General features: G+C 40.5%; 17 protein-coding genes across 24 annotated transcripts; 8 read left to right on the top strand and 9 right to left on the bottom strand.

Annotated features, from left to right (window-relative positions):
• Nucleotides 1-41: 41 nt before the first annotated feature.
• On the top strand, nucleotides 42-21,295 carry abcc4 (ATP-binding cassette, sub-family C (CFTR/MRP), member 4). Its single transcript, XM_026361921.1, has 31 exons — nucleotides 42-245; nucleotides 842-952; nucleotides 4,134-4,254; nucleotides 4,417-4,641; nucleotides 4,977-5,066; nucleotides 6,388-6,551; nucleotides 6,719-6,844; nucleotides 8,018-8,267; nucleotides 8,895-8,999; nucleotides 9,116-9,205; nucleotides 9,365-9,556; nucleotides 11,618-11,712; nucleotides 12,133-12,219; nucleotides 13,237-13,333; nucleotides 13,437-13,646; nucleotides 13,921-14,058; nucleotides 14,189-14,226; nucleotides 14,321-14,430; nucleotides 14,524-14,670; nucleotides 14,775-14,854; nucleotides 15,017-15,167; nucleotides 15,296-15,415; nucleotides 15,498-15,608; nucleotides 15,779-15,879; nucleotides 15,965-16,156; nucleotides 16,252-16,407; nucleotides 18,192-18,281; nucleotides 18,789-18,961; nucleotides 19,165-19,270; nucleotides 20,024-20,158; nucleotides 20,277-21,295. The coding sequence occupies exons 1-31, from the start codon at nucleotides 172-174 to the stop codon at nucleotides 20,364-20,366; spliced, it is 3,975 nt and encodes a 1,324-aa protein (XP_026217706.1). The 5' UTR covers nucleotides 42-171; the 3' UTR covers nucleotides 20,367-21,295.
• A 2,452-nt stretch (nucleotides 21,296-23,747) lies between these two features.
• On the bottom strand, nucleotides 23,748-29,001 carry timmdc1 (translocase of inner mitochondrial membrane domain containing 1). Its single transcript, XM_026364388.1, has 8 exons — nucleotides 28,897-29,001; nucleotides 27,528-27,871; nucleotides 27,090-27,255; nucleotides 26,738-26,826; nucleotides 26,210-26,277; nucleotides 25,821-25,899; nucleotides 24,531-24,641; nucleotides 23,748-24,442 (listed from the first exon to the last, which is right to left on the bottom strand). The coding sequence occupies exons 2-8, from the start codon at nucleotides 27,848-27,850 to the stop codon at nucleotides 24,289-24,291; spliced, it is 990 nt and encodes a 329-aa protein (XP_026220173.1). The 5' UTR covers nucleotides 27,851-27,871; nucleotides 28,897-29,001; the 3' UTR covers nucleotides 23,748-24,288.
• Nucleotides 29,002-29,215: 214 nt separating this feature from the next.
• poglut1 (protein O-glucosyltransferase 1) lies at nucleotides 29,216-35,650 on the bottom strand. 2 transcript variants are annotated; one of them, XR_003299044.1, is made up of 12 exons: nucleotides 35,561-35,650; nucleotides 34,824-34,914; nucleotides 34,478-34,621; nucleotides 34,235-34,370; nucleotides 34,026-34,147; nucleotides 33,879-33,938; nucleotides 33,060-33,159; nucleotides 32,826-32,884; nucleotides 32,321-32,488; nucleotides 31,783-31,839; nucleotides 31,449-31,663; nucleotides 29,216-30,488 (listed from the first exon to the last, which is right to left on the bottom strand). XR_003299044.1 is itself a non-coding variant. In XM_026364425.1 (11 exons), the coding sequence occupies exons 1-11, from the start codon at nucleotides 35,631-35,633 to the stop codon at nucleotides 31,507-31,509; spliced, it is 1,167 nt and encodes a 388-aa protein (XP_026220210.1). In that variant the 5' UTR covers nucleotides 35,634-35,650; the 3' UTR covers nucleotides 29,216-31,506. The 2 variants fall into 2 exon arrangements, 1 of the variants encoding a protein (XP_026220210.1); XM_026364425.1 differs by having other exon boundaries at nucleotides 29,216-31,663.
• A 681-nt stretch (nucleotides 35,651-36,331) lies between these two features.
• LOC113164208 (calsequestrin-2-like) lies at nucleotides 36,332-41,866 on the top strand. The gene is made up of 11 exons (XM_026363386.1): nucleotides 36,332-36,574; nucleotides 38,257-38,341; nucleotides 38,510-38,610; nucleotides 39,045-39,153; nucleotides 39,801-39,874; nucleotides 40,108-40,238; nucleotides 40,340-40,385; nucleotides 40,545-40,599; nucleotides 40,708-40,808; nucleotides 40,961-41,035; nucleotides 41,116-41,866. The coding sequence occupies exons 1-11, from the start codon at nucleotides 36,332-36,334 to the stop codon at nucleotides 41,329-41,331; spliced, it is 1,236 nt and encodes a 411-aa protein (XP_026219171.1). The 3' UTR covers nucleotides 41,332-41,866.
• Nucleotides 41,867-44,125: 2,259 nt separating this feature from the next.
• LOC113164384 (vang-like protein 1) lies at nucleotides 44,126-85,832 on the bottom strand. 2 transcript variants are annotated; one of them, XM_026363670.1, is made up of 9 exons: nucleotides 85,698-85,832; nucleotides 76,743-76,988; nucleotides 69,798-69,924; nucleotides 57,421-57,852; nucleotides 56,625-56,800; nucleotides 50,982-51,115; nucleotides 48,097-48,244; nucleotides 47,544-47,778; nucleotides 44,126-47,444 (listed from the first exon to the last, which is right to left on the bottom strand). In XM_026363670.1, exons 2-9 carry the CDS (start codon nucleotides 76,811-76,813, stop codon nucleotides 47,184-47,186), a joined length of 1,584 nt encoding a protein of 527 aa, XP_026219455.1. In that variant the 5' UTR covers nucleotides 76,814-76,988; nucleotides 85,698-85,832; the 3' UTR covers nucleotides 44,126-47,183. The 2 variants fall into 2 exon arrangements, with proteins under 2 accessions (XP_026219455.1, XP_026219454.1); XM_026363669.1 differs by having other exon boundaries at nucleotides 44,127-47,444; nucleotides 50,955-51,115.
• An 8,894-nt stretch (nucleotides 85,833-94,726) lies between these two features.
• Nucleotides 94,727-95,098, bottom strand: LOC113164616 (helix-loop-helix protein 2-like). The gene has a single exon (XM_026363989.1). The coding sequence runs from the start codon at nucleotides 95,096-95,098 to the stop codon at nucleotides 94,727-94,729; it is 372 nt and encodes a 123-aa protein (XP_026219774.1).
• A 28,640-nt stretch (nucleotides 95,099-123,738) lies between these two features.
• hpxb (hemopexin b) lies at nucleotides 123,739-127,578 on the top strand. The gene is made up of 10 exons (XM_026364410.1): nucleotides 123,739-123,844; nucleotides 124,459-124,484; nucleotides 124,646-124,741; nucleotides 124,927-125,084; nucleotides 125,173-125,326; nucleotides 125,731-125,943; nucleotides 126,058-126,150; nucleotides 126,629-126,759; nucleotides 126,849-126,996; nucleotides 127,129-127,578. The coding sequence occupies exons 1-10, from the start codon at nucleotides 123,765-123,767 to the stop codon at nucleotides 127,353-127,355; spliced, it is 1,326 nt and encodes a 441-aa protein (XP_026220195.1). The 5' UTR covers nucleotides 123,739-123,764; the 3' UTR covers nucleotides 127,356-127,578.
• Nucleotides 127,579-133,502: 5,924 nt separating this feature from the next.
• LOC113164018 (gap junction alpha-3 protein-like) lies at nucleotides 133,503-136,339 on the bottom strand. Its single transcript, XM_026363103.1, has 4 exons — nucleotides 136,293-136,339; nucleotides 135,647-135,735; nucleotides 134,862-135,418; nucleotides 133,503-134,346 (listed from the first exon to the last, which is right to left on the bottom strand). Exons 2-4 carry the CDS (start codon nucleotides 135,713-135,715, stop codon nucleotides 133,503-133,505), a joined length of 1,470 nt encoding a protein of 489 aa, XP_026218888.1. The 5' UTR covers nucleotides 135,716-135,735; nucleotides 136,293-136,339.
• A 4,213-nt stretch (nucleotides 136,340-140,552) lies between these two features.
• On the bottom strand, nucleotides 140,553-143,695 carry LOC113164258 (gap junction beta-2 protein-like). Its single transcript, XM_026363471.1, has 5 exons — nucleotides 142,242-143,695; nucleotides 141,400-141,552; nucleotides 141,062-141,210; nucleotides 140,779-140,985; nucleotides 140,553-140,649 (listed from the first exon to the last, which is right to left on the bottom strand). Exons 1-5 carry the CDS (start codon nucleotides 142,410-142,412, stop codon nucleotides 140,553-140,555), a joined length of 777 nt encoding a protein of 258 aa, XP_026219256.1. The 5' UTR covers nucleotides 142,413-143,695.
• Nucleotides 143,696-145,201: 1,506 nt separating this feature from the next.
• On the top strand, nucleotides 145,202-147,151 carry sap18 (Sin3A-associated protein). Its single transcript, XM_026363984.1, has 4 exons — nucleotides 145,202-145,392; nucleotides 146,351-146,460; nucleotides 146,625-146,747; nucleotides 146,860-147,151. Exons 1-4 carry the CDS (start codon nucleotides 145,321-145,323, stop codon nucleotides 147,014-147,016), a joined length of 462 nt encoding a protein of 153 aa, XP_026219769.1. The 5' UTR covers nucleotides 145,202-145,320; the 3' UTR covers nucleotides 147,017-147,151.
• A 489-nt stretch (nucleotides 147,152-147,640) lies between these two features.
• rtraf (RNA transcription, translation and transport factor) lies at nucleotides 147,641-151,400 on the top strand. 2 transcript variants are annotated; one of them, XM_026363983.1, is made up of 9 exons: nucleotides 147,641-147,808; nucleotides 148,472-148,596; nucleotides 149,540-149,639; nucleotides 150,093-150,173; nucleotides 150,272-150,360; nucleotides 150,538-150,606; nucleotides 150,733-150,781; nucleotides 150,894-151,053; nucleotides 151,173-151,400. In XM_026363983.1, exons 1-8 carry the CDS (start codon nucleotides 147,748-147,750, stop codon nucleotides 151,046-151,048), a joined length of 729 nt encoding a protein of 242 aa, XP_026219768.1. In that variant the 5' UTR covers nucleotides 147,641-147,747; the 3' UTR covers nucleotides 151,049-151,053; nucleotides 151,173-151,400. The 2 variants fall into 2 exon arrangements, with proteins under 2 accessions (XP_026219768.1, XP_026219767.1); XM_026363982.1 differs by having other exon boundaries at nucleotides 150,894-151,400.
• A 94-nt stretch (nucleotides 151,401-151,494) lies between these two features.
• nid2a (nidogen 2a (osteonidogen)) lies at nucleotides 151,495-203,958 on the bottom strand. The gene is given in 52 exon segments (XM_026362807.1): nucleotides 151,495-152,524; nucleotides 154,246-154,358; nucleotides 154,491-154,614; nucleotides 154,965-155,122; nucleotides 156,796-156,967; nucleotides 157,061-157,190; nucleotides 157,570-157,742; nucleotides 157,866-157,966; nucleotides 158,052-158,181; nucleotides 159,618-159,723; nucleotides 159,816-159,949; nucleotides 160,373-160,478; nucleotides 160,580-160,713; nucleotides 160,932-161,037; nucleotides 161,131-161,267; nucleotides 161,582-161,687; nucleotides 161,795-161,928; nucleotides 162,053-162,158; nucleotides 162,242-162,375; nucleotides 162,521-162,626; nucleotides 162,710-162,843; nucleotides 163,684-163,789; nucleotides 163,873-164,006; nucleotides 164,135-164,240; nucleotides 164,318-164,451; nucleotides 164,599-164,704; nucleotides 164,788-164,921; nucleotides 165,103-165,208; nucleotides 165,317-165,450; nucleotides 165,563-165,668; nucleotides 165,752-165,885; nucleotides 166,549-166,654; nucleotides 166,740-166,876; nucleotides 167,175-167,300; nucleotides 168,545-168,673; nucleotides 169,349-169,492; nucleotides 174,685-174,915; nucleotides 174,994-175,194; nucleotides 175,581-175,692; nucleotides 175,806-175,939; nucleotides 176,040-176,149; nucleotides 176,260-176,299; nucleotides 177,503-177,614; nucleotides 178,211-178,525; nucleotides 178,626-178,758; nucleotides 179,448-179,587; nucleotides 179,728-179,829; nucleotides 186,235-186,351; nucleotides 186,546-186,731; nucleotides 188,613-188,823; nucleotides 188,825-188,997; nucleotides 203,890-203,958. Coding segments are annotated over 52 exon segments (6,747 nt in total). The 5' UTR covers nucleotides 203,923-203,958; the 3' UTR covers nucleotides 151,495-152,513.
• On the top strand, nucleotides 192,086-203,739 carry ptger2a (prostaglandin E receptor 2a (subtype EP2)). The gene is made up of 3 exons (XM_026362813.1): nucleotides 192,086-192,266; nucleotides 193,615-194,532; nucleotides 200,843-203,739. Exons 2-3 carry the CDS (start codon nucleotides 193,684-193,686, stop codon nucleotides 201,143-201,145), a joined length of 1,152 nt encoding a protein of 383 aa, XP_026218598.1. The 5' UTR covers nucleotides 192,086-192,266; nucleotides 193,615-193,683; the 3' UTR covers nucleotides 201,146-203,739.
• A 1,118-nt stretch (nucleotides 203,959-205,076) lies between the features above and the next one.
• Nucleotides 205,077-248,423, bottom strand: txndc16 (thioredoxin domain containing 16). 4 transcript variants are annotated; one of them, XM_026362809.1, is made up of 21 exons: nucleotides 248,028-248,423; nucleotides 247,434-247,614; nucleotides 246,608-246,690; nucleotides 246,410-246,483; nucleotides 246,037-246,111; nucleotides 245,194-245,315; nucleotides 244,886-244,976; nucleotides 244,595-244,763; nucleotides 244,234-244,403; nucleotides 244,048-244,108; nucleotides 243,813-243,954; nucleotides 243,584-243,730; nucleotides 243,354-243,413; nucleotides 242,416-242,620; nucleotides 241,022-241,158; nucleotides 240,511-240,595; nucleotides 240,000-240,141; nucleotides 238,966-239,153; nucleotides 238,667-238,857; nucleotides 236,294-236,549; nucleotides 205,077-205,149 (listed from the first exon to the last, which is right to left on the bottom strand). In XM_026362809.1, exons 2-20 carry the CDS (start codon nucleotides 247,588-247,590, stop codon nucleotides 236,317-236,319), a joined length of 2,532 nt encoding a protein of 843 aa, XP_026218594.1. In that variant the 5' UTR covers nucleotides 247,591-247,614; nucleotides 248,028-248,423; the 3' UTR covers nucleotides 205,077-205,149; nucleotides 236,294-236,316. The 4 variants fall into 4 exon arrangements, with proteins under 4 accessions (XP_026218594.1, XP_026218593.1, XP_026218597.1 ...); XM_026362808.1 differs by lacking the exon at nucleotides 205,077-205,149 and having other exon boundaries at nucleotides 233,573-236,549; XM_026362811.1 differs by lacking the exon at nucleotides 205,077-205,149 and having other exon boundaries at nucleotides 236,430-236,853.
• Nucleotides 248,424-249,086: 663 nt separating this feature from the next.
• gpr137c (G protein-coupled receptor 137c) lies at nucleotides 249,087-259,746 on the top strand. Of its 2 annotated transcripts, none has more exons than XM_026362801.1 (8): nucleotides 249,087-249,763; nucleotides 254,191-254,240; nucleotides 254,476-254,583; nucleotides 254,679-254,817; nucleotides 255,218-255,367; nucleotides 256,251-256,376; nucleotides 256,458-256,582; nucleotides 256,730-259,746. In XM_026362801.1, exons 1-8 carry the CDS (start codon nucleotides 249,389-249,391, stop codon nucleotides 257,007-257,009), a joined length of 1,353 nt encoding a protein of 450 aa, XP_026218586.1. In that variant the 5' UTR covers nucleotides 249,087-249,388; the 3' UTR covers nucleotides 257,010-259,746. The 2 variants fall into 2 exon arrangements, with proteins under 2 accessions (XP_026218586.1, XP_026218587.1); XM_026362802.1 differs by having other exon boundaries at nucleotides 256,458-256,595; nucleotides 256,730-256,832.
• acp2 (acid phosphatase 2, lysosomal) lies at nucleotides 258,498-267,221 on the bottom strand. Its single transcript, XM_026362803.1, has 13 exons — nucleotides 267,072-267,221; nucleotides 264,749-264,844; nucleotides 264,229-264,315; nucleotides 263,837-263,897; nucleotides 263,656-263,747; nucleotides 263,480-263,578; nucleotides 262,598-262,687; nucleotides 261,965-262,048; nucleotides 261,772-261,820; nucleotides 261,468-261,556; nucleotides 261,161-261,267; nucleotides 260,677-260,852; nucleotides 258,498-260,584 (listed from the first exon to the last, which is right to left on the bottom strand). Exons 1-13 carry the CDS (start codon nucleotides 267,162-267,164, stop codon nucleotides 260,439-260,441), a joined length of 1,269 nt encoding a protein of 422 aa, XP_026218588.1. The 5' UTR covers nucleotides 267,165-267,221; the 3' UTR covers nucleotides 258,498-260,438.
• A 5,191-nt stretch (nucleotides 267,222-272,412) lies between these two features.
• LOC113163809 (insulin receptor substrate 2-like) lies at nucleotides 272,413-284,809 on the top strand. The gene is made up of 3 exons (XM_026362799.1): nucleotides 272,413-275,306; nucleotides 275,589-276,085; nucleotides 282,364-284,809. The coding sequence occupies exons 1-3, from the start codon at nucleotides 272,632-272,634 to the stop codon at nucleotides 282,366-282,368; spliced, it is 3,177 nt and encodes a 1,058-aa protein (XP_026218584.1). The 5' UTR covers nucleotides 272,413-272,631; the 3' UTR covers nucleotides 282,369-284,809.
• The last annotated feature ends 3,549 nt before the right edge of the window (nucleotides 284,810-288,358 follow it).

Genomic DNA, 288,358 nt, shown 5'->3' with positions numbered 1-288,358 from the left:
CGGGGCCTCGTTTAAATAAGCTCTTTCGTGTGCGCTGCTAGCTCGCCGGAGGACGGGGTACCGAGCTGCTCGTAACATGTGCGGGCTCCGAAGTGACGCTACTTAGCCGGGAGCAGCACTTTTATAAAAGAAGGGGAAAAGTTGGACGGGTTCGAGTGAGTTCGGGCTGCCATGGAGAAAGTCAGCAAGGATGCCAAAACCAACCCGGCAGCGACTGCGAGCCTCTTATCCAAGATATTTTTCTGGTAAGTTGTCAGAACGGATGTTATCGCTAGCTAAGGTTAGCTGACTCGGTGTCAGGGCTAGTTTAAGGTTAAAATACTTATTTTTTAATTTGACTCTGTAGTGAAATGAGCCCACTCTTAGGTTCAGAGTAAAGTGAAAGCTGCCAGGAAGTGCTGCCATTCACTGTTAGTAAGAAGGTAACTGGGTTTACAGACGAGTTCACGGAAGGTTTAAAAAGTGGATTCACGGTTCTGTGTGTTTACATAGTGCTTGTTTCCGGTTGAATCATTTGCTTTGGATACTTAAGTGTGATGGGAAAGTTGGACATGTGGACACCAAGTGTACTGTTGGGCTCCAGCCCATCAGATCATGAGCTGCTGGTTCACCACAATCATGTCTCTTGATATTTAAACATCTTTAAGTGACACCAGATTGTTTGTTTTCTCACATTCATGCTATCACTAAGTGTTAACAGCTGTACTGTATACAGTATGTGTGGTTTATGGTGTTTAGCGTTGCACCATGTTGAAGTAGAAGTACACCATGAAGTAAAGTTATGAAGACTCGTCTGGTTGTGTCTCCCTCCTATTCAATCCTGTCATTGTTTCTCCTTCAGGTGGCTCAATCCTTTGTTTCGCACTGGATACAAACGCAGGCTGGAGGAAGATGACATGTACGAAGTGCTCGCAGAAGACAAGTCAGAGAGACTAGGAGAAGACCTGCAGAGGTACAGGGGTCTTTGTAATTACTTATCATCACATGAATGACTACCGCAGTAAACTATCACAAGTACAGTTTTATTTTAGCCATTTTATCAGATTTACATCAGATCTGTTCACTAAGTACATTTATACTTCATATTAAGTTTTTGTTAATGGAGTCCCAGTTTATGATTTTAGTTTTTAAAGTTTGGAGTGGTAGTTTTAGATTTGTAATTTATAATTTTACAATTATAACACTTGTATCATGACGCATATTGTATTGCCAGATTCATAACAATACATAGCCTTATTTAAGATATTACAGAATGATATGAAAAACATATACACCTGCAGCAGAACCAGGCTCAGGGTTGTCACCACCTGCCTGGACCAGGCATCCGTTACAGCTTTGAGTCTTCTTGGTGTGGTTTATTTTACTGGTCAGATCTTCTCAAGCTCTATCAGAGCTGATCTTTTGTTTTGGGTTTAAGTCTTGACTCGCTGGGCCACTCAGGTTTAGAGTCTCATCCTGGAGCCATCCCAGTCCTGATTGTTTGCTTCAGGTCATTGTTGTGTTTTTTCTGTAATGTCTCTGTATTTGACTGAATTCTTCCTTCCTTGAACTCTGCCCACTGTCCCCGTCCTTGCTGCTGAGAAGCCCCCCATAACATGACGCTGCCACCACCATGCTTTAATGTAGAGATGGTACATAGAGACGATAAGCAGTATGTGGTGCCCTCCAGACATAATGCTTGGAGGTCAGCCCAATAGTTAAATTGTATCTCATATGACCAGATAATAATAAATAATAAAGTCTAATCTAAGGGTTAAATGTAATTTGGCTTCCTTCCTTTCACTCTACCATAAAGGTCTGATTGATAGAGTATCTCTTTGGAGCAGGTTCTCTCGTCTCTACAGAGGCTTTCAGAATCTGTGTTAGAGTAACTGTTGAGGTCATGTTTACCTCCCTGATCACCTTCCTTCTCGTCTGGTTACTCATTCTGACCAACCCAAAGAAAAGTCCTAGTGATTTAAAATTTCTTCCATTTCACAATATTTGAGTCCCCGGGCTCCTGGTGACACTCAAAGCTTTAGAAATTATTTTAAACTAATCTGTGCGTCACCACAGTTTAATGTAAAGGTCTATACTGGGTTCATTGGACCTCCTTGTGTTCTTGGCATTGGTTCTGGCTTGAATTTAGGGGCCTTGCATATGCTCAGGGATAATTAAATCAAACAGGACTGATCTCACTTTTAAGTGTCCAAGCAGGGCATAGTCTAGAAGAATAGTTGACTAAATAAATAAAAGAAATAAATATTTGAGCATATGTCAACCCTGCATTTATAGAGGCCCTGAACTGAAACTGGACAGTCTATAAGTGAACTACAAGAGGACTTGGGGGAGAAAAAACTTGTTTACCTGGCAACATCAAGGCACTTTTTACCGGCTTCTGCAAACATCTGGTGTGTGGCTTTCAAAATGGTCTGTAGAGTTGGAAACTCTTTGACGATGTCTTATTGGTCTGGTAGAACCCTTTATAGACAAAATAAGACAATAAAACAAGGAAGCAAGACAACAGCACACATGCAGCAGCAGCTTATGCAATTTGAAAGTTATTATAAATATATATATAATAAGTTGCATTATTTAGAAATTAAATTGAACCTGATACATGCAGTACAATGTTTTACAACATGTGCACAAACATTAACGTTTATGTTGGTTTACAAACACAAACACCCAAATCAGTAACAATCCACAAAAAACAAACACTGCTGAGTCAATATTGCCTTTCTGTCCTGTTATTTATGCAGATGTTTCAAGATCCTGGCACTGAATTTAACACACAGCAACTGATTATTGGGTTGTTTTACGCTTGTTGTTCTGTTGCCGCTTTTCTGTAAAGAGAATGCAAAAATGTTACGTGATGTTATCGTCCATTAAATTGACACTGAAATTTGAATTTAGCAGTGGCCGAATGAGCATGAAATCCTGTTAACATTTTCAGCTCTGTTAGTCATGAGTCAATATTTGTTAGTTGATGCTTCTTCACAATGTTGGAAAGAGTTGAGTAAAGATTTAAGTTTTCTCATGCTGGCTGCACTGCAGTGAAATAAAATGTTTATAGATGTTTTACTAGTGTTCAAAGTCTGTTTATTTGTTTATGTAGCAGTTACAGAGTCATTCCTTTACTGGTTATTGCAGATAAACCTTGATTTTATATCAGGAAGGACTTTCTGCTTACTAAAGGTCAACTCTGGTAATATTCTATATTTTTTTGTACAAAGACCCAATAAAAAGAACTAAACAGTCAATCCTTTTAGCAGTATAGGCCTTATTGATCTTAATCCAAGGTAATCCACAGCTGAAAATAGTCCCTGACGAATCCACTGTTTACATCTCTAATGCTGGCTTAAGAACGTGCCAAATCTTAGTTCATTAGAATGGGACGAATGTTCGTCCATCCCATTATAGTGAACATAATATCTCAAAAAGACCTTGAGGGAATTTTTCTTCAAATTTGACACAATTGTTCACTTGGACTAACTTTTGTTTTGCAGGTCAACGTTTAAAGTCAGCGTCACTTCATGTGTGGTCTTATTCTCATCAATCCTTTATCTTGCCTGCAGGGTTTTTTTATTACATCTGGCTCAAACGTCCCCCTGATCACATGCAGAAACTTTGCATAACATTAAAAAAGAACTGTGGACACATGCGTTTAAACTGCAACTTCACTGCATTTCAATAATTCGGTTTAAAAATGAAATATATTTATTTTTAGTGAGAAATAAGTCTCTGAGGCAAAGTTGAGAGGTAAGAAAGTACTGAGTGATGCACATATTGCCACAGTGACTCGCAGGCAGATTTTTCAGTGATTTTCAAGTGTTTACACTGGACATGGAAGAAATATTTTGTCACTTCAAGTTGCCACTAAGAGCTTCTCACCTACAAACCCATTAGAACTGATGATAGACGGTTTGTTCAACCTTCGGCTACGCAGCTGCCTTGTCTCTCTGTACTATTGGCCTGGCAGTTACCTGTGTTTTATCACAGGTAATGTAAGTGAAAGGGAATTCTCTCTTTATTATGCAATCATCTGATCTCTGACTCACAGACAAGTCCTGACTCATCTGGATGCAAGGCTCGGCCTCTTATTACACAGGAAAATACTGTATGTGGAGTAACCTGGCATCTTTACCTGACAGGTACTGGGATCATGAGGTCCAGACGGCTACAAAAGACATGCGGAAATCAAGACTAATCAAAGCCATCATCAAGTGCTACTGGAAACCATACGCAGTGCTGGGATTCTTTACCTTCATTGAGGTCAGTCTGTGGAAACGCACTGTCCTGTCTAACAGATTATGATCAGAACATGCTGTGTGAATCATCATCAGTCATTAATTCAGAACTTTGAACGTAATCGTCTGCCCTTTAATAAGCGAGTCGTGATGCTGACCCTTCTTCGTTTCCTTTCCCGCACATCAGGAGGCAATTAAAGTGGTCGGGCCGGTCATCTTGGGGAAGATGATCCAGTACTTTGAGAGTTATGACCCTAATAACATGACGGCTTTATACGAGACCCTCGGCTACGCAGCTGCCTTGTCTCTCTGCACTATTGGCCTGGCAGTGCTACATCACCTCTACTTCTACCACGTCCAGAGAGCGGGCATGAAGATCCGAGTGGCCATGTGTCACATGATTTACAACAAGGTCAGTAGGAGAGATAATTGTTACTGGCAATTTCATATCAAGGTCACCAAAGGTCATTGCTGCATTCCAGCCCGTCATGTAATCCTTTAATAGCAATAACTGGAAGAAAGGCACAAAAGCAGGATAAAAATTAGAAGATTAATATCAGGCTTTTGAATGGGGTTGCTCTACCAAAAATAATCCACATAACCTTTTGTACTTTTATGTGTGAGGCTACTGGAAAATGATTTAACACGGGTCACGCTAGGTGGACAGTGTCATGTTTAAAATGGGGTGTTTTTAGTTGACGTTCCTTTACTGAGGTTCATTCCTGTCTTTTTGTTTTTTTTCTCCAGGCTCTGCGTCTCAGCAGTTCAGCCATGGGAAAGACCACTACAGGCCAAATTGTCAACCTCCTTTCCAATGATGTCAACAGGTTTGATGAAGTATGTGAAGATTAAGGTTTTTAGAACATAAAGGCACAAACATGCTGCTCTTTTTTTGTCAAAGCGTCAACAAATGTTAGAATACTATTCTCCTCTCCCTTTACCATCCTTTCATATAAACAATTCTCCCATAACCACTTCACAACAGAACCTTGCGTACATCACTATGTTTCAAATAGAGGTGTAAATGTTTTGTTCCCTCCAAATCTGATTTGGTTGATGCCTCCATTTTGTTTTTTTTGTTTTTTGTGTTTTTTTTAACACTGCAGCTTTTCAAAACATAGTTGACTTACAGTCTGTACTGTCTTTAAATTCACCCTAGTATAAAACATCATACTTTTTTATTACAGTTTAAGCAAAAGATGGTGACATAAAGTGCAACTGAAGTAGTTAAATTAAATAATAAAATTAAATAAATTACCATAAAGTTAGTGTTTGACTGTGTATTTCAATATTGGGTAACAATATTGGGTGCTGCTGCTGCTGCAGCTAATTACATAATAATTACTGCAATTATTTTTGCATTTTGATATAATTACCTGGTAATTAATGAAATTGGTTGGAATATGGAATTAAATTTAATAGTACACAATTGTATTTATTATTATATTATTTATTTTTCAGAACTTCTTTGAAGTGATGGAGCCTCACTTCTAGCATGGTAAAATAAAAATAAATAGTGAATAGTTACCATCATCACCCATAATGCACTACTGTAAGTATCATACCACTCGGATGATACAATCTCAGCAGAACTCGGTCATCTCCATCATGTAATGTGATGAAGGGAGGGTAGTCTGTTCTACTTAATGGTAAACCTCAGGAATGTGTTTGAACCAAATTTGCATGTCACCTCTCACGCAGTGTTGAATTTCTCGACTTGATCGCACAGTAGCTGACAGGTATAGTGGTTTGTTGGGTGTGACGTATTTGTGTGTGTGAGTTAACTGCGGTTCACATCAGCACTTCCCCCGACTGCATTCATTCTGGAAAAAAGCTGGCAGCGCTTTTCCTTGCGTGAGGTTCATGCTTGATAATTCTCTGAGCTTTTGTGTTACCAAACCCAGTTTTTCTTCCTTGGAGTGTTCAGTTTCATTTTAATAACTGAGTCAGAGCCTGCTGTGAAAACTCAGGTTTCTTGAGGACTTTTTGTGTTGTGGCAGTGGGCTGTTAATTACACCATGCTGCTTTGGATTAAGGTCTTTTTTAACGTCTCTGTTGAAAGATGACTACACAGCTGTTTTTTTTCCAGAGAAGCTGGAGCACACTCACATCATCAGTGTGTTTTAATGTTGTTGAATTCTCAAATTCTCTTTAATAGGTGACTATCTTCCTGCATTTCCTGTGGGTGGGGCCCCTGCAGGCCGCAGCGGTTGTGGGGCTATTGTGGGCGGAGATAGGTCCATCGTGCTTGGCAGGGATGGTGGTCCTCATGTTCCTAATGCCCTTGCAAACCATGTTTGGAAGGCTTTTTTCTAAGTTCAGGTAACACACACACACACTGAGTCACAATATTGGTCTATATGTTGTGGCCAGGCTGAATCTTCACAACCTTCACTGGACATTTTGGTTTCTGTTTCTGCATGTCAATTACAGTATTTCTGTATTATTATTATTTTTTATATGAACAAATGTTGAATTCTTCTCAACAGGAGTAAGACAGCAGTTCTGACTGACAGCAGAATCCGCACAATGAATGAAGTGGTGTCTGGAATGAGAATAATCAAGATGTACGCCTGGGAGAAATCATTTGCTGCCCTGGTCTCTGAGGTCAGAAGGTAAAAACATAAAAACCTTTTTTTTTCCTGTAAGATTGGATGTTTCAAACTGTGTATCTAAAGACTCACAAACCAAATCTGTACAATTTGGCAGGTAGTGTTCATTTTATAGTTTTCATGACTCATGGTGAAATATTGAACAACAATTTAGAGGTTTCTCGTTGCCACCTGTCCTGACAGATTGCTTAACTCTACCAACTTTTTGTAGATTAAACATAGAGGAAACTCAAAACAATATTTGTAATAATGCTTGTGACCTTTCAATCTGGTCTTAGAAACATTAACAACATTAACATGGCTGTAAATAGCATGCTCCGTGTTGTGTGCCAGACTGAAATAGAGTGGAAACCACACCCAGTCAGTGGTGTGCTGGTGGGGTTTTGAAGCACACCCACTGCTCTCAACGGGGCATCGTCTTTGGTGTGTGATTAGCAGTCTGTAGACTAATTAGTAATGAGAGACAACCGCTACAGTAACAGGTAAAATGTTCATGTGGCTGAATTTCCACCAACAAATGTTCAAAGATCTCAAGAAATGGATATTTGTGTCAGAACAGGTTACAGAACATTAAATATGATGTCTGTGGTTTGTTGTTGTTCAATTGATCATTGTGTGGGGGAGGCTTCATTCTTTCTTTATACTATACAGATATATAACCATACATGTGACATATGGAGATTTACATTAACAGCAAAATTTCACATTCAGTCTCTTTCAGTCTTTCCCAAAGATCTTTTGGAAACATAAGCTAAACTTTCATCGGGCATGGGTAGATAAAGTGTAACCTGGAGTTAAGTTTACTCACCCTCAATTGGTGTCATTAAACAACCAACTCTTCCCAACGTCTACCAAAGCAAGCAACCAGCAGCTTTGCGCTGTGTACACAAGCTGTGCCATTGTAATGAAAAAGGTCAAAGAAGGAGGAGAAGAGTTTGGTGGAGATAGACTCATCTGTCTTATCTATCTCCCATTATTCCAACACATTTATCCAGTGTGGCAGGCAGCTATTAAACTTCTCCTGCCATTTGTCTCTACTGCCAGTCTTGACTGCTGCTGGCCTGGATCAGGACTTTATTTGGGCATTAAATCAAATTCTTAGTAGAATTATGCTTCTAATAAAGACATTTTTAGATTTTCAAGTTTTAAGTCATTGTTTAAACTTTGTTGTTATAGAAAAGAGATCTCCAAGATCATGAAGAGCTCCTATCTACGAGGTCTCAACATGGCGTCCTTCTTCTGTGCCAGCAAGATCATCATCTTCATCACGTTCACCGTCTATGTCCTCCTGGGAAATACCATCTCAGCCAGTCGTGTGTTTGTGACGGTGTCACTCTACACGTCTGTGCGACTCACCGTCACGTTGTTCTTCCCCAGTGCCATCGAGAAGCTGTTTGAGAGTCGTGTCAGCATCCGCAGGATTCAGGTAGCGTAATGTACAGTTTTCAAATCTACACTGGTAGGCTCTCTCAGTGAGCCTCACACATACTCAAAACATAGTCGAATCCTTGTCCAGCTCATAGTGTTCCAAGCTGGATACACCAAACTCTGTAGTGTAATTTATATACAGTATAATACATGTAGTTTGACACTGATGAGCTTCAAGTTTGTTGTCCGGAATCATCAAATTATAACAAAAGCAGCAGTCAGTCATCACATTAAAGGAGCCAAACCATTCAACAACTGTCGGTGATGTGTCATCACGGCAGCTGCACTGTGACAGAAATAAAGAGGCAATGTAAGTTAAGACTTCCTGCTCTTTATTAAGTCTGTGAGGAAGAAAAAGAACAAACTAACTAGAACATTATTTTTACTTGAAATTCAGTGGATGTTTAAGGATACTGTCTTCCTTGAAAATAATTCCTTGAATGTCTGTCTCAGAAAAGTCTCCTCCACCTCTGTTTTATTCTTCTCACAAAGGATCAGCTTGGAATGTCTCTTTAATCCTGCTAAATCTGCAGTTGTGAAACGTTACTTGATTTCTCACCGCAGCACCCTGTATATGATTGTTGAAATTTTTGTGACCTTAGAAAGGATGTTTTTTATTGTGAAGGAGTTCTTGATGCTTGACGAAATCACAAAAAGCAGCACAGCAGTCCCCCAGGAGGACAAGGACGCCTCCATAGAGATCCAGGACCTAATCTGCTATTGGGACAAGGTAGGAAACTGCTTCATGCTACACTTTACATAATGTAAACTGAATTCTCAGTGTTTCAGAACACAAATGCATCAGTTCTTGAACTCAGCGTTTAAATATGTATTGTACCCCTGCAGAATCTGGATGCTCCAACCCTGCAGAACATCTCGCTCTCTGTCAATTCCAATAAGTTGTTGGCTGTAATTGGACCAGTGGGAGCTGGAAAGGTCAGTTATCTACTCATTTCATCATTTTAGCCTGAGGGCAGCTAGTTTGCAGTAGACACTTTGTCTGAGAAAACTTGTTATGTGAAGCAGTTCAAATGGTTTGTGTCAAATTTTCCTTCACATCATATCCTTTTTTCTTTTTCCTGCATGTTTGTCCAGTCTTCTCTGCTGAGCTCCATCCTTGGAGAACTGCCTAATGAAAAAGGGGTGCTGAAGGTGAAGGGTCAGCTGACCTATGCCGCCCAGCAGCCCTGGGTGTACCCAGGAACCATCCGCAGTAACATCCTGTTTGGAAAAGAGCTCGACATACAGAAGTATGAGAGAGTCATCAAAGCCTGTGCTCTAAAGAGGGTGAGTTTCTTTTTATTCACTTTTATTTCACACAAAAAAAGTTGTTGTCTTGTTGGAAACCAGACTTGTGGTGCTCAGCAGTCTGTGGTCGATGTTGTCCGATTCTCCTCTTCATAATGCACCAGACATTTTTAATAGGAGACAGCCCTGGACTGCAGGCAGCTCAGTCAGGGACATGCACTCTGAGTATACATCCCTTAATTAATTTCTTCACCTGTAGTGGAAATTATTCCACTCTTTCATGTTGAAGGACGTCCCGAAGCCTCTTCTTCTGTTCTGAGGACCGATGTTTGAGGAAAGATAGGCAAGGAAACATGAGACCATCCCTCACAGAAGTCTTTCACTTAAGTGTCATATGCTTGTTGCTGATTGGCTGCTGCAGCTGATCCCAGTGGTCTGAAACTGCACAATAGGATCCTGTAAAAAGAAATTAATATTTTTTTCACATCTGTCTTTGGAGACAGAAAACTGTTACAGGGTTAACTTCAAGGTTTGCTGACTAACCCACTAATCCCGTTTTGAGAGACTTCTTCTTCCACCTGCTGTTGCAATAATATGACGGTGTGTTGCAACAGTAAAGAGGCCGGTGTTTCGTCATCATTGATTTGTTGCCGGTCTGTACATGGACCAGTGCAGAGTATGAATACACAATATTGGAGTTTATGGGTAGATGGGGGCTGTGGTGGTTTGTGAGTCCAGGATGATGCTGAATAATAAAACAGGATTTGTGTTTGACGCTGAATCAATCCGGTGACTTCCTGTGTAGACAGGAGTGATGTTTTTCCTCATGGAGAGCAGCTGGCAGCAGCAGGAGCCTGTCTGAGACACACAGGCGACACTCAGCACCTTGGCAGTAGTCATAAAAGGTGGTCTTGTTAATAGAGTGATGTGATTGTTAATATGAATATGAGCTGATAATGTGAAGATTTGGAAAAAGGTTTGTAGTTTTAGAAGTGTGTCATACAGTTCGAGATCTTATCTACTCCAGCTATAAACTATTGATTTGGATTTTCATTAATTGAAGGACCTGAAAAGACATTTTTTCCTCTCAGTGCTAGTTTAAAAGCTCTAAAAACAAGCTCCCTAATTGCTGTTCGTTCAGTCCTCCACGAATAAAAAAGCCTTAGTCGGCCGCTTTATCTTTCCTGGAGACTGACTTTATCTGAGCAGCGGTGTGACACAAAGAGGGGGACTGACGCGAGTTGTGGTCTTTCTTTGATCATCAGGGTTTTAGTTTAGGAGGCTGGAAATCTCAAAGTGCAAGATTTAATCCTCTGAGTCTGAATTGAATAATGTTCGACAGTATGATTCATTGCTTTATTTGTATGGTTGAGAACTGTTCACTTGATCGTCCGATCATTGTCTGATTGGTCTAAAACAGCAGAGGCTGAACTATGTTTGCAGCTAATCTGGCAAGAAAAGTCCTGTGACCGAGTTCAAAAACCAATAAAAAAAAACAAACAAAAAAAACTCGCTAGACACCTTTTACTGACTCATCATAAAGTTGGGTCACACACACACACACACACTCCCTGTCATTAAAACATTTGAGTTATCTGCACCATCAACCACATCTAACTTTATTATACAGTTACATAATGTGCACATCAGCTACATGCTGACTCTGTCAGTTTGTGACATTCTGTAATGATTTACCCTCCTGCGGAAATGATCTGAACCTTAGATGTTGAGATTTCTACCGGAGAAACCTGTTTTATTGGACACAGACACTTGAGTTTCCTGATTGTTTGCAAAACAAACACTTCAAATAAAAAAATGGAGAGAGGAAAAAAAACAGCTGATACAACTGTCAAGATTGATCCAGTTTGGAAATGAGATGAAATGTGAGAACAATAAATGAGTTTATTGATTAATCTGCCAGTTAGTAGATTACTGAATTACGGCTGTAAAATGTCGTAGCAATTTCTCAAAGCCCAAGATGGCATCTTTAAATGTGTTGAGAAAAAGAGTATGAGGCTTCTCTTCATTGGGTTGATCATCATCTTACTGTGTGGCTGACATTATGAACATTAAAGAATACTGTTTTCTCCTTTTATGCAGGACTTGGAACTGCTCCCAGACGGAGACCTGACACTGATCGGAGACAGAGGAGCCACGCTCAGCGGGGGACAGAAGGCTCGCGTCAACCTGGCGAGGTACGAGCACAGTCCACAACAGACACAGTGTTTCATAGACGTTTTAAAGGAAACCACATAAGTTTTATTCAACAAACAGATAATTCATTCACAAACCATAAAATCTGTATTACAGGAAGGTGGAACTAAAGAACACAAGTTTACACATAGTCCATCAATTCAACATTACACTTGTACACTGTAGCACTGTACTTGATTGCATTTTGACTGCTGACAGCTTGTTCATGTTATGCTAGCAGAGAGGAGGAGCAGGGTACAGAGATCTTAATTTCTAAATAGAAGAACACACTATCCATATGATGCAGATCCCGATAAACACACATTAAAAATGCAACTGAGAAAACCAATGAGTGAAACATTTCACATGGTGCAGTAGCTACATGCTCTTAGTTGATGCTAACTGTGTGTTTGTGTGTTCAGGGCTGTGTATCAGAATGCAGACATCTACCTGCTGGATGATCCTTTAAGTGCAGTGGATGCCGAGGTCGGGAGACACCTCTTTGAACAGTGAGTGATGTTGAGTTGAGTGACTTGCAGAATATTTAGGCACAGACTCTTTATATGTGATTCGTCCTGTTTGACAAGTCTGGTGGTTGCATTCCGTCCGTGCATCTACGTGTTGTCATTTTGCAGCAGGTTAAAGTCTCACTCGCTGTTGAGCCACAGCATGAAGGATCTCTTGTTTGTGTTTTCTTTTTCTTTTTTTCTTTCTTTTTTTTTTTTTTTGGTGAACCAAATAGTAAAAATACTGGAACATTCTGTTCAACACGCCCTGGAAGAGTCCTTCAAAGCTGCAGCGGAAAGCCATTGATGTCAGATCACAGCAGGAGAAAGTTCCTGGAAAAAGAAGGAGGGAGAATTACTGTACATGGTGTAACCTTGTTACTTTGTTTTCTCCCATATAGTTTACACTGAGAGAACAATATCAGTGAATATGGTTGTTGTGGCTGTGTTGGAACTACAACTAAATGCAACTTGAGCAAGATCAGACAAAGACCAAGAACAGTTAGAACTAAGCCAGGAAGAGGTGCGGTGCTGCCACTGTCAGGCAGACAAATTAACCCGACCCCACTTTTCCTGTTACTCTTCCTTCTGGATCACAGTTTCACAAACCATTACATAACAGCTGTGCAAAGGGAATTAGAAGGCACGCAGAGATACAGTTAATTTATTTGAGAAAGTGGGTTTTTGTTTGATTTTCTCTATAATTCAGTTTAAACCTCTGTATGTGTGTGACCTTCAATCATCATGCTACAGAGATAAATATAAGCGATATAGCTGCATCAAGAAATGTGACTTGAAAGTCTCTTATGTAAGGAATCTGAAATGTGGCTTTATGTGTGTTCTTGACTGACCTGCCTGCAGTCCAGATCTGTCTCCTGTCCTCTGAAATCTTAATTAACAAATTTAAAATCACAGATCTAACTTTTTATTTTTTGCATTTTTAAGAAACTTTTCTGTAAATTAAGTTTGTACTTCATAATTAATACAAGCTGAAGCTTTCTATGTATGTTTGTGTTACAGGTGTATCTGTGGCCTGTTGAAGAACAAGCCTCGTATCCTGGTCACCCACCAGCTGCAGTACCTGAAGGCAGCAGACGAGATTCTGGTTCTGAAAGAGGTTGGTGGCCGTACACAGTAAAATAATACTGTAAAGTAAAACATTATTTATAATGTCAAAAGAACATGCAGAGAACGTGTGTGTGTGTGTGTGTGTGTGTCAGGGTCACATGGTAGCAAAGGGGACGTACACAGAGCTGCAGCGGTCTGGAGTGGACTTCACATCCCTGCTGAAGAAGGAAGAGGAGGAGGAGCAGCAGCAGCAGCCTCCTCAAGGCTCCTCGATCGTTGCCAGAAGCAGGACTCTCTCCCAGAATTCAGTGCTCTCTCATACATCCTCTGTGCACTCAGTCAAAGATGGAGAGCAGTTACCGGTTAGTACCTGATCTCTCCTCCATTTAGCCTCGCAGACGTGCTGGAGATGACATGCACCATGCAATTTCTTCTTCCTTACCTGCGTGTTCTCCTTGCACCTTTGTCCCTCCCACTTAAAAACACGAGGAAAGGGAGAGACTTGACTCTAGTGAATTTTGCTGGAATTTTGTGCATAGAATACACACAGCAATGTTTCTCTTTTCCTTCAGTTTAAACTGTTTTGTTCTACATGTGCTTTTGTTTACATCATTTTATTATGTTTTGTGTGGACAGGCAGAGCCGGTACATATGGTGGTAGAGGAGAGTCGTGCTCAGGGAAACATCGGAGTGGGTCTATACATGAAATACCTTAGAGCTGGAGCCAACATCGTGTTCCTGATCATAGTCATACTGATCAACCTCCTGGCTCAGGTATTAAGATGCCGCTGTGGGGCATTAGTAAAACAGAATGGGAAGTTTTACTTCAGTAGATAAAAATGTCTCAGCATTGTGCTGCGCCCTGTCCAGATGTCAAATAGTGACACGGCTCTTTCTCTTGTAGGTCGCGTACATCATGCAGGACTGGTGGCTGGCTTTTTGGTGAGTATGAGAAACACATGGAAAAATATAATCTGTATTAATCTGTTTATACTTTTGTACTGACTGACACTTTTCTAATGTCGTGGCTGATCAGGGCCGACGAGCAGGGGAAACTAGACAGCAACATCAACAGCACCGTCATTCAGGACGGACAGAATGTCACACAACAGCTGGATTTAGATTTCTACCTGGGAATTTATGGAGGTAATGTGAAAACATGTTGTTATTTACTCTGTGAATGTTCTCGGTGGTACTTCAGTGGCAAAAAGAAGAATTTTCTGCTGTTTGTTTTTACAGGTTTAACTGCAGCCACCATCGTCTTTGGCTTTATCCGGAATATGGTCCTGTTCAACGTGCTGGTGAGGTGCGCACAGTCCCTGCACAACCGCATGTTCAACTCCATAATCAAAACACCTGTGCGCTTCTTTGACATCAACCCAATTGGTGAGCAGATAAATGTTGTCTTTACATTTACCCAAAACAAACCACTGTGAGCTTGAGTTATTTATTTGATTATGTGATGACATTTCTCTACTTTCTCACCTCAGGAAGAGTTTTAAACAGATTTTCAAAGGACATTGGACAGCTGGATTCCAACATGCCGTGGACTTTTGTGGACTTCATTCAGGTGAGTAAAGATCTCGTATTAAACACACTCCACACTGAAGCTGGAGAACTGGTGAATTCAGACTACTCAGAAGTCATTTAGACAGTCGCTGCATAAGAGATATTAAAACACAAAACAAAGACGGGACAGAAGTAAATATGGTTCTGTTTGTCGTGTGAGCAGGTGTTCCTGCAGATTCTCGGGGTCATCGCTGTAGCAGCCTCAGTGATTCCCTGGATTCTCATCCCCGTGGTGCCCCTCCTCCTCTTCTTCATGTACCTGCGCCGCTACTTCCTGCAGACTTCCAGAGACATCAAACGCCTCGAGTCCACCAGTGAGCATCCTGCACTGACCTAATCTGTGTATTAATCCACATAGTAAAAGACTTTCTGAATACTATTTGTAAACCATCAAACCCTTAGTGACTTTGACACGTCTCCTCTGCCTCCATCTTTCCTGCAGCTCGCAGTCCCGTCTTCTCCCACCTTTCTTCATCTCTTCAGGGTCTGTGGACGATCCGAGCCTTCGGCGCCGAGGAGAGGTTCCAGAAAACTTTTGACGCACATCAGGACCTGCACTCAGGTTCTTGTCATCAACTTTTCAATTCATAACTGATCATTCAGATGTTTCACCACTGTCGATAACACTGAGTCATCCCAAACAGAGGCCTGGTTCCTGTTTCTGACCACATCTCGCTGGTTCGCTGTGCGCCTCGACGGCATCTGCTCCATCTTTGTTACCATCACCACTTTTGGCTGCCTGCTGCTCAGAGATCGTAAGTTTAATTGATTCAGTATTAATCATGGTCTTTTTCACTGCTGACCACCTCAGGATTTTACTAATATCACCACCAGAAGGAGCTACATTAACTTCAATGTGCAGAGGGAGAGACGACAGCTGAACTGTACCATAAAACATTTTCTTTTTTCCTTTGGTTCCGTTTAGAGTTGGATGCTGGCTCTGTCGGTTTGGCTCTGACCTACTCCGTCACGCTGATGGGGATGTTCCAGTGGGGTGTCAGACAGAGCGCAGAGGTGGAGAACATGGTAAGATACATGTCATATATCACACTCTGCAGCCTAATTGAATTACTACCTTTATGTAGCATTAGTGCATTGCTTCTGTCTTCAGATGACATCTGTGGAGAGAGTGGTGGAGTACACTGAACTGGAGAGTGAAGCACCCTGGGAAACTCACAAGCGCCCTCCTCCTAACTGGCCGAGCAAAGGCCTGGTGACCTTTGACCAGGTCAGTTTCTCCTACAGCTCTGAAGGGCCGCTGGTGCTGCAGGACCTGAAAGCAATGTTCAGACCACAAGAGAAGGTCAGACCTGTTTGTTTTCCCAGCAACGAATCCTGTTTGTTCGACATGACGTCAAACCTGAGCTGCTTATTGATCTCTTGTTTCTCATGTGTCAGGTTGGGATTGTGGGGAGAACAGGTGCTGGGAAAAGCTCCCTGGTGTCGGCTCTGTTCCGCCTGGCAGAGCCTCAGGGAAAGATCTACATCGACGGTGTGTTGACCTCAGAGATCGGCCTCCACGACCTGCGTCAGAAGATGTCCATCATTCCTCAGGTAGCCAGAAGCTGAACTTGCCTCACAGTGTCAGCTCCTCTTATTAATGTGAAAAGCAAAGTTGTTTTGCTCAGTCCTGAGGTGGCAGCGTTGCTTTAGGTGCCCCTGTGGAACCAGTTCCCAGTTCAGTTTCAGGAGACAGACACCCTCTCTACATTTAAGACTAGACTTTTTGATAAAGCTTATAGTTAGAGATGGATCAGGTAGTTATGCTGCTATAGGTTAGTCTGCTGGGGAACCTCACACTGAGCTCCTCTCCTTTCTCCTCTCTCCATTCAAATGCCACCATTGCATGTCATTAACTTTGTGTCTTCTCTCCCCCGTAGTTGTTCTTTCTCCTCTCTGTCCGTCTCCCTCTCTCTCTGTTCTCCTCTGCAGGTATCCTTGGCCTTGGAGCTATACATCTTCAGAATCCAGTTGACCTGCCCAGTGTTTTTGCTGCTTGTTGTTGTTTTTTTGTTGCCTGCTGTTCTTTTCTCTCTCCTCTTTCAACTCACCCCAACCGGTCGAGGCAGATGGCCGCCCACTATGAGCCTGGTTCTGCTGGGGGTTTCTTCCTCTAAAGGGAGTCTTTCGTCTCCACTGTTGCTTAAAGCTTGCTCAAATGGGATTGTTGGGTTTTCTATATCATTTTTTATACAGTTACACTCTGTAAGGTCTTAAACTTGAAACACTGTAAAGTGCCTTGAGATGACTTCTGTTGTGATTTGGCGCTATATAAATAAAATTGAATTGAATTGTGTTGTCAGAGAGGAAAGAACTGAATTCATGTAAATAACAGACCACTAATGTTCAAACAACAAACTCACTGTGATAATTCAGTGATACTGTGAGAGAGGGAGGTGTAGGTCAACTGTGTGACAGCCATAAACATTTGGTTTATTGAGAGATTAGTTACTTAGCACTGCATTTGCTACTGAGTCTCATCATTTATTGTGATCTCACTGTTAAAATATTTGTTTGACAAATTATATCCCACTGGGGACAAAGAGGACTAACAACAACAACTATAATAATAGTGAGCAGCATCATCATCACCACCACAGATCATTTTGAGTGACTGACAGCTTCTGAACTGGTCTGTGTCCTCCCCTGGCTCCCAGTGGGTTATGTTACAAACGCTGGTAGAAAATAACTTTGCATGTATAGTTTAACTGTGTAAATGAAGACATGCATCAACATTTCACTAAAACACCCACAGTTCACTGTGGCATAACCCCCACCATCCAACTCCCAGGGGAGCCCAAGCAGGACACGGCCCTCCCAGACCCCCACCACTACCACTGCAAGTAGGGTTTCTTTTGCTGCTCCAGGAACTGGCAATGGGCAGGATTGGAACCAGGCCTGCATCAGCGACGCCTTACGGACACGAACAACCCAGACCACGCCACCAAGTCCCCTTCACACTGGGATTTGCTCTCTCATGCACATTTCAGTCTTCGCTTTGGAGACCAACCTACAAAATTCATGGACCCCTTTTATGGGGATTGAACCCACATCCAATCAACTGTGAACTCATCATCTAACTCCTTGAGCTATTCAGCCAGTTTGTCTCCTACTTATTTCAATCTTTGCTTTTGACAATGACCTTCAAAAATCACTGAGCCACAGTCACCAAACTTCACACTTGTCCTCCAACCATGTAAACTGCAGACACTAGCAGGGTTGTCGTCTAACTATCTGAAGTAGATGGACTGGAGTCAACCACAGGACCTGAAACTTTGAAAATAAGCTGGTGGTATTTATTTTCCTATTTATGACCTGTGCTCCCTCTTGTTTTTAAGGACCCGGTGCTGTTTACTGGTTCCATGAGGAAGAACCTGGACCCTTTTAACCAGCACACAGATGAGGAACTGTGGAACGCTCTGCAAGAGGTCAGTGACAGACAGACACACACACACACACACACACACCAGTGCAGCCAGTTCTTCAATTCAATTCAGTTTACTGATATAGTGCTTAATCCTCTCAAGGCACTTTCCAATGGTAGTCGTACTCCGTTTATTAGCTCAGGCTGTTGGTGTCAGTTCCAGCTCTAAGGAAGAACAGTATTCGGTTCAAATTCTGTCTGTGCTGACATCATGCTGCACAGAGTGCGCTTAGAAACCGTATCCACCCACTTTAAAGTTGTCATTAAATATGGCTTTGTAGCATTTAACATTTCCCATAAAAAATGTTGTAGGTAGATTTATACTTTATTATACAATAGTTTAAAGCGTGAATTTCATTTTTGCAGTTTGTTTACATGACTTTGTACAGATCTGTTTTCTCTTTAATATGAAAGACTATTTTGAAATGTCAGATTCAAACGTTAAAGAGAGGTCTTAATATTTTTTAGTAGTACTTACTTTTGTGGCATTTCTCTGTCTCCTTGTCTGCAGGTGCAGCTCAAATCTGTGGTGGAGGAGCTCCCCACTAAATTGGAAACAGTTTTGGCCGAGTCGGGTTCCAACTTCAGTGTGGGTCAGAGACAGCTGGTCTGTCTGGCCAGAGCCATCCTGAGGAAGAACCGCATCCTCATCATCGACGAGGCGACAGCCAACGTGGACCCCAGGTATCGCTCACTTACAGCAGTTGTACATAGAATAACGTGTACTAGTACTGTGTATTCCTACCTGTACAGGGAAACTGTTTTGCTCAAATGAATGTTGTGTACTCTACTTGAACACCAACATTTTATCTTATCAAACCCTTGAGTCATTCAGCTGGGGCAGGAAAGTGCATTTGTCCATGTGCCGTGTGTGTTTGTGTGCACAGGACAGACGAGCTGATCCAGAAAACCATACGGGACAAGTTCAGAGACTGCACTGTGCTCACCATCGCTCATCGTCTCAACACTATCATAGACAGTGACAGGATTCTGGTGAGTGCTGCTGTTACTGGCTCATTGTGAGAATGCGGTTTGTACTGTGCAGGTGAAAAATCTCACTTTACTTAATAGATGTGCACACAGATAGCACACGTCTGGATGTAGAGAGCTGCCAGTTTATTAGGATGTTGTACTGATTTTATTATTTAGCATTCGGATGAACCTGGGCCTCTAAGTTCAGCTCAGTCCTGTCTGTGCACAAATCTCATTATTGAATTAGCAGCAGGTCAGAGACTCTCCTGATAACGTTTCTACAGCGGCCTACAGTGGACAAACCAAACACCACTATAATGCTGACAACAACATTCTGTCTTAAATGGAAGCTCTGATCTTCCATGTTTGACTTATCTACACTCAAGTTCACCTCAGACCACAGCCAACAGTGACATCATCACTTGACATATTGCTTTTCTGTGCACTCGCAGACACACTCAGAAAGAGAGAGTTTTAAAATATCACAATCTGCCACTAGATTTTAAACAATTCACCTTTAAGTGATATTTATTTTCCTGTACGATCACTTCATTCTGACGTCCTGTGTGTTAGATTATCCATTTCACTCACCTGACATTTAAATACTGTTACTGCTCGTTAGTTGCTTTGTCTCACCTCACAGTGACGTCAGCAAATTGACCGCGCTCCAGTAGTAGCTTTGTGATGGCAGATGTTATTCACATGCTCCCAACTGTTGGGAGTGTGTATCGCAAACCTCAAACAAACAGTATTAATATATCATTTTGTCTTCAGGTTCTTGATGCAGGGAAAATCCACGCCTATGATGAACCTTACACACTGCTTCAAGATCCAGGTGGTATCTTTTCTAAAATGGTGCAGCAGACAGGTAAACAGGAGGCGGCTACTCTACTGCAGATGGCTAAACAGGTGACTTGGACTCTCAAACGCTTTCTGCTTATTCTAAAATGTACATTTCTTTATTACTGTGATAAAAACACAGTTTGAACCTTGGTGTAACGTTAACATTTGTAAACTGTGTCCTCAGGCTTACGACAACAGAAGCCGTTCCAACATATCAAATGGACACGTGGAAACGGCAGACGGGAACTTGGTCATCTTCGAGACGGCTCTGTGAGGCTCCGACTCACTGCTTTGCTGGAAAACTCCAGAAAGTGCCTGTGCTGGCGTGACGCACGGTTGGCCTCATCGACGTCGGCTGGTGAGGATACTGTGGACAGAGTGGACTGACAGAGGCTCTGGTCTGGAACGACTGACACAAATAAATGCACATTACGTTTCCTTTAAGCTAATGCAGCTTGAAAGTCCCTGCTGTAAAAACGGACTATTTATTTTCAGTGCCTTATATTTATCTTATGTCCAGTTGCTGCTCAGTTTGTCGGTGCCTTGGAGACGTTAGCTTTTAAACAAACTGTGCCTTATTTCAGGTTTGCAGCACTTTGTACCAGAATTAGACTTTATTCAATCCAAAGTTGCCTTTGTTTTGTACAGCAACAGCTTTGTTGAACGAGTTAAACTATGACCAAATCCAACAAATGACACCTCAGTCAAAATCTGTTTTGTGTGTCTTGAAATGTACTGTTTGATATAAACTGAGGTTTTACTGTACAATTGTGTTGCTCCACTGACTTTAGTTTACATGGAGGAAAGAGGCAGTGTGAACGCAGCTGCTACGACTGAGGTGGAATGTGTTTATTAATTATGACACTTTGTTGTTCAGGTTTCTGATGTATCCTGATTATCTGTCCCGTTTATATCTTTTTGCTTCAACTAGCACTTTGTTAATCTGTTAAATCAAGTGTGTAACTTTGTCTTTTGGATCAAAATAGTTTTTCTTTACGCAAATAAAATGTTTACGCAATTCATGAATGTCAGGAAACGGCCTCCTACAACTCATCCATCTGAAGTGCTCTGAACCTTATAGGCTTGTTATGTGTTAAATGATTTGACCTGAACAGCAGCTGTCCACACAACAAAAAGCAGAACTGAAACTGTGTATACTGATCAGAACTGCTGACAAATAAACGTATCTTCCCTATAAACAAATGCAGGCAAATGCACCGTGTTCTTGAGTATGACTGGAGGCCTCAGGTGTACTTACATCAGGAGTCTGCAGACATCCTGGTCCCTTACTGGTCCTTTAAAATCCTGCTCTCATGTCCTGTTGGCTAAGTGCATATTTTAAAGACAAGAACATCGTCAGACGTGTCTCATGACCTGTCTGGCTGACTGACTCCAGCAGAGCTGCTACTTTAGCTGGGCCCATCTGTTGCACCATCTTGTAGAGTGAACCTTCTTTGTTCTGCAGCAGCGTAGAGGGACGGTCTAACTCCTGGATGGCACCACTGTCCAGTGCTGCTTAACTGACAAATCAGAATGAGTCTTGTTGGTCCTGATGCAGATGTAACGTGGCTGAAGAACTTTAAGCCACAGTGAGCGTCAAATAACTTAAAAACAGTTTCCATGGATTATGTATAATACATAAATTATTCATTTGATAATGCAGTACTAACATCCCTCCAGTAGGTGGACAGAGATGAGACATTTTGAGCTACACTATTAATCACAGATATGTCGTCTACATTTGTAGAGCTCGTCGCCCTGAAGCAGAATGGCAGCAACAACAATAAACAGAAACTGATAGGTCACTGCTCCTTGGCTCAGGAGGAGGATGTTTTCCCAGAGTGCTTCACTCTTTAGCTCTGTGGATTACTCTCTCTACTGATGTTGAGCTTGGTTCTTCTCTCATTTGTTAAGGACTTACCATGTTTTCCACCTCAGCACTTTGCATCACAGATCACTGGAAGTTTCCCAACAGCGTCACAACAGTTAGCGGCGGGCCCACCTCTTCAGCCTCAAGTCCTAAAAAACAAAGACACAGCATGGAAACAAGACGCTCCCACAGGTCCTTTATCTACAATGAATGTCATGTTAGAATGAAGTCTTGTTACATCTTTGTATTGTGGTGAATCCATGAATACATGAACAAACTCATAAGTCACTATAATGATCAGATGTGAGTTTACAGAAGGTCTAAAACTATCTTTATTTACAGCAATAGAAATTCCTCACAATCCCTGATAAAAGTGCAGCCAAACATTGTGAAGGTGATGAAAACAGAACAAATGCTGTTGAGGTAAACCAGAAATCAGAATAGAGAAGAAGAGTAGAAATGACTGATTAGTGAAGGCCCTGAAGTGCGTCAAAGACTTTCTTTAAACTGTCATCAGCTCTGAAGGCTGAGATCATCCACAGATCCCAAAAAGAAGAAGTGGGAGAAGACTCACTGAGCTGTAGGACACATGACAGAGTTGGACTGAAAACTGTTTAAAGAACCATTTAAAAACGCTGCCATAACCAAAACTATCTTCCTACATGTCGTATAGTTAGAGGGAAAATACATGAACACCCTTGTCAACTTCAGACATTTGATGTGACAGAGGTTATAACACCTCCAAACAGATTAATGAACTTCAGACTCAGTCAGTGGGTAATGACATACACTATGTCACTTTCTGGACCACTGTGCACTGCTCCTCATTCAGATTCAGACTATGCTGTGAAATTCAGTAATGCGAGGGTTATCAGCTCCCACAAAAAGACCCATAAAAGAAACCGGGGAGTTTCTCGTGGCCTGTCATTAGTTCAGCCTGCTCTGAGCTCAAGTGTCCACTCAGACAGAGCTTCACTCACTGCATGTGTAGTTAGACGACGTCATGTACAGCTGAGACTTACAGTTACTGATGTGAAGGTCATGTTTAAGAGGCACAGATGAATGTATCAACAATATTTATATAGGGTACATTTGCAGGTCCCTATCACCACCAGTAGATGGGGCTAAGAGTCAATATAAAGTAGTCACTTACCATTTTATTCTATGAGGAGGATGACAGAATTCAGGGTACAAGTTTTCAGTGAGTCAACACCAAACATCTTTGAGCCTACAAAGTGCTGCAGTTTAGTCATGATGGGATGGGTCCAAGGTCTAAAAGTCAAGTCTGGGAGAAGGTGCAACTAACTCTGCCAATCATTAAACTATAAAGAAACTCCACAGGGACACAGGTACATTCAACTGATAACAGTTAAACTGTAGTAACCTATACCCTGTGACTATGTACGTGCTTGAAAACGTGAATATTTATGTGTACAGTTTACCTGATGGTATCATCACTGAACAAGCCGTTTTCTGGAGTGCACGGATTCCTCAGTCTGTTTCTATTGGCTGTCCATCTGCTCGTCAGCAGTCACTGCTGCATCGAGGGCCCCAGCTGTTGCTGTGTCACATCTTGTTTACACCAGGGGCCATGGCTATGTTTGACCTATTTGCTGAAAAGCCCAAGAGGCAAAGTCAGAAACACATTACACGTAATAGAGACATGAGCGAAAGAAAGGGGCAGTTTAAGTCCAGACATTTGTTGGGTTGGTGTCAAAAATGTGTAATAACCATAACAATAAGTGAGTACACGTATAAAAAAAAATACAGATTTAATGGAAAGAGGATGTTTTTATTGTTTATTCACATGGAGCCAATACTGGAAAACACAAGCACAGTGAAACATGAGCCAGGAACTGGAACTGAGGTCCAAATCTTTGTAAAGTGTTTTAAAACTAAGTCGTTTCATATAACTTACAGTACAATCAAGTAGAAATTGGCCAATATTGAATATTCTGAAATGATTCCTGATAAAAACAATGAATGAATGAATGAATGATTCTTTATCACAGGCTGTAGATTGTGAACATTAACATCTGTACAACAACGTGTAGCTCAGTGAGGGTTCCTGCATTAACCTGTTGTCCAGCAATAGTCTGCCTCTCTCAGCCCAGTATCTGCCCAGTTCAACCAGTATCTACTGGTCAGCTCACTGCTCACACTTTGTCAGTGTTTTGTGAGGTACAACAGTGACTTTACATCTTCATGTGAATCTGCTTCCAGTCAGTTGGAGAGAAGGTGTGTGGTACAGTCCAGGAAAGGAAGTAACCCGTGACAGGTGTGTAAAATCCCACCTTCACTGTCCAGTAATCAGGCAGTAATGCAGCTACTGAGTCCTGCTCGAGTCCTGAGCCACGTGTTCATTCTGTGGTAAACTGAGCAGTTCCTGGATCCTCTGTATGTCCTTGTTGATTTCTTTAGCCTGAGAGGTGACGTTCAGCTCACCAATCAACTCATCTGTCAGCTGCATGCGGGCCGTCCTTATGATTTCAAAGGAGGAAAATAATGGGTTGAAGAGAGAAGATCTGGAAAACACCTGAATGAAGGATTGTCAGTTTTTAAACTCACCATTCTTCGAGTCTGAGCTCATAAAGTTCCCTGCGCTCTCTCCTCCTCTTCTCTCGGACGGTTTCTCCTGCTAGTGACTGCATACTGATGATCAAAGCACCAGTAGGAATCCTGAGAAGAGCAGGTTTATATTATAAACTGTTCTACAGATTATAACATCATTACTACATATGAAAACAAAAGCTCCTGTATATACTTTACATTATAAGGCTACATAAAGTGCTTATGTAAAACCTACCATACCTCCTGGCTTTTACATTCATGCTGTCAAAACAACATCTTTAATTGAATAAACCTTTCAAACTGTCATTTACACCACAGTAACAATTTAGTGTCACATTTCCTCTCAGCTGTCTCTAACAAAGTCACACCCCTCCTTTCCAGCCTCTCCAGCTCCACCCCACCTTCCAGTCACACCTCTGCCATGTGCCCGGACAAGGGAATGATTCTGGGGTGAGATCTGGAGCGTGATGTGCTTTGCGATTAGCCGCCTGCTTTCATTTCACCCCTTTCTGCCCTCACTGCACCTGGCATAGCCAGGGCTGGGGCTGTTTGCACACATCAAACGCTCCAGGTGGCTGGTCACTGAGGCAGGCAGTAAGAGGGAGAGCTGGAGGAGGAGGCAGCAGTACTAGTATGGAGCCAACAGAACACACTAGAGCTGAGCCAACATGGAGCTGATGATCACAGAGAATATCCAAACCAGCCCCTCTAGTCTGTTACACCATCAAACACCTCACACTCAATCTCCATTATGCAATCACATTCAAATCTGCTGCTGGCTCCTGTGCACTCAGCTAAAAATGGCCAGAGGGACAACTGAAAATGGGACAGTCAGAGACAGAAGACAGGGTTGAAGACAGTGAAATACAAGCCCAGGTCAGACGGCGGTAGACGGAGATGAGGTGCTGGAATAACAGAGATGATATAAATGGAGAGGGGCAGCTGCTGTCTTGGCCTGCCTTCTTGCTCTAGTACCCAAAACATGTCCCTCTGCGGTGCACATGAGTCCCTCTGGCACTGTGAACAGAGATGGAGGTGGGAAGTAGGGGTGGGTAGGGGTTCAGCTGGGCAACAGAGGGTTGCTGGGAGGGGCGCAGCTGGCTGCCAGAGTGCTCCCTGCTTACAAGCACACGGGCACAAACACACTGACAAACATGAGCGAATACATATCTCTTAAAAAGCTCAGTCCAGTAATGAGGACGGAAATTATTCTATTTGTTACTGTAAATGTTGATGAGCTGGACTGTTACAGGGAAAACTGCTTGAGGAAACAGAAGCCCACCTTACCCTAACACTGCTCCAATGATGGCTCCTGCCACCAGTCCTCCCAGGCCCAGGTTCAGTCTGAAAAGGCCTCCAGTGACAGCTACACACACACACACCAGTTTATTGGCATAAAGAATTTGTTAAAACAATCAGCATCAGGATGAATGGGTGTTGGATTATTATGTTCAGAAATATTTCAGAAGTTGAGGTAAGTCTGAAGTTGAATTCAAGGCAACAGCAGAGAGGAAAAACTCCCTTTAACAGAAAAACCTACAGCAGGACCAGGCTCAGGGTGTATGTGTTTCCCAGATGGAAACATTTAGACATGTGAGACAGCATACATGATCAATAAAGGTTCAATTTAAAAAAATAAGTTTGGCCAGGCTCTGCTGATGCCTCATGTGACTCACCTCCAGCTGCAGCATAATGGCTGAGGGCATACTTGTCTCTGTACACAGACAGGCCTGTGCTCACAGAACTGTAGAGGGGCAGAGAAAAGACACACTGATCAGAGACAGATCACTGGTGATAACAAACATCACATACACAGCCATACATATTCCAATGTGGATTATGTATGGCTTTCAGTGAGTGTCTGTTTTTGTTGGCACTAGCGGGACCCTTGTTGTTGGCATCGGAGAGAGGATTCTGATTGGTTGTTCAGCTTAGCAAATCACTGCATGAGAAAATGCAGCAGTGCCATTTACTTCTTCTTAACAGACATATTCTTGATTAGAAGTAGCTATAAACCATCTGTGGTGAGCATCTGCTACAGAGTTACATCCTACTGCTACTTTTTGGGCCAGATGAAGACAATGTAAGGCAATGCAGCAGTCGGTCTAAGTTGCCACTAGCCCTTTAATGTCGACTTGGTGTTTTGCAGTCTTTAAAAATATTCCCCTAACAACAATCAAGCATCCTGTATATTTTTAACTTACTTGAACAAGGTGACAAATGTAGCCACCCTCCAGCTCCACCTCCATCCATATCTCACAAAACCCCGGATAGCTGCATTATGGGCCGAGCGCTGATTTACACAGAAAAGACACTTAATACTGTGAGGATGCTGCAGCATATGCTCATGTCACTGTAACTTTCGACTGTAACACTATGATTTTTCACTGTGCTTGTGTAGTTCTATTGTACAAGGACAAAATCATCTGTACTGGAGTTAGTGTCACAATTTAGATAATAATTTTCTACAGTTATAGTCATAGTACTATTTCACTTTTAGATTAAAGTTATATTTACATATTAAAAGTAAATTTTCCTTCACTAGAGTTCACTTACCACTGCATCCACACGACTCGAATAGATTTCTGCATGGCTGATTTGGATATACCTCTGCCTTGCCTGGCGTGCACCTGGAAGACCTCCATAGATCAAACCTGCTAGTGCAGCCACTACACCGCTCTTTATCACATTGGTCAGCTCCTCTGGGTACCTCTGTGTCACACTACAGGAGCACAAGTGTGATAGAGCAGATTTCATTTGAGATACAAGTCTCTGATTCCTGATTTTGAATAGTTGTGAATTCATTATCTGTTCATTAGCTAACCAAATTACCAACTCATTGTTTCAGTGCTTTTTATATAAAGGTCATAGGTCAAAGACAAACTATAAAGAAAAAAGTGTGTGTCTGATGCCAAGAATAGATCATATTAATGTTAAAAACCAATGTAAACAAAAAGGAAACTCGATAACAACAACAAACAAAAAAACACTAACTCTGTATCAAAGAGTTCCTTGATGCGGTCCCATCCTGTGTCTGGGAATTCTGGCTTGCCCAGATTGCTTGGCACGGTGCTGAGAGAGAGGATGGATGCAGGAGCAGGAGTGGGGGATGAGGGGGAGGAGGAAGAGGGCGTCTGTACATGCTGGGCAGCAGCCACATCAGCTGCGTGGACCCTGGGGAGCAGGAAGCAGAAGGAAGGAGGCCTGGCACACTGAATGAGGCCCTGCAGCAGGCCGGTGCTCAGGGTGCCCCGGGGGGCAGAATCTGCATGCCATCTCCGCAGGGCAAAGCTTGTTCTGGACTGCTCTGGATGCATCACGCTTCAGCTGGCATTAGACTGCAGCAGAGAGGCAGAAACACATGGCCATGGGTTGGGATGTTGCACTCACTGCCTCAATTTAAGCTCCATCCTCAAAACAAACAGCCTTAAGGCTAATGAAATCCTAGCAGGGCTACACAAGTCTGTCCCACTGAGCAGCTGTTGGATGGTGCAGTCGTATCACAACAAACTAGGCGCACAAGCGGACTTTCAGGGACAAGATTTCTTTGACTTAAAAATAAATGAATGAGCTTTCACTGCAGAGGTGGGACCCCGTGCAGAGCTGTGCTGGCTGGTCCAGAGTCAAAACTAAAATACAAACGGCGACTGTATGTTCGCCCCTATGACTCAAACTGGGAGCTCTATAGTATAAAATGACTCCAGTATTTTTGTGGGTGACGCAATGTTAAACATTTCTCTTCATCTATATCGTCATGCTGTAGGCTCATTCATTTATTCGTGAATTGATTACGTCTAATCCTGATAATCAGTTGTTTCGATCTGTCCAGACATCCACAAATATAATTCACGTCATCTTACAACATGTAGAGTTTTACGTGCTAGTTAACAAACTGGCGACATTGTTGAATGCTGTGTTAACATGAAATAGACGTGTGTCCTCAGTAGCAGCATTTTGCACAGCACATAAATAAGTGACAGTGTATTTAAAGTGTTATAAAGAGAAGTCCTGCACAGCTGCAGTTCACTGGTGACTTGTCTTAATCAACATAACACTGCACAGCTGCTTCAGGTCCTACTGAGACTTTCAAACGAGGCTAACTAGGCTAATCTCTCACCGTTTCACAGAAATACTCATTCTACAATATAATTATCTGCAGAAATGTAAATCCAGGAGTCTGTTTACATTCTACCATAGTCGAAAAACTACGTAAATATTCCTGCTTGTTCGCTTTAGCTGTTAGCATGCTATTTAATGTCGTATGTAAAGAGCCGCTTACCAACAGGAGGCGCAGAGTTCCTCTGTAAAGTTATTTATAAAGTGCCTGAGCTGTTAAAGTACAAGAGTTCAAATCGATACCTACATTTAGTTTGTGGTTGATGTCCTTCTCTGTCCCACCAGTGACTTTGCGATAGCTTACCGGCTTTCCGACCTTTGACCTCAGTCACATCGCATTCATACGTCAAATATGTAAGAGCGCCGCCCTTCGGTGGAGGACCGAACTGTGCGTGCATCACTTCATATAGATAGAAGGAATAATACTATAATAAATAATAATAATGCTCCTACTGCAGCATTTGGCTACTTCTTTACATGCAGCCTGGTAACTGGTATTTATTGCAGGTAGGAGAGAAATTAAAAAAGATGTAGAAGAAGAAAAACTCAGCTCTGGGGGCTTTGTAAAAACCTAATCATTTATTGTCATAAAAACTAAAATGCTGCACAAGCTGTAACAGCAATCTGAATGTCACATGATCACAGATCTTTTGGTAACAAGAGCATCCTAATAAATTGCCATTATTCTGATTCAACATAACATTGTAAGCCCAAATTGCATATATATGAATACTACAACATATTCAACATTATCCGCATTTAATTCTGCAAAATCTGTCAATACTTCTTATTTTCAAAATGCAAAATCAATTTACATTCGTTTTTGGGAACTGCACACATCTTAAACAAATGGCATGACATTATTGCTGACTGTTGGCACTTTGTGAGGAATCATTTATTGTTCTTCATTCTTTTACCGTTACTATGTTGGAACCCATAAAACACAGTCACAGACTGTGTTGTTTACAAGTAAATTATACAGAGGTATGTAGTAAAACTTGGTAACGGAGTGCTGAAGTTTATGCAACCGTCCAGTAGAGAGCAGTATAACAAAACTTATGACTTATGAGCTTTGTGTTCAACTCATGAACAGTAGAGTACTTAAAATAACAACATCTTCTTTTACATATTTGAACAGGTTGAGTATCCTGGGGAGAAGATTGTCCATATTATTATATGTTCAACAAGGGACCTTTTAGCTTCTAGGAACTCCTTACAAGTACAATACAAGACTACATTAAATATATAACAGCATGGTATTTAAACTAGTATTATTATTGGTACAGTCTATTTGAGCAGCTACTGAGAGTCAACATTTATTCAAGTATTTAAAACTAAGAGTTTTACGTGATCCAGAGGTGAGTGTTATGTTGTCTCTAGGTTTTATGGTGTGTGAAAACAGGGCAAAAGTTCAGGAGACGGCTTTTCTAATGAGCAAGGCACAGATTATCTTCCACTTAGTCCTTGTAGACACTACGGATGACTAGGATGAAGTCTGAATACAATCAGAACATTAAAGCTTTCCTGACGCCAACTCTAGATAATATTAATGTTACAAGACAATGTAAATTATGTAGGTCTTTACATTGCATGTTTAATAGTATATTCCACTAATTTAGTTACAAACAACAAATAAAAATGTTCTAAATTGAAGCAGCAGGGAAACATCCTGACTTTTAGCCCCCGAGGCCCTGTTCTTTATACGTGGATTATCAGGTAAGGGGCAGAATAATATTCCAGACAATTTGAAGTCACCCCAGATCTGTTCGTTCTTCCAAAGTCATGTTGAAACCGTATCCAACTAGGGATGCTTTGTTCTCTCTGTGTGACCCACTGAAACTGAGCAAATGATAACAAGACATGATTTTATAAAAGAATAACTCAATATTATTAAACTACAACAAACCAAACCTTTGTCAGCTGCAAAATACAGTTTATATAAATATATAAGCTATGTATGTGTATGTGAAATATAGTGTATATAATATACTTGTGGGAAAATGTCACTTAAAAGTAATTTATCCACCTGTGGCTCAGAGAATGAAGCCTAATGAAGAACTGGCCAAAACAGACAACCTTATTCAGGACTAGAACATCCAGCACTCCATCTTGGATATTTTTAAAGACATACAAAGAACAGGGCCCAGGATGGATCCAGCTCCTACAACAATTAATCCTACATTTCCCACATTCCAACTTCATAGTATTATTCACTGGCAGATCTTTCAAATCGCACACTCCCAGTTAATACACATGCTTTGTGAAACTTTTTGTCTTTCACCCAGCTCCAGAAATAAACTGTCAATACAAGCTGAGAAATACTCATCATGGGACGTAAACCAACCCGTGTAAAATCTGTGGGGTGGCCCTTTAATGAGAAACACACTCACCTTTGCTGGTGAGTGTAGAGGCAAATGAGAAAATGAGGTCAAGTTCAATGGCGAGCTCAGTTCTTTTTCAAAGCAAATCCACACATTGAACCAGAAAGTGATCAATAAAGTTTTGGCATTCAAGCCCCCTAGTGGCAACATCTAAAGTCAACATGGTAAACTACACCTACAACAATATAAAACTAAGTTTTGAGTGCTGTAACTGTTACTCCAGTAAGTAAGACCTGGTCCAACCAGGCTCCACATTAGACCAAAGCCCTGGACCCTAAGAAGCTATACTGAAAACTATCTGGTTTAAACTTTGGACTCCATTACCTAAAAATCTGAGGTGTGTTTATGACAAAACTGGAATGCTTACAACACATAACATTGCTTGTGAAGAAATCATGTGTTGTTGTGCAGTGATTACATTCATCATCTAGAGTTTCCCTCCACTACAGCTGCCCTGGTCCCGCAGTGTGGCTGTGTTATAGCTCCGTCTTGCTGGGTCTGTGGACAATCTGGTTGTAGTTGTTCCTTCTTTTGGGTTTGTAGGTGAGAAGTTTGCTGAACTCAGTCAGAAGTCTCTCCCAGTAGCAGGAAACATCTTGTATTCGCAGGTGATTGAGAATGAATTCCTTCCCTCTGCAGGGAGGGAGAGAAAAAAGATGTTATGTGAATACACAGCAGGGGCAAGAACAGAGCAAAACATAGTTATCCAGTGAGCTTCCATCAAAATTCAGTCATAAAACACGATCCACTACCTTGTGGCGATCTCCTGTGCGATGGCGTCGTTCTCTTTGACAAACTGTAGAAGTTCCCTGAGGATACAGAACACGTCAAAGGAACGTTAACGGTTACTGTACATACAAAGGAAATTCAGAATCGCTTTAAGCCATTCAAGTACTGACCTGCACTGTGAATTTAATTTATAGACACCTATGTGTGAATTCTAACATGCAACATCTCAGGTTTCACCCACCTGTGCCTTCACAGGTGGGTGATGCTGAGAGCGTACTCACATGATCTGTTATAAAAATTCTTTTTTTAAAAGTCTTTTATTGAATCAAAAAAAAAAAATAAAATTAAAAATTTAAAGCAGGTTTTACAGTGTGAATGTGGGTAAATTTTAACTTTCAAATTGTTTTGTTATTTTATTTACAATTTAAAGCTCCTAATTTAAAGCTCCCCTCTGAACACCCATTCAGGAAGTAATTCTTATGAAAAACAGAAAAATCAAGGAAGCCTTTAACATTTACATCAAGAGTGCAACAACCAAGTGTCTGATACTAGTGGAGGTACCTGACGTCAGAGAGATCCTGCTTGACTGGGATGTAGTGGACCCAGGGCTTAAGCTGAGGGTAAAAAAACTCCTGCCATTCATCTCCCACATGAAACACCAGGGAACCACACAGGAAGAGATGTTTGAAGCGAAAGCTTGCTGCCACGCCACGGAAGTTGAACAAATACCTGGAGGAGATGGAGAGGAAGAAGTTCTGTGAGATGGTATTTCTCAAAATTCACGTATTTATCTTATATTTGATATGTCTCATATTAAATTCAATTAATGTGGTACACACCAAAGTACTGATGTGTGACAATAACGTCCCACAAATCAGACTTGCACTAATCATATATGTCACAAAATAACTTGATTAGCAAAAATGACAATTGGGGTTAAATTTCCCTATGAAGCAACCTGCTAAGCTGCTCCTGCCTGACAAGATGTCACCTTAAACCTCAATGTACTACAGGCATTCTTAATTTGTCTGCTTTGATCATTTATGTAGTGAGGAGTCCAGCTTACTTGTATTTGCAGTGATCAACCAGCGGGATTTCTTTGGCTGGTGGTCTTCCAAGTGTATCCTGAGGGGAAAAAGACAAATCTCTGTGGACCATGTGGATTTGTGTAAGTTTCTTTTTGTGTATTCAAAGAAAGTGCGGAGTAGACATTTGGGCTTTAAGCTAATATTTAGTTTGTCAGACATCTGCAAAAAGTAAGAGCAATATTTGACCGTGGTGTGGTTCTACAATCACCAACCTTCTCAGACTTCCAAGCCTGGTTCTTTGTGTACTCTGCATCCACCAACTCTGGAGCTTCTCTGGATAGGAGGATAAGTGGGTCGCGCTCTGAACTGGTTCTGTCGATAAAAACCAGAAGAGGATGAGGAAAGGTCATTAGGAAGCAATGCGACTGTAGAGAAGAAAATAAATGAAGTCTGTAGGAGGAAAGCTGGGAGATGAAAGTGATAGAGCAGACTAAACAAACTGATTAGGAGGGCTGGCTCTGTTCTGGGGGTGGAGCTGGACTCTCTACATGTTGTGGCTGAAAGGAGGATGCTGTCCAAACTCCTCTCAATCTTGGACAACCCCTCCCACCCACTGCACAGTGTGTTGGTTGGACAGAGGAGCACGTTCAGCCAAAGATTTATTAACATTAAATGTTCCACAGAGCGCCACAGGAGATCCTTTCTATCTGTGGCAATCAATCTGTACAATTCCTCCCCCCTCTGTAAGGGGTGGGGGAAGTGATACTGTCATAAACTTGCTGTGAATATATTGACCCAATTTCATTTATCCATTTGCGTATTCTGTATATATATTGAGTTTTTCAGTATTGATGTTATTGTGTATTTCTGTTTGTGTATTTATGTTGGTGTTGGATCTTTCCTGGTTGTGGTTCCTTTTCTTTCTGTCTGTTTTGAGAACAATGGTAATGAGGCAAAACAATTTCCCTCTGGGATTAATAAAGTTTTTTTTATCTTGAATCTTGAAGTCTTTGTCTCAACATCTCATCTTGAATAGAACAATGTCACATAATTACATAACATAATAATTTCACAGGAGAGATCAGGCTGACCTGGAGCCTCGGAAGAATCCTCTGGACTCTTTCATCTTCCATGGCCAATTTGTTGCAGACCTAGCAGAGCATATTATAAGAATAAGAACACTGATGTGGTCATATATAGTTTCTGTATGTTTCTCTCTAAAAAGAGTCAAAACTTACTTTTTAAGGTCTTCCCTCATTAGATCCCATCTTCCCAGTCCAGTGGGGTAGATGGGCCACACAGCTGGTCCACCCTCCCAAAATGTCCAAGCAGGGTACATGATGTCCTGGTACTCTGATGTCTACTCATATTAGATGCATAGTTAGTTAACTTTATAAACATTTGTGAGTACTTTTAGTGTGTAGAAAAATGTCGTCTATAATCTGACCTTACTGAAAGAGAAGACAGGCAGGACTGGCTGCACCCAGTTGGGGACTTGAGGGTAATCCCGGACATTTACCACCATCTCCAGGTCAGGTAACCTGTCAATCACCTCCAGAATGAAATGCTCCACTCCGCTGCATCTGAAAACAGGACATTAATTCAGGCAGTGCAGCTGCACAGCTAGCCAAACAGACACTGAGAATAAACTCTCTCTCTCTCTTCCATCAGACCAAACGTCTCTCCTTACCTAGCAGGGAACATACAGTTGTGTTCTCTATACAGCTTGTTTCCAATGATCTGGTAGTGGGTGCCCACCCCTCTTTGAACTGTAGCAGCCATGCCATCTTCATTGATTCCTGCTTTAAAAGGCCCCAAGTCCTGTTGTAAGACACTAAGACAGAAATAAAAAGAAGTGCATAATACTTATTTAATGTGTAAAATGTAAACTTGCACGTGATGAAACAATTATGTTAGGAAATGAATCTCATTACATTAAACATGGCAAGTCTCAAAGGTTTGCAACGCAGCTGAGCAGGGTTGAAAAGCAGGGCTGAAATATGTAGAAAAAAAAAAGACAATGCTATCACACCTACCTCAGGTGGCAGCTACAGTTGACAGGGTTACATGGCTCGTATGCTGCAACACTATCAGAAATCCTTTCCCTAATTTTGTTCCACTGTTTGCCTGCAACCACACAGAAAGAAAAAGTCAAATTGAGGGTTTTATCGCGATGAACCAACTCATCTCATCTAAGTAGGGGTCTATACTGATTCATATCCCTAGTTAGAGGTCCTCTGCAACAGGTGACCTACCTTTTTACTAACTTCAAAAAGGTTCAATCTATTTCACACAGCATAAGAAAACATTGAGTCATTGCAGCGTAGAATATAGACTATGGTGAATAACGGAGCTAATGGAAATTATTTCTCGTTTGAATAAATAAATGTTGAAGTCGGGGCAGTAACCTTATTGGTTGGTGCTAATTAACTATTAGCGCTTAGCAGACCTGTTTGGCTGAACTACACCCAGCTTCAATACATTTAACATCTAAACTAGCAAATCTAAACAGCGGTGACGTTATACATAACATCTTATTCTTGTTACTCTTAGGGAAATTGAACTTTTCACCACAATTTACAAAAACCTACAAGTTAGCTAACAGCTTAGTTGGTTTAGCTCTTGGGCTAGTTAGCGTGCTAGTCCGAGAAGTGTTGAATGACTCAAAGATCAAAAGTTATCAGAAGGAGGAACAGCGAAAGAACATGACGCAAAGTCTCACTGTTGCTCTTAAAATCATTTCATTAGTCGTATATATTTAAATATGTATTACCTGAAGCTCCAACTAAACATAAATGACAAACTTGCAACAGAATCAAAACCCTCCACAGACAAAAGCGCTCCATCTTCTCCCGATCCTCTAGCTTTGTCTGAAGATGAAACAAAAGCCGCTGAGCTGTGATCTGCTACTTCTGTCTGAAGGCGGTCATTACGGTAATGCGCAGTAAAGAAATTCAGTTCAAGGTTACCGTAATATTTAGACGACTGGCACAAAGCAGAATTAAAGGAACACTTCACCTCAAATCTTTTCACATTAAATTCACATTCACTTACTATGTCAGTTCATTCTTGATTAGTTTCCCAGCATGACATATCATTTTACAATGCATAGCCATATTTTATATGGATAATGACACTGCCCTGGTGGTAATCCGTAAGCAACTCTGCTCTCATTTCTGAATCTAATTCAAGGGCATGAATGACAACCTCATGAATGTGCTTGATAATATGAGTTTCTCAGTAAGGGAGAGAAAAGGAGGAGGAAAGAAACCCTCATGAGATTTGGCCAGTAACCTAACACTAAGTGAGAAGAGAGAAGAGGTGACAGAAGACTGGTGCAGAGAAAGAGATATGAAACAGAGAGAGAATCACAGAGAAAAAACTGGAATAAAATATTAAACCTCTTTTTTAGGGAGGTAACAGAGATCACGCCCGTGACAGAATTGTAGTTCTTGTATATGATAGCTCTTGGTTTAGGCCTTTGTGCTTTAATTTCTCTTCAAACTTCTTTCTGGCTTGCAAACACCTCCACAACTGATCAACGATGCAGCAGATCTGGCTGTTTTTACTATCTGTCCTCTGCCTTTGCCTGGTTTTCTTTTGCAGTGCAGAAGAAGGTCTTGAATTTCCCAATTTTGATGGGAAAGACAGAGTGCTGGACATCAACGAGCGCAACTACAAGAAGGCTCTGAAGAGATACGACCTCCTGTGCTTGTTCTATCATGAACCTGTGCCGGCCAACAAGGGTCTGCAAAAGCGGTTCCAGATGACAGAGCTGGTGCTGGAGGTAAAAAAGAGAGGAAGGAACATCAAGATATGCAGACTGATGTTCTTTATTACTAAACTGATTGAGTTATTGAGTTAAAAAGTTAGTGTTGTCGATGCAATGGAACTTTTGTCACACTTTATAACGAGTTTACAATTGTAACTTTTAGCTGGAATTTTGTTTATTAAGTCATTTATCTACTATAATGCTTCATAGATTAGATCAGCCGTTAGTAAGAAAAATGTTTTGGTTGACAGGCTGTTAAAACCTTTGGCTGTTTAATCTTTCATTAGAGTAAAGGCAGACATGTAGGTTATCATTAACAAATACTCAGTTTTATAATACACATAATAACACCTCATTTCTAAATGTTACAAGCCATTTCTAAATTGTTTTCAATACTCAAATACACAAAGTCTGTAGCTGTAAATGTGAATATGTTTACATTAATACAAAGATTTTGGTGGCAAACAGTCTGAACAAAATGATTTAGTAATCTAGACCTCTGGCAACCAAATAGTAATGGCTTAAGTTAATGGTTTTATGTTAATTAGCACACATTGTACTAAGCTAAGCTGGTGAACATGCTTGTTATTTGTATATTAGCACTTTAATGCTAGCATTTAGCTCAAAACAGCCTCATAGAGCTCCCAGTATGGCTGCAGAACCGTAGCTTTGTTCCTAACATGAAATACCTTAAACAAATTCTTCACTGACATTACTAATGACGTCTTCAGATACACAACACCAGAATTCTGCCAAGAAGATGTCTTGTAGGAGATGTATCTATTGTGACACACTGGGCCAATGTCTGTGCTAACGTAAAAATATCTCAATAAGCCACAGCTCAAATCCCTGTAGGTTAGCCTTGCAGCCTCGCCACCACGCTCATTTGAATCTAACTTGTCATAACAAGTCACTGAGTAGTCAGTGATCCCTCTGGTTGGAAAACCAGACACTGAACACATCATTCTTCTCCTGTTTCCGTGACTTGTAAACTGCTTTAAGCTTAAGGTGAAGTAAAATGAGCTTCACAGCTGTTACAGCCAGATTCAACCCAGTGTTTTACCTGCACAGTCTCTTAACTGGCAACGCAGTGATTGTAATCCCATTATCACATTTCTCTGTGGTTCCCACGTGTCCTGGGATTGTTTTTAGGTCATTCTGTTAATTATAGCGTGTTCCCAAAACTCTTTGATGACTCTATTCTAGAAATAAGTAGAGGTACTCTGGTATCCCTTCCCCTCTTATCTAAAAGTTATAAGAATTAGATATAGAGATGCATATTTTTCAAACTTTTAATTCCTCCCACCTACCTTTTCATTTATCAGGTTTGCATTCCAGTCATGTTTGAAAAGCAGAAGAACAAAACCACATTTCAATTTCTTCAGTGCTATTTCTAAATCTGTTTTCCTTCCTCGAGAAGTAAACCCTGAAAGGCAAGCAGTCCTGACACACAGCTTTCCTCTAACAAGAAAGCTCCACAGGAGGGCTCTCAGCACACACACACACACACACACACACACACAAACACTCCGGTAATGAAAAGATGTATTGACGAAGACAGCAGCAGCTGTGGGTGCCAGCTCAAATACACAGCATATGAGTGCCAGCTAAATGAATAGAGTAGAGGCAGTAGAGTTAACAAAAAATGCAATAACAACAACAGATTCTGACTGACATTTACCTGTGTTAACAACCAGCTCACAGCTCAGGTCCTGGAGAACAAAGACATTGGTTTTGGGATGGTGGACTCCCAGAAGGATGCCAAAGTAGCCAAAAAACTGGGTATCACAAAATCCTTTTCACATTATTGTGCATGCTGATTTTACTTTTAGCCTGGATCTGTTAGTCTTCTTCCCATCATGTATTTTGACTAGTATGACAATAATTTCTTTCCTACTTTGGTCAAACTCAGCCTCAAAGTTACAGACAATGCATCTGCTGTTTACATAGGTCTGGAGGAAGTGGGCAGTTTGTATGTTTTTAAAGATGATCGTGTGATTGAATTTGACGGGGAGCTCTCATCAGACACTTTGGTGGAGTTCCTGTTGGATGTAAGTAGAGAACTGATTCTGCTACTTTACTATTCTGCTCGAGAAGCTGCATCTTCATTTAAAAAGTTGGACATGGTGTACTAATTTGAAATGCAAGTTCCAGCAAAACCAGCTTTCGAGTCTTTTTATCCTAAATGTATTTCTTATTAAAGTGACAATCTGTCATATTTTCACAAAAATACATTTAACACATAATATTTAAATCGATTAGTTTGATATTTTTCACTTTCTTGCCACTCTAAGTGTGTGTGAAGGTAACACTACTCCGCTTTTACACAGATTAAACCAACTCTAACACATTTGAGCTTTTCATGTAACTCTTCACCGAAATAAAAAAATAAATAACAATTTCATGGCATATTGAACTATTTCTTGCTATTTTGCAGTGATTTGTGGTAGTGAAAATTAACTACCTTTATTATACTGCCCCCTAGGTGCTGGAGGACCCCGTGGAAATGATTAATAATGCCATGGAGCTGCGCGCCTTTGAGAGGATGGAGGAAGACATTCGTCTCATTGGTTATTTCAAAGGAGAAGATTCACGTTAGTCTACCACCCGATATGTTTAAATTTATGTATCTGTACTTGAATAACAGGGAAAGTGTGATGGGTTGAAAATCTATCTCTAATGGAGCTAAATCACCACGTAGCCTAAGTGGCTGCTAAAAGGAAACCTGATTCCAGACTGTGGTACTCTCATTCAGTCCCACAGGAGCCTTTAAATAGCTTCTAGTTCTCTGTCTAATAGGTCAAACTGCAATTATAGTTCCTCTGAAAAAAAAAAGACAGAAAAAGTGAGACAGAGAAGATGCTATCTGGTTTGATATGACAGCGGCATCTTTCATTATAGAACCTATTTCTGTCCAGAGATAGGTTGGTCCTTGACGGTGACCTTGTTGGGAACACAGCCAGGAACATGTTACAGGCGTATAAAACTGTGTTAAGGGAGTGTTTGTTACTAGGGTGAAAACAGTTGAATCATGATGGGAAATTAAATGAAGAGAGTGGAGTTTCACTGCTTGTCTTCCTGATCACATACTGTAGATTCAGCTGTGATGTGACCAGAATGTGAACGAACACCTTTTACAGTTAGACGTTAGGCATTTCTTCCTCTGTCTTTCTGGCTTTTTAACTTAGTTTCTTACATTGTCTCTTGAGTTACAGTCTCTCTTTGTCTCTCTCCTACTTAGACTACAAAGCTTTTCAAGAGGCCTCGGAGCGTTTTCAACCTTATATCAAGTTCTTTGCTACATTTGATAAATCTGTAAGTGTTAATATACAAAATCAGATCTAAATTATACAAACCTAAAATAAGCTAAACTAAGCTGACTGGGTGCTGGGTGTAGCTTCACACAATATTTAATCGTATCAAATTTACTCTAAGATAAAGAAAGCAGACAAGCATGTTTTCCAAAATGTTAAATACTTTTTAACAAACAACTTCACGTTGCTTTTAAATAAAACCTTTATGACACCCTGGGGTGGTCTGTATTTCAGGTAGCCAAACATCTCTCCCTGAAGATGAACGAGGTGAACTTCTATGAGCCGTTCATGGAGGAGCCGGTCATCCTGCCTGGCAGACCTTTGTCAGAAATGGACATTGTTGAGTTTGTCAACCAACACAGAAGGTTGATTCAATTTGTGTCTTTTACGGGTTGACGCTTTTAGGGTTACTTTAATGCTGTAAAGTGGGCTAACAGTATGTGATTTAATGAAATGTCCTCTTTAGGGCAACTTTGAGGAAGCTGCGGGCTGAGAACATGTTTGAGACATGGGTGAGTAGGTCTTACAAGAAGAGGCTCTCTAAACTATTTTGCATAAATGCATTTTCACAAGACTGTTAAAACTAATTCCAGGTTCTACGACAGTCTAATTCAGAGCGGCTGCATTGTAAATCAGATTAGGTTTTTGCAGTAAACTCTTTTGCATTTTAGGAGGATGACATGGATGGAATACATATTGTTGCATTTGCTGAAGAGGAAGATCCAGGTCTATGCTTCTGAGCTGTTTTGCCTTTTGGTTTCTCAATTATGTCTCTTTTTATTTTCTTTAAGCACTTGACCGTGAGCTCAGGTTTATCTGTTCTGCTGTCCACAGATGGCTATGAGTTCCTGGAGATCCTGAAGGATGTGGCCAGAGACAACACTAATAACCCAGAGCTCAGTATTGTCTGGATTGATCCCGATGACTTCCCTCTGGTTCTGTCTCAATGCTGCTCATTACAAGATTATTCATATCTTTACACAACTGTATTTGAACAAAAACTAGATTCACCTCAAATGTAAAACACGTCTCTGATAGTGAAGTGAGTGAAGACAGTAAGTGAAATTGGTTTGTGTTGCCCCTCCAGCTGACCACTTACTGGGAAAAAACCTTCAAGTTGGACCTGTTTAGACCTCAGATTGGAGTGGTCAACGTCACAGATGTAAGTAAGGCTGAAAATATCAGAACACTCCAAAGTGAAAAGTTCACAGACCTTGACCTTTTCGGTATTCTGTGTTGCAGGCAGACAGCGTGTGGTTGGACATGTCCAATGATGAGGACCTGCCCACTGCGGAGGAGCTGGAGGACTGGATAGAGGATGTCCTGTCAGGGAGGGTCAACACAGAAGATGATGACGAGTCTGCTGACAACCAGGAAAACCCTGACGACTACGTCACAGAGGACACAGACGAAAGTCATGACCCGGATGATGATGATGATGATTACAGTGATGACTAAACGTGTTGGGTTAATGTCTTAGCAATTCAGACATGGGGTAACAATACTCAAACTCCCTTTACACTATAGAATCAGATAACTGAATAATTAAAATGTTCTTTTTTCAAAATCAAATAAAAGAGTAATGTAATGTTTCCCAAATGTACAAGACAGCACTGTAGGTAGACAGTGGTTGAAATAGTTAAGCAGATAAAAAAAGTGTGTAAAGGCCGTCAGGGGAACATTTGTGACCCAGTTTGCCATAAAGTTAGCACAGTGCTCAGAGTAGTAATCTGCCTTAATAATAAAGAAATGAGCATAGTAAAGTTCTGTGTTACATAGACTTGTTAGTAAAGCTGCAATAATTAATAAACTGACATACTGACTATCACCCACAGTATTAACGTCATTACAAACAGTTCTTTGTATTTGCACCTTTAGACATTTATTTGGAGTTATGTGTCAGGACAAATGATAATTCTGTCTAAGTTTGTTACAGGGGGATTGTAAAGTCTGGTGATAATTAATTTGTCACTATGAGTGACAGCTTTTGCAAATTGTAACTTAAAATTAAAATATTATATAATTAAATCTTATTTAATTAAAATTAAAATTTGAAAAAAGCAAATATTAATTATAGCAGCTTTAAAACTGATATAAATTATTAAATATTTGAGTAGGAATTTTACTGGTGTGTGCATATATGAGAAAATAAATGATTTTGTTGTAAAGTAAAATAGATGGTTTCCTTATTGTATTAACAGAGTATTAAAATCACTTGTTCTGAAACTTTCAATGTAAAACTGACTTTATAAAAGTACATAAATGCTATGTATTTAACAATTACACTTTTTCACATGGATTACATGTGCTATTTTTGAGTGAGCATGTGAGAACACACATGTTGGTTCCCTCCCTCATTAGGAAGGTCCACAGTGATGCTCAAGACAGCGGACTGGCAAATGGTCTTCCCAAGTCAATGAGCATTTTCACCTTGAATTATTCAAACACCAGTGAATAATTCAGCATCGTTATGCCTCCTAATATGAGTAGGGACCTGGACAGTGAAGCTGGGGGGAGGGGGGCATCGGGGGTTAGGGAGTCAGGGTGAGACAGGCTCAAGGGCTGCCCATCAGGGCCCTACATATCTAACTAAAGAGCGGACAGACTCCTGCTGGACCTGCGCGGCTGGGCATGAATTAATAATACAGCACCATGCAAGAATCATTTTTCCCCTGGAGGTGGATGTGATGCAGTGTGTGAACAGGATGTTTGTATCAAGCTGTGGGATTTACACACAACCCATGCCATAAACACAATCATACAGAGATTGGCTGTGCATTTAAATGTGACCCGAGGCCAAATGGACATGGCACACTCTCTCCTGAGAGAAAACGAAACAGACAGTGTCACGGTGAAAGTGTTGTGATGTTTTCAGGGCCCTTAAGGTTATATAATCCTGTGAATGTCAACTGCAATGGTGTTTTACATGCACTTTGAGTAAAAGGAGGGCACAAAGACTGATCTCGCTCACACACACACAAACCTCCTTTACTCCCACAAAAAGAGCGTTGACAGCAACATGTAGTAGGTGTGAGGGTCTAACAGGTCCAATATGAAAAAGCAAAGAACAAAGACTAGACAGGCGTTAGATGTATTAAGGTGTAGATTTCCGTTCAAAAATGAAACCACCAGAAGCGAGAGGGATTTCCTCTCATGCCTTGATCTGCACATAACTAAGTCATTACCAGACAAATAGAGTGGGAGGAATGCAGAGAAGAAAAACATTCTATTTAGATGCAAATGTGCCTCATTTTCCTCTGTACCTATCTCTCTGCTCCTTGTCCCGGTCCTGCACAGAGCAGGTGGGTACGGGAGGAGGATTAAACCGAGGACAGATGAGTTCCGACAGGCGGCCTTGTGCCCCAAGCTCTCGGAGGGATGAGGTTGTTCGTTTTCAGCACCGGACACTGACACTGACATTCATTTATCCACAAGGCCCGGCTGCGCAGCTCTGACAGGCTGACGGCAAGCCCATTACCACTGAGCTCCACGACAACAAAAAGCCACCGAAATAAGGCCCAAAAAGCTGATATTTTCCTCCAACATGTCACATAGCAGGGTCACACACATAATGGGTAGTGACAGATGCACGTTAGCAAGTCTGCAGCCGGGGCAGGAAACCAGAGAATATATGAACAAGCTGGGGACGATGCCTGGAAAAATGGGAGAGAGGTGATATAATCTACTGTACACGTGAAACTGCAACAGTGAAGAAAGTACTAAACATACTAATCAAGCAGAAATAAAGAACATTCTCTGATTGGTTAGAAGGGTGATCCTCTCTTAAACATGTTTCTTTGCACCGCTGCCAGTTCTGTTCTGTGCATCTGACTTCACTTCCTCAATAAGATATAATGTTTACACTCATGTTCTTATTTGACATTATTATTATAGAAATAAAGAACAACTGTGGATGCAATAACCTTATTTTATTATCTCATAATCAGAGTTAATGTTGGGATTTCAGCGCAGTTTTCTGATTTCATACTCTGCAGTATTTGATGATAGGGCAAAGGATTCCCACTGTCCTGAGGTTTTTAATGAATTATCAGCACACTTGAGGATAAAATGTCAGAATACTGTATATATATTCCTTAGCTTGCACCTTCAAGGGACTTACAGGTGCAAACTAAAGGGTACATTTTTAAACACAGATAAATTAAGACAAAAAGTTGAATTTTCATCTACATTTCAAAATTAACTCTCAACTCAAAGTACAAATATTCTGCGGGGGGGGTGGTCGAGAGGCATTCTGGGATATGTAGGAAATCACTGAGGTCAAAGTAGAAAAGCAGTAACAAAGTCCCACAAAAACCCCAAAAGTCAGTCCATAAAGCAGTTTTACAAATGTTCATAAAAATGTTTATTTAGATTTTTTTTACAAATACTAATGCTGTGAAAGTGAAACGTGTCTTACATTGCGATGTCACGCCATCATCATAAAGCTGTCCGCCATAAACCAAACCTGTAACATGGCAACAGTGTGACAGATGGGAGTGATGAAGAGAAGAGGGGGAAAAGGCTGAAGGCTGTATGAACCTGAATGACACACAAAACATACACACTACGCCTACGCTTGTTAACATAAATAGGTACAGTGTAAAAACAGGAGGCACAGTCACATTGGGATCATACAAAGTTTATCAGTAGGTAAAAAATATGACCAGTGGCAGGTGATGTTTTTTTTTAATAAAGATATATACTGTAGTATTGTTTGAGTTGAGTAGTTTACAGTGAAAGAATGTTTTCTTGTTTTCTGATTTTAAAAGTGAACTGTATCTTCACGCTATAGTGAATATAGTGTGAAAACATGTTGCTGCCTCCCTGACAAGGCAAACTGACAGTATTAGCTTCACCAGCCAGGGGGCAGCACACAACAACACTGCTCATAGCCACAAAGGATACTGTCTGTATGATGTTTGTCTTCTTGATAGAGTTACACATGAGCTCAATGTGCTTCTATTTTAACACTTTGTATTTAAGGGATCAGTCATAACACAAAGCAGAGTAGTCAAATGTGAAGGTCTTAAAGTGTCACGCTAGTGCTGTTAGCTTAATTTCACTGTATTTTTCTGACTGTACAATGAGAAAGGAATAACAAGGAAAAATCCCTTCTGGGTCTTCCCGTGAAGTGGCTGACCTCGAGGGATTCACTGTGTGAGCGTGTTTGTCGGATAACAGAGGTGAGACAAGGTGGTAAAGGAAAACCAGACAGTCCAGTTGGGAAAGAGGTTCCGCCCTGCCGCAGCTCTTGCGGTTGATTCATTATCATATCTTATGTATTCTTGTGAGACAAGCAAACCCTGTGAGCCGTGAAAGGAGAAATCATACTTTAAATACCTTAGATTCTCAAATAGAAGCAGTTTAGTTCAGTGGAAGTAAGAACCATTTACCCTCCCGTTTGGATAAATTCAGCATGAAGTCCACGTCTTCAGCACCACTGCTGTGACTGGTACAACACAAATAACTTCAGTTGTCAGGTTTGACTTCTTCCCAGAACAATGTTAAAGCCTCCATGAACAAAAACTCAACACTTCTTCTATCATGTTCACATTACAATTCTCCCAGTCTGGGACAGTTAGAAGCCTAATTGTTAAAAAAAAGCAGTTATTTCTACGTGAACATGCTCTCGTGTAGTTGTAGTTGGACTGTGAACATAACGACCAATCACGGATCCCCAGTGTTTGACGGATTTAAGTAACTTAACACTGAGTTTTCAAGAGTGCGTTTACTCCAGGTCGGATGCTCCTCATTTCCACAGTCTGTACAATTAAGGGGCAGATCTAGATTTTGACATGTGGTGAGGAGGAACCGGAAATCAAACCACCATGGATAACAGTTTAACCACCAACTGAGCTACAGCTGACATCACAAATATACAAACGTGATGTAATCAGGCAAATATAGAGACTTACAGCAGACTTTCCACTGAAAACAGCTGACAACTGTTGCTATGCCGTTGTTTCATGCCGGGCTTCACTCTCTCTCTCTCCACCTCCCCATATTTCCTCTCTCTGCACTGTTAATAAAGGTGAAAACTGCTAAAAACAATCTGCACCCTTCCTTTTATATGCAGGTTTTTATATGAGCTTGAGTTTTGTTAACAGTAGCTTAACATTGATCAAGAACATGAAAAAGAAAAACAATTTCTATTAAAAAAAGAGAAACTGAGAGCAGCAGTTGTGTAAAGGTAACAGTTCTTCTGTTGTACTGCTGTGGAAATGTGCATTATACTAAATCTAACAATTACATCATTCTGGTCAGGAGTAATCAGTAGTACTTTTTCTTTTTGACATCACGGCTCTGTCGCTCCTCTTCGCCACCTTCTCATTCCATCACATCAGGCAGATACGGCAGAACGGGAAAGCCCTGAGAAGGTTACTGAAGCGATGAGGAGGGGCAAATGGTTGTGGGCGCGTATCCGTCTGTGCGTCTCTCACGATCCCGTTCATTTTGAGTTCATCCCAGTGTTTAACACAGCATGCGTGCACTGTTCCCAACTGGAGTGGAAATATTTGTGATTTTGCTCCATTGCATCTGGACAAGTATTGTGCACCAAAACAACTTCAAGCATCTCACTTTGGCTGCTAATGTTGGAGTTTGACATCTCAACTGTCAAGAAAAGGGTTTGTCCACAGCTCTGCAGATGTCTTGGATAGTGATGAGAAGATAAGTCTGATATCCTCTTTGAGCAGGATGATGTCATATATTTCAACCTTTTTAGGTTGGCTGATTTCATTTTAATTTAAACCTACATAAATGTGCATTTAATGCAAAATGATAAAACTTGAGTTTTTTTCCTTAAATGCAATTAACTTGGCTTTCAAGACATGAGAAATCCATTTTCTTCTCAATCTGTTGAAATCCATAAGAATCTGAATACTTTGTAAGATATTTGTCATGCGTTTCCATCATCAGCCTTCAAACAGCAAAATCAGAGTCAAACCATCACAGGTCTTAGTGGTTTGTCTGTCTGTCCCATGGAAATCTCAGTGGGGACATCAGAAACCACAAATGTCCTCATCTTGTTTGGCTCCAAAACAGAGTTTTATCAGAGTTTGAGTCGACACAAAATCTCTCTCACACACACTGCATGTGCACAAAAGTTAATGTCCAAGGCATCCAAACTCCTGTGAGCATAATCCTGCAATGATTCTTTTCATTACATCAATACATAAAAAGATCAATATATTCAAATGTGTGTGATATAGAGATTCGTGTATCATACAAAAATCCAAAAAAGTAAAAATAAAAACTGCAAACCCAAAATAAAATCATTTGAGAACAACGAAAACAAAAAGCTTGATGTCCTAGACGGAGGTTTCAGACTGTAGCCGCAGAACAAATTTGTGTGACTTAGGGTCGATGTATTCTTCTGACATCTGGATGTAGGGGATCTTCTTGGACGTCACCACCAGACTGAAATCCACACACTTGAGCAGGAAGACAGTGCCATCTTTCAGGCCGCTGGTGACCGACGCCTCGCTGATCAGCGTCCACTGACGGGCCAGCCAGTGGTCGCGGCTGTACTGCAGGGTAGGACCTGGGTTCAGGTAGCTCTCCAGGAACGCCTATGAAAGAGAGGGAGTCAGAAACACACTGGTCACATCTTAAAACAAGAACAAGTCTCTACATGGTCATTCGTGACGTGCTACAGTCACAGGTCTGACCTTGGGCGTCATGTTGTTGGTGATGCAGAAGGCCAGGTGTTGCTGGATGCTCTCCATGCTGTGGCAGTGCTGCTGCTTGGTGGTCCTCAGGTACTTCTGCAGGGCCCGAGCCATGGATGGGAAGATGGCCTGTGCTGCCTCTCTGGGGTCCATTACGTCCCCCGGGGCCTTCTTCTGCTCCTCCTCCTGCATGCGCTTGATATGTGTAAACGCCTCCTCTACTGCCACCACCAGTCTGGGAGGAAAAAGCAAAAAAAGTTTAGAGCAGTGTCTGATAATGTACAACACAGTAATTCATTCCTTACTTCAGACATCAAAATAAATGGAGTTGACATGAGCTTCTTAAAGTTGAGTTTGAAATTCCCAAAGTTTGCGTCTTTCCTCGGTTACTCATGAATTTTGAATACATAACCCTGTAATTCCATGACCCCTCCAAAAACTAATGAGGGCTAAACTGGCCACAGCAGAAGAGGAACTGCCCCAGGCCTGAAATGTGGTCATGTTTTGATTCCATCTATGTTTGATACTATTTCAGAGTCGTTGTTTGACTCACCGTGCTCTGCGCTTGCGGACACGCCTCTCGTGCTCTGCTTCCTCATAGTACAGCTCATTGTGGCTGGAGTCCCTGCGGCGGGCAGCAGCTGCAATCATGGCTCTGGACTGGGAGTGGGCAAGTCCTGCTGCTGCATTGTTCCCTGGACCTGGCATGACATACAGATAGGACGAGAATTCGAGTCAGTCACAGCCTTGGAGATGACGGTAGAGGAACGAAGAAGAAATCTTTGATGATGACATAAAGTGCAATGTGAGGGAGCAAGATCTTTTTAGATGTACTGGGGTAGATTATTAATGCACATAAACCGCTACCCATTTCCTTTTACCATCAGCAATATTAAAAACCCCAGGAACTGAGAGAAAGAGCCAAACAAAGTCAGGATTTTTAATTGCTCTGAGCACTGATCATTCGTAAATCTAAATCCTTGAAATCGAAATGCTCTGCTCACCCACGTATGGCTATTGATATTCAAACATTCCCATTACTCTTCCACTTGGTGCCTTGAGGAGGCAAGGGGTTTCCAATTAAATAAGCATCTCAGGCAGCTTCAAAAGTTTACATTTTTGCAATGAGGATTGGAGGCTGCTGATGAACTCTGCCTGATATTAATGCAGGTTAAAAGGCGGCAGAGCTGGTGAATTATTAATGTGGGACAGGGATTGTACATGAACAGAATAATTCATGGATGGAGAGGAGGGAGTTTTCTGCACTCCCTGATCTTGGTGTTATTGCACTTGGATGAGATTTACAGGTGTAAAATGTTATGCTGAATGTCAACATAGATATATATTTTCAACCCACTTTGTATATGGAAGATATTAAATGGCGAAATAAAAATAAATAAATATTCTAATTAAGGAAGTTAGTGAAGTACAATTAGAGTCACAGATGCCTAAACATCTACAAAAATAAATAAATAACTATTGTTTCATAAAAATAGGTTTCAGCAGAAATAAGCTGTATATAGTACAAGAAAAACTAAATTAAAAGTAAAATAGCACAATTTACTTGTACCTACATGTAAAATCAATTTACTTAAAAGCTAAACAATTTACTTTTGTTTGATTTGGTTTTATTTGTGCATTTTAAATCCTCTGTATGCTGCAGAACTGCTTGGCAGAAACACATTTTATCTGCTGGAATAATTTACAATTCCCAATATGTAGAGCTGTGAAAACAATCTGGGGATCAAATAGCTTGTCAACATCATAAAATCACCTGAACCCCATTGTAATTAAGAGTTACGGCTGCTTTGCTCTCCGGGCGTCCCCCCTCTGTAATCAAGGAAAGATTATTGTCTGTCCCTGAGTTAGACTTATTTATTATCATGTTTGTGTGGCTGCACAGAGCACGAAGGAGTGTGGAGTGAAAACTCCAGACAAGAGAGACAGAGAGAGATGGAGAGGTCTCTGAGCAGCTGCTGTAGGATGAAAATAAAGGAGGATGAGACTCGAGAGAGAGATGACAAGACCGGCAGCGTAATAGCTATTGATTTATCACAACTGTCTCCCACTAACATTTCACAGGATGGAGAAGAAACCAAAGAGAAAAAAAATGAAAGAGGGAGGCATGTTAGTGCACTTATGTGACGCTTGAGTACACTTAGGGGAGAGCAATAATTTAATAGAGGGTTTGTGTTACATGCTGCCAGATGTTGTAAGGACAACTGAACTTTATCAACCTGTGGCATGCAAAAAGTGAAGAGAGGTAGGGAGGATTTAGTGTGTGTGAAGCAGTCAGTGATTCACATTATTTGGCGTTATTTCCGTGCTTTAATTTAGCTTTGAGGACATCTAACAGTGGTAGAGATGTAAACACAGTGCTCACCAGCAGTCTATGAAGGTACTTTAGTTAGAAGCTGTGTTTACTTACTGTTCAAAAGGTAGGCTTTCAGTTTAGCTCTAACAGCTTCAGGTTAGCATCAGAGTAGAGAGACACATGAGGAGAGGAGAAAGTCAACTGTTGAGCTGAGCGGCTGTTTGAATCTCATTCCCACCTGCTCCAAAGCTACCACAGGGTAGGAGATATCAAATGCCCACACTTGTGTTTTTGCGTGTTGCAGCCTATTAACGACAAATCACCTGTGCTTTATGTTACGATTGATGATTTTCTAATTATGTTATGTTTGCAGATCGATTTTCTTCCTTCCAGGCAGCCAGCACATTCCACTATATCAACTTGCAGAGACTTGAAACATTGCTTTAGATGGGTGATCTGGCTCAAGAAGCCACTCAGTGAAGTTCAGTTATAGTTGCATGATAAAGAAATTTCTAGCAGCTGTAATAAATAAGACAAACTTTCCGGTTGGTGTTAATGCAATCACTAGTTCCAGCTTCTTGAATGTAAATATTTGCTGTTTTGTTCTGTCTCCTATGATAAAATATTAATATCTGAAATGTCAATCAAACAAAACCAGGAATTTGAATGTCAGCTTGGCTCTTGTAAATCGTTATGTGCTTTGTATAAAACCATTATCTGGGCCAAACCATTTAATAATTAATTATAACATAATCATCATCCTACAATAAATATCATTGCATCTGTTATACTGGGATGTAAATTCATGCCAGGAATCAAATGGAAGCTTGGTTTAGATGGACACCCTTTAAATACACAGAGTGAAATCAACGGTAAAGTCTGAACAAATGATTATTTGATTATCAGATTTAAAAAAAATCTTGCCCCATATTTAATAAGCATCTCAGAATTTTTGATTATTGAAGTTATAAAGAAAGCCTCCAAGTCTCACTTTCAGTAAAAAAAAATAAAAGTTGGAAGAGTCCAGTAAAGGAAATACAGGCAGTGACACCACAACACACAGACGAGAACCGACGAAAGTGTATTATCCCACTCACCCTCAGCGGGGGCTGCTGGGCACTCACCATCCACGTTGTACACCTTGAGTCCAGCGAGGTGCTTGGCAGCGCGGGACTTGGAGGCAGACAGCAGCGCTGGGTTATGGACAGGGAAGTCACGGTAGTAGTGCTCTAAAATGGCCAGAGCTGCCCGCTGAATACTGGAGATGAGAAGACAGGAGAATTAAGACTCAGTTTTAGCAAAGGAATGGCTTTTAGTTTCAATCCAAATGGTTTATAAAATGGAAAAGGTGAGAAACATGTTTTCACTTTGAATACCATACCTAATGTCACAGAATGAACAACCCTTCCTGCTTAATAAAGAAGAACAGTAAAGGCTTTCTTTGAACACTAATTATGAATGAAACATCTGTCCTGTGGAAAAACAGAGAGGACGTTGCCTTAAAAATAAAATGATAAAACATGAAAGAAAAAGAAACTAAAACTGTAGAGTGGTGGAAGGATGATGTGAGGGAAGAAACAAGGCTAAAATATCCATGTTTAATACTTAATGTTGTAGTGGGGAATTCCCTCAACAAGTGACACAAAACACAAACTCAACAACACATCAGGGCACTTACAACACAGCCAGAAGATTAAATATTAAAACACCAATAGAGAAAATCATCTACTAGATTCATCAATACATAAAAGAAGTCTTTGTTTTAAAAATACTTGTGGAAGAATCAGAATCAGGAAACAGGAGAAGATTCGACCACATAAAAGAAAAGTAATCTGACAGCAACATGATCAACAATTCTCTGAAGCTTTATTAAAATAATTAAGAGCTCCTCACTGTAAACAGCAAACTAATCACATTTCCGCAGTTCCTTGTTGCCCTATTAATGTGATCGTATTTGACAAGCTGTGGCTCTGATTGGCACATGCAAGCCAGATAAGAAGTGATTTACAGGTTTCTGATAAATGTTCTCATCTAGTTGATGGATGTGAAATTTCTGTAATAACACAGACTGACAGCAAATGAGTTAGTGCGTCTGTTTTTATCAAGTTGTATCTGAATCAAACCATAATGCAGTGTTGAATCTGGAATTAAATACGCATACAGTAGTTTAAAGATGGAAAGATTTGTTGACTCCTTGTCGTGTGTTCTGCTGCCCACACTAACTAACTAACCATGAATGCAGTCAGACTAATGTGTGTTTGTGAGGATCAGTCACTGCCAACATCTTGATCCTTTACACTGTGGATCAGACAGCATGCCAGGTCTTGTCCTTCATAACACAGCACTATTAAACCATTTATACACAAGTAGGGTGTTTTCACATGTTATGAACTCTTTATAATCTGCTGCCCTGTGTTCCTGAGTGAGCGACAGTGCATTAGAGGTTATGGTACAAATAAAAAGTTACGGTCATGAGCCAGAAATACAACCAACCTCAACTCAATACACTGTGATGGGTTATTAGTGATTAATGCACAGATAATTATTGCCCAACTCTGCAGTTTCCACCACCGTTTTGCCATTTTATGGCTTTAATGTTTTGTTTAAAGTCATTCCCAGATGCAGCCGGCAGAGGTTTCTGCCCTCTGGACACCATTTACTCTCAAAAGCTCAGATCCTGAAACCTGCGTTTGGCTGTGACGGCTGTTCACTGACCAACAACACAACATAACTGTTTAACACGGGGCCTTTTCTATTCTGTGTATGTGTGTGAAGAAGGATGTGTCAATCCTCACAGTGTGGAGCGCTAACTCAATCTACATGAACAACAGCACATGCTAGCCTGCAGCATGCGCGTCCTATTATCCCAAAGTAGGACTGCAGAATGACCTCTGACCCAGCAATGAAAGAGAGTTCACATACTTTCTAAGCGCTTGTAACTTTCACTCCTGCTTCAAGCAATGGGTCATTTAAATTACCACAGATACACACAAACCACTCAGGCATCCAGGCAGCAATTAAACAGCATTCGTTCCTACTGCTTTGCCATATGATGACAGTCAAGACAAGTACAGACAGTAACGTCATGACAGTCTAATAGACGAACAAGACAGATGTTTAGATTGGTTTACAGATTAAACCTAAATGACATGAGAATATGACAGGGACTCTTGGTTTATGCTGATCCAGAGAATTTCACTGCATCTGACAAAATCTACTGGAAACAGAACTTTAATTTCATTTTAACCACTGTATTGATCCCTCCGGGGAAATCGATGTGGGATTCAGTCTCTTGCACAATCTACACTGCTGTCTAGTCTACAGCAAAACTGTTTCACATCTTAAGTATTTTTTTCTTATTTCTGCCACAGTACAGCTGAGAGAGAGATAACCACTCTGTTGGCTAACTCAACAAACACAGACAGTCCCCTCTTAAAGTAACCATTCACAATCACTAGAGACAGAGCCATTGTTTAGTGGCCGCTTGTATAAGCACTGAGTTCCTGCCACTGCCCCACTTCGATCAATTATTAAGCTGAGCAAACCTAACACAAAACCATGCAAAGCAAGCACTACACAGCAGCATCTGGAAAAATGTTTGGTTTGTAAACTCAGATAAGGAAATGAAGTAAAATGGCACACAGCAGTTACCCTGGAGAATGGGGAGAGGGGTAATTGACCACTGTCGCCTCGAACGCTGCTGTATAAGACTGTGCATTTAACCCCCACACTGCTGAAATGCACCGTTATAAATGTGCTCATATTCAACTTGTCTGGTCTTACAAGGCGACTCTCAGACAGAGACAGTCCTTCATGGCCTCAGGGCCAGGGCAGGAGCCTCACTATGATAAGGCTGAGGACGGATGCCAGAAACCAAGGAATGTGAGCAGCAGCCGCCGCCTCTTCACAGAGGAGATACATCAGAGATTGGCTGAGAAGACGAGCCACCCACTTGTGTCTGGGTTTCTCTGTATGATTCATTGTTCCTGTTTGTGGCTACATGTGCATGTGTCATTTGCATGTTTATGGTGCAATTACCCATGTGGACACACACAAACGTGCGTGTCCGTGCACGTGTGTCAGGCTGACCAGATGCTGTGCTGCAGTCTGCAGGGAGCACTAATTAGCTGTGTGTTTACAGTCACAGACGGACAACAGAGCAACGCCAGGCCTACTGCTGGCCAAGCAAGGATGAATGGCACAGCTTTCAAAAGACAACACCCCCAAGGCAGCCGCCTAACACATCTACTACACCATTACATACATACAAACATACACTTGGGTGACCTGCTTCTACCAATGCAAAATCGATATTAACATAAACATACTTAGGTTAAACTCACTGTAACATTACATGTAGCACATTAAGGAAGAGACTGGGATGGTGAAGAAAGCAGCAGCAATAAACTATGTTAGGAGATAACAAGAAATTTTAGTTCAGCACTGTTAAGCTAGATTTGAGATAATATAAAAACTGTGTATTGTATTGCTTGTATTTAACAATACATACAGCATATACAAAGACACAGGGCTTCAGTGGGCTCCTCTAAAATAAATAAGACTCTGCTATGATGGTTCAGTTTTAGTATGGTGATTTCTGATGACAGAATTGAAGCGTCAGAGTCATCTTTTTCCAGGTGTTTTTTATGGGCATTGATTATACTAATAATCAAATTTAATTGATGTGGTATTCATAAATCTGAATTAGCGATATACAATAGGTTTATCCAGTTACAAGAGTTTATTGGGGTCTGGAGAAATGTCTGAGAAATTAAGCAAGAATACAAAAATGTTGCCCAAATCATGACGTTTCCTCCACCATACTTTACGATTGGGATGATCTTTTCATGATGATATATAGTGACCTTTTTAGGGCAGATGTAGTGCTGTGTGTTCTTTCTAAATAGTTCAATATAGTGTTGTCAGTCCACTAAACATTTTGCCAATACTGCTGTGGAGTGTCAATGTGAAACTTCAGGCTTGCAGCAGCTTCCTTCGTGGTGTCCTGCCATAGACACTCTGCTTGTTCCATGTTTTATCTACCGTAGACTCATGAACACAAATGTTAGCCAGTTCTAATGATGCCTTCAAATCTTTGTCTGTCACTCTGGGTTGTTTCTTTACCTCATTAGTGAGTGTTTGTTGTGCTCTTGGGGTCATTTTAACTGGCTGCAGTAGTTACACAACTGACACATAACAGGTTTTAGTTTATTGTGTACGCAGCAGAGATACATAAATTAATCCTTATCATTATGTACACCTGTTTCCATTTTGTTACTGTTTACACTGTCAGGTACTATTTCATACACATTCTCATAAAGAGGTGTCTCAATAAACTAATACATTTATTTTGGGTAATTATTTGTTACCCATTAGCAAAAGTGTGTGTGAGACTGTGGGCTGTGTATTGACACAAGGCAGCAACAGGAGAGCTGCTGCGTTTGGCTAAAAATGGGATCTTCCTGTTTTTCCTCAGAGACTGTAGGTCATAAAAACCTGGTTGGTCTAGTCTGAGCTGTGGTTTTCTACACACACACACACACACACACCTACTCTTTTTTTCATTCCCTCAGACATTTTAGGATTCTTCAGCGCTACCCTCCCATTAACTATTAATCCCTAGTTCTCTTTTCTTTTTTTCACTCCCTCCTGTAGCGCTCTCACTGCCTCAGTCTCCAGGGTCTTTCCTCTGTACTCCGCCCTCGGTCTGCAGCTCTTTTCTGAGGAGTTTCCTCTCTGAAGTCTTCCCCACCCTCTCCCTTTTTCTCCTGGCACATTTTTCCTCTCCCTATCAGCCACTTTGTCTGAATGTCTTTTTGTTTCTGCATTTTCATCCATCTCTGACTCAACATTGGTTCTATCTCCCTTTCTACACGATTACCACTCTTTTCCTTCAGGCACATCCCTCCCATTCTTGACTTTTGTAGGTCTTTCCTGTGTGAATTCCTTCCTCCCATCACTGACTACATAACCAGTTACTTCCCTCTTCTTGTCCCATCTTTCTCACTTGAGGTGTCCCAGTTTCTATCTTTTCCTCTGCCTTCATCTCACCCACACGTCCTTTGTTTCCCCTCCCTTTCATCCCCCAACGTTCTCCTCATACCTACCCTGGTTGTCTTTTCCTCTTACTCTTTATGTTTTTGGTCTCTACATGCACAAATGTGATCTAAATATTCTCCTAACCTGCTCTTAATGGCTTTGGTATTCATTTGTGTCCCTAAATCCTAAAAAGTTGTCTATTTAAAATGTCAGAATGTGTCTAAAAGTATTATCATTCACTTAAAAATTATTTTCTCAAATAAGCAAAAAACTAACAAAAAAAAATCACCTTTTAAATGCAGAGACATGCTGCTTTTCATTGCATGCAACATAATATTTAGAACTACAATACAACAAATAAATATGGCATTGGCAAAACACTGGTTTTGCCAGAATACTGAACTCGTGAGAAACTCACACACACACACAAAAAAAGTTTAACAAGGGAAGAGAAGGAAGAAACTTCATCATGACTGACATAGGAAGGGACTCCTGTGGCAGAGAGAAAATATTTGTAGAATAAACCAAAATTCAGCTCTTTTCGCAGTGTCAAACCAACAGCATGCAGGTATGCATCATAACACACAACGTTAACAACAGAGCACTGTTGCAGCAAGGTGTAGGGGTACAAATACTTTCAGCCATTTGTATGTAAGCTTCAAATATGCACTTACATGTCTTTTCAGCCTAAATTGCAGAGCTATGACAGCAAAGAATGTGTCTCTCACCTTAACTGTCCCAGGTTGTAGTGCTTCGTCTCTCCATCTGTGGAGCGCGTGACGCACACAGAGAAGCACGGCTGGAGCTGCCGGAGCTCCAGCAGGACGATGGCCAGGTAGTGAATGAAGAGCAGAGCGTCCACCAGTGACACAGCGTACTGAACGATGCCCTGGTAGTTCTCATCCTGGACAGTAGTAATGTAACAGTAGGACTTGTAAAACTGGTTCATGCGGTCATTTGTAAAGCTGAGACACATTTTCTCTTAGTAGCTTCTCTTGTAGGTCAACATGGAATAACACACGTACACATTATTTTGTATGTAGTAGGTATAAACTCAACAAAATATACTGTAAGGCCGCCTTTTACTTTGATAACAGCTTTGTACAAATTCTCTCAACCAGCATTTTCCAAACACAAAACAAGACTCAAACATTCCTGCAGGGGTGAAAAAAGGAGATCATACACATGTAAGACGAGATCTACAGTCTATGAATATTTAGATTTAGATTTAAAAGGGCTGCAAGATTTTTAGCCCTCCCATTTGTGTGTGTGTGTCTTCCTGCAAGCATGTGAATGAGGGACCAACAGGGATTTTAAATTATGACTCACACATTGAACATACACCACTGGGAAAATAATATCTGTGTTTTGGTTGTTTGTGGTTCTGTCGAGCTCCTGAAGGCGTTAAAAATGTATGTGTTTGCACTATATGAGAACTCTCCCACTGCTACTGGGTTTCTAGTGCAGTGTTGGCTGTAATGTTTCATGCATGCAATCACTTGTCATAACCTGCTTATGGCTCACCTGTGAGTCCAGTATTCTCACTCCATAGAACAGCCAATAGGAGACCACAAAGAGCAACACCAGCACGGCAAGCAGCGCCCGGAATACAAATACCCGCGGGAGGCTGGCACGTGGCGACCTGAAGAAGAGCGCCCAGACGGCCAGCAGCAGTATGAGCAGCTTGAAGGCCACAGAGATGAAGAGGCCCTCGCAGGCTGTGCCGCAGGGCTGCAGCCTCTCCGACCAGAGAAGGTGGGGGAGCACCAGAAAGGCCAGCGGTGTGAGGAAAACCAGGAGGCCCAAGATAACGGCCAGGGTCAGGGTGAAGTAACGGCGGCAGTCAAGCCCCACGCTGTCCTCCAAGTCCTTGGTGATGCGAACAATGTCCTCCTGAGAGAGACTATGCTCTGATGTGCCTGTGACGGCCGTGGTGGTCTCACCCCAGTTGTCATCCTGGAAATGAAAAGAAAAAAATGTATGTAACATATACGTCAATTCCCTCATGTTCTCACTCCTTCATTCTCACTATGAGGGGACATCAGTCAGGATACACTGAACAATCACTGTTGATCACATCTAAGGATGAAACAGCTAATGGTTTCATTGCAAACTATGGTAAACGGTTTAAATTTCCATTTAAACCATGAACTTCTGCACATTGCACACAATAGCACATTAGGTAAAGCTTGTCATTGAAGCTGAACAACAGATTATGATTATTTAAATCCCAACTTAGTAAATTAGTTAACATGAGAAATGCTATACTCCTCTGTACATATGACAGTTACTAAGTTATTTAAGCATTACTGATGCAGTGAGTAGCCTCTCTTTTCTTAAACCTTAACCCTATTAAGAAACTTTAGCATGTGCTGGAGAAGACTTTGTGCAGCGGTTTGTATTTTGTAATGAATGCAACTCTGGACGGGAATAAATATTGAGACATTGCAGAAGCTTATCGAAACAATGCCACGGTGAATGAGTGCTGTAATCAAATTAAAGGCGGCCCAGTGAAATATTAGAGCGTGTGACCTTTTTTTTTTGGACAGGCAGTGTATATGAAGTGATGATAGAATATGTTTGACAGCCTCACTCAGAATGATAAATATTGTTTTTACAAACACCAACAGTTTCTCAGAGGATGGAAACTAAACAGAGAGAACGTCTATGGGGACTGTACTTCTAGAATATTGTTAGGTCTCTCACTGTATTGAAGTTAAATCCTTTAGCCATAATATTTTCCTTTAACTAGGGTTCCTCCAGTGAACCTGCCACTGTTTCTACATGTTTTGCTTTTGCCTGAAAAATCAGAACAACAAAGGCAAGGGAGGTTATTTCCAAGCAGTGAGAAAGAAATGAATAGAAGAAGGGAAGTGGAAAAAGTAAACAGAGTGGGCTGCCAACAGGGCAATATGCTGACGTCTGGGTCTGACTGCATCCGCAGATAATGAAGGTCAGCGGTGTTGGAGCAGAGCCGTTAGAACAACAAAGATAAAGACTCTTTGCATGGCAGTCATCGCAAGCAGCGAATGTGGCTCTGTGAGCGACTGAGAGCTGCCTCTGCCAACAGAGGAAGGACAGATAATAACCTGGCATCAGCTACAAGAGCATTCAATAACAGAACCCGGAGACACTTTCACCAAAATGCGATGGCGCTGTAGACCAGTCCTATTTTAAGGGCTGTGTCAATGGCATTAGCCCCACACTAGCAGAGAGGGGCTCATGGAGGAGATGCATTATGATCAGTTTAGACTGAGGGGGTTGGGAGGTGGAGGATGGTGCACTGGGACTGTGAATATCCCCCTGGCCTCAGGGTTTAAACAGATGAAGCAGAACAATGGGGATACCCGGGCACTATGCTCAGGTTGTCTTTGAAGCTAGAAAGAAGCTACTGTGTAGACTCATACACTAATAATACAATGTTCACCATGACCCAGAGTATTATTGCTGCACACACAAACAGGAAAGAAAGAAAATGAGAGAGCTCTTCATTTTGGGTTAATGTGCTGAAATATTTTCTACATTTTTCTTCTTGTTACAAAACCAAGGCCACGCCAAAAATATTAATGAATTAGTTTTACTAAGACATATTATCAAGGGCTGATATATGCTATGCTTCAGTTCTATTGTACAAAACCTGTGCAACACAAATAATGATAATAATAATAATAATAAATGAACCTCAGTGTTGCACTGTATTCTAATGCATTCATCCGTAGCTGGAAATAGTCTGAAACCTGTCCACAGTTTATTTCAGTAAAGATAAAAAATAAAAAACACAGCACATGTCTGGCTCTGACAGGAAATTCCTTAGCTTATTTTACAAATGAGAGTACATACTAGAGCTCTTGAAACTCTTTAATTTAAATCTTCACCAAATATTTCTGAATAAATGAGCAGGAATCTAAGTTTACTACATGTATTAAGGGTTTAAATGTCAAAACCTGAATTAATCTAAACATTAGGACTGTTTAAGTGTGGTCTGATGATCTGAGCTGATTGACATTTGCCTGTCAACATGACCAAGTATCATCAGACTTTCATTTAAATGTTGTTGAAGTGATAAATTCTGGATGTGTAAATACATAAAATCCAGGGGATTTAATCTGATTTACCCAAAATAAACCTTGAACATGAGCCAATGTGTCTATTTACAGCAGCACTATCTGTCCTAAGAGATGACATGGTAACAGTTGAATTGTTGGTATAGGTTTTCACTCTCTGATGAGATACAACAGTCAAAACCAGTTTCATCTGACCTTTGACACGACAATGCGCTCGTAAATCCTCAACTCACAGAGCCACACATCACAACTGAGCCGTCTCACGAGCAGTAAACCATACTAGTGGAATGCACGACTTCAGTTCAAGAGGTCAAAGAGTGAAGACATAACTGCGATCCTGTGGGGACACAACCCAACCTTTATCTGTGCTAGCAGGGCAGTGTCTCTACATGAGATTTATTGGTACAAGTCAATAAACAAAATGACATAAAAAAACAAAATTGTTGGCAGTTCTCTAGTTCATCTTCCACTGAAGCGCTCTGTACGTTACTCTGTTGAAGTTACTCAGTGGCCACAGATGATTTGAATTACTGAGTGATGTGATGTGACATGGATCTGTCACTGCTTAGAGTAGCCTGGTCTGGAGTAGTCTGGTTATTTGCCATCACCACAACTGAACCCATAAACTAGACAGAACGTGTATCTCTGAAAAATGCAGACAGAACTCAGCACTGTGTGCAAGATGTCGATGACTCAGTACTGAAATGACAAAAACAGCTGTACTGTTAGCAAGCTAAGGTTGAATGTTGTTAAAGACAACAGTTCTTAACAGATCTCGGCACTTGACAGCAAGTCAGTCGGGTTCAGATTTCAGTCAACTGTTGTCATGGGAAACACACAACGCGAAGATAGTTGCAGTATTATTATAGTTTATATTTGTTTATAAACAAATATAATGGTAACTAAGAGTTTAACGTCTGCGTTCAGAGAGATTTTCAGTCTGCCTAAAGAAACACAGAGAATTATTATCCTTATTCTTTTAAATGTTTGCTGCAAACTTTGTTGCACAGCAGCGACAGTTATCACGGGGGGTTGCAGAGTCTGTGTTGGACAACCATGTATATGCAAGTCTGTGTACAGTATCTCCAAGTGAGCACTGCTAGTGGATTAGAGTGGTGTTTTGAGGTCTAATAAGCTATCACAGCTATAGCTAACACCTTTCTATCTATTGATACATGAAGCAAGACATTGCGAATTCAGCCTACACACAACCTTATTCCTACAAACACCAACAAACATGCTGCATCCTTACTGTAATTCAACATTAACACTGCACCAACTCTGTGTATCAAGTTTATGTATTTAACCTGACAGTTAAGAGAGGAGATTAAGTGCATCTGACAGCACATACAAATCTCCAATAACCCAAAACAACACACTCACAAACAAACATAAATAATACATATTTCAGTCAAATCAGCTGGAGTGGAGATTGTTTGTGGAACACAACAGTGAAAGCCACTTCATTAATAATGAGAGAGGCGGACTGGAGAGGCCCTCAGCCTCTCCACAGAGATTTGTGCAACAGGCTTTTTACTCACATGAATCAATTATCCCCTGCAGAGAAGAAGAGTGAGCAAAACCTCATTATTTTCTTTTTTGTATTAGCAGAGATGAGTGCTCCACAAAAAGCGAGCCACAAGCTTCAGACACACGATGATTCACAAGTCATCAGGGAGGGAAACAAGCATATCTAAGCATATACCCAGCAGCACAGGAGATATTTGTTCAAAACGAGAAGCCATTTAACACGCAGTCATGTTTAAATGTCTCCTGATTATTGTTTTTCTGTAAAAATATATTTTAAATGTATTAGTGTCTGAGCTCGTGAACATAGTACACAGCTGGTGAAGACGAGGGTGTGTGTGTGTGAGAGAGAGAGGAAAAGGAAATCAATAGGCATTAGCTGTAAGGAAGAGTGTCTCTCTGACCACATTGTACCTCAAGATCACCCAGGGGAGACATGAATCACCTGTTCTCATTCCTTCTGGCCATAATACACTCATCAACACTCATCACTCATTGCCCTTGTTTCATAACCCTGAATCACAAACACACACACACACACACACACACTGCTGCTCAGTATTGCCCCAAACAAAAAAAAGAACTTGCAAACAAAGCAATTTTTAGAACAGATTCATTGTTTTGGCAAAAACATGAGAAACTTTAATACTTCCAGCCTCTAAATGTGATTTGCTGCTGGTCTTTGTGCTACATTACTATAAACTGAATGTGTTTGGTTTTCTACTGCTCATGATATTTGGGACATTGTTGTTACTGGAGCCTGACTACTATACCTGGGCTTTCCCTCCGCTGACATGACTAAAAATAAACAGTGACCCACATTTTCTCACGGGATTAACCAATCACCACAGTCTGATCTGATTCAGACCCAGCAGCCATCCAGGAGGCCTGGGCCCATTCATCACATGGAGATAGGTGGAACAGAGAGGGGAGAGAACAAAGAGCAGGAAGAAAAGGGCGAGAGCTCGACAGAAATGTTCAACAACAACAGCCAATTAAAGGGAAGAGGAGGACTGATCCAGATGGGGGACATCAGAGCAGTCACAGACCACAGGACAGAGGTGATTACTACGCACACGTAACAACGTGTGAAATCCTGCACTCGCAATGCATCATGACTGTAAGTACTGCAGCTGAACACCTGTCAGGTCTACTCTTGTTCTCTGTCTGCTGTGATTTATTCACCCGAGACAAGGTTTTACAAGCAATTCTTCTGTGCTGGGAGGAGCTGAGGCGTTCCAAAAACTGAACAGAGGACTATTGGAAACATCCAGGATGACGTGTTCAAAGGAGGGATGTTGGAGGGATACTGAAACAGGGCAGATGAGGGCAAATGGAAAGAAAGGCAGAGATAATGCAAATCTCCTTCCGCTTTTCCACTTAGAGCCAGAACATCCCAAATAAGGAGTTTAACGTGTGTCTTTCCCCTGCTACCTAGTCAACCACAAAATGTTTTGTTACACAGAGTCTGAATTCAGTCACTGCAAGAATAATGTCTGACTTATATTTATTAAGAGGAGTTGATTCTTTGTGAATGGAAATAAAATGGAAACAGTTATCAGTGACATCGCACATCAACATATCTCCACACCGTCTTCAGTTCTCTGTCTCTTTCCACTGTGACACCACGAGAAGAAAATTGGTTCCTTTTAGCTTGATGGCTTATAAAATCCAAGATTCTCAGTTATGAATTCAGCAAGATGATTTTAGACTGTGGGTAAAGACCAGAGTTTCCTCTACTGTGAAGTTATCCAATAAAGGTAAAAATGCCCCCAGTAAGCTACAATGCTGCACATACAGTAGATGGAACCAACTTCCTGATGATGTTAAATGTGCTCCACTGTCAAAGCTAAATTTAAAATTCACTTGTTTTTGTTTGCCTTTAATGTGATGGTTTCTCTGCTGCACTATTACTGCAATTTACCTTATTTTTCATTTTGAGTCTCATTTAATTTTAGCATTTTTTAATTTAATTGTGCTTTGTCTTCACAAGTTGTTTTCACATCATCTTACAATTCTGCCTCTGTGACATTATTTCAAAAGAAAAGACTAATTAATTACTTGTACTTTCAGCCACCTGTAAAGCCAAAACTAAAAACAGCATGAAAATGATGCATGGTCACAAAACCTGAGCAGAAATTTAGCACTGAAGAATGCAGCCGCAACAAAAACACGTGCAGCCAAATCTTGATGAAAATCTCTTCTTATGTCACATTCCAGCCAGCGAAGGACACAGCAGCACTAAAAACAGTTCTGTAGAGTTAGTCCTACAAGCACAGAGAGAGAGAGAGAGTGGTTTGCTAAGACCCAGAATGTGCCATCAAAGTATTTCTTTGATGAAATATTGGCAAGACTGCAAACTAAGTGCTGCAACACGATACAGTAGCTGCTGAGCTTTAAGCTCATCCAGCAAGACATTTGAACGGCAAAGACACTTGTTTGGATGCATATTAAATTACAGGGCAGACGGTTGGGATTGGAGGGATTTTCTGATGGCACGGCCCTCGCTCAAGGCCCTCAAGGTGTTTTTGATAATAAATTGTACGAAATTGTGTGACAGCTTTAGCTGTTTTTGCCAAGAAAAGAAGGAAAAAACACACTAAATTTTTGGCAGATAAAGTCAGAGAACTCTTATCATATTTTGCACATACCGACCTGCAGAAATATTTTATAATGACAATAACTGGCATCAGCCTTCAACAGTTCGGTCTGTCAGCTCACTGAGCAAACAGTCTCATGTCTGTCCACAGCCTAATCACGAATACCTGAGCAGTAAATAAATGATTAGTCTGATACCGTGACAGAAGATGCTCCGACATCGCTATGCTTCTGTATGTCTTTTCATGTGTTGGCAGCTATATATATAGCACACTGGCTAAATACACTAGCATGGCATGTCAGCCAGCATGCATTTCCAAAGCTTTCAAGGATGTATTTTCTCCACCAGTGTATGAATAGCAGTCATTGTTTCTCACAGCAAATCAAATGTCCACTAAAAGCCTGTTTTCTGTTGTTCTGCTATAAGTGGGCTGCAAACAAAGCTTCGCTCTCAGTGCAGGAACAAGTGCACTCTGCTCACTCCTGGGAGGCAAGGTGTTGCTGAGTGTGTAAAATATAGCAACATGTAGTCCCAAAGAGCCTTTCCCAGCCATTTAAAACCACCTTTGTTCTAACTGCAGACCACATGCCAAGAACTTGTCACGACAGGGACGGGAAGCACTTAAAAAAGTTTGCTCGGCTAATTCACAGATCAGGCGAGTGGCTGTGAGACAATGGGAGACTGACAGTTGAGCAGCATTTGATAAAAAGGTAAATTGTGGGATGTTGAAATAGATTACGCACAGAAAGGTCATGGAATACAGAACTTCTAATTTAGCAAAACACAGAAATGCACTGCTATGACTACCTCAACAGCATTTGAGCATTTTTAGATTGTTAAGTGTGTGGGCAGCAGTAAACCTGACCATTTTATTCTTTTCTCTCACATGAAGCTTTGCTTTCAATCCATCAAAAACACCTGTCTTTGAGAAAATGCTATTGCCACTAAAAGCAGACAGTCAACCACTCAGAGGTCATAGAGGTTCTGTGGTGATCTGGAGAAAAACCTAATTCCTGTTTTCTAAATTTGGATTAAACAACCATTAAAGACTTGTAAACATGAGGACGTGAGAAGTTAAGCAATGATTTTTGATAGAAAAACATTAATATTGTTAATGGCTCACAAAACAACCATTCCATACATTAAAAAATTACAAAAATAAGATATACTGTACGCAAAAACCAACATATAAACAAATGTTATATATTAATACTAATACTAAACACTAGTTTGTAGTTTTGAACTTCCATCTTACCAGACTTGGTTTAGTCCCTGGTCCACAACCGGCAACCGGGAATGAGTTAGTATTAATGTCTCGTTCTATGGTGGCGACAATCACTTCCTTTTTGTCCTGTATTGTCTCGCAAACCTCAAACACCTGCAACACTTCATCCTCCGCCTCCATCGCCGTTGGTGACTGCATCCTGAAATCCTCAATGGGCAAACTTGACTTTCATCCAGCTCAACCACACATCATTTCTATACTCAGCTAGTGCTCTCCAGATCCATCCCACTGTGTATGTGTGTGACCTCCCTTACTCTCTGCTGATCTGTAGTCCGGCCCCCGCTTTATCCGTCTTTATGAAGAAATCTCTCCCGTCATGCATCAGGAGGTATTGTATGGGACAGTGCACTCACTTGCCATTAAATGTAAGGGTCTTTACAGTCAAAGGCAGAGTGAGGCAGAGTGAGAGCAGGAGGAGAGAAGAGGAGCTGGAGGAGCAATCACACGGGATGTCTTGACAACAGCAGGGATGGAGGGAGGTTTGGATAGAAAGGAGTGGTGCATACTAAATAAAGTAGTGTAAACAAAATTGAACGGTATTGCCATCCATCCAGAGATGTGTCTCTACCATCCTCATTCTCACTCTTTCTTTTCTTCTCTCACTTTTATCCAGCTCTCCCTCAAGGCATGCTCTTTCATTCTCTGCTCATCTCTTGCCTCAGCACCACTCTCTGTTCATTGCTTCTGACCCAGTGAGCACCGTGGTGTGGCCGAGCTGCCGCTGGCATAGCTGCATGTGTGCAAATGTGTGTGTTGAGGGAAGGTAGGACAAAACCTGCCCCCCAGAGCAACTGATCAACACTAGAATGTCTTGAAGACACTAAGCCACAATCATTAAATGCTGCAATACGAATTCTAATACGACTATAATATAATAATAAACGTCTTAGAAAAATTGTTGTTGCAGAAAAAATATAGAATAATAGTGGTGTAATCCTTAAAGCCCTGTCACTGGGCTGTGTAAGACACTTACTAAATACTGTGGTGAACTAAATTAATTGCTGTGGAATTACTGTAATCAGTGGATCAGTGGAGGTGTCTTAAATCCACCACGTTTTCTACTAAATAAAATGTTTCTGAAATTTGACATGACAATTAGTGCCTTTCATTAAGAGCAGGTCATCTTGTTAGAGGTGGAACTAACAGAGAGTAAACACAGCAGTGCACAGAAAATAAAAAAAAATACGTTTTATGTTAGTATGTGTGAGTTAGAGGTTAGTTTGTGAGTGAGTGCATGCAGCTTTCAACAAGCACTGACACACACACACACTGTGATAACCAAGGAGTTGCAGGAGAGACTGGTCCAGGAGGCGGTCACCACAAGAAACTGATCCAAACATGGACACGAATGCTCTGCCTCTTCACAGAGCTGGGCGTGGACCCCGAGGTGGCAGACCTACCTAAACTATATTCTGATGCTGAGAGAATTGGTTTGAATGTGAGGTTATCGCTTAGAAATATACAACAAGACCTCAACATTACATATATGATGATATGTGCTGTAAAAGCTTTGAAGTTTAAAGGTTGCGCAATCACACATCAGCCAATCATACAGACAGGTTCAGGTGTAGTTTGAGCAAGAATGACAAATAACCTGAGCTCAGCAAAAATGAGCTCAGCACCCAAGTAGAGTGACAACACAGTGTCACAAACATATCACATTTTACCTGCTCGGTATTTCATTCAGTGCCACTCCACAACACACTCCTAATCTGCAGTTTGGCATAATGCATAAACCTAAACTACTCCAATCCACCTCTCACTATCCAGTCCAATATCCAGTTACAGGAAACAAGAACAATCACATAAACTGACCTAATTACTCATATTATTTAGTGTCAGTCCACATATACAGCAGAAGATCCATACCTCTGTCCAGGCTATACTCACCTCCATTGCACCTCACAAAAGCCCAGTAAGTGAAATAAAGCAGAGGCAGATTTGCCACAGACATGAACAGCGGTAGGCTGCTAACTACCACAAGTTCACATCTACAGATTTTACTGCTCGACAAGCACTCGGAGCAGATTTTTCACACTCTCACATTAGCATACAGCCTGGAGCTCTGGCCTGCCTCCTGAAATAAGAGCGACCTGATGGAAGTGTTCTGTTCAAACATATCAAGCAATCTAGGGAAAAATAAAGTACGACTGTATGAGACAGTTGAAGTCCCACTGCAACTGGGGATTTTATTACACAACAGTGAAAAAAAAGAGCAAATGTCCCTACAATAAATGTGCAGTTCATGTCTGAGCTGCAGTAACACACATACACACACCATGTCTCAAAAACAAATAATCTCTGCCTAGTTTGGAGCCGTGCTTCTTGACACTTTCAAATGTAAACCAAGTGCTGTGTTTTTAGAATTCCTGTGGTGAAGCATCACAGACAGCATTACAGCCATGAGAAACTTTTGTGCTGGATTGTGAGGACATCCCCGCCCCGAGCGATGTGCTGATCACTCAGCCAAGACTCTGATTAAGTCCCAGCAGAGGAGTAATGAGCACAGCGCTGCACGGTTCATCTCTGAGTCGAGTGTGACACACTCAGACTCAAAACATTCACATACGGGAGCATATGTGAGATCACAGACCAAAGAGCAGAGCATCATCACACGCACACACACACACACACACACACACACACACACACACACACACACACACACACACACACACACACACACACAAAGATTTGTGCTGAGCCTCTCTCTCAGTAGAATTGGTGGCCCTGATTATTCAAACTAAAGCCAAACACTCCCCGCCCTGTCAGCAGCACCACTGCAGGCCTTGGCATGAATAAGACATGATGAGCAAAATACTAAGGACGGCTGTGCTCTGTGGTAAATCCCGTCAATTAGACACAGTGCGCAGACAAAAAAAACACAGTCACACATACGGGGCACTGCTAATGAGTGTGCCATAAGGAAAAGTGAGCGCCAAGTAGGTCAGTAAACGATGGTGAGCATCAGACCGCCTGCGTGAATCGGTATTTGTCATCTTTTCCCTTTAGTGGGTTAAGCTGAAGACTTGATGAAGACCACTGTGCCAGACAGTTGTTTGGCTTTAAGAACGAGTCATCGTGTGTGTGTGAGCTAAAATCACCATCTCCTGTGTCATTAAATGCATTTGACATAGCAGCAAGTCTTGAAATTCCTGCTTTCTGAGCATGGTGCAAGAGGAACTGCAATAAATTCACAAAAGAGACGACTGCTCATCGAAACAGTAACTACTCTGACTTTCAGATAAGCCAACAGAAAGAGGAGACATGCCAACGTAAAGCGGTCAGTCCTCTGGGTTACTGTGATATAAAAAATTCAATGTAGACAGCTGAGTAGAGACCACAAGATCAAATCCACAAGCAAAACCACTAAATCACCTGTAGTACAAAAGCTGAACAGAAGCTTCAGGTGTCAAGAATAAATGGAAGACCTTAAAGCCCCACAGTCAAGAAATAACAACATCAATATCAACTTACATAAAAAATGTTGTTGTGATAAAATCTTTTCCATATCACACATAAATTTCCTGTTTGCTGTTACATTTCTTGATAAACAGATAAAGTTTTTGAATTAGGAAATGTACATTTATGTGTAGTGAGAGCAACATTTTGATAATATATTCTGCCATATCAAACTGATACTCAATCTGTCCCACCATTATTAGTTATCTTTTATTTGTTCTGCCTTTTATCTGAATCCAAGATACACAACCAGCTGCCTGCTACATCAAACTAAAAGATGAGTCAGTAGAATAATTGGCACAAACAAAGACCAAACATACCAATGATGCCGTCTGTACACTCAACATATTAAAAACAATTTCCTACCTTACATTTCTGTTTGATCAAATAATCCATCACATAATCCATATTTGTGAGTTCGACTCGCAGACATCAAAGCCAGCATGATTTCTGAGAGTACAGTTTGAATTTTGACTGACAGTAAAAAAAACAGCTAAGCCGTTGTTTTGATTTGGTCTGATCCATTTTGGTGGGGTGGGGGTCACTGAAGCCACCTTCCCAGCTAACACTGTACAGTATAATGGACTAACCCATTCTCTGCAGTGAGATGAAGAGCTTTCCAGTGACAGAAGAGGTAAAGGTAAGTTGTACTGAGCAGAGACGCAGCCTGCTGTGTCCATATCCTGTAGCAGATATTTTACATTTCCTGAAAGTGACAGCCCACACCTCACCCAAAGTGGACTGTCCCTCCTGGCTTTTGCCCTGACGTACCAGCTGGCCTGTCCCAGCCCAGGCTGCTGACGCTGCTATCATTGCAATTCATTTGGACTAGTGACTGATAAATCTTTATAAGTCAGTCTAGCAGATCTATTGTGTGTTACATTAGCGTTGTAACTGCAGCATCATCTTGGTCATTTGTCTTAAAAGGTGACTGTGCAGTGCTTGGATTTGTGTTCAGCCATACCTGGACCTGCTCACCCCGAACAGCTGAGTCACCCAGCAGCGGCTCTGCAGGCGGCGTGTTTATTGTAACAGACTTTTCTGAGCGACTGTCTTTACTGCGGGACTTGTGGCGGTCCCGGCTTCGCTCCCTGAAAAACAAATACAAGCAAAAATGATGATTATTTCGCTGCAACGGAGAACTACAGGTACAGGCTTGGAAAATATAATATTTCCTATTGCAGCAACTCAGAAAAAAAACTGCAGATACTGATGTGTCTTATTTTACAATAGAAGAAATTAGCAGACAAAACCTAAAGACAAGCTTAAATAGGCAGTTCTACTTATTTGAACATATTGTCAGGGACCATGTGAGAGCAGGCTGAGTCAGATAAGACCAGAGCAGCTCGTTGTGTGGAGATGGAGAAATAACACTACGCTTTGTTTTAGTCTCTGATCTAATTTCCGATGAGTGATCGAGTATAAAGGCTACGTAGACTCTGCCCCACATCAGCCCCCTCCCTCTGCATCCTTCCTCACTATCACAACATGACTCTCTCTACAAGGCCTTCTGTCCTAACATATGAGCTGCATTAGCAAGACTGACCCCCTGCACTCATAGCCTTAATCCCGTGTAGAGCGTCACTGGTGGGTCTTCACAGCCTGAGCCCAACGGCACCATCGCCACGTGGCACAGTGCCCACTCTGTAGCTCTATTACGAGAGAAAAGCTCAACAGCCCCAGCTAATCCTTCATCTGTCTCCTTCGCCCTCCAGCTGCTGAAATCTTGCACAAACTTATAGTTTTTACTAAGTTCAGCAAAAGGCAGAGAACAAAACTGTTCTTATACTAAATACCGCAGCTTTAACCTGTATTAGAGCGGTTACACAGCCCAGATATTACGTTTGAGAGCGATTGAGAGGGACAAACAAACCCCAGTGTCACGGCTGTCAGATCTCATATAGATATTACACGCTGGAGATACTGTACAGAGATTATAGGAAAAACATATTATACATCAGGTGAAAGAAAGACACGATTAGTTTTCAGTTGCATGTTGAGATGCTGATTTCTTTGTCAAACTAAATCTTACTTCACTTGTATGAGCAACATTACAAACTGTGATAAATCTACTTTCACTACTCAGGAGGGGTTTCTTTGTGTTGTTCTTCATTACATGTTTGTTACCAGCCATGAAGAGTCCATATTATTTATTATTTATACATAAATTATATAAACTATTATTCTTGGGCTCTACTGAAATTGTTTTAGTGATGATTTCCATTCATAAGAATTGCTCATTTCTTTTTTAATGGTCCTTTCAACCCATGGTTATAAATAATATTTAGACCAGTTCAAAATCAAACAAATTACAAAAACTAAAAGTTTAGATAATGAAACCTAGTTAATAAGGTCTGATGTCCATAAATAATTACGTTCCACTGACACAGCAACTCGTGACCATAATGTGCAGGATATCCTGTCTGTCCGGATAGTGGACGTATCAGAACGATTGAGCAGTGGAACTGGTACTGCCTAATAGAACTGCATTGAATCCAAGTGTTTTGATTACAGGGTGTTACCCACTCTGCTTTCTGCCTCTATTCTTGTACTTCCTTTTGAATGCGTACACAATTTCCTACGGAAAGTCAAAAACCAACTCATGTTTCTAATCTGAACACAATAACAGAGTTCATTCTGAATCGCCTGCAGCAACCTCCTTCACAGACAGAGAGACGTATTCTTATCTAATAAATCCTGCAGATTAGGAGGTGATGTAATCCTTAAATATATTACAGCTATCAGTATTACTTTAAATATTATTACAGCTATCATCAACACTGTAGCAATAGTTATTCCAGTGGGAAGTCATCATCAGTCAGAGGCTGTCGCTGATTACGATTATTAATTAGGGAAGAGCGCTGTAGGAGTGGGAGCAGGGAGGAGACAGGGTGGAGCAGTGAAGCAGTGATCCTACTTCAAAAGTCATCAGGGGAATAGAAAGCAGCTCTGGGTATAAAGTAAGTGAAAGCTAGCAGCTACTGAAAGCAAAGAGCAGCGTGCAGGTTACTGCAAAACATATGATTATAACTGGCTGACTCTACACTGCAATACAAGAAAAACATGGTTTCTTACTAATAAATGCAAACAACATTACCTTAATAAGTCAACTGACGTTTCAGCCAGTACAAATGATGGTTGTTGGCTAGAAAATAGGTTTTAATTTATGTGTATATGTTTTATATCCCCTAATACTAATGCTAGTAATGTTATCACCAGTAACTGCATATATGCTGTGGGAAAATATAAGCATAACAAACACTGAACAGTCAATTACTCTACTGATGACAGTTTCAATGGACCAGAATAAAGTGATTGTCAGTAGTTAATTTACTGTAGACGAGACGAGATGAAACGAGAAGAGAACAGAAGAGAGGATACGAGAGAAGAGCAGAGCAGTATCATTAAAAAGGTGAGTGGTGTGGTGGAGCCTGTGATATATTGGTAACAGCAGATAAGAAAATGTCAGGGAATTAAGATCACACAGAGAAATTGTCATATCAAGACAACACTTTACAGACAGACAGCTGAGATGGCTGAAATTGGAAAATCCTACTAATGGTTTAAGAAGGGACTAACACTGTACTGACCACAGCAACATAAAAACAGATGTGCACCAGTCCAAAAGAAGCAGGGGTCTACAACACTAGACAGGGACCCATGGGACACAGTGTGCAGAGGCTACATAGACAGTTCAACACATAGTGGCCGGGTGCAAAGTGCAGCCAGGGTCAGCGTGTAGCAAACAAAACGTTTATGTTTGTCTGCACATTTGCATACCCAGCAAAATATGACGTACTGTGGAAGATGCACTGCAGCCGAGAACAAAAGGTGAAGGAACACCTGGGTTTCAATATGCTGGCAAGACTACAAATGTGTAAGAAAAAGGTGCAAAGATGCATTTGTGGATGCACACGGAGAGGAAATACAGATGCGAGCTGACCTGTGGGCAGCTGGGGAGTGGTTTGAACACATTGACCTCTGTCTACCTCCCTCTCTCACCCATCCCATTTCACATTCTCCCTCTAGCAGGCTTCTGGGGCAAATGCACTGAAACCTTGCTTCCAACACCCACACACACACACACACACACACACACACACACACACACGCCCCTTCTTCTCCTTCCACCCCCTTCCCACATCCTCTTCCTGCCTCATTAGCATGCAGCCGGATCGTTGGTATTCCAACTGTGCTGTGTATGCTGTGCTATGATTTGATTAATTGAATTTGACTTCCAGTGTGGATCCCTGAAATGGGTATAGCTTCTTGGAACAGAGAGGATGAGGAGAGGGGAGAGAGGAGGGGTCCCGTGAGGACAGAGATGGCTGTTGAGACTTGGCAGAGTCATGCCAACTAGGCTGTGAGAGTACAGTTTCCCCCCCAGCACCTGAGGATGAGTGTGGCGGTGAGCACATTCTTCACCTCGCACAGAGGGACACTGGTGGCAGGAAGGCTTCTGAAGAACCAGAGCCAACTAGCGTGGCACGCCAAAGTGTCTGTGGACCAATCTGAGCTCTCTTTGGCTGGCAGAGCAACACATACACACCTGTGTAATGCACAGCTTTGTATCAGTGCAGCCATCTGACACAAAGCACCGGTGGACAGCCAAATGGGTAGAGTCATGAAGCCAAATAAAAACTGAGCAACCACATACTCAGCTAGGTCGACAATTTAATTATCTGACATGCAATGCTCATAATTCAGGAACTAATGAAGCATGTTTCAGTGTATTAATGTGCACAAACAGCAGACCAACGTGTAGAGTTGGAGTCAGCTGGATGTTAGGGGGGGAACTTAGGCCAACATTTAAAAATGTAATGTTTGATTTCTCAGAGACAGCGTAAGCACGCCTTTTTAAATTTTGTCCCCACAAATGTTCACAAATTAAATAAAAATGTTTTTACTACTCAGGCTTTATGAGGTGGCAGCTGCAAAGGGGTTTTCAGATGACATTGGCTCATTAAAAACGTAATGATGGTGACTGTGGAGAAGCTGAGGTCAGTAAAGTAAAGTAAGGATGAAAACTAGTAAATTTAATGAGGGGATGTTTGTTTTGGATGTTTATGTGTAAATTAATGAAATTGTTAATGATTCGAGGGTTGGTTAACACTATTCCTGCACCAACACATGTAAACATGTCTGGTGTCACACACTCATGAACGCTTGCACAGCTGCCCTGCAAGGTACAGATAACACCACAGTGAGGTGACACATTCTAGTGACTAATAACACATTCCTACTGTCAATGTCCTGCCCTCGTTCAGAGAGGTCAGACTGAACAGCCCATCAGCTGCCATGTATTTTAATCAAGGGTGGTATTGATAAGTTTATTAGTACTAACTGAACTGTTCTGGGTGGGTCGAGTCTATTCTTTGTAAGCATGTGTACATAGAGGGCCACTGTGTTTTGTGTTGTCAATAGTCCAAGACGTTTAGGCACTGTAATATGTGTGTTTGGCATTTTTGCAAAGCTCTACAAAAGTTAATTTGTCAGGAGACATGATTGAAAAATTGGCCGTGTTCAAACCTCCACGATTGGTACTTGATTCATCTCAAATCATTTTGCAGGACTGAAACTAACACCAATTCTGTTTCTCCTTATTTATATACAATTCAGTTCACAAATCTGAAATGAAAATATGAATGTGTCCTTTAAGAGGAGTACTCAAAATGCTCAAAGAAGTAGATTAAGTTACTCACTTAATTCAATTACAAAGCTGTGTGCTGCTCTATAATTGGAGTTTTACTAATCACAAGAAGCAATTTTCCACAAGGGCAGTTGCTAATATGGGATTTGCAATTTAATCATCATTTAAACACTCAGAAAATTATGAAGTGACTGAGGCAAGTGTGCTGAACTTTAGACAACTGGATCATGGCCCTCAAAGTAGACTAGAATCCCTTTTTGAAGAGGCTGCAAAAGTCTTCATACTTGTTTGTTGTTTGTTGAATGGAAAAACAAACTCTTCCGACCGCAATCATTTTTTGCATGTAGAAAAAATAGCAGTCACATTTTTAAACTAGATGAAACATGCACTCTGTTTTTAAGGCGCAAAAGACCAGGACACAACTATTATATCCTTAGAAACAGCAGCAACCTCTAATTACTTTTAAAAGTCATGTGGCAAAGTTCAACAAGCGAAAATCATATCACCGTCAGTCTCCTACAGTGAGCTGTGCAGCCCTAGTTTCTGCTTGAATGTAAAATGAATCTTACTGAAAAGATTACTTCTCTTGGGTATTCCTGTTTACATGCAGCTGAACATAATCATGAGGGAATATAAAAGATTTACTAAATGCATATAAGAAGTGAACAACGCTTACAGTCTTCCATCACTATAAGTATGTTTGACACCATGTGAGGCTTGTTGTAAGGACACAAGATGGCTCGATGAATCGTTTAAGATTGACTCGTGCACATATGTGATTACAGAATAATGTTTTTTGTATGGGTTCATGTACAGGAGCAGCAACACACTCCCCCCGTGCCTGCATCTGTTCCCGGTATCAGTGTAATTAGACTCCAGTGAAGCAGAACTGCCTCACACGTGGCACCCCTCAGCGTAAAAAGATTACCTTCAGACGACGATGGCGAGGGGTTTCAAATGCAACAGTTTTGCTTTTTTGTATATGAAATTAGAGGCCAGCTGGTGGCTTTGGCACAGCCGTGGTCAGAGTGGAGCAGCAGGGGAGCGAAAAAGGTGCTTGGCAGGGATGGCTGTGTAATCCTTTCCAATTTGCTGCCAGTCACTTAAAAAGCTGCAGAAAGAGTAAAGAAGAAGGGGATGGGAGCTGCACCACCACAGCCATAATCACCATCCCTTTCCAAACCACTGACCTCTCCCCTCGAGCTTTGATTCCAAATTAAGTGAGACCACTTTTGCTTTGTGTAACTTTGAGCTACAAGGGCACATTCCTGCAGTGGTCAACGCGAGAGAGAGAGAGAGGGGAGCAAATGATACGCCTGTGCCTACCCATCCTCAGAGAGTAGTGAGGAATCCGTTTAAAAGAGGGGGCGGGGGGGCAGAGGGGAGAAGGAGATACAGAGAAGAGGTCAAGAGCGAGCGAGGAAGGGGCAGCTGCTACATTCATGTCACGGCGGACACATGGGAGCATAAAAAATGACAGAGTGTGACATGGAAAGGGAGAGGAGCGAGATAAAGAGGACAAGAGCAAGAGGGATAAAGAGTGAGTGACAGAATGTGAGAGAGGACGTGATGATGACAGCAGGCTGAGGGCAAACTTTACATCTTTCCAAAGAACCCAAAGCCATTATACAGCAACAGGTGGCAAGGATGGAAGGAGTGGCAACAAAGAAGAGAGAGAAATATATGGTGAGCAGGCAGGAAGGGACCATCCCTGACAAGTGGGGGGGCTGTTGTGGAACAGGAGCCCCCTCTCATCTCCTCTCAGGCTCTCAGTGTATCCGCTGAGCTATCAGTCAGTCAGGCCTCTTCAGCACCTGTCTCCTGCTGCCTTCCTGAGGCCTGTCAACCACAGCCATTTCACCGCTGACAGACTAATGCGCCAACACGAGCTCTAGGCTCCAAACATGCCGGGCCAGAGAGCACGGCAGAGATACACGAGAGGAGGGATCATGAGGGTGGATGGACTGAGAATGCACAGAGAAAGCGAATATAGATCAACTCATTTAAATTCTGATGAAAGTAGAAATGTAATTTCATGTCTCCAAATTATGTCTCAAATTGAAAATGGAACATAATCACTAACAAAATAACATGTTCTCCTTGAATCATATGCGTCTGATTTACTAGAGGATGACTCGTCTTCAGATTTAGACTGAAACTGTTGAACCTGCGTGTCCGCTACATAACACACTGGTCCTCCAGATAAAATCAGAGACGGGAGTGAACAGAATTACTCACAGACCAGGAGTTAAGTCTTACCCATGCCTGTGGGATCCCCGGGTGCGTCCAGAGTAGTAGGAGTAACCCGAGTAGGTGGACTCTGTGTCCATGATGATGCAGTCCCGCCCAGGCAGCTGGGCTTGGCTCGGCCGCTGGAACCTTGCGCGCTGTCTTGTTGAGCTGGAGGCGATCGATCGGTTCGCTCAAGAGCCTGACAGAGGTGGCGAGCTGTCGGCAGTCAGGCTTGAAAGCGACCCTGGGGGCGCCCGTTGAGGAAACATCAACCTGGAGCGGGGAGAAGACAGATGGAGGATTTGAATTCATAATGTGAAACGTCTGGGAAACATGCCCACATCTGACTGTTAGAGACAGGAGCAGCCAACAAGGATGAGAGTGTATCTGACATGGAATAAAGAGCATTAAAGAATAATTTAAATGATATATTTTCATCCTTCAGCAGTGCCTCTCATGCATAAATGTTCATACATCAGTGTTTCTCTGCAGCTGCATTATAATCTGCATGTTTCACATACAAACCTGCACAGTATACCCTACAGATAATACGCAGTGCTAGTGTGAAACAGCAATTTGCTTTGGTATGGCTGGCAACTATTGTTGAGAAGCAGTTTTATGTTTCTGACATGCAGCAAACATTTTAAGCCGAACACAAAGAGAGTGCCGCGATGATAAAACTGCCTTTTTCACAGGAGAACTTCAATGAGATGGAGGTGGTTCTAGTTTTGGAGCTGTGTCAGATCCAAACAATCTGTCCTTCATTACCTCTGTGACATTACTTTTAATAAACAGTTGATCACGTCAGTATAATTGATTTAAAATTTTCATTACTATGCTCCCGCTGTGTATATAAATGATACTGAGAAAATGAAATGCTTGTAGCCAGGACACGCTTCATTTGAAAGTAATGAGCCTGAGGTGTTATGTGACATCTATACCAACACTACAAACACAGGATGGATTTTACAAGGCTTGGGTAATACCTTCAATCATCAATTATTACAACTAAAAACTCATTGCTTTATTAGCAAATGCCCACAGATCGAGTGACAGATACGCTATAAATAAAATCATTCACAGACCTGTGTTTCTGTTTTGCTTTTGTTTTGGTGAGAGTTAACAAGTTAATAAGATTCGACGAGGAAAAAGTTACAGGGTTTTATTAAATCAACAACAAATTTAACTTTGAGGACTGAAAACACATTTGACATCTGTAGTGTCTCTGAACGCCACATCTTCTCCATAGACAGTGCTATTTCTAAGCGTTCTGTGTTGCAGACACAAGGCTGTGGACATTTGTGTTAATCTTGGTTTTAGATCCATTACAGCCCTTCATGAAAGCCATAAAAGTAATAAATAATAATCAATCACAATGTCCAAAACCTATAAATATCAAATCTTCAGTGGCTATTTTTGTCCTTTATCTACAAAGCACATGAATAAGCTCAGTTTTATGTTCTATTACTTCTTTGAATTCACCTGATTAAAAACTGTTTCAGCTGAGGAATTGTGAATAATCCTTATTTATTTTCCTCTTTGCAGCATTCCTAGCTGGTGACACACACATAAGCACGCTACAGTTAAGAAATGTGAACACCACCCATCAACAAACACAATGAACCAAACAAACTGTAAGTGATGCATCATACTTCAAGTAGCTTTTATTTGTGGAGTTCTAATTTATTTAGTGGAACTGATGCTTTTAACCAAAGCACTGAAACTTGTATTGGTGAGAATGTGGCTCTTTCTCTGAGGCGACTTTGCTTATTTGCACTGAACATTGAAACGCTGCTTTAATTTTACACAGATAGCAGCACCCGCTGGAGAAGAAACAGAGACTATCAGACCATTTTAACATGCAGCTCTGAAGTTGAAAGGAGCTGTTGGATAAAGTTGGAGTAGTACCCCCACTTTAGCCGGTTTGGTACGTTTTTTAAAATCTTCTTAATTCGTGCACTTGCACCATCTGCACCTGCACAAAGTGAAGTGTTCAAATTCTGCATTAAGGAAAAACAGTTTATTGAGTGCCCTTGGTGCAGTCAGACATCATATTCATATCATGTCTCACTGACATACTCTTTAATCATTCAAGAGTAAAACGATGCAGCTGTGGAGAGGTTTTTGAATGAGGTAAATTTGGCTCACAGTCAGATTAAAAGTACATATTTGAGTAACAGCACAAAGGGGAGAGAGAAACAGAAACGTGAGTCAGGCAGCCTGAGGCATGCTGTAAACACTTGTGTAAGGTACATGCACAACACACACACACACACACACACACACACACACATTCAGAGTCTCTCAAACCACTGTGGGCAAGATGAAAAATGTGAATGTTAAATACACAGGTAGTTAAAACCTAACACACAAAGACTTCAAATCTGTGCTCAGATAACACTGACTCCCTTGCACATGTGAACTTTGAGCCGGCTCCTTATAGTTGACATTAAACAGCCATAAACCCTATGGAAGGGAGGACATATATAGCTGATATAAAATCTCGGCTCACATTAACCACAGCACTGACATTTTGAGGTTCAGTGATGCCATGTTTGGGGTTAAAGTTTGCTATCAGCACTATTTTAGAAGTATTAAACATTTAAAATACTTCTACATCTATCATTATATATGCTGTTAAGGCTTTCTCTTGATTCATAAGCTCACTTTGTCAGTATACAGCCTGAAGCTGCACGTCTACGTCCACCTTACAGAAACCAGCAATGAAACTTTGAGGCTAGGCTTCGAGCACAACTACAAAGATTTATGGCTGATTTATGGCTCCACTTGCCTTAAAGGTGGTGGTAAATTGAGAAATCTGTCTCCCCCACAAGAAATCCCAGATTTTCTGCATTCACAACAAACGAGTCACTTATCCAGTACAGAAACAAAACAATTCTGCAAGTTGGAGGGAAACACATCACATCACTGGGTCCAAAAATACACTGTGGCACCAAACATCTAGTATGACCCAGATCTAAGGAGTGTGGTGTCAATACATCTGTGACTGCGTGTGTTTGTGTGCATGACTCTCACACACTCCTGAAAATGCTTTGAAGATTGCGCAACAGCATATTTGGATCTCCTCATTCGGCAAATCATTTTAAATGCCTGAATCATCCTCACATGATGACAAATCCTCCCTCAGCTGGTTCTGGGCAGTCTCACCGTCAGCCGGCTGCAACTACTGAATACTTTACAAGATGCAGGCTTTTCCAAAAGCCTTTGTTAACATGGGCGTCTTCATGTGTTGTCAAATGTGAATATGTCGAATGAGTCGTTATCCTTTTTGATTTATTTTGCTAACTTACGTACAAAAAAAGACCCATAATACCGTCTTGTAAGCGTTAAATAACAGGATGTTAAGTGGCCAGCATTTCAAACAGTTTGCTGCAGAAACCGACCTTTTGAACAACAGCTGATAAACAAGCTGGGCAACATCACAGAGGCATTTCCATCACCTAGCTTAATCCTCTTAAAAGCAAGGGCACGTGGCTAAATGGGGGATTAACAGGGTTAAATGAGAGCGTGGTCCAGGTTCATTCAGAGTGCAGCCACGAGTAGCCGGGTTAAAGACTGATCGATTATTCCCCCGCTCCAGTGTGTTTCTTCTAAAAACACAACTCACCTCTGACCATTTCAGATACTTCACGCTGAGCAGACTCCCTGCAAGTGCACAGTGCCAGCCCATGAGAGGCCTGGCTCTGAGGTCTTTATTGAAGTGAAACAGGATATGTGGGTGTTCTCAGATGTGGTTTCTGTCGTTCCATACCAGAGAAAATTGGTAAGCGGAACCACTTCAAGTTTGAGGGGAGAGTCCAAAGCTGAAAGAGGAATCCCCGACTCTGGAAGGGAGGGAGGGATTGAGGGAGGGAGCTACAGCAGGTTCTTCACAGTAATCCAAGACTCCTGCTGAGCTGTCGGCTTGTCTGTTTGTACTGGCAAACAGTGGCAAGAAGCAGTGGGGGAGGAGGAATGGTAAAATTATATCACAGCAATAAAGCATAAAGGGTACAGTCTACCACAAGGGCATGTTACAGATTTTATGGAATCAAAAATCACTGTTCAGGAAAACGTGGTGTGCCAATCCTGTAAGATGACACCTGATCTGCAAGGAAAAAAATAAATAAATAAATTGAAAATGACAATACACAGAAGCCAACAGGTGTAAAAGGTGCTGCCTGACTCAAACTAAGAGAATCCTCATCCAGCATAGAACTGGAGCAAAGTTAGACCGAAGCCAGGAGATATCTGCCGTCAGCCGCCACAAACAAACCAGCACTGCTCAGCTGCACCTTTCACTTCTCGTCAAAATAAAGGCACTCATACTTGCTTCCCATGGCTGTAGTTGGGGAATGCATGTGTAAAACTTTCCTCTGCCTTCCCTTCATTCAACTCTCTCTCTATTGTAATTTCAATACAGTGAAGGAAGAGGAAAGAAAGGACAACATAAACTACAAAATCACCCTTTAATACCCTTCAATTCATATTTTGAAGAGAGTTTGACGTGTTGATCCCACACTAATCCCTCTGTGATATTATTCCTGTCTCCACCTGTTTGTTGTTGCTGTGTCCCTTTTGTAGTCTAATAATACTATTAATGCTCACCAGAGATGTGCAATCAGTGATTCAGTTTGTATAATGTCACATTTACAGCTCTCTGGTGGACCAATTGATTTTGTAGTACATTTGTTAAAGTATATATTTTAAAATATGTTAATTGAAGCTCTCACTTGTTAAAGCTGCTGTTTGACTTCCTTACGAATAGTAAATGAGACTGAAACACTTGTGAAGCTGTTTAGGGAAACTCCAGGGAGGCACACAGCTGACCCCATAAACACAAGTATTCAGTCAGGTCTGCTGCAGTCTGAAGTCACTGGACCAAGGCGCTGCCCTGCAAACTGACCTGCTCCTGAACCCCTGAAGACACACAGGCAGGAAATACAATGAGTACTCCCGGTTTTCCTCTGAAGAGCGGCAAATTAAGTAACTAATGAACCAGATAAGATGATACGTCATGTTTTCATTTGAAGCCTCCTTTCAGGCGAGCTGCTCATCCGTACTGCCTATTTGCAGAACAGCCTCCTAAACCTCCTTCACACTCAGTGCATGACTTTGATTCCTGCAGCATTTCAATGATAGTTTCTACACTGATCTACTACAGAAGAAACACTTTCACTTATTTTAAAGAATTATGATCCAGCTGCAGCACAGAAAAAAATTCTCTCCACCACACTGACTGAAATCATAAGGACATGCTATTATTAGCTCACCTGACCTGAGTTTTGATATAATCTGCTGATCATTAAATAATTTAAATTAATGACACTTCTTCCTTTCACCTCCTCCCTCTGTACCCGTGATACTCTCATAGCTCTGCCTCTATTATCACTATGATCACACATCTCCTCGCACCATAATAAGGCACAACCAGCTCATAATAATGACTTCACCTCAGCCAGAGACACGGTAACTCCACGACGGCCAAAGTCATAAGACACGTCGGGACACGAGGGAAAACAAGTCACTGTGGGAGTCTGGCCGGGTCACATGCTTGCTGCGATGCTGTCCGTGAGTTAACAAATGAGGGCCAATAAATCTGTGGAATTCAATCAACATTCCCGGGTATCACCAAATTTAACCCCTCAGATATCCAGTTAGATCTAACTGAAGCACATGGAGTCACGGCTGAGGAATGAAGACAGAGACACAACAGCAGACTCATATTCTCTATTAACATTTAAAGAGAATTAATAATTAGACTCAATTGTTGTTGACTAGAGTGGAAATTAACATATTTGTGCTGCTGTGCAGTGACAGAGTTAATCACACACTGTTATCACTTTCTATCCAACACCGGCTCCAAACCTTTCTGATTCACATTTGGCTTCTACCTGTTGCATTTTTCTGCTGGTGTTTCTAGGCAACCACAATGAGCTAATCCATCGCGGTCAGTCAATAAAAAAGCTGCAGATGTTTGCAGTGAGGTTATTTAGTTATTAGACAACTAGTAACTCAGTGGGATGACTAACCAGAAGCTATCATCTCAACTGTAAAAAAACAAATCTGCAGACAACATCATCTGGAGGAAATATTTAAATACAGGAAGCAGATGATTCTCTGGAAAGCTCTGGAGTGTCACAGCCTCTGCTGCTGCTCCAGATGCTGACTGTAATGGTCTAATTTCCAAATCAGCAACCAAATAACAATAGTTAACTTCCACACTCCTCCTCCAACTCTTTATCACAGTTGTGTGATATCAATCGCTGTAAACACCAGTCTGTTTACATCTTGTTAACCATGGTTACTAGTATGATTTAAGGTACATACACACTAGTTATTCTCTGGGTTAAATGTGTCCTCAGCTACTACATCATCACTCCTATGTAACCGTAATATGGACAAATGTTGAATTTACAATAAAATGACAAGTGCAACCATGCAGATGTGTTTTTTGTACAATCTTGTGTCCACTCTCAGATTAAAGGAGGTCTCTTACAAAGAGAAAGTAAACCACACTAACATATTAATACGCCAGGTTTCTTTCAACAACATTCCTGAGAGTGTAGAGAGTTGGTATTTCTCTCTTCTCTATTCGTTATGCACAGCTCTCCTGCACTTTTCCTCTCTACTTCAGCAGCACAAACGCTTGTTCATTGTGCAACAAAAGCACCAAAATGCTTCTATGAAATATTGATGAATTATTTTTTAATAATTCATTTAGATTCCATACTTACTCCGGATGGTTGGACATGTAGAAAATGCCAGCCATATCGTAAAAGCCATATTGTATTTATAACCTTATTGTTAATATTTGGATATTATTACCTACAGACCTGTTTGTCATCACTTTTCTTCTCTTTTACTGACCTAATTTCCCAATGAGTATTACTTCTTATCTCGTGTATTATTGAGTGTTTCATTCGTGATTCTGATTATGTTACATGTCACAAGAACACACTCAGAGCTGGACTGGAAATCCCAGAGTTAACAGTAGGGAGGAAATGATGCTGATATATTGCCCGTTTCCTCTCAAGAGACTAACTTCTTTTAACTTTTTCCAAAACTAAAAACTCAAAACAAAGGCAGAGAAGTCAAACAATGACAGAGTTGACCTGAAAGTAAAGATAAAGTGGTGAATAAGTAAAAGCATTCTTCTTCCTCTTAAGAGAAAACACCACGTCTCTGCTTGGATCAAGTCTCCCTTGAAAAAGAGAAACCCAATTGAATAGCACCTGATTAAAAAGTGCCCCGTAGATAACAAGTGATGTGACTGGAGTAAACTTCCACTAAGGAAGCTGCTAATTGTAAGCTCTGTAAGGAGGCAACACACCCGGTGTAGCTTTGATACTTCACCACAGTCGAGCACACACCTCACACATGAAATCTCTCGACAGGTGTCATCATTTTTGTCAACATTCTCTGTGCAGCTGTCACACAAACCACTTTTCTGTGGCAGAAAAAAAAGTAAAGAGGAATCCAAACATTAGTCTCAGCCAGAACATAAAAGTCCTAATGATAATGAGGGACTTGCATAATTTATGGCAAAGAGGAAACTGTTGTTGTTGTTGTGGTTTAATGTCGGTCAACCCGCGCTGCCAAGCATTTTTTCCCCCCCTCACACTGCTAATTACTGCTTAAATATAGTGTTTTTACTGTAATTTACTGTATGTGACTCATTCATTGAAACATACTTTTACAGTAACTACACTGTGGTTACTGTAAAAGTCTGTTTAAATGTATTTACAATTCAATCTGCTTCTTTGCTGTGTTATGTTGCTGTAAACTTTGCATTTTGGAGATTCTTGCTCTGTTTTGTATACTAAACAAGTTATTAAGTGGGATATATTAGTTTTTCACTGTTGCTGACATTGTATACTAATACCACATTATTAGTAAAGACAACAATACGCAGCTTAAGAACTAGTAGTCGTGTGTTTATCAGTATTTTACTGAAAACATGTAAGTAGCGTTTCTGTTCGTCATTAAACAAACATGGACTCCAGCAACTCCGAGCATTAAAGCTTAGCTACTCATTAAACGTCACCCTCACGCACCTGTTCAGCGTTTTTTGGTCACCACCTTGTAACTGGCTACAAGTTCATATCTCACATAACAGAAATATGCTGTTTCGTTTGAGTATAGTTAGGACAGTGGGAAAATGAAAGGTTTATAAGGCCTGTCTGTTAGATGAGGTCCGTCCGTCTGTCTGGTGGCGCTCCAGAGCAAGTTTACCGGTTCAAGCCTACCTGTGAGCCGGCAGGTAGGCGGACCTAGAGACAGGAAACTCCTTGGCTTCACCGTGGCCTCTCTGCCACACCACCTCTCAGACACACTGAGACCCACACACTGCTTCAAACACATGCTTCATGTGTTTTTTTTTTTTGTCTTTGTAACTGTTTTCTAAGGCTGGAAATGATATAATGTGTCCGTCCGCGTCCACTGCGCCGCCGCAGGTTACAGTGTACAGCTGAGCTGCGGTTCACCAGCCGGGGTAAAGCGCATTCAGTGAACCCGGGGACATAGTTGACTTTTCTTCCCCCCCCCCTCACACTGCAGTGAAGAGAGTTTCAGGTTGAGAGAGCCGATTTGGAGACGCTCACTAAACCAAATACGCAGCAGAAAAAGCCCGACACTGAAGCGAATAACGCGGACATGTGCTGTTAAGTTCGCCCGTGTGGGTTTGTGCGCTGCTTTCACCGCAGTTTGAGAGCATTCAAACCAAGTTCCCCCTTTCATACAGGTAGGCAACAGAGCAAGGGCGTGTTCCCAAGTCTTATCCTTATAAAACACACATGAGCCCAACACTGGTCAACAGCCTTTGTCCCGTGTGTCTGCAGAAACAGACAGACTCGGGAACACTACATGTTTGTTGGCTCCAGGAATCCAGACAGGACGTAACAGCCTGTAAAGCTGAGATCACACACACTAACATCTGCATATGACCGACAGTATCTCCAGCGGTAATAAAGCTCAACTCACCCCTGGTCGGTGGAGATAGCATTCCCGTAGTTGATAATTTATCCAGAGGTTATAAAACAGTTTGCCCCAGAGCGCACGGTAGGCTACAGTAAGGAGCAGCCCTTGGTAACCGGAGGAATCACCCTGGCAGTCAGGAATTTCACACAGGGGGCAGTGCTTGTCAGCGAGTGGAGGTGTAGTACGGAAACATGGCGGTAGGGGGGTGTCGTCAACACAGAGGGGCCTCAGTGTGTCAGTGGAGGGGAGGAAATGAACCTGCTGCTGTTTCACTTGAATTACACATGATAACGTGGAGAACAGTCTGCACACCTGCTCCTCTACACTGTGAACCCTAAAACCGATGTAAAACCTAATTTGGACCGAACCTGCACCGTAACAAAATAAATACAAGAATGCATTTGACCACATTTGCATTTTAAGTGTCCATAACTTTAAAATAACTGAGTATGCCTATGTTAAACTTTGTCCCACTTGAAAAAAAATACTTGCAGTATAATAATATAGAATAATCAGCTCAAGCACATCCTGCCAAATAGTTGCAATGAGGAGCAGCTATCGCCCCAAAATCAAATGAGAAGAATGAGAGGCCATTTGCCTAATGGCCTTCACAGGAAGTAGAGACTCTGCACCATGTTGATGTCACACATGACGGCGACGCACATCAACACAAGCTGCAGCGTCTTCTGTCTTCAGGGCAGCCACTGAATGCATATAGACAGTCGCACTTTGGGGTCTGTGCAGTTGCAGGACACCTTTAGTTAGTCCTGGGGAGCAGTTTAATCACCTTTTACACAGTCTGACAATTCAGACTATGACATTAAATATTTTGAGAAGAGCAACAGCAGCATCTCTTTTCTCTCCTGCAGCCACACGCAGGCAGTGTTTTTGTCACAGCTCAGCAAGTTGAACAAGGTAAACAGTTGCCAGTGATAAAAAGCACTCAGTCACCTCAAAGCAACAAAACCAAAGGGTGGAATGATAGCAATCTGACCTGGACGCAGTCAGTGAAAGAGACACAATGAAGTCACTGAGGCTTTTAAAGCAGCCTCTTACAAGGGAATGTAAACAAATGTTTCTTCTCCCTCAACAAAAGAGGATACAAATATTTGATATTCAACATTGCATGTTTGACTGCTCAAGCTGCAGTCGGATAACTCACTGTGAGCTTACTTTAGTTTTTGCAGGAAGGGCCTGAGGCCACTGTTTTTGTTTTTTTTTACTGACATAAAATAATACTGTACTGGCCGAGTGTCTCCTGAAAAGAAGTGCATTGCAACACTCTGCTCGGTTTCTGAGATGAAACAAACTGTGGCTCAGGATGAGAAGAATGTTCTTCATGATGTTTTGGATATGAAAACTGTTCAAAGCAGCAGCAGATAAAGATTCAGGTTGTGTATTTAAAGAGCGAATAGAATAGTATATATAATAGATTTTCCAATAGTTGTATATAAGAAACCTGTCTGTGCATTTTCTCTATTAAAATATCTATATTTAAATCTGTGAACCCTTTAAGTAAAAATGTTATGTTGTGCAGTGTAAAAATACACACTCCGTTAAAAATGAAGCTTACTAAGGTACAGCAGTGACAATTTGCTGAATGGTGACAGTCTCTGTTATGTACAGACAAACTAAACACGTTTTTGTGTTAATCAGTCAATGAAAACCACTGATTTAACAGATTACTTCCTGAATGAATGTGAAAAAAGGTTCCTGATTGGCTGACAGCTTGACAAGTGATGCACTTGTTACCATTATGCAAAGATGTAAGTAAGCTTGTATTAGGTCTTAATGAGTATATCTGGTTAAATAAAGGCCAAACAAAATCCACTGCAACCAACTGATTTCACATTGTTCTCTGCAGTTGCTCTTTCTCTACTGTGCTATGGAATAAAGGAGATGCAGGCCAGTTCATTCAGACTGCAAACACACACACACACACACACACACACACACACACAAGTTCAAACCACAAGGCAGCAGATGCCTGCAGCAATTACACAGCTGTATATGAATCAATATTTTGTCTTCCTTTGAACTGCATCCTTAACCCCAACATGCACATACACCCACCCTAAGATATAGCTCATCCCCTCCAGAACACAGTGCAGGTCATGACTGGGGCACGACCCCTGAGCCTCCCCACAGACAGCCAAATAAACACCAGCACTGAGGCAAAAACAGGGGGAGGGGGTGAAGGTGGAGGAGGATTGTATGGTGAATTCTCAAAAAATAAAATGTAGGAAATGACTGTACATTAATTAGACTAAGAAACATTTACAGTGTCAACATGAGCAAGGGTTTAGGATTAGGAAGTGAATGTGCTACATTTAGGACCTGGATAAGTGAAAAGGACTTTTGATATTTAGTGACTATTATTACTCAGTAAACTCATTTTAAACTTTAATTGTGTTTAACCCAATAATTTATCATAATTTAATTAATTTTTTGTACTGATAAATATCTGTTTTTATGCCGTTTCTCTCACAGATCGTGTACCTGCTGCTCTCTAACGTGGTTTAAGATTAGAGGTTAGATTACTGCGCCACCATGTGGCTTAATGCCGCCATTACTTCACTTGAAATTGTACTTTAAACGCATCCTCGCCCCCTGGCAGGTGAATGTTTTCCACACAGTTGCTGATATAATGTTTCAAACTTCTTTGATTCTTTAAATTATGAAACGTGTAGATTAAAATTGAATCTTTAGCCCCGCCCCCCCCCGCGTGGATCAATCAGTGACACGTCACACAGCGGAGCTCGCGGTGCCCCGGGAGGCACGCGCGTCGTCTGACGGCGAGCACGTGCTGTCACTTTTTCACGTTTATTCAAAGCGGGAGACGCGCGCGCGCGCGCGCAGATGGCCCCTATTGAGCAGGTCGAGGTGGGGGCCCCTGAGATCACTTCACTGTCCGGAAGATAGATGGACTCCTGTGGGACTCGGAGTTTATGAGTTTAGAGGGGTTTCTGTTCTGTTCCTTTATTTGTTGGGTAAATAGAAGGGAAAAGTGAAAGTGCGTGAAATGAAGACGAAGAGAGGCGAATTATGAGACCACACAGGAGCAGCAGCATTAGAATAATAACATTAGAATAATAATAACATTAGAATAATAATAACATTAGAATGAGTGTGGGACGAATTGTGGTTTAAAGGTGCACAAAACATAACGCAGGCTACAGTCAGTGGATGAACATACAGATCTTACTCCAAACTTATTTTGCAATGTCATTAAAAAAGGTTTGACTGATGTGTAACTGTTTCCTGAAGTAGACACGAATTAGCATTACATGTCATAACCACAGGATCCAATCAGCCAAAGTCCGGTTTAACATTGATAAGCAAATGGATAGACTGATTCTGTGCAGTAATATGAACCATGTACGAAATTAAAACACTAAGGGCCTAAAGGCAGCTTTCATTTTCACCCTCCTTCTTCACACAGCTAGGTTTTGGCCTTCGAGCAGGACCTGTAGGTGATGTTAGGAGATCATTTCTACCTAAATAAAAATAAGTCAGACTCAGTAAAACTAATTGCTTTGAGGATTTAATGTTATTTAATTTAATTTCATTGCAAAAATGACAATAAACTTAATATTTCTTAGTTTTTAAGAAGTCATCATGCACTTAAAACTTGTGTGTGGCTCTTTTTGCAGATTCTACATTTTCAGTGATACTAACAGAGAAATAAAGTTGAAACAATTCTTTCTTATTTTATTTATTCTGTGGTTATATATCGGCTGTGTGTGTGTGTGTGTGTGTGTGTGTGTGTGTCCTCCAAGACTCAAAAACAGAGACAGCAGGATGTTGAATAAACTCCCCTCCTGACTCACAGTGACTCACCACCAATGAGGAGTTCCCAACAAAGACCCAACAATTGGATTTAAAAGATCTTAACCAAATAGAAACCCAATGAATATCAGCATTTTAACTCGCCAGATTGGGCCGTGTGCTGGGGCCTAATGCATGCACACACACCTTATGACAGGCCCGAGGTACAGATGGTCCGAGCGTGAGTCTGAATGAGAGGGGGACCATCCGCGGCTGCTGACGCATTGTGGGGGGACGTCGTCTTCAATACAGCACTTAATGAGAACAGACTGACTCTTTCTCCCTCCCCTCCCCTTCTCCATCCTCCGTCCATTCTATTCCTCCTCCCCACCCCCCCGCTCCTCCTTCCTCTGCTCTCTCTGATTCTCCACTTCTCCTCTCCTCTGCCCATTTCCATCTGTTTGGAGACAAAGGGCCACGAGCCAGCTCGAGCCCCGGGACCCTGCTGGTGAAGTAGGCAGGGATAATACGGCCCATCCCGGGGGCTGCATTTCAACACATGGACCAGGCTTTGTACTTCTGCTGCACGAGCACTCTTCATAAACACACACACACATATACGGGGATGTGCATGTTTCACACACTCCCACAAACACACCTCTATGAGCGAAGCAAGAGCGATGAAAGAAGGTGGGGGGGGGGGGTGCAGCAGTTGCAATATTGATGGGGGAGTTCTCGCTTTGAACACGAACACTTCCATAATACCCACCAACGTGGAGAATAAAGGACAGGGTGAAAAAATGAGGCAGCACAATAAACCCCAAATGTTGTTCCTCGTACTGTGAACATATGGCTGTTTGTTGTCATACTTTTTCTCCCTGTCCAATTTACACAGAACTAGTGAGCTCTCAGAATTAAATGGGTGTGTGGAGTAGTGTGTGTGTGTGTGTGTGTGTGTGTGCACCTCCTGGCTTTGAGTATACCTGAATGATGATGAGGGGAAGGATGTCCAAACGCTGATAATGGCTGCTGTATAATCCCCTGCCGTCTGCACACACCTCCTGACATATGGTCACTCCTCGGCCTCCACCATTACATAAGCCCGCAGTGCAACGATGGTGGGTGGTGTGGGGTGGGGGGGGGGTTGTAGTGAAACGTGGTATTTTCTCACACACACACACACACACACACAAGCATGCACCGGCCACACTGTCAGCCAGGCTGTTCAGTGCCCTCAGCAGTTTGGGCTTCGTTTGTCACTTTTCTCTCCCCTGCCCCTTGTGGGGGTTTGTAAAGAATAAATTGAAGAGGACTGATGCTACGGAAGCTTTTGGGATGAGGAGCACAAATGGCCTCGTGGTGCTTCACGGCGACGTACAGATGGACTCCTCCATTCAATAAGCTTGAGCAGAAGTCTGTCTCCACGCCATGCCAGAATCACAGAGCTTGTTTTGTGTTCTGAAGAGGACAATCTGTTGATGCAACATATTGGTGTTCTTCTCTTCCTGTTTTTTCTCTTTGTAAAACCCGTTGATAGAGCGGACTGAAATATTGGGCCAATCGGGTTTGAACGATGTCAGTGAGAACAAATGCTCCAATAAAGATCAAATAATTAGCAACTTGATTCTTATGCGACGCTGGCAGAGACAGTTTCTGTTGAATGTAATGAAGACACTGCCTTTAGTTTGTGAGGCTGCAGGACAGGAGGCGAAGTGCATTTTAGTACAGCTGCGTATACAGTAAAGTCAAGTGGAAATACAGACAAGGAGAATCCAAACCCAACCCAGGCAGACTTTCTCTGCTATGGATGCTTTGTGCTTGACTCTGGACAGTAAACGAAATGCTTAACCCACTAATGCAGTTTTTAAAGTTGTGGTTGCATTCATTTAGGCGATGATGAATATTTGCAGTCATATTCAACAGGCTTTTATTACAGTATCTAACTGAGAAAACCCCTGTGTGTCCTCAAATGAGCATTTTAATGCTTGATAACTAGATAGAATCTATTTCTTCTCTTAAAACTCACTTTGTGCCTCCAAACGTTTAGTCTGACTAGTAAAAGCTTCCCTGTCCCCATGCAAACTGTCTCGGCCCCTGTGGCTGCAGCTTAGGGTAAGACAAGGAAGTCGGGCAGACGAGTGACAAACTGACAGACGTCAAATAGAAAAACGAGATGCTGGAGGTCCCTGAGCTGAGAAAAGAAGAACCAGCCGCACCGTCCACGCCACCTTCAGTGACCACAGTTAAAAAGATCTGAAACAAGAAATGTATTCAAATCCCACTGCAGCTGCTACCTGAAGATAGACAGACAAACAGATACATAGGTTCTTATTGTTTGTAATCATACATATTTGACATGATGCATTCTATTGCTCAATTGGATCAACTTAACTGTGGCATTTCCAGGGTGAGGGGTTCAATTCCCACTGGGGCACCCCGTGCTCGTGCCAAAAAAAGGTTTACTCATGGTAATCTAATGTGGGATAAAAGCATTCGCACATCCACCACATCTCCTGTTCCATAACTCAACTATAAGCTTTTTATAGGACAATCAATGGGAAGAGGTGTATTTATGTATTTATATACAACAAATGGATATAAATATTTGGATTTTTTTTCTTTCTCATACCATTTGGCAATATTACATCTCAGCGCTCGCTCGCTCATAAATTTCCATCTCTCCTCTCTCTCTGGGTTTCCCACGGGAGGTGCCAGACGGCCAGTAATTTGGTTGTCTTGGCTCGTCTGGAGTAACACCTGCCCCCTCTCTGGGGAGGGAAAGAGCCTTTCAGCCAGGAGCACACATGTAGGCTACCACTGCCTTTAGCTGCTGACCACTGTGTGTGTGTGTGTGTGTGTGTGTGTGTGTGAGAGAGAGAGAGGTAGTGAAAGTGTTTGTGTACAGTCAGTTTTACGTATTTGCACTTATTCAATCCTTTATTGTGTTTGTGTTTGTTCAGCAGGATAAATGTAAGTGTGTGTTACTGTGTGCGTACAGTAGGGTGAGTTTTCATTTTCAACTAGTATGGGTTTATTCTTATTTCACCTTACACAGTGTGTGTGTGTGTGTGTGTGTGTGTGTTAGATATATTCTATAGAGTAAAAGGCTATAGGCTTGTGTGTGTGTGTGTGTGTGTGTGTGTGTGTGTGTGTGTTTGTGTGTGTGTGTGGTAATTTCTTGATTTGCACGCGCACCTGTGTCAACCTGGCCAGCACGTGTGCACGCGCGACAATGCGAGCGTGATGCTGACGTCACCTCGAGCTGTATTCGTCATTGCTGTTTGTTAAAAATGAGCATTATCTGTAACCTGTGAGATACTTTCTCCTACACAGCAAAGAAACAAAATAAACAGTGATTTTATTTTAAAAAATATTTCAAACGAGCAGAGACAGTTTTTTTTTTCAAGTATTTCCGTTTTAATTAAAAATAACACCGGAAAATATGAAAAGTTTGTCCATTAGAAACCAGCTGTCACACGACACCTCTACTACAAAAGATCTGCATAAAGCAACAAGTAGCCTACACAACCCTGAAGAGACAAAAAATCTTTGGATAGAGGATATGTTTTTTTTTTTTTCTTCACTATAAAATTACTTGTTGAATTTCGTAATACAAAGCTGAAACAAATAAATAAACCAATTAATCGAAAATTATGACATCAAAACGTTGAAGATAATAAATTCTGACTATTTTTCGAAATTATTATTTTTGGTCACAGCAAAAAAAAATTAATATAAATAAATAAATAAAAAGAAAGAAATTCAACTAAATAATCTCTTAGTCATAGAAACTGACATAATTTGACATGATTTTTTTATGATTTTGAAATTGAAATAAATTTGTTTTAGCCTAATTCTTATTCTTCTAGCACACAACAATTTAGGGAAATAAACATTTATGGGGCCACTGGGCCCCACGTTGAAGTGCTTTTCGTTGCTATTGATAAACAATAAATGTGACATCAAAAAATAAAACATACTGACACACATCAAACGAACAACTTATGCGATGGGTTAACAGAAAAGTGCCGCATTTAAGAGTAGAACACAATCACTTTCCAAGTTCAATTTCACAGTCTTAAATATAGAAGCAACAAACAATATACATTTATACAAAAAAGACGCCAGCCTATGATATCAACATAAATAAATTAGCCTTAAATATTAACACAATTAAATAAATAATTCCATACATTTAAAAAAAAATATTAAGGTCACAATTTTATATGTCATAAGTGGCACTTACGCATTGAATCTTTTTTTTTTCTTCTTCCTTTACGGAAAACATCGTCTAAACTAGATCTAAAGCAGCTATCTCGTTTACATCCCTTCATCTTAATCTGACAAACGCCCCAGTGTTTGTTTGTTTTTTTCAGTGGACTTCAAATGGACACAGTGAAGGGAGGATTCATGACTATACAGTTAGGGTTGAAGATGGGCTTTTATTGTGGAAAACGAAGTCTCTCTGAAACCAGATTGTGTAAATCTTGATGTTGCTGCCTCACATTTTCTTCCATCCTCCAGCACATCACTGGTTGGAAGGGGAAACGTAAATGCCACCGGGATCGTAACAGCTCATCCTCCCCCCACTGTTCACCGTCAGATAACTCTTATTCTCGTTATTGCATCTAACAGCTCAGACGACTCGGCGCTTGTTGCCTTTGTTCACAGAGCGATCTGGACTCAAAGTTGAGGCTTCAACTCGGTCAACTTTGCTCCAACACTGGACTCACACTACAGGGGTCAACTCAGTTCACTGTAAGGTTTGGCAAAGAGCCAGTGATCGCTGGGAAAATGGTTTGATTGGCAGAAATAAAATATTTTAACATGAATTACTGGGTTTTTTTTTTTTTTTTTTAGTTTGCTTAATTAAAATCTGAAGTTTGACTCCTGGGGAACATGCGTTAGACCGATATATTGTATTTTTATCAGTAAATCCAGCTGCAGAGGACACATCTGGACTGAAACGTCTTTTCTCTCTGATCAGTCAACATGTTCTCTGTGTTTTTCTGTCTTAATGCTGCTTCCTGTCTCCTGATTCAGGTCTAAGAGGCTGTGAACTACTCATTATAACAAATAGTGTCAGCTGCTGAGATCACCGGCTGTCTGCTGGACCCTGCCACCTTTGCCAAACCCAAATGACGCCCAGCACGCGCTTGAGTCCAACACCAACCCAGCCATTTCTGTCCCGCGCGCGCGTGTGTGTGTGTGTGTGTGTGTGTGCGTGTGTGTTGGTGTGTGTGTGTGGGGGGGGGGTGTCACTTTTAGACATCCAACACGTGGTTGAGATAGGAGATGTAGCATATAGCCAGTCTGAGGATCTCGATCTTGGAGAGTTTCTTGTCCGGGGGTAAGGTGGGCAGTAATTTCCGCAGCTCCGCGAAGGCCACGTTGAACGCCTCCACCCGGATCCGCTCCCTGGTGGCGTGGGCCGAGCGGTACTTGGCCGTGGCCCTCCTCCTTCTCCTCTTCTCCTCCCTGCTCAGGGGCTGCTCGGCTTTGCATTTGGCCCTTTCCTCGCCCTCCGCCGGCTCATCCGAGGTGCAGCCGGTCGATTTGAGGCCGTTGAGCATCGTCTCCGGGTCGGACTGAGTCCAGGAGAGGTCCGCTTCAGCTTGGTCCGGACTCAGCATCATTTTCAGTCTGCGGTGTTAGCTGTCGCTCCTCCTGAAGAACCTGCATGAAAACCAAACATCAAGACACCGATTAAAACTAGAAACTAGTAGAAAACCACATCAACACCTGCAGGACACGTTCATCCTTCAAATAACGAGTTCTTCTCATCGCGTCAACTGAACCAAGAGAAACACAGGAACTGTCAGATCTGTTGAATTATTTTGGAGGTTTTTCTGTCACCCCGAGGCCCCAACACGAGAAACCCCACAGCGGACACATGTTTGGGTGCCAGGACCCCCCCCCAGAAATCCAAACGCAGTCTACATTTATTGCATAATAACATTAAACTCCATAAATAATAAACAACTCGAAATTAGAGAAATGATTCATTTATTGAAGCCTCAGCACTTAAGGCCTCAGAGAAGCTCCAAATTAGAGCAAATCAGATTTTTTCATGTCACTTTTCGAGTTTAGTTTTTTTTTTAAATGATTGTTTTGATTTCTTCTAAACGTTGTGTCGATTTTCTGAAGGAGAATTTCTCCTTTTTTTGTGAATTAACATAATCAGAAAGGGCCATCTGTCACAGTGTGATGAACACATCTGTTTGGCTGAGGCCACTTTGACTTGACAGCATGGAGGCACACGACGGCAAAAATAATGTTGACATCTGCTGGACGCCAAATGACTGGAGCTATTGTTTATCTTTAAATAAAATACTTAAGAAAAAAATATATGAGGAAGTATCCTGAAGGCTGGGCATCTGGGTTTTTCCTAAATTCGAGACTCACCTTGACAAACAGTTGGAGGCTATTTTGTTCCTGAAGCGAACTTAAAAACGCTGTTGCGCGGAGCCTCAACTCCAAATTAACTCATATTCCACCGGACAAACCACCATCAGATGTTAAACAGACTCTTAGGACAACGAATTTTCTTTTAAAGTAACAAGTTCGTTCACTTTTTCAGCCGGGAACTTGCAGCTGCATGGGAATCACACGGGGTCAAACGTCAAGCAGGGGAGACGCTTCAGCAGATCAAAATAAGCCCAAGTGTTAAGATGATCAGTGATCGGTGGGTTCACCAAAACCAAACAAACAAACAAACAAAAACAAAAAAAACAAGAGAGGAAAGATGTGAGCAGGGATCAGGCAGCTCCTCGTGTGGTCCCAGAGATGGAGAGACAATGGGCGAAGATGGGAAGATAGTGGTGAAAGTGCAGCCGGGGCTACTCGTCCATCCGCCTGTGGTAGATGGGGATAAAAGGGGTCGAGATAAGCGACGCGCTCCCGTGTCAGGAATCAGCGGATCGGAAGGCAGTTCACAGATAATCCCTCTGTTTCTCCTCCAGCCTTTCTTCCAACGAGTGTCATATGCGAGATAAGATCCAAACGATCCCGACTAATAAAGGCTCACTTCAGGGACGGAGGGGATGGAATATATTTGAGCAATGGTATTGTCTAACGCCGCCCCCTCCCATACTCACCCCCCCTCTCTCTTACACACACACTCTCTCTCTCTCTCCCTCACACACACACACACCTCCTCCCTCTCTCCTCACGCCCCTCAGCCCTCGAGCGCTGTCCCTCCCGTGGGAGCAGTGGGCAAAGGGAAGGCAGAGATGTGCGCGTGATAGAGGAGGAAAATAATAAAATAAATACGTGTGTCCGCGCTGTGAGTTTGTGCACGTGCATATTTATTTATTTTATTTATTTATTTATTTTTTGTAAACAGCAATGATGAAAACAATTATCTGTGTTTTTAAAGTGCAGGTAGCAAAGAGGAAGACAGAGGGAGATTTTCAACTTAAAAGCACAGAAAAAGCACAGACTTTCTCCAAAGGGAAATGTTCAGCAACAGATATTTGAGTCATTGTTTGCACTTATGTTGTTGCTATACTGTCTATATCTTTTTTTCTGTGTGATTTGTTTGTGTTGGTTTGTAGGTGAGGCCATACAAGGCTCTCCTGGGTCAGATCCTCTGCATGAAGTGAATGATATCGCTTATTTCACAGTGAAAAGATACAGAGAGACTGCAAATAGATAAATAAATGTGAAAAAAAAACAAAAACAAAGTGACAACAAAGACACAAAAATGACTACAAACAACTACAAACAAGAGGCAAAAAGTAAAAAAAATAAAAAAATTAAATAAACAAAAAACAATAACAACAATTAAAAACCAACAAATAATCATTACACACAACGTCTTCCAGTCTGAGGGTCCATTTTTTCAGGATGCACCCAAGCATGGAAGGATCGACCTTAAACTAAGATACGGCTTCATGTGTGACTGATTGTTTTCTCCTTACCTCTTGACGTGTTGGAGAACACTTTACTGGGGATGCTGTTGGAGGAGAATAAAAGTAAATGTGTTAAGATGGATATTCGTCACTTTCCTTACATTTGTGGACTGTTAGTCCACTTACAGGGAGCAGGACATTGACTTGGTCGTCTGTACCTGATGCAGACTCACTCTGGGCTCCAAATATTTACAATAGAAAAGTATTAAAGGATATTTGGGCTCATTGAGGACTTTTATTGTAGCAGCATTACTTTAAGTAAAGTTTTCGTTTCCTCTTTTGCAACTCTCACTCATTCATATATGTATACTAGGAGATGCTTTTTTAAAGCTCTTGGAAAAACAAGTCTCTTTTCTCCTTTTTCTCCCATCATGCATCCCTTTGCCCACTGGCAGCACCAGCATTGGGTCAGGAGGGCATGGTTCCAGAGGAGGGGCAGTGGCCAGTAAGTGTGGGGACTAGCTGCGCCTAACGAGGTGATTAAAACGATAAGGGGAAGCATGGATGACTTGCCGTGGCCCGCAGCCACCGCCATGCTTATTGCCATCACACACACAGACACGTACACAAATACACACACACTATGAGAGGCAGAGAAGAACCATACCACAGCACCACAGTGCCAGAAGGACCATATCAGTGAAAACAACGAGTGTGTGTGTGTGTGTTATAGAGAGAGACAGAGGGGTGTGTGTGTGTGTGTACATGTGTGTGAGATGACGGACAGCTCGCCTTGGGCTCCGGCCGGGGTCCGTGGAGTGTGTGTGACACAGAGAGACTCACAGTGGGGTGTATCGGAGACATGTCAGAACCAGGAGACTGAGGCCTCCTGACAGCTGGAGCCCATGGACACACACACACACAGCCCACCACCCTAATTGCTTCACAGACGGAGGAGAAGTGGAGATGGTCTATGCTTGGTGGTCTGCGCTGCCCAGACCCCTCCTCGGTTTGTAAGGCCCTTGGCCAAAGACATGAAGGACCCCTCCAAGGCTGTTTTGTTTGTGCCTGCTGCAATTACATCCCACAGCTGATGTACTGGCTCTGGAGACAGAGAGGCAAACTGCAGGGTGGTGTAACCACCAGGGGATGGAGGTTTCAGTCCGGAGGATGACGTGTGGTTTAGTCATGGCCGTGCTGGTAAAAATTTTTAGTGGACTGTCTTAAGTCATGCTCTCTTAAAGAAAACAGCTCATACTAGCTTTGTTGTGACACATCAAATTAATTTCTTATTTTCTTCACATCTGAGCAGCAACAGTTTGACCAATGATGGAAAGTAGAAATTAGAAACATACATAGAGTGTTTGTAGACACAGTTGCCGCTTATATATGATTCAGAGGGAAATGAAATAGATACAAAAAATAAAATAAAAATGAAACTTCATTATCCATCATGTCATCAACATGGCTCACAAAGATGTAAAACACATTCAAGCTCTGATCCTTTTCCCACAACTCAATATGCTTCAAAATACATTTATTATTGCATGAAAATTTAATCCCTAAGGTTATTTTAAAAGCAAACTACCCAATGTCCCTGGTTGTTATAAGCTGATAAGCTGAATACATCCATCTTCTTACAGTAAATAAAAGCTTTTCATTTAGTGATTTTAGGGTGATATATTTCTTTAAAAAAGACCTCCTTAGGAACAGGAGTTTAGCCCGGGTTGAAATGGCCTCTTACTGTGGTTCCTACAATCATCCAGAACTGGCAGGAAGAAAGCAGATCACTGATTTATGGTTATGATTATTCTTTGCAGGGCTTATATCAAGAATCCAGCTGAGGCCTTATATTGCAGTTGCACAGGAAATAAGATGCAAATTTGAAACCTGATTTTTTTGGGCGAAAGGATCAAATTGTATTTCAGGCTGAAGAAGGAAATTGTACAGACTTTAAAGGCCATAGATTTGGTCCCTTTTTTCTGAATAGGTGGACCTCATTTTCAAGAAGCTGTCACCAAAAAGTCAAAAAGTGATGTCACTCCGATGAGACGTCTGTAATGGAGTTACTTCTCTAATCAGTCAGAGCTCGGTAAACCCCGCAGCTGTCTGAGCTGCTTGTTACAACAAAAAACACCTTGAACTTGTGCGACATACTCCCACCTGTCACCTATCACACACTCATATAGACACACACACACACACACACACACACACACACACACACATACACACGTACACGTAGTTTTGAACATTCCCAGGGAGCAGTGGGATGGAGCTGTGAAATGGGAAGGATTAGTCACTTTGTCAGGAGATGTATGAGGCTTCTCTCAGGTGGACAGCAAAGCCACAGGGGGCATATGGGAGAGAGAGAGTAGGGAGGGAGAAGAAACCACAGTCCAAATAGAGATGGTGGAGAAAAGCAGACGTGGAGGAGACAAATGAAAGTGTGCAAAAATGAAGACGAAGTGGGAGAAAATGCAGTTTGTGAGACACAAAAAGGAGACGGTTGGAGTTGTGGTGACTGATCATTTAGCCCTAGAAACTCCAAATGTGACAGTAACTTTCACATTTGCATCACTTACATCACTCTTACACACACTCACACACAGGGAAGCACTCTGGGCAGTGTGTGAACGCCAACTTGTCCATGTGTTGTGTTCTGTCTTTTCTTCCAGGGAAGTGAAATAGGCAGTGGCCTGGACACTGGCCTTGTGTGTGTGTGTGTGTGTGTGTGTGTAGTTTAGTGTGTGTGTGGGTGGGGGGGGGTTCAGGCCTGAACAGGAGGTGTGGGATCCAGAAAGCTGGGGGTCCCATGTGAGAATGTGGCCATCGTCACAGCGCTGCCGTGGCAGGCCTCGGCACCATCTGTGCTCCCAGCAGGGCGCCCAGCGAGTTCTTCGCCACCCAGACACATATGGACACACAAAGGTGCTCACTTTCTCTCACTCTCTCACTCTCTCTCTCTCTCTCTTGGACGTGCAATCACACACACAAACACACAAACTCACACACTGGGAGCAGAAAGAAACACACTTGGGACAGAACAGTGAGCTGGGAGGAAGGATGATGAGTTTGTTGATTGTGAGCACAGTGAACAGGATGATAGTGTCTTGATGACGATGCTGACATAAGTGTGATGACTTCAGAGAGCAAGAGGAGACATTATTAGTCAGCAGACAACTCAGCTCTGAAATTCACACACTACTACAACTTGTGTACTGTGACTGTAGGAAAAATAAGAAATACAAACTGTTTGGAGATAGAAAAAGCCAACATAAAAAATCTAATCACAATAATCTGCATCATTTTTAAAGGTAGTATCAAACTAAGACGTCCTAAAATGTGTTGTGGACACGCTTACATTAGCCTAACCTCCAGTAACTGGAGTACAACCTCAGTAAAACTGCTATTTGAAGTTTGTACTCTTTGGTTTTTGCACAAACTAAACAACATATTACAACATATTACTCAGTGAGCTTTGGATTCCCTGGTAGACAGATTTAGTTTCCCTTAAACAAAGCCAGATTAGCTGTTTCTCCACTTCCAGTCTTTGTGCCAAAATTCTCTGATTAGTAAAAAGTCTCACTCATAAACCTTTAGACGCAAATATCTCTGTTTCCAGGCTGGGTCGATTTGACAGGAGTACAAATACATAAAATGTTATTTAATCTGTATTTAACCCATCAAATCAGACTGTACAGAAGCACTGGTAGCGTGTTAGCATGTCCAACATTCAATGTAGGGTAAAAGTCTTTTTTCCATGAGTGCCTCAGCCAACACGTTGTTTTCAGTCTAAAGCAGAGTTAAATCACAAGCTTTACATTTCACATATTGTTTCTTTTCTTCCTGCTGGAATATTTCCCAAATTCTTTAAGATCCATATAACATCATCTGCTCTTCCTTATCGCCATTCCATCCCATTCGGCATGGACCTACATATTCTGTGTCCACAGGCTCTTCCTGCTGCTCGCTGACCCTCCTATCTTGGCCCCTAGCCCCCCTCTGAGGCTGCACCTGCCTCATTTACTTTGTTGGTCAGTAGTCTTCAGCTGCCCCACACCTTCATCTTCCTCATACCTAGCACCCCAGCCCTGTACCCCACTCGTTCTCTCTCTCCCTCTGGCCCCGCAGTCTCGCCCAAGTGGCCCATGTCCCTCCATTCAGGGTCTCCAGCTGGCTGATGAGTTCATTAGGCCCAGAGCACTGCCAAGGAACATGGCGTTGTTCGGGCCAAACCGGGAGGGCATGAGCGGGCCCCTGGTGGCCATTGGGCACAGACTATGGTCATTGGAGGTGGGACAGAAAAGTTGTCTCACATGTTGATTTCCAGGCTCCATGTCCATTCTTGGAGCAGCAGACTATTATTTTGTACATTAGCAATCTGTTCTGGGGCTTGTTTCTCCCTGAAACTTCAGCAGAAAGAGCATGAGGCATTGTGGTTTAAAGGGGTCCACATAAACAATGAGGGAAACAGATTTCTAATAATCCCCACAGGTCGCAGTGACATCTGGCCTCACACTTGAGCGTTGGCTCAATTAATTCAGAAAACACAAAACAAAAAGCGCCAGGGGCAAAGATCTGGGGACTTAACAGGCCGCATTATGTGTGTGTATATACGCGTGTATGTGTGTGTGTATTGATTGTGGCATTTGATCAAGTCAGCTGCAGTGCACGTGTGTGTGAATTTTGTTCAGATTAGTCAAGGTGTAGAGCTGCTTATTGAGAGAGGTTTAATCTTTTGATTTCTAGTGGAACAACTAGTAGAATTTAGAAACTTTCCCCAAGATAACGTCTAACAGACTCCAGCAGTACTTCACCTGCAGCTTTACCGCAGTTTCTCGTTCCCTCCACTCTCACCTTTTCCCTCCTCCATCCTCTGCTTCCCTCCTCTCGGCGGTGGGTCAGCTGGGGTCGGGGCCTCCGTGGCTGGGCTCAGGTGTAGCCTCAGCTGGGTAGGAGCAGGGGAGGATGGAGGATAGGGGAGGAGAGGAGGCAAGGAGAGGAGAGGAGACCACAAGGATTCGATCTCACAGGGGAACCAAGAGGGAGTTCGTCACAGAAAAAAAAGGAAACAAACACGAGTGTTCACGCAAGTAAAAAAAAAAAAAAAAAAAGACAACAGCTTTGTCCCTCACCCCTTTTTCCTACACCTCCCCCATCTTCTCTCTTCCCCTCTTTCTCTCTCACTCCTTCTCTCCTGGGAGAGGCCTGGCCGGGCTTGGCCTGGACGCCATCTGCTGCATAATGTAACGGGATGGAACTCCAAATCCTTCATCACTGCCTGTCATCTGTGTGTGTGTGTGTGTGTGTGTGTGTTCACTCACACAATTGCATTGGATGGGTGTGAATGTTTGAGCGCGTGTGAGATCTCATTTTACGGATGTTGTGACATTAACTCGTCCAGCGATGATGTTGAGTGATGGGTTTGATTAAATAAAAGGTGATGCCAAATCTGAATGTGCGCGTGTGTCGTTTTTTTTTTTTTAAAGATTATTCCGCTGTTTTGAATATGCAGTAGTAGTCCTGTAGTTTTTACTGCATCCACAGAGTAAAAAAAGAGACAACTTCTCCTCAGAGGCAACATCATGGCGTAGTTGAGCTGCTGTTGTCTTTCGAAATCTATTTTTTAACAAAACATGCAGATGAAAAAGTCTTTAAACATCAACTCTCGGGAAATCTTAAAACTGCATCAAGCTGAGAGTGGCACTTTGCCAGCGATGTCACAAATTTGCTTTTTGTTTACAAGTTAACAAACAAAAGTGCACACACGCGGAGTCATGTTTAAGCGCCCCACCCCTTCTCTGCTGCGCTGGTAACCCGGAGGTGCAAAGAGGTGTCCCTCCAGGTCCCTGTGGGGCCGCTGTGAATTGGGGGGCCATCTGTTTTCTTGTAATAAGCTTTCTCTTCATTCATCCTTTCTCTCTTTCTCTCTTTCAACCTTCTCTACTCCTTCTTCCTCTCTATCTCTATACATTTTATTTTACTTTTGTCTCGCAGGGCTTCCTGTCTTGTCTCGTCTTCCCCTGTGCCCCCACACACGAAGCTGTAAAAAGACGCAGACAGTCGAATGTGGCATGAGAGTCCACATCGCTTGTGGATACAAACGCTGGCTCGTGAGTTCAGGGGAACAGAGACATGGTGAAATATCACAGTGTGAACCCTGAACCCTGACCAGCTATCCATGGCTGTTGACATAAAGTAAACGTGACACATCCCTCCTCACATAACTCCCCGCTCCTCCTCCAGCTGCTGGGCAGGCATCACATTTTATTTTCTTTGTCGCATTGGTATATGCAGTGGCTCTGACAGCTTAGTGCACTGCAACTTCAGAAAACACCATTGACAAATCACAAGCAGCATTTAGAATATAATGACACAAAACAACTGAATTAACACTGCCAGTCATACAGAAGCAACAGAAAACAGAGGAAACACAAGTTTTTATTATTTGTTTTACAGTGCATTTCTATTATTGTTGCATTATTTGTCCAAAATGCTCATGTTGAGCACAGAAGAGTAATAATTTGAATTGTATTGAACTGACTTTACCAAACTGCTTCTGCTCAACAGTGATGCTGTCTGTCTGTCTGTCTGGCCCAGGGAGCAACCCTCACCCTCACTCCCATCGTCCTCCTCCGCCAGAGCTGTTACCTCACCGGTGAGTCGCTGACGACTGCCCGGTTATTTAACTTTTGGTTTGGAGAAACGTTTGGTATTAGATGGCACTGGATCGATCAGAATAGTTGCTATGGCTACGGTGTGATGTGATGGAGGGAGGCCAAAGGGAAAAAGAGCAGAGGAGGAGAGGAAAGTGTATTTAAGTTCATGTCCACACCACTAAACACACACACAAATACAAACACAGCTATACATTAACACACATCAGAGAGCGTCTCTTGAGCCTGAATGGAGCGCTGTCCAAGGTCCTGCCTCAAAAGTGCACAGCTCTTCCTTTCATAAGTTCCCCTGCACACAGTATGGAGGACAAAAACATGCTTGCAGCTGTGTGCAGCTGCTCATGTAGGGGTGTACCAATTCAGACCTAACACCACACAACACACAGTTATGTTTCATTAGAGGCCGTGCATGACAACATCAATATGTCATCTGATATTGTTCATTATCCTGGCTGTTGCATTATCTGATTTATGCCTTCCTATAGCAGGTTTCAATACAGCAGAGTGTTATATCATGATTATGAGCGGTCTGGGTGCTGGGATGCTGTCTGCATCTCATTCAGGCAGAATGAAGTGGATCAATATACCAGAGGGGGCTGAATCGGGGTGCTCTGCATGTGGGAGAGACTGTGAATGTGTGTGTGTGTAGACAGACAGCCTTGGGAGATCAGAGTGCACCACTGCTTCTGGCTTCAAACAGCATCTCTTTCTGTTTCTCACACACACACACAGCTGTTTTTGTTTCTGCGTGCAGAGGCTCAGAGTGGACCGTTTTGTCCGTAGCAACATTTAGGTGTAGAAACAGTATAATCACACACTTTGTCAGCCTCTGACTGCTTCTTTCTTCCACTTGCGTTGGGCACAAACTTCATGAAGCCATATCTCTTCGGTGACGCAGCAGGCAGGCAGACACGCAGGAGTCGGGCTCTCGCTTGCTCTCATTTAAGTGCAGATTTACAAGCTGTTTGTGACAGGAGCTTAGGTGCCTTTTCAGGATGCGTTCTGCCTAGTTGGGAGGAAGCTGCCGCGCGAATACATCTGTTGTGTCACCCAAAGTGCAGCAAACAAGCTGTCAGATGCTCTGTGTTATGAAATTGAAAAATCGGAGCCCTCTAATAGCTCATGTGCTTTGTTGGTTTGTTCTGACTAAAGGATTCATTCTTGCTGTAAGGTTTTTCCTATTAGCTTTATACACACACATCCACACACACACTCATGTGCATCACTGTTACCCCACGATTACACTAATTTAATGCCCCATTCCCCTCTATTAATCTCAAATTCTGTCCACATTTTTATTCCTGCTTTAAATGAAGGGGCTGCCACATGCTTCACTCCAAACAAAAGGGATGTTAGATTTATTCTTCATTTGGGGCAGCGTTGGTGGGTGGTGGTGGAGAGTGGAGGAAGGCTGGGTGTGGAGAGGGGGGGGGGGTTCATGCATGGGCATAACCTGGCCCCTAAAGGAAGGCCCCCGCTGCCAGCTGCCAGCCATAATTAAGCAGCCCTGCCGTGTCTATCACTGATTGTGTTTGACCTGGCTAATAAGGCGAGTGTGTGCCATCTACGTGTGGCAGGAGAGCGCCGCGGCCTCCGTCTCCGCTCCCATTGTCCTCTTTTAGACAAGGTTATTAGTTTGATCTATTACTGATGAAAAAAAATGGATATGTTGCTCAAACATCCTTTACATTGATTTTGCAATGGGCTCCATGTGAAGTAGAAAAGGTGGTGAGAGGATAAAATGTATTGTGATATCGAAATGTTAAAAATCTTGTCTGCAGCCATTTGCTGCTTTGCTGCCCCGATTATCATCTTACCTTTTTTACTCTTCAAGAATTTCTGACCTGTGTGGTGGCTGTATGTCCCATGGCAGAAGGGGTTAGAGGGTGGATACCTGAACCAAATTAGACTGGAGCCACTGGTGACACTAATTCACTTACTGGAAGAATCCTTTTTAGTTTGTTGACATGTTTCCAGCACAGCTACCTTGAGGTTGATCATGTGACCAGGGTTATGTTTGTGATCTTAACAGGCACAGTAATACGTTCAGTTTGTCATGTCCATGGTGTAATCACAGTTAACCCTGCTAGACTTCTTCTGGTCTCTCAAAGAAAAAACTGTGAGAAACTTCTCATTAGATTTAGACAGGTCTTTAATTTCCTTGACCTCTCTATATTCTCTATTTTCTAGTTGAATTCTAATAAAGAGACACTTATTTATGGTCATGATAACATTACTAAATAACAGATCTAATAGAGGCATCAGACTTCTGCTCAGTGCTGCAGACTATTAGTGGCATAATTAGCCACAAAGACACACACTAATGGATGAGTTATTTTCTATTCAGCATTTACCAAGTTTCTACCAATTGTGTTACACAATTCAATTATCAATTAATCATGTATGTAATTTGTACATCAAATGCCAATTGTAAAGTGTCATTATTACAATTTATTCATATGTGACAGTTCAAGCAATGTTGAAATCATAATAAAAATGGTTAGCTGAAGCTCTGCCCTGGATAATATTATAGATATTTACAATTATTCAGTGGAAATATAAGTCAAGAGTGGATTGTGTTATTTATCATTAAAAAATCACCAATTTGCTTAACAGTGCAGATTAGTACGCTAAGAAATGTTTATTCCAACTTCAAGATCACTGCCTTCCCAAATGGCAATCCCAGGGAGAGATATCCTTTAGTAAGTGCCTTCGCCTGCATGTACGCCAACATTGCAGCAATCAGTATAAATTAATAATAAGTGAATCAAAGTGCTTAATTTAATGGAGGTTATGAAAGATTAATACCTGACATTATCCAAGCTGCTGTGCTGTAGGAGGAACCACCCATGCCTGAGGTAAACCAATCACATTTCTATGAATATGACATTAGACACATTGATGTGATGTGTTACATCAATGTCAGCTCAAGTCTTGACTACAGCGAGTCTGGATACAAAGTCCACTGAGTGTGACTGGTCTATTTCTGTCTCTTTTTCCTCCCTCCTCACTGGGTCTAGAGGCGAGAGATCAGTTCAGGGTGGAGGAGAGCTGGTGTTTGGCCTGAGGGGCCTTTGGACACAGATTCTGTCGTTGTTCCACAGCTGCCACTGCCCCCCGCCCCGCCCCGCCTCCCTCCCTCCACCCACTCACTCTGTGGCCATCCTCACCTTAAGGGCGTCCCCTGCTACCCCGCCTCCCTAATGAAGAGTGACACACGTCCAGAGGATCTGATCTAGTCTGAATCCAGGCCCTTGCCTCCTCTGTTTTGTCTCCTATTATTGACTGTGGTGGCTCACACTGAGTCGCGGTGATGAGAGCGCCATATACCCGAGAGGCATCCCTTGCAAATCGGAGAGGGGAGCTCAAAGGGCAGATGCAATTGTATGGAATCGTGAGGACTAAACTGTCTTTATTCATGAGCTGTGTGATTGATATTAAGGGAAAATGAGACACTCTAATTGTCCTCTCATATGAAGAATGTCTTACAGGTCCACACTCTGTGTGTGTTTGTTTGTATTCTGCATGGCTCTGTGTGTGTGTGTGTGTGCACTACTGGGTGAGATATCAAAGTGACAACTCCTGAAGGGCATCTATGCAGTGGTCTCCCGACATATCACTTGAAATAATTCATGTTGTCCTGTTGTCCTTTCTGACAGTTTCTTGCCTTTGTGGCATCCAGTGGATCCAGAGACAAAATTATCAGCAAGAAACTGAAACACAATCTCCTAAATCACACGAAGGGCAAAGAACCTTCTATGCTTTCCTCAAGTCCTGTGTGCACATACATATATCCAGTGTCTTTAAGATTTCCAGCTTTACACAAATCGAAAATCTTGATTGCATTCTTTTTTCCAAGGAAAGGTTCAAATCACCAGATGCTGCTTACAAACTCAGAATGTTTTATATATGTAAAGTGGCTCTAACTCACAGCTCAAATCTTATTTCCTTGAGTGGACTCCAGGTTTGCTGACACTGTAAATGTTGACCATGTGTTCAGCATGGTCAAAAACAATGCTCTAATGTGTGGTTAAAACCACAAGATGGGGAGCTCGGACTGGTTGCAGCTCCTGCAACCCTTATTTCAACCAGATTCAATTAACCAGAACACAAACGGTAAATTAACAAAAAAAAGGTGTCACCATAAGGGTCACCATAATAGGCTCCATGGCATGCTAACATTCGTTTCTTCAAAGCTGAGGGAACTATTAGTATTACACTGTATGGTACTCCTTTTTATTTTTCCATCATGGTATCCGTTGAGATTCCAAGCAAGCTGAGGGAATTGGTCAGAAAGAAGCCTCACTACCACTGTGTTGTCTTTTGGCAACCACAGTGGTTACAACAACAATTTTATATTGCTAGAAGGATCCTTATAAAAACAAAAAGAAGGGAATTTGTCTTAAAAAGACTCCATCTAGAAAGATATAGACTCAGTTTAGCTTAAGTGGGACTGATGCATTTTGCACAGAACGAGGGCTGTGCATGCTGACGCTCATGTCTTACAGCAAAGTCAAATTCAAAATGAAACGTGACGAGGCATCTGTACATGACCAAGAACTATTGTCATGCACATATATGAACATCAGTATTGTACAAAGACTAGTTTCTGAGCTCTTCCGTTAAATGCATCCATCCAGACTAACCTAAAAGCTTACAGTAATGGCTCCAGGGTGAGTCTGTCTCTGTACAACAACCTACATGCAGTATATGTAGCTATCCACCTATCTGCTCAACACGAGGCATCCTCCTGAACAATAATTGATATTCATGTGGGAAAACACCTTGACTGGCTCAGGTAAGCATAAATGAACGTGTGCATGTGCGTGTTAATGTGCACACGTACACACACTCTCACAAATTGAGACGAATGCAGTGGTGTGTATGTTTCTGCACGCATGCGTGTGTGCGCATGTGTGTGCACCCACCAGTGTAATGCGATAAGCTCCAGCAAAGCACATACCTGATGCCATTAAATGCAATTTCCCCTGTGTGTCAGCCGAGCTATTTGTCAGCTGCTAACACTGCACGCTTTATTAAAAACCTCATCCGCTTCAATTAACTGCGCCCGCAAAGCAGTTTAACTCCACTCTAATCCTGTCAAGATGTTTAAACAGGTCTTGCGTACATTAGGTACATCATTTCAAACCCTGTCAGTGAGTTTTTTTAATGCTTTTTTTTTACCCCTTTACTCCTTACTTAAAACTGGGATTCAGCTCAGTGGGGACAGGGTTTAGTGTGAGTCTGTGGATTTTTCTCAAGGCGGTGGTTGTGTGTTCGGCCACTAAGTGACCATCATCCTGGTGCAGACACACACATGTAAACACATTTCTTGTACTACTCAATTTCTCCTTCACCATAACCCTCTCCACTATACGACTGGATGACAGTTTTAGTGTGAGCACACTAAAATCAGGCTTTAATTTTGGTGCAATAACTAGCAGCTGAGTCCCTCTATGGTTGTCTCTTTGCTTAACTGAGTTGTGACTGACAGAATGCATGGTCATGTCCAAAGTAATTATATTTTAGGGGAAAAAAAGGATGCAACTTTGTGAAACCAACTATCCAACAGTCAGTGCTCACATTCCTGGCAGGGTGTACCTGTTGATGTCAGGTTTATAGGTGAATTATAATTCTTAGCATGTCCTTTTTCACATTACTTCAACTGTATCATCACTGTAAAAGAGAAACTCTTCTAAATGTGGTCACTAGTTGTTACCACGTGTTGGCAGTTTTCCCCACAGTGGTCATTCTCATCTGCTCTCGTGTTGTTTTTTTGTTTCTGACACTTTGTCCTTGGTTCTGTTTTTTTTTTTATTGTGAAGCAGCTGCAGAAAATGGTGGCAAAGCAAGAGACCCACAAGCTCTACAGAAACATCAGTCCAATCGCTCTGCAACTACTCTGTCCCGCGTATGGCCCTCGCTGTTTTCAGAGGTAGCAAACAGACTTCATCAGGTTGACTAATATCAGATATTTGCTGGACAGCAGTAAGACAAAGTAGGACACAAAGAACTACAGTAGGTACCAAGAGGCTTATGCAGCAACAACAAAAACACTTTTAACTTGTAGGACTGCACAACTGATGAGCTCGTCTCAGAGTCAGTTCGGATTATTTAAAATATGCCTGGTGATGAAGGGGAGCAACTGTTTTGACAATTGCCCCCATTGGGCATTTGTCAAAATAACTAAAAATAAAAACTATATTCTTAGGAACTGTTGGAAACCATATTGAGCAACAGTTCTTTAAAGTCTTCTTTTTTGGATCTCGCATTTATCCCCTATTTACAAGCATTAAGCCTCACCCTATTATTAACCTTTAACCTTAAACTCAATCTCTTATTCTGCACGTGTCCCTTGAAGAAGAAAGGACCGAACAAAATGACCTCTCCTTTTGAAAAAACCCAGTCTGAAGGTCTAAAGCTGCTTCCCACAAGGATACTACACATTGCTCTTCTTCTTTTTTCCACTCTCCTTTGCACATTCACACACTCCCTCTTCCTCTAAGACACACACACACATGGCCATGCCAGCAGGGAGGTGACGGTTAGCATGGTGCTGTCACCAGGGGATGATGGGTGGGGTTTGCAGGAAAGGGAGAGGTGTAAATTGGGTGAGCGCTGGGTGCAAAGACTTGTGAGTGAAGGCTTGGTACTCTTCCTCTTGATGCTTTGTCACTCACTCACACCCCAAGAGATACAGGTGGTGGGTAAGGTGAGGATGCAGGGGAGAGGCACTTTGGCTCAGTTGTCTGTTCTGTACTGTTTGTATCTGTGTGTGAGCTTGAATGTGTCTTTCACGGCTGCACTTTCTTTAACCGTTTCGTCTTCTTTCTTTGTTGCTTGATGAAACACTTGATGTTATTTCAAAGAGAGGCCAGAAAACCAAGGTGTGAGTCCAGCAGGAAGATGGGACTTGTGGTGATGTTGACCACTATTAAACAGGTTTACCTCACAATTTCATATCTATCAACTTGACGTTGATGAAATTTGAAAGTTTAATCAGTGGAACGAAAGCTAAAGGCGAGCAGGTGTGACTTGCCTTTGATCATAACGAAGACCAATTGCAATTAGACCCAAAATGGCTTGACAGTGGTATCAAGGGGACGCTTGCAGATTATGTATTTTTAATCAGCGTTGTTAGCATCTGTGATGGATGCCCATTTTACTCACACCAGCCTCGGATGGCATACGTCATGTTTGTTAGCTGTGAATTACACTATCAGCGTATGTATGTTCTCCATTAACTGCATGAAGACACATACACCCGCAGGTGAGAGGTTAATCTCGCCCATTTCTATTTCCTGCTTTTCCTTCTCTTCCAATAAGGTAAAGAACCCACATCACCGAGAAATGTAAAACTAATTAGTGTGCGAAACTTATGTGTGTGTTTGTGCAAGGTCTTACAGATTTATTTATTTTTATTTTATCCTATTTAATGCAATCAATGTTAATATTAACATGTTCCCCATCATAATTTCTTCATAATAGTATACTAATTAGCATTAAACATAGTTGTTTCACATGTCTGCACATTGTTAAAATACAGTTATCTCTCTATTATGTTTCAACTTGTCAAATAACACCTACCAGTAGGCCAGTAGGTTCGTATCGTCGTTATGTGTTAGAATTAGGCAGCCTTTAGCGGCCCATATTTGGGACACTGTATTAAGAGTAACACAGGGAGGCATGCTCTTTTTCAACCCTAACGCTAACCCATTTTTCATTTCAGCAGGTTTCTGTAACTAAACCTAACCAAGTTATTTGAGCATTCAGCCTAATAAAGTAGTTTTTGTGGTGCACTCTGTCTTTATTGTAACCATGACATTGAAGATGAAGCACATGGTGTCGGCCTTGTGAACTGACTTGGATGTGGAGTAAGGACCTCTAAAACACATCTGTGAATCAGATGACAAAGTGATAATGGCCATTTAACAGGGTGATAACATTTAAAGCAGGTGACTAACCACAAAGAGAAGCTGATGTTAATGTCATTAGATTTGTAGAATTTCAAATGTAATCAGATGGTGGTGCTAAATAGAAACGTATCAACAATTAATCCTGAGGGAGGCAACAGTTCTATAGGTATTTCACTAAAAAACAAAAATAAACTTACTGCAACAAAAATGAAAATCGGAGAATCTTAATTCCTAGAATTATATAGTACATCCAAACATATTGTTACAAAGTCGAGTGCTTGCCATTTTCATCCTTAGTGCCATGTTGTTCGGAAGTCCAAAAAGCTTTACATTATTAAGACACTATGTGAATTATCACCTAAAGTTGATAGGTAATCGCTAACGTTGTCTTCCTGCTGTTTGCTGCTGAGCAGGTTGGAGTGATGCTGCTGGAGCTGTGTGAAACATCCAATGTGTGAGCAACACAAGCAAAACAATGAGCTTAAAGAAAATAAAATGCAGAGCTTGGGAAAATTAAAGATGGCGCCTGCATTTTAAGTAAACAACATTTAAGATTCAGTCTTTTGAAAATCAACCCAAGAAAATATTCTAATTAAAGCACAATTTATTACAGTTTACGCAGCATAAATATCCCATATTTACAAAGACCGAAAGCTGCGTTTGTCAGTGTGTGTGTGTGTGTGTGTGTGTGTGTGTGGCCCCTAACTCGACCATGTGCTAACCCCACACAGCTGCAGAGTCCCCTTGAGGGTTTGTCGCACAGGCAACAGAGGGAGGGTGGAGGAAGCGGGGGGAGGCATGGACTGAACGCTTTCATTTCCATGCCGCACTGTTCTGGCAAAGACATTGTACACCGCTGTGGATGTGCGTCTCTAGTGCTATTGCTCAATCTTTTTAGGCCTGTCAATTAGGGTTTTCATCAGACAATTCTCTGGGCGCAGAGGTTGGAAAGCTGACTGTGTACTTCCGTGTGGCAAATGTGTTCACTGTGTGTGTTAATGCATGTATACAGAAGAAAGAGACAGGGGAACTCATCTTCAGAGGGAATTAATAACTAAATCTGATTGTTTCCTTGATAACCCACCTCAAATGTGGACGCACAAGATACAAATGAATTCAAAGCCGCATGAAAAGAGTCATTACAAAAGCATTTGTGAGTCAATTATTTCACAAAACTCCACTCATCTGTTTTCTGCCCAGTGGCTGAAATAAAGCAGCTCAGAGTCCGGCCTGAAAACAGTAATGGAGAAACCAAGGAGTCTCGGGTTCCTCAAATATCCCTGTCAATCAAACGCCGTTTCCTCTGAGTGCGTTTTCTATCTGTCAAGGGTCATAGAGAGTGAGGATGAGACCCATTCCCTCCCTCGCTCCCCCCTGCTTCTCCATCTCCTCCACCTCCATCCCTCCCTCCTCCCTCGCTCCTTAGAGGTGTATCTCTACCTTGTGCATCACGTCTGGGCATGACCTGTTGCTAGGTAACCCTGGGTCACAGCTGCACACTATGGCAGACCCTTTTTTTTATTTATCAGTGAGTTATGTGGGAGACGGGGGCTGTAATTTATTAGTTTGATATTGGGCAGGCAGCGCAAGTTTGGGATTGTAAAAAGAAGAGACGGCCTATAGCTCATCAAAATGCTCATTCTGATCCCAGGCCTCGGTCCGCTGAAGAGATTCACAACAGAGGGGATCACAACATTAGAAATTCATCTGCTTTTTTACTAAGAAAATCAAGCATCTCCAACAACAAAGCCAATGGTAATGCACTTTCCATGCTGGTAATTGAACAGATGTGGTCAGAGCTTAGAGGACCAAGAAAAAGGAATTCATCTCAGTACAGTATGTGACTGATTCATGTCCAAGGATGAAGTGGGTGCAGACAAACAGCGTTATCCAGCTTTGTACTCATGACAGCTTTAACCCCGCGCTATAAATTTATGCAAAACCTGCATCAGACTGCGAGTTAACACATATGTTAAATAAAAGGAAATAGACATTAAAGTAGCAGCAAAATCTGAAAAAGGTGTAACTATCATCTGGAATTCATAGTTTACTTAGTTTTTCATGGAATATTTGGCAATATGTTCATTTGCTGACAAATTGAGACCGCTAGCTTAACTGTGTCTGAAGATAAAGCTACGGCTCATTAGCTAACAGGTATGTTAAGGGCAAATAAATATTCAGGAACATATTAAAACATAAAAGTTTTTCCACTTAGGTTTTTTTTCACAGATTACACTAATTAAATATATAATGTTTACATTTTGCTACATTCAGAAAGGCTAGCTTAGCAGTGGTTTATTCCTACATCTATACTTTGTGTTTACTGCTAATTAGCAAATGTTAGCATGCTAACCCACTAAGCTAGCTTTAGCTGCTAAACAGCTATTTAACATCACATATCTCTATCTAATTTAATAACAGCTGTAATGTTTTCCTAAACACTACCATTCTGCCACTACAATTCAGGTGTAGTATTTGTTATTTTACAAAGTACAGCTGAGGTTTAAGAGTTTAAGAGTGACTTACATTATAAGTTATAGGCTATAGTTTTGTAGCATTGTAGTGTTTCAGCTGTAAGTACCTGAAAAATTATTATTATTATTATTAATTATTAAAAGAGTGTGAAATAATAATATATAACATTTTGGAAACATAAAAGCATGTAAATATTGTTTTTATAGGATTATTAACTAGAATGGGTGAGATAACAAAATGTCTTTGTGTGCAAATTAAGAATTTATGCAATTTATTGAAGCTGTTAAACAGACTATTTGTCTTAAGATATGTAAAAAGTAGTAAAAACTACTAATCACAATTTTTTACACTATATTTATTTATTTTTTAATCCATACTAAATATCTGTCAGTTTGTCTAAGCTATTTCCTCACATTATTCATAGTGTTACTTTATCACAAAACCCAAAAAAGTAAAAAAAATAAATAAATAAATTCTAGGACAGACTGTGACCATCTGAAAGTTTTACAGTTTTTGCAACACTTCAGTGTGATATTAATTTGTGACGCATCTGCTGCTGTTGACTCAGCCACAAATCTTCCTCTTTGCCCTGATGAAAGCCCACCATCCCGGGTCTCACCCACATCGCCTTTGTTAGATTCCTCTCTCTAATATGCTTGTGATGAATATTTTTCAGATGCTTCCTCTAGGCCATATCTGATCAGAAACAAATGCACCTGCACTTTTTTTTCTCCTTCTTCTTCTTGCAACTGCAACTCCCCCAGGACGGGTAAAAATTGACTCCCTGGCTTCCTCCACCAGGCAATTACGTGCCATCTGTTCCCATCTTGGTTGTTCCAGCTCGTTTTGTTTCTGCGATTGTTCGTCTAATATCATAGGCCCGAAAGTGTTAGAGAGGAAAGGGGGTGGAGGAGTGGGAGTGGAGGGGGACACAAAAATGAGGAGTGGCATGAAGAGGAATTAATCGAATCTAACAGCAGAACCAGATCTTCCCCTCTGAAAGGAGATAGTCCCACTAGAATGAGGACCATTACCATATTCATCGCCTAATATTGCCTGCTGTATGCAAAGTAGAAGAGAAGAGAGCAATATGACTTTCTTGATCGCCTTTCTAATTCCATCTGTGAAAGCTTGCAGACTTCTTTTTCTTAATTGTTTGTTTGCAACAAGTCCACTTAGTATTTGCTTTGGTGGGATGCACCATTTGTTTGGGAGTGGTAATAATAACCCATTAACTTTCTTGTCACATATTGCACTGATATATATAAAGCTGCTTGTTATGCTGCCATGCTGAATCACATTATTGTTTTGTTACAGTAACTATTGGGCCCATTACTCTCTGCCACACACACCGGCTGGAAGCAGTGCGCAGATTTAATTGCAGACGAGGCAAGCAGCTGGATTGGAGAGTTTTAACAGTGATATCAATAACAGAGCGCCACCTTAGGCCCATATAATTTTCCATCTCTCCTGACAGAGCGGAAGATAGAAATAATCAGTCACAACACCAGCCAGGCAGCCTGTAGGACCCCGTGTGACATCCAGCAACACTGATGGCTCAGGACCCATCTGTGTCCAGGGGGTAGCACACCGTGTGTGTGTGTGTGTGTGTGTGTGTGTGAGAGAGAGAGGGTAATTGGTGAGGAGATGTTGGAAGAGGAAATCATCACTGCTTAAAGGCTTATACAGTAGATACCTGAAAATTACGCCATGAGAGGAAATCAGGCCATTTGGGTGGAGGTGTACATTCTCAAAAGATCAGACAATTAATAATTCAAATAATCGGCTATTAGAAAATGACAAAATTTATGTCTTCCAAAAGTGACCTACTTTCCCTTTGTACATTTGATACTAAAAGAAAACAACTAATATCCAACAATTTTACAGTTTAGCCATCTTCGCTTTAACTTCACATCCCATACTGAACAAGGATTTTACACGAGTTTATTTCATTTATTTCATCAAAGTTTCAAGCAACCAAGTGAACACCTTCTCCTTCACTTGCTTGTGTAATTCCTGGTTGGAATTACACAAGCAAACATATGAAGGTAAATATGTGTGACTCTCTAATTGGAACCAAACCTTGTTAAAAATCTGTTCTGAATGTCCTGTGTAGACCTGCGACAGACTGCAGACAGACTCCTCCTGAACTACAGCTGACAGAACACTACCTACAGGCAAATCACCCATCTGCAATATGTTACGATTCTGTAGGAAATTAACTAATTTATGTGCTTTTATATAGCATTTTTTACATTTAAAGAATTATTCATTTTATTAATTTGCAATGTAAAATGTGTTCCCTATGTGCAAATGCATCGCTATAGGCTTAGAACCTAAATATCTAGGGTGGATTTCAAAGGCAAAGCACTTGTAATGTATCATTCAGGACAAATAAAGAGTAAAAAAACAAAAAAGACATAGAAATTAGGAACTGTAACTTAACTGTGTTGTATGTAACCAAATATGTCTAGTCTGTGGACTGTACAACTGAAACCTGTTTGTATGCTGAATTAATTAGATAGATTACCCTACACTTATCTAGTTATCTTAATATATTGTCTGTATTTAATTTTTAAATACTCACTAACACACCACCTGTACAGGTTGTCCTCCTTTTGATGCTTTGCATTTGCTGACATCTAGTGGTAAAATATTGAAAAGTGATCATAAATAAAATGGTCCTGGTGGACAAGTGTCACCACTCCAATCTTGTTCACGTTAATGTTCATTGCAGTTCTCGTATATTCATTCAATTTAATGTAACAATAGAAATAAACAGAGAATTGGTTATATCCTTTAGGGCTGACTGGGGCACACGTTTAAAGAAGGCTGACACATTTGGAAAATGAGTTTGAAGGTGTTAGACTCACATTGTAATTACAGTGTAATAGTATATTATAATAGTAGTATATTATATTTTTACATAATATTTACTGGAAGTGTTTATTCAGTCAGGAGTGTCAAAATAGCATTGTTTTTAAACATTTATAAACAAATACTTTTTCTTAAAAAATCTGATCAGTTCTCCTTCAGGTTCTTCATTTATAATAATTTCTAATCAGAAACATCTATGATCATAATTCATATACAATTCTATTAATAAACCAAGTACCATTACCACTTACTGGCTCTGGCAGGATGGCACCAGGGGTGCTGTGCCACCTCCTGGTTTCACCTTCAACTATCACAACTTTAATCTGAATTAGGCTGAATTAGTAGATGATATGATGATCCATAAAAATCTAAATATTTATCCACACATCTAAAGAATGGGATGTCACAAGAAGCTGATGACAGCCATTATTTTGTCACTTGCAGCAGCATCTGTGTTGACCAAAGTCTAAAACAGAGTACAGACATTACACTTTAAATGTTTTAATACTCTTAAAGCTTCTACATCACTTAATTCCTCTGGCCTCAGGAATGTAATTTCAGTGTGTTTCATGCATGCATATTTAAACCTTTAACTCTCAATATCTCTTTTGAATTTTAAAGGTAAAGTTTTTACCTTTAAAAAAGAATCAGAACCTGCAGAACCCACTACTACTTCCGAAATTGATTTAGTCTTTTCTGATGCTATTTAAATTGTTTAGGCATGCAGCAATACAACCAGTCTTTACTGCCATTTTAGACCCAGAACCACCTGTGAGGAATGCAATAAAAGAAAGAGGGAGGGAAAAGGGGTGAGATGAGGGAGTGACAGAGAGGAGTGTATTGGTGGGAGGTAGAACTGGAGACTCGAGGACAGAACAGAGACAGCCGTGGAGGAAGAAGCACAAACCTTGAATTCAGGTAGGACATCTTTACACAACTTTGTTTTCTTGTGCTGTTTTTTTGTATATACACTGGCATAATCTTATATTTTATTCTTACTGTAGATTTTACAACGTGTGGTAGCCATTGTTCAAATGATTATTTAAATTGCAAAAAACAAAGTCTTAATGTTGAAATTTTATGCCTTAAAACATAAAATCTTTAATTTCTTTTTAATTTTTTTAATTTACCAGACAGAGGTATGTTTCATTTTACAATTTAAAGAGGTCTTTACCTGGGAGCTTTATGCTCTATAACTTGTTTTGAATGGCTCCATTGTTCAGTTTCGATACGCTGGAATGCTCCTGAACATACTGCATAATCCTCTCAATTATGAATGGTATCATTTTTTCTATGGTCTCAGCACCCCATCCAAGGCTGTCCGGTAACTTAGCAACTAGTGGCTCTCATTCAACATTAAAGTGGGGTAACATGAGAAGCCCAAGTGGCCTCACTCCAGGAGAGTGACAGGGATTTGTTTCTGACAGATAACCTCCTATTCAGACTAACAGATTGGTGCCTCATTATATAAACCTATGAACCTGTGTATGCATAAAGTGTATATTGTGTGAAATTCAGATCAGAATCTATGATGTCCTGCTCCTAATTTCTCTTTTACGTTCTTTTTAGTATCATTTCAACTGTCCTGGATAGCATACAACAAACATCACCCAGATAACATCTTTACCATCTTTTTAAAACATGGGAAGCAGATTTTATCCATTGACGCTCAGAGGTCATATGCTTCCAGGGGGACTTTATTGTGAACATGTCGAGGTAAACTGACACCTCACCCTTTCATCCTGGCAAAAGCCTTGTTGTTTTGCTTCAGTGGGGGTAAAAGACTTTAATTATGGTTGATGCCGTTAATATGCACACACTAGTATCTGCAACTGCCAATTTAGAATATAATCTATTTTATACCAGGCCAAAGACAGAAGTGACCCTCTCCTGGCAGCACCTCACACACCTTGTGCTGGTGGTAAAAGACAGCTCAGTTTCAGGGCCTTGAGCAGATAAGCACTGATGTTTCCACCAAAAGTGACAATGGGGGTCTGTTGATGTTCTATAATGAACTAGTTTGCAGTGACATCTCAGTGTTGATATGTCACAAGTGCAGACTTTTATTTGTTTGTGGTACTGCTAAAGCATACCCACCATTAATAAGTAATAGGAATACTAAAACAAATATTTTGCATTATACAGAGGTGCCTTAGATGTGCTTTACTAATCTGTTAATTAACATTTAGTTTAGTATAGCTATTGTTGACTGTTTAGTAGGCTTAATTTTATGTGATCAAATGAAGATTTGAAATGTGAATCACAAGCAAATTGCACAACATTTATATTAAATGATAAGTTAGACAAAGACAAAGTAGAGACAATGCAGTGTAATCAGCAGATCTGACTGTTTAGTAGGCTTAAGTATTGTCAACTGTGACTGTCATAGAGACTAAACATTAAATTTATTTAAATCTAATTTTGTGGTTGCCAACATTAATTTGAATGTACTGGCGTCAGGGAAAAAGGACAGTGGTTATCTGAGAGGACTTTGGAGTCTTGTGAGTAACTGAATATAGTGCTAGAGAGATAAAGTTGCATTGAAAGGGAACCTGTGTCCTAGTTTTAAAACATCAACACAAATGCTCTCAAGTCATTGCAAGGTTTGTGTGATACACCTGAGTCAAATGTAGGTCAAACTGTTTTCCTGAGGGACTGACCAAAAGTGACCAGGTCTTTCTTATGCTGTGGAATTCAGTATCTGCTTTAAAAGCTCTTAAAATGTACCTTTATCTGATTACTTTCTCTAAAACCATGGTCTGTATTGCAAATTATTAAATTAATTATTTTTTTAATGGTTTTAGATTTAATTAGTTTTATCCACAGTACCTTTACATGATTTGTTGTATGGATATATGCTATTTGGTACATCTAACCTTTCATTGGTGCTGTTCTTTTTATCTTTACAGACACATACTCAAAAAACTGTAAAGCCCACTTTGCAAGAGGACTATTCAAATATACCATCCCCAATGTTAATGCAGTCTTATTCAGAGAGAAGACCCCTTCCTGGGTTTTCAGCTCTGCTGACACACAACACTCCTAAACAGAGAGATGTGACCTCTCCACCTCCTCTATCCTTTACCCCACGACAGTCCATATTTACACCCATTTCTATTACTTCACCACCTCCCTGGGTGACTCAGGCCCTTTCTAGCCTTGAGCAAGGAGAACAGGAACTGCAGAGCCTTAGAGAGAGACAGCAAGCTGAAGTGGAGGACGTGAATCGTGAGTTGGACAATGCAATGCTTGATGCTCAGAAAGAGGAGCGGCGCCTTCTTGAGAAGGTTGAGCAAGACCACAGAGAAACTCAACGGCACCTTAGTCAAGTGAAAAGAGAGAATGCTGCAGCTGTGAGGGTTGTTCAGTCACTTATTGACCAGCAACTTAGAAAAATGGGACAACTGAAGGAGCAGATACAAAGATGGGGCAGCACTGCTGGTGGATCCAACAAAAATCAACTCCAAAGAGGCATTGCAGAGGTCACTCAACCATGGGAAATCTCCTTGACACTAAAAAGAGTCAGTTTTTTAACCATCCCTGAGTCCAAGACCTTGGGCTTAGGCAAAGTTGATGTTCGCGAGCAAGGTATGACGTACCCCATTGGTGTCTGTGGTGATCAAGGACACAAGTGCGCCTTGCACTCAGGGGATACATCTTTTTCTAACATTACCCCTCTTGAAATTCGAAAGGAACCACAATCAAACAGAACTGGACAAAGAAACAGCCCAAATGAAACCAGTAAGACAAACAGTGGGAACATGAGAATTGTCCGGAAGCTACGTTTATCAAGCTCCACAGAGAATGAGGATGAGTCACCCACCATAAAGTCTCCCATTCCAAGACATCGTGGTGTATCCGAGTCATCTCAAGATGAAGAACTGGAGTCTGAGTGTTCAGACACACAAGGACAAGACCTTTTTCTTGCTATCCCACCAGTCTCCAGTCAAGGAGAATCTGAAGGGGATGAATCTGATGGCAGACAAAATGCAACTAAAAGGCGCTCCACGTTAAAGGGTAAGCGGAAGCAAAAGGCTCTCGTCTTGGTCTCATGTGAAGAACCATCCTGCCCTCCTGAAGAAATGTCCTGTGATGTGGCAATGTCTCCAAAGGCCAAGTACAAAGGTTCCCTCTACAGACACAGCCTTGTAGATCTTTCAGTGGGTCATCAGAAAAAGACCCCAAATGAATCATCAGTGGACAGTGGAAGTCCTCCATCCCCAGTGGACAGTGAGGATTTCTGTTACACCTATACTATTAACACACCTGTTAATGGATCTCTCAAGAAAGAGCACTACCGCTCAATGTCCACTGCTGACCTGTCTGGCAAACTACGTCCTTTAATTAATAGGAACAGCGGAGAGCACAGAGGAATCAGGAAGGTGAACAAAATGCATCTTGTCTCTGAACCTTTAACTCTTGATCAAAGCCGAGGAAACAGCCCAGAATCTAACAGGAAAACCATGAGTTCTGATGAACGACAGTCAACATCCCAGACTAGTGTTAGACAAGATTCAGGTTTAAATCGTGTGAGCAGATCTCTGTCCATGTCAGCCATTGAAGGTGACAACTTACATCAGGACAAAGAATCACAACAATACAACATGGACAAAGAGCAAGTTGTTCCATATTTGAGGGAAGTGGAGGAAGAGGGTGGTTCAACTGCTCTTGATTCAGCTTATCTGGTCAAACAGTTTGGAAAACAAGGATCAGGCCGCACAGATTTCAACTTGCCAAGTGGTGTCCATGCAACTGTCAAAGGGCAACTCTTTGTGGTCGATTGTGGAAATGCCCGCATTCAGGTGACTGATCTCCAGAAGAAAGTTGTGCAGCAGGTGTCTCCGTCAGGATCAGAACGGTCTTCCCGCATATGCAACTACTTTGATGTGGCTGTAAACTCAAAGGGGCTCATTGCCCTAACCTGTGCTGCTGAACGAGCAGTGTTGGTGTTTAGCCGGCATGGACGCCTCCTGCAAACGTTTGGAGGCACAATGATTGGTTCCACCAATGAAGAGCTGGATGCTCCGAGAGGAGTGACTGTTACCCGTCAAGATGAATTCTTGATTGCTGACATCAAGCGTGGCTCCATAATTGCACTAAAACTTGACCCCAAAACTGGGGCCAGGTTGGAGCGCACGGTGGTAACTGGATACCATAGACCCTACTTGGTAGCAGCATGTCTCACCACTGGGCTCATTGCAGTTTCAGAGCGAGGCAATGAGACTGGACGTGTCCCATGCATTCGAGTTCTGGAGCCCGGTTGGAACACTATCCGAATCCTTGGGGTGTGCTCTGGCCTGGGGCCTGTCCTAACCTGCCCTTGGGGCCTCTGTATCGACAGTGATGGCGATGTCCTGGTGGCAGATTGGGGCAAGCACCACCATCATGTTCTTCTCTACCCTTCCAAGGGTGTTGGCTGGCCTCTGGTGACTGACAATCTTAATAGCCCAAGAGGGTTGGCGCTGCTCCCCGATGGCCACATGGTCGTGTCAGACAGCATGAATCACTGCATCAAGATCTATCGCTACAAATGAAGATGGCGAAAGCAGAAATATCAAATAGCAAATATAGACAGAGAATGTACGACTAATTACAGTGGTAATCTGAATTTAAAATGGTGATGGATCTAATGCTTTTTATTTTTGATTATGATAATCAGTAGATTGCAAGGTTAGTGTGGTACAAATTATTTTTACTACATCTGTACGGCACAAAGACATAAGTAGTAGATAACAGTCCTATTGCATGCTTTCAACTTAACCTTTTGTTAACCGTGAACTGTTTCTTCTGTTTAATTTACCTGTGGACCATAATTTTATGTGATCAAATGAAGATTTGAAATGTGAATCACAAGCAAATTGCACAACATTTATATTAAATGATAAGTTAGACAAAGACAAAGTAGAGACAATGCAGTGTAATCAGCATATCTGACTGTTTAGTAGGCTTAAGGATTGTCAACTGTGACTGTCATAGAGACTAAACATTAAATTGATTTAAATCTAATTTTGCATGGTTTTGTTATTCATGGAGCTATTGCTTAATCCCATATTACCACACAACCTCAGTTTTTCAGCTATTTGGTATTTCACAGATGACGATATTTGCCAAAAAATGTTTGCATTTCCAGAAAAGTCTGTGACCAAACAAAATGGAATAAAGGGTGGTAAAATATTAACTAAACAGATCAATAATGTCATTTAAAACACAGATCAAAGATAAAGAGAGGCATAACTTCTTCAAGCATATTTTCTTGAGCAATAAAAAAAAAACTTCAATCAATCAAGGCAGTAACAGTATAGCACAGTTTGTGCTGCACAAAGCCTATTAGTAAATTGTATCACGTGACTATAAATTATTACATGTAAGCCTAATTTTGCAACTACTAAAATTCCCCAAAGACCCATCTGTACAAACAAACACACACACACTTTCCTAACGTGTCCACCCACACAGATTTTTCAGTATAAAGGCACTGGTCAGCCTCCAGTGAGACTCCACATGAGAGGGTTGCGCAACATGGAGCTCTTCACCAAAACTCTGTTTTGCTTGGCATTTGCCCTCACTAATGGAGCACCTGCGTGAGTGTTATTGAACTATTTTTCCTTTTAATGAATTGTACTAGTTTTTTGGTATTTTATAAGATAAGACCTTTTGTCAAGAAATGTTTATAAAAAGAACATGATGTGCAGATGATCAAAGCAGAAAGTTTATATGTAACTGAACTGTGCTTAATATGCATATTACATGCATATTTGATAAAAGCATATCCAAAATGACACAGGCTAGACAAAATAATAGTAATAATAATTGTAGTACAATGCAAAAAAGTACCAGTACAATATTGTCAGAGAGGTGAGGTCAACATTGTAGTCATGTGTGAGGTTGTTTCTCTCTCGCCATTATTATAGTGCAGGGTGTTCTTGTTATTTTGTCTACTTCGACTTCTAAATGTTACTACAGATCATTAGTTTAAAATGTGCAATGACTGTCCATTAATTTCCTAACTCAGTTAGTTAGTTCAGAACGTTTACTATTTGGATCAATAAAACAAACACAAGAGGCCCAAGTCAGTGTAATACCTTGGTGTCATTGACCCTGAATTACCATCAGGAGTGTTTGGCAATTAAATGTACTATAAGTGCTATACCTAATGTTTTTGCAGAATCATAGAGGATATTTTTATCATTCACAGGCACCAACATGGATCAGTAGGAGACGGTAGGTTTTGGTAAACACATTAAAATCATAATGCTGCTTACTTGCCGTTTTGCCCAGATTTGTCTTATATACATGTAATAGCTATGCATCAAGTCATTATGTTTAATATTACCCATTCCTGTTTACCGCAATTTCTCTTTGTTTCTGAATCGGAAATAAAGATGGAGCTGCTCATGCTGCTGTACCAGACCGGTGTGACGGCATTGAGTTCGATGCCATCACTCCTGATGAGAAGGGAGTCACTTTATTCTTCAAAGGTGAACCTCTTTTTACACTGGGCTTGGCAGTACTGACAGTTTTGTTTATGGTAATGTGAAAGCTCTTTTTTGAAATCAGAATAACTGTACTATATTTTCTTGTGTGATTATTTAGGTTATTCATTTGTTTAAGTGAATATATACATAAATTTAATGCAGTGTAACAAAACTCTTCTTCTCCTCAGGTGACCACGTATGGAAGGGATTCCATGGTTCAGTTCAGCTCTCAAATGAGTCTTTCAGGGAGCTGGATGACATCCATCACATCGGCAATGTTGATGCTGCCTTCCGCATGCACAACACAGAGAAGACAGGCGACCACGATCACATCTACTTCTTCCTGGTATAATATACGCAAACCATATGACTTTGTAAAGCATTCTTATCGAGAGGTCACTGATGTCTACTGTATCTACCAATATAATGTCCAGGATGAAAAAGTGTTTAGGTATTATAACCAAAGTCTGGAGAACGGATATCCAAAAGAGATCCAGGAGGACTTCCCAGGAGTCCCTACTCACTTGGATGCTGCAGTGGAGTGTCCCGCAGGAGAGTGCGTCACCGACTCAGTTGTATTCTTCAAGGGTTGGTATTCACTGTGAGATATTGATCTCACCAAGTCAACGCTATGAGCACACTGCAAATTAATGTTTAAAATACAGAGATGAAATTCTGGATAACAAATGTTTACAAACGTTTTATTTTCTTTATATTATTAAGATAATGCTGCCACCTAGGAGAGATTGAGTAGGAATGAGTTTTGTCATGATGCTGTAAAGTAGGTAAAAAAACAAACAAACATGCAGGTAGTTTAGCAAATACTTTACTATGCAAATTCTTTATATTTTTGGAAATTTGAAATGAATCCCTGCTGGAGGTCAGTCATGACTGAATCTAGTTTATGAAAAAAACCGTTAGATAATTAGACTGTAAATAAATTTCCACATTTTCTCGCTACATTTTCTCAAACCCATTGTTTCTCCCCACAGGACATGATGTGCATCATTATGACATTGCCACAAAGACAGTGAAGACAAAGACCTGGTCCCACCTGCCTTTGTGCACCTCTGCTTTACGCTGGCTGGAACACTATTACTGTTTCCATGGACACAGCTTTACCAAGTTCAACCCAGTAACTGGGGAGGTGAGCGGTCACTACCCAAAAGATGCCCGTAATTACTTCATGAAGTGTGCCAACTTTGGTGAGTCCATAAAGAGGAGAAGTGTGAAATCTGACTCCAATCTTACAACAATGTAATCATGTCGTTTTTTAAATGAACTATTTTAGATTAATGTTTATTTCTGTTTAACTGCAGGTCATGGAGGTAATTACAGCGTCCCTAAATGCAGCGAGGTCAAGTTAGATGCCATCACCACCGATGATACAGGAAAAACATATTTCTTTGCAGGTAAAGTCACATACACAAAGTAGTTTTAGAAGCAATATTTCAATCATCTTGAGAAAACACTTTTTTGGTTTAGTGAAAACTTATCCTAGACGTATGTCTGTTTTATAAGCAGGAAGGCAGGAAGCTATAAAAAGCAGAAATCTAGTTTAGCTTAGCATAAAAAATGGAAGCAATGGGAAACAGCTAACCTTTGTCAAAGCTCAAAAATACAAGAGAAGTTGTAGAGTTTTAGCCTCATGGAAGGTGTAATTTTGAAAAGCTACCTGTCTGTGCCATCAGTTCGATGAAGATCGGAGCACATTTTATGACCAATTCATGCAAAACTCCACGTAATCCCAAACGGTTCACATACTTTTTCTTGCAACTTTAACACAGAGTGTGTCACAGCAGGCTTCACTAACACCTCATCATTTTCTTCGTTTGAACATTTCTTCTGAGCCTGACTTAGTTTACTAAGAATCCAGTATTCCCTACACAGGTCCTATCTACATGCGTCTGGACACCCATCGTGACGGCCTTCACGGCTTCCCAATCACCAGGTCATGGAAAGAGGTGGCCAACGGAGTGGATGCTGTTTTCTCCTACACTGACAAAATCTACATGATTAAGGTAAGCAGTGAAAATCTTTCCTCATTGGAAACACTGAGCTGTGTTGAAGGTGAAACTAAAATTCCTCCTGTTCTGCCAAACACTTTCAGGACGACAAGATTTACATCTATAAATCAGCTGCTCACTACAACCTGATTGAAGGCTATCCTAAATCTGTGAAGGAAGAACTCGGCATTGAAGGACATGTGGATGCTGCATTTGTCTGTCCCAATGAACACACAGTCCATTTAATCCAAGGTAAAGTTACTGAATGCTCACATTTTAGAGAATGTTGGAGTTGAATTTGTTTGGCAACCCCGAAAACAAGGTTCAGTCAAAATAAATATGTATCTAGCGCATTTCTTTCTACATGTTTCTCCTTTCTTCCAGGTCAGAGGCTGCGTGACATTGATCTTACAGCAACACCTAGGGTGGTAACCCGAGATCTGCTCTTGCCTTTGTCTGACATCGATGGTGGTCTGTGTGACTCGCAGGGAGTTAATGTGTTTAAGGGCTCTCAGTTTTACCATTATGAGAGCGTCTCAACACTGGCTTTGAGCAGAATTGCCCCTGTCCCTCAGAATATCAACTCAGCAATGATGGGATGTCAGGAGTAGGAGTCTGAAACATCTGTTCCCCAAGCAAGATAGAGAGGGCCGCAGTAGTCAAACTCTTCACTCCACTCATCTACACATTGAATTTAAGTGACCCTTAGTTCTACAAACAGACTGAGTGTGGAATGAAAATCATAGCACATTAAACGTAGAGACAACTAAATATGTTTTGGAAAAAGTTTGACTTTTGTTGGTGGCTGGTGAATAAAAAGCAAAAACCTGCAAACTGGAGTGTACGGTCTTCTGTTTTGCTTTTGAATTTTGCTTGATCAAACACAACAGATAAATAACTCAGAGGACCTGTATCAAGTAATGTCAGAGTTTGGCCACTAGAGGACCTACTGTACAAAAAAGTGTTACACTAGATATGATGACTGCATAAGATTCACTGTTAAGTAGCTGCAGATGTTTATACACTTGTGTATATATACACTTACACCTTTTTTTGTCTGTTACACCACAGTTTCCTCTTAAACACTTTTTGTACATATTTCTCTTTTTCTAGCTCTTTGTCCTCAGATATTTCTCAGATGCTCTGTATTGTACTCATGTAGTCCAAAAGACATCCACAGAGGGAGCCAATAGATGAGCTATTTTTAAGTTTCTTCAGTACTACAGAACAATGTCCTGTAGTCCTGATTTTGCTGGTATCTGAATAAATACTGTTTGGACATATTATACCACAACTACAATACACTAGAAAATGTATTTAATTAGTTCATTTTCACTCCTGTGCAAATGTTGAACATATGCCTTACATACACTGCTGGTTATTTCTTTACAGTGTATGGCACTCACAGAAAAACACAGCGAACACTGGCGATAGTTGAAGACAAAACTACAAACAGCCACAGTATTTGGAAGGTCACACCAACTGAAAGGAGGATTTGCTGTCCACCTCCTTATATTCAGTCATGATTTCAAGCAACAAGTTGCAGGTGTGGATGCCTGCTCTCAGTGCAGGTGTGAAACTCTACAACACTGGCCTCAATTTAGAGAAACTGATAGTGGCTCAAACCCTATTTCCTGCCAGAAAGAGGACAGATCAAACATTTAGGTTTCGTAGTCATCATGTCAACTTAGAGCGAGACACTTGCCCAGCTGAGCCACAACACAACCACTGATAGATTTGCTGCCAATAAATCAAAACACACCTGAAAAATACATGTTATGATTACTTGTTCCCTATTTCATCCATTTTAGTGTCTTTCTCATTTTTGATGTCAGCCAAGAATTCGGGAACAAGGTTCATTCACTGGTAAACATCTATTTTTCTGTCAGGCATTGTGCTTAGTCGGTATATTCTGTCTAAATTTGAAAAGGGGAATTAAATAAACTTTAAATGTAGAAAGAGTCCCGGTCGCTTCCATTATTACAATATACAGTATTGTCCATGCTCATATGGGACCATATAGACACGTACGCAGCAGCCTGCAAGAGTCCAGAGGTCAGGACAGCATTATCAGGCATTCAAGGCCTTTTCACTCCCTCGAGGGGTTTTTGTTTAGCCAAAATCCCTGGGACTTTCAGTGTGCATAAAGGGAGTGCTGGCCTCAGCACAGCCAAATGGATGAGGGCATGAGGACACACACACACACACACACACAGGAGCACACATGCATGTGCACACAGAAACAGCAATGCACATACACACATATAGCAGACAGTATGGACTGTTTTCATCTCTCACAGAGCTGCATTAATCAGATCATAACAAAGAGTTTCCAGTTAATGTGTCTACAGTAAGATCAGAGATAAGTAATGTCAGATTGTAAAGTGAGAACAAAACAGGAAGTTGATAAGATCTCTGCTCTCTGCTGTCACAGCATCTCTCTTTGATACTTAAGATTTATAGCTGCCTATTTATTTTCATTTCATAACTAAATGATATTAAATTTTTTAAGTAGTTTTATAATAACTAATACCTGAAGAGCTGTGGTAGGTAATAAGCGAGTTAGCAGCCATGCTAACATGAATGCCTTACGTTAAAAATAATTTAGTAGACGGACGATTATAAACGCGGAAGATGAAAAACTGCCCCGAACAAAAAAGAAATAAAAAAGATACAATTCACCATGACAGAAAATGTGTGTGGTACAAAAAGTTTATTCCGTAACAGTTCTGTAACCATCTGAGGTAAATGAACATTTACATCAACATGTTCTTTAACGAAAGGTTCAGACACTTCTCTTCAAAGACAGCAACTTTACAACAGGAGTAAAAGCAGGGCGACATGTGGGAGTCTGTGTCCCTGCTTGTAAGGCGCCATGAAAATCCCATCATGCAACCTGTGTTTTCCACTGTGGGATGTTCCATCCAAGGCACATATCCATGGTGTGAAAGCTGGAGTAGCCAAAAGTCTCCCAATTCATATTCAGAAGAAAAAAAAAACAATCACTTCAGGTTTATTTCTCGTCCATTGTGAGTCTAATGTAAATTGGATTCTTACCATATAAACAAACGCGTTCATATCCCTCCTTCCTTTGTTGTTTTTGCTCTATGTATATCTTCATATCCTCCTAAGAGTGGTCTAGCTATTTAACTGTGTAAATCTTTATCTACATAAGAGAAATACTAAGAACACCTTGAAACAGCACAGTTATGAAAAACATTTTCTGCAAAAATGTTAGTAAATGTTTTTTTTTTTTCATTAATCTCTTCGCCAAAGTTCAACTTTATGTCTTTTTGGTGGAATTCTCCGCCCCCAGATTCCTGATAAGGGTAAAAAACTGATCTTATGATTGGAGCAATTATTGTTAATGTTACAGATCACGTTCCTTCTCTTTGGCACAAATGACTTTGGTTTGGTAAATAGGCTATAATTAGCTAAATCATACACATCATAACTAAAGTGCTTCAGCTGCCATTTTGTGCTGAAGTTACATACTGGCACCTAGGTAATGACATGTAAACATCTGACACAGTAAGCAGACATCATATATTCTTTTTCCAGTTCACGCCATCCTTACAAAATGAACTAACGTGCTAAAACTAAAGGCCTTTCACTGCATCTCGCTTCTAATTTATAACCACGTTTTTAAGAAGATGAATGGTTGCATTCATGACAAGACAGAAATCATTAACTTAAACTAAAATACACCTTTAGAGGCCACTAATCTCTGCATTAAAGGTCCTGACAGTGAGTTAAGGTTATCGGTAGGCAGATAGAAAAACTCTTTACATTCCATATCAAGCTAAAGCTATTTTAACGCAACAACTTGATCACACATAATCATTATCTTCAGGCTCAAATACAGCATCATAGCGTAGTCGACTGGAAGGCCACATAGTGGCCAGATGCACCAGATCTCAGACTGCAGACATTAATTTGTAGCCAGTCTCGTCAGGAAAAGCATATACAACAATTAATGTTAACGAAAGCTCAGCACCATTTAGATGTTTTAGTAAGTCACAACGGGGAGCCAAACAGCAAACTGCATTTCCTTTCTGCTTTCATATGAAGCTACAGCCAGTTAGCTGTAGGAGCTAAGTGCTTCCAGTTTTTATGCTAAGCTAATCTCCTCCTGGTTGTATTGTACCAGTACTTAATTATAAGCTTTAATCTCAGCAGCAATTTAACAATTTTGGCAATGTGCAAAAAACATTGCAACATGTAATATGTAATACTGGATGTGTCAAAGCTAGCCTCAATGCTAACACCGAGCTAATTTTACACACTTTGCCCATTTTTACCCTAAAGTTTGAATGCTAAGCAAGATTTAAAAATAATTTCCAAGTTGCCATGAATGCATACATGCATACATTTGAAGTATCTAGATTTATATTTACACTAAACCATGAATCAAGGCTCTCTGAGATGTGACAGCTGCAATAAAAAGTGCAGCATTTCATTAAGGAGACAGTAAACACTGATGACACGGTGACAATTTTACCATTGTTTACCTGATGGTAAACTTTTTACCAGAGTTAGTTATAAATAATCAGGACCTCACTGAAAGCACTGAAAAACTATTATGAGGACAAAACTTTTAGTTTTTATCAAAATGTAAACATGCTGAATGGCACTTTAATTTGGTTATTTTGGTTAGTCTATCAAGTCATTTGATGTAATCCAACACTTTATCTAGTACTTTTCAAGTATTTTAAATATAATCAACTAAAAATCTGCCCAGAGAGAAACACAAAGATGTACAAATCCCAAACGTAGTATGCCCCAAACCACTCTCTATTGCTACTAAAGTACATTTTTTATTCCTGACTGTTGGATGACACAACAGTATGTTGATTTGATCAATTAAAACTGTTGGGAAGTTGCTCTAAGGTGAAAGAACTGAACTTTTTTCCTTTTTTGGCAGGAATTAATAAGGAGAACAGGAAAATTAACATTCCTACGTAGGACTAAGAACTACTAGATAAATAAAAGTTCTCACTTTTTTTAGATGATATTGCATTCTTTCTTCATTTTTTTTCAAAAACCTAAAAGCTACTGTATAAACTACAGCTAGTCTACAAATTAACTTTGAGTTCTCCCACACAGAACAGCGAGGGGAACTCAACAGTTCTGTAACACACTGCAAACACAAGCGCTAGAAAGAAAAAGACATTTTGTCTGTGTTCAAGCTGCAAAGTTTAAAATCAAATAAATAAAGATGAACATTATTGCCCTCGATTATATTAATTTTATTATTATTATTAGTTTTTATTTGCCTCAACTTTTCTAACACTGGATTTTTGTATAAAGTGACCAGTGGGGCCAATGTCAGAAAACGCTGAGGCACAAATCTTTGTAAATTGCAGCTTGATCAGAAACTAAGAACCTAAATAAAGAATGAGGTTCATTCTGTATAATATCCTGTTGTGCCTATCAATGCTATTAATCATAATATACATATTTATAGACTTTATATAGTTTACCCTGATGTAACTGCAGAGATGTCATTTTGAAAACACAGAGACAAATGAAGGTACCTAGACACACACACAGCCTGTGAAGCCTAAGGACTATGTCTCAGGGTGGGACTGCTTCTTCATTGCTTTCCTCTGTCCTAACATAGATCCGTCCCTCTCTTCATAGAAACTACAAGCCAGGTGAGAGCGTCACACACAGACGGTCGAGTTTGACAGACACACAACTCCATCATCACGTCACAAGAAAAAGGAAAAGAAAGAAACAAAAGTGCAAACCTCTCCTCTGATGTCCCCCAGCAAAGAAATAAAACAAAGATCAAAATAAAAGAATATACAGGAGTACTGCTGCCTCTACTCATCCTCCTCATCATCATCATCATCCTCATCATCATCATCACAGGAACCATTTCGTCTTTGTGTCTGGGCTGGCTGCACTGCGGGTGTGTGTGTGCATGTACAGAAGTGTATGTTTGTGATGTTCACCTCCTGTGATTAAATTATTTTTAAAAACTTGCATATTATGAGTAAATAAGCAGCCATGAAAGAAACTAATGATTTATTGGACTTAGGTGTTGTAACACACATATGGCAGCCATTTTGAAAATCAGCTGATTTGCTGAGCTGTCTGAGGAAACGTTGAATTTATATAAAATGCTGGGAAATGATCAACACCAGTCTCGTATCTGTGCATTAACTCTGGAGCTAGAGCTGGCAGATGGTTAGCTTAGCATAAAGCCAGGGAAAACTGGCCAGCCTGGCTCTGTTCAAAGCAGACGAGCAGCAATCCTGCATCTGTAATGTGGCAGGTCGGGTTAGGGTTATATTCATGTGGACACAGTTTCTACTTTTTATCAGTTGTCAGACTTTCATTCCTATGATACGACTAGAAATAACTTTAATTTACCTTACTATGTAGCCTTCCATTTTAAATGAAATATACCCTTTGGTTGTTGTAAATTTGAAATTAATGCCTATGATGCTTTAAAATGCTCAGAATTAGATTCTGTATCTACAGCCATCTCTCTGAAATCATGTCTAATGTTTTCTGAACATTTGCTTTGAGCTCACTGGGACAACATATTGTCACTGATATGTAGATAAGGCATTAAACTCTTTCTGTCTCTATTTCTATCTTTTAATATCTGACGGGCACAGCGTCAGTCTTTTGTTAGGGGGCAATCTTGTCTGTGGTGTTATGCTGGTGGGAATTTGTGAAAGAATTGCATATGTAGGTGTGTACAGCATGCATGGTTGTGCACAAGTGTGAGTGTGTGTGTTTAGCTACACTGCCAGGTCATCAGGGCGAGCTCGGACACCACTGCTCTTGCTGGCCCGACTTGGTTTCCGGATGTCAGCTGGCGGCTGCATCTCTGCCCTTGTAACCACGGTGTAGTCATCGTGTGGGACCATACAAGGTGCTGTGGCCGCAGTGTTTACCTCATCCACTGCTCTCTCCTTTAGTGCAAGAGGGGAAAGAAGGGTATCACGAGGAAGTGTAGGAAACATTGAGTATTGCTCCTCTGATAGAGGCAGTGGGGTTGTCTCCTCCTGGGCAGAGGAGGAGGCGGAGGTGGGAGGAGAGGGAAGAGGAGGAGTGTAGGAGGAGTTTTTTCCATCCAGATTATGGAGCTCCAGTGCCATGTTGCTCCAGTTCTGCTCCATAGCAGTAAGCTGCTCGTCTCTTCCAACTTTGTCACCATGGCTGTAAAAAGAAGCAGGAAGAGCCTCCAACAAGAAGTCGTCTGGGTGGAACGCTGCCCCATCGATCTTGAACCCAGCAGACACAGGTGCGGTGTCCATACTAGGATTTAGAGAGATCACGGTGGGTGATGCATCTGTCGGACTGTAGACTCCTCCCTCCGCTGCTTCAGCCCCCACCACGCTCGTGTTGCCGTACACTGGCAAACAGCCAAGCACTGACTGGGAGGTCTGCTCAGGAATCATCTCTGAGTTTCCGGGCTCTCTCCCATCCAGCAACATCGACTCACTGTCAGGTACAAACTCATTGGTCACACCCTGCTTGACTTTCTTCCAGCCCAGGTGGTAGATCTCTAACAGGTTGAGGACCAAAGAGACACAAGCAACCACCAGCATAAAGATGATGAAGATGGTCTTTTCAGTGGGCCTGGGACAACAAATGAACAAAAATAGATTTAATTCACAAAGAAAAACAAATGTATTTATAAAAAATGTGAAAAAGATTTAAGTAGATGTAGTTTTTCAGTTTAATTTGGAACATGTTTCTGTATTAGCCTCAGTTGCTCAGCACAATATAGTGAATGTAGCCATCGAGTTTATATTTGAGACTCTCAGGATTTTTGTTTTAAAAGGAGCTTAAAATCTGGACTGAACAGCTGACGAAACATGTAAACAAAACATGTCATTTTAGCTGGCAACATCTGAAACTAGTAACAAGCTAGAAATGAGACAACTTCTGTCTAAAATCTTTATGTCAGTAGGATTTTCCACTGGTAAATCTAACTGTGTGAATACTGTAAACTGCAAATGTGTCATGCAAAAATGGAAAGTTTGACAGGTATAGAAACTATTGTAGGGGTGGGGCTTAGTGAAAGGTCAGTTTAAGCTAAATGTATAAAGAAATAAAAAGGATAAGAAGAATATCAAGACAAACCCTCTAACCTGGAGATGAAACAGTCCACAGTATTGGGGCAGGGCCAGCGGCCACATTTATAGAGCGGCCTCAGGTGGAAGCCGTAGAGGAAGTACTGTCCCAGGATGAAGCCCACCTCAAACAGAGTCTTGAAGATGATGTTGAAGATGTAGGTCCTCAGTAACGCCCCACGGATCCGGATCTTTCCGTGCTCATCACGAATTGGTGGCTTATCCCTCTTCCCACCTCCTCCACCGTCACTGACTCCATTGTGATAGAGAGGGTCGTGGTCCTCCTCGTGACGTCCAGCCTTTCTCAGCTCTTCCTCCCTCTCCCTCCTCTTCTCCTCCATGCGGACAATGTGCAGCACATGGCCCAGGTAGATAAGCGTGGGCGTTGAGACAAAAATGATCTGCAGCACCCAGAAGCGGATGTGCGAGATTGGGAAAGCTTCGTCATAGCAGACGTTCTCACAACCGGGCTGTTGTGTGTTACAGGTGAAGTCTGACTGCTCGTCACCCCAGACCTCTTCAGCTGCTGCGCCCAGTACCAAGATGCGAAAGATGAAGAGGACGGTCAGCCAAACCTAGGGAGGAATGATGGATGAACTAAGATATTAACTGAACTAATGAACAGATCAGTCACCTGAGAGCTAAGAGCTCAGGTACATGGAGTGATGTGAATGTTGTCCTACAGTTTCACGTAAAAAGGGGACAACTAAGTATTGCAACTTTGTTCCCACAGGTCAATAAAAATGTTCTTTTTTCTGATCTTTGACAACAATTTTATGTCCATTAAATTAACGATACGTCACCTTTCCAATCACGGTGGAGTGTTCTTGAGCGTTCTCCAGCAACCGCCCTAGAAAGCTCCAGTCACCCATGCTTCACTCAATTTTCTAGCCTAGAGAGAGAACAAAGATGAAGTTCCTGTGACAAGTTACAAGAGAAAAATCAGTAAGTTATATTTTTCTTGCAATGCAATCTTGACAGCAAAGCTGTATATAGTAGAATATTACCTGCCTTGTCCTGAAAAATAGTCCCTTTAGGAAAAGTACAGCGACACAACAGCAGCTTGGGGTCAGATTTGACTATGTTTGTTCATCATGTTAATATTGTCAGTTCTTTAAATCATCATTAAATCATGTCATTAGTTTAGAACTGACAACAGCCAAAGACCACAACAACGTATGTGAAGATTTTCACTCATCCAAGTCATGGTCATCCCAAAATTTCTGTTCAGTGGCAACTGGACTGGTGACCATCAGTATTAACAACTCGGTGACTCCACAGAGTTTACAAGTCTGCTTTTCCAGCCAGTCAATCAGAGCTGATGAAGCCTCCTGGACAGAGAATTTAGAGAAAGTCCAGTCGCCACTGAACAGTCATTTTGGTACAACGATGTAGTGTATGTTTTTAGAACGAATACATCACATAAAGAGAGAGGGAAGGCAGACTTACTAAAATATTGTTGTATTGTCAGTAATAAATCCATCGACCAGAAATCAGCAGAAAAACAACACCTGGAATGGAGAGACAAATAATATACTGATAATTACTAATACATATATTACTAATAAATACTAATCATTTGGGATTATTTGCATCATAAAATATAGAAAATAGGGTTTTTATAGGAAGTACCCGGAGGCTTGTGGCCTTTATATTAGCTTATTATTTATTGTGGATATTTAAATGCAGGCGTGGATGCTGATTCTCATCTTCATTCAGGTGCTCATTAGCATGACCTCATCCCAGAAACATTATTCCAATGCTAAATATTTGCATACTTGAAATGAGATGAGATTTGATATATCAGGAAGTGATGACGTGAGAGTTTAGCATTAAGCAGCAGACTCCATGTGCAAACACGGACGTATCATCATCTTCTAAGTTGACCTGGTGAATTTGTTAGGACAGTTGGATGAACACATCTACATTATCCAACCTCTTGAGGGAATTCTGTCTGTCTGGTGTTTGCTACTACACACACTGTTTACTGAGAGTTTTTGTTGAAAACGGTTTCCCTACTGCACAGAGCAGTAAGAGTGTATCATAAATATTAAAGCTGCAGTCTGTAGAACCAAAACAATGAGCTGAAAGATGCTAAAACGTGAGTGAAACTGCAGAGTTAGATGCAAATTATTTATGAATTCATCATTGTGCTTGTCCTCTCAAGCATAAGCAGAAATCTAATACACTGTTAATATAAAAATCTACAAAAAAAAATCTAAAATAAACTAAAAATAAACATATTTTGTTATAAAATATATTGGTTCTGACATGTATAGTGATATATCTGCAAACCAACTAATACTGGCTCATAAATCGGCCTGGCTTATTTCACTCTAGCCCTTATAGATACATTATAATTGTGTGTGTGTGTGTGTGTGTGTGTGTGTGTGTGTGCACTACAGGACAATGGTTGGCCATCTGTGGGAAGTGAATGAGTGGATAACAGGTCGTCCCTGTTGAATGCTGGACTCATCACATCCCAGGAATGCTGAGGAGGGCAAATGTTTGCCCCGGATCGAGCGATATTTCACACACACAAACATGTACACGCCCTGAAAGTTGTAGTTGTAACAAAACTACTCCAGATTAATTTACTTCTAATATAAACTGGAATCCCAAGACATTTTTTTGATTTGCCCTCATGAGACTTGAATGAGTCTGAAAACATATGTTATCAGTATTAATTGTGAATCAGGCTAATCCATATGGCAAAGAAGTCTAATTAAGTCATGTGCTTTACTGGTCTCCTTTTCAAAATCTACCTCCACAAATGCTGTCATAAGATCTCTCCTCAAAGCTTAGTCCACAGATTTTGCAGCTTTTCTGAAGTGCCACAGATGTACTAGTAGAAATATATTCTCTGCTTACAAATGAAGAGACCCATTAACTGTCTACTGATCCACCCGTCTACCGTACAGTGGCATGTGTACATGTACATGATGTGTTGACGTGATGAAATACCATCTGTCACGAAGACAATAGAGAAGCTGCCAGATAGACACTGTCCTGGCTGGTATGTGCTTTGATGGATCAGAGGTCTTTGTGCTACAGCAGCCCATACAGTTAACTCTCAGTCTGCCATTTGCACTCTAACAACTTTAAGATACGCAGACAGTTGCATATGAAAGTCAATTCTGTTCATTGCACAGATCATCACATAGCCTAAATTTAGTTTGATGCACATTTATCCAACACTGTACAACAATCCAGTTAATCAAGGTAAGGTCACGTTAGCTGGGCTACACCATGCACACATAACCAGTTCTGAATCCTAGTCTGATCCAGTACAATACAGACTGACATGTGTGGAACAACAAATGAACAAGGACACAGACAGTGCACAACTGCATAAAACTGCACAGAGAAAAGAATTAAGGTGTTTAAAGAGTGTGAAGGGATTGAACAAAGGGCATTAAGTAATATAAAGATATAAAATGTTAGTTTTTAAAAAGAACAATGTTGGTCAATGTACATTAAAGTGGCTATTTGAGTTTAAAGGGACATGTAATGCTACTTTAAATGTGTAATGATTTCTAAAGAACGGTGAATAAAGATGTACAGTAGCACAAATTCGACTAACGATTTTTTTTTTTTTTTTTTTTGCGTTTTCTTGTGACAGCGGAACACAAAAATGTATGAATGAGTTTAAATAAGCAGGTAAATCAAGGTGGAGACGGGATTATCTACGAGCTTTGGTCCCAAAGAAAAAAAAAATCATTAGTGGTTAAGAAAACTGAACAAAACTGATAAAAGTAGAAACAAGTAGAACATTAGTTCTGTTTCAGACATGATTCCACCTGAAAACCTCTTTTCCTACTGAACCTGGTGATGAACCAAAATCCAAAAGATATTTTCCCTAAACTACATTTGCAGAAAGTTTGCACATAGTTGCCAGAACATTATTCACCCACGTCACTGGATGGTAAACTGTATTTTCTGTAGTGGATGCAGAAGTGACTTTGGACTCTACAGTATAAAGTTTGTCCTGGTGAGACACCTGTTAGGAGACAGAGGACAGACAGAGGACAGACAGTGGACAGACAGAGGACAGACCTCAACTCACTGCTGCTTTAATAAGAACAGTTATTGTGATGTCAACACTGCATTAATGTCCCCACAACTTAAACCTCCTGTCTCTGGTGTTTCCCTCTGGGAAGTGAGGGGCTGCTGATCCCTCCTCTTCCCTCCCACCTCAGCTCCATCACTCCGGTGTCAGCTGCTTACCGCTGTCCTCGGAAACACGTCTCCTGGCCGGCAGCGCGCTCCGTCCTTCCCTCGCTCCTTCCTCTTCCTCCTTCCTCTTCCTCCTTCTTGTTTCTTGTGAGGGTGAGAGCAGCGGGAGACGCGGGAGGGGTGATTGGGGGGGAGAGAGGGAGAATTACACAAAGAGAGTTTTTAAAAAACACGCGAGGCGACTCTAGTGCGGGAAAGGGGCGCGTGTGGAACCTGTCGCGCGAGGGCGAAGCGCAGCGTCCCGCGTGGCCAAGGCCATCCGCCACTGTCACACATAGGTGTCCGCGTGAGTGGGGCGCACGAGGGGGGTGCGGGGGGATACGTGCGCGCGCGGGCGCGTGTATGTGTATGTGTGTGCGTGGGCAGAGGCTCCAACGTCACGTGTGACGACGAGACACGTTTAAAAGTTGAAAACAGTTTTTAAAAGTTCACCTGAGAAATATCTAGTTTAAACTATGCATTAAATATAATGGGCAGTAGTGTCAGTGATTTATTAAAACATTAATTAATTCATTAGTATTAAAATACTAATGTAAAATAAAAATGTTGATGTGTTTTCAAATTGTTCTGTTGGCTCATCTGCTGCTGCAAATAACATTCAAAAAGAATGAAACACCTTTATCACCATGGCTGCTCCCTAGTGTGTCATCATCTTTTAACCTCCTGTCTTCAGCTGGTGTAGAAAACAGTCATCGTAGACAGTAGAAAACACCTGATAATACATATTTTTTCACTCTAATTATGTTTTTGCAAGTTTTATGTCAAAGACAAATTAAGCTGTGAGAAACACACAGAACAAACGATGTACTCAGACCCACTAGACAAGTGGAGACTGATGATTTAGCTGATAAACATTTTAATGCAATTTAACATTTTCATCCATGTGCAGTGAAACCTAATCTGATGACACACTGCAGTAAATATAATAAATAAATATAATAAATACACATGACCTGATGAAACGAGTGATTCTAACTGTATATGTACAAGTCGTTTTCCCAGACATAAGCTTCTTTATTATGTCTTTCATGAAACCATTAGTCTAAGACACAGTTAATATAAGATTAAACTTTATTTGCAGGAGTGAAGTGATATATAGAGAGTGCATTTATAGTTAATTCATTTATAATTACTCAGTGAATTTACCCATTTTCTTAGTATAGGTGTAGCTGCTAGTAAACCTCAGAGATTGAATGAGGGCTCTCTGAGCTACAGTACTGTAATTATATATCCACATTATGCAAATATACTAATAAAGGTTACATTCAAAAACAAATCACACAAACATCATGTAGAAATACACATTTGAGTTGCTCGCTCTCTCCACCCTCTGAATGTTACATTTGAACAGTTCAGGCATCATTGAAAATGTGCACGTTTGGTTGTATTTACACAGTTAGGTCATTCAAATGTGTTTCACCTCAGCCTTCTGAATGCCCTTCACCACCTGTCCTCCATTATGTTGCTGCACCCTCACGATGACACAAGTAGCTTCTGGTTTGTCCTGTTGTGCATCTTCTCTCTACTGGATTTGATGCAGGATTTTCTCTCCCACCGACCACTGAGAACTCTGAAAACAGAAGACGATGTTCATGGGATTTTCTACAGTTTGGAGAATTAAACAAAAACCATAACTGAATAAATAATGAATAAATGTAGCAGTTGTTTATTCACCTGTCTGACTGATTAATACTTCTACCTTGTGACTGCCTTTGCAACAAGATATGCAAGTTCAGCCATGTTGAGGACCATGCAGATGGAAGAGGCAGTGGCCATGAAAACAATGAAGATGGTTTTCTCAGTGGGTCGTGAGATGAAACAGTCCACCAGGTTAGGACACGGCCACTGGTCACACTGCACCAGCCGCGGCATCCGAAAGCCATCGTACACCACATACAGGGCATACCTAGGGAGACAAAGTCACACACTGTATATTTATACATGTATGTATAATGTGGAAGACTGAGAATCACAGATCTTACATGAAGCCTCCTTCAAACAGCAGCCGGACTACCAGGCTGCAGGCATATGTCCACCAGAGGGCGCCAGCTATCGGGAGTCTCCTCCTCTTCAGAGTCTCCAGGTCTTCCTCTTGGCCTTTGCTGCTGAGAAACCCAGCTCTACCAGAACCCTGTCAAACGAGGTGACATGAGAAGATAAAAAACAGGCTGCTGAATGGCAGCTGAAACATCTTCAGTTACTTCAAGCATTTCAGTTGCCACTGAATCTGAACTTCCACACACAAGGCACAGAAGAGACATATGACAAAACATTTTGTCACAACCCGGTTTACCTCGGCACATCTGAACAGTGCACACACCTGTAGGAGCCTCTTCTTGTCCTTATGGTTCTGATACGCCACATATGTTGCAACCAGCAGTGTTGGTGTGGAGACAGAGACAAGCTGAAGACACCAGAGACGGATGTGGGAGACGGGAAAGAACTGATCATAGCAGACATTTTCACAGCCGGGCTGAAAAAGAGAGAGACAGAGACACAAACTGTTGCTATGACAATAAAACATTTCTTTCTAACCTATTGAAACCTTTTATTTCATCAGTGGCATTCCTGTATAATTAATATAAGAGTATCAGTTTCTTACTGAAGTTACTGAGACAGCATGTAACCTTTTAACATTAATGCAAAGTGCTGTGTGTAAGAAGTAATTAAAGTTTGTGAGGTTTTAGAGGGATTTATAAACAGAAACAGAATGCAGCATTCATAAACATGCTGTCAGTGTGTAACCACCTGAAAATATCAACCACTGTGCTGTTTAGCTTAAAATGAGCTTTTTGCATGAATTTATTGGCGCTGGAGTTACAATAATATTTACTATCTAACGTTGAAGCTATGGCCTGTGGTCTAAATAAATTACCTGAATTAAGTTTCTAAATATATAGCTATCTAAAGTAACTTCATCACTTGACATATTACTAGTTGAGAAGACGATGTGACGCCTCAGACTCGTTAGGCTCTGTGGGCTCAGATGTTTACATTCTGCAGTCTCAACACTAGATGCTGCTAAATCTGTCACATTAACACACTGAAGTAGTGGAAGCAGTTTAGATTTTGTTTTAATTAATACTGGTGATATAACACCCCACACATTACATACTGAGCTGAAAAAGACATGAAAGTGCATGTCACTGACTGGCGCCCTACCTGTAGTGTGTTACAGGTGAAGTCAGACTGCTCATCTCCCCAGACGCTCTCAGCAGCAACAACCAGCACCATGACCCGGAAAATAAACAGCACAGAGAGCCAGATTTTACCAAGGCTGGTGGAGTGACGGTTAGCCCCGACTAACTGGGCATACAGAGCAGGCCAAGACATCCTGGGGAAACAAACAAAGAAGAGGGAATAGTAACGTGAAAGTCAGAGAAGTGGCTGCTGGTTCAGGTTCCTGTTTACTGGGAAACTCTGGTAGAGAAGACACAGTATGCATCACTGACAGCAACACAGATGGAAATGAAGTGGCAAAAGATGAAAGCAGAGACAGGCGATGAAACAAAAGGAGTTTGGACAAGGAAGAGGATGAAAAGGAATGAAAGTGAGAGGAGGAGGCGAGAATGCTTAGAGCCAATATTCATGTGAACCAATGAACCTCTCTGCCCACTGTGGACTGTACTGAACTGAGCCCACTCTAAAAAACACACACTGTACAGTCTTCACAGAGACTCATCAGTCACACTCATCGTACATTAATGCACTCATTCATTATTTACAATATACACACTGTATTAATATAAAACCATAATATGTATTTTAAATGGATCACACTTCATGTACAAATTCTACAAAAAAAAAAAAAACAGTGCAGATGTAGTCTTGAAGATATATTGTGTTGATATTGAATAATTATATAAAATTTTAGTTGTTTTTATGTTTTTTTAAAGATGAAATAGTTTTCTCACCTTGTGTCTGGAGTCAGGTTGTGTGCGGGAAAATGTTCCACATGTCCTTTCCAGCAGGAAAACTAACACACGACTGTCGAATCCGTGCTGGTTTAATTAAAATTAAATAAAAGTAAATCTAAAACATGGAATCAGATACAAACCTGCAGCTCCTGCTTCTTTTACATGGAAAAAAGATGCGTCTCCAAGTGTAAAGTAAAAGTAAAGTTTTAGAACTTCCTGTGCAGACTTTCAAAATAAATCTTCACTGTGATAAAGCTACAGCACTGTTTAGGAAAATCTCTGTCATTTAAACACACTCGTATTAAATCACTACAATATATCCTGTGCTTGTGTTGTACAGATATGCAGTGTTTACTATTCTGCTAATGATTCCAACAGTTGGATGTGTAAAAAATGATTAAGTGGTCATTTTATGGTGACATTTCAAGAACAGCTGTCATTTTTCCAGCTTGAAAGTCAAACGTCAGTGTTTCCAAGTCCAGTTAAACTGTTGTTAGACTTTATTTTACTTGACTTTGGGCTTTTTGTGATTAAACACCTAAACAGCAGTTTCATTTTGAATTTCTATACAGATTTCTAAAAAGAAGTTACACCCAAACAGATTCTGAGATATAATATGAATGTAAGTCATAGTCATATATGGGTTGTATGAGGTAAACTAAACTTCCTATGTCATTAGACTTTACCTGAATCCAATAATCTCCTTTAAACCCCACACCTTCAATTTTTAAAACAAGCATAGTGGCTCTATGGCTGTTTGGTCGGTCTGTAAACAACTGTTTGTTACAGAAATAAATGTCCTTTTCATACTTTACTGCAGTAATGTTGGTGATCCTTTAACTGTTAGTGCCATCAGCAGGTCAATTTTAATTTTTTGAATACTTTGTTATATGACTGAATTCTCTTTATCCGGGTCAAATGTTACACAAATTAGTTTTTAAGTTGGATGTGAAGCCACAATCACAGTTACCATCTCATGCAGCGTGAAAGTCTGGGAGCTGAAAGAACAAAGTTGTATTGTAGTGTAAAGGTGTGTGTGTGTGTGTGTGTGTGTGATTTGTGACTGGACACAGGTAGAGAGTCACTTTTCTGAGCCAAACAATCACTTGGCAGCAGCCAGCCTGTAGCACAGTGCAGCTCTGTGTGCTGCTAATGACTGTGACTGATGAGCTTTTGATTTGAAAGTTGATTTTGCTCCCACACTTCAACAAACTGTGGGAGCAAAATCTTCTCAGTTTACACAGCGGACACTCACAGAAGTGAAATGAAAAGTTGTAAAGAAGCTACAACATCTGTTTAACCTCTGTTTAAAGCTTTGCACAGGAACAGGTGACAGTATTTTAGCCAAAAGGTATTTCATGGTTGAGACAGAGAAGGCGTTCGTGATTCTAACAGAGTCATTAGAGGAAATAACAGTGACACTTATTCCTGATGCATTTCGATGAATGAATATCAGTGTCAGGATCAGACTCAAAGACCCACTGTTTGATCTTTGAGTCAGGGCAGGGCTAAATAAAAGAGGGAGAAAGGCCTTTGGATTCTTTCAAGCAGGGGGTGGTGGTGGGGTTGGGGGGGCACACACGTAGTGAATGAGTAGGGAGAAAGAGAGAGAGAGGTAAAAGAGAGTTGATTGTTAGAGTAGCTTACGATCCCTGACCAGCCAGCAGGAGAACAGAGGTCGCCTGTGTCTGGATGTACACGCTCACACACACACACACACACTGTACAACACTCATATATATTTTACCCACAAAACACAATGTAATGAGTGAGGGGGAGAGCACCATGTGACAGAGTAGCAGGTCTCGATTCTGTAGGTGGACTTGGCTGACTGATCCTGGATCAGCTACCCTGTTGTAGTCTGTAGGCCACAAGAGCTGCATGATTTAAAGCAAAAATAGTTTAATCTTTAGCAACGTTCCTTGGAAATAAGGATTGATCTGGAGAAATAAATCAGTGAACTTCAGACTTGACAGAGAATAAGTAGAAGATGGTCACTCTGTGTAGACAGTGAACCTTTGTGAAATGTCAAATGTATTGATGAAGTGATATAATTAATTACATGCAATATAATGTGTTTTAATCAATTATCAAATGCTAAATTTATCAAGTGTACACCCTCATGCAAAGCGCTGAGTCTTTTCTCCAAACAGTAGAGGGCGATGAAGAGTCGCTGTGCGCAGCCGTAGAGCTGCAGACCGGAAACGGAAACTTGCTTTGAGGCTACATCCATGCTCCTGAGTTGCTGCAGCTCCGACACATTATTCAAGTAAAGTAGTAGAAGTGGTTACATACGTGGATAATTATATCATTGAAATATAACGATGGCCCTCGAGTCGCGGATCACACAGGAGGAAATCAAGAAGGAACCAGAGAAGCCTATTGATCGGGAAAAGGTGTGTTAGAGGGCGAGATTTCAGAGCCTGGTTTAGCTTGTTTATCAGAGGGGCTTTAAGCTAGCCTGGTCTTGCTAACTGTAAATGCTAACAGTTTGTAGAATTGTTTATTAATGTTGGAGACAAACTACAGTAGTAACCTATAGCCTATATCAAATGTAGATTCAATCATGTTCATTTTTAAGTCATTTGATGCTCCGGTAATTACCAGTTAGCGCCAGAGCAAATACAATGAAAAACAATAGTAACGTTAGCAGTTCAAGAGCGCTAGTGCTAGCGTGCTAGCTAACCTTAATATAGGACGTTTTGGCGTTTGTAGAAAAAAAAAGGTTCTCCCGCAAACTAGGAAACACTTTAATGAAACATACTGAGAAAATATAGATAAAATCTGTTCATATTTTAATGAATGGATGTTAACTTGACACATTGTTGGGTCGTTGCGAAGCACTAACTTGTTAGCTAATAGTTAAGTTCTGCATGTATACCATCCGAAGTAAAGCACATCTTCAACATGTTGTTCAGTCTTTGTATGTTGTTGAGTATTCACCTGAACACCTTACAGTAGCTTTACAGATATTGTAATTAAATATACATTTTGCAAAAGACTATGGAAAGACGCCACTGTATCTTGCGCCAAACATGGCAAACTGTTTTTTGTTCGTCATTGTCTTTCATTCATTTTTTTATGATTCAACTAGCATATATCAAATCAGTTATTTAATGTTTACAACAGCAAGAATAATGTTTATCTTTGACTATTGTTTGTATGTTTGACTATTTGCCCTAAGGAATGATGGGTTGTAGTTGCAGTATGTATCCACTAGAGAGTGAAGTCTCAGAAGAGAGACCTTTTCTGATCATGACTGTGTGTAATGCCTTCATATTCATAACATTGCTCAGCCTGCCTATTCTACATACTTAATTTTACCATTATGTTTGATACTTACTTTTGCTGCAGACCTGCCCACTTCTGCTGCGAGTATTCACCACCAACAACGGCCGGCACCACAGACCAGATGAATTTGCCCGTGGCAACGTTCCTTCCAGTGAACTGCAGATATACACATGGTGAGAACACATTTCACTTTTTATCTGTTGGTCAGTATGTGTCAATGGAGTGTGACAGAATGTTGGGTGTTTTTATAGGGCAGTAAAAGTCGGTTGTAGAGATACCGTTTGATGCGAATATAGAATTGGACATTGAAACACGAGTGTGTGTGTGTGTGTTTCAGGATGGATGCTACTCTGAAGGAGCTGACAAGTCTAGTGAAGGAAGTGTATCCAGAGGCCAGAAAAAAGGGAACCCATTTCAGCTTTGCCATCGTCTTCCCTGACCTTAGAGGGAAAATGTACAGGTTAGTATGGAAGTTTAGAGGTGCTGGTTGGATATATGCAATTTGAACTTTGTAGCTGGTCTGCAATTTGCCTGTCCTCCTTATTAATTACATCCCTGTCCTTCTCCTTCAGGTTGAAAGACATTGGCAGCACTGTGTCTGGCAGGAAGGGCGCAGATGACTCCATGACACTGCAGTCTCAGCGCTTCCAGATTGGAGACTATCTGGATATAGCTATCACACCACCCAACAGAGCCCCACCCCTCAACACCCGCATAAGGCCATTCTGAACATGCTCACACATAACACGCACACACTCACACACCAACATACATAAAGCAGCACACCTAAATTAGTTTTTTTCATTTTGTGTAATCTTGGATGGTTTTTGTCTCATTTTTTTAAAAATGTGACGTGAATAAAGTTGTCATTTTTTTCCAAACTCTCTGTGCTTTTCTTCGTTTTTTTACTGTGACATTGTTGGGACTGAGATTTCCACTACATAAAGGGAGGCCGCAGAAAAAAATCAACTGCGAGAATGCCAGTTTAAGAAAAGATTCTAGGTGTAATCTGGCAATTTGATGCAAAACAAACTTCTATAGAACTGCTCTTAGTTTGATGTTTTGTTCATATTGACAATAATGTATTGGTACTTGCCTGAAGCGAAGTGATGTATAGAATAAAAATATTTTATTATGAAACATGGTGACGACATATGAAAGGCTCTTATTAGTAAAACCTGCTTTTCGGTGCGGAAATGACACTGATGAAAAGAAACAAGTGAACAGTAACCTAATAACATTAGAATCATACAGAAATATGAATAAAGTCTCTTAAAGCACTAAAATGCTCAGAAATGACTTCATACTGTTACTGTTACATTTTATTGTGATAGGTATAACAGGAAGTTGTAGACAGCGCATGCGCAATATTCCATTTCCCACAAGCAGAAATAAAACTGCCGAGCTAGCAAACAGCTAGCTAAAGAAGTCGGTCGCTTCCCCTTAAAACACACGTTGAAATGTTTCGGCGAAAACTGACAGCTCTAGATTACCATAACCCTAATGGATTTGACTGCACAGGTAAGATAAACTCGTCAACGAGCTATAAAATTGATCGGGGTGAAGTAAACGTGGAGCCCGGCTAACGTGTGTGCACGTATCACAGGTCCTGTCACTGGAAGTTACAGACAACGCAGAAAAAATAAAGATAAATAATAGTTTATGTCGCGTTTTGTGCCGACAAACTTGTACACTAGTTAAAACATTAGATAAATAAAAACACCACAATTCAGTTCTAACTAATCTAGCTAAGTAAACGTTTATCTTTATCCCTTGTGTCACCTATTTCATTCCAACAAATTGGTGCATATTTTAGGTTTGAACTGGAAATAAGAAAATTAGCACAGTAAAAATGAGTTTATACAAACGGACGTGTCATCTGAACATACTCAGGTGGATTTCAGCCTCATTACAGGGTTGCAAATATCATTTACCACTGTTAACGCCTCCTTCAAGTCGTGTATTAAATAGACTAATAAACTATTTGTGTCCTGTAATAAGCTAATGCTAAATGAGTCATTGTGCAGAGTTAGCAGACTTAATGCTATAATGATCTATCTAGTTCTTATCTTCTTATCCTGGTGGTTGATTCATCTGTTCAGTCAGTTGCCACGTTGTGTGTAGCTGCTGACATGAAGACATTTGGTCCAGTGATTCACAGATGTTTCTCTTCTCGCTGCTCAGATGAGACACAGTTTAGGAACTGCATCGTGTGGCTGGAGGACCAGAAGATTAGACATTATAAGATCGAGGACAGAGGCAACCTGAGGAACATCCCCAGCTCAGATTGGCCCAAAGCTTACCAGAAGGTGAGACCACCGGAAACTGCTAGACAGGATCAAAACACCACTCAAAAGTCTGTGGAGATTATCATTCAGGTCATGGTTATCTTAAAATTGCTGCTCATTATCAACTGGGTTTGTTTTAAGTTCTTGAAGACATCACTATCAGGCAGACAGGGTTCCTACTGGGACACAGGGAACGAGGAAGAACAGAAACACATCAAAAAGGCACTCAAAACCTGTGGTTATCCTAACTGTGCTTTTGTCAAATCCAGGAAGAGATCTAAAAGGAGCACTTCCACATGGACAGAGGAAAGAAGAACAGCACTGTCATCTCTTGTGTTTTTAAGAACCTTCTCTGTACATTTCAAACCGAGCAACACTCTGGAAACTGGTCTAATGTAGTATGTGCAGTTCAGTGCAGTGAATAATGTACAGAGACACCAAACAACAGCTCCACAAACACACGATAGGTCACAGAAGAGCCAGGTACTCAGGACAGAACAGCAGTCCATTTGCATCTAAAAAAACAAGGGCCACTCCTTCGAAGACAGTAATGTTAATATTCTGAACAGAATCCAACAAGGTGTCAAGGAAGCAGTTTACTGCCAGATCGAACGGCCTTTGTTAAACAGAGGCGGTGTTCTCACACATAATCTATCAACAATGTAGTTCTTTCAAGAATCCCCAGGCAGTTTCAAAGTCGTTCCCACTGTTTCACGTGGAACAACAGGTGACCATCAAGTGGTAACACCTCGGTGACTCCACAGGTTCAGTCAGAACTGATGAAGGCAAAACGTCTTCAAGAGCAAATCTAGTTGATACTGATGAGCAACTTTGGGACCATCTAAAAGCTGATATAATAACAATTTTAAATGTGAGTTGTCTACTGACTGCTCCTGCACAAATGTTTATCATTGTTGTCTTTAAATGCTTAAGTTGTGTTTGATTGACTTTTACCTTTGTGCAGTACCTGCAGGACTTGAACTGTCCATTTGGAGTTCAGGAGAGGCAGGAGGCTGTAGACTGGTTACTGGGCCTGGCTGTACGATATGAATATGGAGACAATGGTAAGAACATGGTAAAACACATTTGCTGCACAAAAGTCTGTTTTTGTGCCACACAACAAAACATTGAAAAAATCTATTATAGACAGCAAAAACAAAAAAATGTCACCACCTGGAAACAAATAAGCAACTGGGTTCTTACCCAGTTGCTTATTTGAATCCAGGCCTCCTCCTTGAAACAGTGCCACAGCAAATGATTGCTGTAATCAAAGCTAATCAGGGTCCAACAACATATTAGAGTGTGACTTTTTTTGGACGGCCAGCGTATGTGAGCAGTTCATTCACACCTGTGGTGCATTATGTTGAAGTACTGCTAAAGACCAGTAGATGGAGACATTACAAAAGAAATAATAAAGCCACTTTTCTGTGGGACAGAAAGCGTGTTGGAAAACTGAGATTGAACTGTGATAGTGTCAGTTCATCACTTACAAGCCCCCACTCTGTGTCTGTCCTCAGTGGAGAAGTATAGGAACTGTCAGCCGCTGGCAGCCTCTGGTAACAGTGACAAAGCAGCAGACCCTCTGGTCAATCTTGACAGTAAGTAGAAGCACCACTCTACCTGTTCTTGCACAGTTTCAACTTCTTTCTACTTTGCTTTTGTTTGTATCTCTTTTGTCTTTGTTCTATTCTTTCAGGCAATTCACCAGATTTCAAAGCAGGAGTCACAGCTTTGTCCAACATCCTCAAGATTCAACGGCATGACGACTACTTGGTTATGCTCAAGGTAGGAAGTGTGATACCTTATCGCTTGATACCATATAGATAAAGAAAACACGTCAAACATACAGTTAATAACAAGAAACAACAAAACGCTGAGGTATATTTCATGAAATTGGATTTTCACTTGAAGCTTTCAACATATTCACATTATTTCATTTGTGTTTTCACATCAACCCTTCAGGCCATTCGTATTCTGATCCAGGAAAGACTTTCTCCAGAAGCCATCAATAAAGCCAGCCACAACAGAGAGGTAACTGAACATGCACCAAGAATGATCCAAATATCTACTCATACTGTATACATGTTTGACTTTAGATTCATCTGTGAAGACGATGCTCTGGTTTAACAGTCATATTTATTTCCCTCTTGTTTCCAGGGTATTCCAGTAGCTTTAGACAAGCACATTTTGGGTTTCGACACAGGGGGTGAGTGCTGCTTTAATGTCAACGTGTAATAATAAGCTCAACAAGTACAATATTTACAACCCTGATATCATGTATGGAGGGAAAATGGTGTAAATGGCTCGTCTGTCCTCAGATGCGACTCTAAACGAAGCAGCCCAGATTCTACGCCTGCTGCACATCGAGGAGCTGAGGGAGCTGCAGACGAAGATAAATGAGGCCATCGTAGCCGTTCAGGCCATTATTGCAGACCCCAAGACAGACTACAGGCTGGGCAAAGTCGGCAGATGAGAGACGCTGGAGGAAGGATGGACTGAACCAAAAGGGTTTTAGTTTGAGTTGGACAAGAAGAGTCAGAAATGAGTTAGTATTTTTCTGTTGTTGCATGAGATCAGACTGATTGTGTAACAGAGTTACTGCTGAACAGGCGATCTTGAAGTGCACATTTCTGCTCATATGTTATTAACTTCTTCAGAGGCTGAAGTTGGCCACAGAGAAGCTTCTGAAATATTGAAATTGACAGTTATATTTGTGTCTTTAGTTTCCAGAGGAGATTGTTTTTTCTTTTCAGATGGAGGAAAAGTTCTGTTGAAACGGTTCACATGGTTGCAGTTTGGGGAAAATATAAACGCAGCTAAACAGAGTTTGGCTTCTGTGCTTCTTGTGTATTTTTCTTCTTATAGCACAATGACACAACACAATAACCTCAAATAGTACCAAATCACAAATTTTATTGTTATAAATATCACCTCTTATAAAAAGATAAAGATTTGAAAACTTGAAGTAGTAAAAAAAAAAAAAACATATCACTTCATCATGTGGGCAATAGAGGTTAGCAGTGCAGATGTGACCGTGATCAAACTGTAAGAAACAGATTACAGTAATCTGATTATAAAAGCCATTTCAGTCACTCATCAACGGCGGTGATTTAGCATTTATTGTAGTTTGACCTGTAATAAACGGGCGTCTTATCCAGGGCGTACTCCTCCTCAGATAAAGAATCAGATAAACCGTACAGGTAATGGATGGAACGATATTTAATGGGATCTGTTAAATTAAAAATGCAGGTTTCTCAGTGTGTAATGTAAATTATAATTCAGTTTTAACCAGGCACTGAATCGGTCAAAGCCAAACTAGATTAAGCTAACTTTCCACGAGGCTCAGCTCCTCTGGGTTCATATTTAAACTTCTAATTGAAGAAACCAGTAAGAGGCATGTTCCCCAAAACTGGTGACTGTTCATTAATCCGTGTTTATTTCTGTGCAGGAACCAGGTGAAATACTAACTCGCCACACTGGTGACCACAAAGAAAACTGATGTCCAGGTTTTCAACAGAACTTTGGCTCAGACAGTTTGCTTTAAAGCTCCTCATGTTCTTCTTCTTCTTTGGCTTTAAAGAACAAAAACCTTCACTGGCGGCCATTTTAACAATCAGATTTCACTGTTCTGTAGCTTTAATCAATAGAAAACAAATCAACTCATACAAAAATACAGTAAAAAATGAGGTATAAAACAAATTTACACAACATTTATTTTGGGGTTATATCTCTAAGGTGAAATAACGGGTGTGGGGCGGTGAAGCAGTTAAATTTGCTCTAATGGTCAATCTGACAGCTGGAAGCCATGTTGCTCCCTACTGATCGTCCTCTCCTCTGGGGGACACAGGAGACGGGTCTTGTAGGGTGGTCTTTCCTCACTGTTCAGGAATCACCCCAGAGTTTTAGCACCAAAGGACCCTGCGGCTGCCAGTCTGTCGTTAGTGGCTCCCTGTGACGCAGAAATCACACATTTATAAGACAACACAGCTCCTTTGTATCACTTCGACAGACATCGTTTACAGGTCCAAGTGGAAACGAGGAGGTAAAGATCTGTTTTCTTTCTTCCTGTGTGAATCAAATGTGACAGATGAAAGCTTTAGTGCTGCAGAGGCCTAATAACAGAACAAACAGATGCTCCGTTCTGAACAAAACCCTACACTTTACGGCTTGGGGCCACTGAGAATTATCTCCCTGAAGAGCGTGCGCGCGAGTGTGTTCATGTATTCAACAATAACAGCTTTTAAGCCTCTTACAACCAGCTCCCAAACGTCTAACAAGTGTGTTGTAGAGCTGTCATCATGGTCAGAATTACACCACACATCCACGTCTTTGAAGCACGCGGCTGTTATTTAGTTTGAGGCTTTAGAGAGAGTCAGAGGATGTGCAGATGTGACTTTACAGCCACACGCTAGTGATAGTCATCATTTTGACTATTTTGAGAGGCAGACGCACAAAGTGAATTGTGTACACCAGCTCTTCCATCATGACCGGCTTCTGACAATGACATCTGCAAGGTGCTACTTTAAGGATTATCCTGTGTTTAGCAGGGCTGCTTTGTACTTTAAAGGTGTTTAACACAAGCTTGTGCAGGGACTTGAAGCCATCTGCAGACGTCAACACATCAAACATGATGCACACAAACACAAAATACAGGCAGATGTTCCCACACAGCTGTGCAATCATTGTTCTTTGGTCTCCTGTTCACAAATATTGGTCACAAGTACAGGGCTGCAGACAGCTATGTAATCAATGGTCTTGTGAGTTTTTCTGTTTTCTGCATTCAGGGTGATGAAAAACAAACAAAAACAAAACATTTTTTAACCGTCAGAGTTCAGTGAAACATGGAGATTTCTGAACAACGCTGTTTTTTAAATTAAGTTTACAACTTATTCAGTGATGTTATATCTTCATAGTTGGGGCGCACTGGTAGCCTGGTGGTTCATGCTTGTGCCGTGTGGCTGCAGATTTCCTAGTTCAGGTCCAGCTTGTGTCAGGTCTTCTGTTTCCTGTCAGCCTCTTTATTTTCATACTATCAGTATGATATCAGAATTTATTCACAGTTGAATGTTGGTGAAGGTTATCAGTGATTCAGGTGAAGTTATCTGGAGGTTGAGTCTGAGGATAGATTGATAGTAGTAGTAGAGGATAGTCCTCTTTGATAAGTAGTGAAACATTTCAACCTAACAAGAAGGAAGTCCAGTTGTTTCAACTTCCAGATTCATAGTTGAAAGCTGTACTTTGGGGATGTCTTAAAACCATTTGTAAGAAGTTCATATTTCCCATGTTTCCGTCAGACTTGAATGCATCATTCTCCGTCACATGCCTGTGTAGGTCTACCTGTGACTGTCTAAGGGTTAATGCAGCCTTCAGGGGTGAAGTGACATCTGGTGGGAACTGACTGATGTGATGACATCACTGCACAGGAAGCAATGAGCTCACTGTTTGTAACAGCACCTTAAAGTCTCTGTGTGTGTGTGTGTGTGTGTGTGTGTGTGTGTGTGTGTGTGTGTGTGTGTGTGTGTGTGTGTGTGTGTGTGTGTTGTTAATACAGACCCAAAATCACATGTCGGAACATTGTGTGTGTAACAAACAGTAAAGTGATCACATTAAATCAATACTACATCGAACCGCTGAAAAAGTTTTTCCACATATTTAATGCACACAACTCACCTGATAGACAGCTGGTGGTTGCTATGGTTATGCCATACAGGTGAGAGCGCTGGTCAGGCAGGTATTCATCTGTGAACTGACTGCTGTGTTTGCTCACTGCGATCACACCGTCCCTACATGGCAGAGGACAGAGGGACACACTGAGTATGGACAGGACTACTTCCTGATTGACTCGTAGTGATGAGTGAAGACGATCACACAGTAAAAGGCCACATGGTGATAAACTGTGGAATAGAGATGGCTACCTCCTCCAGTCTGTGTAGTAGAAGTGGTTCCTGTAGTAGACCATGCTAAATGGGTAGTTGAGAACTGAGTGGATCACTCTTCGGCCTGACCCATCTGGGGATACACACTCCAAACGCTTTGTACCTGAAATAAAGAGCAAAAGAAAATTATGTCTCATTACTGTTTTTTAGTTTTTCACTTTCTAGATTGTGTGTTTCTCTGTGTGTGTGTGTGTGTGTGTGTGTGTGTGTGTGTGTGGTCAGAAGCAAGATTTGTTTCACCTGTAATCACACCCAACAGTTACAGTAACAGTGTACTAAGGTATAACTGTACATCACCACAGCAAGAGGTTAAACCACTAGAGCTCAGCAAAGACAACATTTTCAGAGGAACTTAAGCTACGTGTTTAGGATTCAGAAGAGGATGAAACTTCTTTTAGTCCTAGAGACATACAACAGTCTGTATTTAATAAAGGTTGAAGCAGTAGTGTTTACCTGCATCAGCCCAACAGATTTGTCCAGATGAAGAGTCATATGTGAGAGCGTTTGGCAAACCGATCCCATCAGACACTACTGTCCTGCGGTTCCGACCGTCCACTGATGAACTCTCAATCTTGGGAGCGTCCCTGTTCCAGTCTGTCCAATACAGAGTTCTGCAGAGACACACAGCAAGGAGACCACACTACTTATAAACTTGCCTTAGTGCAGAGAGCTGGGATCTGTCTAATATAATGAGACTAAACCACACACAAGTAGGCACATAAGCATACAAAAGTGTAGCAGCTGTCTCACGCTGATGAGGTCACGGTCAGGTTACTCTGAGCAACATGTGACCTTTGACCAGTTGATTTTTTTTGCAGAGCGTTTCATCTGCATGCATCACAAATAAGGTATCACACTACCTCCCACAAATAGACGCATTCTTCCTTCTTAAATAAACTATTTCCCACATATTTCTCTTTGATGCATTAAATCACATTTCATTGTTCCAGAACCTGAAAAGTTTGCTCAACAACATGAGTTTTAGACGGCGTGTGTGTGGGCTGCTCACGATGCCGTACTCCTTTTCATCTGTACATGATGGTGTGCATGTGGGTAGTCCACTGGGAACTACAGGTAACACACACCACATGAGCAATAAACGTAGAAACACACACTGCTTTTATGAGCGTGTGTTAATCAATCTGATTGGTGTATGTGATGTTTATACATGTGTACATGATTTTATAATAACATTATCGTGTATCTGCTTTCTGTGTGTGGTTACATTTCTGTATGTGTGTGTGTGTGTAAGGGGAGTTTGTGCCAGGCCAGAAATCCCAGAGCACATGCTTAATGGTAAGTGTACCCGTGTGAAGCAGTAATTACATTTAGAACTTGGCTTTTTATCAGAACACACACACACACACACACACACACACACACACACACACACACACACACACACACACACACACACGGCCTTGAAACAGAAAATAAACTTCAGCTGTCAAACCAATAATGCAAAACACACATTTGAGGTTTTATGATTTGGATTATTGCTGCTATATTTTGATCATTTGTGTTAGCCACATTAACAACTCCTCCCTTCCACACACACACACACACACACACACACACACACACACACACACACACACACACACAAACACACACAAACACACACACACCTGCTGATTATGTGATTAGTTCCAGTGATGAGAAGCAGATGTTATTCACAGAGAGCTGACCAATGAACCAATGAAGGCCTCATGTTTTAATTACGTGAGTGTGTTCTGGCTCAGTTTGGTGCAACACCCACTGAGAAAAGCACTAAAAGTCACTTCTATGACTCAATTAATGAACTTATGTCAATAAAGAACGACACCACCCTAAAGTCTAAATCCACACTGATTTTTCTACGATCGTCTGTCTCACACTGATGAAGTCACGTTTAGATCAGAGTCCAGAAACCAAACTCGATCCTTTCTGTGAAATGGTTTTAAAATCTGATCAACACTGTACCAATGAATTAGGATTTCACTGACCTGATGGTTTCAGCATAATGGCTTGAAAACCATCTGTGTCCTCTTCAGATATAAATTCACTGCAGACACAGAGAAGTCTGTATCTCATTCTGTCTCAGTGCAGCAACTACAAGATGTCACACTTGATCGTGAAGTGCGTGGGCGCTTATTTGGTTCTCAGTTAGGGAGGAGATGTATACATTTCTAAGTCCAGACTAAACTGCCCCAGTACATTAGAAGTGTCGAGGTAAATGACTTAATGTAAGTGGTTCCGGATTCTAAGAAAACCTGAAATAAGCCCAAACAGAAATGGGTTTTACCCTGTGGAAGAGACCACAATGATGGCCCGGGGGTTGACCAAGTGTGTGTCAAACAGCGTCCGCCTCCCACTGCCGTCTAGGTTGGAGCTTTCGATCACATCGGGGTTCGAGTCGACCCAGAACATCAATCTACGATTGACATCCAACGCCAAACCCTCTGGACTGACCAGATCTACGGGGAGCAGGGAGACCAGGTTCAAAGCACAGTGATCATAGACATGTAGCATTGAAACAAAGAGTGGAGAGCATGAAGGAGTTAACTTACTTGTGTTAATTAGTATCTCAGGCTCAGCTCCAGGCGCCACTGAAGCTCTGCTGATTGTTCTTGCAGACAGATCTGTCCAGTAGACTTGGTTGTCTTTGCAGTCATAGGCTATACCAACAACTATGGAACCCTGGAAACACAGACAAACACAAACAGGACATATTGCTTATAGTAAATATATGTAAAATATCGCAGTTCAGATGTTTTCACGAAGCGTAATTCTAAGAGCAAGAAACACACTTCTACATTTTTGATGACTTCCAAACCCAGAAACAGCACAGACACCACTTTAAAGAGCTAATTTCTGATGCAGGTCTACATTTCGGGTATAGATTCTAGTGATCAGATTACAGACGTGACTGAATAACAAAATGAAAATAATGGGGAGCTAAATTTTTTATTATTTTCAATTATTAAAATATAATTTTGAATAATAAAACAAACAATAATTATCTATCATCATCATTGAGTTGAATGTGTGAGGTTGTTTGTAACCAATCGTCTCTCACATGCAGAGTCAGTAGTGTTTTGGACCGGGATGCATCTAGTTTGGTCCCGTTGAGAGGAAGCGCTCCTATTTTCTGTCCCTGAGCATACAGCAGGGTGATCTCAGTGTTTGACGGAGGGGTCACATCTGGGCGAGGCAATGGTAGCACGGTGGGTGGGGCTACTGAGGGAAGACCTGGGACAAGATTGGATGGATTAAAGGGAGTTTTAGCTTTGATTGAGAGCAGTAAACCTGACACGATACAGTTACATCCTGTGTAATATTGACCACAGACAGTTCAGGTGTGACAATACTCACATGCTGGTTTGACAACATCATTTGAGCGGGTACCAGGTACCTCACGCCCATCCTGATCCACACACCAGCAGTAAGTGGTCTCCCCGAAACACTGGACCGGACTGAGAGAGAGAGTTTTCTTGGGTTAATTTTCAATTATCAAAATATTATAACTACTTTTGTGTGTGTGTGTGTGTGTGTGTGTACCTGAATTGTCCATCTGGCTCACACTGAGGCACATATTGGTTTGGTTCTGGTTTTCCACCATAGTGCTCTATCAAACTGGCCCTCCATCGCTCGCACACACTCTCGGGGCGCTGGGTTGGAGCCACATGGACTGAGGACGGGACACAAAACAAACAAACCCAAAACTATTATCATTTTTAAAGCTACATATAATCTTGTTTATGTATAAAATTACAGTTTGGATCAAATTTTGTTGCAATTTATCTGTATTTATACATTTCTAGTTTCTTCCTACGTGAGCTTATATAACAGCGATAGGTGGAGAGCTTGATTAATGTTCTGGGGAGGCCCTGTGTTTAAAGAGGCTCACACACACACACACACACACACACACACACACACACACACACACACACACACACACACACACACACACACACACACACACACACACACACACACACACATCTTGCTTTTGTCAAAACTGTTTACCTTGTAAAATCTCCTTAATAACTCACTTTATAGGAGAGCTTTAAAACTAAACCCAAAACCACTTTAGGCTTCCACTAGTGTTTACACTGGCCTCTCTCTCTGTAAATTAATGTGAGAGAGCGCAGGTTCTGGGCCAAGCGGGAGATTTGGATAATATTTGAAGTGACTATAACAAATGAGCAGTTCAATATGGAGCAATCAGATAGTCAAATTAAACAATTATACTAATGTGTCAGAACACCTCCTACGTTTTTCCAGCAGGATTTACAACTTCCAATCAAATCTCGCTGCTCATGAGTCTCTGCTGTCATTTCCAGAAACTTGCAGCATGTGGACTGTTTGTTGGTGATGTTCCTTTCCTTCATCTTGCAATGACCCTGACAAGTTTAATGAGAGTTTAATGTGAATGTTTGACGCTGTCATCACATGAATCGACTTTTTTTTTTATATTTAACTTATGGGGTTAGAATCAGGGAAATTATTACTCAGCCCCTGATATAGCCCAGGAAAATGCTGTAGCCTGCCCGATCATGAACTATTACAGAGACATCCCCAACTGGTCTCCTGTGCAGTAGCCATCAAAAGAAAGAAGAAAGAAGAAAGAACAACGAAGCCTTCAGGTGTTAATGAGTGCGATCACATATGAACTCCATTCAGATAAATGTGATTTTTACAATAGAAGGAAGTCTATTACATAAGCCCATGTCTGTCTGTGCAGCATCTGGAGAGTGGGTGTAACACTGTGGTATGACTCAGCTGGTCAAGCGGCCCGTCTTGTTTTGGTTTCCTAGCAACAGCCAGAAGCTCATCTTACAACAAAATGATCACTTCAAATGTTTGGATGGTCATAAATAAAATTTTTTGAAAGGACACCATTTTTAGGGCAGTCTCTTTCTCTGTCTGTGTATGTTGGTGTATTTGTGGGACGATCACAGCGTCACACACGAAACGGGCTGGTCTATTATCTGGTACTTCACTTTGGTCCAGACTGAAATATCTCAACAACAGATATTCATTTCCTGTAGCACCACAAATAACTGCTAAGTTCTAAGTTCAATATATCAATAAATATACACAGAATTAATCTCGTCTCACCTGGTCTATCGCAATCTACAGCTGGTCTACCAGGTGGAGTCCTGGTTCCTGCTCTCTCCTGTCCCCTACTATCCACACACCAACAATGTCCACTGGAGCCGTGACACTAAATGTGTAATAAAAACAATGAGAAAAGGCTGAAACAACAAAACACAAAAACAATAATAATCAGTGTTTGAAGAGAAATCAGAGATTCACCTGTCGTGGTAGGTATTGCCCATCATCATCACACTGAGGTACATAAGCTCCAACTATAGGATATCCCTCTGGACTGGTGGTGTGGACTCTGTCTCTGTGATGTTCACAGTGAGTTTTAGGACGTACTGGTTCATCTGGAGAAAATTCAAAAAGGCATATTACTTTATATTCAACTATCAGTATATTTCACCAACAACCTGCTGAACTTGGACTTTTTTGAGAGTTTACCAATACTGTACTTCTTTATATCTCCTGTACGCTGATGACAGGACCCACTTCTCTTTTCCTTGAAGTTTGTACATCCCAACTAATTAGCTTCAACATCACAAAAAAATCCTGCATTCTGACAATTACTTCACACGAGCAATGCTGACAAATCCCTCACTTTATTTTTAGTCAGAGTTTTTGACCCGACACACCTATCTGTAAAACCTTATGGTATACACAAACTTAATAAACACTCTAATGTTCAACTAACAGTGAGTTCATGAGGACCATCTGGCATGTATGATGCATAGCTCTAATGGGTCTTTAGCAGGATAAAGCTGCTGACTCACCTGGTTTATTACAGTCTTTTGGTGTAGTACCAGGTGGCGTCCTGGTTCCTGCTCTCTCCTTCCCAGTGCTGTCCACACACCAACAATGGCCAGTAGAAGCATGGCACTAACAGAATAACAGATGATAATGTTGGTACTGTGTCTATAATACTTATCAAGTTACTGAAAGTGAAATTAAATCATGGTAAAAGCCAGTTAAATTGAAACCTGCAGTGGTCTGTACTGTCCCTCATCATCACACTGAGGCACATAGGCTCCAGGTAAAGGATATCCCTCAGCACTGGCGGTCGGGACACCGTCTCTGTGGTGTTCACAGTGAGTTTTAGGACGTACTGGTTCATCTGGAAAATATTTACACAAGCGATTAAGGGAAATACAAATAGTGTCTAGTAAATCTCATGACTCTCAGACACTATGCATCATCACCCTGCACCTTCACTTTGGGCTTCAGCTTCTCAGTTGACATGTTATAAACTGATGAGCATATCAGCTCTGTTTGTTTAGACTGATACAAATCTTTGCACAAGAAAACTTGGGGAAGTAGAAACAGCTGACTCACCTGGTCTATCACAATCTACAGCTGGTCTACCAGGTGGAGTCCTGGTTCCTGCTCTCTCCTGTCCCCTACTATCCACACACCAACAGTGTCCACTGGAGCCGTGACACTAAATACGTAATAAAAAACAATAAGAAAAGGCTGAAACAAGAAAACACAAAAACAATAATAATAAGTGTTTGAAGAGAAATCAGAGATTCACCTGTCGAGGTAGGTATTGTCCTTCTGCATCACACTGAGGTACATAAGCTCCAACTATGGGATATCTGGACTCTGGACTGCTGGCCTGTACAGTGTCTCTGTGGTGTTCACACTGGGTCTTAAGATGTACTGGTTCATCTGGAGAAAATTCACAAATTAATATACGTGTGCTGGACAAAACTAGAAAAATGGGTTGTGATGTACTGTTTATCTACATTGCTGGACCTTCACTTTGTTCAAGAGATAACCTGATTAACTGCTCTTCTTTCCAGCTCCTATATGCCGAAGACACCCAACTTTCTTTTCCTTCTTTGGACATACAGAAGATAAAGTCTGGGAATCGTCTATTGTTACTGTTATTTGGTACAGTCCCTGATGACTATGCTGCATATCTACTGTGATACTCGTATTTAACATAGCACAGCTAAAGGGTCTTAACGCTGCAGACTCACCTGGTTTGTCACAGTCTACAGTTGGTGCACCAGGTGGTGTCCTGGTTCCTGCTCTCTCCTTCCCACTTCTGTCCACACACCAACACTGTCCAGTAGAACCATGGCACTAACAAAATATCAAATTATAATTTTGTTTTTGTGTCTACACTACTCCTCAAATTACTCAAAGTATTAAACTATGATAAATACATAAAAAAATGAAATAAATTATACCTGTTGAGGTGTATATTGTCCATCATCATCACACTGAGGTACAAACACTCCATCTATAGGATATCCCTCTGGACTGGTGGTCTGGACACTGTCTCTGTGGTGTTCACAGTGGGTTTTAGGACGTACTGTTTCATCTGGAAAATATTAAGTTGTTAGGGACACACAATTCATTTCTGACAAATCTCATGTTACCAGCCCTGATGAGTTATTATACTTTACAGCAGTGGTGTGTTTGCCAGCTAGGAAGTGCAGAATCACCTGGTTTGTTGCAGTCAACAGATGGTGTACCAGGTGGTGTCCTGGTTCCCTCTCTCTCCTGTCCCCTACTGTCCACACACCAACAATGTCCAGTAGAGCCATGACACTAGAATAAACACAACAATTAAGTGAGCTGCCACAGATATAGTGAATAATGATGCACAACTCACAACACTATCAGAATGCTACCTGTTGAGGTGTATATTGTCCATCATCATCACATTGAGGTACATAGGCTCCAACTATAGGATATCCTTCTGGACTGGTGGTGTGGACCCTGTCTCTGTGGTGTTCACAGTGGGTTTTAGGACGTACTGGTTCATCTGGACAATTTCACACAAGTTGTTAGAGACACACAATTTGTTTCAGACAAATATCATGTTACCAGTCCTCATGAGTTACTATGCTTTAGAATCAACAAGCGTTTCACAGACTGGCGTGTTCGCCAGCTAGGAAGTGCAGACTCACCTGGTTTGTTGCAGTCAACAGATGGTGTACCCGGTGGTGTCCTGGTTCCCTCTCTCTCCTGTCCCCTACTGTCCACACACCAACAATGTCCAGTAGAGCCATGACACTAGAATAAACACAACAATTAAGTGAGCTGCCACAGATATAGTGAATAATGATGCACAACTCACAACACTATCAGAATGCTACCTGTTGAGGTGTATATTGTCCATCATCATCACACTGAGGTACATAGGCTCCAACTATAGGATATCCCTCTGGACTGGTGGTGTGGACAGTGTCTCTGTGGTGTTCACAGTGGGTCTTAGGACGTACTGGTTCATCTGGAAATTTTTACATAAGCTGTTAGGGTCACGCAATTTGTTTCCAACAAATCTCATGTTATCAGCCCTGATGAGTTATTATGTTTTACAGCAGTGGTCCCCAAACTTTTTTGCACCACAGACCAGTTTAACGTCAGACAATATTTTCATGGACTGGCCTTTAAGGTGTGGCAGATAAATACAACAAAATAAAATGATACGACCGGCATGAAAACTGGTATTTTCTTAATATATAGGGGTTTTCAATCAAAATGAGATTTTTGCCAATCAAAATGAAGTGGCAAAGCAGTTCTGAAGGCTTCATAGCCTCATTAGAGAGCAGGTTGCTGCATATTATGCAGAGTGGGCTTGGTGCGTCGCAATAAGTCCATATTTCAAGTAGAACTCCTGGTATTGTCTGATAAATGCAGCTTTCTTTTTCTTTGAAGTCGTAGGGCTCTTCTTCTGTCTCCTCACTGGCTCTTTTACCCTGCACAAAGAAACTTTCCAAAGACGTTCTTTTTTCAATCCTGCTAGCTCGGGGGTTTCAATTTAGCAGTAATGTATGATGTGTTACCGGCCGTGGCAGCCCCTTTAAGAAGGTAGCGGATGTAGGTAAGACAGGTGACCGAGGTATCAAGAGGGAGTTATTGACAGATGTGGAGGAGAGAATCTTGTAATTTTCCAAAATAAACATCGTTCAGAATCAGATAATAAATAAAACGGAAATAATAAAAGTTATGTATTCTTTCTGTGCGGCCCGGTATCAATTGACCCCCGGGGGTTGGGGACCACTGCTTTACAGAGTCAACAAGCGTTTCACAGATTTGCATGTTCGCCAGCTAGGAAGTGCAGTCTCACCTGGTCTGTCACAGTCTTTTGCTGGTGTACCAGGTGGTGTCCTGGTTCCCTCTCTCTCCTGTCCCCTACTGTCCACACACCAACAATGTCCAGTAGAGCCATGACACTAGAATAAACACAACAATTATGTGAGCTGCCACAGATATAGTGAATAATGATGCACAACTCACAACACTATCAGAATGCTACCTGTTGAGGTGTATATTGTCCATCATCATCACATTGAGGTACATAGGCTCCAACTATAGGATATCCCTCTGGACTGGTGGTGTGGACCTTGTCTCTGTGGTGTTCACAGTGAGTTTTAGGACGTCCTGGTTCATCTGGAAAATTTTAAATAAGCTGTTAGGGTCACGCAATTTGTTTCTGACAAATCTCATGTTACCAGCCCTGATGAGTTATTATGCTTTATAGCAGTGGTGTGTTCGCCAGCTAGGAAGTGCAGACTCACCTGGTCTGTCACAGTCTTTTGCTGGTGTACCAGGTGGTGTCCTGGTTCCCTCTCTCTCCTGTCCCCTACTGTCCACACACCAACAATGTCCAGTAGAGCCATGACACTAGAATAAATATATAAATTAAATGAACTGCCATAGCAATAGTGAATAAACAACTCATAAGACAATCAGAATGCTACCTGTTGAGGTGTATATTGTCCATCATCATCACATTGAGGTACATAGGCTCCAACTATAGGATATCCTTCTGGACTGGTGGTGTGGACCCTGTCTCTGTGGTGTTCACAGTGGGTCTTAGGACGTACTGGTTCATCTGGACAATTTCACACAAGTTGTTAGGGACACACAATTTGTTTCAGACAAATCTCATGTTACCAATCCTGATGAGTTACTATGCTTTACAGAGTCAACAAGTGTTTCACAGACTGGCGTGTTCGCCAGCTAGGAAGTGCAGACTCACCTGGTTTGTTGCAGTCAACAGATGGTGTACCAGGTGGTGTCCTGGTTCCCTCTCTCTCCTGTCCCCTACTGTCCACACACCAACAATGTCCAGTAGAGCCATGACACTAGAATAAACACAACAATTAAGTGAGCTGCCACAGATATAGTGAATAATGATGCACAACTCACAACACTATCAGAATGCTACCTGTTGAGGTGTATATTGTCCATCATCATCACATTGAGGTACATAGGCTCCAACTATAGGATATCCTTCTGGACTGCTGGTGTGGACCCTGTCTCTGTGGTGTTCACAGTGGGTCTTAGGACGTACTGGTTCATCTATGTAAGAAAGATTATAATCATCATTAGAAATCATTTGTGTAACCATCCATAAATCTTGGTTCTTCGACACAGACTTTCTTTCTTTATCACCCATGTCCTCTTTAGCATCCTGCTTAAGCTGACACCTAGTACTATAATGTATATTCTGCATATGTCCTAATACGTTTAGCAGTCTCACCTGTTCTGTAACAGTCTACAGATGGTGTACCAGGTGGTGTCCTGGTTCCAGGTTTCTCCTGTCCCCTACTGTCCACGCACCAACAATATCCAGTAGAGCCATGACACTAAAACATATAATAACAATAACAATAACAATAACAATAACAATAACAATAACAATAACAATAACAATAATAAATTCAACAATGTACACATTAAAATAGAGATTTTACCTGTTGAGGTGCGTATTGTCCTTCTGCGCCACACTGAGGTACAAACACTCCATCTATAGGATATCCCTCTGGAGTGGTGGTCTGGACACTGTCTCTGTGAAGCTCACAGTAGGTTTTAGGACGTACTGGTTCATCTAAAGATTTAACATAAAACAGTATTAAATACATAGTTATTAACATTATTGGACTAGTGATGGTTTAATTTCTTCCTGCTGCTTGGCTAACAGGTAACCCATAAAGTCTCACCTAGTCTGTCACAGTCTTTTGTTGGTGTACCAGGTGGAGTCCTGGTTCCCGCTCTCTCCTGTCCCCTACTGTCCACACACCAACAATGTCCAGTAGAGCCATGACACTAGAATAAACACAACAATTAAGTGAGCTGCCACAGATATAGTGAATAATGATGCACAACTCACAACACTATCAGAATGCTACCTGTTGAGGTGTATATTGTCCATCATCATCACACTGAGGTACATAGGCTCCAACTATAGGATATCCCTCTGGACTGGTGGTGTGGACCGTGTCTCTGTGGTGTTCACAGTGAGTTTTAGGACGTACTGGTTCATCTGGAAAATTTTACACAAGTGGTTAAGGAATACAGTAATTATGCATAAAATAGATCATTTTACAATTAAATGTGTAAAATTATGCTTTTGCTCATATTATAACTACAGTATGATTCACTGTACATATAGATGCAGTTGTTGTAATGCAGGATGTGTGGACTAGGCTGTATAATGTCCTACAAATGTAAGTCCAACTGCAGCCCTTTGTTGCATGTAATACCCCCTAACACCCACTGTCTATTATCACATAAAGAATAAGGCCAATAAATAATCTGAAAAAGCAGCAAGCTTGCATCATTACAGACACTAAATATACTTTTTCTCATATGTTTTTAACTCCTTTTTTTCCTGTCGGCCTTTACTTCCAACCTTCTACCAAACGCACTTGCAGTGAGATTACCTGTTTTTCCAGGCATTCCAAGGCTATGACCAATTGACCTCAATTGTGCACCACTTACAAGGTTAGACACACACTAAAACTAAACATGCTGTCTGTTTGATTTGTCACTGAGCTGAGGAATAAGTGGGTTCACAGGTCAGCCTTGGAGAGCCATGACATAATACACCTGCTGACGCGGGTACTGTTACCACAGATGAAACAGTTTGAAAGAGTCATGAAGCTCAGTGGAGGGTGAGATCTGTATGTTCATTTTTCCTTCTCACCTGGCTCATCACAGTCTTTAGGTGGTGCACCAGGTGCTGTCCTGGTTCCTGCTCTTTCTTGTCCCCTACTGTCCACACACCAACAATGTCCAGTGGAGCCATGACACTAAAGTTGATTAATAAACTTGAATTAAACATTTTGATTAATTAAGTCTTATATAATTTAATTCAAGTCATCAGTCAGTGCCCACCTGCAGTGGTCTGTACCGTCCGTCAGAGTCGCACTGAGGGATAAATGCTCCAACAGGATGCCGCCCATTGAGCTCTACTCCACTCTGCAGACTGTCTCTGTGGTGCTCACACTGGCTCTTTGGACGAACTGTGTGCCCTGTAAACAAGAAATAATTAAGATAGTTTTTATTACGTTTGTTTTTATTCATTATGTTTGCTTTTTCGTCCCACGTCTTTGTATTTTGTTTGTTTTGAATTGGTTTTGTCAACATATCAATGACTGTTACACAGTATACACAGTCACATACAGGATGTGTTTATCCTTCAGTCAAACAAACTACTTTCCGATTTGTTTAAGTTTTGATGGCTGAAACAATCAGTACTAACAGGAAGAACTCAAAATATAACTTAAAAAAGTTGGTATAATGCAGAACTATGTGGGCAGTTTTACTAACCATCCTGTTGGGAACAGTAGAATCCGTCACCATAAAACCCAGGCAGGCACTGACAGTGGAAGGATCCCAATCCATTGACACATCTGGCATTGACGTGACACGGAGAGGAACTGCACTCGTCTATATCTGAGATAACAGAAGGAAAAGGAACAAATCAGCAGCCACACACGTAGAAAGCTGAGCAACTGGAAATTGGAAAATGTACTGAGCATAAAAATGTATGCAAATATATAAAATGATATCTGGCTGCTGGGGACAAATAATTCAGCTCGGCGGTATCAATATTTGGATAATCTGAAGGCCGTGTGTAAAGTATTACAGTAAGTAAGTTCATCAGAAGTTCAAACACACACACACACACACACACACACACTGGCAGGACGTCTCTCCTCCACACATTCCAGAGCAACGCACACATTGTGTCATTGCTCCATTTGTCTTTCACTCGCACCTCCTCACTCTTGTCTAATCTCACCCTCTCACACTCCCCTTTTTCCACCTCTTGTTCTCACATTTGTCCCACATCCTCCCCTCGTTGTCTTTCCTAGCTTTTGCAGCTGTGTGTTACTGTTGTGCAACAAATCTTAGTGCTGTGCTCAGACAAATATGTGGGTCTCTTCCAAATTTTCATTCTATTTGGTAACATGCATGACTACATGCTCCAATAAACCTCGGGGGGGAAACAAGTGCAACCAAGCCAAACCTGAAGGACCAGATAAGAGCTTGATAGAGATGAACAACTGCACGGTTGCCGTTGTAAAAAAATATAGTTATCTTTACACATACTGCATTTTAATTTGCATGTGAACAGCATCACTTTACACAAACAATAACAGTACATTTAGACAGGATGACACTGCATGATTAAGGAGAAAACGTGTGTTTAGCAGCTTTAGCTGTAACGTCTGCTTAGCGGCTGTGGTTGATCTTTGTTAACGCAGATTTTCAGTTAAATGATGGAGTGTCATGAAGCTCAGCACAAAGGAAAACTATGACAATGGGCTTGTTATTTATTCTAGAGATAAATTACTAGGTGCTGAAATGTGTTGAAAGTGCCACTACTGGCATTCATGGTTCCAATTAGATAAATACAATTGTCTCAGGGGATCAGCCTCAGCTGACTTGTTTTCAATGCTATTTAGCAAATATTTAAATGCTAGTATGCTCGACTAAGTTGCTGAACACGGTAATCACTGCCAACTAAAACAACAGACTAGAATGCTGCCATCAGCCTCAAAGCACCACTGTTCCTACGTACAGCTTCACACCACACTAGGGCATGTGCACGCTCTCAATCCTGTTTCCAGAAAGAGCTCAGAACTCTTACTTGTGTTATGCATCCATTTTACATTTCAGTCATTGTGACTTACCAACACAGGTACGCCCATCATATCCAAACTCATAGCCACTGTGGCACTGACAGCGATGGCTACCAGGCAGGTTCACGCACTGAGAATGAGCACTGCATGAGCTTAAGCCCTCAGCACACTCATCTATGTCTGCATTGGGAGAAAGACAGAAAGAGATGTGAAGAAGTGAGACAGACTTTCGATGGAACCATAAAGCTGTAAACCGGGAATCCCTTATCTAATGAATGTGCATGTGAGTGTCACAGCTGTAATTAAGGTTCATTACTGGTGCTTTTAGAGCATGTGTGCCTGCTTGTTTGACCACAGCTGAATTCTTGACTATGTAGTTAAATTATTACAATGTGCAGGACAAACCTGCACATAGATGTGACCAGAGACAGACACTGACCCCTAATCACGGAAACTAAAGCTTTCTTAGAGCCATCAGCAGGAGAGAAAGACCTGCTGCTGGGGTAATGACAGGCCAGGTATAGTATGGGACAGAAGGGGCGAGGATGGGATAGGATGAGCAGAGCAGAACAGAGTAGGATGGAAGATTGCTTTCATCCAGCCTGTACTTGAACCCTCTAAACTGAATGGACATATGTTGATGAAACACAGACCCGCAGCCTTTAACTGTCTTTACATCTGTCTACATGTGTTTCTGTGTAAGTTTGTAAGGGAGAGAGAGACAAGTTGAGACTAAGCAAAGAGGATTGTAAAACACGCTCACGATGCTGCACTGTATATCTACAAAGACTTCTTTGGTAGTGTACTGTATGTGCACATGCATTCCCATATAAAGGGTTAACAGCCAAAAATTACCGTAACAGTTCCGTCCATCCCCAGTGAAACCCGTAGCGCACTTGCACTGGAACGCTTGGCCCTCTTGTGGGATACACTGAGCCGTGGTGTCACAGTCATGGTTTCCTGCATAGCAGGGGTTGACCAGCTCCGTCCCCGTCAAATCTACAGACAAGATGAGAGACAGACTTAATGACATGCATGTTGACCAAGAAAGACTTCAACAAAGTGTAAATGTGTGATGTTCTTTTTGTTTGTCTGTGGAATCATGCACCTTGATGCTTGCTAATGGTTTCTTTTCTTTGTCCTCTTTTTGTAAGAAATGGCCCCAACTAAATGCCAATGAAGTATTTGTCTCCACAACTAGAGAAAAGTCTTAAACTGACATTAATTGAGATCTGGATCATTCAACTGTCCAATGATTACAGCAATGATTACAGCCTAACCAAGCACACATGTTAAAATCACTCCAGACAAATTCCCATAGGACTGTTTCTTCCTAGGAAGCGACTCCCTTCATGTTCTCAATATTCAACATATGGGTAAAGTTAGACACACATACGCATGCAGACAGACGGATGAGTGAGTTCAGGGTTTCCTGATTCCAATATGCATGTCAATTTAAACCCTCTGACTCATTTCTGGAAAATCAGGAAGAAAAACAGCAGAGTAAAGCAGCACATGGGAAATCATTAGCAAAGAATGTGTTTGTAATTAAATGACCCTTTGTGCTACTCTACTTAAAAATGTTCTTGCGCATATGTCGTGGTGAGTGACACAGTGGGAGTCAGAGTCTGGGCCTTTCTCTGCCAACTGGATCTGACTCACTTTTGTTTTGGTTTCAAGTGTTTTTCTAAGAGCACTTATATGATCATGACCCTGTGGTTCAAATAATGCAGGTACAGAGCATTTTTTTACTTTGCTATCAAAGAAGAATATTCTGCTGCACTTTAAATAAAAATATTTGCTAAGTTGATGTCGCTGTGTTTAAACCGCTCTCCAAGATACAAGGTATTAGTACACGTTTCACTGGAAAACCTTGTTGCGACACCATTTAAACATCATCCCATACATTATACTGACCTGTGTTAAGTTTAAACAGATCATCTCAGTTTCTGTTTACGTACAAAAACAATGCCATTAGTGGTCTGGAGTCCAGGTAGTCAATAAGTTTACTGATAGCCAGCCAGAGAGACAGGGACAAAAAAATCAAACCACCAAAGAGAAAATAAAATTCTCATAAAGTTTTGCCTCAACATCAGGCACAGAAACCCACACACCTAAATAAAATCAGGCTTGGTTCCATATCCCGGGGTCTGAGACCAATTTTAGCTCATTATCAAAGTGAGAGAGGGAGAGAGAGTCATCAAAGCTGTGAATGTGGCTGGGAGAAGGAAAGATGAGAGGGTGAGATGCACATGGATGGGAGAAAAGACTGAGGGATAATTAGAGAGAGAGCGCGAGAAAGAGAGAAGACGAGTGGGAGAGAAGGGTGGAGAACACACACACACACACACACACACACACACACACACACACACACACACACACACACACACACTGTACACCATCAAAGTGATGACTGCAGTTTCCCACCTGCTGCTGGTTTACAACACAACACACTAACACAATGGCTGCACAGGAGTGCAGCATTAACAGCAACAAGATGGCCAATGTGTACCAACTATCTTTAAAATCCAACGGACCATCTGTAATGCCCTATGAAATGATCTATCATCACTGACTTTTACTGACACACTGAAAAGAGGTGAAATTTAAGGGAGTGCAGTGGTTAAGTAATGAGAGCAGCATCTTAGAGGGCGTTCAGGCTGAAAATGTGAGTGACCAAGGACCCCCAGGTCCAATAGATCAGTGAGTTTAGCTGCTAGTTTAGTTGACTTTAGCTCTGGGGAAGCCTTTTATTCTAAAAGCCTCCTCTGCACTAAGGGGGCTTTAACCAATTATAGACCCATATCCAATCTGTGCTTTATGTCTAAAATCCTTGAAAAAGTAATTTTTCTAGCAATTGTATGACCACCTGCACAAGAAGAACCTGTATGAAGACTTCCAGTCAGGATTCAGAGTAAGTCATAGTACAGAAACAGCACTGGTAAAGGTCACTAAAAACCTCAGAGACATTATGTCTAATCATATTGAAACGTTAGATGACGTAACACTGGCCTCAAGTAATACTGTGAGCAATCTCTGAGTTCTCTCTGACCAGGATATTTCATTTACATCTTATATAAAAGAAAACTCTGGAACTACCTTCTTCCACCTAAAGAATGATGGTAAAATTAGCATCCTGTCTCAAAATAAATTGGTCCATGTATTGCATGTTTGCTACTTTCATGACATCGGTTATGATTTGTTGCTATACAAATAAAATTTAACTGAATTATTCTGTTCTATTCTATTTCATTGTGTAGACTGAGAAATATTTACTAAATCCTGGTCATAATCTGATCCCAAATCATGAACTGGGGTCAGGGAGTTAAGAAGAGAACAGGATTAAACAAGCAGGCACCATATTGTGCTGTGTTGCATTATGGGAATTGTAGGATCCAGCTTTTTTGCCACCTCACTAGACAAAAGGGCAAGAGGTGTCAGCATCTGCGTGTTTGACCTTGTCTTTCTTTCCCTCTAATTTCTAGAAGTGCAATGATAAAACAACTTATCAGAGAGAATTTTAAGTCTGGAAGTTATAACAATGTTTTAAGCTGAAACAGTTATTGAGCTGATGGACACAATGTGCAGCATTATCCAGCAGGATAACTCCCGACGGCTTTGTAGAAACAGCTGAGGCAATCCCACATTTTTTGCTGGACCCCTGCTGTGAAAGTGGTCTCACAGAAATGAATGAGGGGGCTGAATTTGTTTTTCAGAGCCTTAGGCCGCGTCCATGCTGGCTTGAGTCCTGCCTCATTCATTTGAATGGAGCCAGTCCGTCTGCACAGCGGGGGTGCAGATGTAGGGTGCTATTGCAAAACAACACAGGGTCATCTTGCAAAAGAAACAGTTGAACCAGGTTCAACTTTTAATGTTTTCTTTTAATTTGTCACTGTGATAACTTGGAGCTGTAAAATCCAAACAGTGCAACAAAGAGGAGTGTGACAACCCTATTAAGCTTAGGGTTGTCCTGGCATTTAGCAGCTAAACCAGCCAAAGGTTGAAGAATCAGCTGTTCAGGTGGGTGAGTATCTGGCATTACATGACAAACGCACATGGTACGCAATCAAAAGAACTTTCAGCAAATTAGCTTCAACGTTTGGTCCCTATGACAAAACATATCTCTACTCAGGCCAAACAAACAATTTAATGTTTTAATTGGAAAATAGGAGAGTGGAGCTGGGGAAAGAAACAACACCACCAAACAGAAAACTCTATCCCCTTGTGGAAATAAGGTGACTGCAGCAGTGGACAATATGATGCATGAAACACAAAGTGCAGGTAGATTTGTTCTCTATGTCTTAAGCTCTTCTGATTCTCATGACATCAGTGGGCAGCTATTCTGCCCAGCAACCCCCCCACTAGAAAATCTGTCATTGGCTAGGATATTATTTCCCAGAAAACGTGAGACCCTTGAAGACACACACACACACACACACACACACACACACACAGTCTCACACACCACTTAACCCATGTTTACAAAACCTCTGATCCCCAAAAGCTCTTCCAGCTGTGCCCTGGGTGTATCCTTGTGTGTGTGTGTGTGTGTACGTGCGCTAATGCGCGCTAGTGGATGGGTGAGATGTGTCATCATAACCTTTTTAATCAACATGTTGACATTTAAATGATAGAAACTTGGCCTGGATTCAAACCTAGGGAAAAAATGAAGCCTTGCTTTCGCTCTCTCTGTCTCTAACTTTTTCTTTTCCTCCCCATCTTTCAGGCTCTCCTGTCGCTCTGTCTGTACATGGTTTTACTCAGACAGTGGGTGTAAAGAAATCATTACCACTGTGTGTTGATAGAAAAAGAACATTACACATGAGCATGCTGTATTTCTATATACATTGCCACATTTATTTAGTCTCTGTTCACCTGCTGGTGTCTAGCTGGATGAACGTAGACAACACTAAAGGAATTAATGACACAACGGTAAGGGAGATGGGAATAAGAGTGATAGAAACTTGGCTTCCAATGAAACATAATTAGCCATCAATTAGGATCCAAGGAACCTCAGAATCTCTGACTGAAATGCTGGATTTACCCTCCACGTGGGTGCAGTAAAGATTTAACAACCATGGATGCATAAATAGAAAAGGATGCATTCAATACACCTGTGATCTATACACAATACAGACATAGAGTGTCAACAGGTTCCTTCCTCTAAACTGCAAACACTGGATAAACACTGCAATCTTATTAGCAAATAAAAACCTAAACATGCCATATGCAGATTTTTTTTGTTCTTGTTCTTGCTCATTCTACAGGACAGTGTCAACGCTTGTCCATATCCAGGTCACATATGTCAGTCGTCTGCCCAAAGAAACAACATTTGTCCTAAGAGTTAAAGTCAGCTACAGTGATGCAAATTATAGTTACAGTGATCCTAGGAGTGGTGCATTGTGTCTGCAGTCTTCTGAGAAACAGCTGAGGTAATCCAGACATTTTAACATCGTTTTTTGAGGTTTCAGGGTCCAATTATGCACACAACTTGTGGCATGTGTTGTGTTGAAAGCTGAACTCTGTCCAACTCTGCACCGTGGTTTGGCTGAGTTTTTGTGGCAGCTTTGCAACAATTACTAGGTGGTCTGGTTGATAGTTGGGGTTCTAGAAGAGAAAACCTCACATTTTCAACGCCTTCAGTCTATCCACCCACGTTAAGATTGACAGAGACAGTGTGGAGTGGATTTAAGCAGCTAATCAGGTACTTTGTTCTCAATATAATCAATGTTAGGTTTTTGTTAAAGTTAAGACATCCACAGAGCAGAATAATAAGTGTCATGACCGTCTAGTCTGTGCTTATTTGTTTTCAACCTGTTCCCAATTATGTATTTAATTTCAACTTTAGATATATACTGTGAACAGCCTGAGTCTATAAAGTGTTGTATGAATTGTCCAGTTTTTCAAAAGTTTAGTTTTAAATGTGCATTATATTATTCTTTTGGAAGCCACATGTTCTGAACCATGCACACTGTGCTGTGGACTGTTTTTCCTCACGTTGGTAGGTCTGAGGTATGAAGACCTAAGATAGTTCTCATCTTTTGTGAGTGTTTTTAATCACTTTTGGCTTAAAAACAAATTGACATTCAGGAACAATAAAGTTTTATTGTAGTATGTTTCATTACAGTTTTACTCTCCTGTGCCTAGAGCCTCTGAAACAATATTTAGCTGACTAAAATCTGACTCACCTCCCACTGGGCTGATCTTGTTGGTGATGGCGTATCTAAGGATTCGTTCCTCCTTGACGTACATCACAAACACTCTCTCCATGGTGAGCTGCAGCGTCTCCGGGGCAGCAGAAGGGTTGTCATGACGACAATCGTGGTAGGTGATGTTCTGCTTCAGTTGGAAGGAGAAGGACTCTGAGCCTCTGTCTGCTGAAACCACTGAAAACTCCCTCACAGAGGTGGAGGTGGCAACTGCAGAACGTGAAAAAGACTGTTAGCAGCCCATCAGGTGTTGATAAAGATGTTGAGTATTGTGGTTGTTTTAGTTACCTGATGGATAGTACTGGTAAGTCTCCTTAAAGGGACTGATTGTAACTTCAGCCCCGGGAGGTAGGAAGGGCACGTTGCCATTGACGACAGTATCCACAGTAAGATGGTTATTGTTATCGAAGCCATGGCTCGTCTGAATGATTGACAGACGCTCGTTGCCAGGGTAAAAGATCACCTCTGCATGGCGAGTAAACTTGGCACCTGGTAACACAGTGAAAAAACTAATCAAACCTTTGTCTATTTATAGATTATTGTCATTACACCCAAACACACACACTGCAGAAAGACCAAAGGTACAGCAATTGTATTTCATAAAAAGTGGAATGTCTGCAATAGTTACGTCTGTACAGAACACATAAGTTCACGAGCACACACACATGCACACAAAGCTGTTTCCTATTAGAGAGAGGAGGTGGAAGCCTGATATCACATCACAACCCTGGAGACAATACATCTGGCTGAGAGACAGAAAACACACACACGAAAACAGATGTCCTCACTGTAGAGGAGTGACCCCATCCTTTCCTAAGACATGAAAAGTCACCATGTACAAGGCAGCAAATTGAACCCAACACAAACAGGTGTACCTGTGACTTTGAACCCAGCTTGGCTGTTGGGCAGCTCCAGAGCAAACAACCATCCAAAGAGCTCTCCTATTGGTGCAACTGGCATCAAAGCCCAGCCCACTGGCTCAGGTATCTGAAAAATCAACACAAGGTTTACAGAGGTCAAGTCTGATTTTACAGAGAAAATCATAAGCTCATTGGCTCTAGGATGTATTTAAATGAACAGTTATGTCTTCAGGCTCCCACCTCACTGATAGCAGTGTACGCCCTCCCATCTCCCACAACAATGTAAGCATGGAGATCGATGTTGTTCAGTTGTACAGGAGTTGACCCCACGGTCACGGTTCCGTTCACTTTACCAGTGACGCGCTGGGGAGCACCTGGAGGAGTTGCACGTGGATTAGACAATTAGACAACATTTAAAAAGGTGATTTTAATGATAAAAAAATGGGTAATGTAAGTTAACGGTAGCGCTCCAACCATCTGGTAGACAGTGGACTCCATTTCCATAGAAGCCAGGTCGACAGTGACAACAGAAGCCTGTGGCGTAGTCTGAGCAGAATGCATTGTGGGAACACTGCTGTTGAAATCTGGAATGAGTAAAAGGAAAAAGTTAATCTAGTCCTACAGATGGGATTGTAATCGTATCGGTACACTCTAGATAACATGATGATATGCTGCTATCTTTGACTTCACATACCTGGCACATGTTTCTTTATTCTCTGTAGTGTACTGAATCACTGAGAGAGACAAAGGCAAGAGGACATTTGTATTGTTATGCATCACATCTACAATGCAACTATTTCTAATGTATTCAAATAAAAGTTTGTTTGAATACTTTGTTTGTTTGATCTGTATCTACCATATATACATAAAGAAAAAGGAAGTGAACTAGATACTAGGAGATATATTGAGACACATGTCAAGGCACACACACACAGTGCTGCTTCATGAACTCCCAAAAAGTCTGTAAAATGTTTCAACCCTTATTTTAGAAAAACATCTTGGGGTGATCACTTTTTCCTTAATAAAATCCCCTGACCAACAGGAAGTGTTGCTCTCTGTTCCCAATTTCTTTGGAATAAACAGAAAAGAATCTCAGTAGTCATCATAAAAAGTGGCAGTCAGAGACGGAAAGTAAGGACACTGACAATTCTCAAACCATGGTAAACAATGTAGTCATACGACTTGTCTAACATGGAGAAAAAGTCAAAGCCATAGCAGCTACTTAAACATGCGTCTGGCCTGATTTCAGTCTCTTTAACTATCCTGACTGTTCTGAATTCAAAACACTGCGTAAAACTACTAAATGAGTGCTTTGTTGTTCGCATTGCATCTCTGTCTATTTGTCTATTTGGCAAAGAGCTGACCAAGGATCAAAATACAGCATTTCAGCATCGTACATCACACACACACACACACACACACAAATATGTGTGTAACAAGTGTGACACTTTTATTATACACACAACCACATAAACCACAGGCAAATGCTGTGGAGGGAAATCCACATTCTAATATCACACTGTGTTAATATTTTGAAAACATTAGATCCGTAACAGTGGGCGAAATATGTGTTTCTTAAACTTGGTCTTATCTGCTGACAGATGTTTCTTTGCATCTTAAAAATGATTTAATTACTCAAAACTAAGCTAATGACTTAATAAAATGAGGCTTGTATAATTTTTTGCACATGGGCAACTAGAACACATTCTTATTCAAAGCAAAAGCCACTGGGAGCAGTTGCAGGGGAGGGAGCACTGAATGCACACACACCTGGGAGCTGCCCAGCACAACGGTAGTATTGTGCTGCCAGCTGCTGAGCAGCACTGCAGCGGAGGGTGAGCTAGTATTACCCTTCAGTTGCTCAAAGTGACCGTCCTTTCATAACTTTAGAAGGCATCTTCATTTGTATACATACATATTTATGGTTTGCCCTTTACCTCCTGTGTCAAAATCTACATCTTCTTCCTCCACGCTGACCACATGACCTCCAGGGGACAGACGTGGTTCATTTTCCTGTGGGGGGTACACATCCACCACCTCCAGAGGAACCTACAGAGGGACAGGCTTGTGTTTAACTTAAAATATGTTTTTCCTGTTTTCATTGAGAGCCAAGCCAATAATTTAACTCTCTCCAGATGCTATAAACCAGAGTGCTATTATCTGAGCATACTACACATTTTGTATATAGCATATAGGGTATCATGACCAGCGGTTTTGCCAGCATTTTGTTGCCATTACCCCACTGTTTCGAAAACAGAATTCCATTGTAACCATAGAATTACAATACGTGACTACAATTTCAAATTATAATTACAAATTTGACAGGGCAGACAGTTTAAGTCCTCTTTTTTCATATCGACTGCAGTAAGTGGTGTTTCCACAGAATGTGAACATATTGCCAAACAGAGCTAGCGCATTAACTCTGATCACATACCACAAAGATATCATGTAGTAGCTTTGTTTGGTTTGTAGTTTTGAAGTTTTGGATATAAAAACAGCACCACAATGACAGTATAAACCTAATCCTAGTCCATAAAAATATTACATTTAAGTATCTGCAGTAGTTAAAATTGCTGTTATGTTTGGTTAATTGAGTTGCTTGTTTAAGATGTTAATTTATTTGCAGTGAAAAGCACAATTGTTACCTGTGGTTGCTGTTCCTGAGTCAAGCGAGCACCTCCCTCTGCTATTGTTTCTGGAGGATTAGGGGGAGCATACCGCCTTGCTGCTGGTTCTAAACCATACTTGCGGTCAGAGGTCAATGGTACACCTTCACTGCCATGTGGCCTCTGATCAGAATTCTCAGAAGGAGAGGAGCGAGCATCAGGGCTTGCTGGCTGAAGGGACTCTGAGTGGTCACCACCAGCATGGGATGGCTGGAATTCACCATCTCCCTCTTGGGTATCAGGTTCAAAGGTATTGTCTGCATATTCTTCAAAATACTCAGAGGTGGTGGTGTCCTGGGAGAACAAACCACAGAGGAGTCAGGGGACAGATCATTCACATGTATCACAAAAACAACTCTGTAATGAAAGTTTAAATTGAAATGAAAAAAATTACCAGGGGGAAGCCAAGTATTCCAGTTGGAGGAGTAGCAAGGAGGCCACCAATGGATGCAGGAACAATGTTGTCAAAAGAATAACGGTTTCCGGTGTGGAAAAGCCAAACACCTGGAATACCTGTATTACCAACCCTAGAGAGCAAGAAAACTGTTTGTGTTCATTTCTGAACCATAAAGATGTGCTTCATTGTCAGTGTTATAAATCACACCTGTACTTTTTCTGCTATCACATGCCAAAATATATGCCTGGAAAAAAAATGTTTGTTTAAAATACTAAACTGTAAAACACTCGAGCAAGTTAGAGAAAATCCGCTCTATGGTAGTAGTGATTGATAATGTCTATTTTGAGCTAGCTAGTCACCAAATCTATTTTGTTTTGTAACTCATGTTAATTACATTTATTTATCACATTTCCAATTCCAGATTTTGATATATTTTTTATAAATAAATAAAGCATTTAAATAAAGCATTACAGGTGTATTTTAGAAACAACTAACAGCTAACAAATGTCAGCTACTGTGTTTAATTAGTAGTCCCAGCTGTCTTGTTATCAAAATGTAACATTAGCTTTTGCTCCAATTTATAATGTCTCAAGTAAAGGTTTGTCGAGCTATAAAACTTTTTATATTACATAATTAACATTTTTAAACAAATCTATATAATCAAAAACTGAACTTGAACTTACAGAACGATTAACCATTATCAGGTATTGTTTTGTTTTTCTGAACATGTTGCTAGGTCCTGTTAGCACACAGCTCGCCTTTATTTCTTGATTAATTAAAATGTTTCCATATGTGGCTGCAATGCGTCTTTTTACTTACTGGTACAGGTTTTTTACACTCTGCTCATCACTGGTAACACTGTAGAAAGGTCCTTCAGTTCGGGAGAAGACGAAATATGTAACTTCTCCTCTGCTGAAGCCAACTCTAGCAGGAAGCTCTATCTCAACATTATAAGACTCCTAGAAGCAAAAGAAAGTGCTCAAGTAAGAAAGAAACGAGTTAGCAACAAATGTAATGTTAAACTTGTTTCTGAATGTCTACAAGTGGTAAAATATCCAATATTATCAGCTGTATTATGGCCTTATATGTAACGGATTACCTTGGGTCGCGTCCCAAAGAAGTTTAGGCCGCCTTCAGGGTAGAGGAAGAGAACATATGAGTCTGTCTCATCATAACCAATTACTGCCTGGAAGGTATTGACCTGAAGAGCAAGAGGGAATCTACATGTTAAATAAACCATTAAAGTAAAGGCAAAACCAGTCATGTCGTTTGTGCAGTGTTTTGTTCACATTTCCATTTGTCTCATTTTCATGTGACATAAATGTGAGACTTCAGTAAAACATGGGTCTTTCCCTCTCAGTCCTGCTAATGTTAGAGGGATGAGGTCACCTCTTGTGTGTACAGGGTCAGCTCAGCTGAAACGGCCTCAAATTATTCTAACATTCACTGCTCATATTTAAACTTCTTCGTCTCTAAAATCTCTCTGCTGGGATCCATCCCACCCCCCACTTCTCAGTCCTTTAGAGATACTGACTTGAGTGTGTGGGTTTGCAAAACACATTTTACACAGTAAGTGAATTTAAATAGAAAATATGAATAGAAACCAGACTTTGTAAAGGTTTATGTTGAACACATGAACCTGAGAACTTCTTCTAGTAGAAATAGTGTATTGTGACTTAAGGACTTTATTTCCTACAGGTTTGTGGGGGGGCTTCCAGCCTCCAATAACCAAAGCACAGATCTGGTGAATGAAGACCACGTTGTTTTCCTCTGGGACAGAATGAGACAATCTGTACACACACTCACACACACACACACACACACACACACACACACACACACACACACACACACACACACACACACACACACACACACACACACACACACACACACACACACACACATCTTTCTCAACCCCCAGCCCAGATGTTGATCTCCACAGCTGTCTTCCTGTGTGTCTGGACATCGTTCATGATGATGTTACAACATGCAGACCAGACATCGTAATAATGTGAGACATGGGGTGCACATGCACACACTTACACAAACACAGATGTCCCTCCACCTATATTCGTCTCGTGGTAATGTATATATATATGTGTGTGTGTGTGTGTCCTCAATTGTGTACATAAACATCTTTAAACTATCTTGTTGTTTGTGGGCGGGGAGGACGTCGCAGCCTCCTGGCTCTTTGTAATTAGTAAGGAGGGAGGTCTTTTTCCCCCCTCTACAAGAGGGGAGCTGCTTTTTTTTCCTTTGTCCTTAATAATCCTCTCTACATGTCTGTATTTTTCCCTTGTTCCCTGGAACCAAGAAGAGAAGATAGAGAGAAGACGAGAAGAAAAAGGAGGAGAGGGTAGTTGTATAGATAGAGAGATGAAAGGATGTGGGGGAACTGGCAGAGTTATGAGAGAGGCCACAGGTCTGGTTTACAGTTGGGAGAAATACAGCATGTTCCCATCCAAACAGTTTATTAGATATTAAAAGAGAAAAAATAAGGTATAACATAAAGTATTGCAGTGTTCCCCTGTGATTTGTGCTATATTCCCCATCTCTCTGCTCCATCTGTGTGGTCATTTGCTGTGTTTGAGTCTGTAGTCCTGGTCTACTTCACAGACTCCCAGCTGGAAGACAACAAATTACAGTCACCACACATCAAAGACTTTGACACACACACACACACACACACACACACACACACACACACACACACACACACAAACAAAGCCCCTCGACTTTCCTACAGGCATTTTGTCACACCTTTTTTTTTTTTTTTTTTTTTTTTTAAAGGTGTCCGTCCTCACACTCCTCACACTGACCAGACACACTCACACATGGGAACTGTCTCAAGGACCAACAAATGTTTGTTGTCAGGGTCATTCTGTTTAAGGCTTAAGTGGTAACATCATCGGTGTGATAGCTTTGTCTGCTGCGCTGTGGGGGGAGGTAGAGGGTCTGGAAATACTCACAGTTTAAATGAAAACACTGTAAAAGCTCATTTAGATAAGAGCACTCCTATCAATCGTCTCTGTACCACTTTTACTGTGTTATAATCCGGCTAAATGTCCAACAAATTCCTTGACTCTCCAACAACAACAGTCAAACACTTCACACAGCAGCTGAATATCTTGAATGTGAGTTGCTGTCCTTTCCTTTTACCTCTCGCACCTCTCTACTATATCCAGTTTTTTACTTCACCTTTGACTCAGACCATTTGAACCAACTGTAAATGCTATTACCATGAAACTATGCTCGTGAAAAACATGTCCACATCAGCACAAATAATGACCCTCTAGACCATCTTGTGACATCTCTAATTTTGCAAAAGTTTGGTTTTTTTTAAATAGAAGAACATAATAATCTAATACGCACTATTTTAAGAAAAACAAATACAGAACAGTCTGGGGTAGAATAGTAATTAAACCAATGAACTGCAGTCATAAAACACTGTTACCACATCAGAAGGGGTTGCAATGAAATATGTTGCTGAAACTGCTAACATGCCACATGTGGTGTGGAATACAGTTAGCATCTTGTTCAGTTCAGTCCTAACATATTTGGGATTGGTGGCCTGGTTTAGTCAGTGCAGTATAGTCTACTTTGGCACACATCACTTAAGCTTTTCCATATCATCTGGGTTTGAACGACATGACTCAACACACTATAACAAATTTTGGGAATCACGTTATAATTATCCAGAGCTGGATCTTACTCATTAGTCTACACCAGTTTGTTGGTTGCCCTTTTTATCAGCACATTGGCCGCAGCACAGCTGCAGCCAGGCAGAGAGAGAGACAGAGAGCAGCTGCAAACCAGTTGCCAGCCTCACCAGAGTGATACAAACGGAACTGCCTACAGCGTGGGAACTGACACACACACACACACACACACACACACACACACACACACACACACACTACAGTCCAGGCTTGTGGCCAAGTACAGTCCAGTCACTATTTTGCTGCTGTCATATAAAAAAATCCCTGCTGTACTCAGAAAGACCCTACTATTCTAGAGCTTGAGGAAATTGTACTACTTCAGGACTTAATGTTTTTCAAAAACTTTTTTGATCAGCTCAAGACACATGGTGGGTGAAACCATAGCTGCTTTTCTTAGATTCTTAAAGGCTTTTGAACATCTTTTCCAAAGCTGCAAACCAGAGCACTAGGACTGTACTATTAATTAGCAAAACCATCAGGATCCAAAGTCTCAATTCTGTGGCTATTATGAAGCTGTACAGCCACATGTTGAGGTCAACCCTTTGTTTGGTATAGACATTAGCTCACTGGTTACCGATGGAATAGCATATTATGAAAGTTCAAGAAGGGTCGCCTTTGAACGAGGATGAACATATTTCAAGGGATGCCTCCTGTGTCACTGCAGGGGCCCCCAGAAACAACAAATAACACAGAGAAGAGAAGAAAAGAAAAGAAAAGTAAAGTAAAGAGACATGTAATATGCAGGTCAACCTACAACAACCTTTTTTTTTGACACATGCAGCTTTCAAGAGACACTGAATGGAGAGTACAAAACGGAAACAATGTCTGCTATGGTCAAATGTAAAATCCAATTCTACTTCAAAGTGCTGCTCATATCCAATAAATCCCAGATGAAGGGATCATGAGGAAATCCATGTAATATTATAATCTTCTGTACAGTGTATGTATCACTCTGTGCTGCTTCAGTTTAATGGTTAATTGCAGTATGGTTATAAATTTTCCATACCTCAGCATGCTAACACACTAACAATCATATTAACATCATGACAGTTAGCCAGTAGACACTTTCTCCGTTCACCAGCACAGATAACCAACTCACTGTATGTGTTTAAATAAAGATTTCTTGGATAACAGCATCAACTTGAATCTGTATACCAAATATTAGGGGAGAACCAGCAGCTGATTAGCTTAGCTTAGCATAAAGACTAGCGCTACCATGGCTTTGTTGAAAGGTAATAAAATCAACCATATATGAAGCTCTAATTAACATGTTATTGCTTGTTGATTTCATACACATACACATCCTTTATTCTAGGATAAGCTAATCACGTAATGGAAGGATTATCAATGGGCTGGTGGTAAACATTTCTTACAAGATTAACACACAGAGGCCACATTCTCTGACTCTGGTTTTTAACTAACTGGGCTACACAGTAGTAGATACAACAGAGTGTGTGTGTTTGGGGTTTAAAGTGAAACTATTACATTCTAATTATGATAATAGCATCTTTTAGACTAATTGCTTAGAAAACACAACCCCACCTCTCACCATCTTTACTCTAATTTCTACGCCACTGTTTTCCTGTTTTTTCTTACCTCTTGCTCCTCTTATCCAACCCCCAAACACAACATGGTCTACTCCTACACCCCCGAGACGCTATTCCTTCCCGTCAAAACACACACAGCTCAGGTTAATCACCTCACATGAACATACCATTCTACCCCCAACACACCCCACCTAGCACCTTTGGCTAATCACTTCAAAGGCAGATGCTATCAGTCCAAAGGAGCACTAAAGCTACACACAGACTGCCCCAATCTGGCAACCCAAGTGGAGCCTTCAAAAACAAAATAAGTCCCCTTTTTAGCACATGTACGACATTTTGCACTTGTGGAAATTAGCATTTCATCAACAGTGAATAGAGATTTTTCCAAGATAATTCTAATATTTGAAACTCAGAGAAGATGCGATCACTGATTTGTCCAATTAGCAGCAGAGCAGTCAAAAGGAGCCTCAGGTACTGATTAATCTTGTAAGTGGCTTAATGCTGTATCCTTGGTAGACTATTTTATTGTTTAGCTTTTGATTAATCAGGAAGAAAGAAGAACCAGAGAAAGAAACCGGAGCATGAGAGTAAGAAAAAAAGGACAAACACAGATGAGAGGAAGAGAGAGAGACAAAGAGATCCCCTGGGGTTTTCCTTAAATCTGCCACTCCCTTCATCCCTCCATCCCACATACTACACACCAGGAACAACAAAGCACTGTTTGTTTGATCGATAAGTTCAGTAGGCCTGGCTTTACTTGGAGTCTCTCCCAATGTTTAACTTAAACAAAGCCTGTAGTGCTCTGCAAATCTTTTAAAGGTCTGTAATTTATGAGTTGTAAATAAGGGTTGTAGGAAATTTTTATTTGGTATTAATTATGAAGAAAACATGTTATTGGCATAGGGATTAAACAAGCTTTCCACTAATTTCAGTTCAGGTTACTTACTAACAGAAGGAGTGTGACTCTATAAAAAAATAGAATGACATTTGTTAGTGCTGGTGAAAGTTTTCTGAAGTTTGAAACATTAAACTGATGATCTCATAATCACTTTATCATGGTAATGTCAGCTTAAGAATTAATAAACAAACAAACATTAATAAACAAAACTGTAAACAAATTTACTACCTAAAGACGTTGAGTTTTAGGTAGTAACGCTGCAGTCTTAGGACTGCTGAACATGAGAAACATACACTTATGGAGAGTTAAGTTTCTAACAACAAGTGGAAAATGAATGGTTATGGAGTTTTAGTGCCAAATTATTCATCTACCTTCAAACTGTGACATGCACCTCTGCAAAGTGGTGGTGGAGCGATAAAGGAAAGATGTGGGGGGGTGTGTGTGTGAAATGAGGTGTGAAGATCCTGCTTGAGGTGAAGAGGACAGGTGCATACCGGCGTTCTAAAAACAGTCTGAAGTTAAGCTATTGTAGTTTGGCTGCTGACAAGATGTTGACTAGATGTCAGTGGACATTGCAGTGGTCTGTATGACCTCAGCAATGCTACTGACTGTCCCAGTCACAGTTGTTGCAGTCTGCTCATGCTTTCTTATATCCCCAGATGTTGCTTGAACATTTTCACATTTTTAAGTTTTCTGCAGACTTACAAAGTGTTCCAGTGACAGTTGTTTGAAAATATATGGGTACAACACAAACAGGAACAGCTCATAGCTAATACAGCAGTCTTTTTTGGTACAAGCTAAAGCAGCAGGAATCATGTTGTAGCCAACAGTTTAACTTGCTGACTCTGTGGCGAAATTATACTTCCTGTTTATATTCCCTAAAGCCCCTAGATTATGTCAACATTGGTTCCAAAACTTACAGCACAATTATCCCCTAAATTGAAGTGAAGCAAAGAATAGTATTAGCGTGGGGAGGGTTGCGAGCTGGAGGGGGGGAGGTTACTTTAATGGTAAACCAAGTTATTAACTGGTAAATGGCTGGCAAACAAGGAGGGGAGTAAATTCCAACAGATCGTGACAGCATGAGTGGTCAAAGCATGTTTGTGTCTACCTGTGTGTGAACTGGAAGGAGGGGATAAGGAGTTGGAGAGGGGGCTTTGATGACCCTTAAAGATGGCCTCTGACCCCATGAAAAGGTTAGGAGGTAGATTAGGAAGAAAATGAGGATTACAAATAGACCCTCCACCCAAGGCTGATTACAAGTGATGCACAACCTCCAGGAATTTGGGATTATGTGTCTCAAAAGAACCGAAAAATACTAGTGAGGGATATGGGGACTCTTCACACGGTGATAAAGTAGAAACGAATCAATTTGTTCAATCATTAATCAATACAATGAGATGTAGAGCTGTGCTCCTCTAGTCCTCAATCCATCTTACCTTGTTTGAAGGTCCAGTGGTTCGAACCTGTTCTTCATATGCTGCAACATTCTCCCATGTTGCAACCACAGCGTGTGTGGGTGTGAATTTTGCATCAGGGAACCCACTCTGTACTTCCTGGGTAAGCAGATGAATCAATGAACAAATGAATAAAAAAAGATGGAGAAAAAAGAAGAGATGGAGTGAATAATGGGCTGAACTAATGGATGAACTGGGGGAAGAAAAAGAAAAACCCAGAGTTGTATTTGAGAAGGGTGAACACAGCATTCACTTTGCCATGCTTTAACACAGAAGTGAGTCATCATACAGACCTGGGCCACTCTGTTGAGTATGCTGGGTGTTTCAGTCACCCGGTAGTAAATCTGTCCTTGTCCTCTGCTGGTGTCTATGTCAGCAAGGAACGGGGCCACCACAGGGAAATCTGTGGGGAAGCTGTCGTCAACATACTGCTTCTCCATCGGCAGGTCCTGAGCGGATATAATACCATTGGTGGCCACCTAGAAAGAGAGCGAGTCGCTAATTAATAATAGGCCCAGGTGATGGGTTCAGAGGACTCCACATGTTGTACCTGGATGATTAACCTCCAGAATCCTCTAAGAAATAAGATCAAGAACCCATGGAACCTTCTACTGAACCCATATCCCCTCATAAACCACTGGAACATCCGTGGGCACCACTGGAACCCTGTCATGAACCCCAGGAACCACATAATAAACCCCTAGATTCCTCTCATAAACCACTGGAACCCACTCAAGGTTTCCTGAGCCTGGTCCCTGATTGTGCTTTAGAAACATTCAAACCACATACTACTGTTACCAAGTGTCTTCTTCACCATGGGTAATAGAACACAACACTCTCAGATGACTGCAGTCTAAAGAGCTTTAACCATTACCGTAGTAGTATGACTAACTACACACATTCAAGCTACAACATTAAATGTTGCTTACACATTAAAGCTATAGTGTGTAACTTTTAAATTTATTCTTTTTAATGTAGAAACATATGTTCCAAAACATATTTCTGGAAAGGCACTGTTAAGTCTGAGTCACAGAAAAAAGATGTAGAGATGTTTGCTTCTACAAATGTACTCTTGTGTAGCAGAGGGTAGAGAAGCAGAGCAGAGGGAGGTGGGGCTAGGCTGGACGTAGTGATTAATTTAGCATTTCAAGTGTCACTAGTGTGACACTTGAAATGCTAAATGATTAAATGTAAATGTAATTTCAAGTGTCACGCTAGTGCTAGCTGTTAGTTGCATATTGTAGCTTTAATGCATTAATTATAATAATTTACTGTATTTATTCTCCTGCTTAACCACTGCTTTTACTTTTGTTACTTACTGCTCCAATTACAATGGAAGAAGTACCTTAAGTAAAAAAAGGCAATAAGTGTACAAATACTCTGTTCCATATTATAGGTTTTAGCATAAAAACTTAGCCTGCTACAAATACCATAGGTACAACTAGTACTTAATGTCCAATTATCACTTTAATGTTAAGACAGAACTATTTTAATTACTCTGTGGGTTCATTGGTAGTTTGGGAATTTCCCTCTGGGGATACTTGATCATATATTGTTTTATTAGTCTGCTAATTAACTGTGTGCATCCAATAAATCCAGTAGAGTAGAAAAATAAAGCTGTTAAAAATGGCAAATAAAATATAAATACCTCAAAATAAAGTGCTGTTCTTGAGTAAATTCACATATTGGTTAAGAATTTAAACAGATTTATACCCACCTTTTTTTTGTTATGAATCAAAATATTACATTAATGTGCCACATAACTTGTATTAAATGAAAAAAAAAACACCTTTATCTAGTAAATTACAGTAATATAATTTAGAAAGACATTTAGTTACATTTCGTTGACAGTATTTTTGCACATTTTCAGCCTCCTGCCATGGGTTAAATGGGTTCTGAAAATAATGACACTACTTATTCCGAGTCATTACCAGCACAGTATATTCTTACTGACCAGCTTGTTGAATTATTTCATACTCCGGAACACGTTGACGTTTATTTTCTCCCAGGTTAAACATGCTCTGGATGTTTGCATGCATGCACTGCAGATGGGAGCTGTTTATTACTGGAGCGCAGCCTGTTAGGATCTGAATGTACTGTCGCTTCACAGAGATGCAAAAAAAAAAAAAAGATTATAATGACCCAAAAAGCTTCTGGACACTTTTTTTCTTCTTCTTTTTTTTTTTTTTTTTTAAGATATGAGGACAAATCGCTGCTTTTGCACCACAGCTGCGAACATCACCTGCAAAACTTTTTAAAGTATCTCCACGCCTCTGCAGTCTGTGCGAGAATAACGCAGCATATCTGAAATCAATTAAGAGAAGCAGCGTGCGAATGACCAGTAATCAGCTTATACTTACATAGAGTTGGGAGAAGAGAGAGTTGTAGAAGTATAAGGGTTTGGGCAGGGACAGCACTCTGGAGGTTTCATCGTCGCCCTCTGCCAAGATGAAATCTCCACTTAAAGTGCCATAAGGAAACATATCAGCCCTCTGGATGGCTGTAACCACACACACGCTGCAGCTCCAGCACAGCAGACACACAGCCAACATTTTCCCTCTCTCCATTGTAGAGCTGAGGCAGAAGGAGAGAGGTCCAGCTGGACTGAGAGCAGAAAGGAGAAGTCAGTCCTCCTCCGCACCGAGCCTGGGATACTCTGCAGGGAGCGGGGGGAGGGAGGGAAGGAGGAGCTGAGACCCGCCCTGATTGGTCAGAGAGCGGTTGACTGACAGCTGGAGGTAACATCTGGCTCGTATTAGAGAGAAAAGACAAATAGAGAAATTTTAATCCGGATGTAACTCTATCTGTTTCACAACAATGAAAAAGACGCATCGTGCACATTTATACACACCGACACACACACACACACACACACACGTTAAAGGCTATAGATTTGTTAACTATTTCATGAATTATGCATCCAAAATTTAGTGATAAAGTTACTTAACACATGTAGACAGGCAGGCAAGGAAGGAGCAAATACCGTATGAGCAAAACCCAGCTGATAAATAAAAGACAAAATGATCAAACTATATATAGAGAATCAAACCTCAAAGTGATGTTAATAAATATAATATTAAATAAAAAATAAAATATGCATCAATCTCGGTAAATAAGAATAACTCTGTATCTGATTTAAACCTCACTGGTCAGAAGCCAAACATGCAACCAGTCATTAAATTTTTTGTTAATTTATTTTAGTGTCTGATCAATTATTGTATGTACACAACAAACTTATCAGACAGCAGCATCCACAAATGTGAAAAACAACAGTCCACTGTTGGATTTTATATGAAATATGCATATTACACCAAAACACAACCAAATAGGAAGCAGATATACATTGTCTTAATAAAAGGCTCTATTTATAGCCAATTAATCAAAAATGTAAATCTTCACAAGCTACTTTTTCTTGAACAGGCTTCAGTCACTGTGCATTAGGGAAATGTGTGGTAGAAAGTCGTACTACAGCCTTCAAACTCTTGTGTGTGTGCCACCTGGTGTCTGGTACAACACAGTGCAGTGTACTGATTTGACTGGATTTGAATTAAGTCAACAAACACTGACTGCGTGGCAGAGTATTAAATCATATTATTAAGTAATTCTACTTTAGCTGTTACTGCATGAAGTTATATTTTACAGTTATTAATGTGGTACAGTATATGTGATACAAATGCAGTTCATGTTTTTCACTTTACGGAGTTAATTTCAATCCATTACATTTTTTCCATCGCAGTCTGCACACATTACCTTGCAATGTCAGAAAGGTGAAAACACTTTTTTTTTTTAAAACCTTTTTGCCAATTGATGGCTTTCCACTGTTCATCAGTCATTTCTTATCACAGGGAAAGTTGTATTTACCCAAAGCAAACTGCAGGTGGAAGCAAAGGCAAAGCTAAGACTTTGAACTGCAGCGAGCATGATCATACAATAAACTTTATCTTATTTAACAAGTTAAAATAATGTTTTACCTCGTATATAACAAGACAATAATATTTTTATACAATCTGTTATCTAACATGAATCAGTATCGCAGTCAAACCCACACCCACCCACATGTAATCTGATCACATTTACATTTGGTTAACTGGTTAACCATCTCACCTAATAAACATGTAAACACAGAGTTAATCATGTTGCACAATCTGTAATTTGAAGAGTCTGATTCGGGCCAATAGCAGGCTGAAGTAAACACGCTCATGCACACCATGTACATTGTTCTGCACAGCCCCACAGCGGGACAGAAAGAGAACAACAATACATATAGTGCTTGTCAGCACTTTAACTGGCTGAGCTCTCAACAAAAGCAACAGAGCAGACCACAGCACTTGCCAATTGTAGAACTTGATCAATAAATGAACTGCTGCTAAATAAAGAACACAGACAGTGAGGACGCAATTAAAATGTTCTCCACTGTATTTTCCACATCAACACCATCAATCAATATCGGGTTAAAGATCCATCAGCCAAACATCTAGAGAAAAACAGTGGCTTCGGGTTTTGTAATGTACAAACTATGAACCATGTCATAAGTGGATGTATTATACTGTAACAGTACTTTAATCTACATCAAAGTGACTACATGAAAATCATGGAAACTGTTACTGCTCTAAACACACACTGAACAACACTGTCTGGCATATAATTAGAAGGAAATACTCAAAGCAAAGGAGATTAAATAACAGAAAAGAATGGGAATTTAAAGAATGGAAGGAAAAGAATGATTGGAAATGAGAGGCAAGAGAAGTAAAAGAGCGGAAATTGAGCAACAAAAAACTAAATTAGATAACAGAAAGAGGCTGGTGTAATAGAAATGGGAGAGAGAGTAATACAGGAAGCATAGTGGTACTATGTCACAATTAAAGACTCATTAATGGGCCTCAATAAAAGCACTCATATGTTGTTATTTCAGGGCTTTTAGCATAAATCACAACCAATTTTAGGATACTGTTTGGCTTTCACTCGTGAAATGGGTAAAACTTTGTGATAACAGTTTAATGCGTTACAGAGTGTTGTTAAACTGGTCTTTTACTAATCATTCACCAGGTCATCCTCTGCCTTCTTAGGGTCATATGGATAGGGGAATGACAATAGGTCAGAAATCACTGGACAGGCTGATGAGGTGCACAAACAAAAAGACAAACACACTTTTAATAATTTCAGGCTATGGTCATGCACACCCTTTAAATGTTTTGAATGCCACGTTTGTAGGGGAAGAAAATGGGGAACATTTATGTACAAACACTCACTTTTCTTCCAATCTCTATAGTCTCTGCACATTAACAATCTCTTGTTAGTCCGTGGCTCTGTAAATAAATAAATGAATAAATAAACTTATTTTATCTATGTAAAAAACATCAGTTTATTGGCATCAAATGAATTATTGTTTAATCAATTAGGTTTTAAAAAGTCCTCCATTATGATGATTTGATGATGGTGCAGTTGCAACATATTTTTGCATTTTGGAGCGTAGGTCAGACTATTTCACCACAACATCTGGGATTCTGCCGTTTACCACAGTTTTCTGACATTTTGTAGCTCAACGTGATTTATTAAGGTAAGTTAACGCCAGACTTTATTAATCCTCCAAGGTGCAATTTAAATTGGGAAATAAAGTATTTAGTAATCGGTAGTAAATTAAAGTTACAGCCCATCACTCCTTGTGTTGGACTAAACACCAGCTCCACATGTGGTACTTCTAGGAGCATTTTCACTGAGTAGTACTTGGGGAGAACTTCCTACTTTACTAGTTCCAGCCAGCTTACAAGGGGTGGGCGTACCCGAGCAAGCTGACGTCATCGCATCGTACCCTGTACCCCGGGTTCATTCATGTCTTCCTCATCAGACGCGCGCGCCTCGCCCTCAACACACCTTACCTTCACACCGAAGCGGTTTCATAAGTGAAACCAGGGATTAACGGAGATTCATTTTTCTGCACAGAGCTCTTCAGTCTGGGCTGAAAACACCAGGAAGAGGCAGCTACACTACGGGGAGCAAGTTATTAAAAAGAACAGGTGAGAATTTAATTTTAATGTTTCACAGCTGATGTGACAGTTGCTGCCTCGCGCATTCAGAGCGACCATAAATCCAAATTCCGTTTAGAAAAAGAGTCGGTGAAAAAATGTCTTATTTACAGAGAGAAGGAGACAAAGTGTAAGACGCACGAATTAATTCATCTTATCCGTCAGTAGTCGATGAACCATTCGGCACACAGTCTATATGAATTCAGCTGCGTACTCTTCAATTAAAGCACAACTTTAAGAGTTAATAATCATCTGTGTCTCTCTAAGTCAGTGTGAGTCTTTAACAATTATGTCATGTAGTAACTCGTGTTCTGTGCCCATGAGCAGGGAAACTCTATTTCGTCCATTTCACTACGCAGTCTGGCATCATACTTTAGATTAAAGTATCGCTGTTACGCAGTACATTACATTGTTTTCACAACTGCAGTAGCTGCAAGACCTGCATTGATTTCTACCAAACACAACCCGCTGTCTGCAGACTGACACCTCGACAAGCGCTTTGTTTGGGGGAGTGAAAGGACAACACGGTTTTTATTGTTGACTATTTTATCAGTCAAGGATATTTGGAGCAGGCATCACCAGAATGGGCGCTGGATAGAGCCAGTAGATGATTACCGAGAGAAGAAACTTCACACACGTGTACATAAAAATACTAGTTAGAAGATATTCACAGGGAGGGCTTGACTTTTTTTCTGATTAATGCAACAGCTGCAGTTTTTTTTTCCTGATTCAGCAATTTGATCTGAACATTCAATGTGAATACATGCACTGCAACTCTGTGAACCTTCAGCTGATATCTGATTACTGGTGAGAAAGAAGAGGAACAACTTTAGTTGTTGGTTACTGGAGCACACTTCAAGCCTGGGAATTTTTCAGAACATGCTAAATGTTTTTACAAAAGGAGAACCAAGTACTTAATTTCTGTCTAGCTACGTATGGGAGTAAAGTTAGACAAACACATGCAAACATTACTAGAGTATTGCCCAATTTGTGGACACTGTGGAGTGAACACATCCTTGATAAATGATGTACATTGCACCAGTGAGTGCCAAACAAACTGTTGTTCCTAGTTAGTGTAATTTTGAAAATGCTGGACATAGGTCATATGCAGGCAAGTTTAGACAAAACAAACACCCGCTAGGATCCCGCAATAAATGAAAAGATGACATTTATTTATTCATGTTTTGGAATGCAAAATAGCAAATGCTTTGTGGAAGAAAAATGACAAAAATGAGAATGAATGGAGTGTGTCATCAAAGTATCTGCAGATTAATTTTCTAAATACTTGATAGTTGCAGCTGTAAACCTGAGATGTTCTTTCTTCCTTTTGTTTAACCAGGATGGATGCAGACAGCTATTTAAGGACAACTTTTTGACGTTTTCTTTAAAGTCAGAGATAAATTTTCTAATGTCCAACCAATCGCTGGCTACAATGGATTTAGACTCACAGGAGCTATGTCCAAACACAACACACATTGACTCTGCCAAGACCCCGGTTCCCAGCGCCATCATGTTCGCATTGGGCATTTTTGGCAACGTGGCCGCCCTTGTGATTCTAGAAATCCGGCGACGCAGAGACGCAAGGACTGGAGGTACGTCGCAACGTGCCTTGTTTCACATTCTCATCAAAGCACTGGTAGTCACAGACTTGACTGGGACCTGCCTGATCAGCCCACTGGTGCTGCTGTCGTATTCGCGCAACACTACCATAGTGGGGATGTCGCCAAAAAGTAGAAGTGTGTGTGTGTACTTTGGTTTTAGCATGACTTTCTTTAGTCTAGCCACCTGCTCACTTCTCTTCACTATGGCGCTAGAGAGATGCTTTGCCATTGGATATCCCTACCTATACAGCCGCCATGTCACCAAAAAATGTGCCTATATCACAATCCCCTTATTGTTTTTGTTGTGTACTTTATTCTGTCTGCTTCCTTTTGCGGGATTTGGTGAATATGTACAATACTGTCCTGGCACTTGGTGTTTCATTGACATGAACCCAAAGGAAGTAGAGGACCGGGCCTACGCCGAGATGTATGCCACTGTCATGCTAGTGCTGGTGCTGGCCATCGTGGCGTGCAATTGTTTTGTAGTGTACCAGCTGTTTAAGATGTACCAACGTCGGAAGAGGAATGGCTCGCTGACAATAACCATGAGAGCCAACAACGAACGCAGGGTGATGTCCATGGCTGAGGAGGTGGAGCATCTCATCCTGCTGGTGTTCATGACCATCATCTTTATCGTCTGCATACTTCCCCTGGTGGTAAGATGCCAGCTAACATATAAATAAACATGCTTATGTAGAGTTTTTAGACGAGGGAAGGTAAAAACTAATTACAGTAAGCACTGACGAATAATAGCTGTACGCTGACTCTTCAACGCCTTCCTAACCTCTATTTTTGAGTGTATCTCATACAGAGCTGTTACATATCTTCAAAGAGCATCAGACTCAAAACAAAGGCTACCTGAGCAAACACTTTATATAAGGTTTAAATTTAAACCTTATATAAAGCAAAAATGTGAGGTTTTTCCAACTAGACCTAAATTAGACTAGACTTAATTCCAAAAAACAACAAAAAAAAAACAAACTAAAACCTATTTAATATCTTGCTATAACTTGAAAAACATGTCTCACCATAATGAATACTGATCAAATTTTAATTTGTTATTTTGTCAAGGTGACAGTAATATGAACGGTGTTATATATAAATATATCAAAATATATATCAAAACAAGACAGACAAACAAAGATACAAGTATAACTATGTCATGCACAATTGTGGTATTTTGAGACGTAATAATGCAGCCATTCATTGTTAATACAATAGACTATGGGTTGTTCTGATGCCAAGATGTAGACAGGAAACATAACATGAGCACAATTTTCAGCCTATCTGACTGATGCCTATCATTATGTCAGTGATGAGAGCTACTTTTGCACCATAATCAAAGGATTGGGAAGTGGGATCATCATCAGGGTTTAAATGTGAAACGTTTTTGTTTGTTTTTGTACTGCATTCATTCACATATATAGTGTATCTACAACAAGAATTTACATAAAATCAGTCTAGATCTCTGAAGTAGATAAAAATACAAACCACCATCAAAATATCTTAGATTTAAAAGGAAAATCTGTTGTACAAATACATTATGAGTTTGACTTGTTTTTATAGACTGGTAAATTAGCTTTGGTTAATACACAATTTGATCAGTAAAATCATCAGGACACAATTTAGACAGATGAGAAGCAGATAAATGTTTCTGGGCCTGACATTTGAAAAACAAATCTATGACTGATGACTAATTCAGAAATTGAGCTATATGAGTTTATTGTGCCTGGTAGATGGAAAAATAATAAGACTACAGTGAGAATTTAATTACCTTTTCTGCAGAGGACAAATACAAAATGTATAGAAAAATATTATGTTGTGTACTCTGATGAGTCTAAAATTGTGCCACATACTAGCAGCAGCCAGGACTTTTTTGGGGATGTTCTTATGGCGTACAATATTCAGCTTTTATTGTGATCAAACTTGCTTTTATTTATTCTACACTGCTTTTAATTTAACAACCAGTAAAAACCAGTTCTGAGAGAATTACCCTAAAGTTGATTTTGCACCCACATGTGACGCATGCATGGATGGATGGATGAATAAACTAAAAGTACAAATGCAAACCACATATGACTCATCATCCAGTGATCGACCATAATGCTCTCTTAGTCAGACTCCTGGGCACTGTGATTGTAATCACCTCAGTTCAGTGTCACTTTCAATCCGAAAATCAATAACTTTCCCAGCAGCATATGATGATGTGCACTTTATTGCAGACAGCAGTAATGGGCCAAAGTGCCATTTTGAGCGCTTCTGCCGCACAGCTGTGGTTTCTTCAAATGGAGGCAGAAACTTTCATCTATGCCACGACTGCCAATTTGTGCTTAATATTTAATTGAATATTCCAAACATCCCAGACTGCAGGAACAAGACAGGAACAATTTTATGAGCTCTCATCTCTTTAAATTGAGAGCATTTCTGGCAAAAAAGCTATTTTAAATTCTATATACTGAAGTTGTGCTGTTTTCATGCTAATAAAAGTTAAGAAGAAAGTAATGATGACACATACTGGAGCCTATGTGTATTACATACGTATCAGGCTGGTCAAGCACAGTGGGAATGACTGTCTACTTTGGTTTTCTTCATTGGCTCATCAGGAGGCTGAATGAAATTGATGTTTTAGGTGCAGTGAGGTTAAACAAGGGCAGACAGTGGAGAAAGGAAGAGGAGACTGGAAACCAGAAAAACACATTAGGCCTCAGCAGATCCTCTATCCTCTCTCTGTGGTAGCTATAGCTTCAGTGTTCATACTTTGAGGTTTGACCACTTTTTAAATGATGTCATTTTGCTGTGCCCTCTTCTGCAATGATTTAATAGCATCTGGATGGACAATTTACACGACTGGCTAACATAACAAAATCCTAATAAATAACAATTAACCCAATTGGATTTTTTTAAAGCTGATTTGATCAAATTTAGTAAAACTTTCATTACATATGGATGGAAACCCAGCTAATTTTAGTACTAATATCCAATTAGCATATTATCTACAGTATGTGTGGTCCCCAATGGCAGCTACTCTAGCTTCTTAAGGAAGGGATTCAGGGACCAAAATAGTTGTTAATGTTACTTCAATTCAAAGATCCACATTGGCAGTTAACCAATCTGGAGAACGCTCTCTATGTTACTCTGAAACTCTCTTCTCAGCAACAGTGACAGAGTGATCAGAATTGAGGGAAGGTTGAATACACCCAAATACAAATAATTATTGAAGAAAACTTGCTCCATAGTGAAGCAACCTCAGACTGAGCAACGGTTGACCTTTTAGCACGGTTGTCAAAGCGATGATAGATTGACTTTAGTTCAAGTCTCTGCTAAAATGATAAGACTGCATTTGTTTACTTATGTCTGAAATGAAAGTCCCATTGTTATGTGATTAGGCTGCTACTGGTGTATCTGTGAGCAACAGATAGCTGCTCAGATACTGTACTTAGACAGGTGTAACAAATAGAGGACTAGAAGCTGGGCTTGCATTGATATTTTACAGGTGTTTTATGATTGCTCTGTTGTTGCAGTCTTACCAAGGCTAGGCATTCAAACATACTAAACAATGGAACAAATGCATAACTTATTTAGTACATTAAACACATCTATCATGACTATTCAGCCAGCAAAGTGAAACTTGAGTTTGAGGGCAGCATATCACACACTCATGCAGCGAGATCAAACCTTTTCCTGCTGATATAAAATTTTGGGGTTTGTGTGATGCATCTGATTAAAATTGAAAGATCACAAAAGTAAATGAAGAGCTGGAGAAAGTACAATAAAAAGATACAATCAAAGCACAGTTGTGCTTTGTTCAGGGCATCAGCTCCTTACAGACACTTTAGATTAAGAGTTTTATTACACTTCCTGTTGAGTCTGAGAAGAAAATATGCTCACGGTGTGAGTCGGACTTCTTGCTGAGCCTGGCAAAGCAAAAAACAAAAAAAAACTTTTTTCACATGCACTACTTTGTTTTTGTCTTCTAACACATGGCAAAGCCTGTCACCAATCACAGTAATGATCTTGTGGTTTTGTTTAGTGAAGTGTGAGGGGTATGGTGCTGTTACATACATGTGCGCCACATCTTCTTTGTTTTCTATACCAAGTTCTTTGATTTGAAAGACCTTTTATGTGTCTTTGAATTTTCTGAAGATTTTGTGGTTTTTCTGAATGGCTTAAATAACAAATTATGATTTCCTTGTAGCGTTTTAGAATATCTGGAAAGTGAGTTCTTAGCAGCTCTGTATAGTTTGCTGCTGTATAGTTATAAGAGAAGCTGTTGTACAAACAATCAATTTGTCTTCAGCTGCTGCTTATGTGACCAAGAAACAGGAAATTGGCATAGTGAGATTAAAGTAACGATGTTGACACAATGATTCCCATCTCATAAAAATAGCTGCGTTTAAAAAGAGAGAGGACTAGAAAAAAAGTGACAATGAAGATAGAAATGGAAATTATGAGAGACAGCAGAGTTTTAGAGAGAAACTATATGAGAAGGTCACTTTTTCCTGCACGTTTAGCCGGATATTGTTCCACTTAGACCCCCTGAGAGTAAGCAGCTGGAATTTCTAAACCTGTGAACTAGTCACAGTTTCCATAGATTGTATTCCCAACCTTGTGGCTGTCATCGTGGGGTATAAAAACTTTTCTTTTTATTCTAGCCTATCCCTACCCTGCCTAATTTCACTGATACAACTGAATTACACAGGAGGACCAGATGAGTGTCTGTTGCATTATTGGCCTCAGTGCTAGAAATAAAACCAGTTTAACTGAAAAGCTGGGTCACTTTAATAGGGTTAATAGGGTCAATGTCTTACTTGGAGCTTAAAAAAACAGGTCCTTAAAGTCAAAAAGCCAAAAATGTGCCTCTGCCATGCACGAAAAACATGCACTCTAAAATTGCCTTCAGCTTTGATTACGGCACACATTCATCGTGGCATTGTTTTGATAAGCTTCTGCAATGTCACAACATTTATTCCCATCCAGAGTTAAATAAATCTTTTGCCAACATCTTGTTTTGATAAAGGGAGAGTTAGACCGCTGTGCAGTCTTCTCCAGCACATCCCAAATATTCTCAGTGGGGTTAAGGTCTGGACTGTGGTAATTTTAATGCAAATATCAATAGTCAACAAAAGTGCTGGTGGAAAAAGTATGTAAACCCTTGGAATTAATTATTAGTTGACCTTAGTTTGGCGAGGCATGGCTCACATAAGCACACATTTAATTACAAATTAATGCAGAAAACCATGAAATTCCCAAAGGTTCACATACATTTTTATGCCATATTTAAACACATTTGGAAGTAAAATTTGTATTATACCTTAAGATTATGAGAAAGGTGGCAAAACAAATGTCCTTTGTAGATTCTATATTATCCTAAAGATAAAGAGAAAATCTAAAGAAAAATTTAACAGGTACAGTAGTGGGTACAGTACAGTACCATTGCGGTCTGTAGCATTTTTCCACCACATGACACCAGCTCAAGTCAGCTTGAAGCCGAAGTTGAAGATAGTACCTGGTACTTTTTGGTATCACCTTCATTGTATTTCCCAAACTCTCCTGACTTTTTCCGGTTTTGCAAGTCTTTCATCTTGCTGCCATCTGAATTTTTTTCCTTTACTGTGACAAAAAGCCACCCAGAGACAAGGAACGTTATTCCTTTAAAATCCTCCATTGCAACTGTGTGTTTCACCAGTTTTATGAAGGTTTCATGCAGCATTGCTTTGATGACCAGCTACAGTGAAGGACTGCTATTTGTACTGAAAATAGTACCTGTTACCAAAAGCACATAGAGTAGCGTGGATACAAGTTGAGTTTAGCTGCTATAATGTGATGGAGAAGTGCTATTAGAGACAAAAACTATCGCTAGGTGGTTAATGCCAGTTAACTTACTGTGCTTATTGAGCCAAGTCATTTTATCCATTTTCAAATGGAATATGGAATATGAAATATGAATCTTCGTGTGGTTCAGCATCAGCATTTAACATCAGCTTTTCAGCCTCTCCTAAAACCACAAAATATACGTGTTTACATACTCAATAATTTATTGGCTGCCTGTGTTTGCATTGGTAATTGGTCTGAAAGGCAAACAAAATGATGCATGAGTGCAATTCAAATGTTCCCTTTAAATTAGAATATTACTCTGTGCTCTGCAAACATCCTGTGTGCCAGGATGAGTGTTTTCTGCATGTGCTGTCAAATTAGGGAGTGCACTTTTTGTTGAACATGCAAGAATGACAACATTTATTATGCAATATGTAAATTGATCAAACACAAATTTAGACTAAACCCAAAGAACATACTCATAATGCTATGCAAATAATAACTGACATCTCCAGTTGTCACTGGTTGATGGCTACAGCTGCGGGACAAAAAGAGAGAAGACATTGTCTTCATACTGAAATTTACAAACTTCTGATGCAACCATTCAACCTATGCAATATATATTTGGCAACAACACATTTAATTAAAATTTTCATTAGCGCTCCATTTTCCTTAAGTGTCTTTTTGCAAAATATTATGTATAAGCTTGCTAACATCTTAATATATACATAACAGGTACGTGAGTATGTTGGCATGCTGGCACTAGATTTCGTTGTACACATGATTAGCAGAGTTTTGACAGCGTTCACAGCCCAGTACACATTCACAATAGTGATCTAGATAAAGCATAAATTAGACTTGAAGCATAAAAATGCTGTAGTACAAGTGCAACACAACTCAATTAAACCATGTTTTAATTAAACTACCATCTGAAATGTGGACAAAATAATTATACTCTGTTAAATGTCAAAATGGAGTTGAATCTTACATAATGTGTGAACAACAGAGAGTTTACTGTGGGATTGGAGACCAGGATGTTGGCTGTATGTAGGTGAAGGTGTTGTGTGCCTGTCACTAGTGTTGTGAATGTGTTAGCTGTAGGATTATACAAGACAGCTTAACACAGCTTTTCTCACTTCTTCCCTCTCATAGTTCCGGGTGTACATCAACTCTATAAATGTTGATGTAAAGACCTCTAAAGAGTCTCACAGGTTGGACCTGATTGCCCTCCGCTTCATCTCTGTGACCTCCATCCTCGACCCCTGGGTCTTCATCCTGCTCTCCCCAAGTGTGCTGCACTTTTGCTGGGCCTCAGTATGCCAGGCCCCACTGGGAACCTCCAGGATTTACATGTTTAAATCTCAGATGGTTGAAGAGAATTCCCGTGCTAACGTAGAACTGTCTCGGCCAACACCAGAGTACACTGAAGATTTTAAATCGGTAGAAAAGGTATGACCGTAACAGTATGCTACAATCTGATAGTTCTATTTACTGCACACAATTGGATGGTGTGTTCTACTGAGTAATCACATGAAGTGATCTACACCTGTTGTTCTTCATGTTCTACAACCACTTCTTCAACTGTCGGCCGCCTCTTACGACTTCAAGTATTTCAGCTACGTTTATGCATATGGAATGCATCCTGACTGTTTGAGAGATTTATATTTTCAGAATAAAAGCTTGACATTTTTGCTGCTTGTATTTCAGAAGAAAAAACAAAAGGCTGCTGCTGGGGAAATGCTTTTGTCTACATCGTAGTTGGAGAGTCTTGTGCATATTAAGTAGTAGAGATCTTCATCTACATTATGAATGTGGACAGAAATTGTATTACCCTTACTAATTTGTTGAGATATGTTTGTTCAATTGTAAATAAGGCCTCAAGATATCACGCATTTGATGAAGCATCAGTGATCAGGGGTGATCATCTTGAGAAGAATCTCTTTTCACCTCTGAGCTTCTTAAACACCTGACCTTAACCCTTGGTCCTGCTTTGGTAGTCGTTCCTTTTACATTCATGTCAGATTGTCAGATTGTGTAAAAGGTCAAAGGACAAAAAGCCTGAAGAGGTGTAGGTAGACAGAACTTAACTCAGGAAGTCAGAAGGAGAGATCGATAAATACAGAAAAGGTTATACCAATGCTTGTATTATTTATACATTCATATTTGTTGTATAATGTGATATTGTATAATACCAATATTGTATAAAAAGAAAGTATTGTATTGTATTGTATTGTTAGTGACAGCAGATAAATAATTACATAGTCTAGCTGCAGTTGTAGTACTTGTAAAATGCTAAATGAATAATAGAACATGTATTTGTAACAATGATACAAAGAGTAGTAGCTACCTCCTCTAATGACAAAATATTACGCTTATGATTATTTTGTCAAACCACTTCAAAGTTCAGGGTCTCCATATGTTAATTATTGTTAATGCATGAAATTAAAGCTGCCCTGCAAAGTGATGAGTATATTGTTTGTTACTTATTGGAATAACTGAAACCATTGGCAGTTATGTATGTGCAGTATTACTCTTTGCCAATGTATGTTGATATCCGAACAAAATGGGGTCCCACTTTTAAGAACGTGGCTCCACAGTGCTACTAGTGGTCAACAAGTTAATAGGGGTACCTTTAACTGTTAAAACTGCAACATCCAAAATGTCAATCCAGTTGGGTCAACACCTTCATGGATTATAGCTGCACTGTTGAATTAGACTACATTAGTTATATTTAGCTTAAATTTACCTAATAACTAGGCAACTGAGTATATTTGTCTATTACCTAAGCACCTTTGTTTATTTTCAATTAGTGGCATAAATCCGCTCTCACTTACAGGATTCTTTGCAAATCATCCTTCTCATATGTTGCTTTGTTTCCTCTTGGCAAACAATTTGCTGAGTCACATAACCTTCAAGCTATTTGGAAAATCAATGACAAGAGTGCCTATAGCTACCACGATGCCCTTTGAAATGTATTTGTTTTACAAGGGAATATCTTGAAATGTGTGTCTTTCCAATGGACCATTCAGGGAAAATGACCCGCTTAAATTGCCTCTCATAGCCCAGGTGGAAAATGTCATGATTGCATTCTTGTATCTCCACTCTTATCTGTCCAAACACATTCAACTAACAACTTAAAGCAAGATGACAAAATGCACGCCCACTAATATAACAGACTATATACTCCATTGTATCAATCAGTGCCGTATTAAAAACTGTGGCATATAGTAAATGTATTATTGTAAATGTTATATAACAATGTCAGTTCTGTGTGTAATCAAATGACTACTGGACTTCCTGGAAAAAGCTTGTAGTTTCCTCCACTTTTTGTATTCCTTTTGCATGCTGGTAAAAAGTTACACATGGTGGATTCCCACTAGGTTAAAATTACACAACACCACAGGGAATTGTAACTATTACAACATTTTTTCCTTAAAAAAAATCTAATTCAAGTATCTGGAGAGGAAATAAGCTACTGTGGATTTTTGCTAGATCTCCGGTTATAAATCTCTCAAAAGTAAAAACACTTGAACAGGAGCAGAGGTGTATTTAAATTGAAAGAGTTTTGGTCCTTGTGTGTACAGGTTGATAAAAAAACTAAAACAAAACAGTCTCATCAATTTGTCAATTTAGAGGATGCCAAAATCATTTGATGATCAGGTAAACCTTGTAGCTGTATGTCCGAATGTGAACCCTTCTGTGTTGCATGCAATTATGTGTGTGAGAGAGAGAGAGAGAGAGAGAGAGAGAGAGAGAGAGAGAGAGAGAGAGAGAGAGAACTTAAGACATTATTTAGTGACTGCATTGTGAGAACAGTGGTTTATTGCTTCCCTTGATCTGTTGTTGATTCTGAGCTCAGCGTTGACTATATGGCTTACTGCTTCCTGTGTGAGTTTTACTTGTGTGTGTGAGACTGACAGCACTGAAATGTAATGTCAAAGCTGAATGCCACTGACTTCAATGTGTTTTTATAAAGTACTGTATATGTGAAACTGAATGCACTGAGCACACAAGTGTGTACTGACGTGTAAATAAACTCATGTACCAACTTTTCTGTCCAACCTGTTTTGTAACCCTTTTTCCCCCCTTTCTCTCTCTCCCTCTCTCTGTCACACACTGTGGATGGGTTCCAGATGTTCAAAACACGGCCGGATCTTTCAGTTTCAGTATGTTGGCCTTAGAAAAACTGTTGTACTCACACGCTTGTGCCTGCCACCATTTGAACAAAACATGTTTCTGTGGTTTAACCCAAACCAGCACAGGTCTCTGCCTAAAAAACAAACAGGAAGTCAATCAGCATCTTATGATTTTTAGTCACCCAGCTAATTTTTTTGGTTTATGGCTGCAGTTTAGTGAGCTCAAAAACATATATAAAAATGTAAGACACAAACTGAAAAAATATTTTCAGAAACCGATGGCATATCATTTATGTATAAATGTATGTATAAATCTACATGTCACCAATGTACAGTGTCAGTTGGTAAATACCTCAAATTGATGGACCTCAGTATCTAGATATCCAATACTTTGCCATTAGCTAAGAAAACAGAACACTCATGTTAGAATAGAGATGTAACAAATACTGTACAATTGCACACAGCTTATACAGTGGTGTGAAAAAGAGTTTGCCCCCTTACTGATTTCTTATTTTTTTAAACATGCAAAAAAAATAAGAAATCAGTAAGGGGGCAAACTCTTTTTCACACCCCTGTATATATCACTATACTCAATATTTGTTTTTCTGTCACCTAATTAACACATTTTATCACTAACTAAACTTAGTCAAATGGAAACAGGCATCACACCCTGTCGCAGTTTAGAAGGCTAAACTCACTTAATATAGTTATTCTTATGACACTGTTCACAGTCGTACACGTGCATAATAAGAATAATTCAGTTGATTATTTGTGTGTTCACTTTAAACAGGAAATGCTAAAAGCTGTGCAGAAGTGCCAAATGTAAATAGGCTACAGATTAATACTACAGATGTTTTATGTGTAGCCCCAAAAACTGTAAGTGAGCCTTGGAAAAACTGTGAATATTGGGAATGTATTTTTTTTTTCCAACACAGACTAGACAAAATTCAATTTTGTAAATCTGTAAAGTAATCACTATGTCACATTTGCCTTGAATTTTTGAACAGTAAACATACCTGTTCTCAGTCATACAATATCTAGTTAGGTCTTAGAAAAAGATAATAAATTCTGAATTTATTGTGGTCATGTAAAATGCCAGCTCAGCAGATGCACAGATACATGTGACCATCATGTGTATTATGTTTTATATTGTGTAAATGATGGATAGTGTTTATTAACAAACATCTAATTTAAATTAAGACCAGCAATTATTATAATTAGACCAGCTCTGAATAACACTAAAGCCAAACTCGCCTCTGTGGTGCTTGTCCTTGTAATTTCTGAGTCCATGTTCTCCAGTGTACCAAACTTCATTTGTTCTATCTTAAGACAGCAGAAAACAGTTGGTGAATGACATTTGGTACAATGAGAAAAAGTTGTCTGACACATTTTAATATCGATTAATTTTTATCCTAGATTTTCCAGACTACGTCTTATCTGTCTCCCACAAATTATACAAAATGGACCATTGCAATTCTGATATGCATTTTTATAGTATTCAAATATTCAGATTCCAATTTCACTTGGATAGGAGGCAGATCAAGAAGTAGTTTTGGAAAGCATGACAGGCAGCCAACACCAGAGTACACTGAAGATTTTAAATCGGTAGAAAAGGTATGACCGTAACAGTATACTACAATCTGATAGTTCTATTTACTGCACACAATTAGATGGTGTGTTCTAATAAGTAATGAGTGAGTGGTTTACATTATATTAAATATACTAAATGTATGTTGTATGTATGTTTTATATCAGATTTACAACAGAAATTAGAACTAAGAACTAAATTATTATAAGCATTAATACATTCTCATACTAGACTACATTGCTCTCCTTTATACCTGGTAGTTACATACAGTGATGGAGACTTCTGTGTCTTTACTTGCAGTTAAGATGAGTCACAGGTCTTTACTCTGATAATGATTAGCTTAGTCATCTCTAAAAGTAAACACAGAAAGTAGCCTCCATGGCTGTTACAGCAAACTACGTCTGAGGGCAACTTGCCAGCGAACCAAAATATAGCGCACGGTGGTTTGTTTACATGGATGTATCTCTGGCTCGATTTAGCATGGTGGCTTGTTTTAAGGGGAAGAACCTTGGTTTATATATATGTCTTCTAGGGAAATCTTATTGTGAGGATAACTGCAAATCATTTTGCTTTGATGTGAAATGTTACTCTAACACATCTGGTGTAACAAGGTCAGTGTTGTGTTTACAGCTTTCACGCAGATAACAATTCAAGAAATGCAGGTTTACAAGATGTAAAGTTTTGAGTCCATTAGTTGTTCTGTGTAAAACATTTTCATTACCTTTAGATGTAATGCAATCACCGTATACACCAAACATATTATAAAGGATGAAGTCACACAGCAAATGCAATGCACATGAGTTATGACATTACAGACATGGTATGACTGCTATGTACTGGCTGATAACAATGACACATCTGCACGAGCGCCTAGAAACAAACTGTGGTCTTTGTAATATGATATGATTCAAGTCTTGTAGTATGAGTCAGACTCGAACTTGCAAAGCTGTCATCAAAAGCTATAATTTGATTACATGTTGACAGGAATTTTATTTCCCTCTACAATTAACCCTAATTCACTTTATATCCTGCTTGCTGTCTGTCAATTCATGTCTCAACAATAACAATTACATCCAAGTGACTTACCAGACATCTGGAACACACAAGCCTTAACTGAGTTTTTTCAGCATAATTGATAAATTGATTAATTAACCCTGTCTGGTTAATTGGATAATCTCTTCTCCTCTTGTGTTTGATTAGGTCAGAGGAAGGAAGGAGCTGATGTGTGTGCAGAGTTTGTATTTAAGCGTATGCAGATTACGTAGCTGTTTACAGTTAGTGGCGCCATTATACTAGATGCTAACCTTGATAGCTGTAGGGACTTATTAAACAATATAAGGAATGATGACGTATTAGAACTACTCCTAGAAGAATTTTATTCAAAAAGATAAAAAATAGCAGTAAGAGTGGTGCTAATTCTCGTACACCTTTGTCATGGGAATGTTTAGGGGGAGATAGTTTAGTTGGTTTCTATTTCAACAATGGGTACAGTGCCATGTTAACAGAATGGTTACAGTGCGTACCACGTATACGCAGAATCCTTAGTCTGGTTGATGACATTTCCTGCATCTCATACCTGTTTTCTGTCTGCCTCTCTACGAATACTAAAACTGACTATTAATTGACAATTAACTTGGCTTAATTGATTAATCGCCTTTAACCACAGTTGCCTTCATTTCTCTGACTGGCAATAACAGCTTTTGTGAATTCAAGTTAGAGCCACTACTCCTTTAATTTTGGTTCCCAGCAACACAGCAAGATGACATTTTTGCAAAGATAACTCTAACTTTCCTGTGTTTTGCCTCCAGCTAGCTTTCTACGCTCTTGCAGAAAGCAGATTAGAAACCTGGTTATGCGTTTACATGGAGAGTTCTCCAGGAAAAATCTACCTCTTGAATTAGATTTGATTAGATTTCTCTAATCCCCTACCCTAATTACGCTTGTAACATGTTTCCCGTTTATATGACACTTAAGAAATCAGTTTACCGTAACCCGGTTACTTGAGAGCATGTAAACATACTAAATGTAAATTGGTTCATGAAGACAAAGAAGGAATGATAAGGAGAAGGCTAAAGATCGCTAAGAAAAACTACTATTTTAAAATGATGATTGGAAACTCAACAGTTCAGTCAATATAACAGTTATTTATGACTTCACATCCTCTGCTTTCGACACAAAACCTACGTAAGTAAGAAAGATTAAAGCTAGATATACTAATGTCAGTGGATGATGTGGTTAAACTCTTTATTCGGTAGATTTTCAAAATTAAAACCAACTGATTTCTAGATAACCTGTTTCCCATCCTAGTTATACTGAAATTAGTAGGCATTCCCGTCACAGTGCCCACACATTTACAGACAAATGAATAATAATTCTTGAATGTTTGACACAAACACACAATCCCAATATCTGCAATTCTGAAAAATGTGATGCTAATATAAACTGCCCTGTCATAATTTCCAGTTGTTTTAACAAATCCTAATAATTTTTAATGAATTTGAAACAACTTAATCACTAGCCATGAGACAACAATAAAGATCTTATCCTCTGTCAGCAGCTGATGTCAGTAGTTCATAGGTTATGAAAACAAGTTTTAACAAGGTCACTAGGTCACCATGCACACAGGGAAAAAGGTATGGCTTTGAGTGAAGTAAACAAGTCAAAACAAAACCAAGAGCAACACGGTTGCTGATTATGCAGTGGGTGGGGTGCTGTATGTTATCTTTCATCTTGTAAGCTACTAGCAAAGATTTAAAATGACTGGTTGAAAATCCCATGCACACAGTTATCTGAGTAGTCTGATTCCATAATATCAAGCAATGAGTTTAAAAATTTTAACATTGTGTAAATTAATTCCTGTCCTTTTATGTTGATGTTATTGTGTTTGCCAGAAGAGGCAAGATATGAAAATTGGCTCCAAAAATTTTAAATAGACTATGTGAACTCAAAGATACAGGTTTTTATTGGTGAAGATGGTAGAACAAACTATCTGCTTGCTCAGCAGTATTACTCCCAATATTTGAAAAACTGTTGAAGACAGAACTATTCATCAACTTCCTGTATGCTCAAATGATGTTTGGCCTCTTTCTGGGATAGTAGAAGAAACTAATGTCAGCTCCAACAACTGTGAAGTCTGGAGAGGTGATATACAAGATATTATTGATGACCCTGGGCAAACTGTATTTTTCTGTGCCTAAAAAAACAAGTTGGTAGAAGTTGGTGACTTGCAGAAGGACACTTTACCTTTGGGCCATCCTGCTGCTCTGTTATCAGCAAGACTTTCCTTTACATATCAGTTTTGACCTTTAGAGAAGCATTTGACAGCATTATAAATGCAACAATGGCAGATGCTTCCTAATGTGACAGAGGTTTTTCAATACTATATGTATGTGCACGCTGCAGGTTGTGTCTTGTTACATAAAAAATGCTTATGAAGAAATAGTTTGTGGTTGCTTTATGACAGGGCTCTGACAGTATCCCATTATGCATAATACTGTGTAGGAGGCAGAAAAAAGTCTCAGGGTGAAACTATAATCACACAGGGCAGACAGGTTTAGTGCCACAATTTCATATTTTCTGTCCCCTGGCACTCACTGACAATTTAAAAGGTGTACTGTGGCTTTGCTCACAGTACTTCCTCTTTAATCCAAGAATTCAATCAGCCAAACAGGCAGCAGCAATTCAGTGCATACAAGCTAAGGCACTGCAGATCTGGTCAAGAGGTTCAGTTGTTGTTCAGACCAAACATCAGAATGCAAATGGAAAATGATCTAAAGATTGTTGGTGCCAGACATGGTGGTTTAAGATCTCAGAAACATTAAACCAAATGACTAGGTCTTACAACAGCATTCTGCAGAAGACCATAAAAGTCTATCCATTAAAGTGGATAGACGGCAGCAGAAGACCACAGCAGGTTCCACTTATGTCATCTAAGAACAAGAAGTTTAGGCTACAACAGACTCAGCAGAATTAGACAGCAGAAGACTGTTGCCTGATCTGTCCAATCTTCTTAGTAAAGAGTATGGCTGTAAATGTAGAACCTCTGTCATTAAGCCTCTCTCATCTAACAAGACAGCATGGCGGAGAGGTTAGTTCTCAGAAACCACAGCCACAGACTGTTGCCTGTAGTTTTTCTGGCTATTGCGTAGTGTCTGTTTCTCCTTTTTTCAAGCATTCCATGGTGGAAAAATGATCTGCAAACATAAATGTACCCAAACAATGAGTGTAGTTTCAGGATGTTTGTCAATTGGCTCAGTTTTCCCAAACTCCAAGGTCCTTTACCTCAGAATGCACATTTGTTCTTCTACCCAGTTAAAAAAGGGTCTTTGCTTGTAATTTCAGTCTTTAGAATTACAAAACTGTCTCCTAAAGAATATGTTTCTGTATAACTAGGCTGCAATCATAAATGCAGTTTTGAAGGGGAATTGCAACTATGCTAAATTATGTCATCTACAACAATGAGTTTTCTTTTTTTTTCGGAATCAGGCAGACACAGCACTTGGTTAAAGTTAGAAAACATTTCTGGTTTGGTGTGTTTATTAAGCAAAATGACAATCCTTCTCTAACCTTAAACAAGTACCTTTTCTTAAACCAAACTTCTATTCCTGCAAATTATGTGCATTATATGTCCTTCATCCACTCCAACTAGGAACTCAATTTCAGTTAATATATGTAGTGTTTAATTCCCTTGATAACTTTTGTTTCATCTAAGCATAATCATTACCTGATTACACATGCTACGAGTTAGTTGCATAAGGATATCCATCCTCCCACTGAATTCAAGGTTTGGTTAATTTCTGCCTAACTGACTATGGCGAAATATACAGTAACTTATGAATCAGACAGAAGAGGTATGTTGATCTCAGAGGGCCAACTGTAGACAGATGTGTCACCTCTCCTCGTCAATCGTGAAACCACTTCCTCTGCAAAGTGCAACAGCTCTACTCAACTCTCACTGTCTAATCATTGCAAGTCCCAGTGGTCATAAGGAGAAACCCTGAAGGAGGGTAAAGAATGAACTAGTCAGAGATTTCACACAGATTTGACAGTGAAAACAGGGATTGCTTAACTCTTAAATGTCCACTATTACACACAGCGCTGACAAACAGCCTTTGCATAGTTAGTGTGGTTAATTATAGAAACACGCTAGCTTTCAGATGCCGACTGGCCAGGGGGAAGTTTGAAAATTTTCCCCAGGGGTCAGTGTCTCTCAACTTGCAGGAGCTGCTGTTTGTTTTCCTAAACCCCTTATATTACCTCTAGCCTATATTCAATGAGTCATCTTAGCTGCAGCAACAGAGCTGATGCAATTTGTAACAGCAGTGGGGAACTACGCCAGTGTAAAGTACAGTACATTTGAGCAGTTGGTTATATGTGCTGCTTTTTGTTGCCAGTATAGGTAGCGTGGAAAACCTGCTACTGTGACATTATTACGGCTACAGGTGTGGCCATCTTTGTTGCATAAAGTTACCATGGTTAGTGGAAAATGACCTGTTTACTTGTTCACTGTCTCTACTGGAGAGCAGCAGAATTATCCAAAGGATGACAATAACATCACTGTTGACTGTCTGGGTTTCCTTCTTTCCAAACACTGGGAGACCAATGTTGATGGCTGACTGTGACTTGACTAGACGTTACATTAGCTTAAATTTTTATATGTCTCAACTCCCCACAAATCAGACAGAACATCAGTGACTTGTTATTGAACTTGTTAGTCTACTGTTAGTACTTCTAGTACAGTGCCAACCTCACCAGACCAAAGCCAGCTATGTATTAGGTGTATATCGACATAATGGTATAACACTGATTAGTGTCAGTGTGGCAGGTATTTATGGTAACAACAACAAAGTACAACATATGACTAAACTGACTAAAACACAACAAAATGGTCCTGATAATAACAACTTGAGTGACAGCTGTGTGGTCTGCAGCTGTAGTTATCTGTTCTGTGAAGAGTTTTATCAGAAGAGATGGGTCTGAGAATCCCCCCCAGGATACATCTGTTCTGAGAGGAAAGTGTAAAAACAGCAGTAATTATAAAGACATGTGATGTTGTGAGTCCTGAAAAGCTGGCAGACAATAGCAAGTGTCCAAAGTTGACTGGGTAAAAGGTGTGTGTGCACGTGTGTTTATGTTTCAAAGTCGATAGGGTGAGAGGTCAATGGTCTAGACATGTTTTGTCTATGAGAAGTTAGTGTGTAGGTCTGTGTGTGTGTGTGTGTCCCATTATTTCTCATGTTTTGCAGCTTAACACTGTAAAGCATCAGGCACTAATCATTACTTAACAGTTAGTGTTTTTGAAAAGAAGTGAAGTGTGCGGAACAAGAAGCCAGCAAGTCTCACGTGAGGAACTTGCAGGAAATTGTGCCGTTTGTGATCCAGCTTAGTGGATATATGTCATCCTTTATGACAGTCAGTACTATTGTATGCCTAACATTCCCTGCTGCTTCTAGGTCATAATTGACCTATTGTCAGTAACTGAGCTGTAATTGCTGATTGAATCTTCAACATCAGGTAAGAGGGAGTTTGTCTGACGCAGATAGACCTGACACAGAATAACTCAATGAGAGTTTGCTGCCTGCACAATTCCAGGACCAGTAGTATTAAACTGCACAAGTTATTACCACAAGGAACAAAAATCTTAGAAACTTGAGCTGTATCAACAGAATGAAATGTTCTAGTGTTTTCTGGCTGACAGATGATTTATAAGTTTACCAACAAATGATAATAAAACATGTTTCCATCTCTTCTTTCTTTGTCTCGTGTCTCAACACATGTAGTTTCCCTCTAACCTAGTTGTACCCATCCTCCCTTACCCTCCCATCCCCTGCTTGGACTCTCTGAGAGCTGCACTCACTGTATTCAACTCTTAACAGGTCTACCCATGAAAGCACCTGAAAATGTCAAGTGGGCTTTATATTTTCTCTAGTGAACTTGTAAAAGCACTAAAAAATGAATGTTTAATTTTATTACAAACACGATATGGCTTATGTAATGGTTTAAATGTCATGCAAAATGTGTTGACATTAAATGTCCGTGTATTCATCCTAGCTTTTGAATGATTAATAAACTAATAAACTCATCACTAGCCATCACTGAACACAGAGGGGACACTTCCACTGGATATTTCAATATTACTTTATATGTCAGATAAAAAAAAAAATGCTATATGTGACATTTAAGCTTCTTCTTGTCCCTGATAATGACACAACCAGTTTTGTAATTGGTCAGCTCAACTACTGTCTTTACTGTAGCTGTTCGCTAAGTGTTTGCTTGATTGTGATATTATAATAAAGTGAAAGAAAAAACCCACTTGCTTCACTGTATTTCAGCAGTAGCTTGAGCATTTTGGCTGATCAGCTAGCCTTGACAATATCGAGCAGACCGGTTTTACATTTTGCTGTTGTGCATTTTTATTGTGTGTGTGTGTGAGTACTTCTATGGTGTGGCTAAACTTACTAAATGTAGCAAAAGCTTAACAGACATGTAAGAAATACAGTTCATACATCAATAAATAAGCATTCTACAGATTTACATAAAGCTGGAAAGGGTTACAAAGTGATGTCAAAAACCAGTCTACAGTTAGAACAATCTACAAATGGAGCCACTTTGGGACTGTGACTACTCTACCAAGAAGTGGGCAGCCAGTCAAAATGATCCCAAGAGCACAACAAACACTCATTAATGAGGTAAAGAAGCAACCCTGAGAGACAGACAAAGATTTAAAGGCATCATGGGAACTGGATAACATCTGTGTTCATGAGACTACAGAAGGTTAAACATTGAACTAGGAGGGTGTCTATGGCAGGACACCACGAAGGAAGCTGCTGCTTAGTAAAAAGAACATTGCTGCACACCTGAAGCAAAGAGCACTCCACCGCCGTATTGGCAAAATGTTTTGCAGACTCATGAAACTATATTGAACTATTTGGAAAGATCACACAGCACTACATTTGGCAATTAAAAGACACTGAACATCATCATAAAAACATCATCCCAATCGTAAAGTGATGGAGGAAATATCATCATTTGGCGGGTCACTTTTTTGTATTATTATTTTAGACACATTATATTTTTTAATACTATTGACTTAGACGAAGATCAGATCACATTTTATGACAAATTGATGCAGAAAACCACAAAATTCCAAAAGTTTTGTTTTACTTGTTCTTGCCACTGTAAGCACTCCAGACTTTTTTCGGGGGATCCATTCTAGACACTGTGTGGAGTTGTGCATTCACACATACAGTACCTTGGACGTTTGCATTCCCCCATGCAGCTCAACCAGTCTGGACATGTTCAGGTTGTCAGTGCATGTGTAAAAACTGGACCATTTTGTTACTACTTTTTTTTTTATTAGTTTAAAAAGCAATGACAGGCCTTTTTTTTGAGGTCATGCTATAACTTCAACTGTTACAGCATCAAGGTATCTGCTGTTGTTGAACCTGACTCACTGGTTTGTTGCGAAATGCCTAGTGTGCTTCGGTGTCTCTCTACCTGGCCTTTGTGAAATAGCAACAGGCTATGACCTGGAGCCAAGCCAGATGCTTTCTATGAGGAAACAAACTCAGAGCTCTATGAAATTCTCTGTTTCACTTCCTCTTCCTTGTTTTTTTCTTTCACTTTTCTATAACTCAACCTCCCCTGTAGGATTCTGTGCTAGGCCACAGTGAAACTAAGAAGAAATCAACACATGTGACGTTATTAGTTGTCTCTCTCACTAAAAGCACATTGTTGTGTACATGGGTGTGTGTTTGAGGAAGTGTGTTAGTACTGTATGTGAGCCAACGCTGAGCCCTGTCGGGACCTGTTATAAGAAACTGATTAAACAAGGGTTTGGTGGGCTTATTCAGTCCAAAACAGTACGACATGGTGCGGCCTTGGGGACACACTATAAAGGGAAAAGAACAAGAACACAAAAACCAGATCTATTCACGATGTGTCAAAAGAGTGGCCTGGAAAAATGTTTTGTGTGTCTTGACCCAAACTAAACATGTTAGTGCTGAGTTGAATTAGCCCATTGAATAAATGCCATAAATTCCAGGATCTACAGTCAGCAGATGGAGAGTGTTTGTTTTCTTTACAGAGACTGATGGCAGACAGATGCACTCTTCATGCTGATGTTCCTGTGGCCACACGGAGGCTCAATGGATGTTATCGATTGCAAGTCTCCTTTCCAAACCAAACCACCATGTGAATGCAAAAAACCATGGAGGTCTACACAAGAATTTGAATCTATGCTGTCTTTTCCAGGGCCTCTTAGTTATGTATAATGCTTTAGCAGAAGAAGAGCCTTTTTGTATGTTGGTTTTACAGCTGAATACAGTTTGAATATTTCATATTTAGATTTTTAGTTGTCACAACAATGCTCCTAAATTAAATTTATTTTAAAATCTTATTTAGCAAGTGTGATGACCAATAAAGGTCTAGTCTTGGCTGATTGTTGCCCCTTTAGAGCCTTTAGAGACATTATATTTCTTTTAATTTTTTTACTACTAACACTGGCATTTTCTGAATTGATGAAAATAAAAACTCTGACGAGGACAGAACTAAATTGTATAAATATTAATAAGGTAAGTAGTTATTAGTTTCATGCAAACTGTTGGCTAGCCATTATTCCATCACTGTTATTTGTTCACATACTACAATTTACCACACAGCATTTAGTGGTCAAATCCAACATTTAAAACCTTAAAAGTCAGGCAATGTGAAATAGTTTAAAGATGATAAATGCTCATCCTACTATCTTAATGAATAGGGCACATCTCCGCACAGTGCTTATAATAGATTTATTTCTGTTTATTCAAAAGGAAATCATGTCAATATGACAGAAAGAAAACAAGATATCTGGCTTCAAAGAAGATCCCAACTGATTTGAACAGAACCATAGAGAGTTTGGAATTTTTCATAGATAATCTCTCTGATTATTACAGCCCTGAAATGTCACTGGCTCAGTATTCCCACGCTCTGTTCATCCTGGAAGGAAAAAACACTGCAAACCCACAACAGCACAGCAGGCTGTGTCTGTTTTCAAGGTGACGTCTTACTGCACGCTAAAATGTTCTGACTGGATGAGAACACAGCCTGTTAGCTATCAGTGGATATTGTGGGTGTTAATTTGTGTGCGTGTTTCTGTTTCCCGGCATCATGTGTCAGCAACTGATGGAGTAACCAGTGTCTGGTTAAATATTATAGACATATTTACTTTAGACCCATATGTACTGATGTTTTTGTACTGCATTTCCCATAAAATCCCTTTTTGTCAAACACTTAACATCTTGCAGAGTAACATAACATTTCTGGAAACTGATTCCTGCTGTTACCTCACCAGCATGAGATAGTGAGTCATAACTCTGTTTTAGCTTTTCGACTTAATCTCTTATATTTTTGGTTTACCATGAGTATTTTTTTTTTAATCCTGCTAAACTTTTCATCTTGATTTTTTTTTATTTATGTGTGATTTATTCAAGCATCTTCCACACATATGTACAGCCACACGGGAAACGAAAAGAGAAGGGATATGACATACATCAAAGGTCCCCAGTTGCACTTGAAACTGGGATGCTGCAGTTCCGTGGCATTTGTTATTGTAACCATCTATGGTAAGTTTGTTATTCAAATGATATATTCCCCAATGAGTTTACATTTTAGCTGGAATTTTTTTAAATGTCATTGAGGGAACATCTTCAATGATTGAGTTTGGTCAAACTTGTAGTCGGTCAAATACTAAAGTGCACTTTGTCATATTGTTGTTATGAGACAATGCTTTGGACCAGGAAGCATTCTGGCTATGGCTTTCTCAAGATCAATAAAGTGATGGTTGAAAGCCCTGTGAGACTCCAGCCTAAAGAGAAAATCCATAATAATACCCAAAACATTTCTTGTGTACTGGCAGTAAAAGCAGATACAGAGGCTTCACCCTAACCCTTCAAGTGCTGTTCTAAAAAATTATTGTATTATTTGAACTTTTATATGGGGTAAAGTCACTTGGCTTCTATCATGCAGCTTGAATCTTGGACCACAGAGCATTGATTTTATTTGTTTCTTAATCAAAATAGTATATATGTATGCTGCATCATGTAAGTCTGTCTGGACACAAATTTCTAAACAATGAATACAATTGAACTCATCCCATTCGTTCTGGATTACATTAAACCAAAAGATGATTCTCTTTTCAATTTAATTGTAAAAAATGGTAGCACAGACACACTGAAAATTAAAGACTGTCTATTTTATAAAGGGCTGTTAGAGTGGACTGCATCCCCACATGAAATACTCTTCCATTTCAATCAGTGTAGTCTACATCAGAACATGATGGAGGGATTATAAAGTCAATCTGGATTACCTGGGTGGAGCTGAAGGACATCTGGGCTACTTCACCTGCTTTACTTGTTATCACCTCACAACACGGTCATTATCAGTGTGTCATTGGGGAAAACTATATGTGGGTTATCAGGATGCTACTCCACCTAGTTGGCTCAGTAGATTATGACTAAATATGGAGCATATAATTCTTAAGTTCAGCTTTCTCCTGCACAGCTGAAATTGTATAGCTGGGTTTTAACAACAAACACACATGCATCCCTGTGAACCAGGACACCTATACTTAAATAATGATGCACATGTGGAATCAATTTGCCAATTCAATATAGTCAACGGCAAAGAAAACTAATGCTTAACATCTGGAAGCTTTGTCTTAGCCCCAGCCTTCCTCAGCACATGTCAGCCTCTCTGTTAATAAACCTGCCTGTTTCAGTTGGCCGCGAGCTAAATTAGAGAGAGTGTGTGTGTGTGTGTGTGTGTGTGTGTGTGTGTGTGTGGGCTGGGGACCATTCAAATGATAAAACTACACTAGGTGGTCCTGTAGTGACTGTAACATAAAACTGTTGCTAAACACATGACCAAAGATGAAACAACTTGTAATGAAATTACATGAACATCAGGACAGGGATGTTATTTTTACCTCGCTAAAGTATTTTTAAATATTGACACATCTCTATTTATCTTTATTTATCTACTCCACTCTCTATTTCCTCATACGTAATGCACTGTATATCTATAGTACTTTCTTTAATCGTTTCCCATGCCAGTGGGAAACTTCCTCTGCCTTAGATCCCTCATCATCCATAAATAATGATAAACCTGTGTGTTTAAAAATGAGAAACACTTGAAGGAGAAACACTTGAAAGATCTTGAACCTACTCTAAAAACTTAAATCTGCTACAGCTGTGATGCGTTTACTTAAACTGGGGAATTATTTCAGAAATGGGTCTATTAATCCTCCTCTTAACTGTCTTCTTCAGGAATTGTGACTTTTTAATAAACTAATAAATAAAGCAGGAGACGATTCTTTTCCCCATCAGGCCATTATACTTGCTTTAACTAAACATCTGTTTATGCAACTTAGGTTCATCATTTATCCTGCATTGATTTGGAGCATTGGGTGTGCACGTGATCAGAAACAAAGATTGCTAACGTTATCGTACATAATCTACAACTGTGTGAAAGTGTGAGTGCAGTAAACAGTCAAAAGTGTGGCTTGAGTTTTTGACATTTCTGGTAAAAAGGTTACATCCTTTCTCAAATGGCAAACTGTTAGAAAGTCTTCTAACATCTATGTTTATCATTGAGGTCAAAGTGGGTGGTGGAATCCTACTAGAGTACATTATATTAAGAGGTGTTTCTAACATTTTGGCCCCTTCAATCTTTTTAAACTGGGCTGCTGTTTAGCTGAATAGAAACGTAATTTTCTAGAGACTGGTTTGCTGTAACCCTTCAAGTCTACATACATCCTGGTAATTACAGAAGTATCCCGTGGGATACAAGTATCCCTGGTTGCCAATTTTCCATGAGACCTGAAAGCTAATAATCTTATTCATTGGCTTCAGCTCTCAGCTGTGGTGGCTGCCACCTGATTAGTTGTACTAATCAAGCAGGAATAGATACAGCTACTAGTGTTCAATAATGTTCTAAGAGGACAATGGTTCAATTGTGAGACAAAATTAGCTTTTTGTAGGGAACTGAAGAGCAGAGAGAAGAGAGATCAGTAAAGAGGAAGTGAGGCCACAATGTTTACAGACAGACACAAATGTTCATCTAAAAGATCACGAGACAAATGTGTGCACACAAGCAGAGGTATGAGAAACCACATGTGAATGTCAGTTGCACAACAATACAAGAGGCAAACAATAGAGCACAAGAATAAAGGTTCTTTCACACAGTGATGTGGCGTAGCACAGCTCTACAAGAGAACCACAACAATAAAACAGTTCTAAATTTGTAGTGTGTTAAGAATGGAAAAATTAGGAATGCTCAAAAATTTAATTCTGATGCACATTACTGTCCCACTATGTGATCAACTAAAGAAAGTTTCTTATAGCTGCAAGCTATAAAACATTAAGTTAAACTAAAACGCTGACTGATGCCCTGTATCAAATCCTGTAAGTAGATATACTAATTTATTGTACTCTTGCAAGTGAAACAAACTGTATGGTGCGAATTTGTGTATACAGTTATTATCCAGTGTGGAACTGGGACACATCTACAGTTGTGCATAATAATTCAAACAAGACCCAACCAGTAAGGAAAAAAGCAATTACATGCCTGTTCAAGTTACTGCTAGCGGCTTTTAAATAATGATTTGCTGGCTTCAATGAGTGTTTTTCTTTTTTGTAACAGGATTATAGGAGGTGACAGATAATTACAACATTAAAATTTTGTATTTAATATTGGACAATTTACTAGCCTCCGGTCACACAGTATCACATCTGCACTACTTTTGTAAATTATACCTGTACCCTGTATGACAAAATGGATCTAACCGTATCTCCGGTATCTCTCACTTCAACCTCAGTCAAAAACCTCTAAGGATGTATGCTTTTTGAAATTGATTAAATGATAAGAAAAGCCTCCCTAATTCTTTCTCCGACAGCAATTAGTCCTTTGTCAAAAGGTCGAAAAACCAGTTAACACCACAGAACACCATCAGAGAATAACAAAGATGATTTTATGGGGCACACTCTTCAGCCAGTCTGATAAAAATGGTCTTGAGGTAGTCGTTTCTGTTATGATCGCACTCATTTCCACAACTAACTACAGTATACCATTGCAATTTATGTGTGTGCTAGTTTCGTAGAGGTTACACACACCATATAAAGCAACACAGCCATATATCAAACCAAGGTAACAATTATCCAGTACCTCAAACTAAACTTTGTGAGATGAACACACAGCTGCCACATTCAAGTGATTAATCTGCAACAGTTAACTACAACCGCTTCATCAACCCTGCTGTGTGTTTTTTTTTTCAAGGACATTGTGAAGCAAAAGCCCAAATGGAACAAGGCTTCTGCTCATATAAATCAACCATACGCACACACAGTACATTTATCTAGATACGGGATCTGTATTCCCACATTACTCTTAAATCATACTCTGAATAAATCTATAATAAAAATAAACAAGTTGCCGATTCTTTTGTTATCTCTATCTATTATTCACTGTTATTAAACAGTTCATGTTAATGCATGAAGATGATCTGTGTAGATAACAGGTACCAGTCACAGTTTGTGAATTAAACCAGTAAGATAAGCTTTCTTTTATTGAACAGACACTAAAAATAGTCCAACTTATTGGAATAACCAAGTTATCTAAAATAGGATAAGTAATGAATAATGCTGCAAATACTATTCAAGACTTTAATAATGCACAAGGCATCAATGGCTAACAGCCCTTAATGGTGTCACTATGCAGAGCTATGGGATGCTGCAGACACTGTGGAGGATTTCCAAGGAGCAACACTTGTATTGATCTTCTGTTTTATGCTTTGTACCTGCTGCTTGTGATTTAACCTCTCACCCCCAGCTAATCGCCTGTTGTGTCACTACTCCTCTTGTGGTACAATCACTCACCCAGTGACTCAACGTATATCCATGAAGCCTCTTTGCAGACATTGTCTCACCAACTGCAAATGAGCTTCTGCTCCTTAAAAGTGGTTTGCTTGGTTACTGACTGTGCCTGCCCACACCAGAGATGATGTTAAACAGCCACGGCAGACAAAAAGTTATTGTAAACCCCTTCACCCCTCTACCTTTGTGCATTGAAAGCCTACTAATAACACTCTGAAACCAGCAACATTCAATCAGCAACTGGCCAAGTGAGTGGAGGTCAAAATGTAGGCAGCACTTGAACTTTGACCTTTAATTTCATATCCCTCGATGGGAAGTTTGTCTTGTGACCAGGTAAAACAAAGAAGAATAGACATAAAACTTCCTTTTTCACACCAGCAATGCCTTTGAGGCTGAATGTGTTGTTGATAATCTATACATAAATGTGAGTGTGAGGTTTAAGAGGAATGAAGACAAAAAAAGAGATATCTACAGAGAAGAAAGTGAGATGAGAGCTCCAGTGTCATTAAGCGCACCAGTTAGCACACATATGGTCCTGACTAGACAGAGCTGTCCGGGTTTATCATGGGAGGCAGGCACACACGCACATGCTTTCTCATCAAGAACAAACACTGCAGAACATTCCCGGGAAACAGATTATGTTTACTAAGTTGCGTATGCGAAGTAAAGCATGGCACAACAAGGAGGATGTTTTTTTTTATCGTTCAGGTTCATACACTTTAAGGAAGTGAAGCTGAGTATGACCTTAGCACACAGAGACACACACACGGAAACCCAGTGTGACATGACTAACTCAAAACTCATGACAATAAGAGACACCAGGTTCACTTTTGAAATACAAGGATTAACTTAATAGAAAGTGCTTACAAAGCAAAATTACAAGCCATGTTTGAGTTAGTAGATCAGTAAACGTGTGAGTGGATGCATGATGAATTTGGTGTAAGGGTGTTGTGAAGAGGCAAAATCAGAAACCAAAAAGTGCTAGCTAGTGGGCTGAATGAAGTGGATGGTTGCTCAGGAGCACTGGGCAGAGGGGCTCCTGATCACAAAGAGCACAGACCACAGAGACAAGACGGGGATAATGGCCTGAAAGTGCTGTAACAATATAAATATGAATATTTCTCCATATTGATCCAGAAAAAACCTCTTAAAAGGTAGCAGATGTTATTAAATACTGAGCCTTCTCAGCCACTTACACAATTCCCGTGTTGGGTTTCAGGTTTCTGTCTCATTTTGACAGAAGCCCCATAGAGAGATTTCCTTTGTGAAGCTGATGTGTTTGTTTTATGTTGGCTTGCACATCACAGAAAAAATATGCTGCTACTACATCACAAAAAAGAAATCAAAAAAGCTGGAAAATAAACTGTTCTGCTTTTGGCATTGTAATAATGACAAATACTGCTGATATTCTGGTGTTTACTGAGTTAAAGAAGGATTTTTTTTTTTTTTTATCGTAACATATATCATTCAAGAAGCAGGAGAAATTTACTGCACTGTTTTAGATTGGGGCTGCTTTGTGTTCAGCCTTTATTTATGTTTGTGCCCATGCAGTATTCAAGATCTACCAGATTTCCCTCCTGAAAGAAATAGAAACAACATAGGATAAAATAAGAAAAAAAAAATGACCAAGGAAAGTCAAAATCTATTAAAGTCAAAAACAGTTCAAGAGTAGAACAGTTTCTATTGAGTGAACAGGTACAGTCTGAAGCTGCAGCGTAATACTTCCTATATGGCACAGGTTGTTTCCTGACAAAATTAGGACCATGTATATCAGAAATCAAGCAGGCTGCAAATGTACTGCTTAAAGTCAATGGCTCCAACACTCATTTCTACAGAAAATTACACACTTCCTTGACTGTCAACACACACCTCTGACACTACAAACAGCTACTGATCATGATGGGAACTGCGTAATTTTATTTGCCTAACGTATAGCTTTAAGTGTTTCAGACTGTCACGCTGTGAGTAATGAAATCACACATTTGGTTAAATTCCTCATCTTGTCATATAAAAATGTAAAGATTTAGCCAAAAGCCAGATCTCAGGGGACTAATGATATTAATTAACATTCCTGAACCGCACAGTGCAGCACACATCTATTTCACTATGCATTCACATTTGTCAGATTTATGAAGCTGTGGGTGCATAAAATAAGTTGAATTCAATCGTTGTGGAACATTCATGAGCCTCAGTCTCAGCTCTGCTCCTACAGTTATCCACAAATGGACATAAAGACACCCTTAATAATCTGTTTGTACATACATATTCATTAAGTCTCTTTTAGACCATTTTAAAAACCGAGTAGCTCCTATGACCTCTGGCAGAACTGACTGCTTCTTGTTTTGAGCAGGACACCATGTGCTTCAAGCTGCTCCGTGGTGCCTCTGTTCTGTCTGCAGTGTGTTTCTGAGTCTCTGGAGAATCACCAAGAATGCTGACCACTGCTCTTCCTCTCTCTGCTTCTTATCCTCCCTTCTTCACAATTAGGAGAGATCTCAATCGGTCAAAATATTTTGTATTATGTACAGTGGCAAAAAAAGTATTTCAAACCTTTTGGAATTTCATGTTTTTCTGCATTAATTTATCATAAAATGTGATCTGATCTTCATCCAAGTCAAGAGTATTAACAAATATGATGAGCCTAAAGTAATAACACAAATTCTCATCTTTCATGTCTTTATTGAGAACAACCATAAAAACCTCATAGTGCTAGTGGAAAAAGTATGTGAAAATAAGTTTGGAGGTGTGGACTAGAGCTAGTTCCACTGACAAAAAACATTAACACTTGCTCCACACAAGAAGAATACACTTATGTGAGCAATGCCTCACCAAAAGGAGCTTTCAGAGAATCTACAATCAAGAACTGAAGACACTTTGGGACTGCGGCTACTCTACCAAGAAGTGGGCAGCCAGTCAAAATAATCCCAAGAGCAAGACAAACAATCATTAATGAGGTAAACAAACAATCGAGATTGACAGCCAAAAATTTAAAGGCATCATGGGAACTGGCTAACATCTCTGTTCATGAGTCTACAGTACGTAAAGATTAAACAAGCAGGATGTTTTTTGACATGACACCACAAAGGAAGCTGCTGCTTACTAAAAAGACCATTGCCACACGCCTGAATTTGCCAAAAAGCACATTGACACTCCACAGCAGTATTAGCAAAATGTTTTGGTAACTGATGAAACTAAGATCAAACTATTTAGAAAAAGAAAATACAGCACTACATCTAGCATAAAAAAGGCACTGCATATCATCATGAAAACATCATCCCAACTGTAAGGTATGGTGATTTAGGCCTGCTTGCAGTAATTGAATGGGGAGATGAATTCCCAAGTGTATCAAAAACCAACCATTCATTAATTCAAAGGGTTCACATACTTTTTCCACTATCACTGAGGTTTTTATGCATTTTCTCAATAAAAACATTAAGTATCAGTTTTTTCTTATTGTCGTTTTGTTAATACTCTTGACTAGGATGAAGAACAGATAATATGACAAATTAATGCAGAAAACCATGAAATTCCAAAAGGTTCTCTCTCACTTTTTCTTCTCTTCTCTTAAATCAATCATGGTCTATAAAAGTTGGAAAAACTCAGCCACTCCAGAGCAATCACCTTGTTGTCTGTAAACCATTTCTGCATAACTTTCGCTGTATGCTTCAGGTCATTGTCTTGCTGGCAAACAAGCTGTCCTTTTCTTGCTGACTGAATAGGATTATCCTCCAGGATTGTTCTATATTTTGCCACATCCATCTTGCTCTCTACTTTAACAAGCCTTCCTTGCCGAAAAAAAACATCCCCACAGCATGAAGATGCCACCCCCGCGTTTCACAGTGGGGACGGTGTGTTTGTGGTAATGTGCAGTGTTTGTTGTGTGCCATATATAGTGTCTTGTGTGATGGCCAAAAAGCACTATTTTGGTCTCATCAAACCAAAGAACCTTCTTTGATTTCACATACCTATTGGTGAACTCAATTCATGATTTAACATGCGTTTTCTTTAACAGTGGCTTTCTCATTGCCCCTCTCCCATAAATCTTTGACTGGTAACACATATATACACATATATATATATACACACATATATACACACATATATATACATATATATATATATACATACATATATACACATATATATATACACATACATATATATATACACATATATATATACACATATATATACACATATATATATACACACACATATATACACATATATATACACATATATATACACATATATATACACACACATATATATACACACACATATATATATATATACACGCATATATATATACACACACATATATATATATATATATACACACATATATATATACACACATATACATATACACACACACATATAAGTTGTTGGAATATTCCTTGGAATATTCCTTTCATATCTAGTTCAATTTCTGTATCACCTGTCTGTCTACAGGAAGGTCAGTGGTCAGAGTCTCCCCAACAAGGTGGACTTTGAGACTCATCAGAGGCAAGAGGCTGACTCTGTAAAAATTCAACCTCCCTACAACTCTGAAACACAAACAACAGCTCAGCACATTGGGCAACCATGCGTAATCAGACATCTCTGTTTTTGAAGGAAAAATACACCCATGTTTAGAGAATTTAAAGGGTCTACATCCCCACTTTGAAACATTATCAGAGATTTAAACAGCTGAGCTCAGGTTATCCATTCTACTACTTCAAACTTGAGGCAATGAACCAAATAACGATGGCTTTAAGTAATTTACCAAAGAACAATATGACATGAAACAAGAAAGCCTGAGTCATCCATCGGTCAAGATCCAGAGCTGCTAAATTCTCTCTCAGATAGTTGGTGTACAGCTAATATTAGTAGTATGCAGCAGCAAATAGGTTTAGACTAAATTTTAGGACTTCCTCAGTTGTTTTTATCAGTGTAATTAGGGAATGTTTCCCAAGGACGTAACTGTCAAATCATAAAATGCAAGTTAGAAGGACAGTAAAAGCTTATTCTCTTGGAATAATAAAGGTCCCAGAAAAGACAAAGCAGTGCATTTTCTTCAACATGTTTTTTGACATTTGCTTTTCAATTTGTTCCAATCAAATGTTACTATGTTAACCAATATTAGAATTACCAGCTGTAATCTATGAAGCCAAGTTTTTGCCAGATGTAATAATATTCCCTCCAAGGGTTCCTGAGATATTGTGTTGACAAGTTGCAGAGGCATAAAAATGAATAAACCATGTTGCAGGTAACCAGGACACAAGACTTCTTTACACTACTTCAGTAAGACGTGGCTTTATTAAACTATTCCTGACATGGATGTGCAGCTGAAAAGAGTTTTGCACAGCCTGGAAGAAACATTCTTATCAAATAAGCTTAACATATCTAGACCAGATTTAAATAACAAAGGAACACAGCTTCTACCATCCCCCAGCCATCTACATCCAACCTGTGAGATCTTGTCCGCCCACACCCTCCTTAGACTTTCTCTTCCACCCTCCCTCATTCATCATCACGATTAGCCTTCAGGTCAGCAGGATTTTCAAACAACAATAGACAAAAAAAAAAACAAGAACAGCAATAATTAAAGTGCAATATTTACTGTCCCTTTCGCCTTTAGCTCGGTTTTGGTCTCTATCAACTTCTGAGTGAAAAAATATGTGCACATTAACAGATAAATGCTCTGAAAAGGACTGTCTAAGGGTATACTGAACTTTTCCAGTTCATAAAAACATGTAATTGGTCCTCATTAGATTTATGAATATACCACTATAGGCATAATAATATCATATTATAGTTCATAAATTAGTCAATTAGATTAAAACCACTGTGACTCCATCGGCAATATGAAGTCATGGCAGAACAGAAGGATTACTGCGGGGCAACATTTGCCTTTAGTGTGATGGAGAAGTGAAAGGAATTTTAATTTATAATGATCACTCTCCTCATTTTGCTAAGTGCCCGGAATCATCCAGACACCAACACACTCAACTTTCAAATACACATCTTTAATTTGCTTCCTTATTAAGGGCTGTTGACACTAGTGGCTTCTGTAATACACATTATAACATAATTACACACATAAACACAAGTTGCATCTGTTTAAACTGTGTATCCCGCAGTGACCCCTCGGTGTTTCGTCACGGCATGAAACTTCCTGTTTGACTAATAAATTGTTTGTGCTGGAACATGGTGGTTTAAGGGGGAATGCAGAAAACTGAAAATAGCCAGACATTCCCAGGTGAAATCCAAAACACACAATTTTTGTGAGCCAGTCTATGTGGCCTAAATGGATTGTGTATTACCAGCCAATGACTGTGGGAAAGGGTCTACAGGTAATTTATTTCTATTGTGATCAACAATGACCAACACAGATGAGATTTCATGCATGTCATGTGACAGCATTCACCTTTGGTAGATCTGTCATCATGCAAACCATAACATCAAGAATAAAGACAGAGAGTAGAAGGCAATTGTTTTCATCACTGATTAATCTGCAGATAATAATAAAAATAATATAAGTAATATTACCTTTGCCATAAATGGACATTTCCATCTCTCTGTCAAGGCAGTTTAAGCATTAATGGTAAAAGTCTGAAATGTCAGAGCATTCAGGACTTTTACAAAATCATCAATCTTTTTGGAGGGTTACATCTATTTACATCAGTCTGTTCAGTCAGCCTTCCAAAACTGAAGAATTACCTCTGAGAACCATAAACATGGGATATGCCAAGACCAAATTTTCCACTGCTGGAAAAATGGCACCTAAAAACCCTGGGTCTGGAAAGTGCAGCTTTCACAGTAACCGTGTGCTGCACGAAACCCATAAAAGGGTTAAAACATTATCTAAAAAACAGTTTTAGCTAATTTTATATAATATGTTTTATTTATATTTTTATATGATATATAATGTTATATATATTTATTTATTTTTATATTTATTTTTTGCTGTTGGCACTGGTTCTTAAGCTTGCAGCTCACCAAGCAGTGAAGTATGACCAGCTGTGGTTTGTTTCTAATATTACGAGAACAAAAATGCATAAAATCCTGGAAAAGTACGAGAGGATTTGTTCATGAGCTGCATTACTGTCTGCCATATTCTCTTTTTCTCACCACACGCTCATACAAAAACACCAAATTTCCTGACATCAAGTCCTCTTTGGTTGGCTATTGTGTTTCTCTTCCCAGAATTGTGTAACAATCCTAATAAAAGCCTCTTAAATCTTTTTCTCCTAGATGACTGGTTCTATCCATCTATCCATCACACACACACACACACACACACACACGCACACACACACACACACACACACACGCACACACGCACACACACAGTATTTCTCCTATTTGCAATATATCTAAACATAAAAAAAATACTATAAAACTTGCATGATACATTCATTTTCTAATTATGTCACCTTTTTACTGAATACATTAATACTGTTAAGACACACACCGTATTATCTACTCTATTTCTGAAACCATTAAATCACTATGTTAAAGTGTGTGTTCTGTTTGTTTTTATGATACTGCAATAACCACTAAAACATCCATTACTGTATGTGTGTGCATGTGTCTGTGTGTGTCTGTTACCCAGTGTGACACAGTGCAATCTTTCACCTTGTGCATTATCCCTAGACTTTAAGGCTCAGTTTATGAGAAGCAGCATGAGTCTTCTCGGGCCACTTCTGCTATTTTTAAAAAGGCTTGACATGTAAGATTGTATTGTTTACACATAAATTAGGAAAAGCCTGTCTGTCAGTTATCTTCAGTGATGAGTTTCAGACATTCAAAAATGACAAATTGTTATGTAAACCTAATAAGTAATTTCTTGAGAGGGAGTTGTATCTCAGAAATGCCAGTGTTTCATAAACTGAGGGCAGCAGTTATATTTTATATAGTTGTTATATTTTCAGTGTGTACATGATTTTGAGTTGATTTAGAAGAATCTATTCACAGGAAAATGTAAAATATTCAGTTTTTTTAGCTTTATTGAAAGGCTATGAAATAAAAATATATATTCTATTTATAATAATTTGAAGTCAATTGTCACTGAATCAAAAGCAAAAACCATGTTTTTTCAACACTGGGATGACTAATGTTGTTGGCTCCACCTATTGGTTGACAGTATAAAGTAGATGTACTGTGTGTAAATGTATTTACCCTCAGAGACTGACTAATGTCTGAATATTTGCAATAGTCATGTTTTTCTTTGTTTTTTACATCATAATAAAATACGCATTACTGCTGGGGAGAATAAGAAGTCATCAAACTTGATGAGGTGCTAGTGCTGGTCACACCGTACTGTTGCACTGTTATGACGTACTATGATATTTCTATAGAAGAGAGAAATTGTTATATTATTACTAACACCTGTGCTTTTCCCATTATTTCAAGTTAATATATCAACAGTGAAGAAGGTCTTTGATAAACAAGCAAAGACGTGAGGGATGTAGTCATGAGAAGGGGTTTAATCATGGGCAATAGGTGAAAAGATGCTATATGTGCAGCAGATTTCTACTCCGTCTAATAACTGACTTTGAATTGTTTGGATTCATATTTCAGCTACCTATGAGATGATTGGTACTGGTTAATAATAATAATTGGTAAAGGTTTATAAGATCTCTGAAATGTGTTTCACCACTGCTGGCAGCAACAAAGATGAACATGTAATCAGGAAAGAGCTGAGTGTATGTTCACTATCACAAGCATTTTATTTTTATTTCATAAAAATGTAATGTCTGTTTATTCCTAATAATATTCAGTACCGATCCAGCCGACCGAGCCTAGTAGTTTTAGAGGACATTTAAAGCTGTAAATATGAAGACTTTAATGTAAGGATGTGTAAAAATCACTGCCTACTTATGGATGAAATTATAGATATTTGTTCTCTTTAGAAGGCATAATTAGGTTTTATGGTCATAACTGACTCAACTTCCCAAAAACATGACATATATAATAAAAATGACTGTGACCACATATTTCATTATGACTCATCTCGGTATCTCAGTCTCCACATGCTGTAATTAATGGTTTAATCTCTCATTTTCCCTTATGTCCAAGAAACAGGAAATGGCACAGAGGCAGTTCCCATAGCAACACATTCACCAATGGCAGCAGGCCAAATATCAGCAGTGACTTCCGGAGCTAAAAAGTGAAACATACTAATAAGAAATTACCATGTTCTCATACTGAAACACTCATGCATTCCTCATCCCAACGAGCACAATGACAACACTAATTTCCCACATGACAACAAAAAGAACTCAGTCACACTTGAGCCAAGTTGCTGGTGCAGGACAATCACTGGACCAGGTTGGGCCCTAGACAACAGCTAGGCTTATATGCTGTGGGGCAAAAGCACATGTACGGTCCTGAAATGCATGATGGCCCCTGAGGGAACTGAATCTGGCATCCAGGTATTTTCACAGCCTTCTATTTATTAAAAACGAATCTGAAACAGCACTGAGAGGAGCAGGCTGCCAGAGAAAACAATACACTGAAAAAGTAAAGCTCACAATGAACTGGCTGCATGGTGAACCATTATAGTACTAGAGTGTTGTAGAACCAGACTACAGAGCACAGAGTTTAATTACCCAGGGGTAAGAAGCTAAGCTAAGTACTAACACATGTTCAAATGAAATAATCTACAAAGTTTAAACTGAGGAATCACTCTTTGTTGGAACTGCTTGGAGAAGAGATGTTAACACTGCTTCATTTTAAGGTATCTCAAGTAGTTCTGACCAAAACAGATCAATCAATCTTGAGTATGTCACTGAGAAACACTGACATAAATGTGTTTTCCTGCCAGTCATGCCAAAGGTTTTTTTTTTTTGTTAGCTCAAAAATGACTCTAAATCGTTACCTCTACCTGCCTGGATATCATTTATGTATGCAGTGACAGAGGCATTGATGGGATAACAAACAAAACATCCTGTTAGTATTAATATTTTTCAATAGTGCTGTACATCATCAATTATTCCTCAAATCTTGCCAAACTACTCCTACTGATTGTGAGGTTGCATCTTTCAGAAATACAGCCAGGCTTGATCTGGGTTTACATGTGCGCGTCTGTGAGAACACACATTGAAGCATGTCCCGTAGGAGTTTTAGTGCAATTATTCTCAAGATTGTGATTACCACAATCTTGGAGTATTCCCACACGGAGTGAGATCGAGTTCACAAACACAAACGGAACACAGTCACGATCCACATTTCTGTGACCCTGCTCCTTCATAGATGGTTCATCTATCTGTGTCACACACATATACATCAATGACGCACATACTGTACACCAACTGAGATGATGACACAGTCACGCAAGAGATGCTGTACATGCAGACTCTGTAGGATCAATCACCTATTTGGCTCGATTACATTTTACAACCACACGCTTCTAAGCAACATTCAACAGGTATTCAGGTATTTTCACACACAATATAGCCAGAGATAAAATACCAAACTAAAAAATATACTGTCAGCATGACTCTGCTACATTTCTGCTTCCCATAATCTCATTGTTGGTATCTCGTGACTACACATCTGTATGCTATCATGCTGCTAACTCTGCGTTTGCACTCACTGGCCTCCTAATCAAACCAGATTCCTTCTCCACGCGGCTGCTTGTGCTCTGACTTGTCCTTGTGTTTGATTTTCACTCTTGTGTAACTGCTGCACTCACACTTAAAAGTATCCAGTGTGGCTGGAGTTATGTAAGTTTTGAAACTCATTTAAAAGAGTGCGCGCTGATTATGCAAAATGAATGATGCATTGTATCAGTAAAAAAATACAAATAAAAAAAACACTGATTTCTCCTCATGGATTACCACTGCAGTGAACGTGTTATTTGACGTCAAGCCTTCTGCATGTGTGTGTTATATCCCCCAGAAGCTGATGATACAGATCTTCTATCATTATTCACACACAGCCTAGCGGTGCTTGGCCGATCTACAATCTACTTACATGCTTTATTTACGTATGATCATTTCTTTACTGATGCAGCAAATGCAGTTGTATTGAAGTCTGTGTGTGCAAACAGACCTACGTCAATTAGACACATACCATCTCTTGTTGTTGTTTTCAATTTAAGATAGGATAGGAATTAAGATAAGATATACTTTATTGATCCCCTTGGGGAAAATTGTGGTTGGACAACTGCCTGACAGTACATATCTGCGCTAACACAGGGTTTCGCCGTCTTGTCTTAGGAAACCGGGCAGAAACAGTTGAGGTTATCAATCTCTTTTTCAAAGGTGATTAGCTAAGGCTTAGCAGCATCATGCTTTCAACTAACAAATATAAGAGTATTTACTCTATGTGCAAGAATAAATTAGATGTAAGTTAATAAAATTATATAGTTTTCAGTTTTAAGAAAACAGAGAAAAGCAATCATTGTATTGTGAATTTTACAGTGGCCCTGAATTTGGTCTCTAATGCCAAATTCTTTCATTTTGCTCAAATAGTGATTCCAGGTGGCGTTTAGGCATTATCAAGGGGGAATGCTTACAGTTGCAACGAGAATAAGATCTTCACAAAGAGCCTCTGGAATAAACAGTCACATGACCGGAGAGAAGCAAATATTGTTTCCATACTTAAAAAGAAGTATTAAAATATTTTTTATCTTTTTAGGGGAATGACTAATTTGACCCTTAGACCTCAGGTATCCAGTACAAGATGATACCAAGAAAGAAAAGCAAACTTTAACATGTACTTAAGGGCTTTAAATAGACAAAGCACTTTACAACTGCTTACAAAGTGGAGGTTCAGCATCTTACCCAATGACATTTTAACAACCAACGCAACATTAAACCAAACTCACTCAACCATTAAAGCCACACACACTTCCCATTTCAAAAATAAAGGTGAGTTAACCTCATAAGGTAAATTATTTTAGTATAACCACCTTTAAGGTTTTGGAAGTAATTTGAGTCTCTCCCTGAAGCTTTCTGGGAAAGATTGCGAAATTAGCATATGGATGATGCATGTGTCATCATTAATCAAACTCTCTGAGGCTACACAAATCATTCCCATAGATCTGTGGGTAACTGTAAAGCCCCGTCTTAAAATACATCTCTAGTCAGGTCCAAACACTCCACTATCTCATGTCTTTTTCTTCTCTTGGCACCTCTGGCTGGAGTCAGTGTGCCAGAAGAAGTAGCCAGAAGCAGGACAACAAGCTGTGAAAGTCATTGACAACAGTTATTTCAACTTCTCAAGTCAATGCTGGCACTGACACATATTACACATGTGACATATAAGTGGACATCACATAGGCCTTTAAGCCCACAATTCTGGGGAAAAAAATAGGCATACCTCAGGCAGCTCCCTCAGGATTTGTTCCTAATCCCTAGATACAGTGGAAAAAACCCAAACAGATTCTCCACAGTAAAATCCAATAGTCAACAAGATATAAACACAGACAGATTAGCTTGGTCTTGGCTTTTAATACCGTTGTTTTTCCACTGTGCTCACTACAGCTTTTGACACAGATTGACTTGAACAGTGCACAATCAACACAACTCAGACTTAATGAAAGTTAAATTCACTCCAAGACAGGAATCATGTACCATTACTATTTCATTTTTCTCTTTAAGAGAAATATGGAGCAGCCACTCTCAACAAGGGGAGTTACCCCTTAGGTATCCAATAAAAGACGATACCAAGAAAGAAAAGCAAACCTAAAAATGTACCTAAGGGCTTTAAATAGACAAAGCACTTTACAGCTGCTTACAAAGTGGAGGTTCAGCATCTTACCCAATGACATTTTAACAACCAACCCAACACAACTCAACTCACTCAACCATCAAAGCCACAGGATTTGGATTTTCAAACTATTTAAGATATTGTAAGACAGCTTTCTACAAAACGTCCACAGAATGAATCTCGAAATAAAATCCACTTCTATTAACAAAGAAGTTTGTTTTTGTATCTTTGCAGCATGTCGAGCTGAGATCGTTCCATAAATAAAAAACAAAATAGGATCAGTATAAGACAAGACATTGTTCAAAAGTTACAGTTCACACCCAACTACAAATTCAGAAGTTTAATCATTGATCAAACTCTCACTCAAGTATTAAACAGGCTTATATGTCTAGAAGAAATAATCTAGACAAAGACTGGTCTTCCTCAGAATTATCATGTTCTCTAAATTTCTTTTCCACATCGGTTAAAATGACATTTATGGCCCACATTAACCCATAAGCACCGAACCGTGATTAGACAGTTCAATGAATTCACTCTGAAACTCAGATAACAAATTCAGATTTATATTTTTACACCATTGTGAGGTAATACAACATAACTTATAAATGCTTCTTAGATATTTAGCATTTAAAAAAATCTGAAACAGTGTTACAGAGCAGACAGTCTGATGCAGCTACAGAGCAGTAATGTACAAAGCAGTTCACCTCAAGATTGCTTTTTACAAAGACATGACTTATACAGTATGTACAGTATGCTTGCAATACAAACGTGCATACATGCAAAATGTTCCAGTTAGTTAATAGTAATAACAACAATAATAATAATTAATATTATACTGGGGAAACTCTTCGGGCACCAATGGTATGGGGGTCACTAGCTTGTCCAGGGATATAGGGTTTGTAGGCGACTACCCTACTAACTGACTACCAGGATCGCCAACTTTGAAAGCTCATCATATAACTAGCTAACTGACCTTCTGCACAATCAGCAGTTACTCAAAAGCCAATAAATTCAACATCATCACAGAAAGGACCACTTTCTTGTCTGAAATTTGTAAGGCAAACAGGTTTGTTGATGTTTTTAAAATTTGGAACCGTGAATGTTGGCTGTTAAATTCATACAATTATAGTAAAATAAGAAGTAACACTTTAATTATTAATACTTTGTTGTTAGCTAATACTAAAATATGTTGTGTGTATTTTGGCAGTTTTGCTCAAGAGGTATTACAACACTTCTAAAATCACATGAACAATCATACTCTCTTGACAGATGTCTCATCTTACACCACACTAATTTTGAGCAACAGTACAGACTGATAGAGGGCAGAGTTTTCCATTCAAGACATGTGAGGAGTCTGAACAGTTACCATTAGCATGTCTGAGCATGCTCTTAGTGTTGCTGATTCTTATCTTAGTCTGATTCAAAGAGTCCTTACTGAAAATAAGAGTGGGTGCATTATGCAGCTGCTGCACTTCCTTGTATTTCAGATTAGGTCATTGTGCATTACTTATATACAAATTCATACTTTCAAGCCAAAAAGGTAAAACGTACTGATGAGTATGTGTCAGGAGAGAAATGCAAGAGGTAGATGTAAGAGGCAGAACTGATTGTGCAGAGATGCCTTAAAGAAGACTTTTATAAAGGTATGCCTGTGTCGTCATTGATAGGTACATGAAGTGGCTAAACTGGCTCTGAAATCAAAATGTTCAGGGGAGGTCAGTGATAAGAAATAAGTCAAGACACCTAAATGAATTTTGACTGACCAGGGGAGCAAGGTTGTAAACACAGACCTCCTATTTGTTGATCTACAATCTTTAAATGTATCTAGTATCAGTATCGAGTATTAGTGTCCAGCACACCATCAAGAGTCTATCTGCTTCTTACGACCTGGTCTAGTTCAGACAATGAATGGAACCATCCACAAATAACACTGCATGAGTTCCCTTAAAAGTTAATTTGCAAATTTATACTGAGACATTATACTTGTCTTACAAAGCAAACCACAGCTACACCACCTGCAGCCTCAGCAGGTACAAATGTACCAGCACCTGCCCCAGAATTTACAGTATATTATTTTGTTCTGTTTTGGTTTGACAGGGGAATTTCAAATATGCAAGTCGCTTGGTGAAGATAACAGATGATGTGAAGCTACAAAATTAGTTCTCCCCAATAATGCCTCCGCCTACTAAAAGTCTGTCCAGACACTGTGGTTGTAGTACATTTTTGGGCTTCTTGGCTCAACAACGTTAACCCAAAATACTAACACCCAAATATGTATTAGACTATATTTAAAGGTATTCTGTATTACGCTCAGTATGTTAAATATGAACTATGTCATGATTGCAAGTGACTCTTTATACTGCACTTGTATCTTTGTAATTAATGAAATTCTGCTGCTGTAGTGACCCAAATTCAAACAGTATCATAACACCTTTACCTAATTATGACAGATCAAAAGCACAGTCTGTCAGCTCAGTTAGATCAAAGACAAAGAAAAATCCACCTGATAATCAGTATCCAAGTGCCCTTCAGACCCTCCAGCAAGTGGCTTAGGACGGACATTCTGTTTTGGAAACGCATCTAGACTCCCAATACTAATCACAACAGACCAATCCAACTCTACTGCCTTTGTTCTGCATCTCAGATGCTGGAAAAATTATACAGCTAAGCTGTGATGGTACTGTCATCATAGTCATTTCAGAATAAGTTCCAATACCAGGGCATGAATACCCTTCACCCAAAGTCAATGCAATTTCCACAAAAGCCGTGATTTCATAAAATGCAGACAGATGTGGTATCTGCTGGAATGAGTTTATAAGAGTGTTGCTGTAGTCGTTCCCAAGCATTGAATGCATCTGGTTACTTTACTCTAGTGTGTATATGGGAAGGATTAGACCAAAATTACTTTTTCATACTCGGGTACGCACCCAAACATGGCTCCACTTTGTACACAAAGAACCATCTAGAACTTCAGAATGCTGTACTATAATGTTTGTAAAAATAAAGTTTCATTACAGTGTGTTCACAGTTTTGGTTAACATTGTTTCAAGAATCTGAAACTAGCTTGTTAAGCTGCCTTCCTCAGGTTCAGTACTAGCTGAGTGTTGTTTCACCAGCTGAGCTAAACTGAAAGAAATACGTCACAAAACTGGAGGAAAGTCACAGGGAACTTATTCACCACAACCAGCCATGAGAAAACACACACAGGTTGCATAAAAATCTGAAGGCAAGATTAATTTACAAACAGGCTTAAGCAACAGCTTATTACCATTTTCCTCCCATCTTCTTCTCTTACAGTTCAGAGTGAGGGTTATGGTTAGTGTACGGAGGAGAGTTTGGAGAGGAATCTGTTGCTTCTTCTACCAGCGTTTCATCTTCCACATTTACATCTTCCTCGTCCACCTCTTCTTCCTCCTCGTCTTGAGGAGTTTTCTGCTGCGCAGAGTTGGGTTCCTGCATGTCTATGATTTTCAGAAAGTCATAGAACTCAACAGCAGGAGGCCAACTATCCTCACCCAACATCCCTACAGAGACGAACAAACACAAAGATACAATTTGCATTTTTGCACTTTTTATATTTTTAATATTACAAATTTACTTAAAATCAATAACATAAATGTGTAAGTCCTTTTGGCTGCAGTATTTATCAGACAGAAGTCCAGTGTGTTTTTTCTTATTATTTTAAATCCATTACAGTTTACATAATAAGGTATACAATTTCAGCCAAAATAATGTTTTTGGCTGAAACTAACTCATGGAAATATACTCCCTGGATGATCTTTAAGCCTCTCTCCATCTCAGAAAGGGTTGTAGATCCATGTGGTATATCTGGAGAATGAATGGAATGTGCTAAGTGACAATAACAGCTGACAGTCCTTTCCGTCAGATAGACTGAAACGAGTCACAGCGAGACCTGCGTCTTATCCTGGTCCTCACCTTTGCAAACGGTTCAAAGGTCGATCCACAAGGTTGGATTTAAAGGCTGAGGTTACCTTAACAGAGTCTTTTTACATTCATTACACGATGCTTTAGCGTCCAAACACTCTTCGCGCAGAGGCCTGCATACTTTTACTTTTAAAACTTGACGCATGTTTTGGTGCCAATTCTTTTACTTACGTGAACCATCTGAATACTTTATATGCTGATCAAAACTCTTTAGATATACATTACAACAAAAGCAGAAAGTAGAACAACGGCATTGTGCAGAGAATTCATTATTCCAATAATAATCAGACACCCATATTTAAATTAAGTTTTACATAATTGCAATTCTTACATGTGGTTTATGAGCAAAGGTTTGCAAAGTAGCAGAAGAACTTATTTTGTAAGTAGTAGATACCTATAAATCATGTAATCACACAAACCATATAATTTACAGAGAGGGGAGAATGGAAGGTGTGATTTGTTTTTGTAGAGCAATAATGTTAAAATATTTAACGTTGTTGTTTGGCAGTACTTAGGAAGGAACATGAATTCAACCCAACACTCCAGTTCCTCTGAGGTACTCTAACTGATAATGGGTATAATAATGTATGGATAGATGAAACTAACAGTGATCAGAGCAACAGAAACAGGTAGTAACTTTTGATGGAGACAGAAAAGGAAGCGATGAGAGACCACATGCCAACAAACCAAATTTCAGCAAGAAGCCCTGGTGCGACTGCTGAATTAAAAAAAAAAAAAAAATAGACACACAGAGAATGCTGATCACAGTAATATACTTTTCACCACAAACTCCACTCTGTCACTGTTATCAACAGATTTATCTGCATAATAATGTAAAATTAATTAAATATTCCCATTTCCTCTATATCCATCTTGGATGATTACACTTCTTCTAAATGAAATAATAACTAATAACTTCGGAAGAGATGCTCCAAATTTTTCCATTACCTCATTTATAGTGACCCACTGGACACACAACTTGTCTTGCTCTTTGACATTTTGTGTTTGTTCTTAGTTAATGAAATCACATCAATCAAAAGCATTTGTTGTTTTCCTTAGTGTATTCCGCTGCTTTTGAAGACTACAAAACATTACACATTTAAAAAGGGATCGTGGAATATTAAACATTTTAGGAATGCAGAAATTGTATCTCACTATTTTACTACTTAAAATGAAAGGGAAAGCAGATCAGCAAACATACGCAAACACAAAGCGCTTTAGTAAAGATTAAATGCTATTACATTTGTGACAGCGTTTAATCTGGCATTAAGATAATATCTGCGATTACTATTTCTGGTTATGGAGACTTGTAAATGAACACACAGACTTTGCAGACCTTCTACTGCCAGATGGAAAGGTAATCACACAGTGTATTGGAAAGTCATGACTGTAGAAGGGAGCTGTTGTTGCATTCTTACTCATTCATAAGTGATGTGAGAGAAAAAAAAAGTTTTGTGCAATGCAGAGAGATTACTGACAATGAGAAAGTATAAAACAGATGTAAATGTGTGAGCGTAATTGTTTTACTCATTATGGCTGTTATCACCTAAACACATCCAGATGCAAAATGCCTTTAGACAGTAGCCGCTAAAAAACAAAATTACTAATTTTAAAGGAAAGAGAAGACCATAGATCATATTCTGCTGCCTTTTATTTTTCTTAACTATACTTTTATCCAGGACCACGTCCTCCTTACCTGCTGGTGACTCAGTCCCATCCTCAATCTTCTGTAGCCACTGTAGTACAGAGGGGGCCACTATAGGGGTGTTGGGGGGATACTGATAGATTTCACCTCCAGAGGGCAAATGTGTGAGTACCAGAGCGGGAAGTGGAGGCATAGAACCCAGATATGACCCAAGCACAGACATACCAGCTGGAGTACGGCCACTGGAACACAGACCAACAAAGTATATTAATTGTTAATAAGAAAAATATTCAAATTAAAGGGAACATTAGATAATGAAGATAAGCGTTGTGTCTAGTCCATGAACATACAGGTGGATCCAGCAGGCCAGATATCGCTCCATCCTTTCTCCTCCCAGTTCTACCACTCGCTCCATCTCCTCCACCAACACCTGGTTCTGCCTGCGCCCGATCTCATCCTCCTCTTCCCCGACAAAGAGGAGAAGTAGGGCTTTACCCAGAGAGAGGAAAGACGGCAGGTTTTCAACCGTCAGTTCTGGCTGCAGTTTAAAAGACACAGCAAAATATGTTAAAATGATCCCATTGACTTCAAATGACGACTGTCTGTGTATAAAAAAAAAAGAGGTACCAAACAGGTTAGATGGTGATCATTCAAAATAAAACGGAAAGTTTAGACAATATTTGCTGATGGCTTTTTAAAAGATCAGCAGAAAGTCTAGTTTCTGTTAAATATCTGGAATTTTAACATCAGTGATTTTTGCTGCTTACTGCAGCTGCTACATTCAGCTGTGATCAGACCTGCTGATAAATATCAGCACAAATTAGGAAGGAGGCAGCAATTATTTCAGTAAAGCCAGCAAAATATTAGCACCACAGATTTTAACTGGTTCATTAGACTTTGACAGTTTTAACACTGAATAAATGAGGACAACACTGCCACCAAAAGGGAGACTGTGTCATAGTTTGGACTTTTGTTCCTTAATGCAATGTTAGGAATTCTAACCCAGGTTATTACACTGGAACGTTTTTTCCTTCATATAACCAGAAACTAACTAGGAGGCAAATTCCTTAGACAAAAACTAATAAACATGCTAGATTCTCTACTCTTAGTTAAAGATGTTTGTCCTCAGCATGTTGCATTTGTTTACATGGACACATTTAAATGTTAGATGTATTAAGAAACTCACATGTACACTGTGTGAATTCACACACAGTGCTTGTTATCTGTGACATATCATCAATGATTCCATCTTAGCTTTCCCGGTTTTACTACCTCACCGAACTGTTTAATTTAACTCTGTGGGAAGAGTGGTGATTAGCTGTATTTCTTGAGTCATTACACTTAAACAACTCTAATGCAGAAATGCACACACAGTTTGGTTTACCATTGGATGGAGCAGAGCGGTGTCGATGTGCGTGAGCAGCTCTTCAGCAGAGGATGACACAGACAGCATGGTGGGATGAGTGTATTTCTTCCAAGATGGAAACACTAACACCGCAGGAAGGTCAACAGTGCTGTCTGCGGCCCTGGACGAGCAACACAGTCAGAACACACTATGAGGCTACACACCCTATTTAAATACATAGAATAAATGTGTTTAAAGTAGAAATATTATGATTAGAACTTAAATACATATTTAAGACACAAAGTAAGTTATATAGTTTATATATATATATATATATGTGTGTGTGTTTTATTTGCTTTCTGGGCTTCATGAGTGTATTCCACAAAAATAAGTTTAGGTGTTGTTGTTACTTTAAGTATTTTTTTTTTTTATAATTTTCAGACAAAGCCACTAGTGAGACATTGAAATAAATCACAAGTTCAACTTATGAAGAGCACTTAAAGACAATTGTCTGGGACAACTTTGAAACAGAACTGACAAGAGCTGTTACCATTTCTCTGCCAGCCCATCTGTCAGCAGACCAGTCAGGACCTGTCCTCTCAGTGATTTTGCTGCCTCTGTAAACATCGACACTCCTAGAGATGTAAAGAAGCATCAACATTACTATACTGTTGCTGCAGAAATCACCCACATCAATCTGCAAAATAAACCCCACTGACAAAATGAAAAAATCAAAAATCTAAATATTCATATCCTCAGGTTAGTAGTGTTGAAGCCTTTTTGGCAGCAATTAGTTTTCTTAGCTTAAAAAACAAATCTCAAGCTTTACGCTTTTGGACTTTGGCTGTTTATCCTATTGTTCATCAAAAAGAACACTTACAGAGAAGACTTCAAACTACAGTGACCTGCTTTTGAACATTACTGAGGCAGTTTTAGAAATGAAACTATATTTATGACCTGTTTGTAAGTGGAAACCAATCAGCTCAGGGCCGAGTGCCACAGATGGGAATGTAATCAGTAATTCAGCTACATACAAAACATACAAAATGACTGCCTCCTACCTGTGTCTGTTTGTGTTTTGAACAGTCCCAGTACTCGATGAGGCTTATAGCCTGCTAGATCAGGGTGAGGTACTTCCTGAAGAAATGATGTCACTTCCTCCTCGCTGGACAGTAGCACAGGAGATGCTGAGCGGCTCCTGGTTAAAGAAGAGAGTGTACTGCAGATGTATTTAACTAGAAACAAACTTTTTTTTAAATATATATTAAATAACAACAATAAATAATGAACATAAAAGAGACTACATTGATCATTCTTTCCTACAAAGTTTTTGTCAGTCTTATGTTTCTTGGGCCTAACGGAGCATAAAAGATAAGGAATATGTTCCAGGAGATCATCTTGGTCTGATTAATTCTGGTCTAATTCACCTTAATCAAGGTAAAATAAAAGCGTGGATTAAGGTCTCTCTATGGTTGGAGGACAACAAGCTTTGCCCTTTAAAAATCTCCCAAGTTTTAATAAACAAATAAATCCACACAATGACTCCAAGATTCCAAAATACTTTGGTAAAATGTTCTGAGATGGATTTATATGTGCTGTTCTGGCAGGTGAAGCTTAGATAAAAGCACTGTGACATGATGCTGCCAGTGTTCAGAGTGGTTTTATCCGGTCTTTACAAAATAAACAGTGGCTTGTTTGAGGTTGTGACGATGTCTAATGGCTGAAATGAATTGAAGTGACAACATTGTCCTTAGTAGTACTGTGTAAACACCATCACGGATTCATCTCACGTGGCTACTTTTTTTTATTTTTTTATTTAACCCAACACAATCACACAGTTATTTTTTTACTGCCATCAGATGCTTTTCTCAGAAAGTGTTCCTGGTACAGCTTTAACAAGGTCAAACATCCCAGCAGGGGCATTAAAGTTTATGCTGTTTTCCTTGATTTTCTCAAGGAGAATGAATGAATATTTTCTGGAAACTGTGCTTTTTAGTTATTGTTTGCTTTTATGTTGATGATCATGTAGTTTGTTTATTTTACTGCTGCACTCTTTAAATACTTGAATGGGCATATATGTAATTGAAGTTGTATCGTTTTACAAATATTCAAATATCTATGTGTATACTCCCATATTTAGCTCCATATCATAGTTTTCCAACTTTACTGTTTGTAGTGTCCAGGGCCAATTGGAAAGGACCCTGATGAAATCCCTATGACATTTTCAGCTTTATTTCCTGCTCCTGTTTTCACTGACTGGGGAGCTCTCAACAGGATAAGTGAACTGAGTTGGATGTGTAATTGCATATTTGCTTTGGAGCTAGTTACTGAATGTTTGAAATAATCTTATTTGTTTATTGTAATGTTGCACATAATTGCTATAATTTAATTAGGCTATTATTTAATTCCTTATTCCAACACTCACATCTCTTTTGATTCTTAGAAAAACTCTTACAGCATGATGAAGCGAAACAGCGCCTCGCTACCCAGCATGCCTCTGTAGTGCAGAGCTGACTCCTTGGGGCAGAGCAGTAGAACAGTGGGAAATGCTGTGAATGGCTGAAATGGGATTGGGAGGGTAGGTCTTGACTGAGCGGCACAGAGGTCAGTCCACTCTCCACAGTCGACTACACCCATCTGGACATCGTCAAACTCAGAATCTGAAAACATTAATCAGTAAAACATCAACTTCATCGTCAGGTCACTTAAAAATTCATACATTTCTGTTTGTCTACTTTCATAAATTTACAATTTACAATGAACTGCAGAGGTAGAATAAAAAGAAAACCTTCCTAAATCAATGAATTTCTTGTTTTGATGAACACAGCATGAGACAGGGAGGGTGGCAGAGCGAGCATTGGCAGCGATACTACATGAGGTAAAAAGAACAGCTGGTGTTCTACAAACATTTCATGTGGTTTGGCCCTAGTTTGGTCATAGACATCATCGTTGGAGCTGTAGCAAAAGCTACAACGGACGCAACCCATGGATGTAATTAAGGTACTGATAAACCTTATACTATCCAATAATGGTCAGAAGTGGCTAAAAATAATCAGAGAAAACAAAACTTTGTGTTCTTTCTCTGAGCCGAATCTCAAAACTGTCATATCTGAATATTTTTGATTCAGGGTGACTTACAATCTCTGAAGATGTTATCATATTAGAAATACATCTCCATGAATTAGCTTAGACATCATTAAAAAAAAAACACGCCTTGTAAGGACAGCACTACCCTGAGAAACATCAATATTTAAAATTTTCTTTCAGGTACGATGCAAAAAGAAACTTCTAATAATTATTTTACTTTTGCCAGTTGACCAAAATATGAACACATATAGTCAGCAATCCTGTCATAACCCTGCTAGAAGGACAGTGTCTGTGCTGTGTGTTTACCTGCAAGTCTCTCTGCAACGTCAATGAAGGAACTGAGAAAAGCCATTGAAACAGCGTCCCCTGGTGGTGAAAACACTACAATTAGTTCAACCCAAATTTAATAGTTTTAATTAATACTTTGTTTCAACACAGACCTTTCACATAAAGTGTGATAAATGAAAAAACAAAAAACAGCACATTTCTAAATGAGACAATAGACTGTAAGTCACCCAGTAAGGAGACTGTCTTACATTTGAGGTAGAAGAGCACCACTGTCAGGCTACTTTGTGCTACTGCAGTGTGGAAATTGTCAGAGGTTAGTTGGATAATTGAGTCCAAATCCAGCATTTCGCCTCTGTTTTCATAGACAGACGCAGCAATTTCATCGTCCAGCTTGCCTAGAGACACACAAATACACAAATAAATACACACGGCCTCCTCTCTTTCATGCCTACTCTCTCCATTTTGTCATCACTTTACCAAAATGTGAATCCTCGTCCTCTAACTCTTCGTCCTCCAACTCTTCGTCCTCGTCATCCTCCTCCTCCTCTTTGTCTTGATTTGTAAAGAGCTCTAATACCTCATCAAGGTTGTGTAGGGTCAAATATTTCACCTCTAAACTCTTAAAGTACACATCCACACACAAAGATTAAGCACACGTGCATAAAAGCAACAAGTAATTGAGTTTGTTGTAAAGTTTTATGAAGCATCAAACCTTCTCAGGCAGCCTGTAAGCAACATTATATCCATCAGGGGTTTTCACTGCAGGACTCTGCCTGACAAAACAAAAATATAAATAACATGTCTGCAGTGTACGTGTAACAATTTTAGTAATTTAATAATTTGTTAAACAAAAAACAGACTGCACAGAAAAAACACCTCATTGACAACTCAGACACACCTGTGCACAAGCAGCAGCAGAGCGAGACCACGAAGCCTCCAGGCCAGAGTGGTGGCCGTGTCCAGGTCCAGATGCTCAGTTGCAGGACGAGAGAACAGGAAGACCTGGGGGGTCTGCTGGTAGGGAAACTGGGGGGGCTGAACCATGGAGGGGTCATCATATACTTCAGTCTGTAAGTGCAGAAATATTTTTCGGCTGAGTAATGCTACAACATTACACAAACATACTGTAAAGATTACTGTAACAGAGTAGGATTACTAAATGGGCATAAACTATTTAGGGTGGGGGGGTTCACAGAAAAACTTCTAATACAAAGGAATATTTGTTGCAGTATTCACTATTCCACTGTGTTTATTTTTACCACTAGTGGAGCCTCCATGAGCTGTAAGAAAGAGTGGAGGCTGAGGGTGGACAGGGGTTTCCTCATGGGGGTCAAAGGGCAGCGTTCCGAGGTCACCGCAGTCATGAACCCACTGGAAACTCTACAGTGGAGGAACCAAACTCCAGACGAATGAGACACTTCATTCACACTAGAATGAGAAATTAAGTGAGAAACACGTTAAAAATACAAAACTTACTTCACAGCTTTTACAGGTTTGAGGACATGTTCACTGTCATCAAAGTCTTGAAGACAGAAGAGATAAGAACCTACCCTAGCTGTTTCAGAACTGGTCCTCCTGTTATGAGGATGAACTGGTATTTGGATCCATACACATATGCTGTCTCCATCATCGATCTGTGCTCTAGCAGAAAACAGAGAGTGTACCCTTCAGTCTGGCAATCAAACAGACAGCAACTGTGTCTCCATCAGGACTCACAGCTTTTTACAGTACAATACAACAGATTGGCTACATAATCTTTATTACTGACATGTATTAAACTATGACCACATACAACCACACATTTTAAAACATTGGCTACCTCTTTACTTTACATCCATCCTCTGCTGATTGCTTTTACCTTGTGTCCCCAGACTGTGGACATAACCGAGCACAATATCCTTATTCCCTCGTGTTGCCTTCTCCATGGCCAAGAGGTCAGTGTCTGTGTGGACGTACTTGACCTCTTCACGCAAAATGGCACTGGAAGAGACAAAGGCTCTTATTTCAGCTGTCAAGTGTTCACAGGCTGGACTCAGAAAATGAACAGCATTCTATATTTTTTTACTTAAAATCATTTAAAGTGCTGTACATAGTTTCTAAACATTTTTCAAATTTCTGTCAAATCAAAAACTGAACTCTTTCCCTGACAATCGTATACAGACTCTTTGCTATGGCTCCAAACTGCGGTGAAGTGAATCCTGTTTTCTTTCATGTTTCTTGACATGAGTCTCCAACTTTATTGCTGTTGTCAAACTCAACTGATTGGACAAAATTAAGAGAAGATACACACCTGTGTGTATCATCATCACCTAGCATTTTGTAGATGACAAATCACAGACACTTCAATCTGATTGAGCCAGGTGTGAGAGACTTGTAGAGACATAGCCAAAAAGATTTGGAGCTATAAATTGCTGCTAAATGGATTTCAACGAAGAATTAAGATTCTGAATGAGTGTTTTTACTTTTGGACTTTTATTACATTTGAAAAAAAAAAGTCATTATGGCTTCTTCAGTGTAGCCTGGATATAACTGATGTAACATAGAATATGCACATACAAGCTACTACTCCTACATACAAGCTAGTACTACTACTACTACTGAGCTTATTAAAACTAGCATTTGCAAAGTGTGTTTTCGACACTAGCAAGACTTAAAGCTTCACATGGCTGTGCTGAATTACGACTGAGGGATGCTTACTTACAACAGGACTTCAGAAACTATAGAGTTCACATCAAATACGGTGTCCAAATGCAAGTCCAAAAACTCCTTACCGCCCCTGAAGAGAAGAGAGGTTTTTAAAAAATCCAACAACAGTGCCACGAAATCCTTTTTAGAGAGAGCATGGTCATACTGGATGACCAGTGACTATAATATGAATAATTCCTTCTATATCTATTATCACAAATCAAAATCTACTTCTGATTATAAAGTATTCATTCTTATTTCTAAAACTTTCATCTTCTCCTCTAAATCTTTTAAAATTCATACATAGATATTATTGCTCTTGTCCAACTTCTCTGTGATTATTGTTGCATGTTGTGACAAACCACAAAGACGAGGGCTCCACAAATTACCTGAACAGAAACGCTGAGTGCAGTAGTCTTTCATCTTCGCAGTACGTGTGAACCAGTTCTTTATTACAGTTAACCTGAACACATCAGACGAATAGGTAGTGAGCTGCCACGTCTGTGCCCAAATATGAAGTGAATGCAGCTTTAAAATCAATATTCAATTTTGACAGATGGAGCACACAGTGCTGAGGGGACTTTTACCTTTCCAACCAGTATCCCATAATCCTGCAAAGCTTCAGCAGACTTCTCCAGCTCCACCAAGAATAAAGAGATGGTTGGGGAGACTAGAGACAAAGAGGGACAGAGACCTATACGGTTATCCTTTAGAAATTAGATATGAAGCTATAAATAAAACAGACACTATAGAGGATTACTGGCTCTCATCATTCTTATTATCAACCTCGTTCAAATGACACAGCTACTGTCCTCCCCTAGGACTGAATGCCAACTCACATCTCACAGCTTTGCTTGAAACTTAATGAAACATCTACGCAGGTACAATCTGTAGATTAGCCCATCCAAAACTGAGAGGCCGAAACCATACTCCAAAACATTCATACTCATCACTGTCTAGTTCGACTTTCTTAGAAAATCCCAGTGAAGACTTTGTGAGTTCAAGGATGACACTTTTACATTGCAATAAAGTGTCATCGTATCACCATCATTAATCTGATAAAACAATTCAGTCAAACTCTCAAATGACTTAAAAGTTCAGTCCTATTCCATCAATTAAATATCTTTGAGAGAAAATAAATGTGAATAAAAATCACAATAACATATCTTAAAGCACAAGGAACATAGGTCAGTGACATTTCCACTATTCCCCTGTATAAATCATGTCAACTTCCAAAGTTCCAAAGTACCGATACATACTTGAAGACACAAACTAACCAAGTATGTATGTATGGAAGTACAGAAATCTGAAGAAATCATGATAATAACAAGAAATCTGTTTGTATTAAATACAAGAATTACCTAAAAAAACTAATACTTAAAAAAAAAGGATTACTGTTAAGAAGCAGCCTACCTTTATACTCAAAATAAATAAACATCATCTTCCCAGAATGTAATTTTTCATAGAAGTCTGCAGCTGTGTATTCAATCAGGTCTGATGTGTTGGCCTTCTCTGTGCATCCTCCCGACCTCGTCCACAGCAGGAGCACAGCGATGCACATCCACATCATGGGGAGCAGACTTCACTGTGCACTCTGTGGGGGGGAAAGTCAGTTATAATACCAATTATATATATATATATGCACATAGGAATAAGAGCAGATATAATGACGTCTACGTATGTATATGAATACTTTCTGGATGACACTGAAGCAGGACCTATGCATGAATCTTTATTTATTTTATGTTGGAATATGTGAGACATTACATTTCTATAGATGCAGTAACTCATTTACAGAGCACAGGTTGTAATGTCAGCTACCTGCAGAGGGTTATATAGGGGGTTATCTATATTTACCTCAAATGAACAGGTCATTTACAGGTAGCATGAAAATTAGTTTATAAAACATGCACTGTTTGTACCTTGAATAGGACGGAACAGAAAGACATGGCTGTTAGCAATGAAACAAGCACTGAAGACAAACATGCTAAGTTAGTTGAGAGTTACCTGAGAAAAGTCGAGGGAGGAGGGTTAAGATTCAACTTTAGCTTCTCCAAGTAGAAAAACGGTATAAAGCACAGTTACGACCGTGGTAAACGGAGACAAAGACATTATTGCACTAATTATAGACATGAGCGTGAAAAAAAGTTAGCTAAGCTAAGTTAACTTAGTTTGTTCTTGGTGCCTCCAGATGGATAAACGACTTGAAACTAGCTAACGTTAAAACCTGTATTTTTAGGACACATGGGCCGCTATAGTTGTATGAGAGACGAAGGCCAAATACAAAGCAACTTCGCAATGCTAAACATAATTAACATTAACATTTAATAACAATAGCATTTAAAAACTACATCTTGAAAGAATGATGCTCCGTCTTTTTGAGAAACAAGTTACCGGAGTCGGAGGGGCACTTCCTTTTATATTTTCAAAATAGAATTAATATCGAAACAGTTGCTACGAAGAATTTGGGAAGTCCAAATCTCCCTGTTCGTCTAACACGAAAAAGATCTGTCTGTATTTGATAAGAATAAAACTGTTCAACTGTTGCATTTGTCTTATTTTCCAAGTTGTTGTTCCGTGTAAGCTAAAATCTTACACTTTTATTTTGAAAGCTATGCCACTGTTCCTCGAATTGTTTTGATGCTTCTCGTTTTGTCAGAGTCACCCACGTGCTTCTTTGAGCCAATCAGATTAAGGGGTAGGTTTGACTTGGACAATTGTCCAATCACAAGCGCGCAGAGGGCGGGCGCTTCCACAGCTGACATCATCATAAACCAATGAAGTGAGACAGCCTTGGAGGTTGGGTGGCAATGTTAGCCAATTAAATCCCGTACTGGGAAAGTGGGTGCGAGGGCGTCTTTGCTTGGCTGCTTCAGCTCGGCAACTGGCTGGAACCAGTGGCTCCGGAGCTAGCTATGCTAACGGAACAGTCATGTAGTTTTGAGCCAAGATGGCGGCTGAAGAAGCGCAAGTTTCCAAAATAATTGAGAGCAAGGGGGCGGGCCTAAAACTGCATCACAGCTGATCTGGAGGTTTTTTACCCCCTCAAGTTGTTTTTTGCAGTGAGCAGCTTTGCGGAGAGTCACAGGGGGACCTCTCTCTTGTTTTCTTTATCTCTTTCTAGTTATTTTTAACACGGCATTTTAAAAAACTAGATTCCATTTCTTATTCCAGCAAACATCGGATCTAAACCACAGCACAGTTCCATTATGCCACTTCTTTTCAGAATAAACTGCTTTTATCGGCAATTTTTTCCCCGAATATTCTCGTCTTTTTATCACCCACGCTGAATTTAGCCCAGATTTCATCCAGTTTTAATGATTTAGCCTCGGTAGCATCTCATGTGTTAGGGAGATCCGCCAGTGGAGATGTTTTCGGCAGGGGAGGAGGTTAATCCCCATTTGTTTACCTCACTGAAGGAGTCCCCAGGAGCTGCAATCTCCCCAACACTGGAGCTCAGTCTAACCACCATCTACACCGTCCTCTACTCTTTCCTGTTTGCTTTCGTTTACCTGCAGCTCTGGCTCATTCTGCACTACGGACACAAGCGCTTCAGCTACCAGAGCGTGTTTTTGTTTCTGTGTTTGCTGTGGGCAGCGCTGAGGACGACCCTCTTCTCGTTCTACTTTAAAAATGTGGTGCAGGCCAACCAGCTGCAGCCTCTGGCCTACTGGCTGCTCTACTGCTGCCCTGTCTGCCTGCAGTTTTTCACTCTCTGCCTGCTCAACCTCTACTTCACACAGGTAGGACTGTAGCCTTTCATCTGTGTGGTCTGTCTTTGGGAGGACTGAGATTTCTGTGGGTCATCACTTTCTGATTTATGGGGTTTAAACCTGGTTTTAGAATCATGGTTGGTGCCTAAATGCTTAACCCCCTTCACCAAGTTAGTTGTGATGCTTGAGGTGGTGGTCAGGGGTTAATGAATGGACTGTGTCACAAAGACAGAAGGAGAAATATCTGTGTGAGAGAGATAGAAAACAGATGGCATTGCTATTCTATTATTTTATATTCAGTTGACCCTTTGGAGGGATTGCTGTTAATCTAAGCTTCTCAAGTCCTGGTACCAACATCATCCATATGGACAGAAACTCTGTAAGGATGCTTATCCAACTCTAGTTAATTAATCTCTCTAATTAATCATTGTCACGACCATTTTTGATGCATCGAATTTGCAGCAAAAAAACATTAACTGTCCACTTATCATAGATGAATGAGTAGAAACTACACGTGTCATGTGGCTTTGACTGTGCTTTTTTTAAAATCAACTAGTTCCGACTTCCCCCGTGTTGTTTCTGGTTTCCATAGTCTTTCTCTATAGCAAAGAAAACCAGGCCATTTGGGAAACTGTGACAGAGTTTGTTATTCACAGATCCAGTATAGACAGAAGGATTCATTGATTCATTGTGATCATATTAGCAGAGCTGATTAATGGACAATGAAAATAACTGTTGGTTGCAATCAAAGATTAAATTAAACTAGTGTAGTGTAAGTTACTGCACCCAGCCAATAACAAGTCCCACGTAACCCCTGTCCTGCAAAACCCAATTTATTTTACATGTTATATGATTGACCAAACACACACAGTGTCCCATGTTAGGAAGTGAGCTTCAAAGGTGCCATTTGGTAGATTTTTTTACTTTCTAGTCAGAATTTACGCTAACAATGCCTAACCTGGCTAGAACTGCCTGGCTGGCACAGAAACAACGTTAGATTTTGGTGCTGAATGGAACGTAGCACAGCTTCATATGGATGGACATGAAATAGGTTCAAAGGTACCAGTCTTCTCATGTAACTCTTGGAAAGAAAAAGAATAAGCACATTTCCCAATGTGGATATGGAAATGTGGTCAGTGTGGTCGCCATTTGTCTACATCTTCCATAGGAGAGTGGGCTGACAGACTTGAAGCAGCTTTTGATTTGCACTGCATGTCGACTCACTTCACGTGCTGAGGTGAAAGATTTCAAGATCACACGCTAAAAGCCTGCGTTGCATCAAGGGCCAGCTTCAATGAGGGTTCCCATTCAAAGAGCACAGGACTGAAGCAAATGTCCCTGTCAGTAGCATGTTATCACAAACTGTGTGTGTGTTTATAGAAACAGGGAGGGACGCAGTTGGTCAGTTGCAGCTGTTTAACACCAGATTTGTTTGTGTCTTTCTCAGAAACACCTACTCTCTATATGTTAGTTCAGTTGCTAACGCCTCTCGAGTTCAATCATTGCCTCAAAGGAAAACACTTTGTGGATCACATATAGGGTGTGATTTGGGCAAGGTAAAGCTTGTCCGACTGGCTGAGTCAAGTTTAGGTAATGAAACCAATGGTGTCATATGATTGCTGAACAAACTGCGGAGCCCGTCAGCTGATCTAGGACCAGTTCAAGCCTACAAGCTACTATAGTTCTGAATTGAAATAAAAGAATATAAGTTAAAATCGAATTTTTGCTGCATTAAATGGCACCTATTTAACTACAGCAGCTCTTTTTTTCCTTTCCCCGTCATTAGCAACAAAATGGCCTTCTTCCATATCTGCTAAACCTGTCATTATAGGTTTCAAAATTGCATTTCTATCTATGTTGGGAGAATCATGTGACTGGCCAGCTCTGTGAACACACTTTTCCTCCTTGTGGTTTCATGTCTGGCCTGGTCAGACCTGAGTAATATCATATTTTCTTCCACAGTAGAAACTATGCACATGTTGAATGTGATCCCAAACCAAAAAGGTCACCCCCCTATTTAAAGTTTAACATTAAAGCCGCTATAATCAAAATTTGATGCTGAAGAATGGATGACATGTCTACATTTGTGTGAAAAAGCCCAACCTTCTGATCATTGTGGAGCATTTAGACTGTCTTTGCTGATTGTTTTGATTTTCAGGCCCAAAGGTTTACTGTTCTGGTTCACTATTTAAATTGAGTGTAGACTGTTTCATCTTATATATTATGAGAAGCAAACACATTAGACTACATAGAAAACACGGGACCTGAAGTACAAAGTTAGTGCACTAAAAGTGATTTAAGCTTATAAATAACTGTGAACACAATGGCTTTCTCAGTTTTGGGTTGATGCAACATGGCTCCACCTGGTAAGGAATTGCGCAAACATGCAAGAAATCAGATTGTGAGACAGTTGCAGCAGTGGTTAGGTGCATGACGTCAGCCTCTACAGATGGTGTCTACAAGGAAAACCGTTTCTCATAAAATGTCACAAAACTGTTGGTTAAACCTTGCCGCACATTGTTTGAGCAGATCAAACCAGAATAAGGAAGTCTGGCTCAGGTGGGGGTCCAGTGTCTTTGGCAAAGAGGTGACAGGAGGTGACATTTCTGGATGGACTGTGAATGCTCGTGATCTGAAACATGCTTCAAAAATCACACCGAGAGGAAAAACAATGACCTGGCCAAGTATGCTCTCTCGGTAGAATCCAGTAGAACACCTTGGAGGCTTTATCCATAACCAGGACCAGATTGTTGTCAAAAACAAAGGCTGGTGTGCAAAATAAAATTAAAACGTCTTTCTTCTTGAGCTTTGACTAAAACAGCCTCCGTTTATTTCTACCTTTAGATAGCCTTTCACACAGTAACAAAAAATTCTGACTCTTTACAAGGTTATAGTCCAGTATGATTAATATTTTGTTTAACCGGTGTCACAACACCTGCTTCAGTTCCTGCTTCAGTGCGTCACTGCTGAATGGCACATTTAACATGGAAATCAGTGAAAGAAAATTAACTGGGACCTGTTAGTTGAATATTATTCCACTGTGACATGATCTTATGTCGCATACACTGGTGTGTGGAAACACTTGTTTTCTGATGAGTCAGGCATGTTTCCTGTCCTGTGATTTATTTCCCCGTGATAGATTTTTAGCCCCTTCTTACTACAGGGGGATGGAAATGATCTGTTAAACACAGATCTGTCAAATCTCCTTCTGATTTAGCTATAGTTACACAGATGTTTTTAATGTCCACACACATAAAGTGCACATAAGGTATGTAATCTGGCAGCACTCTCTTGTCTGGTTGCTTCATTTCTAGGTTACAAATTACCTCTGTCTGGCCTACATTCTCACACAAAAGGCTGCTTATGTGTGGGAGCGTATGTGCATTTAAATTGAAAGCTGGCGATGTTGAGCAACTTTCAGGGCCAGTGTGGCCATGGCATCTAGAATATAATCTTATAAATGGATTAGTATCATCATTAATTAGATGATTTCAAGTGTTTGACAGAGGAGATGAGACTTTGATCCAGGAGAGACTGAACTAGATCAGTTGAGGCCTGTGTCCCACATTTTGCACACTCTTACATTGGACTTGAGTACAGTTCGATATTCTCTAAGGTTGCTACTGATAACATGTTGGCAGCAAGTCAGCTGGCAGTCGATATGTAGTTTTGTTTGGCTAGACCTGACTATTAATGTGATCATAATCATGTCAGACAATAAAATGAAATTAAATAAGCAATCTTTGGGTTTTGGGCAGTTGCTCAGACAAAATCAACAACTAAAAGACACCAGAGCACATCATGGGGAAGCAACAGTGACCATTTCTCACACGTTTTCTAACAAAAGGTTATCAGTGACAGAACAGAACCGTGCTGCCCCTGCAAACAGCAGTAAGTGAATAACAGGCAAAACATTTAACTTTATTGGAACCATCTGTCAAATCGACAGCTGGTAACAGACCAGATTAAATTCAATTTCAAGAGTCAGTAGTATATGCAATTAAAAAGATGTTGCCGGAAGTAAATTAAACTCTGTGTTCAGAGGCTTTAGATAAAAGCGTCGGCCAACTAATAACTAATTGTAGAGGATGCTTGACATTTAATGAAATGCAAAAGCACTTGTGTGTTTTTTTCTTCCTCTCAGCTTATATTCAATATAAACACTGTATTTTCTAACTTTACTTTAACAGGAGTAATTAGTTCAACTCTGAAACTGTCGTGTGGACTCTCTCTACACCCTCTTGTTTTCCTCTTTGAATATGCTGCAACACTGTATGTGTGTATTTCAGTGAGACCCAGGAATTTCCCCACGTTGTGTTAACTTCTCACTCCTCTTCTAATATCCACCAGCATTTGCTGTTTTTCTTTCTATCATAGCTTCAAAAATGTCATATTTATGATCCAATGCTTTGATTTTATGTACATTCTGGCTGATTCTTCTTCTTTTCTTCTTTTAGGTGATGTTTAAGGCTAAAGCCAAGTATTCCCCAGAGCTCACCAAATACAAGTAAGTCTGTCCTACTCCTCTATTAACCTGTCTGATGTTTATGATTCAAACATATTCTAAAACAAACTGATTCAGAATATGGCTCCAGACCAGATTCTCTTTATATCCTTTCTTTTCCCCTCACACGCAGTTGGTTTGCAGCTTCAGAAAACATTAATTTTAATTAGCTGTGGTTTATGAATAAACAGTTTTTGTTTTGGGCTAACCCCTTACTGCTTGTCTTTTCTCTCTCCAGGGTTCCTCTGCGGTTGTTCTTCCTGTGTCTCAGTATATGTTTCTTGGTGGTGAATTTGACTTGTGCATTGTTAGTGCAGGCAGCTCTGGAGCGCTCGGAGTCACCAAGGTAATCAAAAAATACCTGTAATATAATATTTAGTCCCCTCATAGTAATGACACATATAGAGACTGTTTTAATTGTGTGTAACTTAATCTCTCCAGTGATGGGGGTGTCAGACACGCAGTCCTGGCTCGGGTCCTGATCAATGACAGTCTGTTTGTCCTATGTGCCATCTCACTGGCCGTCTGCATCTTCAAGATTGCCAAGATGTCCTCTGCCAACGTTTACCTCGAGTCCAAGGTAGAAAAAAAAACTATTTTACAATTAATTTAGCAAAAAAATGATGCTTTATGTTGAGAAAAAACAAAAAAAAACTAATATTATTGTGATAACATGTAACTATTCCACAAATCGTTGTAGTTATGAGCCTATATAGACATAATTTGGAAACGATACCAAACGTTACTTGTAGTATAACTAGAAAAACAAAACATGCAAAAGTAATACATTTTGAAAGAATCACATATAAAGATGCCTAATTTTGTGTCTATTAATACAAAACCTCTGGCCATGTCGGTCATAGAGAGGCCTCAGTCATATGGGCAGATCATATATCTGTGGCCCATATTTGCATTGACTGCAATCCCAGGAAAGCAGCCAACTATAATGAGATAATAACATAGTCTGCCTCTTCTTCCAGGGTACATCAGTGTGCCAAGCTACAGCCATAGGAGCTGTGGTCATTCTCCTGTACACATCTAGAGCCTGTTACAACCTGGTAGTGGTGGCCCTCTCGCCACAGGACCGACTCAGTCCGTTCAACTATGGCTGGTACAGTGTCTCTGATCAGGTAATGTACCAAGTAAGTTCGAGTGTAGATGGAAAATAAGCTTTTATTTAGCCAGTGTGTGTGTTTGTGTACAAACCATCTTATGAGATTTGAGGAAGCAGTGGGGTTTCTCAGTGGGGTTAGGGGCTTTGTACACACACACACACACACACACACACACACACACACACACACACACACACACACATCTATAAATAGATGTGTGTGTGTGTGTCCTGACCTACATCAGGGCTTTGCGATGGACAGCCCATTTGAATAGTGTTTGTGTGTGTTGGTTGTGATACACACACACACACATACACATACACACAATATCTAATCTGTATTTGTGGACATAATCTGATATTGCAAATGATTCCTATAATCTGTCTGTATACCAGCTGCCAGTTCAACAATATTCTGTCCCTCTCTGTGTATGTCTGTCTACACGAGTTTTATGTCACATACAACAATTTTCAGCACAAAAAGACAAAAATTCGACGTATTTGCATCAGTAATTAAACATAGATTAATTACATTGTCTGTGGTGCTTTTGTATTACTTTTGTTCTATGTGGTCTTTGGGATTATACTCCCCTAGCTTTAGTTTATGTGCTGGAATGATGAAGTTTGGATACAATTCCTTGTGCTGGATGTTGAATGAGTTACATGGGTAAAAGTTATTGACAGGAAAGTTACAGAAATAGTTTGACATTTTGAGAAATACGATTATTGACTTGCTTGCTCAGACAGACATAAGAAGATCAGTGCCACTCTTGTGTCAGCAGTATTAAGCCACAGAAACCTAGCTGAACGTAAAGGCTGGAAACATTTTGTCTTCGTCTTTGTCTCCATTTATTTCAATAGGGTGGTCAAAACAGTGTAGATATGTTTGTGTGTTGCAGGCGGACGTGCAGGAGATCAGCGGTGAAGCCTACGTTGTGTTCGGTATCATTCTGTTCTTTTGGGAGCTGCTGCCTACCAGCTTAGTGGTGGTTTTCTTCAGAGTGCAGAGGCCCAATCAAAATCTGGTAAAATAACAGTAATTATCAGACATGAACTTTCTCGTATGCTGTAAACCACGCTGAAACTGGATCATCTCTGCCTCACAGGCTCCAGGAGGGATGATCAACAGTCACAGTTTCAGTTCCAGAGCTTATTTCTTTGACAACCCTCGACGATATGATAGCGATGACGACCTTTCCAGGAGTATTAACACTAGGGCTGATCGGGCCAGGTAGGCAGTCAAGGTATCATCAGCAAATCAGCTGATTTAACTGTGTTGTAAACGGGGTGCATTGAAAAATCAATACGCTAACTGTTCCCTATCTCTTTTCCTTATCTTCTCTCTCCTTTATTCTCTTTAACGCTCCTCTTCGATCAGTCTTCTCTCCACCACGCCCCAGTTAGGTACATCTAGTTGGTACGGCTCAATCCAACGTAACGGCACTCTGACAGCGGGTGTTGCATCCACCCAGCAGCCACCACCCTCCACAGCCCCTCTCCTCTTTGCCTATGGAAACATCCAGAGTCACAATCACCACCACAACTATTACTCGACCCCGCAGAACAACTACCACCACCATCATCACAGTAACTACTATTCCACACCCCAGAATTATTACTGCGGCTCGCAAACGTATTTCTGCACTCCACAGAATTAAGCGTGCGCTGTACAGATTGACAAAAACTAATAACTAATTATTACCTGTATTTGTGTCATCATCTTGCTCGCCTAAAAATCAAAGCAGGTACTTTTGAGAGATAATCTGAATGATTGCTAAGGACCAAGGTCGCTATAAAAATTGGTTCCCCAACCGATTCCAGAGAAATGTGGTGGAATCAGCATCTGGGAGGCTATTGTGCCATGACTAACAGCTTTTTGATGACTTCGCCATCATTAAATGGACCGAATGAAACCCAGCGCAGATTAATATGGCTAATACATGTCAAACTGCAAAGACCAAACCTTTTCTGTTACACGGTTTGGTTAAATGATCATTTTTGAGACTGGAATCATCAGGGACCAGACAATCATTGTTCTCATCTCCCTTATTCTCTGTACATTTTATCCAGTTGTGCTTCTTTGGATGGTATTGCCCTGCACAGACAGGAGCTACTAAGCTAACGTCAGAAGCTGAAAGTGTTATATTCACCCAGCATTTGTCAAACTGTTATTTGGTTTTTCAATAATAGGTTACGTGACCGTGTTAAATTGACATACACATGAAACAATTGTTTTAATTGGTATTTAGATTTTACATTTTAATGGGCATTTCTCACTTTTTGGCCTGAATACTTAACAACAGGATTTAGCTCTTGCTAATTTACCGTTGGTTTTTGGAGTGGTAAAGCAAAAAATGAGCTTGAAGAAAATTCTCAGAGACCCGGCACAACTAAATACAAACTACTAACAAAACTTCCATCTATCATACTAATAATATTTTATTAGTGGCAAAATATTATGTTTTCAAAACTGATTGCTAAATTTGGTGCCATATATATATAGTTGTACAAATCCGTTAGCAAGCTAAACACTTAGCCTGCCTTCTCAGTCAACTTAACTCTTGGACTGTATAGTTTGACATGTAAATTAGCATTTTTCAACGTTAATAATCAAAATACTGGTCAATTTATTTTAATGTTCACAAACATCATCCATATAAACAGCTTACAGCCCCTAAATTTGTAGCTGCTACTTAAGATTAGTGTCAATTTGAATTGATATAGCAGCAAAGTACAGTTACCATGTCAAGTTGTTAGACGTTTGGGGTTTAAGATTTAAATAAATAACAAGTTAAAGTAAGAACGTAACTCCCATTCACCATTGGAGTTGAAAAAAGTAGTGAAAGGAACTCTGTAACACATTTTTTTAACCAAAAAAACCCCAAACCTTCATGTAATCTGATACCTTATGAGCTGTGAGGCAACAATTTGCACTTAGGACTTTGCCTTCAGAGAAAAAGGCTGTGGGGCCTGAATGTAGGACGTCCTATCCTACTTTATGTGTTCATGCTATACGTTACTATTTATCCTTTCAGAAAGGAAATGTCAGTGTGCCATCACATGTTGTCATATCTAATAGCTTCATTCCTTAAGGAAACTATTTTTGCACAAGAAATGGTCGGATGATGTATGTTTTTAATTGTGTGTTTCCAGTTAATCGATTACTGATCCCTGTGTGTTACGTGACATTTTGAGTAAGAATGTGTGATAGTAGAGTTTTGTTTTTAAAATTTTAGTATGCCTTTAAATGTTTTTTTTTATCTTACAATATTTACTGTTTACTATTACTACCATGGTCAATCATGTAAAAATGAATCTCATGGCAGACTGCAGCCTGTAAGTAATAATTCACTTTAATAGAACATTTTTGTACACGACCCAGTTCTCACACCAAATCCAGTAGATCTGGGTTGAAGGGAAACGCTGCCCACGTATTTTTAAAATCATGATACCTACTCAGCTGTCATAAAACCCAATCTGTAAATGTCCATTTGACGTCATGCTAGCAATTAAAAAAAAAAAAAAGCATAATTGCCGCTGGGTTTGTCATGAGCAGCAAGAAGTGACTGGCAAAGTCGATTAGCAGAAGTACGGCGTTTCACAGGACACTTTAAATTAGTCTCATGGCAGTGAAGTCCTCACTCTTGGGTCCAGCTGTTTGAGAAAAATGAACACCTGCATGCTTCTGTATTAAAGAGAACTCTGTCATATCTTCTTTTAAAGGTGATATTATTTGTGTAGCAGTGTGTTTGTTCTGTTCTGAAAAGGAAGTAGTAATTGTTTAATGGATTGTTTTATCCATGGCCATATTGAATGTAACCTGTTGTGCAACAGTTCACTAATAATGTATGCAAGAAAAGCACTTCCGTGTTTAAATAAAGGCCTACTGCACTGTTTTTAAAACAAAAGCCAATCAGAATATTTCTTCTCTGTAAAACACTCTTTCTACCTCAGCATTTATGGTGCTGACTTTTCCCATCATGTGAGTGATATTACTCAATAGGTTTGAGGAACATGACATCCGCTGTCCTCATCACTGCAAAACATGGTCAAGTTTTCTACAAATGTTTTCACTTTGGCATTACAGGTAGTTTTTTATGTTTTCTTTTTTTTTTTTTAAACCCAAAGCACACACAAAGAAACCATGTCTTAAAATACAAAACCTTGTCTTTAGATCTAGTTTGTTTTTTCATGTCTGTTATGCAGTAAGAGATGCTTGTTTCATAGAGACAGAGCAGGATTTTATTTATAAGAAGTCTAAGCTGATGGCTTAAAAAAGCAACAATTCAAAACGTTTGCAGACATTAATTATTTGAAAATAATCTAAACAAGATCATATTTCTTTAAAATGGACGCAGAGGTTCACATCAAAACAATCTCAAACCTAAAAAAAAAAAAAAAAAACTACACAATTACAAATATTTAAGGCATCTTGGTCATTAGGGCTCAGAGTCAACACCAACAAACACACACGCACGCACACATAAGAACAACATTAACCAACATATACACACACTCATGTCACGTATTTTATAATTGAGTAAAGTCTTAGTTGGGCTACTTTTTCTGGCAGGATATCAACATGTCGCAAAACACTTAAAATATGACAATTTTAAATGACATGCACCATTTCCACATAATTATCGCTTTGATTAAAATCTTAACTTTCAATTTGTAAACTTTTCTGTAGCCATTGAAGGTCCACAACTTAACAACAACTTTAAAAACCCAGACAGAACCAACAGTGTTTATAAAATTGCTGCCTTGTTTAGCTGGTTAAAGAACTGATGGCAAAAGCTGTGCTGTGGTGCTGTGTATTTCTGGTCCCTGCAGCAGCATCGTGAAAATTAACAGTGATGATAAAGTTTTTAAAAAATCTGTTTTCCTCTAAAAGCTTAATTTAAAATGTTTCTGAAGTCTTCCCTTTGATTGAGTAGAAATTCCCTGTTTAAATAAAACTCTGGTCCCGAACCAGAGGGCGACTGAGCCATAAATCTGGTTACCGAGGAGTTTTACAGTTCGTCGTCATCACTGCTGTCCCAAGACACCACACTTGTAGACCTCCGAGGGAGGAGTTTGTGCTTTTGTCAGGAATACTCTCCACCTTCATGATTGAGCACATGGTGATATCCCCGGCCACCAATTGGCTCCTTATGCCAGCACATTATGCCAAGAAGGAGGGAGACGAAGAGTAAGAGCAGGCAGCCGGACACCGCCAGAATGATGATCACTCCTGGAAAAGGAAAGAAATGAGAGAGAACATGTTTTTTTCTGTCATTTTAACAGTCTTGAGTTTTAAATTGAGCTTGTGTGTTAGCAGCTCACCTCTGTCTGTCCCTTTTGAAGGCACTTGACACTCTTTGTCCCTGTCGTCTGAAATAGACAGCTTTGTAATTCTCACAAAATCATCTAGGGGGCAGTTAAGGGAGCAGCCAGGCAGCTGCTGAGCGTACGGCTCCACTGTGCTGTCATTCCGGTAAAACAATGATACTGAAACAGAGCTGGAAGCAAAAAGAGGAACAAGATCTCAGTTTTTAATAATCCATATTCATTGGATTAAAATGTTAAAATGTCTCTCTGCAGTGGGTGAAAAACATACCGATCACTGTGCAGTGTGGATTACTGACTTAAATATAGCATTTGTTAAAAAATAATGATAATGTGACTATTTCAGTACTAAGTGCTTACATTTAAAAGTATTTTTGTCATGCATTCTAAATGTTCTTCTTTTATAACCTCCTTCATATCTCACAGTGTGTGTCAATAATATGCTTGTCTGAGTATCTACAGTATCTTCAGTGTGTGTTACCCATTGGTGTCCCTGTACAGCTCAAATATTTGACAGGAGGCATATGGCGGCTGTTTTCCATTGAACACATTCAAGCTGGCCTGCAGAGCAGCTACAGTGGTGTCGTGCTGTGGAAGGAACAGACACACACATTAAAAGAACAGGCTTACATTTGATGAGAAGACTGATACCACCGTCACAGGTGCATGGTAAATTAAGGTACAGTCAAACGTCAGTTAGCTTAGCTTAGCAGATGGGCTGGAACCACGAGTAAAACAGGAAACAAAATCAAGCAATTCATTCTTCCAGTATTAATCTTTTAGCTTACAGCTGACAGCATCATCAATTTCTGCCTCTGGTTCGGGTCTGGTACCGCCATCTTGGAAAGATTCTTCACTATTTCACCCAGAAGGATACCTAAACAAACAGCAATTCTTACTTCACCTATGTAGTCTGAATTAAAGGTCGGATATTCAATATTATTAATAATTCAAATCACTATTACTGTGCATGTATCCAAAACCTGACACACCTTATGCAAACAAATGTTTCATACATCACTGTTTTTGGGAACTAGTCAAGACTTTTCTTTAATGTTCAAATATTTTGCCTTTTGAGCTACACACACGCACCTCCCTGCAGTCGGCTCTTCTCTTGTTGTTTGTAGACCCCAAAAATGACCTGTCAAAATCAGACATTAAATGGAGTTAATAAATGTATTTTAACTACTAGTTTTAGTTAGCTTCATAATAAACCCACATTTAAATCCGCAAGAGGAACCAAAACTCCCAACTGAAACCTCGCTATATTTATTGCAGCTATTACCTGAAATCCAAAGTCTTTGAGCACTTTGAGCTTTTCCATCACATCAGGAGTCACCCACGCAGGAGCCGACTTGTTGTGACGGGACTGAACACACACAAGGAGCAAACACAGTGTGAATTGTACAAACTGTGTGAGAGGCCAAAAGAAGCTTTAATTAAGGAGTGATTAATTTGCCAAACTGCCTTTTTGTTCTCGTTAGCACTTTGTCAGCCTCCTCCTCTTCACTGCACGCGCTCTCTCTCTGTAAGTATCTCCCGCATTGTTGCTTAATTATTCTGTGGCTGTACTCAGCAACCTTGCAGTCTCACATTAGCTCATATTTATCACACTCTGAGTGATTCTAAAGGACGTTCATCTGAAATGTTAGGACATTTTGGAAAAAAAAAGGTGAAATGATGTGATGTGAAACTGCTACTACTAGTTGCAAAACTTCCACGTTCCGAGGCCAGCTGAGTCACGAGAGTAAAACCATCTCATGAGATTCATTTAGTTACAAAGAACTGATGGCAAATGCTGTGCTGCAGTGGTTACAGTCAGCACTTCAATGTTGTAGGGGGATGTATGTGTGTCGGTCACATCAGGACAAAACTTTTCACTTCTTGTTTTCATTGGTCTGCGTGTCTGTGTTCTCACCTCACAGAAGAGTGTGTCGTACACGCTCCACACTGATTCCACATTCGTTTTATTGAGTCCGGTTTTATTCCTCACCAGATCTATGATGTCCTGAAGAGAAAAATACAACAATCTCAGTAACTCCAACCACATATAAACATTTATCACTAAAATATTTATATATATATTTATTTATTTTATTTATTTATTTATCCAGGAAAACCGGTTACAGCTTTCATCAACTCTTTGCTGCTGTGGGCTCAGTTGCTGCTTAGAACTAAGAAGACCAAGTAAAATTTTCCAGTAAAGATAAAAATCTGTTTGTCATTTAATAAATTTGCTTCACTGCAGTACGATTGGTAAAATGAACTAGCTAAAGGCTAAAGCTAACGAAGGCCAGCAGTAACTTTCAGTTTTATCTAGAATCAAACCATATCTAACATAATTCCTGTCCACAGTGATCACAAAGAGCAATGAAAATGTGTTGGACTGGTCGTGTTTGAATGCCAGCATAGACTCGTAACACCAGGAGCAACAATTTCACAGAGACAGTTCAGGGCTTGCTGTTGTGCTTGGTGTTGGCGTAGCTGTAAAAACAGACATATGCAGTAAATAATGTAAATGGTGATGTCATGACGTGGCTCTATTGTAGTCATCTGGCCTGTGGAAAAGCAAACCAGTTCTTGAATCAACCCTGAACCAGCGCTACCGTAAACCCAGCAGGTTAGTCAGCTAGTTGAACAGGGTAATTCAGTAGCACCTTTGGCATAACGATGAGCTGGATGACTGATCTCTACTTTATCCTTGTTTTATTGCTACATAATTCCCGGTAATTCCAGAATTACTTGGGAAAATCACCTCAGTGGCACTATACATATAGTTTACCAAAGACAAGACCTGTACCTGGTATGTTTTGGTGACATTCAGAAACTCTGGTGAGTGTTCAGTTTGATTCATCAGCTGTTTGTAGCGAGGACAGTCACCTAGAGGAAATGAAAGGAGCTGAAAAAAAGAGACGAAAAGTTCAGACAAAGTTCACTGAATACATTTTATTGAGGAGCTAACAAATATAAACATACCCTCTCTTCACTTTGCGGCACCGTGTGTACAGGTATTGGCTGCCAGTTCAAGCCCGGTGTGAAGACCTGCTGACCACTGGGGGGGTAGAGCCCTGCAAAAGATGATGGCAATAATTAACACATTGGAGGTGAGGAGGAAGAGTACAAGACATCAGAGAAGGTGGTTGCTTAGAGGTCAAACCTGCCAGGTTGGCCTCAGCGCTCATCAGGGTGCGATCGTAGTCTGTACTGCGAACGAAGACCTGAGGACAAACAAGGTGCCAGTGAAGGATCACATTTAGTCCAAACACATACTAAGAGCTATTGGCAGACTAGGGTCAGTCTGTTCATGTACAGGTTTAAGCACTTGATATTTAACTGCAAACACACACAGTAGTCCGACTGAGGAACTCCTCTTAGAAAACACGTCTCATACTTCTGTCATATTCCAGGAATTCCAGCACCAGTGGGAATCATGTGTAACACTGACATGGCAAGGGGCCCCCTTCTCCTTCTAAATATTAACAAATGTCCATCTGTGTGTAAAGGACAGGCTGTGTGGTCTAACAGCAAGGAAGATAATCCATATCCTACCTCATGTCTGTCATAGGAGTCGTTGAGAAATCCCTTATATCGCTTCCTCAGAAACTGGCCCAGCTCAAAGTGCTGCATCATCCCCTCCTAAAAACACACACAGGGCAACTTGTCATTATACTGCTGATGACAGCACTGAATGTAGATTACCATGTGGAACGAGCAGAGACCAAGACATATTCAAAGAACTGCACAGGTTGTCGTAACATGTATCATACACAGCATTTTGAGAATTTAAGGGCATTTTACAGTCTCTACAGATGCTCAGCAATAAATAAAACAGCAGTGTACAGGCCTTAAACTGACATAACAGTACACATCATCATAGGAACCTCACATAGTGTTGATTAGCGTGCAACACTGAGCATTTTGAGATTAGCCTAGTTTGTACTTTGTACAACTGATGTGTAATAAACATAAGGCCTGAGAGGGAGCAAAACACTCAGTAAAACAAGTATTCAAGGCAATGTAACTGACTGCTACAGTACTGTGATCACGCTAAACAATATATACAGTATACCTGTGACAACTGTCCAAAGCCTTGTGGCCAGTCACTCTCTTGATATGGATCAGTAGGATAGGCTTTGATTGGAGATCTGTCACCATGACGAAACAACTGCAGGAGGGAGACGGGATTTCAGTCAGCACACAACTAAAACAATACATATCCTGCAGTAGTTTTAATACTGTTATTCTTTGTCACGCTGACATGACTGAACATCAGTGCAGTCACTGTACAGTGATACAGTGATATAACAGGAGATAAGACTCAGTAGACTGTCTCTCTGCAAATAAATATTTCACAATGTTGGACCTTTGCCTACTTAAAAACTGAATCTCCAAATGTTGAGAGTAGATGTCTGTATTTCATAGCATGTCTCAAATGATAATGGTTACTATTGTTATTATTCTACTGTTATTACATCTGTAAACACTGTGAAGCTCCTCTGAAACAGAATCAAGCCAAAGCCGTCGTCCTAGTTTTATCTGGGTCACTGAGGTTATTGAATCAAGTCAGAAGATAGTGAAGGTCTTGCCAAGTGTTTGTCAGACATTCTAATGTTGTTCAGAAGGGTTCAGATGAGCTCAAAAATTTAAACCGAAGTGTAAGCATGTTGAGAAACCAAAAAAGGAAGTCTAAAGATTGTTACAGTCAATAAAAAGTGAGTTTTAAAATCTGATTTAAAACTAAAGCAGAAAACACATAAAAATGTAAATGTACAGTACTTTAAAGGGATTTTTTTAAAGTTATAAATACAAAACTATTATTGTGAACATTAATGATGTCCAGTCAGTTTACTACTAGATGCCACCACATTTGTATTCTATTCAAGCAGAACAGTTTCAGGTTTCAGTCTTCAAGCCACTAAAGAAGCATTTGGGTTTCTGGTTTTCTGGTGTTCACCCAGTTCTCACATGCATGACCAATTTGTCTAAAATAGCTGGAAAAAATGTGTATGCTCTATTTGAAGGCTGGATTAACCCTTTAAAACTCTTAATCTTATCTGCCCTATAATCCAGTGATAGTTATCCAGCAGGCAACTGTTTCTAAGAATGAGAGCAATAATAAGAACACATAAACATTAACAGCAGTAGTAACACGCAAGAAAACTTGATGAGAAAATCAATGGCGACCTTCTGACCTGACCCTCATCACTATATGTTATCACAGTGAGACGTGCAACACTGTTGATGTTGTGAAAACACGAGCGTGTCCAGTGTAATTTTAAGTCCACATCTTTAACACTATAAAAAGGAAACAGAATGTATGAGTTCTGTTTTACACAACAATAAACAGGAAACAAACTTCTTCTACCAGTATTTCAGCTTCGTCATGCCCTAAAGGAGTCCCTATGTTTGTGCTCACAACTTGTTACACTGCTCAGAGAAGCAAGGACTTTGTTGCAACTAATATAACTGCCGTCCTGCATGTGTAATTTGCACAGAAAATAATCAGACAGATGGAAATTAAGATATGTGCAATAAAAGAACAGTATGCAAATACAGACTAGTGTACACTAAAGGCTGATGTGCTTAAATTATTCAGTATATTTGTGTACCATAACTCTGGAAGGAGCAGACAACCTTTAAATCTTCAGCAGGCTATAAAAATCTGATCTAATGAACAGTGGCTCATACATGAGATATGACCCAAATTACATCAGCACCTATGAACAAATTAAGATCATTTCCAAATGGAAGTCTGGTGCCTGTCTTGCGAAAACAGCTGCTTTGTCACCTAACAGGTCGAGAGCCTGACAATTTGCTCACATTACTCTCAATTACTTAGAGGTTGGACTCGTAATTCATGTTTATATCTGTTTTATCAGCCAGGAAACACGTTAATATGTGTGTAGGAGACCTCAAATGACCTATTTAAATTGTCAGCTGAATATTTGCAGAGAAACGCCGCTGTTGGTCGTTTGGTAGTGTCTTTAATGTCTGAATTCAAAGCACACAAAGCCTTTAACACACTTTACAATTCAAATATGTTCGTTTAAAGTTGAATTGAACGCTTTTTACAGCAAAAAATCAACAATGTTTGAACGACTTCATTTGTATTCACACATTACACATGTTCGCTAATAAGAAAAGAAAATGCTGAAACGCCTCAGTTTGAATTTAGTTCCGTGACCGTCTACACAACACAACACAACACAACACAACACAACACAACACAACACAACACCAACAACAACACAACACAACAACAACAACAACAACAACAACAACAACAACAACAACAACAGCAGCAGCAGCAGCAGCAGCAGCGATGCTAAGTGCAACAGAGTTCAACGGAGCTCAGCAGCGTTTGAGTCATTTCAGATTTTAAAATTACTCACCACAGTCACATAAACTAATTTTCTTTCTTCTGCAGCTTCACACACACAGACAGAGCCCACCATTAAAATAAAAAGCACCACAGCGGACAGCATGTTGGCGTCTCTCCTGCCGGACAGCTAACCTCTGTTAGCTAACGACTGTTGGTCTCCGTCAAGTCAACAAGGTTACCATAGCGGCAGGCAAACCGGAAGTTGAAGCATAAAACGCGGCCTCAAGCTTTAAAAAAACCGTACACAGCCTGGGGTGTGTGAAGAGTTCAAGTGTGGCCGTGTGTAGCTGATTTTATAAAAGCGTGCGTAGTTTTCAGTGCATTTGTCACGTTTATTGCTAAAAAAAGGTGCACACTTTTTTCGCTCGCATTTTATTTTGAAATAGTGAGCCTGCGTGCTACGAACGGAAGTGACGAAGCATCTTACGCGTGTGTCAGTTTTTTTTAATAAATATATCTATTCTTTATAAATAATAAATACTTTACTGAACAAAATATAAAAAAAAGAAATGAAATACAAAATAAAAACATGACTACACCATTACAGCAAATGTGTGGAGACGGTGGGAACAAGATTAATACAGAAAATATTACATTAAATACTTGTATGTTTATATTTTTTATCTGTTTGCATTAAAACATTGGAAAACGTCATTTTATAGATTTGAAATTCGGACAATAATAGAATAAAGTTAATAATAAAGAATTAGATTTTTTCTAGAGGTAAGGCATACTTATCTTAAGGTAAATACATAGATACATTATTTTATCATATGAATCAGAAGAAATGCAGAGGTCATTGTGGAAAAATATACAATATTAAATAATAGATCAAAATTGTGAGGAATCGCAGTTTCTCTCCTCTGCCACAAGAGGTCAGTGGCGCTTTGGCTATAATCAACCACTGACCTCTCACCTCTCACATTTCAGTTCAAACCTCTGGTTAGAAGGTGTTTCTAGTGAGAAGGTTTATCTGATTGGTTCATGTTAGTTCTGTTATCTCTTATTTTGGTTTTTCCACGAATCTCATTTTGTTTGTAGTGATGTTACTTAGTAGGGCACCTGTACAGCCGCCTCATGGCTCTGAACATTCATGCTGTTTAAATTTCAAACCCATCATTAAAAAAACTACAGTATAAAGAAGTTAAATCAGTGGCTATTAAGGGATCTCACGTTAAGAGGTAAAATTCATATCAGAAAGGTCCCACTTGTTATAAACTATAAAGTAATCTCTCGATTAACTTATGCTGCTCTGGCTTTAGAGCTTGACAAGTCAGTTTTATTTGTATAGCGCTAAATCCCAACAGAAGTCATCTCAAGGCACTTTAGAGTGTTTAAGGTTTCAGACCTTACACAATATAACTGTATACAGAATTATATTGAAAACCCAACAACCCCACTAATAAAATCAATAAAATCAGCGAAGAAATTGACCAAATGCTTTTTAGGTTTTTGTGGAAAAATAAATCAAACAATATCAAGACAATAATTATGAGGAAGTCTTCCCAAAATTGTGGCCTAAACTGTTGGAACTTCTCAACCTTAAATAATATTTCAAGGTTAACTGGAGAAGACAGTTTTTAAAACCCAACATCTACAGCATATGGAACATGATCCCTCACCATCTTTTATCTAACCTTGGTGGCTTAAACTTCTTTATTGTGTGCAAGTATAATATTGATAAAGTCCTGATGAAGTTATCTGTTTACAAACATAATTTTTCACCCCACACATATTTTATATGGAACATTATAAACACAAATCCATTTTTCTTGAATACTCGTTCCAAAATAATATTATTTTGGTTGATCGGCTGTTTAATAAAATGGTTCTCTGCTTACTTATGAGGAATTCTTATGTCAAAATAATATTCCTGTAACACCTGGAAATTATAATAATTAAGGTATTTGGTGCAATCTCATCTGGTACAGTTATTTGGGTAACAACCAAGAATTAATGATCCTCTGTTATTTCCTCCTCGTCCTCCAGTTAATTTTTTTGTAGGAAAAATCTGTTCCTCCTCAAACCCCTATAGCAAGAAGAAATCCATAAGAACTTTATTTTAAAGAGATTTCACCACAATTCTAAAAGCTGGAATCATTTTGTGGATGGTTTGAAATGGAATAATGTCTGGCTTTTACCTAATTGCTATTTAATAACTAACAAAGTTAAAGAGGCGACTTTTAAACTCGTTCACAGAGTTTACCCAGTTAAAACATATGTCTCATATGTTAGTCTGGGATGCTGATGTTAATCCATCAATTCATTAACTACAAAATAGTTTTCTGGTATATGTCACAGGGCTGACATATAGAGACAAATAACCATACACATTGACACCTAAGTCCACACTCCGAACAGAAAGGCACCCGGTCGACCCACAGATTCAAACCTAGGTCCTTCTTGCTGTGAGGCGACAGTGCAAACCACCACACCACCGTGATTTGAGGATCTCCTGATCCTTACATATACAACTATGCTATATAAGTCATAATCATGGTCGAGTTAACTTGAGACATGGCTCTAAACTGACCCTTCTTGCGTGACCCTCTGGTATGCTGATCTATGTGTGTTTACATGGTGAAAAGCAGATTTGTTGTGTGAGGATCTGGCAACCTAGAGGCTAATCCTGAAGGAGTTTACACTCCAGCCACTGATCCTCAGGAGAGCTGGAGGCCTGTGTCACCAGTTAAGGTCACCAGCAAGGATCCCAGTGGGAACTTTTGTTTTCACCACCATTAAACTGCACTGTGATAAAAAACATAATTAATAACATTGTCCTGTGTTGTTTCATCCTGTTTTTCTGAACAAATCAAATCAATAAATCCTCTGGGGACTTTTTTTTTAAATGGTTTGTTTCATTGTCATCCCTTTATTGAGTTTCAGGACTTCTGTGAAAATTGAATCACATTTTAAGTCACATTTACATACGAACCCAGGCAATTCTAGTTTTTATAACTCCCAGAGGAGGAATCCTAACAACATATTTTAACCTTGTGCCACTATAATCAACAAACAACAACTAAAAAAATTTCCCTGTGGGATTCACGCAGCTTTTTAAATCTTGAATCTTTTACATGCAGTTTACAGCCTTGACTTCTTGTAAACCTTCGTCTTTTCTTCAGCCAGAAACCTGATACTTAAAAGTCAAGCTGCTTCACAGAATCATCTGGAAAAACGGATGGAGTGATTTTCTGGGAATAAGAGAACAAGTCATGTCCTCGGGCGTGTTCACACTAGGGGTGGTATAACATGGCAGCTTCATAGAGTTGAAAATTAACCAGCTGTGGAAAGAATCCCAAAATATCCCCCAGTGATAGAGGAGCCCCTAACTCGCTGCTGTTTTACTTCACTGGTATCAAAATCTGCTGGCATTAAAAGAATATGTCATCTTATATTCTGTGGCTTGTTGTTTACTTATGGCCCAGATACTTCTTTCAGAAAGTTGCAGCACACCTGGACAGTAACACTAATTTTTAAAAAATCCCTACGCTCAGTCTTGCAGGTGCAGAGTTCACTCGTGAAATAAACCCTGTGAGAACGTAGCAGTGCACCGCATCCCAGGAGCTGCCTACAAAACACACACACAGAGCAGCAAAACAACAATATTCAACATTCAGCAATAACCTCCACACTGTTGCCAAGTTATTACACGCCTTTGCCATTTAAATGTCAACAATAATCCTTTGTTCCTTTTGTTTTTGCTCCAGGTTATTTATATCTGCAGTCCGGGGTTATGTGTTACCAAATCCTGGTGGAGGTGTTTATGTTTTTGCTCACACTGCATCTCAGATTATAGGTGGCGGCTAAAGCTGAAAACACGCCACTGCCGAGCTCGGCGCTGATGTATCAACACGTGTGTAAGAGCAGAAAAATAGACATCAGACAAATGTCAGTGGGATCAAACCCACTGGTGTCAACAATAGCAATAACAAGAACAATAGTGATTAGCAAAGGCAGGGATTACCCTTAATCTGCAGTATCTATGTGTTTGTTTAAGGGGTAGATATGCTCATTGAGAAGCAGAACACCCCCCTCTCTCCACAAACACACACACACTGTCACAAATACAGTCTAATTCACACGGACACCTCAGTGACAGAGGTGTAATCGGCTTGTTGGGAGATTCTAAAAGCCAAGCAAAGTGGGTGTTTGTGGGCCGAGGGGGGGGGGTCTGGTTGCTGCCCCCGGGGTTGGGAGGGTGGGGGTCATGACTAATGATCATGAAGATCACAGGGAGAATTACTAACATAATTACCGAGATGATCCAATGAACAGATGTCTCAGGCTCCCTCCTGTCATCTGACAGGCCTTTCACAGGCCCAGTGCAGTCGCTCCACCAGCACTTGTCACCCTCCCTGCCTTCGGCGTCTTCCGTTTGTGTGCGTGACCGGGATCTGCATTGAAAGTTTTATCATTATCATTATTTATTTCCAACTGATGTGTGGGAACCGTTGTGTGCAGCGTGATCCCCGAGCAGCCAGTTGATGGCAGCACTTGTGCAGCTTGTTATTCTGGGGATCCTGTGACACATTTGCTGTAGTCACCCCCTGTTATGTGTGAGATGCCTGTTTTTTTTATTCAGCAAGAACATTTTGTGAATATGTAACAAAGTGCAGCAATAAGCATCAAGCACAAATATCAAAGGACAGGCTGGGGAAGGTCACCTCTGTTTAGCTGATTAAAGCTATATGTCCAACAGATAACAACCACAATCATCACCGTACGTGGACGCTGTTGACGTATCAGTGGTGTAGAATAAATGGTGAGGAGCTGAAATTGGAAACGCAAAGTTCCAGTTGGAAGAGGAATACCCACGGGTGTAAAAATAGGCCACAACACTCCTTATATAACAAGTGGGACGTCAGGGTTGTTTACAGTGCTGCTGCCTGATAAATGAATGGTTACAATCCAGCATTATGTTGCATGCACTCTTCAAATCCTCATTAATCCAAATGGGCTGAATTAGCCTGTCAATCACATTTTTTTTTACAAGAAAACAAAAACAAAACAAACGCAAATGAATGGATGTGTCACTAAAATGAATATTAAAAGTGAAACCAGCCGTGTGCATGTGTGTGTGTGTGTGTTTATGTCACTTTGTTTTTGCAGTAAAGGAATTCTTGTAATTCACTTTTGCTTCTGATCGTTTCAGTTTCTACATGACAGAGCTGCTGGAGAACCAGGGGCGGGACCAGCCTGCAGAGAATTAACAAATGAGCCAATGGGCAGCGTCAGATCCGGCTGATGGACCGGCGCAGCCCCTGCAGGTCGCACCGCCTCCTATGACTCCGTGTTTTATTCTGTTTTTAGAGCAGCAGCGTCACATGTTGTTTTTCTCCGGGATCAGATCAGTCTCTGGTCTGATCCAACCGCACTGTTGCTTCTACCGTGGCGAACAGCGGACGCAGCTCCCGTGGTTTGATATGGATTAAATAAAACGGGTTCCCTTTAACGCTGTTTATTTTTTTCCTTTTGTTGATGTTGTTTCTGTGAGTTGTACATCTAAAATAATTTAAAAAACAAAAACAAAAAGGAGTTTACTCATCTGGAACTTGAAGTGGACGAACATGGCAAGTCCTCCTGCAGCGGGAGGACACCTGTTATCTAACGGGACGAGCGGCGTGAAGAAGTGCGGATACCTGCGCAAACAGAAACACGGACACAGGCGCTTCTTCGTGCTGCGGGAGCCGAGCGAGCGGTGTCCTGCTCGGCTGGAGTATTATGAAAGCGAGAAGAAATGGAGGAACAAGTCCGCTGCGAAACGGGTCATAACTTTGGACTCCTGTCTGTGCGTAAACAAACGGGCCGACGCCAAACACAAGCACCTCATCGCCCTCTACACCAAGGACGAGTACTTCGCTGTGGCTGCAGACAACGAGCAGGAGCAGGAGAGCTGGTTCGCGGTTCTCACTGATCTAATAGCCGAGGGAAAGGTGTACGACAGCCCCGCTTCCACCTCCTCCTTAGTGGGCTTTGAAGAGGCCAGCTACGGGCTCATTTCTCCTGCTGCAGCTGCTTATAAGGAGGTCTGGCAGGTCAACTTGAAATCCAAAGGCTTGGGTCAGATCAAGAACCTCATAGGAGTGTACAGGCTGTGTTTGTCCAGCCGGACCATCAGCTTCGTCAAACTGAACTCAGAAACAGCTGCTGTCACTTTACAGCTCATGAACATCAGGAGATGTGGACACTCAGACAACTTCTTCTTCATAGAGGTGGGCCGCTCGGCCGTCACCGGACCCGGAGAGTTCTGGATGCAGGCCGAGGACTCGGTTGTGGCGCAGAACATCCACGAGACCATCCTGGAGGCCATGAAGGCCATGAAGGAGCTGTCGGAGTTCAGGCCGAGGAGCAAAAGCCAGTCGGCCAGCACTAACCCCATCTCTGTGCCCACCAGACGCAACCTCAACAACCTCCCTCCCAGTCAGACGGGCCTGGTGAGGAGATCCAGAACAGATAGCATGGCAGCCACGTCCCCGGGAAGAAAGTTCACGTCCTGTCGGATACGAACGGCCAGTGAAGGAGACGGAAGCGTGACGCGGCCTGTGTCCATGTCCATATCTGTGAACGGCAGTCCCACCAGTCCCAACTCTGGGAATCACCTCAGCAGGTCTCACACGCTCAGCAGTGGGCGCACCTGCAGGATGTTGGAGTCCTCCTCCAACCTGCATCACAGCCGCTCCATGCCAGTGTCCAACTCCCCCCCAGCCGCCTCCAGCCCCATCAGCATGTCTCCCAGAGGGGGGGCTGGTGTCTCCACTCCTGACAAAGCCAGGCGCCCCTTCAGCTGCAGCGCCTCCATCTCTGGCTCCTTCAGTGACACCGGCTTCATGCTGTGTGACGATTACAGCTCTAGCCCAGGTGAACCAAAATTTCTTACCCTGACCCGCAGCGACACCCCCGACTCCCTGTCCAGTACACCTCCTTCCCGTGACATCAGCGACCCTTGTGGCTACATGATAATGGAGGGGGCTAGTGGCAGCAGGTCTGGTCTGGAGGGTCTGTTTGATAAGGCCTACAGGAAGCGAACACACTCCCTTACCACACCACGTCAGCAGAGGGTGGTGGCACCGCTGTCCTCTGCCTCCCTGGATGAGTACACACTCATGAGGATGGCCCATGGACAGAACTCTCACTCCGCGTCACCCAAAGTGTGCTACCCTGAGGATTACGGAGATATAGAAATCGGATCATCCAGGAGCTCCAGTAGTAACCTCGGTGATGATGGCTACATGCCAATGACGCCGGGTGTTGCTCCCCAGTCTGGCAAGGTAGACAACTATGTACCCATGAGCCCCATGTGTGTGTCGGCACCAAAGCAGATTGTGAACCCTAGGGTGCATCCTCAGGCTGCCGCCAGCAGTGGCTACAAAACCAACTCCCCCTGCAGCAGTTCTCTGGAAGACAACGGCTATATGAGAATGTGGTGTGGCTCCAAATCCTCCATGGAGAGTCCAGACAGGCACGGCGAATACATGAACATGTCACCCGGAAACCCACCTCCACTCCAGACCCCACCTGACTACAACTTGGGCCTGATGGCTGAACCTGCATTAGTGAGGTCAGCTTACCAGACGGGCTCCCTCACGCTACCTGCCAAACTGCAGGGCTCCAAGAATGAAGATAACAGCCAGTATGTGTTGATGAGCCCTCAGAGTTTGAGGCAGAGGGTCGGGGAGTCGGACTATTATTCAGTGATGCAGCCCAGCACAGCTCAGACCTCTCCGCTGAGCCCCTCAGTGCCCTCCCCAGTCAGACACGGCCGGGCGGAGAGCCTGTCCTATAGAGGGAGACTAGGCAGACCTAACCGGCTATCTCTGGACACCCTGAGGACCCTGCCCAGCATGAATGAGCACCCCCTTCCCGGAGAGCCCCGCAGCCCTGGGGAGTACATTAACATTGACTTCAGCAGCACCAGATTCTCTCCACCCTCCACTCTCTCCACAGAGAGCCAGTCTTCATCTTTGGGCTCCAGCGGCGGGGGCCCAGGGAGATCCTCCCTGACAGACTACATAAACCTGGAGCTTGGCTCGCACTCACCCAAGGAGGCTGACACTCCCGCTGAGCGTCTGGACACACTCCCAGAGTTATCCATGTGCCCCTGCTCAGAGGAGGATGGAGTTTACCATCTGGACAGCGAGAAGGGGTCTGAGGGTCTTGGGGAGGAGGTGAAAAACAACTATAGTGAGATGACGATGGGGATGACCAGCTCGCCTCCACAGCTTGTTCCTCAGAACCCTGCAAGGTGTGTGTATCTGTGGTGTAGTACACAGTGTGACTGTTTGAGTGACAGGCTGGAAATAGTGTACAGCATTTAAATGAACCTGAATGAGCAAATGGAAAAACATACAGCATGTAACAGAAAGCGAGAATTATTATTGTTATTATTATACAGGTTAGATGTGAAAGTATTAACATGATAATAATTCGTTTTTTATTTTCATTATCTTTGGTCAGCAGCTCTTTCGTCTCTTGTTTTTTTTTGTGATTCTAGTGTTAAAATCCAAATTTTTTTTTCATCCATCAGTCAGAGCAGCAGGGAGAGGAGGCTCTCTCTGGAGGACCAGGGAGTCCCACAAGCTATTGGGGTCTTCCTGCTTGGGGCCACCTCTTCCTCCACGGTGGACCCAGACTGCTCAGCCAAGGTGATCCGGGCGAACCTGCAGGGACGTCGGCGCCACAGCTCCGAGACCTTCTCCTCCACTGCCACCGTGACCCCAGTTTTCCCTTCGTTTGCCCGCAGCGATGTGGTCAAGAGGCACAGCTCGGTGGAGAACATCTCATCCAGGAGCAGCGAGGGCTCCGATGAGGAGTACGGCAGCCCGGTAAACCGGCACAGCTCGGCCGCTTACCCGAACGGACTGAACTACCTCGCTTTGAACCTGCTGGACAGCAGAGATGTGGAGAAATGCGAGGAACTGGTTGGCTTCAAACCCACCAGCAGCTGCAAAGGGGGTATCAATGGATTACACAGCACACCATATGTCTGTTTGGGATTCAAGGAGGCTGCAACCACTGCCAAAGGTGAGCAAGGCTGATGTCACATGTGTTGGATAGTTATAAAGGAAAGTGAAAAGTGGCTTCTTTTAAAATTCACTGTATGAAAAGACATCCGTTAGGCTGTCTGTCAAATAGCAGAGGCATGACAAACATGCATTTCCTCTAAATTCAAATGTAAACAGGCTCTCAGTAGGTGGTGCTGATGCTGCCTTCACGTGTTTCTGCTATGCTCCTACTCTTGAGTGCTAACAGAGTAGCAGAGTAGTTTACTTTGGCAATCAAATGAGAGAATTATGTCCAGGGCAAACGAAGAAAAGAGAATCTAAAAAGAAATCTGAACCCTTTTTTTTTACCTAATGTTCATATTTGACAATCGCAGCATTCCCTGCAACATGTGAACGCAGCGAGAGGCTGCTATGAAACGTGACCAGGCTGAGAGCTCTGAAGTAAACAAGCACCATGACAGAGCAGGAGGCTGCCTCTCTGCTGCTTCAGGCTGCAAACAGCCAAAATACACAAGCAGGCTTCAGAATCCCACCTCAGCTTATTATGAATGGAGGTTTTCTGTATAAAATGACCACAATGATAAACTGAAGATTTGTTTTAAACACCGACTGTTGAAGTTGGAGGCATCAAACAGTTAGCAGCTGATGTTTGAGGCTTCCTGTCAGATGTAATGTGACACCCGGATGCAGGCTTTGCTGGCTGTTGTTTTTCAGTTGGGTAGGCATTAGGATGTGTTGCACATCGACGTGACCTCCACAGACCCTCTTCTTCCCACCATCCCATGATCAATACCGTGTCCCAGAATATCCCAATGACAAAATAAAGCTGTGGCGTGGGATAGAGGAAGCATAAACAAGAGCACAGGGACGACGAATGTTGACGTTAAAGCCAAGTTTGACCCCCTGTCCCCATGGAGTTCTTTGGACACAGCGACCTAGCGTGTTTGTGAGCACGTACTGGAGTGGGCGTGTGTGGGTGGGAGAGCGAGGGGGGAGGCAGACATGTGAGGCCCAGCACAAGTGGATATGTGTTTGTGTCCTTGTAGGCAGTGAGGGAAAACAACAAAGTGGGCGAGTTGCTATGCGGCCAACAGGTAACTGGATGTCACGGTCCACATTCCTGGCAGAGCGGCATTGAAAAGTAGCTGTGAGAGGGGCCTGTTTTTGTCCCTGACTCCAGGTCTTTTGAATAGAGAGTTGCTTTTATTTCACCACAAGGCTTCTGTGTGTGTGTGTGGGTGTGCGTAAGGAGAGAGAGGCTCGTCCTTTTCAAGGAGTTTCATTTAGAGCAAAACGACGGCTGACGACATGTGCCCGCCTGTTTGTTTTCATCTTTTGCTTTCGCACGTGTTCTGCGCTGATGTTTTGATAGAGTACGCATATTTTTATGGTGCTAATAAAGCTCGGTGGATGTAATTCACCAGAGAAGGGGGGGGGAAGAGTCAAGCACATACATGTGGACTCGTGGACTTGCTCTGCACGTACACATGCAGAGCAAGTGTGGTGTTTCTTTTTTCCCCCCTCTCTCTCTCTCTCACAGGAATCTTTTTCTTTTTCTTTTTCCAGTGGTGTAGCCTGCGTTCGTGATTGCCTGGCAAAGATGTGCACAGAGAGAGAAAGATGGAGTTGCCTGTTTTGTTTTCCAGTGCTGTTTGACTGTTTGTGGGAGAGCGAATGAATATGTGCATAATGCAGCAGGCTGGCACGTGCACTCTGCTGCCCTTCTGCCTCATTAGGCTGTTTACTTAGCAGAAGAAAGACAAGCAGAAGAGATGGGGGGTGCACAGGTTTGTATGCTTGGTAGAAAGAAGGGGTCTTGTGCTTTTTAAAGCTACAAACACAGCACTCTGGAAGCGCAGACCCAATCGCTTGTTTACAGTCCAGCTGCTGTGTGCTGAAGCGGGGTGAAGGAGGTCAGAGTGCACCCACTGGGGTTTTTGGCGTGGGGCCCCACTGGCGGAGGCCTTTGATTCCGTGTTTGTCAGGACGTCATGACGCAGAGAGCCACCCTCACCACGTGTCGTGCTGACCCGAAAGCCAAACAACTCCTTGTCTTGGCTCGGCTGATCGGTTGACCCTCTCGCTTAAATGTAGTTGGGCTGTAATGAAAACCTGCTGACACTGGGGTCAGGCTAACTTCTGGTTGGATGCTGCTGCTCCAGAGAAAGATGTGGATGTTTGTCAGGATCAAAGTGCAGACACCACCGCCCCATGGAATTTAGCGTTTGCCCCACAGGCCCATGTGATGGCCCCTCTTGGTGTGAAACGTGACTGCTCCCAGTCAACTAAACTCCACACTCATAAACGTTTGACAGCTGGGTTTGTATTTTTTTTTTTTTTTTTTGGAGGCTCCAGCCAGTCAGCTTAGATGTCTTAATGCCTGGCATAAGGGTCAGGTGTTTGTTTACTTCTTGTTTTTGTCAGCGGGCCAGCACATGTGACTCGGAGGTGGTGTTTACCTGTCTCTCTTAGCGGCCCTGGCTGTCTGCAGCTCAGCCAGGTGGATGTTCTGTACCAGCCACAGATTAGCCAAGTCAGCCGTCTCTGTTTCCACCTTTTCGTCTGACTAATACCTTTATCTGATGGCTGCTGCTTCCTCTGTGACAATTCAGGAAGCTTTATTAGCACATGAGAGATGATTCATACTACAGTGAGGCTTCTGCTCCAGTAGAAAGACAGAAGGAGGAAGTTGGGGCTTCTAAGACCACAGGAGTCCTGCTGTGACACTCCGGAGCCCCTCCTGAGTGCTAGTGGCAGATGGCCACTCTCTGGAGGGCAAGTGAGTGTGAGTGTGTGTGTGTAGTTGGAGACGAGAAAGGGGGATGGATGGTGGGGTGAGGGGGGTTAAACACCTGCCATGCTGCCCTATCTTCACACACATGCAAACACTCTCATTACACAGATTTCCTTGCCTGTGCTCACACTAGCATATACAGTACAATATGTCTCGCTGTCATCCACTGACACACACACACACACACACACTCCCTACCTACTTACTATCCCTCCACAGATGACAGCATCACCATCTGCTGAGCCCACAGGCTGCAGAGGGCATGACCATCAGCATTGTGTGTGTGTGTGTGTGTGTGTGTATGTGTGTGTGTGTGTGTAATTCATCGGCCAGATCAGACGTTTACGTCCATCTACTGAAATTCTGCTTACTCTTCACGTCATTCAGGCAGCTGTGCAGTGAGATGAGATGATGGTTCAGCGAGGAGGGGGTTAGTAGATCTAAACACATGTTACATACTGTATATCCATGTTACACAAACCTTCAGTGATGCGTGTGTTCATCAAGGCGAAAGAGGTCTCGTTGCACAGCCATGCATCCCTAACTAGCTCTGAGCATGCTCAGTCCACATGGCTGTCATAACGAGGAGTGTTTTGATGCAGAGAAGGAAGAGATCTGTTTTCAAACCCTAATTTATAACACACACACACACACGCACACACTCCTTGTGTAGTCATATTACATCACCACTCCTCTTCCTCCTCAGGTTACTCGTTTCCAATTTTTGTTTTTCTACACTTTTAAATTAGAGCTGAAACAATCGATTAGTCGACCGACACAAAGGTTTAACTATTTTAAACCAGATGTACAGTATATGTCATTTGTGAAGTAGAAAACCAAACCACCTGACCCTGACCTTTTCTTACATTTTATTGCTGATCAGTAGAATCAGCACATTAGTCAATAATGACAATAATTGTTGTTTTGGCTGCTCTGCAAGACATTTTTGTATAAGGCTGCACTGATTTTAACCATTACTTTGTACAGTCCATGTAGCTCTAATGCTGTTCTGCTCTGGCATTTGTGGAATTACTCCTAAAGGTGGCACCTGATGTTATCCATCAGCCTGATTGTCCCGTCCGTTCTTTTTGTGCTGCTGCACAGCAGCTCTAGCACACATTCACAGATTAGCAACTGTTGAACACTTTATTTACATCCGCATCCGACCTGCATTGAAGCCAAAATCTTGCAAACATCACAAAGCAAAGCAAATAGCCAAAGCAGGAAATCCAGACATGTCATGTTACTTGATACATAGAGAACAAACATGCACACGTAACACCGCAGGCTCTTGTGTCAGAGTTTCCAGCCAACGTCCATGTGTGTGTGTGTGTGTCTGTGTGTGTGTGTCATAGCACAGGGAGGAGGGGGGCTAAAGTAGGCCGGGATGTTCCAGACAGAAGCGCTAGCTGCTAGATAAATGCGTGGCCAGCGTTCCCCACATTTAGCCAGCCACGGCTCCAGATGAGATTACAGCCTCTGCTGGCGAGATTAGACGGTCAGGGGCAGATGAGCGAAAGCCAGCGGCTACTCCACGGACAGCAGCTGGGGAATACGTAATGCAAGGTGTGGGCATTAGTTCAAATCAAGCTAAAATCAGGAGAAATCACTTTGGACGCTGGTGACAAATGTTCTCTGTCAGCTTTGAGTTTAACTTTAATTTATGAAATATGTAGTGTATTGTTTTAATAGTAAATTATATAATATACTAATACTTAGTGACCTAACATCCCTAATTTCCTCAGCTACTGCCCATGCTTGTTTGATTATCATGTTGAAATTGTCTTAAAAAGATCTAAACCTAAGAGTTTCATCAGTCTTACAGTGTTGGAAGTTCCCCAGACAGCCATGTAATCCTCGTGTGGTCATGACACATGGCTGCAGAGAGGACCTAGTCCTCCTGGAAACCAGAACCCTAATGCCTCTAGGGTTTGTAACCCCTTTCCCACACACGCTGAGTGCGCAGCCCCCTCCTCAGCCTTTCACAGCTGGACTCCTGCTTTTCCTGGAAACTTCCACTTAACCCAGTATGCCTCCCACCCCTGCAACCACTACCCTGACTCTGTCGCTCTGTTTGCAGTGACCTCACCCCCTCCTTTGCACACACAGAACATCAACCCCTTAAACATAATGAAAGACCACAGAATCCTCCATAGTTGTCACTAATGGTTGAGACACCCAGAGTTGTCTCTCTGTATGGATAATATGAGAGGTGCATCGGTGCCCCTCGCTGATCCTCCTCTACTCAGTGTGTGTCCATAGCAACACGGCAGCGCGGCAGGAGCCCCTCACCCCAATCACTCTGCATCCCAGATTATGTAATTACGACCGACCATCCTCCCACTCTCGGCCTCCCCCAGCCGTCCTCCAAGAGCTTTACCAGCAAAACAGCTGGTGCGTTATAAACAGAAAATGACACACGGCATCTTAACCGCACAACATGCAGCCATAATGCAGCCGCACAGCAAGCACCCAACGCATCCTTAATGTCATTAAGGACAAAATATTCACGTGAAACAGTGGACTTGTGTGCAGCACTCACTGTTACTGTTATTCACGCTGATTTTCAACTGTGTCCTTGTTATTGTGGCACAAATATTACACAGGCTAATCTGTGAATGAGTTCACGCCGTACTGTGTTAAGGCTGTTTTTGCAAATCTCTCATGTCTGCTCTCTCAAAGGTCTGCTTTGTTGGCACCACGGTTGTTGTCATTAATCTGACTAGAAATGAATGAAATCAATCATGTAATAAAAGGAGTTCAAAACTATCCCTGCTCATACCTCAATTCTAATATGTACATGGTTAAAGTTTGTGTTAAATTAATTTGATAGAGAAGACTTGTTTAAACTGTCAGGACATATTAAAGGCGCCTTGTGGCGTTTTAGACCACTAAGGGTGCTACGCTGCACTGATTTTATGAGTCCACATTTGGTCGTGTGATAATCATACTTTCTTTAAATCTTTTGCTATTTAGCTAATCGAGAATTGATGGTGGTAATGTGCAAAGAAGCTTAGCAATGCCCCCGCAAGGGCTGGGTAGAAGACTGTGAGCTAGCAGACATTAGTAAACAAACAAATGATTTTAATAATGATAATGATTAATAATGATAAGGGAAACACTTTTAGAACAGCTATTAGAGATCTAGAATACACACAATGCATTTTTGATAAGAAACAGTGAATGTAAACAAGATGGCTTGTTTACAAAAATGAATACACAGCAGTATATGTGACCATTATTTGTCTTTGGCTGGTAGTAGTTGTTCAGTCTGACTTGGGCAATGCAAACACTTTAAATTTGTATTTTTCCTAATGGTGTTTTTTTTTGTTTGTTTTTTTTTTTACAGTAGTTAATAGTGCTGTATGTGATTGTCGGAGAATATAAGACTATGTGTACGAGCCCAGTGTCTTTTATCAAGTCGTGAAACGACAGTAGCAGAAAGTGCTGGAAGGATTCGATTTTTCCACTAACTCCTTTTTCTCTCTTGTGGTCTCTTTCAGACTGAGCGACTCCTGCGTCCTCTGACTTGGCGTCTCCAACAACCTGCTGCTCGAATAAAGAAGAAAAAAAAAAAAAAATCAACGTTGCCCTGAAAGACTGTCTGGACCCTCAGCAACACAAACACACACACTTAGGAAACAAGCAGGTCACCATCTATGCATGTTATGAATTTGCTGAAAGCGGGGCAGGTGTGCTTGCGGGTGAATGTGTGTGTGATGATGCGTCTCATGTTCCCTGTGCTTTCAGAGGCCATTTCTCCTGTGACCCAAATTTTGGCCCAAGCACAGAAGCAAACATAGCGAGACAATAACAAAACTCTAATGGTACCCAGATTCTATTTATTTACTTGAGGGTAGTTTTCTGACAGTTAACTGCCTGTATGTATGTTTGTGTGTGTTTGTGTGTGTGTTTCTGAGACTAAGTACGACCAACTGGTTTGTCAGTGAACAATGAAACCTGCTATGGAAATGGCCCAGGGAGTGAAGATACCAAGGTACACTGAGAATATAACTATAGATTAGATATTTTATTTATTTTTTTGAAGATGAATGTCTGATAAGACCTACTCAATGCCTTAATGTCTATACTGTCCTTGTTTTCTATGAAACGAGAGAGAAATATTCTATTACAGTATGTCTATTTGGATCTACATCTCTATATTGTTATTCTATTGTGGAAAAAGCTTAGTTTACCATTAAAATATATTATTTCAGAAATGTACAGTACAGTGGGGCTGCTTGAGATCTGATTTATCGTATTGATATTAAAGTATTTTCTTAATTACAAATTTCTTATTTATTCTAACCTAGTTTATTTTATGTCCAATCAAAGCTCTGGACTTACAGAAATATATTTCTAACCGTCTTTACGAGTTATGCATGTCTTTATAACTCAGCTCAGACCCATCACCACCAGGTATCTGAATGCACTGTACCTCCCACAGTTCCTCAGTCACTTGAGCCTGAAAACCTCACACACTCCTACCTTCAAACCTACGTCCTGCCGTTTAGCTCGACGCAGGCCGCCCTGCTGTGATATCATTTGACGGTGCAACTGTCTAGCTGAGGGGGAAACTGGTCAATGAGGGAGGGCTGGTGCCACGAGTGCTGGATAAGCGCTGCGGGGGGAGGAGGAAGGCCGACAGCCACATCTGGCACCATCATGGAGGTTCACTGGAGTCAGCTGTCTGGAACATATAACAGCATTAGAGCTGGCTAAAGAGAATTATGTAATGCTACAAGTGAAATAAAGGCTATGAATCCTAAAGCATGTGATACAACAATTACTGGATAATGGCGTCAACAAGGCTGTCTCAATAAATACGTATCTAGTGTTTGCTAACGTAGCCACCGTTAGCTCACTACACCTAGCAATTTCAGGATGATGATAAATGCTAACATGTAGTGTAACAATAGTACAAGATGAGAAAAAATGTATAAAAACTAAATGTTTATGGTAGCTAACATTAAAATCAATAAAAAAAACAACAACTCAACAATGTTAACTCTCGCTGCTTCCCAAGAGCTTTTAATATCCAAAATGGGCGCCAGGCGGTTTGTTACCATTATCCGAAAGCCGACCGCTGTTCACCGAACCTACTCCAACCGGCTCATGAGCCCTTTAGTGTATAGTGGACTGGAAAACGTAACCATGCGTGAATGTATCGCTGAGCTGGTGGGAACGCCACCGAAACATAATGTGGGAAACGGTTTTGACAGATTTGAATAATATTGGAGCTGTTGTGGTATCTATTTATCTTCAGAGTCTTGAATGTGTATATTATGTATATAGAGAGAGTTTAACTAAAAAAATCTATTGAAAATACATAGAGAACTTAGATTTTACCTTTGTTGCAATGATATTCCTGTGTAAAGACTTTGGCTACAGATTTTTAAAACGGGGATGGGTTTTTCTTTGGGGTTGTACAGTGTATTGTATGCTTTTCTCCCTCACAGTCTCTGACTACATGAAAAAAAAAAATACAATGTCTATTTTATTATAGTTTATTATATTGCCTTGTTGACACACTTTACCTAATGGCATATGCAATAGTGACATGAATACAATCTAGTTTACAACCGTGGAACCAAATGTAACTTTTATTTTTTTCTCTTTGTGATGAGCAGACGCTGTTTTGCTCTTTGTACATTTCTCTTTCTGCCAAGTGTTTTGTTTTTTTGTTGCTGGGAACTTTGTTCTTGACTTGTCTCAAAGCGCTTTCCCCCATTTCTGTATCCACTGACAGATTCTTCTTTTACAGATGTTGGATTGACTCTGTTTGAATGTGTCCTTGTCTTCCATTGTACATATTTCAGTATACTGTTTATTGTGATGCTCACAGGAGATGATTATAATGATTTATAAATTCTGGTAGTTGAGTATTGCTTTTGTCTGTATTGATTATGGATAGAAACCTACAAAAATAAATGAATTTATTTAAAGAGATGCAGCTTTGTCTTCATTTTTTTATTTCCACAAGCAGCCTGTACAACAAGTAATGATAATACTAATACATATTTTGAAGTTGAGTCGTGGCGACTGGATGTCCTTCTTGGTAAACGTGCATTGACCAAGACTAAAGATAACAATAACAATAATCACCTGGACAACTGAGAACATTGACCAACACACCAACATCTAGTGTAACTCTAGTGTAAACTGAGAATATCAAATGTAAGCAACTCCTTTATGTCAAGTACAGAGAAATATTAGCTGACGTTTTCAAATATTTGATAGACTGAGTGTTGTGAATTCACCTGGGTTTTGTTAATTATCAATTAGCAATGAATTAATTTAATACGTTTTCGAAGCTAAAAGTAGCTTTAATTTGTTCTGACTCTGGTTTGAATTGATTTACTGAAAAATCCATATGACTACACTATGAAACAGCTTCATTTGCCGTAAACTGTTAAACTTATTCTGCTTTAATCTACTAATTATTAACCTCACAGGACTCCAGTTCCCATCCTGCCCCTCCACTGTTGCCTTCCCCCAGGAATATCATGCATTTGGCACAAAGTCAAATTGCTTCCTGACTGGTGGGAGATGAGGATATCCTGCTATTCCTCCATGAGTGAGGGGCTATCCACTTTCTCTTTCTCTTAGAGTTTTATTTCATACTGAGGCTGAAGCTGAGGAAGCTGTTTCTGGGCGAATGACTTCCTGCCCAGCCACGCGTCTCCACAAAAAAACTGAGCAGGGAGGTCAAGAGGTTCAAAACATCAAGCACACAACACATTTCAGCTGTTTCTCTCTGATCCACACACCTGCATCAGGATAGTACATGCAAACTTTGGGTTTCTCTACTGTGCAGTTATCGTATTACAAGCCACCAGAATGACTCTAATATATACGAACATGTTCATTTGACACGTTGTTTATATTGGTTAACTATTATAGGTTAATGGGCACTTTAACTTTAACCACCCCTTTTACCTTGTTGGTATGTTTTGTTGTTTTTTCATCTCAATAGAATAAGAGTAATAAGAGTTTTATGTTTTCTTTCTTGAACAATAGTGAAACAATCCTCATTTCGATGAATGGAGCTGGAGCTAGGAGTGATTAGCCTTAACTTGAAACAGCTAGAAGTAGAAATGCAGCTTAACTAGATAATGTAAAAATAATAAATAAATGTAAAAATGCAAAACAATTGTTGTTTATTAGGCAATTTATCCTACCCCCTTCTGTGTTTTATCAACAAGACAAAATTAGATAACGTCATTCACCATTTTCCATTGGGGTGCTTTAATCTTCATTATAGGCATCACTTCTTCAAGTTTCCATCTCTCCAGTCCAGACACGCACACACAAGCAGCCACTGAGGGCACACCTCTAGCTGGTGTATATTAATTAGAAGTATGACACTGTCAGCGTGGCTTTGCTCTGCTGCCAGGCTGGTCTTACATAAGAGCCCACCACCAAGCCAACAGGAGGGACACAGTGTTCCCCCCCTATCTGCACTGACTGTCTGCCTGAATAAAATCACTCTATCTTCCCTGTTTCTTCAACTGTACGGGCACGTATATGCTCAGAATGCGAACCGCAGGAGAAGGACACGAAAACAAGTCTGTGTTGTACAGTGCCTTAGTTGTTGACAGGCTGCTAAATAAAGTGTGTCAGGGAAGTGAACTGTGCAACAACAGTTAAGGTTCCTAAAATACAGTTTACAGGAGGCTCCTTTGAAGTAGCTGCGTCTGTGTGTGTCTCTCTCTATCTGGTCTATTCCTGGACGCCCTCAATTATTCCCAAATTTAGAATCACATTCACAATCACATGCTTGTACACACACGCAGACGAGCTAGAAGGAATGCATCACAGCTCAGATACTGGAGCCATGAAACCTGCATCATTGTCATATGATTTTGTGTCATTTTTTCTTTGAAGAAGAAGAATTTTATTTAGTTTCCACTATAAAGTAAATTATATTTTATTCTATATATGGTTTATATCTAGATATAAACATATTTTATAACATAAAGGAACAGAATACAACTACTAGAATAACATAGGAAATAATCGTGTTAAACTGAACTTCAATACTTGTGAACTTGTTGCCCTCTCTGTACTGTACATTAGAACAGTGTGTGGTTCACACTTTATTACAAGCATGTGAGAGGGTCTTATAGCGCGTTTTTTTGGCAACCTCATTCACCCTGTGCTCCAGTGGGCCTCCCTGCCAGCTTACTGCCATGCTGTGGCGCGGCTCTTTAGGGGATTGGGAGTCGCTGGCCCCATTATTTCTCCCTGAATCAGCCCAAGGAGGGTTTCAGTCGGGCTCATTGAACTCTGCCGTGCAGCAGCAGGGCGGAGCTGTGACCCACTTACAGTAGCCAGCGCTGGCTCTTCACAAAGGCGGAGACAGAGGCACACAGCTTTCCTGATCCTACATGAAAACATAACATACTGACATATATTATAGAGGGACCACTTTAAAACATTACTGATAAAAATATATTGATTTTGCCATGCAAATGAATTGATATCAGGATCACATTGATCAATTAGCCTTAAGCCACATCGATTAGCCTTAAAGCAGCTATAATCAGCTAACACAACAAGGGTTACCATTATTTTACTGGTGCATCTGTCTCAACCAGCCCTCTTTTGTTTTTTAGGAGAGGAAAAGCAGCTTGAAAAGTTAGAAATTAGGTTAAGGTTAAGTAGCCTTTTCAGTGATGTGCTGTGTATCAGACATAATACAGTTGAAAATGAAAGAAGAACCTTTTACCAAAACACAATGCTGCATTTTCCTGTCATCCTCCCTTTTTTTATTTATCAGCCATCACAAAAGCGTCCTAAGCCATTTATCCTTGGTTTAGTACTCTATCTGAACACATTTTTCCATTTTGATGTGTCACTCTTGCTACGATGCCAGTAAAAGTTTCCGGGTTCAGTGTTTGGCTGTGGAAAAATGTCTTGAGAGCCTTAGGGACCATGTGTGGTAACACTGGTATTGTCTTAAGCTCGTGCTTCCTATGTTTGACTCTAGTCAGCGAGCTTGAAGTTGTTACACACTACACGCATTAAGTATTTTTTAGTAGTGAGCACTGTAAGGTGTATTACAAATTAAATATCAATCAATATAATATAAATAAATCTACTTTTTTGTACTCAAACGTTCTGGGTGCTTAACAGCAGAAGAAAAAACTCAGTTTTCAATGGAGAAGTCTGGCAGACAAATTAAATCTGTGAGGGAGCTAGTGCATGCATGTTTTCATGTGTGTGTCGATGGAAAGCTCTCGCCTCTGCAGCTCTGTATGTCTTGGTCCATGGTCAGACTCCACGTGTTTGGACAGCATGTGGAGCTCAGGTTCCGCCCACTGTTCACAAACACTCCTGCTGTTGTTTACCACGCTGGCAGTGGAGTGGAAGACTCCAGCCTGCCGGTCCACATGCCGCCTTATCAGCCGACACTCTCTCACAGCTCATAAACTTGTTTTGCAAAGGAAATTCTTGGGGAAAACACATTTGTGAAAGAGCTGAATATAAGTCAGC

The sequence above is a fragment of the Anabas testudineus genome, chromosome 2, assembly GCF_900324465.2.
Source record: "Anabas testudineus chromosome 2, fAnaTes1.2, whole genome shotgun sequence".
NCBI lineage: Eukaryota > Metazoa > Chordata > Actinopteri > Anabantiformes > Anabantidae > Anabas > Anabas testudineus.
The sequence above is the reverse complement of the archived record's forward strand: the minus strand, read 5'-3'. Positions and strand labels throughout refer to the sequence as shown.

Coding starts and splice junctions, on each gene's coding strand:
- abcc4 (XM_026361921.1), top strand. CDS start 172: ATGGAGAAAGTCAGCAAGGATGCCAAAACCAACCCGGCAGCGACTGCG. Junction 246..841: donor TTATCCAAGATATTTTTCTG/GTAAGTTGTCAG, acceptor TTTCTCCTTCAG/GTGGCTCAATCCTTTGTTTC. Junction 953..4,133: donor CTAGGAGAAGACCTGCAGAG/GTACAGGGGTCT, acceptor TTTACCTGACAG/GTACTGGGATCATGAGGTCC.
- timmdc1 (XM_026364388.1), bottom strand. CDS start 27,850: ATGCATCCAGAGCAGTCCAGAACAAGCTTTGCCCTGCGGAGATGGCAT. Junction 27,256..27,527: donor AAGGAACTCTTTGATACAGA/GTTAGTGTTTTT, acceptor GTGCTCCTGTAG/TGTGACACAGAGGTACCCAG. Junction 25,900..26,209: donor CCATTATGCTGCAGCTGGAG/GTGAGTCACATG, acceptor GTGTGTGTGTAG/CTGTCACTGGAGGCCTTTTC.
- poglut1 (XM_026364425.1), bottom strand. CDS start 35,633: ATGGAGCGCTTTTGTCTGTGGAGGGTTTTGATTCTGTTGCAAGTTTGT. Junction 33,160..33,878: donor GGATTCTTCCGAGGCTCCAG/GTCAGCCTGATC, acceptor TTTTATCGACAG/AACCAGTTCAGAGCGCGACC. Junction 32,489..32,825: donor GTTGATCACTGCAAATACAA/GTAAGCTGGACT, acceptor CATCTCCTCCAG/GTATTTGTTCAACTTCCGTG.
- LOC113164208 (XM_026363386.1), top strand. CDS start 36,332: ATGCAGCAGATCTGGCTGTTTTTACTATCTGTCCTCTGCCTTTGCCTG. Junction 40,239..40,339: donor TTTGTCAACCAACACAGAAG/GTTGATTCAATT, acceptor TGTCCTCTTTAG/GGCAACTTTGAGGAAGCTGC. Junction 41,036..41,115: donor GAGTGGTCAACGTCACAGAT/GTAAGTAAGGCT, acceptor TCTGTGTTGCAG/GCAGACAGCGTGTGGTTGGA.
- LOC113164384 (XM_026363669.1), bottom strand. CDS start 76,813: ATGGACACAGAGTCCACCTACTCGGGTTACTCCTACTACTCTGGACGC. Junction 56,801..57,420: donor TGAGAATACTGGACTCACAG/GTGAGCCATAAG, acceptor ACTACTGTCCAG/GATGAGAACTACCAGGGCAT. Junction 51,116..56,624: donor TACAACCTGGGACAGTTAAG/GTGAGAGACACA, acceptor TCTCATCTCCAG/TATTCAGCGGGCAGCTCTGG.
- LOC113164616 (XM_026363989.1), bottom strand. CDS start 95,098: ATGATGCTGAGTCCGGACCAAGCTGAAGCGGACCTCTCCTGGACTCAG.
- hpxb (XM_026364410.1), top strand. CDS start 123,765: ATGAGAGGGTTGCGCAACATGGAGCTCTTCACCAAAACTCTGTTTTGC. Junction 124,485..124,645: donor ACATGGATCAGTAGGAGACG/GTAGGTTTTGGT, acceptor TCGGAAATAAAG/ATGGAGCTGCTCATGCTGCT. Junction 125,327..125,730: donor CTCAGTTGTATTCTTCAAGG/GTTGGTATTCAC, acceptor TTCTCCCCACAG/GACATGATGTGCATCATTAT.
- LOC113164018 (XM_026363103.1), bottom strand. CDS start 135,715: ATGGGTGACTGGAGCTTTCTAGGGCGGTTGCTGGAGAACGCTCAAGAA. Junction 135,419..135,646: donor ACTCCACCGTGATTGGAAAG/GTGACGTATCGT, acceptor ATTCCTCCCTAG/GTTTGGCTGACCGTCCTCTT. Junction 134,347..134,861: donor GTGGACTGTTTCATCTCCAG/GTTAGAGGGTTT, acceptor TTGTTGTCCCAG/GCCCACTGAAAAGACCATCT.
- LOC113164258 (XM_026363471.1), bottom strand. CDS start 142,412: ATGTCTTGGCCTGCTCTGTATGCCCAGTTAGTCGGGGCTAACCGTCAC. Junction 141,211..141,399: donor ACAAGAAGAGGCTCCTACAG/GTGTGTGCACTG, acceptor CTCGTTTGACAG/GGTTCTGGTAGAGCTGGGTT. Junction 140,650..140,778: donor GTTGCAAAGGCAGTCACAAG/GTAGAAGTATTA, acceptor TTCTGTTTTCAG/AGTTCTCAGTGGTCGGTGGG.
- sap18 (XM_026363984.1), top strand. CDS start 145,321: ATGGCCCTCGAGTCGCGGATCACACAGGAGGAAATCAAGAAGGAACCA. Junction 146,461..146,624: donor GAACTGCAGATATACACATG/GTGAGAACACAT, acceptor TGTGTGTTTCAG/GATGGATGCTACTCTGAAGG. Junction 146,748..146,859: donor CTTAGAGGGAAAATGTACAG/GTTAGTATGGAA, acceptor CTTCTCCTTCAG/GTTGAAAGACATTGGCAGCA.
- rtraf (XM_026363983.1), top strand. CDS start 147,748: ATGTTTCGGCGAAAACTGACAGCTCTAGATTACCATAACCCTAATGGA. Junction 150,361..150,537: donor ACTACTTGGTTATGCTCAAG/GTAGGAAGTGTG, acceptor TCAACCCTTCAG/GCCATTCGTATTCTGATCCA. Junction 150,782..150,893: donor TTTGGGTTTCGACACAGGGG/GTGAGTGCTGCT, acceptor GTCTGTCCTCAG/ATGCGACTCTAAACGAAGCA.
- ptger2a (XM_026362813.1), top strand. CDS start 193,684: ATGTCCAACCAATCGCTGGCTACAATGGATTTAGACTCACAGGAGCTA. Junction 194,533..200,842: donor TCTGCATACTTCCCCTGGTG/GTAAGATGCCAG, acceptor TCCCTCTCATAG/TTCCGGGTGTACATCAACTC.
- txndc16 (XM_026362809.1), bottom strand. CDS start 247,590: ATGATGTGGATGTGCATCGCTGTGCTCCTGCTGTGGACGAGGTCGGGA. Junction 243,731..243,812: donor GGACGAGGATTCACATTTTG/GTAAAGTGATGA, acceptor GTGTGTCTCTAG/GCAAGCTGGACGATGAAATT. Junction 239,154..239,999: donor CCGCTCTGCTCCATCCAATG/GTAAACCAAACT, acceptor TTTAAACTGCAG/CCAGAACTGACGGTTGAAAA.
- gpr137c (XM_026362801.1), top strand. CDS start 249,389: ATGTTTTCGGCAGGGGAGGAGGTTAATCCCCATTTGTTTACCTCACTG. Junction 254,818..255,217: donor ACGTTTACCTCGAGTCCAAG/GTAGAAAAAAAA, acceptor CTCTTCTTCCAG/GGTACATCAGTGTGCCAAGC. Junction 255,368..256,250: donor GGTACAGTGTCTCTGATCAG/GTAATGTACCAA, acceptor TGTGTGTTGCAG/GCGGACGTGCAGGAGATCAG.
- acp2 (XM_026362803.1), bottom strand. CDS start 267,164: ATGCTGTCCGCTGTGGTGCTTTTTATTTTAATGGTGGGCTCTGTCTGT. Junction 264,845..267,071: donor AATTAGTTTATGTGACTGTG/GTGAGTAATTTT, acceptor TCCCTCCTGCAG/TTGTTTCGTCATGGTGACAG. Junction 261,268..261,467: donor AATTGATGATGCTGTCAGCT/GTAAGCTAAAAG, acceptor TTCCTTCCACAG/CACGACACCACTGTAGCTGC.
- LOC113163809 (XM_026362799.1), top strand. CDS start 272,632: ATGGCAAGTCCTCCTGCAGCGGGAGGACACCTGTTATCTAACGGGACG. Junction 275,307..275,588: donor GTTCCTCAGAACCCTGCAAG/GTGTGTGTATCT, acceptor TTCATCCATCAG/TCAGAGCAGCAGGGAGAGGA.